This window comes from Diachasmimorpha longicaudata, chromosome 8, assembly GCF_034640455.1.
Source record: "Diachasmimorpha longicaudata isolate KC_UGA_2023 chromosome 8, iyDiaLong2, whole genome shotgun sequence".
In the NCBI taxonomy this organism is placed as follows: domain Eukaryota; kingdom Metazoa; phylum Arthropoda; class Insecta; order Hymenoptera; family Braconidae; genus Diachasmimorpha; species Diachasmimorpha longicaudata.
In genome coordinates this window covers 5,399,575-5,617,177 of record NC_087232.1, presented here as the reverse complement: position 1 = coordinate 5,617,177, position 217,603 = coordinate 5,399,575, and the positions used below count along the sequence as shown (strand labels likewise).

At 37.2% G+C, this 217,603-nt stretch overlaps 8 protein-coding genes across 28 annotated transcripts; 4 read left to right on the top strand and 4 right to left on the bottom strand.

The window, feature by feature from the left end:
* Positions 1 to 1,006: 1,006 nt before the first annotated feature.
* Positions 1,007 to 7,764, bottom strand: Girdin (girdin). Its single transcript, XM_064126628.1, has 4 exons — positions 7,362 to 7,764; positions 3,262 to 6,470; positions 2,852 to 3,131; positions 1,007 to 2,641 (listed from the first exon to the last, which is right to left on the bottom strand). Exons 1-4 carry the CDS (start codon positions 7,410 to 7,412, stop codon positions 2,390 to 2,392), a joined length of 3,792 nt encoding a protein of 1,263 aa, XP_063982698.1. The 5' UTR covers positions 7,413 to 7,764; the 3' UTR covers positions 1,007 to 2,389.
* An 807-nt stretch (positions 7,765 to 8,571) lies between these two features.
* LOC135165381 (TGF-beta receptor type-1) lies at positions 8,572 to 23,506 on the top strand. Of its 7 annotated transcripts, none has more exons than XM_064126632.1 (8): positions 8,572 to 9,495; positions 11,975 to 12,086; positions 15,848 to 16,050; positions 17,956 to 18,183; positions 18,276 to 18,509; positions 18,661 to 19,001; positions 19,128 to 19,367; positions 19,459 to 23,506. In XM_064126632.1, exons 1-8 carry the CDS (start codon positions 9,417 to 9,419, stop codon positions 19,579 to 19,581), a joined length of 1,560 nt encoding a protein of 519 aa, XP_063982702.1. In that variant the 5' UTR covers positions 8,572 to 9,416; the 3' UTR covers positions 19,582 to 23,506. The 7 variants fall into 7 exon arrangements, with proteins under 7 accessions (XP_063982702.1, XP_063982701.1, XP_063982704.1 ...); XM_064126631.1 differs by having other exon boundaries at positions 8,573 to 9,495; positions 17,950 to 18,183; XM_064126634.1 differs by lacking the exon at positions 15,848 to 16,050 and adding an exon at positions 14,232 to 14,389 and having other exon boundaries at positions 8,573 to 9,495; positions 17,950 to 18,183.
* A 2,183-nt stretch (positions 23,507 to 25,689) lies between these two features.
* Positions 25,690 to 37,453, bottom strand: LOC135165378 (paramyosin, long form-like). The gene is made up of 14 exons (XM_064126629.1): positions 37,294 to 37,453; positions 36,924 to 37,141; positions 36,284 to 36,340; positions 34,897 to 34,983; positions 34,650 to 34,816; positions 33,235 to 33,472; positions 31,908 to 32,324; positions 31,472 to 31,688; positions 31,265 to 31,392; positions 31,070 to 31,186; positions 27,712 to 27,903; positions 27,497 to 27,625; positions 26,958 to 27,329; positions 25,690 to 26,873 (listed from the first exon to the last, which is right to left on the bottom strand). The coding sequence occupies exons 2-14, from the start codon at positions 37,041 to 37,043 to the stop codon at positions 26,475 to 26,477; spliced, it is 2,640 nt and encodes an 879-aa protein (XP_063982699.1). The 5' UTR covers positions 37,044 to 37,141; positions 37,294 to 37,453; the 3' UTR covers positions 25,690 to 26,474.
* On the bottom strand, positions 27,940 to 30,011 carry LOC135165387 (paramyosin, short form-like). Its single transcript, XM_064126651.1, has 2 exons — positions 29,083 to 30,011; positions 27,940 to 28,577 (listed from the first exon to the last, which is right to left on the bottom strand). Exons 1-2 carry the CDS (start codon positions 29,377 to 29,379, stop codon positions 28,095 to 28,097), a joined length of 780 nt encoding a protein of 259 aa, XP_063982721.1. The 5' UTR covers positions 29,380 to 30,011; the 3' UTR covers positions 27,940 to 28,094.
* Positions 37,454 to 42,665: 5,212 nt separating the features above from the next.
* Fhos (Formin homology 2 domain containing) lies at positions 42,666 to 160,063 on the top strand. 13 transcript variants are annotated; one of them, XM_064126619.1, is made up of 27 exons: positions 42,666 to 42,941; positions 53,855 to 54,104; positions 54,325 to 54,741; positions 54,997 to 57,222; positions 57,339 to 57,919; positions 58,128 to 58,353; positions 59,698 to 59,797; positions 59,910 to 59,946; positions 95,378 to 95,487; positions 123,342 to 123,400; positions 129,755 to 129,822; positions 131,679 to 131,784; positions 136,035 to 136,548; positions 136,931 to 137,190; positions 137,642 to 137,773; positions 137,874 to 138,207; positions 138,704 to 139,346; positions 144,142 to 144,300; positions 145,268 to 145,450; positions 145,689 to 145,808; positions 146,071 to 146,205; positions 146,342 to 146,484; positions 147,672 to 147,939; positions 148,110 to 148,233; positions 150,996 to 151,154; positions 153,111 to 153,213; positions 157,920 to 160,063. In XM_064126619.1, exons 1-26 carry the CDS (start codon positions 42,921 to 42,923, stop codon positions 153,164 to 153,166), a joined length of 7,431 nt encoding a protein of 2,476 aa, XP_063982689.1. In that variant the 5' UTR covers positions 42,666 to 42,920; the 3' UTR covers positions 153,167 to 153,213; positions 157,920 to 160,063. The 13 variants fall into 13 exon arrangements, with proteins under 13 accessions (XP_063982689.1, XP_063982680.1, XP_063982681.1 ...); XM_064126610.1 differs by having other exon boundaries at positions 136,931 to 137,202; positions 138,704 to 139,347; positions 144,140 to 144,300; positions 150,996 to 151,163; XM_064126611.1 differs by having other exon boundaries at positions 42,667 to 42,941; positions 136,931 to 137,202.
* Positions 159,719 to 202,162, bottom strand: LOC135165388 (FK506-binding protein 2). 2 transcript variants are annotated; one of them, XM_064126652.1, is made up of 4 exons: positions 201,718 to 202,162; positions 165,283 to 165,446; positions 161,252 to 161,376; positions 159,719 to 160,673 (listed from the first exon to the last, which is right to left on the bottom strand). In XM_064126652.1, exons 1-4 carry the CDS (start codon positions 201,912 to 201,914, stop codon positions 160,488 to 160,490), a joined length of 672 nt encoding a protein of 223 aa, XP_063982722.1. In that variant the 5' UTR covers positions 201,915 to 202,162; the 3' UTR covers positions 159,719 to 160,487. The 2 variants fall into 2 exon arrangements, with proteins under 2 accessions (XP_063982722.1, XP_063982723.1); XM_064126653.1 differs by having other exon boundaries at positions 161,264 to 161,376; positions 201,718 to 202,154.
* Positions 173,630 to 178,982, top strand: LOC135165384 (antichymotrypsin-2-like). 2 transcript variants are annotated; one of them, XM_064126646.1, is made up of 9 exons: positions 173,630 to 173,705; positions 174,488 to 174,549; positions 175,951 to 176,174; positions 176,239 to 176,433; positions 177,081 to 177,297; positions 177,381 to 177,595; positions 177,950 to 178,147; positions 178,223 to 178,361; positions 178,747 to 178,982. In XM_064126646.1, the coding sequence occupies exons 1-9, from the start codon at positions 173,680 to 173,682 to the stop codon at positions 178,872 to 178,874; spliced, it is 1,404 nt and encodes a 467-aa protein (XP_063982716.1). In that variant the 5' UTR covers positions 173,630 to 173,679; the 3' UTR covers positions 178,875 to 178,982. The 2 variants fall into 2 exon arrangements, with proteins under 2 accessions (XP_063982716.1, XP_063982718.1); XM_064126648.1 differs by having other exon boundaries at positions 173,654 to 174,221; positions 178,747 to 178,981.
* Positions 180,414 to 181,538, top strand: LOC135165390 (uncharacterized). Its single transcript, XM_064126655.1, has 4 exons — positions 180,414 to 180,574; positions 180,772 to 180,897; positions 180,977 to 181,135; positions 181,196 to 181,538. The coding sequence occupies exons 1-4, from the start codon at positions 180,521 to 180,523 to the stop codon at positions 181,355 to 181,357; spliced, it is 501 nt and encodes a 166-aa protein (XP_063982725.1). The 5' UTR covers positions 180,414 to 180,520; the 3' UTR covers positions 181,358 to 181,538.
* Positions 202,163 to 217,603: the final 15,441 nt, after the last annotated feature.

Below are 217,603 nucleotides of genomic sequence, written 5' to 3'. Positions count from 1 at the left end.
CCAGCTATTGAGATGAGGGGTTTTTTTTAGAAGCGATGGAAGGATTGTTATCAAACCGTTGAGTTTTTTTCAGGAGGATGGTGGTTATCTGCGAGACGGATTTAGGTAGATCAATGGATTCTTAAATAAAAAATAGTAGGGGAGTTATTGGTGCAATTTAATGGACGAGACGGGGAGAAATTGTTGGGTGATTATTAGACTTGTTCTGCACTAATTCGTGAGATTAAAGGAGAACTACCCTTATGGGAAATTGAAAGATTGTTGAGAAGAGAAAATAGAGAAAGGAGAATTACGGTTCTGTTCGTAATAGCTTTTTCAAGTTGAGCGAAGTTTTTGTGTTTCAATGAGATAAGTTGGAGAATTAAGGTTTAATTTAATGCGTTATGGGGAGATCAATGATCGTTAGTTTAGTAGTATTTTGAAATTACCGGACAGCAGGGAATGGTGACAAACCTCATTTTTAGATCATCTCAAGAGCTACAAATTAAATTTTCGTTCGCCGTGGCCCTTCCTTCATGGTACGTGCAAAAAAAGTCAAACGGAAAGGAAAAAAAATGTTGAAATATTTACATTGAATTGTTTCCGTCGGTTTCCATCGATAAAATGTATGGTAAAACAAACGATGAAAAAGTGGAGTAAACACCAAACTCATCTTCAAGTTTAATGCTTTCACACGCATGAACCAATGATAACCATTACCACAATTGAAAAAAAATCCAATCAAATGACTCGAGAGAATGAAGGGAAGGTATGCAAATTTTTCGAGGTCTGAGAATTGACGAAAGGGAGAGGAAGGAAAAGAGGCGAAACAGAAGGTGGATAACTTTTTTTTGTGGCAAGATCCTTTTGAGTTCGTGAGAATGATGATAAAAAAGTAGCAGAGTCCTTTTAGCCCCCCCTCCCCTCCCCAACAGAATGCCGTGCATGCATTCCCTCGGGGAGCGCAGTTTAAAACAGGGGAACAAATAATTAAAGGTAAAAAAAAAACAAATTGAACATAATTGAATTTTCTTGCTCTTAAAACTTTAATACGCACAAAATACTAAAAAATATAAAAAATTGACTTAAATTCTATGAGATGCGAGTTCTTTAGTACAAATAATACTTTGTTACGTTTTTCTCTCTATCGTCTGCTGAAAAATGCATTGTTAATTAAGTCGATGCAATTGAAAACGATCGTATAAATATAGTACAATAAAATGGGCCGGAATTATTTTGTACACGTTGATTAGCCTATTCGTTTCAATCTGAATTCATAAATAATCTCGCTGACTCTGTACAACAATAATTACACCGGTGACAGATCAATTGTCCGAACTACCACCCGGCAATTTATGCTCAATATTTTCTACACGATTTTTCTTCATGAAAATAAGTCGACCATACATACAATATTGTTTTTCACAATTTATATCACAATACCACTACTATAAAATGCATATAAGTGGGTATAAATGCATGTTCACTTGGCGAGAATGGATTATCTCTTGATAATTCATTTCTCAAGAACACGACGATGAATGAAAATATTACAATGAACAAATAAATTTATAAAAAATGGAAATTCTATTGATTTCCATTTTTTACCCATTGAAAAATCAAACGATAGCATGCTATTGTGAACAACAAGTATCGATAATAACTAAATCGTTACAGCATCGTATATTTTATTATTTTCACAGTGACGGTTGAAAAATAATCAAACAAAATAAATATTTTATCGCAGTCATTCTGTTTTCAATAAACAAGATAATCTTCCGCAAGATATCGTGACGCTGATAAACTGCAGAATTACATTTTTAATTCGAGAACAATGTCCCATAATAAATATTTACTTGCATACCCTGCAAAGTACATAATAGCAAAAAAAAAGTGATTAAAAAAATTTAATTAAAGAACTGATCGAAAAAATTAAAATTAAATCGATATTTTTGTCTTACAATAGCATTTTATTTTACAGCTGTGCAATTCGGATCATTCATAGAATTCCAATTCCTTAGAAATTGTATTTCTCTGGGTACTTAATGATTCTAATTCGTTGAGAGAATCTAATCAAATGGAAGTGACAATGTAATGCAACTGATTAGCATTGTTTCTTATTCGTCGCCTTCCGTGCATAATTCCTTCCATACATATGCCATTTTAATTTATTTTCATTTGACAATTAAGTGGCTTTATTACATCATACTTAGAGTCCTATAATAAGGAAGCATTTGTAATGTTTTAAAAAGAGAGTAAATGGTCAATGGACTATGAAAAAGACGCGCAGGTAATTTCCAAGTATTTTTTTTTTCAAAGGAAATTATAATCAGCAAAAGTGTGTTGGCATTCCAATATAAATTTTACCTTATAACATTAAACGATAATGAAAGGATGTATGTGCAGAATTTCAAACACATCCATATTCGTACCAAACTGAATTACCGACCTTCGGGTCTTTAGATGTGAGAGGCTCACCAATTTCCTCATTGGGTAGTTGTTCATTAACTGGCGTTGTCAAACTTTGCGTCTCATTAATAACGGCTGAGACTTTATTATAAATAAGAACAGAACGTGGTGTTTGCTCCTGAGTTGATCGATTCGACGAGGGATCGTCGTCAATTATTGGACTCTGCGGCATGGCCTCGTTTTTTTGTTCAGGCTGAAAATAATAACAATTAGAGTAATTAATTTATTAATTAGAACACTCAAGAATTAAAAGTATTTCACTTTCTTTGTAAAATATTTGCCCCGATGTCATTTATTGTTCGATTCAAGCCATCATCAACGCAAAATTTCAAATTGAAATTTTGATTATTTGAGAAATAGTTATAATGCTTCCATTCAAACAGAAAACAAATGATATAATTACCGGCAAGGAAGTGGCAGGGGATGGGGAATCATCAGTGTAGTAGACAGTTCTTCGAGTGCCAGGTGTACCTAGTGAATAAGAATCAGTATCGAGTACTGGAGTCCCCGTTGCGGTTCTACGATCTTCTCCACTACCTTCTGAATCATTTCCACCTGACTCGGACTCATCAAGTTTACCATCTAGTGGTTTTGTTTCATCGGTCCACGAATGACGATTCTTATTTAATAAATCGGAGCCCGCCTTTCGGACTCGCTTCACAAGACTCGCCCCAAATCTTTTTCTGTAATGATAAGGCAAAGGGTTAGTTCATCGTGAAGAACGAAAATTGGTGGAGACCACTTAGAGTACTCGATTGTCCTCTAGGCTGGAAATTACTTAAACCCCGAAACAAAAAAAATTCAAAAACTTACTTTTTTGTTGAACAGCTTTGTTTATTCCTGTAGTAGTCCATAATTTTTTCCTCCAATTTCTCCTTCTGCCTCGACAAATGGTTCACCTGATCCCGATACAACTTTTCCTCCATGTGGTAATGCTCCTTGTCCTCCAAAGAGTGGGTCAACAGATCGTGATACTGATTCAAAAGAACACTGACATGATCCATAAGCGATTTTCTGTTATTATCAAGCCCAGAGTTCATTTGAAAAAGCATCTCACAGCGTTGATTCAATTTACTAGTCTGCAGCTCCAAATTAGAACATCTCTCTTCCTTTATACTCATCTCTCCCTGTAATTCAGTCAGCTTAAGACTCAACCGATTTGTCTCAACTTTATTCTTCCTGTAGTCTTCCTGAAGATTTCTGTACTCAGCTTTCAGTTTTTCAGTGGCGGTGTATAAATTTCTGAAGTCATCCTTCAATTTTGAATGCTCACCTCTGAGATTATTCAAACTCTTAGTGCTACACAGAGAAGCTTGCTGTTCGGCCACAAATTGTTTATTCTTCTCCTCGACTGATTCAAAATTTTCCTTCAAAGTTCGGAAATTATTCTTGGTATCCCTCAAGCTGGCTTTAAGTGTTTCTCGCTCTTGAAGAAGATTCTCATACTCATTATTCAGTTGCTCGTGCAATGATTGCAGCGTTACCTGATCATGCAACAATTGTTGATGTGCACGTTGTTGTACATCACGTTCTTTCAACAGTTGTTCTTTCTCAGCGACCAATTGTGAATTGGCCAGTTGTAAAGCTGTGTGCTGTGCATTCAATGAGGTAATTTTCGATTGAAGAGTCGTAACACAAACTTGTAATTTAGCTTGTTCCTCTTGTAGATTTTCCGCAGCCATTTGACTAGTATTGAATTTCAGCTGTGAACTCTCCAATTCTCTCTTCAATGTTTCAATCGTCTCCTGAAGGTGTTTACTGAGCGGTGCATCATTCTTTGAAACGCTATCGTTCAATTGTGGGGTTATTTCCAAAGTCTTGTGCCCATTTTCAATTCGTTCACCAATCAATTTATTTATGTATTGTGACATTTCAGGTACATGAATCAGCTTTTCCAGGATATTTTCAGATGAAAGGGTCAGTAAAGAGTCAACAGTCAATCCAAGTTTTTCCAAAGCTGTTTGAAGCTGCTGAGTGGTCAATTTTTCAGCAATTAAATTTGATTTTAAAGTCTCCATTGTTTCTTTATCAATAGCTGCCCTTGAATCCAATTCCTTTGAAGATCTTTCGATCTCCTGAAGCCTTGTTATTTGTGAAATTGATTTGTCGACCTCGCACTCCAGTATATCATTTTTATTTCTCAATACTTCAATATCATTTGTTGCTTTATCCAGAGCCACATCTTTCTCCTCAATAACCTCGCGATACTTATGCACATCACGAAGTGCAGTCTCCTTGTCCTTCTCCAACGTGACTATTTTGATTTCAGCATCGGTACATTTTGTCTCCGATTCTTTGAGTTTATTTTCAACGATTCTAAACTCCTCGAGCTTTTGATTTGAAATTTCCAGAGAACGATCCAACTCGTCCGCTCGTCTCTGTACACTCTCGAGTAACGATTGAACTCTCTGCTTCTCTTTGATTGTCGTCTCGTAGTTCTTCTCGAGTTCCACAATCTTAGAATGCTGAGCTTGATAATCCTGTTGCTGTCTTTCGAAAGATGTCCTCTGATTTTTCAACGTATTCTGCAATTTTTTATTCTCCTCCAGAGCCTGCTTACAAACAAGCTCGAGATCGGCATTCTGCTGGCTCAATCTATCGTTATTATCTGTCAATGACTCCATCTTCAACGACATTTTCTTCTTTTCTTTTTCCAATTCAAGAAGACGACCTGACGATTCGTGAAAGGAATTTTCCTTCAGTGAATCCACAAGAGCCATCAAACGACGATTTTCAAGCTCCAGTTTGAGAGCTCTTGTCTGTGCATTGTTGGTCAATTGTTCAGATAATCTGTTATCAGACGTCACCGGATCATCAGACTCACTGATTGAACCGGCACGAGCTACTTCATCGTCAGCAGCTTTCTTCAATTTATGCAACTGTAAATTCTCGTCGTACAATTCCTGATATTTTTCTTTGTCAGCAGCTCGCTCCAGTGCCATATCATTCAACACTTGTTTGTACTCAATTATTTGAGCTTCTAATTCAAGAACCTTATCAGCTCTTCGTCTCGATAAGCTCAATTGTTCCTCCAACATTTCACGATTTTCCATGAGAACTCGGTTATCCTCTCGGAGTTCTTCGATTCTCGTTTTGTAGAATTCTATGTCTGTTAATTTTTCACGATAACGAGCTACCTCTGATTCTAATCGATCTGCACGTTCAGCCCTCTCCATCACTGCATCGAGTTCGTCTCTGTATGATTTTGCTGTTCTCGCCTCATGCATTAGCTCTTGATTCTCTTGTTTAAATTTAGCCAGTGATTGTTTGTTGTGCTCCAATTCTTCTTTGCACTCGAGAAGGGCCTCTGTTTTCTCCTCGAGCTCCTGACGCTGTTTTCTGACTTTGGACTTCCAATCAGCCAACTCAACAGCATAATGATGATGCTCTTCACGTCCTGATTTCTTGGCTATTGAATTTAATTGCTGAGACTTGATGATTCCATCGTTGTCACCTTCTGATGTGTCATTAGGGCATGTTAAATCATTTATAGCAGCAACACGATATTTTTCACGATACAAATCCCTCTCGTGTATCAGTTTCTTGATTTCTGTGAAGACACCTGACATATTTGCATTCTCCATTGAGTCCTGGGTTATTACAATATCATGATAATCCGTAACTTGCTTTATGCAGTCCACTATTGCTAGCTGTGTATCCAAAGGGAGGGTTTTTATTCTCGTTATAAAATTTTTCTTGTTGGGACATTGTACAGCACAACCCAGGAGTAGTAGCAGAAGTAACTCCATGTCCTGTATGTGCAGTTCTGGTTCTTTTCCCAAATTCGTTGTGTCTGGAAGTTTTATTATCAAGTGGCCTAATTCTTCCTCGTAGAATTGCTTCATATTTCCCATTATCATCTCGAGATTTTTTACACGAATTGGGGTGTTACCACAGCTGGAGATAACTTCATCGTTTAGAGGCTCTGGGTCAATCTGAAGGAAGACATTGTGGATAAGCACACCATCCACTAAGTCATGGTAGCTCGATAAACCGTCTGGGTCCTCCAAACAACTGACGAACTGCAATTATAATGTTTTGTGCTTTAGAAAATTAATAATTATAAAATGGGGTTTTGAATACATTTTTTACGATTTCCAAAATTCATTTTTTTGGGAAAACAAATTCATCATAACTTATTCATAGAAAAAATTCATAATTATCAGAAATTGTTTTTGAATTATTTCTTTTAATTGTTTAGACAAATAAAATGTTTTATTGTCAATGTAGATCCAAATTCCGATACATCCTTAAAGAAGTTTATTTCAACTCCACGTGACTCGTAGAATGTAGTAACCAAAAAAAAATTCTAATTGCCAAAAAAAATTATTGTCGACCATTGACAATGTTTCATATGAACTCTAATATTGATGGCTATTAATTATGACCCCATAGATCTATTCATGGAATTACATTCCACCAATAGACTCGTACTTCACTACCGGTTGCCATATGTGGCAACATTGCAACTGGGATCTATGCGATTTTACAAATTTTCCCGAGGGATTAACCTATATAACGTTGCCATTCTCCGGCACCACGCCATTTTGGAGATACCATAACTGCAATTACTTATTTTTAAAACATCTTCCACTCACAATAATTTACACATTAAACCTATACTTTCAATATTTTTCTGCTCCTTCAAAAAAATGTCTGTTATCAAAATTCCTTCGACTTCCCAGTCCATTTTTTGTTAACACTCTGTTATTTTGGGATCTTTTGCTAAATTCATTAAACATTATCACTATTACGAGGCTGAGAATTGGCAATAAACTCAGCTGAATGTTTTAATCTTTATTAATATCTCTCGAAAATTTTCTTCCAATTTTATTCTTCAAAATTTGAGCCATGGAGACAATACTCAAACAATTTTTGTAGATTAATACTAAAAATACTGAAAAGTACCATACCCAAGTAACAAGAGGCCCCGTCAGGAAATCCTCGACTTCAGCAGTCGCCATGTTCGTATGTTGTTGATTTTTTCGTCCCTAAAATTAGGTAAAAATCAAAGATGCACCATTTTCGCACCGTTGATGGGTTTTAATCCCAAGGAATCCACCTTTGTGTAATGGCTGAGCCCCTCGCAGCTCACAATCAGCAGTTAATTCACTGCTATGACACTCAATATTATCGTTGGCAGCTCAAAAACTTGTAAAGCTCAAATCACGTAGACATTGAGATCAAGACACCGAGTTATATTGGAAAGAAAAGAAAAATCTATCATTTTTCCTCACTCGAATAACGACGCTCTCTCCAATGGCACCTCACGACGCCACTGCCACTGTGTCACTGCTACTGCGTAGTCCCACCATTTTCACTGCCAAATTCCTACACACACAGGCACTCCTGTATAAAACACACGGTAAGCACTTTCCCCTACTGTCCACACATTGAAAAAAACTCCGGTATAAAGGCTGGTGTGCACCGAGCCACGTGTTTTCCTCATGAAAACAAAAGTGTTTTCTCCCGTTTATTAAAAATAATTACTAGTCATTCATCATTGTAAATGCAATTAGCAGCATCTTGTCAGACAATTTTTTTCTCATTAATTAACGTCTTAATTGCAGTTTATATTGTTCATTCCACTGTTTTTTTCGCATCGAGACTGTTGCACTGATGAAACATGTGATACTGACATGTATTCAAAATTGAGTTAGCAATGAAAATTTTTTTTAATGAAAAGAAACATGTGGGAAACTGTTCTCGCACTGGATGGGGGAGGGTGGGGTATGCCGGGCACATGAACAATTGTATTTTCAGGGTTTTTCAATTTTTTTTATGGTCCCCTATTGTAAAAAGGCGTAAATTCGCTACTATCGATACGTGTCTAACTGAACGGGGGGGATTTTCGTTTTACGAGGTCCAGGAGGCGAGAAAGACGGAAAAGGAGATTTTAGAAGCTTCCAGGAGTCTTAGAAAAATCGCAAAGTTTCTCTTAATTGAATGCCACGTGATGCGTGGTGATGCCTTACCGACAGGCACGTCCACCGCGATTCATGCACCATCTGACGTAATCCTGCAGAACGATAATAACAAGTATTTTCTCCTACTTTTTTCCCCACTACCATAGGCCGAGTAGTCCATGGTCATGAATTGGTGGTGTTCCGCGGTCGTGGGGACACCTGATACCGTGTGTCATGGCGGCCCTGACGAATCATCGTCCGTCGGAGCAGCAGGTATAACCGTGTGCTTTGCTCTTTCCCTCACATCGATGATCAACTCCCAGGTTGGGAGAGTCATCCTCTCAAACAATAACAACAAGCACGTTTAAAGTGACAGTGTGATAATAAAAATATTGGCAAAGTAAAGGAAAACGACAGTGTGCATCAATGCTACACCGGAAATAAATGGTGAAATTAATTTGACGTGAATCCATCAAATTCCGTGACTCTTTTTTTGTCTCTAGGCTGCACCTATCAACTATAGAAAATGGCCGTGGACCCAACACATCAACGAATTGACAGAGATAATTTGGCGTTGTCTTTCATCAATAATTTGTGATTGAATACGTGACACAGAAGGTTTCTGCAGGTGCTGCGTTATAAATTATTCGGGTGATACAGATCTTAAATAAGTTGATGTGAAGGGTTAGGTGAACTGTTGTCAAGCATTGGGGGGCTGTCGGTCGTCGACCGAAGGCCAAGGAACCTCGAGATGTGAAACAATCATCTTCATTTGTGAGTGACAAGTGCTGAGTTGTTTTTCATTAATTTTGAAAACGTATTACGAATGTGATTTACGTATAAAATATCACATTGTTTTGTTTTCGTTGAGCTTTCGAGGCTCTTACGTGCGTTGAGTGGAGATGAGATTGTTATTCGTGTAATTAACTGGAGGGATATAAAAAGAAGAGAGAAAAAAAGTTACAACAATGATTATATTGCGCACCCGTTCATGACGCACTTGCTGATCGTCACTTTTTGGTGGAATTTATCAAGTTGTTTGGCTCCAAGAAAGCGAGGAAGATGAGGAGGAATCTCGTGAGCATGAGCGTCTATGCCCTCGTGGTGGTTCTCTTCATTCTTTCCTCGTCGATTGTTGATGGTGAGTATTTGTTGCTATTTATCTTCCTTTGTTTGAGAGGAATTCTTCCAAGAATTGGGAGAGGCATGCGAGGTATTGAAGGATGAGAAATTCGTCGAATTTTCAGAGATATTTCTCACTTGAAAGAGGCACGCACTTGAGGAATGTTTTTCATTCCTTCCAACTTTCCTCATTTCATATTATTTTTTAGCGATCAAGAATTTATTTATTATGCTCAGGAAGGAATGTTGTTTTACTAAAGATAAAGCCAAATGTTTTCTAAATTTCTTATTCCAATTAAAGTTTACTCGAACAATTTTGTTACTCAAACTTTGTCGATCAGGATTTCAATGTTTTCCTGGATCGTTACAAAAATCAAATTTAGAGGTAAAAAAATTAAATGAAATGTCCAATATGGTCTGTATCGGATTGTAAAAATAGTTGAATATCCTTAGAGCATCTGAACTCCGTCTTTCCCTCTATCTGCTGCGGAAAAATACGGATGAAATGTAGCTTAAAAAAATCACTTATCCGAAGTGGATCAATACCATGTATTTATCACAAGTCTTCATGCTTCAATACCGAAGAGTTCAGATAATGGTCAGCAAAATTTATCGCTCAACTCAATCAGCATAGCGCCTAGTTTCACTACCAATGTTTACATAATGAATGTGTGTCTTGTTTTTTTTTCCTTTCCTCTTTCTGAATTTATATGCATACCAACAGCAAGCAAACAAGAGCTGAACAAATATTTTCTCCTGTTGAAATTATAACATGTTTTCAGAAAAAATCAGTTCCTTGTCATCTCTCCGCAATATTCTAGAAAAATAAATAGATTATAATGATCCTTGAGGAGAACATAAATATTCACATTTTTCAGTCACTCATTGGTTTAAAAAATGTGTAAAAGATGTAAAATTGCTCATGTCAATTCATTTATGAATTTATCATCGTCAAAGACTATTCATCGATAACCGATTACAGTACGTAAGGGTTATCATTGTTAATTGCGTAACAATGTACTTTAAATAATCGAATAATCATGTACAAACATTATACACAATTTTACGAATTTCAACTCCTACCAAATACCAGGCACACTACTACACACGTATCTCGAGTGCAAGTGATAAGAGAAAGAAAACAGATACATTTTGTTTTTACATTTGATCAACCTAGCACACCGTTAAATACGATAAATCGGCTTGATCATCATCGGGTGATTTGTTTTTCTCGCTTGATGCAAATGAAGTTGAAAAGAAAATTATTATTGCGCACATGCGGTGCTCGTACATTCTTTTTGTTGACACACGTTTTTGTAATGATTTCAATGCATTTTTTGTCCACACATGTTGATTAGTTGGGAATACAAATGACTGGAAATCTGGAGCATTTCCCATCACTGGCAATTCGATTGAAATTGAAAGCCTTGAAATGTTGTTATTCACCGTGTCAACTGATAATTCCAATAATTGAAAAATGGCGAGAATGAAAATAGTAATATTGCAGTCCTGATTTACTCGGAAAATCATATTTTTACGCGGATTATTCATCAATGAATGATCGTCCTAAGTGGAAGTACTTGATGGAATCAAGTGGACACTGGGCATGTTTTTCATCTTGAAAGTGATGGAGGATGAGATACTAACGGGAGGCGAAGGCCACCACAAGCCCATGACCTGTAATTTTTACCCCAACAACACCTTCTTACACCTACTCCATCGAACTTACATTTTTTCCCCTCAAAAATAAGAATAAAAAGTGAAGGCCATAATGGGAGCTACTCATGCAGTAGTCTATCTGTTATTTTGCGTGTGTAGGGCAAGATGAGAAGGATGTATTGCATTACCCCTCCGCTGACAATATAGTTGTATCTTGAAACATACCATGAAGATAAAGCGAGTGTGATGACACTCGACATTGCGAGAATTTTCCGGCGGCTTTTGTTCATGATTTTTCTATCTAAATGTGGATTGATTTGCGACATTTTTATTTGCTTGGAATCAGCTTGACGCTCTAGATTTTATGAGCAGGAAATTTTTTATCGTCACCACACTGATAGAAATTATTCTTATTGAGATGTATATCTCGTGAAATAAGTATTATATTGTACACTTGAACCCCATTCGAATGGGTCAATTCTTCCATTAAATATAAATTACATTATAAATTAATTGTCACGAAGTTTTTGAGCATTATCTCTCAATCTAAGAGAGATATCAAAGTTATCATAATGACATTTGTTGTAGTATTCAACTCACCTCACAAAAAAGGTCATAATAAAAATTGCCCAATTTTCGCTAGAATTGGAGATATTCATTAAAAATTGGTTGGTAATAGTCAAAAGTTATTCATCTTGTTTTACCACTTTGCTACTGAATTTTCTCCCATTAATTGTCTTGATTATATATATGATTATAAATATAAATAATACCCAGAATTTAGTGCAGTTCACATGAGCATTGGGGATCAATCATTAAAATTTTTCATGTTCTTTCAGGATTGAAATGCCACTGCGACATTTGTGCGGATACGAACCACACATGCGAAACGGATGGCTACTGTTTCGCCAGCACGACTCTCGATCGTGGAGAGATCACTCATGCATACAGGTAATGTATGATAATAATTTTGTTAATTATAAATTGAAGGATCGGTACATTTAGATGAATGAGTACACTCGATGAGCAAGGGAAATTGACTGTAAAAAAATTATGGATAATGATATTGCTGAAATAAGGGAATAGACCAAGTTGGGCTTTCATTCTTCAAATAATTGGAAAAAAAAACATGGCATTGTGTATCTCGTTGAGGATTATCCGGGGAATAGGCCTACGGTATAATTGAAATGCTCTCTCAAATGAACGGGTAAAGAAGGGAGGAGAAAAAAAATAATTGCCAGGAAGCGGGTGGGATCGACCGGTTTTTACCATGCGAAATGGAAAGGGACACAGGGGTGGGCCAACAAAAAAAAAATCAGTAGTGATGGGTGTGGGTGAGGGAAAAATATGAGGCTAGTTCTACGTATGAGGTACACTGCTATCGATTGCCGCATTAACTTTGCCAAAAGAAAATTGAGGGGAAAATATTGCAACTTTGAATGTTTGTTATTATCGTGAGGGATATTTTTTTTCCTCTTTTTCGTTTCTTGTACTTTTCTCGGGTTTAATATTAACTGGATATGTTAGGAGGTCGTTCATCACTGCAAAAACGACGGCGATACAATTCTAAATGGATTACGACATTGCGAAATTGACGTTGAGTAATGGATTACTTTGCGAGAATTTTTTTAAGAATATGGCATTGATTAAGGTAAATGTCCCTGTGGTCGTTAAGGTCGTGCAAGCTATCATTCTAATCAGTTTGACAATTTCAGAACTTTATCATGAGTGAAATACGATTGGAATTATTATTCTGATTGATGAAGAATATTATTGATATCAACGAGCAACGATTTATTAAATAATAGAAGAGAGTAATTACATTCTTATGAATTGCGCATTGAGTTTACGTGAGTAGAAGAAAATAGACTGCAGAGCTGTATTTGTGGAAATATATTCTTCGAGTGTGAAATTTAAAAAATGATAGCACTATACCTTTCGGGGAATTTTGAAAAATAAATCAGTAAGAATTGATCCGACACCATTATCGGATGGCGCTCGGTATTGGTGGTTTTTGATGGGTTTGAATAAATTTTTCACCGACGACTGGGGCATTGGATCGACCTGGTCATTAGTAGTGGTGTTGGCGCACTCTCCGCGAAAATTCGTGAATCATTAACTCCATCAGACGAATTATATTCGGGTTATTCGGTCGCCAGAATCGTTCATTCATTCAAACCGAAGAACAGATCTTCCTCGTCTGTCTTATAAATTCTGTTCATTATGATTATTATTACTGCTATTTTTTTTTATTGACATGGGAGCATTTTCACGTTGATTACTTGAGCTTGAAATATTTTTACCATTATAACAAACTGTATATTATAAAAAGGTGTCTCGACCGATCAAAGTGGTTCCCACCGGGCGATCCACTTGCCTGTAAACAGGACTTCAATCAATCCGGGTTCTGCTGCACAATAGACTACTGCAACTTCAAATCATATCCGGTTTTACTGTCTCCCAATACAACCGAATTACCCAAAGGTACAAACGGGTTTCTTTTTGCCGGATTATCCCATTATTTTTGTGTGATTTTTGACTTTTTTTTTTACCGATCAATAACGAGTTCCTTCATTTTACATAAGTAAAAAAAATCGACTAACAATTATTAATTATTCCACGTAAGTTAAATAATAAATCGATAATTTGACAATTTTCATTCGTACGAATTAACAGCACTTATTTGATGATTTCTATCATTTTCGAATTAAGTTTTGATTTTTTGATTTGACTCTTGTGAGTTTTATTGAAACTTCATTCATATTTTTGTGATTTTTTTTATTGCATTTAACAATGGCATTTTCCTTCTAACAATACGATGCTCCCCAGACTTGAATTTTTATTTATTTATGAAAATCCGGAATAGCTAGACTATTTAAGAGAGAGAGAAAAAAATAATTTTCAGTTATCTCTAACTCCAGAATATTAAAAACGATTGAATTCATAATATACTGAACCGTCTGATCATAAATGGAGGTAGGAATTTTTCCATAAAAGAGATTTTATGCAAGAGGGAATTTCCCACAAGATATATGTAATATATAAAATCAAAATGAATATGAGAGGAGAAACAAATAGTGTAATATGGGCTTGAAGGTGCGTGCACAAACAGCTGTCGTCGTCCCAGCCAGAACCACTCATCTTCTGCATGACCAGCAATTTGATAAACACGTCATTTGTCATCGATTGCTGCCACAAAGAGGATTTTTGTAATCGTGATCTAAGACCCCAGCTTCATCCACGAACCACAGAAGGTACAGTCCACAAAGCCCTGCGATGTTTAAAAACCAGAGACTCCGAATGAAGAGTATTAAATCAATTATACATCACGAAAATATAAACTATTAGTTGTTAAAATTAATTAGTTCTTTCGGTAGCACCTGTTCGTATTTTCTTTGCTCTCTATTAATTTTTTTTTCACTCACTTGTCTCTGATGTTCTTGCACAATTTTTTACTCAAGCACACATCTCGATTGAGGTATTGAAAAATTATAATTTTCCAAAGCTCTCGATAGTCATGGAAAAACCTCAAATTTTTTACTACCCTGTTGCGCCTTTGTAAATAGCACACTATCAGCGTAGAATAGTTTATCCTTTTCTCCCTCGGCTCATGAGATTATCGAATTGAAATTATGTGACATCAAAATGAGGTGGAAATTTGGGGAGAAATTTAAAATGGAAGAAAGCTCAAAATAGTTTGTCATTTCAAGTTATAAATAAATAAAAATATATTTCTGTCACTGTTGGTACGTTCAGTCGTTGTCAAAAAGTGCTCTTTCGTTTACTTGTCAACAAAAAGCCGAAATTCGTAAACAAAAAGATTTTTTATTTACCAGTAAACGAAAGTGGCCCAGTTTTCCCACTCGCTGAACGTGACATCACTAACAAAAAATATAATTCTGGTACAGGAGCGGCGGGGTATTTTAAGTCGTGGGGTTGACAGCCCTTGGCCTCGTCTCGGGCTGCCAACTTAGCACTCGTTGCCACCCCGTCGCAGGTGTATCAAAATATACTATTTCGATACCTGTGAGACGGATATTTTCAGCTCTTGCAATTGACAACCTGACACACGTCAAATAGTTTACTGAATGCTTATCTAATTAGTGAAGTAATATTCGCAAGAGGTGTCTGGACAGTATAATGTGAATTCGGCACTTTGGGCCTAGATAACCCGACGACCAAACCTCCTGGAGGTGGCTGAACAAAGATTCACAGAAAAAGCGATTATCAGAATTCCGCAAGCTTTGGTAGCCATTTTACAGACACTAAAAAACTCAATTAATGTATTGATTTAGTTTATAATATTACAAGCGCACAAATAGCCACTTAACACATAACACGTCCTTTTTACTGTACTGTGTAAAGTTGAAAATCGCAAAGTTTGGCTTTAGGTACACTAAACCCTTTTTGATACTTGATACATTGAGGTGTAGGTATCCTTTTAAAAAAATATTTTGGGCATGATAAACGAAAATGACTGTATTATTCTACAGGACTTATGCTTCAATGGCACTAATTTTTATTTATTTTCAGTAGTGGCACTTAATCCATAACCCAATCCCCATAGCGATAAATAAATAGCACAGCATAAGATAAAATTTAACTGGTGGGACAATAGACGAGGATAAATATTGAAAGAAAAATCACATGTTGAAGGGGGTAATTATAGGAATGCAGTGAGAAGACAACAAATGTGATAAAAATGTTCTCAGGTGCTATAATAAACCTCAGTTCTTCCCCGTGTCTGGTTATGCCGTTTGGTGTGATTCAAACGGTACACTTCATAGTCCTGGTGGAATTGAATTTATCGTTGCCTGCTGCGATGACATCGATTACTGCAACCGTGATCTCGAGCTTTCCTTTTCCACTCAAATAACTGGTGATTCTCCTCGCGGTCTGCACAGATTCGAAAGAGGTACAGATCATCACCTCAGAAGAAGAACGATATTATTATTACTTTCACATCATCAACCTAAAGTCATTATCGAATCATTGAATATATCGATGATATGGCTTTTGTCACTCGTCCTGGGCTTTTTTTTCATCAGAAATAGTGTGAGGCTATTCATTTGTGTGAATTTTATCCACATGTGGGGACAGGCTGATAATAAAAATGAATAAAACGTATGTCAAATTTGGAAGAGAAAGTTATCGGTAAATTTGGAAATTTTTAACTGGCACACAATCAACATGAATGATGAGGATCAACTGCATGTTTTGCTTGACTGAATGACGAACGGTTCTTCATGTTATGTCATGAATGGGAATGTTGAAGAAAATACAGATTCACAGCGACAAGGATCGTTAATTTGTTTTTATGAGTTGATACTTAGCTCGTGCAGCAGCAACAGCAGCACCAGCATCAATCAACAACTTACAAACGATTACGGCCTGCACGCGCCGGAAATTACTCAATTCTAGCTAAAGTGAACGAGCTCAATCTTGAAATTATCACTGCCTCGACAGTGTCGCTGTATCAAATCAGAAAAAAAATTGTATTGAGAGAATGAACAATTTATGGTTCATTGCCCGTCTAGCAGAATCATCATGATTGTAATTTTGAAATAACATCAATTGTTACTGAGACACTTGCGAACAAATATTTCGTTCGATTACTTCGCGGTGGACGTTGATCATCTGGGATTGTTATCACTGGTGCTTCATATTAAAAAAAAAAACGATGGATTCATTTTTCATCGGGGGAAAGTGCTGCAAAAAAACATGTCGAGATGAATTTTCCTCTCAACGGTTTTTAGTCTAGAGCTCATTCAATCAAATTATAATCGTTCGACTTCATGTCATTCTCAGTGTCGCTGCATTTCTCTTGAGGAGGGCTTCTCAACAAATTCATTTGTATGCTTAGTTGAAGGTCGTCGTCTGGGAAATATCTGAATGGGTGAGATGTCCAGCTAAACATCCGAAGAAATGAGGCAGGAGTGTAATTGCATGAAGGAAAAAAATGAATAAAATTAGTTGGGAAGAATTTGGGAAAATCTCACGATTAGGAACAGTCAATGGATGCTATTGGCAGTAGGCCAAATTCCTAGGTTGCCAGGGTGTTATAGAATGGCTGTACCAATTATGCGACTAACCATTTACCCTCTCAAATTCAACACCCAGTCACGTTTTGGAAGGACTTTAGCACTTGGCTCATACAGTCCCAGTGGGTTTCGAGCAATTAACTGTATCGGGGTTATTAGTGGGGTAAAAAAGGAAAATTCATATCCATGGGAATTATTATGTGAGTTGTGAAGCAGGTAAGGTACAAGGAGAATTGTAGAGTTGAGAGACAATGGACAAAATGAATGATAGGTGAACCATTACTTCCCCCAATCCTCAATTGCACCAAAAACTCTGAACTGTTATTTTCAACTTCATTTTCTTCTTCTGCTTTGCACTTTGTTCATCGTTTTCATTATTATATGCACCGCTTATAGCATGTACTTGTGCGCTTTATTTCTAATTCAACGAGAAATCGTCAACATAGAGGGGAGATATCTCATGTTAATCAATGAAAAATTCATAAAATGGACCTGAAATAATCCAGATATGAGGTTTTAGAGAATGAACAATTTAAAAATTAATTTTTTGTTATATTGACCAGTTATTATTTTGCGAATTTCTCGATACAATTGATGACAAATTTTTACTAGTATCATTCTCGTGTCTCTCATAAACGAGAGGAAACCGAACCTTCTACATTGATTCATATGAAATATCGTAACTTCTGGGTGAGCACAATATAAAGGATATTTACAATAAGATAATGTTTTAAAAATTATTCATCAAATTAATTCTCATTGTCTACGAAAAGTAACAGCAGCTGGAGGTGTTACAACATGGGTGACATGGAGAATGGCTCTATCGATAGCTCTCCCAATCTGTGCTGCATGTATAATTGTGATGGCTGTCTATCACGTACACATGAGCCGCCGAAGACCAGCCAGGCATTTTCCTGATGACTCGATGGAAGCACCAGACAGGCCCATTTTGGGTGGAGTCACAATCAGGGATATGCTGGAGATGACGACGAGTGGCAGTGGTTCAGGTACTTTGTCATGACTTATTCAGGTGACTGATGTACGAGAACATTCCAAAATAAGATGTACAATTTTTTTGTTTTTTTTTTGAAAATTGCAGTGGGACTACCACTTCTGGTGCAGCGCAGCATAGCACGACAGATACAACTCGTTGAGACGATCGGCAAGGGTCGATTCGGCGAGGTCTGGCGTGGTCGTTGGCGTGGGGAAAATGTTGCTGTGAAAATCTTCAGCTCGAGGGAAGAAAGATCGTGGTTCAGGGAGGCTGAAATTTATCAGACTGTTATGCTGAGGCATGACAATATTCTTGGATTTATTGCTGCCGATAATAAAGGTAATTATCCGATATTTTATTGATGTTAAACAGGGGAGGGGATTACAATTTGAATTGAATTTTAATTGGAAATGTTCACTGCAATCACTGGATATTTAATGTTCAATCAGAAATAAAAAATAACTTGAATATTTGTAACATCGCTATGTAGATAACGGCACGTGGACGCAGTTGTGGCTTATCACAGATTACCATGAGAAGGGATCGTTGTTTGATTTTTTGAACCGTACAACAGTCGACGTTAATGGAATGATGAGGATGGCCCTCTCTATGGCAACTGGTCTTGCTCATCTTCACATGGAGATAGTTGGTACTCAGGGCAAACCAGCGATCGCGCATAGGGATCTCAAATCTAAAAATATTCTCGTTAAGACTAATGGCACTTGTGCCATTGGTGATTTAGGTCTTGCTGTGAGACACGATGTTATTACGGATACTGTTGATATACAGCTGAATAACAGAGTTGGCACTAAACGATACATGGCTCCCGAGGTAATAATCATTCCTTTTTCATTAACGATATTTAACTATTTGTGATTTTTTTCAATACTGAAATGAGATCAGTAATTTAGCATTAACTGAATACTTTATCAATTACGTTTCGGAAATTGTCCCCAGGTTTTGGAGGAAGCGATAAACATGAATCACTTTGACTCGTTCAAAAGAGCAGACGTATATGCACTAGGTTTAATTCTGTGGGAAATAGCAAGGCGATGCAACGTCGGTGGCATTCATGATGATTATCAGCTACCGTTTTACGATCTTGTGCCCTCCGATCCCACAATCGAGGAAATGCGAAAAGTCGTGTGTACGGATCGACAGAGACCGTCGATACCAAACAGATGGCAATCTAATGAGGTCAGTTTCTTCCCTCTTTCTCTCTCTCTAGTCCCCCCAAACAAATCAGCCGCCCTTTCAGCGACATTAACATGATTATCATCTTCTCCAGGCGCTTCAAGTTATGTCTAAAGTTATGAAGGAGTGTTGGTATCACAATGCAGCAGCAAGACTCACAGCTCTCAGGATTAAAAAATCACTCGCCAACTATGGGTCAATTGCAGACCTCAAATGAAACATACAAACTAACGTAATGATTAAAACATGTGAAAGAATTCATGATTGCCTGATGGCAATCTTTCCTTAATCTTCCGGTGTCATCAATTAAACCATCTCGACGTTGAGATTATTGTTTCGAATGATGAAATTGTGTAAACGTGGATGATTGGTTGTAAATGGAAAACTGGTGAGTTGAGTTTCTTGTCCTTTCAATTCATTATTTTACGATGAATCAAACAAAGATGGAGGCCGGAGAGTTTTTGCATTACAAATGCACAATTAATGATTATTTTCTTTGGGTTGTCAATCAGCTTATTAGCGGAATTTAAACAATCGGATATTATTAATATGATCTCTATTTGAAGAACATAAGAATAATATGCTTTATTTGATAATTTGCGTGGTGATGTTGTGATCTATTTAATGATCAAACTTTCTTAATCAGCTGTCAGCTGATAACGAAGAGATTAACCTCCAATCACAGAGGTTATGCAATTATGCAATGACTGAGGTGATTTGTTGAGTTTTTTCTAGTAATGTCTTTTTTAATGACAAATTAATATGGCATTACACGAGACACGAGTGTTATTTAAACTTAAGATAATAAGCCGATTGACAACTCGTCGAAATGATCATTCATTAAGGGAAAGTAGAACAAAAAAAAAAGTATACAAATATTTTTGGGTTTGGGAATATAGTTTATTTACCATCATTGGGTGGAATTTTCATTCATTACCCGAAAATTTTTAAAATCTTGAACAATCAATTTTTATCCCTTGAAAATTATTTTCATATTTTATGCATTAAGTTTGCTCATGTTTAATGCAAATTTCTCGTGATATCAAGGGATTCATGGTCTCCTTGCGCTATTTCTCACCGCTGTTAGGGATAGAATCGATATGGTACAGAGAGCTTATGCATGAGAAGGTTTACAATCGGCGTTTGATATTGAAACCAGATGAATGAAAGAATTTTTTGTTATACTAAAAATCGAAAGCAGCTTCATTTTGTGCGCTCGTCGTTGTGTCAAACATTAGCCACACTATCCAATTCCCTAGTCAGACTTAGAAACAGTGAATTGCTGATGATAGCTTTTTCCCCTTAGAGTAGGTGAAGTCGAATGTTTTTGCTCAAATATCACTTTTAAATTGAAGGGACGCCAGATATTACCAAATGAATTAATTTTTGCTTAATCCGGAGGGGATCGACGAAAAAATAAACAATCTGATTGGCATAAATCGGTAGCGAAGTGTTCGATCAGTTACGGTCGACTTACCTTTCTGTTTAATTCAGTAGCGAAGAGATAAACTGATTCAATTTGGTCTGGACATTCAGTCAGTTTTGAATGTATATATTGGACTCTAAGATAGACGGCGACATTTTTATTATGATCTTTTTTAGAAGTCTTTAATTTACAAAAATGGTCATCAACAAAATTTCTCTATATCTTACTGTCGGTGATATGGACCAGGCGTTACTGACATTTCGCTACTGACATATTCAGTTTAGTTGAAAATAAGGATTTTTAAATAATTCCTTTAAATTACGGAAAGGCTGACGTTGAAGGGTGCTATGTTACGTCAGATTGCTGAAAATGAATAACAATTGGACATGAAAGCTGGATTGCAATGAAAATTTAATAAACTACTATTTTCGGAGTTTTATTTATAATGATGATGTGATAAGGTAATCGATTAGCTTTCTCAGTGTGAAAATGTGTACGAATGATACGATTGAAAATGATAATAGTAAATTGTAGCAGCTATTGGACCGTCAACTAAAACGAGACTGATCATAACTGGAAGATTGAAGAAACACCTCTTTGATGATTTTCAACGAGTTGAAAATGGTATTTTTATATTTTTCATTGAACGCGAGAAGTCGTTCATTTTTTTTTCCGTTATTCATTGTATACTCAGACCCGATAAAGGCCCAGCTGACTTAGGTTTTATTTAAAGAAGAAGACGGAGAATAGGAAGAAGAAGGACAGCATGAAATGCAAATATATCTCTTTACAATCCATGGGATGTACTTCATGGATTGCAATTCACTCAAAGACTGAAGATAATATTCATAGTAGATAAACTTTTTCTTTCCTTGTCGATTAAATTAGACAGTTTATTTACAATTGTCTAATTTTTCATCGAGACAACAAACGATATAGTGTTTAGTACGAGTCATTATCACGAAAATATATCTCATGATAATTCACATACACTTGTTGTGACCCTTAAAAAAAATGGGTAACTCAATGAACGGTGACAATTTCTTCACTACACTACCAATAATCAATAAAGCAATAAACGTTTGTTCACTCCACCCCATACATTCCCATTACACGTAGGTTAATTTTATATACGTAATTGAAGATAATTAATTTTCACTCGAATAATTCTGGGATGAAAACCAATTAACACAACCACCTCTTACAGTTATACCACTAGTACAACATTTGTGCCAATAAATAAATCAATCCAGACAGTGAATAAAAGTGATAAAGACTTTTAATGGAAAAATATAACAGTTCAAAATATTATCTACCCATTTTTGTTCATTAAAAATGTCAATGATGAGAATATGTAGTTTCCTTTCGAGCTTCCTGCGTTGCAATCTCCAGAAATTAATGTTAATGGATTAAATAATAAGTATCAATGTCGTAAGCCAGCTGGGCCTAAAATTATCGAACAGTCTAATTCTATATCCGACAAACAGCCAAACTGCCAATTATCAATTGTAGTTTCATAACATGTGAATGGAAGAAAGAAAAAAAAAGCAAAGAATAAAAAAAAAACAAAACCTTGCTCCGTTACAATGACCCAACTGTACAAAATGTATACCCGTTGCATGTGTCAACGATTGATAGTAATATAAGAATAATATAATTGATAATTATGATAGTATATAAAAACAATGAATTAATTGCAAGTACCGATAAGATTATTCTGCGTCTAGTTATTTTATTAAGTCGCTTTGTATTCGGATTTAGTAGCTGAACACACGAATACAAATTATCAATAATGTTCGTGAATGTTTTTATTATTATTCAAAGTAATGCCTTTGTAAGTGGTTTTTTAGGGCGCATCAGAGTAAGATTCCTTTGTTTTATTTTTATTATTATTATTTTTTTATAGATATATATATTATATTTTTGTGTTGTATATCGTACTCTCGCTCTTTCGGTGTGACGATTCGAAATTTATTGGAGATTTTTTTTTAAATAATAAGGAGTTCCCATGTCAAATGAGTCAACAGGGATGACCATCATTGTCCTAACAATTGGTATTATTATTTCACCTTACACTGGCCATTTGAAGGAGAAAAATGACTCCTCCATTTTTGAATTTTCACTTCACTTTCTTGGTTTCATGTCTATTATATTTGTTACAAGAAGTATTGAATTCATTCACTGATGAAAATTTGTTTCGAATCGTCCCATCGGTTAAAAAACGAAAGCACTGCAGTGGCAACTCTTCCGTAATGATGTGAAATCCTTCTTCCTCCGACAATGTGAGATCGAGACAGAGGAGTATACATTCCGTAGAAAATCTCTCGAAGCTCGACAATTGTTATTGAGTTATCACGTTGGCAACGGAAATTTTGTACAATTCCAGCAATGGAAAAAAAAATTTTATTACCAATGTGACTGACTGTCCACCTCAAATGATTTACCAGTCAATATCATTTAAAGACTACAACTAATATATTAGCTGGACCTCTCCTCGTGTATAATACCCTGTAAATAATGGTGTAAATGATACTCTCGAATTTATCGCAAATTCAAATAAATGAGCACTTGTAATTTTCATATGAAGAATATACGAGAAAAAGGAGGGGGAGACAGCGCAGAACAAATGTATGAAGGGTGGTATTGTTTTTCTTATCATTTTATTGTAAAGTTTTCGAGACAAAAAAAAACAAAATCATGAAAGCTATGAACAATATTATCGCTACTTTTTTTTCTCTCCTTGTCCAAATAATTGCGTTATGGAGGATCGCCGCTGGCAAGAATGGTTTGGCAAATGGATAATGAAATAAATAAACTTGAGAGAGAGATTTATGAAATCACCCACAAAGCCATAGTGAGCCTTAGATTGCGCATATATCATATTTTAACCATGTTGCACTGAAGAAAGAAGAAACTAATAATGAGGTATTGGAATAAAATTAAAAAATGGTACAATTTTTGATGAGAGATTGAAATTAAATGAAAATGAATGAATTAATCGTGAAAATAAATCGACCCTGTTGCGCAATTGAAGTGAGTATTAGTCAGGGTCGGGTATTTGGGTGAACAGGCGACGAATAATCCTGCAGTTACCGTAATTCCAATGCTGTTTGTGAATACAGTCTTCAATAGTCCCTTTGCAAATATTGTGTTAGAATTCTGTGATTAAATTACATTTTATGTGTCTCATTATCATCAAGTGACGCGATTTTTCAATATTTCCAAATTCCAGAGGACCGAAAAGATTGTATTAATTTTGTCCAAGTTTGGTAGCGTTCATTAAATTAGTCGATTTAATCACAGGATCAATATTTAATATTATAAAAGGTTAATGGAAAATTTAGGAATAGGTTCTTGAGTGAATACATACCTGTGACTAACACTGATCATGCCCGATGCGAAACAAATACATTCACTAATCTAATATCATAGTCTGATACTATAATTGATCCTGTAAATGACGTGGAGATGATGAAGAAGGTGAAGGAAATGATGACGTTAATTGAAGACGTAACTAGCGGTTGATTTCTTCTTTGAGCTCGACAAATTGTATGAAATTGCTTGAAGATAATTTTCACATTATGTATACTATCGAACATCAGGAATACTTCGTCTGTGAGAATTTTGAAGAATGCTCATGACGTGACATTTACTTAAGAGGAAAACAAATTAATTGATAAGATGAGCTCATGAGTTACTCCAATATGTGAGCCCATGCGGACCCTACTAATAAACGCCATATGCTCGAATAAAGAAATTTACTTTGAGAACTGACATTATTTCATACCAATCAATCCTCATTCAGTATGATGGCCAATTGATTGAATGCTTGTTTTTCTAATGGAAACATCGACACAAGGAAATTTCGACATTTCGTAGTAAAACATGGGCATTTCATTTTTATTTCTACAATAAGGATCTTTCGGAATTTCCTATTGAATTTATCGATTTAAGTTTTTCAGGAAAATTCATGTCACGCAGGCGAAATAAAAAAAAAGTCATCTCAATTGTTCTGAATAAATACTAAGCATGTGCTACTCATTTTAATTCCCAGAAAATTTCCAGAAAAAAAAGTTTGGACAACTCAGGTTCAGGCTGACAAAAGGAAGGATACATGTGCTGGAGAAATAACCCACGGCCCCTGTACGAGGCGAGGCTATAAGGTAAGTCCTGATTACTCTCACACTCGTCACTGTTAACAACCCTAAAACCATTAATTAAATCGAATTCCAGCTAAAGATCTCTTCAGAAAAATTAACCGAAAGTTTTTAAACATCAATTTTTTCTCCTGTATCTATCCTTGTTTTCCATTTCATACAGACCTACATTGGTCCCTTGCAAACCTTTACTGCGCCAGTTTCCGGGGATGCACTCAATTTTTCTGTTGATGAATTCTGAATTAATAATAATTACTGAGTTCTCCCGTTGAATCCTCAATGCGATAACTGCACTTATCCCCCCCTTCATTTAATTACCTCTCTGCCATGAATTTCTTACCGTATTATAAATTCACAATAGGTCGACTAAGTTATTAAAACATTATTTCATCTGCGTTCGGTAAAGAGGGAATAGGGAATAACTTTTAAAATTTTATTTGAATTACGCGAAGTTTGCTCGGGCAAATTTAGATAGATTAATTAAAAAAGTCTGCGATACCTCAGTTCCCATGAAATATCTCAACTGAATATTGAATAATCACATGAAAATTGTACTGATTATTTCACATGACAGTAATATTTTTTTGTCGTTGACGAACTTTGTCACGACAAACAACAATTCTATACCCTAACTCGAATTGCTCTGTTCACCCTACGCTTGTTTCAAAATAAAAACGAAATGCCCTTGTTTTATTAGGAAGTATCGATTACCAAGGAAAGATATAAATATTATATACGTATATATTTTTCGTACGTACGCGTTTTCAGTTTATTATTAAATTAAATGACACAGGTTAAGTGTTTTCGTACAGTGAGTGCTCTTATGTACTCAATTGAATATTTCACTTTGGGCAATAGTACCTAACTATATTTTGTAGTAACAGAATTATTCATTAAATACAATATTATTGTACGTGTAATAGACATGCGATAATAATATTCATTAAAATTTAATTTGAATAAAATGATAAATTTCTGGTTGGGATTGGTGATGTTCGAGTAAAACGATCAGTGTTTTTGTTTTCACTTTGGATTTGTCAACTGAATATATATTATTATGCGTCTTTGCAAATTGGGATTATTCGATCTTGGTAAATGTCGCTGTAACTTTCTCATTTTTTATAAAAATAGAATAGTTTTTTTGTTTCATTTTGTTTTTTACAAATTCGCAGTGGGGATCGTTTGATAGGCGCCACTGTCTCTCAGTATCAAAAACAAAATTTTAATCAAACGATGTTTTTTTATCCGATGCAACAGAGAAATGAGTGATTAGTCGAAATGATTATTCATCATTTAATTGCCTCTTGATATTTATTGTGTTATCCTTTCACTTGATGATCGACAATATCGCGCCTTTTGTTTATTTGTCCTCTCGTTACTCTTAGATACAAAATAAATAATAAAAGTAACGAGGAAAAAAAGTTGACATTACATTTTTGTCAAAATGAAAGAAAGAAAGGAAGAAAAAAAATGATGATATAATGATAATGAGGCATTTTACAAGGAACATTTTGGCAATTATTGTTTTTAAAGTGTTTCTTGAGTCCTCGTCTCCTGGACAAGGTATACCTGGGATCCTGGGACGGTCGATGTTGTGACAAAGCTGCGGTGTTTAGCACGGATCAAAGACAAATTGCTCTCAGCAGTGTCAGCGCGATCCTCAGCTGCTTCGAGTTCTCTTTGGAATCTGCGTACTCTCGTCACACTCTGCTGAGACATACCCTCTTGTTCTTGTACCTGTCTCTTGTAGATGTTGACCTTTTGACATGCCTTGTCGAGGCTCTCCTGGAGGAGGGCAATTGATTTTGAATCTTCCTCAACTTGTATCATCACTTCCTTGATGTTGCGCTCCTTCTTGCGGAGAATCTTGACGGTTTCTGCGTGTCTGCGTTTCTCCTCATCAAGTTCAAGTTCCAAATCACGAATCTGACGACAGCAAGTCAATCAAAATGAATTCAATAATAGTTGTACATTGACAGAAAAATTATAGAGTCAACATCGTTAACTTACCCTGGCCTCGAGTTTGCTGATGATACGTTTGCCACCGACAATGGCATTGGCCTCAACTTCCTCAAGACGAACAGACAAGTTCTTGACTTCAATCTCAAGTGATTTCTTGATCGATTCGATCTTGACAATACGTTCTTGCTCCTCGTGGAGGATCTCAACGGTGTGTTTGAGCTCGGTCTGGACACGCTGGTATCTCTCGTCACTCACTCTCAATTCCTTGGTAACTTCTTCGTAGTCACCAGCAACAGCTGCAAGTTCTTGCTCAACCTTCGACTTGGATGATGCAAGATTAACGTTGATCGTTGTCAGTTCATTGATGCGGCTGACCGACTCTTCGTACTGCTGCTCGACACATCTCTTTGCCCGAAGTGCCTGAGGAACACAGAATGAACACAATAAAAGTGTTGAATAACCGATTAAAAAATACATTTTCAGCCCTTGGGATCATAAAGGTCGTTATAAGACAACTCCAAGACTCAAATTTGAATTATTACGATATTTTCATTGGCACCGAACAAAAGGGAGAATCTTTTACTCACAGATTCGTAGTTGCCACGGACTTCTTCGATTTCGGCAGTCAAAGATTGAAGACGGCGTTGGCTGATGCCCAATTGGTCGAGTGTTACCTGCAATTGACGCTGAACTTCGTCGTAATGAGCTTGAAGTTCCTAAATGCAGATGCAGCGGAAAAAGCGTGAATTAATTAACGCTATTAAATTTACAGAAACTTTTGATAGTTATTAAAAATCTTTACGGTCAAAGTGAGCGACTGCTTTTTGATGGTCTTTTGCAGATCGAGGTTGTTCTTATTGGCAACATCAAGGGAAAGTTCCAATTCAGTGATTTGAATCTGAAGCTTCTTCTTGATCCGCTGGACCTCGGTCTTGAGTTTCGTTTCGGCTTCAACGACGCGAGCGTTGAGCTGCTCAATCTCGATGCTCGTCTGCTTGCTATCGTTGTGAGAATGACAAATTAATAACAAATTCATGAACAAAAGTAATATTTAAAGATTTTTAAAGAAAGATCGCCAATGCTTATACTTTATTTTACCATCATGATAGTTCAAATTTCATTTTCAAAAGGGCTAATGTCAATCGTTGACTCGTTTAATATGGAATACCTCATGCAATAATAGAACTACCTCTTATCAATGAAATAGGTGCTGGATTTGATCTCAAGTGCCTTAAGATCGTGCTGAAGCTCGTCAAGAGGTTGAGTAAGTCTCGCATCTTCCTCCTGTAGCAGTCTACTCCTATCCTCCATCATTCTCACATGGTCCCGCTCATCCCACAGTGCCTGCATGGTCTGTCTCTGATACTTTCTGATATCCGAAATTTCCGTTGTATTGGACAGATTCTTCATACTCTCAGTTTTCAATTCATATTCAATAGCTTTAGCAGATTTTCCTCTGAGACTTTTAGCATGATCCAATGCCTCCTGCACATGTTTTATCCTCTGAAAATTTCTAACTGCTTGAACACTGAGATCAGCCATTGATGCGTCCAGGGGAATAGTCTGTTCTCGTATTTTAACAGCTGCCTCTACTCCGGATTCAATGTCTCTCGCTACGTGTGTCGCTTCCACTGCCTTCTTCAGGCTAAAGTCCGAGCGTTTTGCTATCTTTAAAGGTAATATATAGGAACGGAATTTATTCTTACGAAGATGGAATAGTTCACTTGCCAATACTATTATTCTTCGAGATCTCCTTCGCACAGTTTTCACTTATTGATTTCAATAATTTCACTCTTTGTATTTTATGTTACTTTCATGCTTCAGAAACTTTTCGGAAAAAAATTATTTATCAACTGTAAAAAATTGGAATTTGTGGATGTGTAAATGCGAAAATTCGATGAATTCGAGACGCGACTTGGGACTGCAGTAGTCAGCAATAAAACGGGTATTCGAGTGCGCCTGGCTCCTCGAAGCCACACTCAGCTACCGAATTAGATGCAGAAAAGGTCAGCTAGTCGCCAAGTTGCCCGCGCCAATAATCGTTCATTTTTCCCTCTTTGCGTTCTAACTTTGATTTTCCGCATCAATAATTCAAATTCATGAGATCGTTTGGACTAATTACATATAATTGTCATCCGTAAATCATTCCAACTGATGATTCAAGAAAACCTACCTTAAAGTGCGATAAATGTTCCTTCGCTTGTTCTTCAGCTCCAAAAGCATATCTCCTGAGTTCCTCAGTACTGTACGGTAAAATTCTTTTTTTTTCCCAGAGAAATCGTCCATCCGACCAGGGCAATTCCGGTAATTGTGGATTCTTCACAATTTTCTGTTCCTTTTGATCGATGTAATCGATCATCGGTTGATAATAATTTATGCCAAATCCATAGTTCTGATCATAAACTGTCGTTGGAACGTGTTTCCATTTTGTATCCAAAGGCATTTGAGAGGGCGGCACATCTCCGGACATTTTTAATTGATATGAGCGAGTATTAAAAAATTATTAAATCTGATTATTCTCAAGTTAATCACTGAGATGGCGATTCCTTGTGCGCATTCGATATGAGAAACTTTGAAGATTGACACCGAAATATTAAAGACACTCGGCACTGATGAGGGGTAGAATGAATGATGAATCGACTGAACGTCTGCATCATTTGTACGTTTTTTTTATTGGGGTTGAAACTATTGTAAAACGAGGACGGCCAATCAGCACTGGTAATATGTGGATCGATACCCATTGTAGTACTTGTATTCTTAGTGTTCGAGTGTACTAAATTATGCACTCGATCACTCTCGAAGATTGCCGATGCTGACAGACGATCGATTTCCAATGATGAGTAGTGAAGAGTGATCGACACATGACGTTTACGGTCTGACCACACGAGTTCCATTTTCACTCGTCGCCACAGATATTGAGTTCCTCTTCTTCTTTTGTCCGTTGAAAACGCTGGCTCATTGCGTGAATAATTAAATCGTTGCTCGTTTTCAATTTTCAATTTTTACAGCCATAACGCTGGCGATAGAGTAGATGTCGACATTGAAGATTGAGGAATGTCTACTGGGAGTTCAGCCACGATATTATATGGGGATAAAAATAAAGCGGCCTGTGTCATTAATTTAGAGTGAGCGTTACTCATACAATCAGCGTTCGAACTAATCATGATGGTAAAATGTGAATGCGATCAATAAAAAAATGGTAAAATGGGTTGAACGGACGTAGCACTCAGCCGATTCGTTGAGGAATATCTTAGAATCTAAGGGAGATAACAAAATTTTCGTGATAACTTTTGAAGCAAATTGCGAGCTCGAGACCGACGACAATTTTTAGTGATAGAATAATTGTGTGTCTCCTCATCAATTAAAAAATTTTCAATTATAAAATCATAATTTCCATCGCTAAATTTATTAACACATTGAAATTTTAAATAACTTATAATTTTTTCTTTTTTGTGTCGCCATGTTGATATATTATGTCTCTTTTTGAGATCCAACGTCCTCGTCGTTAATCTTGGATTACGCTAGTCGCCGGTGAGGTTCGTTTATATACCTCACAACTTGGTAAAAACAATGTAAATTCTGAATGTGTACCGTTTATTGCCAATTCTATTGGGGACCATCCCGTAATTCTATATGACTACCTACCTATAAAGGAGGATGACTCGCAATGGCAGAATTTATATTATGTAATTTAGCTCACAGACAGGACGAAATGACATCACATAACAGACGTTTAAATTCAAGTTTATGAGGGCGAATTTTTATAATATTTTTCTGGTTTATGAATCGTCAAAATACATTGATATACTCGGCTAAATGGACTTATGTGTTTTTGTCCTTATAACGGTGGAGATTTTGCCAGAAATGACAAAAGTCGCAGGACCGAACAATAATTTGAAAGATTTCATTGTGATGGTATTAGCGAGACTTTTCAATCGTTCATTTTTCATTATTTGGAAAAATCTTGAAAATGTGCATTTAATATTTTCCATTCGGGTTTTATACGCGATACTAAAAAATTCAAAGCATAAATCACGTTTTGCTATCTCCCTTACATTTCAAGATATTGATTGAAGCTCTGCCAATAGTCAAAATCGGCTTAGTTCGCTCCACCGCTTTACTACTGAAATATTCATATTGGATAAAAAATAAAAGAGTACTTGCCGGATGGCCTCGATTTCCTCATCCTTCTCTGCAAGACGACGCTCGGCCTCGTGACGGAAGTTGCTGAGTTCAGCGGAGAGTCGTTGAGCGCGCTGTTCCTCGACCTTGCGACCCTGAAATAGACAAATATTTTTTTCGTCAGGAACGATCATCGACGAGTAAATCCTATTGTCAAATTGACTAGTTCTTACAGCCTCGGCTTCTTTGTAGGCAGCAGCCAACTCCTCACGTTCGTTCTCCAGACGACGGAGTTCGAGTTCCAACTCGTGGAGTCTACGGTTCATGTCGGACAGTTGGTTTTTGGCATCAGTCAAGTCGTCTGTTCAGAGATATGGGAAATGGAATTGATTGAATTATCTGTTTATCAGGAATTTCAGGGGTTAAAATGATATATTCACCTCCAAGTTTTTTATTCTCACGTGCAAGCTGTTCCTTCAGGTCTCGTGTCTTCTCGAGTTCGGCATTGCAACGCATGAGCTCTTGTTGCTTGTTGCGCAGATCACGTTGGCTCTGCTCGTAGAGGGTGACTGTCTCCTCCAGGCGAGATTTAAGCTCGATGTTGACCTTCTCCAGGTGTTCAACGCGCTTCTGGAGCTCCCGAGCTGTGCCATTGGCCTAAAATAAAAAAATTAATGTGTAAACTAATATAATACTATCATTCAGAAGCAACAATAAGACAAATCGGATTTATTGTCGATGAAATAAATTATCTCAAATTCATGAACAGAGAAGAGACAAAAATGTCTACGTTCTGTTTGGGTTCCAGACGATGTCTTTAAAGCGAACTTTCGTTTGATCGTCATTGGTAGCAGTAGTAACGAAAAATCTTTGTACCTTTTCAAGATCGATAATGAGAACTTCAACTTCAGATTGAAGGCGAGATTTCTGCTTCTCCAGATTGTTGATTTTAACCAACAGAGTCTCAATCTGCTCCTCCTGTTCTTGAATGCGAGCCGAGTACTTGCGTCGCAGTTCTTCAACTTCCTCAGCCCGTGCATTGGCCTCAGTTTCGTATTTGGACCTCCAGATGGAGACTTCGCCATTGGCCTTGACCAATTGACGCTCGAGATCCAAGCGAGCCTCAGATTCCTCCTCCAATTGTACGCGAACTGACTCGAGTTCGGTTTCGACGCTGTGGAGAGATGCCTCGATGAGAGAACGACGACGATCTTCGTCTTCAAGACGACGGCGAGCATCCTCCAGTTGACTGGCAAGTTGAGTTTTCGTGTATTGGACGCTCTCAATGTTTACCTGATCAATGTAAGACCCCAAAAAATTAATATTCCATTGTCACATGAGCATCTTCGTTTCTCCACAAGGACATTTTTTGGGAAAATCCTACTGCGAGAATGGAGGGGATAAGTACAAAATGGCGGCCATCGAGAACTTATAGAATAGAAAATAAACATTTTCCCTGTTTTTTTTACATTCCCTGCACTAGAATTTTTCCCAAAAAACTAATTAAAATGTCTGGAGTATTCGTGCTAGAATTTATCTAGAAAAATGTTGTGTCCAATATCTGTTGTAAATAGATTGGATTACATAGGTCAGAAACATTTATGTGCAATATGTGTACTCAATGTTTTACACATGAGCACAAGATGGCCACACTGTGTTTGAGTCCCTGAAAACCAGAGGGAGTCCAGCTCTCATTAAATCTGTACGCGTCTGATATTGTTCTGGATGTCTTCACTCCAGGATAATATCATCGCTATTCAGTTTGTTTGATGGATCGGTGAATTTAGTGAAATAGTTCGTAATAGTGAGGAGTAGATAGTTAGTAACTAACAGAGTCGAGTTATTTTGACGATGTCCAAGATTAAGTGAAACGACAATGAGTGAACAAACAGAACGACAACACATTCACTGAATTGTGAGGATTATGGCATATGGCGTCATTTTAACAAGCCCCCCACGGTAAAGCCTTTCAGTCATTTTTTGTTCGAAAATCTTTTGTTATTTATAAGGTGTTGAGTGCACATGTTGATGATAAACGTTTGTAGGTTACTTGATCTATCCCTAGTGAGTGATAAAATCGAGGGAATGTTGTTGTTTTATTAAACTGATTTAAGTATGTAGAATGTAAACATTTGGTAGAGGACGAAACTGTCGAGAGTGGGAGGTCTCGAGTGTGATACGAAGGTTCAACTCTATTCCGTACCTTCAAGTCTTGAACTTCTCGTACAAGTTCAATATTTTCCTGGGAGAGACGGGTTTTGTGGCTGGTGATGTCGACAATGGTGCGATTGAGCTCTTCAATCTTGACATTCAACTCAGACACATGGATCTCCAACTTCTCAACCGTCTTGATAACAAGTGTTTTTTCCTTGTTGGAATTTTCAAGCTGGGCCAGGAGTTCGTAAACCTCCTGCTGGAACTTGGCTTTTTCCTTGTCAACTCTGCAATGGATGAATGTTCATTGTTATAGTTTCTCATCGGCCATTATCATGGCATAATGAAACATGGGAAAAATATTTAGACATCCACCCACGTATCTTAGACTAGTGTAAGGTGTCATCCAATTTTGTTACTATAGTGGGGGACTCGAGGGGCCGGTTACCGTGTACTAATATGGCGCGCCAACCGTTGGGGTGGTGGCTTTGCGGACTCTCGCATACGAGTTAAAAATAGTTATAAGCAAAGTCGAGTTTAATGTCTACGTGAGTTTCACGTTGTTGATGTGGGAGAAAAAATAAATGGGGAAAAAGTGGGGAAGATGGAAACGTATGAAATTCCTACTTATCGGTCAAGTCAACCACTCATGGCAACAGGTGGATTGGTTTTTCAACGGGGCTGAAAAAATTTAATAAAAAAACGGGGGAATTCTCTCGGAAATTCCACTGAATTTTAATCAAAGCTTTTACTAATCTTCGGCCGATCCTTGTGAAATATTCAAGAGAATTCGATTTTTTTAAATCGTTTATTTTCTTGATATTTCTACAGAAATTCCTCAGCTCAGATTTCTCAAACTTTTTTCATTTTAATTTTGCCTTTCTGCTCGACAAAAACCGAGGAAAAGACTTGGAAAATTCGAGCTGAGAAAATTCTAGAGAGGAAATGGCTAATTCTATTGAATTTTTCGACTGAGAGTTTCAGATTGGTCGAAAAATGATAGAAATTGTTCTTCGAAAATTTTGTCTATTCAATTGTTCCAGGGTGAAATGTATTTTTCTTTCTTGTTCTCCAATTTTGATTTTTTCACTTCAAAATTGAAAGTCCGTTTTTTTCTTTGAATTCTTGCTCTTGCAATTTTCACCGATAAGCAAAAGTAGCAGAAGAGCTGGGCTCATTTAAACGAAAATCACCGGGTGGGCCTATGTTTAGAAAATCACTCGTGAGCAGCTCGTTTATGTATTTCAGGTACACACTCTCAGTGTGTATATGCTTGGATACTAGCCAGTTCTGTAGGCATAATCTCCTCAGAGGAAGATGAAAAATTTAAGAGCCATAAAAAGTAGGAATTTGTTTTTCTTATTTTAATTTTGTTACAACTTGCTATGATTCATTGGTGGTTACGGGGTATCTGGAATGCATCACTGGATTTTCATTGCCAGTTTATTTAGATGTGGGACTGACCTGGCGCGAGCTTTCGAGAGCTGATCTATCTGATCCTGAAAATCGATAACGATTTCCTGATGCTTTTTGCGAAGATGGTGCGCGGTTTCTTCGCTCTCGAGGTGAACATCCTCCAGAAGTTTACGTAGTTTCAGAAGTTCGGTGTCTCTCTTCTTGTTGATCTCAAACTATTTTACCACCAAAGATTAATAACTGTTCGTCTCTCTACGTAGATAACAATCCTATTCTTTTATTTTACAGTATTTACCTGAGATTCGGCACCACCCTCAGCCTCTTCGAGGCGTTCAGACAGCTGGATCACTTGGACACTCAGGTCCGCGCGTTCGCGTTCAATCTAAACGACATTAGATAGGTCATCATTCAAAGAAATGCATTCCAAGTGAGGACAGAATATTTGGTAAGTCATTCACAAATAACATTCACAAATAATACAGTCTTTCATTATTCATTTATTCATTATTTCTCATTATCTTCGCCAATCGGATCCAAGTGGTTCATCAAATGTCTCAAAATCTATAGGAAACAATGAAATTTTCGTCATTACGAATTTTGTAGAGCCAATTTCATTATCACCATTAGACAGAGCCCTGAGGAAAGAAAAATTCAGTAAAAATTACCGTACCGTTTATTTATTGTTTTGTGTTATAACCATTCGAGCAAAAATACTTTACCACTGGGTAAAATTTGTCGACTATATCGTAAAAGGTACTTGACCATAATTTTCATTCACAAATTTTCCCAAGTTGTACGGTAATTTCTACTGAATTTGCTTTCTCCGTGCGAGGGGTGATCCCACGTACACCATTTCACCTCTCTGCAACTGAATTATGTCTCTCCATCTTGGTGGGGATAGTCTATCATTCAAAGGAACCCTTGACTAAGTGAAGACGCTGAGCATCTCCCTAAACGATGGGTTTAGCACCATTTAGAATGAATGATAGACTCATTGTTTGTCTCGAACATTGTTTCGAATCTCAGTGGCGTCTCTAACCCACACCGATTGCTCAGTGCCATCGGTCAGCTTGACGTCAAGTTAACTCTGGTTCCAACACCCCGAATAGCGTGATCTAAATTCGTACAACGCACGTCTTCTATATCCGGAGCTTTATTCATATTACAAACGAGCCGTTTATCGCGGAAGGACAGTGCCACACATGCAATCATTCAATTAATATTATTCCTCTTGTCCCGTTGACAACGGCAAATGGTTATTTTCCAGGAAAAATCTTTCAATTTCTTCTCGAGCTTCAAATATTGTGCTTTTTTTCTCTCGCAATTTTCGTAAACTGGAGGAATGCAGTCTCAATCTCAAACTAATTATAGATGCGACGCCCGAGCTGGACATTTCGACCTAGTCACTCTCTCTCTCTTTCTCTCCTCCCCTTCTTTTTCTCCCTTTATCTCATACTCTTACACAAGTTGAAAATTCCAAAGTTATAAGTGTAATCCAAAAATAGTTCACGGAGAGCGCTGGAGATTTTATTGCTAAAAATTTTCGTCAGGTGTGAAAGAATGTAAGGGGATCAATTTCAACGTTCAGTACTATTTTTAAACAGAAAATAATATCAATCTAGTTCGTGAATTTTTTCAATCGATACATCAATTCATTCCGTATGACATTTTTTCCAACTCACCCTCTGACGCAATTCCCTCTCAGACTCCAAATCTTCCTGGAGAAGGCGAATTTTGTCCTGAAATAATTGAGAAGAATGAACAATGTTAGAATAACAGTCGATAAATTGCAGGAATTTTTGCTTGCAGACGATTTACGTAACAGGGAATAAAAATATCCGAGAGAATGAGTCTACAGGTCGGTTGAAACTCCCTATTGTAGACTTTTTAGTTGATTAGTGAACATTAGAAATAAAAGGATTCACTTGAATGTTCTTCCCGAATAATCCACAGGTTAAAAAAAATTTGTTACTATTTCGAGTTGAGAACAACAGACGGCAATTCTATATCAGACATTGCTAGGTTGCACTTTTTCAAGTTCCTAAAACGATTTGGCACTAACATCCTTCCAATGGTGCACTGAACTTTGGCGTCTTCACTCTTTAAAATTCACTTGTGAAAAACTTTTTCTATATTACACAGTCTCTCTTATCCACCTATTTTATGGACACTTTTCGGCTCGAATGATAACACAGAGGTACTCCCAAGTGGTACTTCACACATTCAATTAATTTCCCAAATCGTCTTCATCTCCAGACGATGATTCATAACGTGAATAATAATTGAATTAATTAAAAAATTTGAATATTAATTTTAACATACCTCGAGCCTGCTCAGTGCACTCAGGTCGGCGCTGTACTCGATGCTGACATCGGCCGATCCTGCACCTCCACTGCTGCGATATGTGTACTTAGAGGTTTTTGCTACCGCTGACGACGACATAATTTCCTATTTATTTTCACTCTAATCGTTTCGATATTCAAATAATAATCCCGTTTTCAGAAGGGATGCACTCTCCGCCTCTGTCGATAGTCCTCGCACTGAAATTTTCGAAAAAAAAGATCTGAATGAATTTTCGAGGAAAAATGATTGTACCTGAGCGATTGGGCCGATTGGTAGGAAGGAAAGCCAGGTGATCTTGTGAGTTTTAATGGATTTTGTTAAATGGAAAAGTTTAAAAATTAATATCCACCGTAAAATTTTTTTGTTCAATCTGATTGCTCGTCGATCTTCAGTCGTTGGCCAACGAGTCGGTATCTTCTTCTGGGAGTGCCGACCAGCGCCCTACTCGTAGTGCGGGTAACGTCGTCGTTCGTATGGCCCGCCGTCCATTCCATACCACCATCAAAATGACCAAGATCGCATGCGCAGTAGATCATCATGAGTATTTCGCCCTTCTGCGTTCATGCGCACATGATTCAACAGTTGAGGAAGTCTTTTCTATTACTCCTGTTTTGTCATTTCAATGTAAGTGGTATTGTTGGTGTTGAGGTACACTCTCGTAGACTTTCGTATTTCCAAAAACAACGTGCCAACTCACACTGTGATAATGCCAAGATACTGTCATTGTCGGAGGGGGTGGGCTTCCATGTGGCTTTCTTCGCGTTACTTCAGGCATTTTTTCATTTTATTCTGACGAGTGGAAGGAAAAATTCGGAGCAACAATTGAAATGGAATTTTATTTAGATTTACAGTCAATCGTTGAATATTCACTTGGCATAGATTGCAATTTGTTGAGATTAGAAACGGGGAAAGTTAGTGATGCGGAGGTGGAGTTATGATGATAGATGAGACTATTTTTGCAGTTTCTGGTAGCTTGTCGACACTCTGCCTCTTCATTTGACTACCATAATTCTCATCTAATTACTTCCACATTCATGACAGTTTCATTAGTGGTTCATGATTTTCTCAGACTATTTCGGAATGTAATGGAGAACATTCTCAGGTGCGATTTGTTGTTGGTGGAGGTTTAATGACTTCCAAATTATTCGGTGGATTAATAAAAATGTTATAATTTTTCCACAACGTCCAGTTTTCGCCAGATTTTCGAACGTCCTCCCACTTGGTCCCCCACTACTGTCGAGTGTCTATAAAAGGTCGCCCTGTCGGTAGAGTAAAGATTCTCAACGGCCTAGGTAGAGCTCACTGCGTAATTTGAGATTGTCCCCTCTCTCCTTAGGCAGCATCACTCTCATATTTTCCTCTTCGTGTATTTTACTCTACAATTGCCGCTTTTCACTCAATAACGGTGACGAAGAGCTTGGGACTGTCCATTGATTTCGATGAAACTTCATCTGCTCCAAATCCATTGCCCAACTCAAGCCATCACAATTTTCGTCTATTACATTACGCCACTAATAATAAATTGAAAATTTTATTTGAGTTAAATAGACCGTACCTTCTCGACGGTCTGTTTTCCCGGGAATAAATTCAGTCTGAGATGACAGCTGAAAATGAATTGTCGAAGAATTTCTTGTCGGTTATTTTTTTATTTCGGTAATAGAGAGGATTTTGATGTTGTAACTTGTGTTTTGACAGTAGTTTCTTGATTGATGGTTATTAATTTTGTCTCTGCGCTGTGTTTCAGGCTAAAAATGCGCCTGAAAAGGTGCAAATTCCGAATAACGTTTATTGATATTTGTCAGACAATAAAAATGTCCGGACAAAGCGAAAATTTGGTCTGACTTCCAGACATTAATTAAAATGTTTGGGCACCTGTTCATCGGGAATTCGGACATTGGCTTTGCGGGGAAAAATTCTAATAATTAAAAAATGTCATTATATCCTCGTTGGATGCTTGAACATAATTTAAGTCGTTTTATCATCTGACGAGCTTCAAATTCACGCGTACGAATGCCTGTGGCGCCCTCCATGGAGCGCATTCCACAAAATAACGTTCCGCACAAGAAGAAGGTTTACAAGAATAACTCAAAGATCTTTGGTGGATACCAGAAGCACGCATTCATGACTTTTATACTCGACAAGTCTCATTTGACGTCTGGCGAATTCATTGTTGGGAGGGTCAAAGTTGCACGTCAAAATGCAGACCTTGAGGGTAGTTTCCAAGATCAAACCGTCAGTCTAGGAAAAAAATGCTGAAATAAATGGTAAATTTGGAATTCTCCCGGTGATGATGGAGATGAAATGGTGGAATATATGGAATAGAATGTCAAATTAGTAATTTCATTTCTCATAGTTTCGAAAGGACGAGTAAATGGACGGTCTCTTCCCTCTTGCTCATAGGCACGCTGCCCCAATTCTCTAAATATATCGTCACCCAGCTTGTAACCCTGCTGGCCAGTAACTTCACTTCGTCCTCAAGGTATCGTTAGATCTTGACTCATGGTCGTTGTGTTTATAAACAGGTCTTACGATTAATTCGATGGACTTTGCGATTGTTTTCAGGTCGTTACCATTAAGTTACGCATTTTAGGAGGTCATTGGGGCTATTTTCCTTGTGGAATTTTAGCGTTAGTCTTAATGATCTGTCGAATGGGAAGTATTTCTTTTTATGAAAATACGGAAAATATCTGACCTACTTGTTGGATTCTAATTATAAAAACGTTCGTTTGAAAAGTTTGTGAGAAGACATTTTAAACTCATTCCAGGGATTGATTTTGTAAACGAACACTCAGAGTTTTAATGGTACGTTCATTTAGAACAGAATTGTCCAAAAATAGTTGTTAATAACAGTAAAAATTGCGAATTCAACTATTCTTTGGTGTGATAAATCGAACGATAAATTTTAGTTTAATTTGCGACGTTTACTGTTATTGTAAATGTAATTTAACTGATATAGGAACTGAAATTGACATTAAAATTTCTTCTCAGGGCAGTTATAAACTCTTTAAATCCCTTAAAAATTATTGTGTCATTACTTTTCAAATTAGAAACATAATCGTCTCACTTATTTGTCAGGAACTTTTCAAGTATGAATGCATTTAGTTTAAGAAGACAACGGTATTTAAAAATATTGAAAAATGCAACGCTACAGCAATTGTTAATCGAAATCATGAATTGGGATGTGAAAATTATCGTTATTTTTCAGTAGTCTGTGAGCGCCAGAGGCACCACTTCCTCTCAGCACCGAGCGATGACTCACGAGTCAAGATTGTCTTCCCGAAAAACCTGAGAGTCTCCTCTGATTCAAATTTATTATAACGTGATGATTAATCCCAGACATGACGTGGCGAGATGATAGCGAAAAACAAAAATAAACCAATGACTCGTGATAAATATTTACACCCCTTGTGCTCGAGATGGGATAAAAAAAAAGACAATTGCAATGTCCAATGCAGTGGGAGGGAGGTAGGAGAGTACGGAAGCTAGCACCAACTGTTGCTCGCCGATATTTTTATTGCGTGCCACTGGATATTTATATCGGAGTACCTATATTGAGAACAAAAATATTTCTAGTTTGAAAAGATGAACAGCGATGGCGTTGCCCTGGCAGACTTTTCGTTAAAAATTTCGAGAAAAAAAAATTGAAAAATTTGGATTTTAGATACAGAGGTACGATTCCTCAGAGAATCCAAATATCTTTAACATCAAACACATTCATCAATTAAATGGCGCGAGGAGAATTCAAAACAAGCGGGAAATGGATTTTTGCGTTGCATATAGTTTAGTTATTTCAAGACGTGGCCAAAGCTCTTGAATATTGTTAATGCAACGGGAGTTTGATGTAGGATTAATTGGTCGGCTGATTTAAGAGACGAGTTCTCCTAATTTGCAATTTCGTGGAATGATCACGTTTCTATTGGCCAGAGTTCAGTTAAGACAAGTCATAACGAGGGCACACGGAGAGAAATGTTCGATTGTCTGAAATTTTACGGAAGTGCCTCGGAATTTTTTTTTGAAATTTCCGTCATTTTTGGCTGAATCGACTGGGAAAAATTGCGATACTGTCGCGTAAAATTTACCAGTCGATTCTGTAATCGATGAGCGAACGGCGAGTTTTGTACTTTTTATGGAATATTTCTTATCGTCCAGCGGATAAAGAAAATATTAATCAGAAATATAAATATAGATATAAATATATTTCGCATATTTTCCGGTCATAAAATTATATTCTTGAGGTATGACATTAATTTGTTTACATCAATGTAAATCGGTCACAAATGAACCCCACATATATGCTATAGATATGTTGCACAAATAACTTCTATGTTGTGTATTTTTTAGTAATATGCGCACATATAATCTTCGGATATAGTTTCTGCGTCGTTTTTGGGTTTCCAAAGGTGCAAAGCGAATTGTTACTGGCATAGCACCTGTGGTTTATCGCTCACTTTATTTATTTATCTTGAAATTTCGTTTCCCAATCTTTGGAAAAGCTCTTAAACCTCTGAAACTTTCTACCCAAGTCGTTTCCCTTGAACGATTGAAGTAAACTGGCAATACAATACGTGCAGACTGGAAATTCATTCTGCATTTCCCAATTTCTTGTACACTAATGGGAAAAATTCAATGGCGAAGTGGGGAAAAATTACGTAACATATATTCTGTAGAATACAACAAATTTATGACATCGAAAAATCATTTTTTATGGTGTCCTAAACCCGCATCACACAAATAGAAAACAAAAATAGAAGACATTTATTTTTCATTGGTCTATTTAATCATAAAAATAATTTGGATTCTTCCATAAATCGATGAATTTTTGAACTCAGCAGATCTTTAGTTATAAACCATCAAACATTAAATACTCTCATCATTGCGCCATATAAAAGGAACTCCTATCCTCAAATTTTCTTCCACATAATTCAATGTTCCTAAAAAAAAGATAATTTATATTCACGACATCATATTTATTTAAACATTGATATTTTTTTTTCAGTAATCTGTGATCATTGCAAATCCATCCCATCATGCACAAAGGCGACGCGACTGAGCGATTCATGTCTGACGATTTCTGGCAACTACTACTGCTCACTCGATTCAGAGCTTTCAACAGAGATCTACATCTACGTCGGCACAACAGACACTGGCGACGCCGGTGAGCTACTCTTGAATTATTGCTGTAGAACGCATGTGTTGCTTTACTACTCAATCGATAACAACAGCCCCAGCCGAATATTTCCATCAACAATTATTTAAATTTTATGACAGAATTTTTTTATTGGCTCAAAGCACCTTGTCCTCGGAAAATGCGGGTTTTCCTCTGGTACAAGACTAGCATAAAGTTTTATTCATTCCTTCTGGGGCTGATTAATTAATTGGGGAACATTGTAAACGAATAATTGTGATCGATTACCTGTCTATTTTCATTGACAACCTACGCGTCGTAAGGGAAAAAATTGAGAAAGCTCGGATGAGTAGAAAGAGGAAGACGTTACGAATGCTAGTGCTACCGGGGGAGTAGAGAGATTAAAGCTATTCTTAAAATAGGGCTCAACGCAGGATAGGAGTGAGATAAATGCCTTATACCAAAAGTGAGATAATGCGTAGCAAGCGTAGAGTCAATGCAAGTGTGTAGAACAGAGACAAGAATAAATATCTTGAAGTGAGATGGTAAATCTGTAGCCAAAGAGAGACAGAGATTAGGACCGAAAGACTCAAGACTTGCGGATAACTCAGGCGGGTCCGAACTTCGACGCTGAAACGTGGTTGAAACACCTCGCGTACTCTCTTCCGTATTTTCATTCTGATATATTATTTTCTGATAATTACGTAAAATGTTAAACACCCGGAGGTGTAAAAATAATCGACGTGCAGCGGATTTTTTCGGGTGATTATTGTTTACAGTTAATCAGTCCTCAACTTTTTTGAAATTCAAACGAGAGTGATTGTACAAGTGGAAAAAAAAGTTTTTATATCATGAGTTCCTACAAAAGCTATGTGAGTCAATGGTTTTTTTTTTCTCAAGAATAGAATAACTCATTTGGGGGTATTTAAATCTCATTCTCGAGGAACATCTTCCCGTGAGAGTGAAATTTGAGTTTGAGTAAAAAATGTATACGCCTTCCTGAGATTTAAGTTGATGCTGAAAGCGTGCTTGTATAATATTCACTTTGCCATGTGCTCATTCACCTTCTCCTCATCTCGGTGCATACGATGTATATACCCGGGTTTGCCGAGAATCATGTAAACAGTGATACGCATCGTGCGGACGTGTTTTCCAAGGATCTGGTTCCACGTTCAATTTTGTACCTAATTTTTTAGGTTCCCCAAACAAGTTTCTGTCTGATGGAAATAGTGGAATATAAAAATTCATAGAGATTTCGGTGATAAATTTTTTTGTTGGTGGTAGTAACTCGAGTTTTATCGATTACAATACATTCACTGGAAAATAGAACAAGTGGAAAATTGCTCTTGAACTGCATATGATTCAGTGATTTCTGGTCATAAATTATCAGTGAGCTTCTGAACTGTTATTTTGCTTCCACCACAGAGAATTATTTTTCCCAATTCATGTGGTAAAAATTCACTGTTTTTGGTTTCCGTGATCTTCAGTCGGCTCCAAAATAAACACTCAGCCCTTCCCTGAACGAAAATTCTCAAAAAAGGACATTTTTCCCGCCCACGCACGTATTTTCCATAAAAAAAATCCTCGAAAAATCTGTACTTTCCACTGAATAACATTTCGCGGTAATTTACCGCAATTTTTCTCATCGTCTGGAATGTATAATTACATGAAGGCAGCTCACTGGATTATTAAGTGATACGACTCGACGTACCTCTCATCCAATTAGAAATCAAATGAAAACTCCAATTTCTCCCCGTTGGGATTTACTTTTCATCATTTTCAACGTTAACCGGATGTTTCCATTACCGAAGCCATTAATTGGTCCCCCACCCCTGGCTGTATTTCCTGCTGCCCTCGGACCTGATGCAGCGGATTACACGTTGGCCACTGGTATTCGATGTTCTATAACATTTGACCCGGAGGGGCTGGGGGCTCTCGAGAAAGGTTATGCAATATGCAAATGAATTTGGTTAATTCTACCATCCGGCGTTCATGACGACTGCGTTGGAGAAAAGGGGTTTCGTGTTGGTTCGGTCACGGCAAATGGTCTATGCAAAATATTGCCCTGTTTCCTCACCACCCCCAGCCCCACTCCCTATCTCTGCTTCACTCGTTACCCCAAAATTCCAACGTCAAATTCAACATCGACGATTACCCTCAATCTCTGTTCCGTTATCGTTGTATACATTTGTACAATAACTCCTGCTATTTATCAAACGTGAACAGATGTCTTCATAGTTCTCTTATTTTCTCGTTGGATTTATTTGTCTCATCTGATTGAATTTTTCTATTCACTCAAATTCAAAGCTTATTCCTCGATAAACTCAGGAGGACCGGAATACCGTACATTTCTGAATGGCAAAATTAGATGGGTCTTCCCCAAACATCGTCTGGCTGTCGCGTGCCTCCCGGGAGTAAAACCATATCTGATACACTGCGGGCATTTCCTTTTTCACGTGATTTTATGTTTCTGCATATGTTCCGTGGAGCTTGTTTTTTTTATTGTGCCATTATGTTAGAGGCGTGTGGGGTACAGGGAACATTTCGTTTTTTAGTCTTTAAAAAATATTTACAAATCTTAGAGATTCCTCCGTTGAAAGCAGTTTAAGCTCATCGGAAGGAAAGGAATGGTGTTTTTATGGAACAATAAAAACAACAAATTTCATTGTTATAATTTTGAAAAAACGTCAGACGTATCTGACTGTTCTAAACGTAGCTCTGAAGAATGCACTGTACGAAAAAAATATCACAGAAATTTGGTTATTTTCCTCGAGTCAGGAGATATTCATTTGAAAAATGTCTCGAGCAGTTGATTTGAGTTTTTTCATTGGAAAATAAAAGATAGAGGAACAGCTGTTCGCAAGTGCCACTCATACAAATGGTCTTTTGCGAAAAGGTCTGACTTTCCACTCCTCAAAAGTTACCAGGAAATTCTGAATTTTCAATGTTGAGATTTTTTAGAATTTCAGTGGATATGTGATACGATAAAAATTTCCGGAATTTCCCCCGGGGAAATTCGGACAAAAATTTAACAGTGTAATATATCTCTGAAGAGTTAGAGTATTCCATCACATTCAAAATATTCCAAAGAGTAGTGGTATCGTTCGGAACAGGAAAATTTTCAATTTCAATTTTTTTTTTCATAGAAAAAAAATTCACATGAAAATCATATGCTAACATCATCGCACAGGATCACCCGAGGCGTCTTCCGTTACCGCAGAAATTCTTACCAAAGCCAAGTTCCAAAGCCTGTACGATAGCTTTTTTTCCCACAATTTATCCATCGTGTAACTCAGTTTACACGTGAAAGGCTCCCCTTTGATTGACAGCAGTGATGTGTACCCGGATACCTGCACTCACATAATGTTCATCCCAACGTATGAGCATATAGGAATAGGAGCAATATAAAGCGACATCGCATTCATATTTAATGCACCGGCGCCCGCACAAGGGTCTCCATATACTCCACCACCTATCCTCTTTCAGTACGGTATTTACACCCTTCAAGACCATATAAAAGTAAGGAAAAAAAATACAGTGAGACACACGAGCTTGTGATTTTTTCACACTTTCATATTTCACATATTTTTTTTTCTCATTTTTCTTTTCGTTATTCGGGGTAAAAACGAAAAGGGGCAAAGACGAAGACCCCTCGGGGCTTTAAATAGCATTTGAGATGCCTCTGCATGTCTACAGGGACTTTGGAATATAACATTACCCGAGGGTATAACGAATTGCAAAAGGAAAAATGAATAAATAGAGCGAAATTTGAGGGAGAGAGCGAAAATATTTGGAGGATTTGCTTGAATGAAATTGTAGATGTGCTGCATTCGTTGGTCATTCGAACGACAAATGGAAATATACACCAAAATATTATTTTATTGAATCAAATAAAGTTTATTTAAATAAAAAAATGATTATATAAAAATTCAATAAAGTTTTTGCTGAAGTTCAATGGATTTTTTTTAATTGAAAGTTTATTGATATTGAATAGTGGTTTTATTCGATTAGCGAATATTTATTCGATGTAGATAAATTTGTTTCAAGTAAATAAATATTGGTTTGACTCTCGATGGGTCATTCAGAAAAAAATAAAAATTGTTTGTTCAATATAATTAAATTCTTTTCCTTGAAAGAGGGTAAAACGTTTATTTCTTTGTACCAAAAATATTGATGAAATAAGTAAAAAATTGAGATAAAAGACTTTTATTTGATTCAAAAGAACCATTTTTCTGGATGCAATTTCCTGGAAATTTATGCACAAAGTCATCTCATTTCCATTCAGACGATGTAACGTTGATTCATTCTATTTTCAACTTCTCGTCAATAATTTTAAATGGTATAATCCAGGTATTAAGACTTTCCATTGAACTCTTTCATTTCTATTTTAATCAGTGACCTCGCTCAGAGTCATGAAACGTGATCCTGCATACTCAACTTTAGAAATGGGCCTCTTTCACTCGTATCCCATGAATAGCAAACCATTCATTTAGTAGTAACGGCCGAAAACTTTACGCTCCTCTCGACAGTAATCTACAAGTCTGGAGTAGGAAAATTCTTGCGAATTAGTCGCCAACCCCTCATTATGACATATAAAATTTCCACAAAAAGTGGTGATATAATGCACTGAGAGTACTTGAGTTGCATAGAAAGTTTTACCTTGGACATTTTTTTTTATCACTTCCAGTTTCAAAATTATTTTGCATACCTGGGAAATTTTCAATAGTTTTATCGCGCTTACCAGCTGTCCTGGCTGATTGACGTCCATCTATTTTACAAGTTCAGGCCAAATGCACGTACGTTGAGCCAGGGTGAAAGGTATCATACATACAGGAACGCTTGACTTGGCAATTGGCCAAAGGATTTTCTGCGGTTACCGACGACCCATGGGGCTTTATTCCAAGCGATGGGGGTTTGAATGACCCATGTGTCATGTACCTTCCGTATTTATCGGTCCAATTCCGCGGACTGTTATCATTATTTTTGCTAATAAAATTCATTCAAAGTGTTTTCCATTTCTTCGTGTGAAAATAAATATTTTCAGAGTGAAAACTTCTATAGGGGATTTAATGGTCTTGCAACGGGAGCAAAAATACATTTTTTATGCCATAACGAAGTGGTAAAACGAGAAAAATTTATTATACAGGAACACGTCAATGTCCCATTTATCATATTTCGATTGGAGAAAAGGATTTGAGAAATGGTCTTTACAAATATTTTACGACTAATAATTTACGTTTGGATTAACTAATGATATTCACTTTGACTTAACGATAATTTTCTCTCCTTAATAAATCGCATGTTTTGAAGGAAAAAGCCTTTTTGAATTTTCCAGATAAAGTGAGTAGTAGTTGAGATATAAATATTCAAAAGTTTGGGGATTTGATGCTCGCAACATTCACCGTTGAAGAAGCGTGGGACGCCCCATATGCAATTGAGCTTTTAAAGCTTAAACTCCACTCCTTTGAGCATAGGAATTATTGAGCTTGTAAGAAAATCTCCGATGGAATATATTCTTTGATCCCTTCAGATGAAATTCCCTAAATATTTGTTCTAACATCTTCCCATCGTTGCAAATCAACAATAAAAAAAATATCAAAAGACTACGAAATTTCAGTTGGTATCCTTTTTTGATTAATTTAAAAGACCGCCCAGAATTGAAATTCCACGAGATCGGTGCAGTGCAATGTTTAATTAAATGTTCACTGGAAAAAAAAAATGGAAATAAAATGGTTTGAATTTATTGCCATGGCATTCAACTCTAACGTTGACTCGCTTTATCTGTTTTCTCCCTGGCCTTGATCGTTCCACTCGCGGAGGCTTTGTCAAACTTGGATACAGTATAAAGCGAGGCACCGGAAGTTTTCCAATTACGTGTACTAAGTATAGCGCCTCCAGCCCACCCTTCTGGTATACCTGAAAACATCTCGATTCTGCACATTCTCGGTTCGATGAATTTTCACACAGACCGAGGTTATAACAATGCACCCATTGCACCACAATTTGTCTTTATCGATGAGCAATGCACTGACAGTAAAAATATACTTTTATCGACAGACCTTTACGTGACTCTACTACAATTTGACTGGTAATTTTCCCATAGCGAGGGCAGGGAGAGAAAAATGCAGAAGAAATTACTGTACTCTTTGGTAATCGTGTTATGATCGTGTATTGATCGTTCGAGAAAAATTATCCTGCGGTTTATTCAAATTCTTCGACTGGTTAATAACAATTGTGTAGTTGTTGGAGGAAAATTGATCAATTGTTGGGCTAATTTTTAAAATTTTTTCGAATGAAATCGAGGAGATATTACCTTGGGATTAAAATTCATTGGTTTGTCATGACTAAATCGTGCTATCAGTGCTGTTATCTCTTCTTGAAGTATTTTTTTACGGCCTTCGAGTCGTTTTTCGGGTTCCATGCGACAATCTACCCAACTCTATGCATACGGTTGCGGATTTTACACAGGACCGCATTCGCTCTCCGGTAGAACACAGGAGGAGAATGGGAAACCACTAGTGATACCGCAAGTGCAGAGGAGAAACAAGACGAGACGAGAGTATTGCTGCAGGAGGCAAGACGAGAGACAAATTTTTTTCCTGGTCAGGGATAAAAAAGATAAGCCGAAACAATATAAGAGAGAAAGTCAGACGAGGTAGGAGAAAAAAAGGAAGAGGAAAAAAAATTGTTAATAGCCTTAATTATGATTTAACAGGTCACGTGGTTGAGTCAAAGAATATTTGGATTCCACTGAAAAATTCGAGAAATCAAACTTCTCCTGATGGATTAGTTTTTTCAGTTCGACAGTGTGAGAGTAATTTGATGTGGATGGGTTTCATTTTTTTTAAGGGTCATCTGGGAAATTACCGGTAACCGCCAGGGAAATGTATAATTGAGTTTTCCGAATTTTGGGCAATTTTGATGTATATTTTGATTTACCGGAAGGACCAGGATCTATTTTAATCGAAATTAGGTGAAATATTTTTCATTTTGGAATAGTAATATCTAAAATGAGAGTGAAATGGATTTTACAACGAGTTTCTTGTTCCATACCAGTGCTCATAGACTTGTTTAACGTTAGACACGACCTGCCAAAAAATTTGGCAGTCAGCCAAAGTCCAAACCGTAAAATAACTTGACCAGTAACAGGCGAGATAGTCGTTGAAACAGCATAATGTAGAGACTTTTACCATGTAAACAATGAGGCAGACACATACACATTGAAAATAACTTTAAAAAAATATTTTTTTTACCAGTAATTTACTAGTAAATTACTGATAATTTTTCTTTCATAGTGTCGTATATAGAGTCCTCTAAATTGGATGAACGATAAGATGACTCGGAAATATCAGCTTTTTGGTTTAATAAAAATCTAATGAGTTGTCTAGATGTCCCAATTACATGAACATGTGTCCGTAACAATCCATCAACTATGACATTTGTTGTGATGGATCATAAATTGTAATAAACATGCCGAGAAGTGAGAGTCCATCGTAGGTTATATTGAAGCTGACACTCTTCAATTAATTGAACCTTCCAGTGTTGGCTATTATGGTCCTCATCTATTATCCACGGTTATCTATTTATCCTGGCTGGATGGGCCCAGTTATGATACAAGTGATTCTGATAGCATATTAAATTCTCATTCCATGTTTCATGGGTTTCGATTCATCGAAATGAATGCACATGAATGGGCCTTCGAAGTTAATAAGCCGCTATGAGGGCTATTTGGGAAATTCAGTGAATAACCTTGATATAAGTGAATCGCTTAATTTGCACTGTTCTCTTATATTTTTACAATTTCCATCGTTTCAGTTGAGTTAATTCAGTTTTATCCCTGGTCATAGGAGTGTTCGGTTGATGTTAATGAGGTTGGGTAAGAGGTTGATCCATGTGAACCATTCGGTAGTAGTTAAAGCCCGGAGAGAAATAGTGTAATAAAAATTACCCATTTGCAGTTGTAAAAATTTTACGAAACTGATACGGAATTTTTCCTGAACATTCTGCAAATTTACAGAATATTTCGCTTTGTGTGACTCATTAAGCAAAAAAAATGTGCAGATGGGTGGGGTTAGTATATACAGAGATTATATTTAATTTAAGTATATATAATGTATGACGAGGCCTAATGAATATTTATATATTATAACGAATGATAGCACTGTTAGAGATTTTCTATAATCTCCACATGTATAATATATTATTATATATAATTCGGAATTATATTTAATTAATGAATTCATTCGGTAGAATTAACTGAGTTATTCTATCACTAGAGAGAAGGAAAAATTCATAATCCGAAATTAGTGAATACTGAAGTACATTTTTCATTAGTAATTTTCAGAATATGATTAATTGTTGATGACTCCGTTGTTCAGCCGATTATCGCTCGCTTGTAATGTGCTGCGTATTTATAATTCCACGAAAGCTTAGATTTTTTGCATAATGATTAATCTACTTGTGGGATTACTTGAACACAATCCGATCTTTGCCTCTCTGGCATTATTTAAATAATCAGAAGTCGGCTTAGAAGGAATCACTAACTATTTCAACAAACTTCATTCGATCGAATTACACGAGTATTCAGCACTTTCATTTCAGCTTAATTACTGATTAAGTCGATTAATAATAGTCAGATAAGCGTTTGGGTTTTACCTCATGAGTTTCATAATTCGAGACTAAAAAAATGGGAGAGAATTTCATAGTTATTAGAATAACAAAAAAGACTTATTTATCAGATCATAGTGGGGGACAAAGTGTCAATTATCAGATAAAGAAAATTTGATTTTCCTACTATGGAGTCCCATTGAGTGGTTAATTTACCTTACAAAAGGACACGGGATTGATGGGAATGTTCTTGCCATTCACCCATCCATCCTTTCCTGACCACTCGTTCCTGTCCTTTTGGTCGATGGAGACCCGATGACTGTGTGAAAAATCCCCACCATTACCCATTACAAGCGAATTCTCTTACAAGCAAGGTCGATTGGCTCTCACTTGTATTTCGTTCACCTCTTCTTCCCTTTTTTTTTCTCTCTATTTCCCTTTTCGTTCAACACACGTGTTTCTACACACTGCTCTCAATTTCATTCCGTCACGTAGTAGCAAGATCTATTCTCGGACTTTCAATACAATACACGCTTTTCCCGTAGAAACTCAACGCCCAATCAATTCGATATTCGAGGGAAACAAAAGAGATCAGGCCGGAAAATCAATCAGAGGAAGCTGATAGAGGAGAAAAAAATCATAATCTGTGAATCGTGGGGTTTGATTGGAGAAGATGATAGGGGTTTGATTATTATCCGACATGTCCATTTGCCGGATGATTATCTCCATCGCTGAATGTCTGAATGAGGATTTTCCTTGAATTGATTTGGATTTATTGGATTGTAGTGAAGTGCAATCTCAATTTTTGTAGAATGTGGGAAAATATTTCCTGTTTGGAAATTCTTCAATATTCACATCTATAGCAATTTCATTTTTTTTTATCAAGGATTTATTCTATGGGTACAATTTTCATCCATTTTATTACATATCCCATCATTTTTCAACTTCGATTATTTTTTTCTCACCCTTTCAACATTTTTCTACCTATGGATTTTCGTATTATTTTTCACACATACATTATCCATCTTTCATCGTTCAATAAAGCTCTAAAGTTCCTTAGACGTCCATCCATTGGTGACTTAACCCTATTTGTACTCATTTAAAAAACCAACAGGTGCCAGGGTGATAAAATTAATTCTGAAAAAAATTGAATTCAACTCCTCAGCCATTTTCATCAGATAATCTTTTTCTTATTCAGCCTGATTATTCTTGAGACATCATAGCCAATGCTAAAGTACGTCAATGCCATAGTAGTGAGCCTTATCTCAGGATATTCTTCAGAATCGCTTTTGGACGATATAGCCCGAGAGCTGGAGGGGGGCTTTTTCGAGGCACTGTCCCAATTCCATTATCGCCACGAATAGCATTACCATAATAACGAGCGTCTCGTGCGTTTAAACGAAAGAGGGAGAGAATCAGCAAAGAAAGGGTGCAACGAGATGAGAAATACTGTGGACATGATATGTATGGAACTGCACATTTCAACATTTTCATTATTGAAAATTTAATTTTTCAATTGTCGTATAAAGTAAATAAGAGTAAACAGTTGAAAGTCTCATGTAAATATTAACTATCGTATCTTGAAAAATGATATATTTATATTATTTACATAAACAGAATTCTTCTTGCAATTAAAGAAAGAATTGCCGTTGTAGTTCTGTTCGTCTTAAGTTCGCAGTTAGTAAGTGATAATTGTTATAAAAAAATTTTTTCCGGGGAGATAACTATCGCCAATCAATTGACAAATTTCACTGAGCGATAGGGTAATTTTCCTCGAACGGCAAAAACAGAAAATAATTAGCAAACGATTAGATAATTTCCACTGAATTTTTTTCTCCGCGTGATTGAGATTGAGATCGGAATCTACATACGTAATAGTCACGATGGAAACGGACACTTGAGAATATTCCCCTCGTCATATTTCAAGGGTGCACTTGAGCTTAATGTATCATTGGCAGGGATGATTATTTTTGTTTAGGTCTAATACAATTTCACTACGAAAAAATAATCTCCAGATGAATGGAGAGTTGTTCCTGGTTTATGAACGTCCCAACGGAAGGGAAAAAAATTATTACAAGTTATTATAAAAATTTGAATGTTCAGTTTTGACCCACCCGTTATAGTCGAGGAAAACAGAGAGACAGAAGAGGTTAATACTCTCGTGTGTGGCTGGGTTTGCCACCGGCCATCTATTTTCGACTTGTGAGAGAGGCATCCTGCCAAAACTTATGTTAATTGAACCGAATTGACAGATTATTGTTTTTCACTCGCCAGCCGGCTCAATCGTTCCCTCAATATTCAACTGCTCCCCGAGAAAGTCAACTGAGAAAGCCAATTCAATTGATGATATCAATAGAACGGTTTACTATAATATCACGAGAATGTTTTCTTGACAGAATAAGCAAGACCACGAGATGATTGACTCTTGCAATAAACTCATTGAACAAAATTATTAATTCTACAGAAAGTCGGTCTGATGTTTGCATTCACTGATAAATAAAATATAATTTTTCCAATTGCATTCGTTTCCGACAAGAAAATGCCCGAAATTCTCACTAGAAAATCCGCTTAAATTCTTGCCAGAATATTTGATTGGCAAAATAATATTTTTCTGTCAGGGTTTTCATCATTTAAACAGTCCACGAATTAATCAACAATGAAATACCCTTTGAGTTTGTATTTTCATAAATAATAACCCTTATATACACTCATGAATTCATTTAACATAAAAATAATTCAATAAATATTAACATAATGCCCCAAGACCTTCAAAAATACAGGATATTTCCTAATTGTTTTGTTGTGTAGCAAGAGGTAGAAGTTTTGTAGATTAAATTCCCGAGGGCTCAACGCGAGGGATTTTATTGCAAAACTTCTCCCGCTGGTTGGCAGGTAGGAAGACACCAGGGAAATATCCGATGAATTTTGAAGGGCCACAGCTATTCGGTTTTTTTTTTATTAGAACCACAACATATCAAGAAATAGTCAAGATGCTTCTGCCCAACGGGTTCGGTCAAATTCTTGTCTTCTGTCGCTCGAGAAAATGTCCTCAACCGAATTGAATTCATTTTTTCATATGTCCGTAGTCCTGGTGATGCGTTAAATAAACGTTGTTCGCCTCTCCTGCATACATAATGTACGTAGATAAATCGATCAATGTATTCATGTATATTTGCAGAACGATTCATCGGGATATAGGCCCAGAAGTGGCGCCAGTGTGGGCGTTACGTTGGCCCGAAATCCTGTGTCTGGGAGCACCAGTCTGCCCAACTACCGTACGAGCTACTCGAGTAATTTGACCAGTACATCGAGAGGACTGGGTACTGGTAAAGACAGGATCAACGGTGTGGTTTCATCTGGTTATGGTAATGCTGCACTCAATAAGAGGGACATCAAGAGTCATGATCAAACGTACAATAAATATTCAGGTGAGAATTTTTGCAACTCTTCTCTGAATAAGTAGATTATAGATTTGTTGTATTACCTTTTTCCTTTCAAGGCCTTTAAAGAGCGCGTTGGATGCCAGATATTGTTATTATTATTTTTATTACAGTGAGGAAAAATAAAAAAACAGCAATGATAATAATGGCTTTCTGTATATTTTCAATCCTATTCCCCTGTAATAACCGAAGCTAATCGATGTTCTAGCTCAAAAATCAGACAAAAATCGCCTAAATCCCGGTCGCACATCATTGGAGGATGTACGCAAGAGTCCAATACCAGAGAAAACACTCTTTGAGAAGTACTCATACCCAACAAAAACAGCAGATCGACCGTCCTCAGTCCTCGATAAATACAATCGCAGCATTGCATCACGTGATAAACCCAGAGAGCAAGAAATAACACAGCGCTATATAGTAAATACGTATCCAGGTTCCGGAGCACGTTGTAACTATGACGTGGGACCGGCCGAAAAGAAGGAGCGCACTGAGAATTCATCGTACAAAAGTGTACGTGCTACTGGCGGAACTTGTAGAAGTTCGAGAGAGCCAAGTCCAGAAGTTGCTACAAAGAGCTTCAGAGTTTACCCGAGAGTGTCGAATTATGGACGCAGTGGAAGTTCAAGTAAGTGAAACACTTGGGGGAAAAAAAGTATCCATTGCCTCACATTATATACATTATTTCATGACAATAAATACTGAACATTTCGACTCGGGATTGCCATTGACGAGGTAAAAATTGTTTGGATTTTAAATGTAATTTTCATCAATTTTTACCCTCCAACTGCAACTCATTGTTCGAGGCCATTGCAATAGCAATGTGATATAGATTGAAAAGTTGTTAAAAAAACCCACGGTAATTGTTATTTAAACTTTTCAGCTGAAACAACTCCGATTGCCTCGAGGTATCCCAGCTCATCTAGATACACTCCCTCTATATCACGTGCTGGTGAACGAACAGCAACCCCCGTTGGCTATTCAAACTCAGAGAGACTGCGTTCACCCAGTGTGAAAATACCTTCAAACTTCAAAGAAGACTGTAAGGCATTGCCGTCGGCCAGTTGTGAGATTGCAACTGAAAAGTCAAGAAAGATTGAAAATAGTACAGTGACGGAAAATCCGGAAGTAACAATACCCGAGGAAAATGACAACTTGCCTCCTCAAGAGACAAAAGTTGAGAGTGTTATTACATTAACAGTAATTTCAAGAGGCACATCACCGGGCCCCCCGGCGTCATCGTCATTCGTGCGTAATCGGAGAGCAGAGGCAGCGAGATTAATTCAAAAGGAAATAACAAAGTTGAAGAGGAAATCGGAGACGAAAGACGCTGAGATACAGTCGGATAAAATAGACGATTGTTCAACGAGGTACTCGAGATTTGCCAGTGGAAGAGTTTGGCCTTCGTATCTCGACAAATTCCCGACGTCTGGTTCATATTCACGGAATTATGGACCGAGAATTAGTGGCTTTACTTATGAACAACAATCTGGCGATTCTCGAGACAAATCGGCACGTGGCGAAGCTCAAGAGAAACAATTTATTCAAGAGGATAACAATGGGAAGAAATACGAAGGCACTTTGATACCTTCAAGAAGTTTTGGCCAAAAAATTCAAAACTTTGGGTACCATAACGGAGCTGCGTCGACGGAAGACCCGGTGGATGTTTGTTCACAATTGACTTCTTCGAGCACTCAGGGTCTTAGTAGACAAGACTCCAATAATGAAATTTCTCCGAAGCCAGAGGTGTCGCCAACTGGTCAAAATGAAAGAGAAAAAGAAGGGAAGAAACCGAACAATCCCCGTAAATACTGTCGATCGTTGAGCCAAAAATTCAGTTCTTTTAACGACGATACGAATAATCACAAGGAGCCAGAGAATCTGACTGGTGAAGAATCAAAAGGAGATAAACAGCTGAAGAGGCGGGGTGGTTCAGTAAGTTCAACAGCATCGTCGGAGGGTGTAGCCAAATCAATATCACGTAATAGCTCAACAAAGTCCCTGAATCAGCAGCGTCAAATGACGCGTACCGACTCGTCGGATTCATCTGTCAGTTTGCCAACTGGCAAATGTAAATCCTCGAACGCCCCTAGTCATCAGGCAAAAATAAAAGGCAACGGATCTCAGTCTTCTTCGGTGTCCAGTGGTAGAGTGAATAGCAACAGGACAAGTGGTTCTGAAGCACGTGGAAAACCACCGGTACCTAAAATTTGTGAGGTTAATGCTAATATGAAAATATCACCTGCGACAAAATATGTTAATAAGGATTTTCGCAAGTCTGCTCTTAACATGCCGGACGCCAGTGAAGCTATGAGACTTCAGTATGAGCGGAAAAGAGGGAAAAAAATGCAGAGAAGTGTTTCAATCAGTTCACAAGACTCAGAATCGAATAACAGTGAGAGAAAGAATTGTAGTATCGCGAGGAGTGACTCGAAGAGTACATCACTGCCGAGATTCAGTGGATTACAGACCTCTAGAAGTGGATCCAAGATGAGGAGAAAACATTCGAGCTCAGAGAGTAGTGATTCGAGCAGTGAGTCTTCAAGTACTGAAGATGACGAGGGATCTGCCTCTAAGAGGATTCGTTGCAAGAGAATTTCCAATTCTCCGAAAATGGAGAGAAAGAGGACCATTAGTGGAGATTTTTCGAGGACCAGTGCACTTGCCTCCTCGGCCGACGAATTGTCGTTTAATATGGAGAAACCTCCTAGGCCCTCGCCGAGTCCACGATCCCGAAGTGAGAAGTCACTGAAATCTGAGGAAGCCAAATCTTTTCTAATTAGAACGCTCACGCCTGTTACAAATTTTTTCAAAAATAAGGAGGACAGTGAGGGAAATTTAGAAGAGAATTCAGAAGGGATGAGAATATCGCGGTCACCGTCAGTAAATAAATCAATTTCGTCGAGCTTGGGAAATAGCCGAAGTTTTTCACACGAAAAGAGTTGCGAGAGAACGGGACAGGGGACTTTGAGACATCAATCATCGGGCGAGAAACCCTGGTGGATGGACTCGAACTCGGAGAATGTGCCTGAGGGTGTTGAAAGGATGAGCGTTTGTCAGGATGAGATCAGCCAGGAGACAACTGTCAGTACGAATCTTCCTGATGATGGTAAGAAAAATACAAATGTTGAAGTGATTTTTTATTGTTGCTCTTGGAGAATAAGGATACACCAAGTTATCATGGAAAGGCGAAGGGATTTTCACGTTAAACTCTTTTTTTTTAAGGTAAATTCAAGACACGAATTTGGCGACAGGATTCGGGAGAACGTCCCTGGTGGTTTGATACAGATGAGGTGAAAAAAGTAACGTCAGCATCCTCCCCAGTGGCGAGAAAAAATTCAAGTCGCACATCAAGCGAACGTAGGAATCGTTTAAAGCATCAGCAGTCTGGAGAGAGAGCCTGGTGGTTGAGTGAGGATCCAACAGACGTGCCTGAGGGCATTGAGGTTTATCCTCCAGTTGCCATAGTGTCACCGATAAGCGTTAGCAAGTCCAGTGGTGACAACTCAGTGAGCCTCGTTGAGGACGAGACACATACGAGGAGCCACCATAGGATAAGTCACGTCGAGTCCGGTGAGAGAGCTTGGTGGATGGACAGTAATTCCAATATACCAGATGGCATTCAAAAAATAACTCCGGATCGAGAAACAAATAGTAATTCCGATGATTCAGACGAATCATTAGAGAAATTTGATATATTACAGTCACATTCAGTGGACACACAGTCGAGGTCAATATCAACATTTCCTCTTCAATTTCCACCACCTCCCAACGAGCCACTTGGTGATCGCGCTAGTCCCGAAGGAGTAAGGCCACAAACTATTCATTACTTTGATAACATTATTTACATCTATTTGCATAATAATAATCCGATCAATTTTTTATTCGATTCATTCGGGGAATAGACGAAAATACAAATTGGATCTCATATTTCTTCTATTCCTGTCTGAACTTACAAATAAATTCTTGAATTGACCTCTGAAAGTATTTTCTAATCTGATTGTTTCCATGAAGATCGAGAATCCACCAGAACCACCCAACTGTTACGAGGGTCGTGGCTCACCCTACGACAACGTTCAGTCACTTGGCCGCTCGACACCCCGTAAATCTTACAGGAAACGGCCATCAACCCTACCCCTCTTCATTGGGAACCACACAAACATCGACGATCTACTTGGCCAAGTAACACCACGCCAGAGTCCCATAATGTCCCGTATACGCAAACAGGAAATGATGGAGGGTAAGTCGATCTGATTTAATGGAAATCCTATACCATCGAAATTCTCCAAATGCGCATTTTCTTTCACTTCCGGATATTTTCCACTGTTTACATCGGAGATTGGCCTAAATACTATTCTCAGCTCATCAATAAAATCGAGTTAAAGGACATAAACGGCAGATTAAAATTCATGGTGGGTCTCGTAGCGTGTGATGGGGGTTCACAAGCCAAGCGAGTGAAGGGTGTTGCCCTCCAATTAAATATTAATAATAGAAATTACTCTTCGGACGATCATAGCTTTCCATTCGCACCTTGAAATTTATTGATCGACAGGATAAGATAAAGGGAGGAAAACCGATTGAATTACACTCGGATTAGTCGGATTACTAGATGAAAAACATAGCGATAAGGCCGGGGGTGAATTGAGGAAGCAAAAGGGGAGATTGGAAATACAGCATGGGGTTACACGCAACGCACATTCGGATGAATCCATTGATTTTATGGGCCACAGTAGCATTAACAGCAAATTTACTCGGTTTCATGTTTCATAGGGTAAAGGTTTTTCGATGCCTACCATTGCCCACTGCGTTGATACATTTAATCCATTTCACAATGTATTTCAATTCGCTTACATCCGATAAAGTGGCTATACACAGGTAAAAACATTCGCGTCAATATCGAACTGCCCATGGGTTAGAATTCGTCATTGCATATTCATGAAAGTGGTCTGTAATGTAAATATTCATTCATTGAGTGGGAGATGTGACTTTTAAGTACCGAGAGTTTAGTCGAATTTGGTGAAATCAGTTGTAAACAAATTCACTGTTTATCAACATCGCATATGTGATTGAGCCTGGTAAATTAATCCTCCCACAGAGTCTTGTTAATCCATCTCAACCAATTTTATTGAGCGAACAACAATAGTAATTTCTACATCAACAAAGAACGTCAGGCAACTCGCGTTTTGCTTGACAATTACGGGATTCACTCGAAAAATTTACAAATTGCTCTGGGAAAATTTGTAACAGCAGAAAAGGGCTTTTAGACACGCGCAGCGAAGTGAAATGTACCCAAAAGTGACTTTCCCACACAGCGTGATAGAAAAACTTTTTAGGGAAAACCGTAGGACGAACGTGAACGAGTGGAACGTGAGTTTTGGGGATTTTACGGAATTTGGGATTCTCAAGGAAGAAAGAAGGCCCAGAGGATCGTTTTTATTGCACGTTTGGTTGCAGAATATTCGGAATATTCGGAGTTTAGATTTATGACCTTTCTTTAGTGCTTTTATCAACGCTCTATGACATTTAAATTCTCTCGTTGAGAGTGGAATTGTTGCTAATTTACGGCGAAACAATTTTGTTACAGACGATTTGGATGATAGCTCTGAATGCGAAGAAATTGATGCTGACCAGGTGATAATTCACGACAGCACCCCACAAACGCCGGTCATCCAGCGTCGTGGAAGGTAAATTTATAAAAATTACCGTGAACGTGTTAGTTATTAATTTGAAATAGTAAATCCCCATTGAGTATTAGCAGAGTCATCCTGACGAATCATTTTCCAACTTGTTTTTCAGGGACACTGAGAGACCACAGCCAGACGGTTACATTCCGGTGAGTGCCTCCAGTACATTCACTTTATTGACCATTTTTTTTCTTTCTTTTTACAATTTTTTTCTCCTTCTCGTCTCATCTCCACTAGGAGATAAAGCACGGAAAGACAAGGAGGAATGAACAAAAATTGAGGACAAAAAGTCCACTCCCTTTCACACTTTTATAAAGAATCTCCTACATGTGCTTTTTGTTCATTCTAAGGGAGTGAAGTATGCATATATGGAGGGCATTGGGCGTTTTGAAGACGTCAAAGGGCGTTTTGAAAAAAAAAACGGGTGAAACAAAAGACGCGTCAATCTATAGGGGGAATAGGTCGACATTCATGAGTGAGGGTGGTGAGAGGCCATTATTGTTTATTACGAACTGGGGGACACGCACGAATAGACCCTTTTTTTTGGTTTTTGAATTTTAGGGACAAAGACTACTGTCTGGAGATTTATTTTTCCAGTTTTTATTCTAAAGGGGAGGGGGGGGGGGGTGGAAATTTAACTTTCAATTTGAGATGATCAAATCAAAGTTCAATAAAAAAAATCCTTTCCATGAAAAAATAATATTCCTGCGCATCCCAAAGCTGAGCACTAATGGAATAGGCGGAAATAAAACGTAAAAAAACAAATAACGTATCAAGCAACGGTCACCTGCCTTCTGACGCAGTGGCACAGTCCCCTGTTGTTTTAATTTCAATATTTACTTATTCAATTGGACTGCTGGAAAGAGGATTGCAGTTTTAACGGTGAAATTAATTTATTGGAAAGTCAGGGAATTTACAATTCAAAATATGACAATTAAAACTACCCCGGCCCAGAAGTTTCTCAGATATTTGAAAAACAAATTTAGCGGTATCCGAAGTTTGTGCCCAAGACCCTTGGAGTAAAGTCATTTGATTCTGGAGTTTAAAATTAAAAATTCCATTAATTCTCGTGAACCATTTTCAGTTGTAATAAGATTGCGATCCTCAGTGACTTGTGTTCTCCGGTTTTGCATATCATACTCGACTCTGTTCTTACATAATTCTCTTGACTCATCACTCATAATTCCTTCACAATTCTCTTCACTGTTCACACATATCCCCTGCCAGTGCTGGACGGAAAAGCCGTGAATTTCCGTGGTTGAAAATTTTCCGAGGGTAGTAAGAGAAGAAAACAATATGGGAGCGACAAAAAATATAAAAGAATCGAGATAAACTTCCGTATCGTGTGGAATTGACTCGAAAATGTGTTTTCGACAATGAAATCTCCTTTTCCCAGACGATGCTGGCTCGTGTCTCTAGACCCAATTGTACGTACATACTTGCTCTCAATTTCAGCAAAAAAAATCCTGCTTGTTTACTTTTCACGAGTTCAGAAACAACTAAAAATAATTTACAAAAGTTCAGCAATGGAGGGAAAGTATGTTAAAAAAATAAATAAAAAATATCCAGTTTGCGTTTACTGTCAACAATAGGAGCTTCATGATAGCGCTTATGCAATTACATTTATCAGAATTATTTAAAATCAAACATTGAAAAATATTACCTTTGTGTGAGTATTTTTCTATTTTTCCATGTTTACGTGATTCAAACTCAGAATATATTTATTTACTCGCATAAATCGACGCGATGCGTATTTGTTTTTTGGATCGGTAGCCAATGGCTAGCCATTGACAGGTAGCACAATAGAAATTTACCCGCTATAAATTCATGCAGGGGTGGAAATAAATTGAAATTAAATATGGAGGGAAAAAAATGAAAAGATTATTGCAGATCGGGTACCAATTTGTAAAGTACTTTTCTCGGTTTTTCGAGCTAAAGTACTTCATTATTTCAACGTATCATATCAACCAAATGACAGCTTTCCCCTAAAATAATCCGTGAAATGATAAATACTTAAACAAATCCCCGAGACAGATTTTTAAAATCATCCTACCCCATTTTCTTCAGAAAAGATGCACCAAAATAGACACTCAAAATTTGTCGCCCTATTTCTTTTCAATAATGATAATTATTGGATTATGGAGATCCCGGGGTCAATTCTTTTTCTGTCGATAGTAGGGAGGGGGTTGGCCGTACGGTGGCGTAGTGTATGCCGGAGTCGACAGGTGTCCGTGCGATTCAGTGTAGCGGCGGCCGCTCGCGAGGTTAGGCACGTTCCCAGGCCGTTCGCTCATTTTCTTACCATTTTTCTCACCCCTCTGTGCTCGGAATGTTTGTTTGATCGAAAAAACAAAGCCAACATGTATGAAAAATCGGTGAAAATGGAGTGAAGTGTTTTGTACACATGGCAGACTGTAACGACGCGAAATATCTAAACACAGCACGTGACCTTCGATCTTGGTGCGCTGAAAAAGAACGAAAGCGCAGACTCCAGGACATCGTTATTACGCATGCACTGGTGAATATAGGAATTCGAATATTTGTTTTGGATCTTGATTTTATTAATTTGAGGTTAATATTTATTTGATTTTACTTCTGACGAAAATCGTTGCAAGTTCCTGGGAGAATTCGCAACTGGGAATCGCCCGAGGGCCTTCAGCCATTGGCGTTAATATTTTCGAGATTTTTTCACCATAAATTTTACGAAACAATCTTTTCCATTATTGGTCGAACATTCTTCGCCTCAAATAATTACTCAGGACCTCTAGTGATTTTCTAGCAATCGAATTAAATCAGTCTCGCGATGATTCCTCACACGACAATACAATTCCATTGTTTTGGAACGTTTGTTTTGATAGCCGAGGTCGCCATATTTTGCCATCACAGTTGTTATTCACTCGATTCTTCCAGGTTTCTGAACTTTCTACTGCAAATATCATTGTCTTCTTCGTGTACAGTCAGCATCATAAAAATCATATCATCATTGTCTTCTCGAAAAATGCATTCCATGTTGTCTCTCAGTCCCAACAAATTTCAGTTGATTCCTCGACGAATTCTGGGGCCAGGAAACTCGTTGTCAATCAAAAATCGTCTTCTTTTATTCCAAAAAAAAACCCTGAATTCATTCATCACTGATTTCATAATTGCCCTTTAATTTCTGAATTATCCTCAATTTTGGAGTGAAATTTCCCACGTTGAGATGGGGTATCTCAAAGAGGAGTTTCAGTCATGAAAAAAGGATGAAGAAAGAATGAGTTTTTTGACCGAATGTAATTTCATACGTTCAAGTCACCTGAACGCTTTATAATCTTTTGACTCTGAGAGCCACCATAGGCATTTCGATCGAGGTATGGCGCAGACTCGTTTTCCCCCTCTCATCGAGCTATCCTTCCTTCATTCTCTCTTCTTCTCTGTTCCTCGTGTTTTCTCTTGGTCTGTACGTAGAGCCGGTAGCCGGTACCTATATAATATATATATGTATATGTATATATATACGGAATGGAGTCAAAGGGAGAGATATCACGAGTTTCTCTCCCTCTGTAGTTTCTTTCTCTCTGTCTCGCTGTGTGCAGGCATACCGAACAATGCGAATGCATAACCTCCTACAGAATGACGAGTTCTCTCTGCCACAATGTGGATACCTGCATGACCCCAACAAAAAGCCAGTGCTAAATTCCCTTGATCCGGGGCTGCATGAGTGGACAGGTTACCGACGTGGCTACAATTTTATTGTCAAATTTTGAAGGAAGTTTATTTGTTACTTTTGAGGAAAATACAGGTTGGAGAATCATTAGCAGATAAATATCAAGAGAAAGTTTATATTTTTTTATTGATGGTCTAGGGGATTATTTTAATGATATCCCAGTACTTTGGATATTTTTCTTTGAGGAAATGCTCAGTCTCAGGAGATTCATTTCGGTCCCAGTTGATGTCCTAGGTTCGTACTGGGGAAAATGAGAATTTTGAAAGTTCCTATGATTTTAATTTCTTGTTTGCAAACAGCATAATTTTTTTATAAAAGGCAATTTGGATGATGTTCTCACGAAATTAATTGTCAATGGTTGCATAGTGTGGTATGTGAATTGTAAATGATAGTTGGATAAGTTTAGCACTCGTAATATATCACTCAAATGAAAAATGAAGCCTCTGGGCTTTTACATCTTCACTTGACCACATTTCGTCCAAAGAAATTTCATTTTCATCAATTAAATTGGCTCATTTATTCAGACAAATAGTTGAGAACTACTTGAGAAAATCAGTTACAGCTTCAACTGTCAACTGATTGTGAAAGAATGATTTATTAAAATTTTTATCGTCGTCACCTCGGCTGTTTAAATCCACAAATCACCATTACAAAACCGTCTCTGAGAGTTTAATTGGGTTAAACAAGTCCGGGACATTAAGGAGATGAATATTCATTCGCAGGGAGACTATTTAAAAACACGTACATGTTTCTGTGGTAGTTATCGTACAGAACTAATTTTTTTTCAATTGTTTAATTTTTTTGAATAGATGGCAATGAATATGGAAATGTGTCTGTATCATGAAAAATTCCTTTTAGAGGTAATTTTCATCAATGATGAATAAATTGGACTAGACTAAATTCCTCTGTCAATAAGATTAACTTGTAAAAGTAGGAAAAATCCAAGTTATTACACTCGTTCATACGATATCTGTGGTCAAGGCCGCCAGCACTAAACGTTCTTAATGAAACCCGACGGTCAGTCACGTTGTCGAAAGCCAGTTTGTTTCAATAATAACTGTCAAATATAATTCAAGATCCAAAATAAACAGTCGAAGAATATCCTTAACTCACTATCAATACAGTTTATCTATAGACTGCCTGAATTATGATAATTCAGGTAGCGTGTGAACCAAAAATATTGGTTAAAGAATTTTTTATAACTGAAAATGAATATTATCACAAAGATGCAATGACATTGGCAGAAAAAATTATTTCTATTGAGGTGTCTTTCTCTTGAAATAGATATGTTGAAACAATGTAGTCACTAGAGCAATTGTTTACCAGTGCATTCTGGTGAAAAATTTTAAATTTCTCCGTCCAAATAATAATAATTTATTTCTCACAGCATGAGATCATGTTGATTGGTTAATCAACAATGTAAAAATCCATTTAGTCATCAGAAGAGTCTTGAGTGTTAGCTTTGAGATAAATCAATGAATTTCTGGAGATGATAAACTCTAATTGTCCCATCAAGGAGAGATCACTGACATTAATAACAAAATCATATTTATTTGAAAACTAATCACCTCATGAATTCAAACGAATTCTTTTGACAAAATTAATTTTTTCTATCAGTGTAGCATAAAATTGTGGGTATTTATGACAGTTTGAAGTAAAAATTATAAATTTTCAATAGAATAAAATCAAGTGGAGTTGAGGAGTCTCTCCTTTCTCCCTCGATTCTTCTATTTAGTTTTTATGAAACTAATGTAAAAGACAGAGAGAAAGAGACATGTGAGAGAGCTCAGGGGGAATTGTGGATGAAAATAAAGGGAAGAGAAGTCGAAGTTGGCCTCCGTTGTGTATACGCGTTTGCCCAACGGGTGAACCGGTTCGTTGAAAAACCGAAGGGACTTTCAGCAGTGGAGAGAAGGCCAGAGACGTTCAGCTTTAAAGCAACCAAACGACAAACAATTTTTTATTGTGAATGTTGTTTTATTTTTTTTTATCTCTTCACTTCTCCTTGACTAAATTCATCATTATTCGATTCAATTCGAGGAATCGTGGGAATTGAGGTCTAAGGGTTAAACGGGGGTGAGTGAGTGAGTGAGTGAAAAAAAAAATATTGAAATAGTGAAGGATTATTGTGTGGCGGAATGTCGTTGACGTGCAGAGTGCAATATCTGAACGATGTCGATCCGTTCGCTTATGCCAGCTCCTATCCAGAACCACCCAGGCCACCCGTCCACACCTTCAGCGCGACCTTGCCGCTCATCAACCAACTTGCTGCGGTACATCGACTCCTTCGAGCGCCGCACAGGGTGAGTTATCATTATCATCAGGTTATTTTGGTCCAAAGTTAGAAGACTCGAAAATTATCCCCCGAGAGAAATTACCGTACCGTTTCGTAATTATATACGCTGAGGAAAAAAAAAAAATTTTTGGCAAATATTCATTTACATGGAATGAAATTTTTGGTAAAAATTAGCCTCCAGGGGGCGAAATGAGGGATGGTGGTTAGTTTTACCACAAAAATTGGCCTCTCAAGGATAATTTTTCCAATAAAACTTCACCTAAAATGTGGTTGTCGTTTCGTACCTTCGTTTTGCCCTCTAGAAGTTGAATTTTTATCCAAAATTTCTTTCATCGATTCCCTGACAATTTTGATGGGGTTTAAACCCAACTTGGTACCACTTGAGAGTGATTAGATCGAAGAACTACAATTTTGAAAAAATAATTTTGGTTCTCCGTGTTTTTGCCATTCGAGAAAAATTAGCTCTAAGAAATAATTTTTTTGTCGCCAACAACGAATTTTTTTCGAACTTAAATCCTTTGACAATTTTTTTTGTCTCACCGTAAGATATTTACTTGTTGTCAATGCTCCGAGTCAGCGGTTTCTCAATGCAAGTTCACATGCTCTTATCAGAATTATTTTTTTTTTTTCGCTTCATCCTCGTTTAAATTTGTCTCCAATTGCGAGTGCACCGTTGGGGGTATACGATTGTTGGGAAGCTATAGTTGCTGACCGCAGTTTCTCTCGTGTTGGTAACTCGATTAAGTGTCTGCCGAGTTTAGCGTTCGAAATAATTTCATTACGCTACGACAAACCTTTGTATATAGATGATGTTTCTGGTTTTAATGTTCTCTTTCCACCTCTGTCTCTCTCGGCTTTTCTCATCGTGTAACATTTTGTTCTGAATTAAATGACAAAATATTGGGATGAGAGGGAAATAAGAAAAAGTAGAGCAGAATTCAATTTTTCCCTGTTCTGAATTGAATTGACTCCGAAATCGACGTGTACATAACAGGGATAGAATGAGATAGACGTATACATGGTGTATGTTCATATGAGAGAAGAAGAGAGAAGGTGAAAAAGTCGAAAAGTTATGGTGCGAGGTAAACGTGCGCTCTCGTATTCGAGATAACTGGTACATCGGGACCAACTTATACATATAGGTATAGAAGTTAAAACGTAATATACTCGGGTTTCTCCCTTCCTCACCCATAAACGCACTTTTTGTCTTGTTTCGCGCGGGGGCGCCTTTGTACCGTTAGCTGAACGGACCCCAGCATTTGTACAATATGAACGAGGGCAAAGGGAGCGATTGTTAACAATCCCTTTATTCAACGTACATTATCATTAATTTTCTCAATTTTTTTTCCAATTGATAGATTTAATTGCCAATCAAATGAGAGAAAAAATTGATAATAAAATCCAGTGACTTTAAAATCTCCTGAAGATATTGAATAATATTTTTTTCATGTCTTCACGTTTATATTTTCTGAACTCTTTATAAATTTTGACATCAAAGTTAAATCACGATATTCTATGACATCGTTGAAAATGAAAATAATTTTTTAATACCCACGTTTTTTTTCCCCGACTATTTATATTGGGATAGGGGAAAAAAATCAAATATACATTTGCGTTGCATAGAAACGTTATCAGCGATACTTTCTGCTGAAGAGATACTTTTCCACATCTCACGTGATACCCAGTCTCTAGTAACGTATACCTCCACATACAGAAGTGTATTTTATACAGAGTTGAGGAGGACGAGAGCCATAGAAAAATATTTGCCAGACGAGCGTATGTGCAGTCCTCTCAAAATGCCCCGAGAGGATATGAGATACATGTATGCATGGTATATTGTATATATGGGCACAGATTTATGCCTCTTTCTCGTTATCGTTATATTCAGTGGCGTGTCTCTGCTACTTCGACCTAGCCTACCCCCCCTATTCCATTTTGACTCAACTGAAGTTGAGATAAACCATGGAATTATTCCACTCTAGTTGCAGTCGTTCGTCAATTATGAATCGAAAAAATGTCTGCATTGTTTTAAGTGATGAATTGCAGAATACATTTTCCATAAATAAAATATCATCTCTAGTTTTAAATGGAAGAATGGGAATGTTTTGCTGAATCAAAAATTTAGCTGAGCTCTTATATGCTTTTTCAATGTATTTATAACGTAAAATTGCTGTCGATGGTGTGAGGGATACAGTGAATGGGTAGAAGTTAATTTTCATCTACTTTCATCATTTTATTTTTCCATTTATGACGTATCTCTGATGAAACACTTGTAATTCTGCAATTTGTTGCGACAAAATTCGCATTTAAATCATATTAGTACTTTCAGTGAGTTGACTTTTGTTGGAAAAATATGGGGAGAATGGTCGAGTGATTTTCGAAATATTATTTATTGTTGGATTGATCGTGAGGGTATTTCGAAAATTGATTGATGTGCCGACGTGAAAGACTAGTTAATTTGAATTTAGTGGGTCTGGTTCGGTTGGGTAAATAGACCCTCATTCACACGTGGAATGGAATTTATTTGAAATTCAAAATATCAAAGGAGTTGAGGAATTTTCATTGAAAGAGGTTGAAAATAATCTTTTGATGCAACAATAAAAATTTTAGTGAGGGTTGTAAGGATGATGGAAAAATTAAGAAAATTCCATTTGGTTATTTTCTTTAGTTTGTCGGTGAAAAGACGGTTTGGAGATTATATTTTGAGACGACCTTGCCCCAGGTATGTAAACAATACACACCTGTCGGCAAGATACGCCACGAATTTTTTTTTTCCTTTTTTTTATTGTGTGTGAGGAGATAAAGAAGAAACAGGTCTGGGGATCTTAAAAAACACGTAACTCCTCATTTTTCTGGTCATCTACAGTGCACTCTCATTCGAAAAATATTTCCGTTATACTACCAGCCAATAAAAGTCTATTCGTCACTGCACAAACGTTAGATTTATCAAAGTTTATAACGCAGTCAAGAATTTTCAAACTTTTCAGAAACTACTTTCCTCTGGGTTAACTCAACTCCTATTTATTTCTTGAAAATTCTTCATGTTCAAAAATGAAATGAGAAAACTTTATGTAGAACATCTTATATTTTTCACTTTTCTGTATTTTCATTGGTTTATGTGTCATTGTTTAATAGAAATTCATTTTTCCCTGAATGTCAGTGGGAACTTTCAGTATATTTGGGGTGAAAATGAATTGGAAGATGCATTTGTAGTCATATATCACGAGATGGTTTTGCAACAGGAAATTCATTTCCTGGGGCAAAATTTTTCTCTGAAAAATTCTCCTCGCTCGATCGAGCCTCTTACCACAACCTCGAGCAGACAATCTTCTCTCTTCTTCAGACATTTGTTCAGTTGAGTGATCTGGGAGAGAAAAAGTATGATGAAAAATAGAAGAAACCCGAAAAACGACAAACATCAGAGAGACGAAATGCAAAAAGAAATACCTTCTGTTTTTCTTTCAGTCTCCGATTTTTTTTCAATTGTTTCTTGCATGTTTTTTTAGTCTTTCATTTGCCTTTTTTTTTTTTTGGTGCTCCTTTGTCTCTTGGAGGCAAGCGAAAACCGCTCTGGTAACCGGATCTTCCACCGTTCAGAGATTTATCTAGCTTGTTACGATCGTAGGGCGCCGGGTCAAGTGTTCTCTTGGGAGTTGTATAAAGTCGGTGGTTGCTCTCAAATCACAAACAATTCTACAATTATTTTATAAATGTCGCAAATGTGTCGATAATTTTTTTACCCATGTCCACTTGGACGAGAGATTGCGATCTCATTAAATTCTATTTGCGACCACTGGTTTGTCATGTCATATAATCTACAAATATTATTTTATATAAATCGTTCAAATCATTATGATTTCCTAATGAAAGTCTACACGTAACCCCCAACCCCCTAACCCCCTTTTGCTACAATTCTCGACTATTATTCCATGAAAAAATGCAAAATAATATTTATCGTATTTTTGACGAGTCAAAATATCTCTCTCGAGTCTCGTCAGGCTCATCTCTCAAGCTCACCAACTGTCGTCCCATCTGCTTACACCTACCCTTGAGTGAATCCTCGAGGCACTCAAACCGATCTTCCTATATAACCACCTATACATTCACTCGCCAAGTCTTCGATCTCTCTTTCTCTCATGTTCAATGTCCAGTCACAAGCGGTCACATAAATGTGAAAACATTATCCTCATACACATACACGCAATCAAGCTCTTGTGCAGACTCTTTGTTGCATTCCGTGTTAAATACACACGTTCACATGGCCCATTTGGTCCCAACTTCATTCAGAAAACACGTTGGATTTTTAATTCTCCTTGGTGGTTCATAAAAATAAAATAAAAAACAAAAAAAAAGCTCGTCTCTTTAGTCTGACGACGAATGGCCTTTTCTTCTTTTATAAGTATTGGAGCGCTTGAGCCGATTATACCGGAAGAAAATGTGATGATCCCGTTGGCAATGTGCACGGCTTCTTAAAACTCCAGTCGTCCTTCGCTCGACCTTACTCTCCGGTTTTTATTTTTTTGAATATTAATAAGGAAAAAAGGGCTAGTGGAAGAGGACAGCGCCAATGATATACACAAAGGGGCGGGATCTGACAAAAAATGCAAAAAAAAATTCGGTGACTGATTATTCCCTTTTTTTTTTTAATCTCCACTTCCTTCAGGGCGGCTCTCGTCGGATTATATTTTCGGTGAATTTCTCGTTTAATATTCATGAAACACTGGCGACTGACAGGTGCGTAATTCGCTGGTAAATTTGAACGTTGTGATGCTACTTTTTAGGGTGGAAATTGAGTTAATGGATTGTTTCATCTCGGTTAATGATATTTTGGGAATTAATTTAAAGGGAAGTGAGATGAACGGCAATGGTGAAGAGATATTAAGTGTTTCTGTGTTGGTAACAACGGTGTTTGCACGGATAAACGCCCTCAACGCTTCGGTGATCTCCAAATGTAGGCAGTGGCCTATGGAGACTCACCAGGGTGTTGCAAGTTTCCGTGTGACGTTTCTCCTTTTACAAGTTTTCCAACACTTGCAATGGGTACCGGGTAGCTGCCGTTCCGTGACCATTCTCCTTGGTATTACGGTTCACAAGTGTTGTTGGGGGGGGTAAACGTTTAGGGGGAGGAATGGGGATGAAAATAACACGAGGGTATCTTACAAATAGCTTGGGAAACACTCAAATGAACAGTTTGACAGTTTTCTTTTTACTCATTTTCATTAAATTGATTTATGAAAATGGCATAATGCTGAAACTTTTCTCTACAGTAAAAAAGAAATTAAATTATTCGTCTGATCATCAATAATAAAGTTACCATTTCCAGGAGTGGAAAATTCTTCATCCATTACATTGATTACACATGCCCCCCTCCCTCCCCTTTCTTACTGGGTCCACTGAGTCGTGAATAAATAATAAAATGGGTCGTACAGTATAAAAAGAAAATGACAGATAATGATATTATTGAGATTCTAAGAACCAACGAACCGGATGAAATTAAATCATCCCTTTCGATTGACGGAAAATTAATTATCCTTTCGTACAATAATTTCTTCAATAAATAACAAATCAGTGCTTCGAAATCTTCGTTTTCCGATGCCGATCACGTAGATGATTTTTTTTTTTTCTTTATTTCCAAGGATCACTAAAGGACATTGTCACACGTCTGGACACTTCCTCATTGCTCCCAGGGGGTTTTACTGTTTCTAGAGTTTACAAACCCCTTCTATAATCATCTAATGCCGATGTTACCATAGATAACTTTGTCGAAGTGATGAACTCCGGTGCGAAATTCCACGCGCGTAACCGGCCACCAGAGACAAACGTGACGATGGACGTAAAGGGTGTGAGGGTGGGATGGGTGAGAGGGTGGAGGAGGGTTGCCTGCCAGAAACATCCCAAAGTCCTAAACTGTTATTGTTGGATTATATAGAGTGTGTAATCGTGAAGAGTCACCGAACAGTGCATGGAAGCGTTGAGAATGCGGTGAATGTTAAGTGTAGGTAGTAAAGCGAATAATCGTGATATGGTCGGTAGTACAGGGGCGGTGGGTGGGGGGGTGGGGTTGAAGGTGGATGTCACATGAAAATGTTGGTCGCAGTGATTATTTTTCTGTACTTATTGGTTTTTGTTTTTCATTTGCGTTTATGTTAGCTTGAATTTTCAAGAACTTATCAGCCGAAAGGTGTTTAAAAAATAATTTTTAGTTTAAAATTTTTATCTGTGGGTAGAAGGAGGATTTACTTTCATCAACGAATTTATTTAATTGTTGTTGGATAATTTAGTAGTTAATTGAAGTCCATTGATGCTTCAACTTCGCTTTCACGTCAGTTGAATTTTATTTTTAATCCCTCAGATGAAGTCTTCTGTGAATATAAACGATTAATAGGCGCTCGGCTGTTAGTGTATGTAAAATATTAATTAGGGTACCGGTAATGTGAGGAGCTGTTTCTCTGTTTGGGTGGAGGGCGTTGTTCACACTGTCATCTGTGAATAAATTTATAACAAAATGTTGATAAAACACTGAATATTCTGGTTTCATTTGTTCCGAAAGTGTTAATGGGGATTGTTTTAATCAAATTCATTTGATTTGGTTTTATTTGAATTTTTTGTTTTATTTGAAACACTGGTATTGACAATGGAAAACGATTTAGATAAGATTGTAGTCAAATGTCTAATTAGCCTGAGTAATTCATACATATTCATTCGTTATGTGGCCAATGTAATTATGTAGTCGTCTATTGAGTAATATGGCAGCTGTAACAAACTCGAGGGAGATAAACGAGGGCATTTGGTATTTTAAAATCTACGTATCTGTGTGAAATACCAATGCAGTTGAGGTAAAGCGAAATCGATAGCAGAACAGTTGCCATCAGTGGGTCTATTTATTTTGAAACAATCCCCTCCTCCACCTTCTATTTAAAGATAGAATCCAAAACAAACCGAAATGAAACTCTCACGAGGGAAATGGGGAAAAAACGATCCAAAGCAATCGGCCGATGTATTTTCTTCATTTTCCAGGGCAGACTCAGTCGGGAAATCTGAAATCTATTCTATACCTATATCAAACAATCAAAACAAGAGCAAAAACAATAATATTTTTTTTCTATACAACATTGGAGGGGATTATCCTCTCTGTGAAAAAATTCTGATAAAAATTACGGAAACGATTAATTTTTATTGAGTAAATCTCTTCCTGTAAAAGGGAAAATTATCAAACGAATGATTCCCTACGTTTCAACTATTGAACGAGCTAATATATATATATCTAACTATTACAAGTCAGATATAGACATGTCATCAAACTCGATTCTTTATTTCTTGATGATGTGCTATTTCTAAATATAAATTAACTCATCGAAATTTCAATTGATCACTAATTTAATTACGCGTTCTCGGTCTTCTGAAAATGATAACGAAAATCGTTAATTGATCGCTTTTCATCGGGTAAATATCAAACGGAAAAAATACAGATACATTAATTCTGAGATGATACACCGATGGTAAAAGTTAGCATTGACGTCACGATCCAATAAAACAGCCGTCACGTTGAATGTCAAAGACAGATGCGTCCAAGGAAGATCGTCACCCGTTTCTCCGTTGATATTTTTCATATTTTCTCTCTTCATTCATTTTTTTTTTTCTCATTGTCATTCCTTTTTTCATTCAGCATTTACGGATTGTAAAAAAATGAGTGAATTTTCACGTAAATTTTTTTGTTAGTCTTAATTGGTATCCTTTAAATTGTCAACGATCCAAAATACAATGGGGGCTGTGTAGAAGCCACCATTCAACAAAAACATCACCATGTAAAGTTGTGGTTAGAGATTCTGTGAGTTAATTGGGGCGCATATAGGGTGGAGTTTAATTGTCGCCTCTTCATTATTTCGTATATTTCAACATTTTAGTCTCATTACGAGGCACTGGGTTTCGTTGTTTCCTCACTGTTATTTTTGTTTTTACCTTTTTCATCATGTGTCTTTGTCAGAGAAAACTTTTGTATGTGTACTTGGGGTCCTAGTAACAGGACGAAGGGAGTAAAGGGTCGGGGGGGGGGAAGGCTCTGGGAGGGGGTTTATATATGTACTTTGGAGGACATGCAAGACCCGTGCGACGAGCCGTGACGTGAACGTATAAAGAGGCAGATACACCTCGAGGACTCTTATTTTCTGTTTCATTTTCTCCCATATTTTTTTTTTTTTTTTTTTTTTATTAACTCTGAAGAAGAGTTGAGGAAGATTTTTATTTTTACCCCGGTGAGTGAAACAAGGAATATGTCCATTTGCGGTTTTTAATGCGATAAGAGTGATAAAGCATATTTTTGTCTAGTTTCATCAGGAAATGAAAATTTTTTTGTGATTCACTGTTGGAAAATGAGAGAAATTCATTTGGGGGAAAAATTTATAGATAAAAAATTCTGAACTACCTGTTAATTAAAGACCACTTGATAAATGAATGAAAGTATTTTTTGATAAAGGTAAAATGTTTAATGCAATGTCTTGAAAGAACTGGCACTGAATGAATGAATGCTCGTGAGTAGAATATTTAATTATAATATATCCTGGTAATTCTCATTTTACAATTCTCTTCAACGTTGAAGTACTGTGAATCGTTCAAATGCCTTCACTACCCCTCCTCCCATCGGGTTGTTTCACCCCTCGTACGATTAAATAAAAGAACGAGGGAATAAAATTTTGGTATTTTGTTTAACGTGTCACTTACACGTACACGTAAATCCTATCGGAGTTGCCTATCGGCCAATTAGCAGAAATGAGATCAGGGTTTGAGATTAACTACCAGCTTCCTGTGACGCTGACTGGGTATTTCATTGGTTCCACTTGCTCCCCCTTCCGTCTCCTCCACCCTCCCTGTCTTTACCACCACCTCATCCAGCATTTATCTTGTTCGTTTTTTTTTTTTTCCAATCGTACCTTCTTTCAACACAAATTTATATTTCTCATTCATACATACTTAATAACGCACGGGCATACGGCAAAGTACATATAAATGTGCATAGCGGTGGTACAAACGTTGCTATAGGGGGGCATATACGTCGCCTCCCCCCTTCCACCCCTCACCCACCCTGTGCGTAGGTTATACAAACCTCTGGGAAACTGGTTATAGGCCAACAGACACCGCTCGTTAGCTATCACGAGACTGCCACTTGGGGACTCTATGTGCTCATCTCTTCACATTCACCCATCTATTCACCCCACCGTGACACACATTTACCTTCTCTCTTGTCAGTTACCATATTAACATTTTCCAATTAACATATAGCCATTAGAAGAAATAGCAAAAATTTCTGGTGTTTCAATTTTGGTGGGAAAATTGTGATTTCAATGCAGGTGACAGTAAAGAGTGTTTCTGAGTGATGTTGAAGGATCGGTGGTGGGATTGGGCTCTTTGACAGGAGATAATGAATGGCCAACATTGGGCCGAGGTTCGGCCGACTGTTGGCGATGGTCATGCAGTGATTTTCAGGTGATCTTGGAGGCTCGCTTAGGTCAGGTTCGGTAATATTCAAACGTAATGTTAATGATCTTCGAAACATTATCGTAACTTTGTAGAGAGGTGGCCAGAATAGTTGATAGTTAAACATTTGGGTTAAACAATGGAAAAATTGATGATTAGCGTGATTGGAAAGAGAATGGGTTGTCGATTTGGAAAATAAATATTTGACGTAATTTTAAATAATTCTGCTCTTAATGGCGTTCTCCAGTGATGATTTTAGATATTGATCAAGTTCAAATTTTTGATTACGGAAGTGAGGCAATTATTCCAACGATCATTAGAGCTACAATGACCTCTTTCTCAATTCCCTCCAACTCGATCATTACCAAGACTCGTGACATAATGTAACAAAGAACGATTAAACTCATCTCTTTATATCCATTAATTACATCTGCTGTACTTTTCATCCGTTGTTTATGTTTCTCGGTCATGTAAAAAAAAATTAATTGAAATGAAACTATTTCTTGTGAATTGAGTCGACACAGTCCCACGTACATCGTGACTATTTATCCAGTGGTGTCTGGAGTCAGTTGAGTTTACGGTGCCTCAGAATAGGAAGTCCATATATTTAATGTATATAAATGCAATGGGGAAAAGAGGATAGAAAGGGTACGAGGTCAGTCGGGGTTAGTTGGGCGAGATGATGTCGTATGGCCTTAACTCCAATTCCCGTATACATTTTACTCTGTTTATTCCATTTTACATTCCTCAATCAGAAAATTCATCTTGTCATCTGAGAAATTTTATTTTATTCATTCGATATTTTTTTTAACGGAAATGGCCAACATTTTGATTATTCAATTGCTTTCGACATGTCCTGGTCAATGATTCGTGTGATGGTAATAGTTATAAGTGTGTGTTTGAATTCCACAATTTTTTTTTTTCTATTTTTCCTTTCACTCTCACTGACTTGTCCAAAGTTCTGTATCACGCTCGACTCGATCTTCGAGAAATTGGATACGTGATGGGACTATCCCTCGGTGATTTTTTCGTCATCATGAGTATATACCGATGGCCAACGGGTTGGAAGAGAGACAGTGAGAAGAAGGAGGTGATAATACACGGTTCACAGAGCTGTGAAAATTCCTGACCTCTACAAAACAGAATCTTCAAAGATACCTGAGAAAGAAGATGAATTGTTCAATTCATTGACTGTGATTGATGAAAGCAGGATACAATGGGGTAAAAAAATTGTGGGGCAGGAGGAGGAGGGGGTGGGTGGGGTGAACGAATCACTGGAAAATTTCATTGAATGATGAAGGAAACATATCTTGTTACGTGAATGGAAAATTGATTGATTTTTTTTTTTTTTGAATTTTCATTGACAGATTAAATGATTTTTATCCACTTTTTCACGGCTATAATATCGATGATTCAGAGGGTTGAGTTCAAAGTGCCCTCGAGAGGGTATTTGGGTCAGTTGGTTGGTGGCTTTCACATCACAAAATCGTAGGATTTATTTGCGGCCGGACGGGGCCTAATGGTGAGACGGAAGTCCTTTATTTCTTGGTGTTGTAGACTACGGTTTCACTCTTTCCCGCAACAACCAATTTCTCATCACCATGAAATCCGGTGGAAGTATTTAGATGGTGATTTGTTATGAGTTTTCAAGGACAATTATGTTGAGAGGGTAAATATTAATGGTGAAATTAGATTATTGTTACGTTTCGGAAGAGTATTGGGGAATAAATTTCTTTTGTATTGCATATATCGCAGTTATTTTCGGTAATAATTTTGCAGTATGTTTCCAAATGTGGAATTTCGTTGTGTCATTCATAATTCATTGCTTTTTAATTTTATTAAATTTAATCAGATCATTAGTACAATGATCGTTATTTTTACTGATTCTTTAGTGGAAAAAAATGTATAAATTTGAGACGCCATCGGCATTCTACCATCGTTCAATGCAAATCGATGAAAATTGATGAATTGATTTGATTGCAATCAGTAGTAATATATATTTGATATCTGCATAAAAAAAAAATTTATTGCACGTCCACACGGACTGATTTTATTCCTAAAATTGAAGGATTCCAGTGCCTCCATTCTCAGTAAAAAAAAAAAGTTCCCATGAACCTCAAAATCTTGGAACCTCAGGAATTCCACGTACAGGATAACGGTTGAAATGCAAATTCTCCCTGGGTCTTAGACCGAGACGACCCCACGATGCATAAAGCCCATAAACCGGGAAGGAGAATCCACCGAAACACCCCGGCGTTTCATACAGATTCTAAAAAAAGGAGAGTAAAAAATGAGGGGGGAGAAAAAAAAAACGGAGAAAGAAAAAGGGTCATATCTTTCGTGTCGTGGGTAGAAGACCGCATTGAGAAAATCTGTGACCGGATATACGCGTAATATTGTTCAACGACAAGTACATAGTTACATACACAAGGCAAAACTTGTATCTCGTTGTTCCCCTGGCCTATCCAGGGTACACGGTACATAACAGAATTAATGAACTAACTAGAAAATGTTGGGTGGGGGTGGGGAGAAGGGAGGAAAAAAAATAGTGGGGGAGAGGGACACAATGGGCAAGGGAATGCGGAGTATCTGGCCGCTTATGATGCTAATGTTGCCTCTTTACTTTGCATGACAATTACCCGAACTGTCCAACGCCATGACTAGAAGGAGGGCAAGGGTGCCTCATTTTCCAAGCCCTCAACCCCTCCGGTTGGCTAGCTACCCCTCGTCATCCCGGAGGGCACAACTGGATAGAAATTCAGTGCTTCCAGCGCCATTTTGTTTTGTTAAATGGCATTTTTTAAATTCTCTTCGACACTTTTGGGTGATTTTTCTGGAATTTTTTTTACTACAACCCTCATTTCGTGGGTCTATTCTTCTCCCATTACCCTTTAATATAGTCCTGGAGGGCTTGGAGACGTGGACGTCCCCGAAGACGATGTAAAATTCATATCCTCTTTCCAATTCTTGTCATTTCTATGCTGAAATTCCCTTATGCTTTGGATTTTCTGGGATAAAACGCTCGGTGGGAGGGAGGAATCGATACGAGATTCAACGGGGGTTTGTTGGATTGATAATTTTTGTACCCTGAGATACCCAGTGGAGATTCGTTTCTAGATTACCTGGGAATTTGACTTTCCGGATATTCTCGTAGACAGTCTATTTTAATTCAATTTGCATGATCCGAGGGATTAGGAGGAATTATTTATTTGATAAGGTTCATTATTCAGAGACAAAGAAGTATGAAAGGATGCCTCGTGAATTTGAAGTAGTCCATTTGTCAGAAATACTTTCTCTCACTTCATCCGTGGATTTATCTCGATGTTCATTCAAATTATTCCTGTCGTGTACTAAATTAAGAATATTTTTATTCGATAATAACGACATAATGAATGAAACAATATTCGACAAATTAAAAATCTCAAGGCGAATGTAATCGGTGACTCCTCTCATGCAATTAATATTCCGTAGAAAGATAATTCAGTAACCTCCTCCAAATATTACGAATCTTGTACACAATTACCTGTTTATGTTCAATTCATTCATAAATTATTCCAATTCATTAAATTCAATGGATCGTAAACATTAAGTAAAATTAATTTGCTGAATTGAATAAATTTATTTCAATTCCCTCTCTTCCCTCCACCTCAAATCATCAGATAAATCGCCTGGTGTACTTGTGCAGGTTCATTTACCTGTGGACTAACATTAACAATTGCGGATAAATTAACGTGATCGATGCATTATCCACATCGGTATGCACTTTGTCTCTATTAGAAAGAAGTGAAAGCGATTGAATCACTTGACCGTAACCATTTTCTAATATAATACTCTGCATTTCCTCTCCTTTTTCACATCCACCATTCAATATATGTGTGTGATTGCTTGGTAACGGAAGGGATACTATCTCTCTCACCCTCTCCCTCATCGACTGTAATCGTGGAAATATAACGATTGATCGTGGTACAACAAGAGTCGATTTGTCTCAGGGAGTTTAACGAGAATGTAATTCTCGTCACGAGATCGACGTCTCTTGTTTTTATTTTCGGTTTTAAAGAATTTAATAATAAATAAATATTGGAAAATGTTGTGCGCAATAACGAGTGAATAGAGGGGAGAATACGTGGTATGATTTGGGGGAGGATTGAGTTAAAAAATCAGGTGGGAAATTGATGATACTGACCGCAAACCGCTGTATAATATATTAACGTGATAATATCGATCGTGGAATCGAGAGGGAGTTTCATAATACCTCCGGCAAATTCCTTTGACCCATATTACTTATATAGATATTCTAAAATGGTTTTGTTTGGCGCCAGTCGGCGATTAGCATCGATGATTTTTTAAACATTTTTCAGGCAGATAAATAAAGGGTAATGCTTCATTGAATAATGTGAAATTTTGGAATTTCTTTAGTAGAAAAATGTTGATAATTTGTTGACAAGTTCGTCTTTTTCATTCTAATACTGAAAATTATAACGTTAGAATATTTCTCCTTGAATTACAAGGAAAACAACTTGAGTGACAAAATTCACGAAAAATTTAATTTTAAATTGAATTCAAATTTACAATATTGAAAATATAAAAAAACAACTGTTGCCTAACAAAAAAATGTGCCAGTGAAGAAGGATAAGAATTGTTTTTCGTTATTTTTTATGGAAGTAAAACATACTTTTTTTATGGGAAACCTGTGAAGCTGAAAAACGGTTAGATCGATAACAAAGCGATTGAATCAGTGGGATTCTACCTGTGAAAATCATGTAGACTCGGCCGATAGGAACAATGGTTATCCCCAGAGGTCGTGTGTTATCCACCTACTAACATGAACGTGTGATTTTAACATTTTCTCGGTACCTTTTAAAGGAACATAACCGATGTATACCGGTAAAACGCAAATGTCCCGTCTTCCACTTGGCAGTTTCGAGTATGTATCACGTCTATCACGTGAGGCATCTCGTTGCTCTCCTGCCATCTACTTAATTAGAAACGTATTGAGTTTAAGTTCACACGTGTCCCACGCGTTTTAACAAAGGCCCACTTTGAAGGAAACCGTAGGTATAAATTTTTTGTGATTTTTAGGTACTTCTACGGGTAATTAAAGACTTGAGTGGTGATTTATACGGTTTGACATGCCGTTTTGTTTGTATAGTTCTGTCATTCAAGTTGTTTCTTATCCACCTATGGTATACGTAGATAATTATCTGAACTAGGAGATTATTATTTCAACAACTAGTCGTAGAAATTTAACAACTAACCAATTAAAGTCAAATAATTTCTATCAGTTTCCGTTGGAAAGCATTTTTTTTTTATAAATGTTCAGCAAATTTTTTGGTTAATTAAATTCAGCAACAAATGGTAGATAATTGGGGAAAAAATGATAGAAAATAATTATTTTCTATTATTCGATTCCAAGATTTGATGAAAAAAATTGATTTAATTGAAAAAAATGATTTGACAACATTTAGATAAACTCATTTCTTTGGTGCTGAATTTTTTAGCTGCGTGTAATTATTGAAATTCATGAAATAATTTACTCCACTCTGAATTTCGTAAATTTATATCGTTTGAGAGTGAATATTGGAAATAATTGTAATGGAGGTCTTTGATCCCAAGACGATCTAGGATTCGTTACGAACGATCGAAGCCATCCGTTCCGTAAGGTCAACCGTAACGACCCAGATTAACAGAAGGTATATTAGTGAAGACTGCCTTGAACTGTGTTTGCGTGCATAACTCCACCTCCATTGAAATTTTATTATGTTTGGATGAATCAAATGATGGGATTTACTTCTTGGAAAGAATTATTCTAAACACGCGTGCGGTACCAGTGTCGGGTTCATATTGAGCCAACGAAATTCACGATATTTCGTAACATCAGGTAATGGAATTTTTATCGCACAATAGAATCACATCGAAACATTTCATTAGTATTCAGAGAAACATTCACCGAATGTAATGTATGATAATTAGGGCTACTCAGGGGACCAGGACGAGAATTCACTTTGAAGAAATTACGTCACTATAAAAAAAATGTGTCCATTTTCGGTGATATTTCAATCTTCAGAGGTATTATATCGTTTCCTCTGGACTTTGGGAGAATTCATCGAGTCTCGTTTTCTCTTTATTCCTCGCAAAACTCAACCCTCGCTACGGCAGGTTTTGATTATAAAAATCCCAAAATTAGATGGATTTTTAATTAAAATTGATTACCGTCAATCAATAAAAAATTAGCGCGAGAGACATTCGATATATCGAAACGTGTTAAACTGGATATGGGATAAACTTCATATCGTTTATCTTCTATGTCGATATTTCCACAATTGATATCTCCTAGATTTGAAATTTTTGATTATTGATAGGAAGTTAGTCCGGTATTGATCACCAAATCCCCAGGAGTAAACACCTACTCATTAGATACAATCTTTGGTCGTAAAATCCAAAGACTCGTTTGACGATCTACTCGAATCATGATACGAATGGTTCCAACTTTCCCGGACAGAGTCACCAACCCACGTAAAGGGATTTCTATTTCACTAAATCATCACTTTGTCATTGATCACGAAATGATCTTTATTTTCTCGTTGATATCAGTTGATGGGGAGATTCATTTGATTACAAAAAATAGGATTTCTCTAGATTTGCAGTTTCTTTTGTTCATCGCATCGCTAATCCCGCAGTCTGATTACAATGAAAATAATTTATTCTCATGAAGTAATGATAATTTAGTTGTTGAAACTTCACCGTTTTATCTTTCTCAATCAAAGCTTGTTAATTATTTCGAATAATTTCCCAACCGCAACATGAAGCATCACTCAGTAACCACATGAGCACAATTCACCGGAAATTGTTGTTATTCGTAAATTAAAAAGAATTATAAAAATAACTCTGGATATTTCATCTTCATTGATCTATGTTAGATCATAATTCATGAAAAAGCCCACAACCACAATTTTCTTGATGCGTCATTGGGTAACGACAGCATTAATCTCGGAAAAAGTTTTTTCTCTCTATACGAGACAAGTTCTCTGATTAATAACGAAGTGAAGGAGGATCTGCAGGATGTAACTCGATCCACTCAAGTAATAAAGTTGACGAGAGAATTGAGAAAAAAAAATGGAAAAAATTAATGAAAAATGAGAACAGAGAAATGCGAAGAGAATTGAAAATTTTCACTCAGTGAAAATGTTTTCGCGCATCTTTCGTGACCAGTATGATTGTGGTGATAATTCATGGGGACATGACTCGGTGGTAAAACGACGGGTTGAACAATCTGTATAGGCAAATTCGAGTGCATTTCAAGTTTTATTCTCCTATCCAACTCTTTTCGCCCACGTTCTCTCGCCCAGGCATTCTGGGATTGACGGATAACTCTGCATCCATGGGAGAACACACTCACTCGAGAAATATTACAAATCTTTCCCGAGACGCAGGATATATTAAAACTATGCGACAGTGACAGAAAAAAAAATTGTTCTGTTAAAAAAATTATTTGTATGAAGTAAAGATGTCGATGCGAGACGCGAGAAATATTAGAAATCTTCATTGAGACGTTAGATGTATTAATACTATGCGACATTTCGAGATACTCTTGATGAACAGAATAACTTTTCTGTCGTTGCAGTTCACTTTGTCGATCGCAATAATCCGATTATTTGATTTCTTTCTAATCCCCCCGTGAAGTGATAAGCCGAGATAAGTCAATTCTGACAATCGATAAATTTTCAATAAATATCATACAACTGTTCACCAACGGCATCATGCAATCACAGATTGTTCCTCATTAATTAATGAAGAAAGACCCGCATTGAGGATCACTTTATCTTTCGCGGATATTTCGGAAAATAATTAAAATAGCGCAATAAATCCAAAAAAGGGCCCGAATTTCGTATTAAATCCAACGGCATTTGCTAAATGAACCTCTGAAATAGGATAAATGTCAGGAGGAAAAGAAAAATTTCTTAAAAAAGGGGAAAATGGCGGTTACATCAACTATCCAACGAACGTGCGCCTACGGACCTTGATATGTAAATAAATCGACGGGTGAGAGTACCTGAGTGAGCCACGCGAGTTGCTAAGGCCCACGTGTCGCATTGTCGACGACTGTATACATATACCTTTTTCTTCTCCCTCTCAATTTTTATAATATTTTTTTTTTTTTATTTCTACCAACTCCCTTGTCGCGTCTGGAGTGTTTCACCTTTCTACAACACGCGACGTCATCCCTACCACGTTCTTGTAATGCGTTCTCACGATTTTTCACCTCAACGACTGTCCCCTCACCGCTCCCACAGCCGTTTTACTCCAACGATCAGCAGTTACCCTCAGGCAACGAACATTGAGCTGTAAAATTCTAAAACTTTGCGTTACAGCTCCCTCTCTAGTCCCCTCATTTTTAATGTCTTTTTCTTCTTTTCAATTTCACCGTGTCCCCTTGGCCCAATGATGACACGCCAATTAAGCTGACGATGTGAAATAATTTATTCTAAAATTGTTGGAGGAGTTGAACACAGGGGGGTTTTGACAAAATTTTTAAATCCTCTGGCTCATATCGTTAATTCTAACTTGGTTATCGTACACCAGCTTCCTATCACTACCTGAATCTCCGATGTTCGACTAAAAAAACTAGAAAATCATTTCACTCGAGATAACCCATCCAAAGTACTTTGGATATCCTTCAAAGAAAAAACTCCTGGCAACGGGATTTCTCCTCATATGGTGACCAATCTAGGGTTAAAAATACACGACAGTTGGTGAATAGGAAGATACGATAAATTTGTCCTTTACCTCATGACGATGAAGCCGGGTTAATGGTGAATACGTATCGGATATCGAAGCCCCATCTTATCGTTGAGAACGAGAATAGGGATGTTCACGTGTGAATGCACAGACACTAAAACACCCAACGACAGAGGGGTTCCACTCTGGTGTCGAGTGACTTTTTTTTTTTTCTTTATTGTCGTTTTTCTCGCTTCCCCCTTCTTACGTAATTTATGTAACCCTACACAGATTCCATTAATCATCCATATATCAAGTGTTTCACGTCTGTCAAGACAAAAAAAAAATGTTACTCGCTTAAGTGAATTTACGGGATTGATTCCATCAAATGTAACGCGAGAGATAGAGAGATTGATGTTTGTAGATGATTTAATTTACCGTTATTGATTACTTTGTAATTAACGGTGGAAAGTAAATTGATATTTTTTTACTACTTTTAATTTCTCAGAATTGGGAGGGAAATGTTGTATCATTCAAATGTGATTGCTAGCGAAGAGAAGATGCAGTTGAAACAAGCTTTCAACTTCATCTCAATCCCTTGATTCTTTGCTACCTCTAGTCGACCAAGTGAAAAGAGTGCATCGTTCCATCACCGAACCACCAGGGAACCTCCCTAGCCCCCCTCCTCCTTCCCATCCACGCTTCAACCTCTATTTCTTCTTTTCATCCTCACTGCGGTGGCAAACACAGTAGTTTCAAGATGAGATGTGGGCTTTCCTCCTTTTCCTTCTGTATAAGCTCATTCCTCCTCAGCCACTTGTATTCTTTATCATCCAGGGGAAGAAGAATTTTCACGAAACAGAGGAACAAATGCCTTCTTGCCAACTAGCTACATGCCGAAAATGTTAGCCAAGGGTGAAGTCTATGCAATTCTCAGTTATGGAGGAAAAAGTAAAATCGTGAGGATTTTTTTTTCCATTTTACCATTTTCTCAATCACATCTTCAGATTGTGAAAGTCACATTGAATATTGTGAGGGGAAGTTCAGAAAATTTTTAAATTTTTTAGTGATTACGAATCTATTTGTGTGATGGGTAGGAGATAGGAGTATATCTGTGTGTGGAGGTACTATTTCAGGAGAAAATATTCAATTCAATTTGGTTTATTCCTTTGATGTCATAAAAGTTTCTTTCTGGTTCACGTGAGCCCTTTTCACTCCTCTTTCTGAATCCTCTGAGTGCATGTATCTAGATAAATAATTATTGTTGGCTAATTTAATAATTGGAAGGAAGAACACTAGTAGTTTGATATAATCAAAGAGATGGTGCAGAAAAAAAAAAATTACATGGAGTTGTTGGAAAATCATCGCGATCGGTTCAGTTATTTTGAGACAAATTCCATTTTTTTATAATCTCTAAAACTGGTTCATCAAGAATGTCTTTCCTCCAGCGATTCTTAGTGATACATCTAGTGGTATTTCTAGCATATGGAATTGGTTCATAATATTTTTAGTCATCAATTATCAGTTGCTCAATTTAAAATAAATTTTATGACTAATTTTTTTTTTCAATTATTCCTCATTTTTTTCATTAGTCAGCCCACTTGAGAGCTTTTACCGTATTGTCATTAGTTGTTAATATATTACGGATTAGATTAAACGCTATTAACTTAAAAATATCTCCCAATATCTGTCCAATAAAATCATAAAATAAAAAAAATGTTGGCATTCGTTAATTAAAGCTTGCAATTTTTCCGGATCTATTCGCTAGCTTTTTGACAATGGAATTGTAAAACGTGGAAAAACGAAAAGATAAATAACGCATCAAGTGACGGTCAAATGCCTCCGACAAAGAGACCTCGGTTCTCTGCTTGTTTCACCCAATTTTTTTCATTCTTTTTAAAACTATTCATATCTCCAATGTAAAACCCTGAATCAATAAGAATAAATGAATTGTTCGAGTGTTTGCATTGGTAAGGACATACACCAACAGTCTTCATATAAAAACTTTCCATTTAGGACTGAAAACAGGGACCATTGAGAAAATATTTGCATTTCGTCAATGCTAAACCCCTAGACGCGGCGAAATTGCGAACAAACATTGATAAATGCCAACAGTAAACTGTAACCAAGCGAAAATATTTCCGTTCTGGTATTCGAAATGTGAATTATACAATTCAATAATTATTATTTTTAATTATTTATATGAGTAGAATACAGTTTGATTGTAAATTTCATATAAAATTTCATGTGATTCAATCGTTTGAAAATAAATACAGTCCTTTATTATCGAGATTATTAAAATTGGACATTGGTGTAGGATAGCGTAACTACCACTCATTATTTTAAATACAACCATCTCGTTTAACTCCCAGTTTTCCGTGTTGTACTGTATAAATACGAATAATAAATAACGTACATTTTGGAATGGTGAGTCAGGATGGAGCTCGTTACGATTGGACGTGTTGAAATATCAGAAGTGGTATTGCAATGAATGACCATGTGATCCATCAGAATGAAAATTAAATTAAAAATGGAGAGAAAAAAAATTGTGACATTCAATTTAAATGATCGAGATAACGAGCTCGGCGGATAAACTTGAAAAAAAAAAGTTGGTTCGTTTTTTATAAAAAATTGACGGGTGGGAAGGGGAAGGGTTAATGCGGTTTTTATCACCTCTGCAGTATTTGGAAAATTTTATCTACCGTTTTTGGTTGAAATTCATTGACGTAACGGAAAAAATAAATTATCATTTTGTAACTTTTTCGCTGACTCTGGTTTTTATTTCAATTAATTTTTGTTGATAAGTGAACGGAAATATATTGATAAAGTGAGACTATCACTGATAATAGTTTTTGGAAATTATGGGGAAATGATGGTCATAATTATCGTGGGAGAGATATTGATTTGCATATTGTTTAGGAATTCACGAGTTTTCATTGAATTTTCAATCGCATATAAATATTCAGAAATATAGTTTCTCAAATTGCAGGGAAATTTACATTAAAACTTTTAATAGTGATGGGTAATTTACGGTCGGAATAGGGTAATAAATATAGTACTCCGTAATTAACAGACAAATGAATTGAGTAATCGAATCAAGTGCATTACTTGGAAAATCCGATGGGGCATTTGGTTTGAAATTCAGTCAGCCTATACGAAAATTAAATTAACAATTTACAATGATTCTACTGCTGTAATTACTTACATTAGTTGATCCTCGTTCACTCAATTGACTGGTAATACAGTGTTGCAGTACGGAAAATTGATAATTTTTGAAGTGGGCCAACAGTGACTAATGAATTATTCTATAATTCATATTGTTCTGCAAAAGAATGAATTTATTCAAGCCGAATAATTATTAGTCGGAGAAGACTTATGTATTTACCTTCTTTTATCTATTAATAACTAGACAGAGTCCATTGAAGCAATCGGAGAATTAAATGAAACATTTGCAATCTCTCCTCGGTTACATTATTGCCTTCAATCTCATTAAAAAAATCGAAGAGAATATTGCTGCAATCGGAGAATTGATAATTTATGAAGTGGGCTACATTAAAAAATGTGCAATTCCATAACTCACATTCATGTGCAAATAAAATGAATTTATTGATGCATAATAATTATTAACCGAATGCGATGCACAAATTCACTTTTACGTTTGAAAATTTCAGTCTAAAAAAATTGTACGCAGTGAAATGATAAATATTTGAATTTTGGAAAATGTTTGTCTATATCGTTGATTGGATTGTTTACATTAATCACTGAGGGTTGAAATAATTGAAGGACAAAGAAGGCAATAGATCATTCATTAATTGCTTCACCGTAATAACAATTAAATGATGAGTTATATTCTCCAATAAATAAAATCAACTTAGTCAAGCAGAATATGGTGTAGTTGTATGGGATGAAAAAATTAACTTCCACTCTGTGGAAAAATTTTCAGGCGAATAAGTTAACAATTTTTCCCAAGTAAAATTCACTCAGTGTTTCAGCTCACGAATAATTTACTCCCGGCTTAGTGCGAAGGGATCTTAATCCATTCACTGAACTGTTAAATTTTTTTTTTTCCAGTGGTAATATCCATTTTCTAAAGGGCTTAATATTTTTGATATTACATGAAAAGTGTTTCCGTTTTTTATGTGTCATAAAGTTTTAGTATCTCTCGTATACATCAGTGATATTGAGATGAAGAATACAGTGTAACAGTTTTTCATCGTAAAAAAATAACTTGAGAAAGAGCTCTTCAATTTCACAACAATTTCACGAAAATTTTGCGGATTTTTTCCCAAAGACTTTTGCAATCAAACATGTTACCTCAAAAAAATTGTCAATTACACTTATGAAAATGGATAAAATATGAAAAAATAGTTCGGTTTTTTTGTCTTCATGGAATCTATTGAAAAAAAATTACAAAAATTTCGACAAAGACCATTACGACATGTTCTCATCGAGTTTTCATTTCCGTAATTTACACATTACAAAATAAACTTGGTTTTCCATTGCGAGAGTATCCTTGCAGGTGTGCTTTCAGGATATAACAGAATGAGAAGTAAACACGTATATGTGGAATGCATGCATAGTGAAATGGGATGGGGTTTTCACCCTGAAAATTTAACGCAAAGATATTATGCTGCCGTCATCCCTTCATGGCCCTAATGGCGTACGCCGTCGCCCATAGCTTTTCCTCCCTTTTCCGGTGACCTTGATCTCTCCTCCCCCCTCTCGATTCTCCCACTAACCCCTCTAACAGGGGTTTAATTATTCAGGAAACAAAATATTGTTCATTCATTCTTGTCCTCCCTCTCAATCGCCTTCACCCTCTTCTTTTTCATTCTCGTCATTATTTTATCTTGATACCTAGTCCGCGGACAAGTCCTTTTTGTTTATTGTTGTTAGGATGATTAGGATGAAAAGAAAATAATTCGATGCTATAAAAAAGTTCAGATAATATCGAACAAAATTTGAGAGTTTTATGGAATTCTATGTGGAACCGAAAATAATTGTCAAATTTTACCGACATTTTCTCGAACTGTTTTAAATCCCGGAGAATTACCTGAACATTATGTCTCATTAGCTTCAATGTTTAGATTAATTTTCATCATATTTCGCTACTGGAATCATCACTTCCCATTGTTTCCATAAAAATATTGAATACATCCAAATGAACTATCGCATTTGTTTGTCCATTCAGTATGACAGAATTAAAATAGCTTTATCAGTATTATCAGGATGCGAGTGACGTGAATGAAATGTGATAAAGTGAATGTGATGATGGACAAAACAGAAATTGTCCGACTGTGCTTTGTTGAACATAAAAATCAGTTGAATATCTGGAATGTTCACGTCATGTTATTTGAGGAGAATTATCGCGATAGAATTTTCACTATTTTTCCCATCTATGATACCATTTGATCCTGATACGAGTGGAAAATAACTGAATAACATTTATTTTTATTTATAATCTAAAGCAAAAGTGATTGATTCACTTCTGAAAATTCAATTTTGCCGAATCGAACTCACTCGCAATAACTTGAATTTCATACTTAACGAGCAACAAAACCTCTCAAGTACACGAAGAAAACACAAGTACAGATGTTTTTTCTCGACACCAGAAAACCCTAATAATGAAATTCAATGGAAAAATATTGGAATTGTTGAAAAAGAAAAATGCATTCCTGTGAAAATAACTTATAACGTGATCTTCAAAGCCTCCGGTGTCGATCTGGGTGATCCACGAGACTCGTTTGTGGCAATTGTTAACGACTCGAAGCATCTCAGCGGAATGAACCAAAAGGGGGGGAAAAAAAATGAAAAAAAAAAAAAAAACAAGAGAGAAATAAAAGAGCGGAACAAAATGAGACTATGAAGCTCAAGCTATTCGGTCTCTCCTTTAAAAGATAAACTTGACAAAATATCTTTCTTATTTTTATGAATATTATACCCTAAGGATGTTGAACAGAAGAAAACAACGGCGTTGTATTCTCCCTGGTCTATAATCATCGATAATCGCAGAGACCAATCAACGGTGGAAATGTATCTATAACTTTATTTTTTTTTTATTTTTCTCATGAATTTCCGAGAAGATTCAGATGCTCATTTCCTACGGCTAAAAAAGTGACACTTTTTACACTTGAGAAGTAATAACAATTTCTGAAGTAAAAACTGAAATTGTTTACAGTCTAGATGTCTTCTTCATTCACTGGAGGTGGAGAAAATTGTGGGGTTAAAATAAGTGAGAAGGGATGAGGGAATTTAAAATGTACAGTAATAGGAATTTATCGGGTGACTATTAAATTTATATGAATGACGTCACAAGTTTATTTAATACTTTCGCTCTCGTGTCTATGCACGCGCGACTGGATACGAGATAATGTCTCGATACTTTACTGTTCATCATTACAGTGCACGTGTGTCTGATGTGTCACCTATAAAATCATCCATGCATAGTGAACTTTGATACAATTCACAGTTTGTTGAACAAGGAAGAAGAAATTTTGTGGGCTGGAATACGGTATTGGATTGTTAGTTGTTGGTGAATACTTCGTCGATAATTGTGCAAACGTTTGAGTCAATGGGATGAGAGGGAAAGATATTTCAGCCTTGAAATAATTCGATATCGAGAATAATGCAGAACTATCGTGATCTCATAATCGTTGAGTCTATTGGAAACAAAGATAAGATTATTCATCAAACTTTCTCGGTACTATTTTACCAATTTGTTTATACATTAGTCATGATTGTGCTCCATATCTGAGGGAAAAGAAATGATTCATTTATTCCAAACGAGATTCATTAATTATTAATGAATAGCCAAGTTGAATTCTATTTTTAAAAAAACAAACATCGAGACTATCGATATCTCGAGAGTCTGGCACGCTTATTCATCATTGGGCGAAGAGAGAAATTTTTCATAATTTTGAAAAATTAGTTGATCAAAAAATGGTAATTATCATGATTAGTTTGAGTAAATTTTAATTTTGATGGTTCCATGATTCTCTGGTATTCATTTTTATCTATGACATTTTCACCCCCATTCCCGTTAAAATTCTAGACTAATTCTGCCTCCAGATGAGACAAGAAACCGTTATTTTATGACCATTGAATCATCTCGTTCCTCTAACTCGTAATCCATTAGCAATGCAATTAATTCGATGAATCTGCTATATTTATACTGGTGATACTTGACTGTTACGTTATAATGTCCATTTTATCCCACCTATCTATTTTATATTTAACTAGTTCACGATATTAAACTCGTGGGTGGTTTCTGTATCGATCTCCCCTTATGCTCGTCGTATTATCGTAGTTGAAAACCGGTGTGTTCCACTTGCATCTCGGTACGTGGAAGACTCGGTTCGACGATTATATGGGTGACGTATCACGCACATACCCGACACAAGAAACTTTATACATGTGTAATATATATACTGTATTTCCCTTAGCGTTCCTTTTCGTTTTAACTCTCGTTTCACGGTTGAACGCGGCCACTAGCGCAAGTAACACCAGAACAAGTATTTAGAGACGATCAGAAAGTAAAATTAAATGTAAGAATAAGGATTACATTTTTGAAATTTATATTGACTCGATGGTGATATTTTAGTGAGAGTAATTTTTATATTACACCGTAAACAATGAATAGTTATTTTAAACGAAGTTCTTACTATTTCTGACGGATGAATGGAAGTGTGAAATTTTTTTGAAAATTGATAGAGATTTTTGGCTGATGGATGAGGTTGGAAATTGTGATTGAAATAGTGTAGAATTTCTGGAGTAAAGCCCACCCTGAAATCTTCATCGTATCATAATCTCAACGTAATTTAATATACCAAACTCATCTGTGAGTTCTCCTCATTCCACCAAAGTATTCAACCGGTTTTCGATTTCAGTTAATGCAACTACACACCAACTAAAGTCAGACGGGAAATTAGTATTATTTTATTCAGTGCAATTGTATGTTTCAACGACGAGTTTTGTTTCATTAATTTCTAGTTTATTTGTAATAACAATTTGTTTTTTTTTTTTCATCACCGGGCCAAGGTGACTGATAATTCCAGGAGTCTGGTTTATCCGTGTGGAAAATGATACTCGTGATTTATCGTACTCACTCTATAACCCAACCGTTAGACTGGTTATACAGGAGCATTTGTGTTATAATAACAAATTAATTCTCGGTTAACCGAGAGCAGTCGCACGATAAATGTACGGGGGTGATTAATTCTTGGGGTTAAATCGATGAGAGTTGGTATTTTTGGTGAATAAAATTCTAGGACAATGAAACAATGAGAGGGGAGGGAGGGAGGGAGGGAGGGGTGGGTTGTTTATCAATCATTCGGTGAATGATTATTGTGACGGGTTTTATCTTGAGTTATGGCTGACTGATATTTATTGCCAATTTTTATGAAACTCTACTATTGCATTAGTAGTCATTAAGGATATCCAAGTAGGGTAGTACCACCAGTAGATTAATGTCTGGCAATATATTTCACCTTTAATTGAATATTGCTTAAAAACAACGGGATAATTTTGGTTTGGTTTTTGCATGCGGTAATGATACTTTGGAGGAATTATGGGGCAGTTTGTTTATTGCGGTAGAGAGACATTTTCCATTAGAGAAAAATGAACTAGGTAAATATTAGGAATGTGTTTCATTGGCGACTCAAATTACAGGATCAACGAAGTTTATCCTGGTGATTTTGTCTGAATTTTTCGCGATAAATTGCAATAATTTTGGTCATTTTGAAATTCTATCTCTACTTCCGAACTTTTTGGCATTAAAATTCGGAATTGCATGGCAAAGACAAACAGGATTATAAATTTTCGGGTAATTTTTTAGTGGAAAAAAACAGCAAACCAGATTTTCAAGGATGAAAATTCTTCCACATCTATTAAATATACAATACTCATAAATTCAATTAGAGTATAGGGGAGCAAACTCATAATGCAATTGATATCTCTAGGAATATATTTGAGTCAAACATGACCCAAATATGAAAAGACCTCTGTGCCCACCGACAAAGAAAATTTAATTCCAAGATTTGCAATTTCAATGTTCCAAGTTTGTACGTCAGTAGCAAAAAATTGTTACTAGTTTTCTCATGCAATTTTTTTTTTTTATTCCATTCACTTCCTCTTTTTTCCCTTCTCCATTTCAGTATCACGGTTCATGCATTGTTTATTTGAATTGTAATTTGACGTGAGCAAAACGTGGCTGACCTCATTTCAAAAAACGGTGAATCCCAGAGACTCATTCTGTGTCTCCGTGGTATAAGGTATAAGGGTACCTCGAATATGTATTACGTAACGGTTTCTTCCCTCTTGGTCACGACAAGAAATAAATAGAAAAAAAAAATGTGATTTAAATCAAATCAATTTTTTTCTACTGGAAACAGAACATAGCTGGGAGGAAAAGTACATGGAATGAATTTCGTTGGAGAGATCAAATGAATAAACAATTATTGAAGTTTTGTCTTAAATTATTGTCTTCCGATAGAATGAAATTTTTCTTCAAATTTATTTTTGTATAAAATCAATTTTTTGTGATTATTAACGCGTTTATTTCATCATTAAAATTTACTGTCGCTCCAAGATGGTAATTAACTCGAAAAAGATTGGATAAAAAATCTTTTCTTATTATAACTCTATTCATTTTCTTGAGGAGAGTGAAAAAATGACGAACAAACAGGTTTGATTCACAAGAAAATATTTATCTGCGCGTTGAGCACAAATATTAATCAATTGCAACAGTTATTAAATCTCGCAATCACGGATGCCATTTATTCTCTAGAATAATGCTCAACCGCAATGTTGAATCCACTAAAAACAGTGCATAAATTCTGGAAATATAATGTAGGTTTCCTGCCTAGGTAGAATCCATTTGGGCCACCAACTCAAAATCGCTCAAGTCGTTATAGCCTTGTTATATGCAGCCATAGCACCATCACTCGTTCCCTTTCCTCACTCGTAGCCAACTATTTTGAAGCTGAGATTTTTAGAAATATGGGTCACCATTTGGATGCTTTCCTCGGAAGCTCTACTATATAGAATCTTCTCGTGTATGCCTCTTGAATATCTCCAAAAGTACAAGACGAAACGAAAACTCCAATACGATCGTGGACTTTCCTTCACTCATTTTTCATTTTTTTTTTATTTCTTCCATTTTCTGCACTCACCGATCCTTCTCTTTTCATATCTTCCGGTTGTCTGAGTATTTTTCCGTTCGTTAGACAGGATCAAATTCTCGTCTCAATTCCAATATAAGTAAATACTTTTCTCCTTGTATTGGACCGGAATTTTCCATCAGTATATTATGCTGCTCTTGAAATACGAAGGCTGAATCGCCTCAATGCACCGATCAAAAAAATCTATGTTTCCAGGAATATATTATTATTATTTAAAATTGCTATTTTCCGAGTGTATTTCTTCAGATCAGTTTTATCAGGCAGTTGCTATATCAATGTATCGGATAATTACTCAAGAAATAATGTTAAATAGGATTAAATAACAATCATTAAGGTCTGACATTCTTTCTAATTATTTCTCATGAGAATATTCCAGATTTAAAAAATCTGAGAGCTAATGAATGACGTTTTCTCGAGATCATATGTAGCCGAGTAATTAAATCGGTTCATCATAAAACTAATTTTTCATATTTAGACATCAATTATGTTTATGAATATAATATTGAAAAATTTGAAACATTAGGAATTTAACGCCAAAAATAAACTAACGACTCTTTTCCCCCGACGAATTATGCAAGCAGCTGAAAGATGAGACAAGACAGTTTTATTTTTATATTCAGAGGTTGCTCACCTCACCAAATTTCTCCCATCGCTTCGTCTGAGATAATCATTTATTCAAATTCTTCATCGTGTAATGCATTCCCGGGAGTCCTTTTAATGAGTAAAAAACACTCAAATATTTAACCAATCTAGCTTCCCTATGTATACATATATGTACATTATATTTAACACGATTAGTTAGAAGATGTAACTGGCCATTCCCCGAATATCATCAGCCAATAGTTTTCCTATTTATCTACGATTATCACATTTCGTGGTATACTAGATCAATGATGTTTTCTACAGCGGTAAGATAAAAAGAAATTGATTGATTATCGCATCCCGACCACCGGCCACGACGAAATGTAAAAACTCGAACCCGTAGATGGACTCGATAGGGTCGGCGGGAGGGGGAGGGGGACGGGGAGGAGTGCGAGCCCGCAATTTGCGGTTTCCCTCTGACTTTTTGATTTACGATTTCCGGGGCCATAGAAACCACTTTGACAAACCATAATCTCTGATTTTCATCAATTTTCGATAATTTCTAATGAACTGTAATGACTTGATACGGTTATTCAACTTATCTAACAAATTTTTTTTTCACATTTATTTTTTAGTTGGATGATACGGCCCTTCAACTTTACAAAGATGGTGATTATGGTGCTTATCTGGATCTTGAGGCCTCCATCAGTGAACAGCAGGAGGAGTTCGAGGGCTTTCAGACAAAGTAAGTGAAAACTAATCTAATCTTTCTTGGCGAATTTTTTTTTTCTTCACGGTGGAGAAGAAAAAATGATTATTGATAGTGTTGGCAAGATGACAAGCTGCACTTACTATGCCACGACACAGCATAGGTTTTTCGCGGGGGGGGGGGGGGGTTGGTGATGGGTTGGCGGTGGGGGCGGTGGGGTAGGAGGGATGATGGGTATAGGCACGTAGAAAAGCCATTTGGAATCCTAGTGTGCGATGCGTTTTTCCGTACAGCTACACCCAACGCTGACAAGATTTTTCTCTCTTCTTCATTCGCCCTTCACCAAGAAAAAGGTTCTGGCATAGGGGGAGGGTAAAAAGGGAGGAATGAATTTTCTACGCGTTCTGAATACACGGATGGTTGGATACAACAATATCGCTCAAGACTTTACAAAATAGACACCAATATTTCACCTCAATTTTCAGCAGTTCATATCACCGTAAAATTTTACTTTCTACAAAGTCACTATTTTCCCGGTTATCGTTGAATTTATTTACCCACTGAGTAAAATTAAATGAAGATAATTTTCATTGAGTGGGAAATACACAAGTGTATCATGTAGTGTGTGTTGCGCTTGAAGTAATTAGAGCCCAGGTAAACGCTTGGGGGTATAAACGTGTTGAGGGGGAAGAGAGAGAGAGAGAGAGAGAGAGAGAGAGACAGAGAGAGTGAGAGGGAATCACGCAGTTGAGTTAAATTTACCCGGGCGCGTGTGCACACGATTCACAGATAATTCGAGGTGTATTTTCCACGCGCTACTATCCACCGACCAGCAAACATTAAAGTTATACGAAATCAGTGTCACAGTCAAGTCAGCTCGCGTTTCATTGATTTCACTTGCTTTATGCGGATACACAAACAGATACTTGTATTCACAATGGATTTATAAAAGGGCGGGGGGAGGGGAGCGAGAGGGGAGGAGAGGCATCGTTTTCATAGTGAATGAATGGCCGTTTTTATTGACACACACGAGGTTGAATGACTTTTTTTTTCGATTGTCGTACCCCAGGGGAAAGGGAAAATCATTTTTATTTCGCCGATTTGGTTGGTTAGAGGGAATATTCAACTAGTGTATGAAAATGCCCAGAAAATGAATTGGAAATGAAAATAATAATGAGAAGAAATATTGATGGATTGATAGATAATTTAATAATGAAATCTTAGTAAATTTAATGTGCTCGGATGGATAATTAATTATGCGGATGAATCAATGCAGAGGAAGCGATGATATGATTTTCAAGGACGAGGGGATTGAACATTATTTAGTAGAGGAGGCGTTTGAATTAGGGAGTATGAATTATTTAATAAAAAATGAGGGATATTTTAACGATCAAAATGTGTTGAGCTCCCATTTTATCCATTCCTTGATAATTAATCAGCTATTGCTCGATTCAAGGGATAAAAAAGATTTTTTTTTCATCTTGTGTTATATAAAGTCATAGAAATAATTGACGGAAAAGAAAAATTCTAAATAACCTAAATGATACGATAATTGACAGTAAAAATTACCAAGAAATAATTCCTAATCCGCTATTGAAACTCTAATTGCATAAATCGCCACATAAACTTTACGATTTGTGCCGTCAAAATTAACCAGTCGTCTAATGACGCAGTACTGAGGACAACAATTAGTTTCGCAATTTTTTTATCAACGATTGAGAAATTTTACACGGAGGCAAATGATCAATAAAAATTACGGAATGAGTTTTCACGGCGATTATCAACAAAATGAGGAAATTCAATTGGCGAGCTATAGTAGGATATGAGAAATGGCCAACAGTGAATCGAGTTTCGACCGATGTTGGCCTATCCTCGGCCGACTGTTGGCGATGTTTTACTTGGAACTAGGAAAGTTTGTCTATCTAATTTCAATGAACATTTTGTATTCACTTTATTCATTTATTCAACGTATCTATTTATATCTCGATTTAATCGAATATATCGGTTGTTTATATACTTCCATTCGGAGGACATGGGATCGACACCTTGTTAATGGTTGTGCTACCATGTCACTGCAAATGGTGATGCGCTAGATTTCCTGTGGGGATCCCTCGTGTCACACTGAATATTGAATGAACATGAGGTAATAGGGTAGAAAACCACTCGTTCTGAACAACAATTTTATCATTATTTTTTCCTCCCCGGAAATGTGAGTTTCGTCTCAGGCCCCATATGTAAGAGTTTTTGAAACAATTTAAATTCAAATTGTAACACCTCGAGGGAATGAAATTGACGGGGTGATCTGATGACGATTAAAATTCCAGTATTTCATTCAAACAAGTGTTGAGGTTTCTTATCTCATGTTTTAATGTCCAATATCATCAGACACATTCCAGTTTAATTACCAAGTATTCTCGTGTGTTCATAACGGTGTGTTCGAGGCTATTCCCAGGGGTTCAACAACCACAAACAATGAATAACACAATGAATACGAGAGAGATTGACGGTTTTCTTCAAACTTAGGACTCTTCCCACATGTTTAATTATCAAAGAAATATTTTCATTTCATGTTCTTTGTACGGTCGATATTGTAGTACCTGAACACATGCTGCACTGAAGAAATAATTTTTTTGCAATATTATTTTACTTTTGAGAATTATTTATTTTTGCAATACTTTCGTGCTCGAGTTGAATTATCAACAGATAATTTTTATTGGGTGTTTCATTATGTTAATTACATTGTTCTAGAAGATGATTATGTTATAATTATTGGCATTGGAAAAAATTGAAGTACAAATAATGTTATCGAATAGGTAAAATTCTGACATTAATTTTGTAGAAATAACTTTTGAATAGCATGACATTTGACGCAAACCAGGACGATAATGCATATCGTTTACTGGTACCAGCTGTGCCTGATGGTTCATTCCCTTAAATCTCTCTACCGCCACTTCTCCATCGGCTTTTTTTCCCCTGAATTTTTTCCTCACTCTGGAAACAACCAAGTATCATAGAAATGCAAAGTTAAATAACCCCGAGGTGAATGGAAAAATTAAGGAAATTTCAATGAACCCACAACAGTTATTTGATATTTTTTTTTAATCAAAATATCAAAGAGCTCAATTACCATTTATCGCGATAGCCGGATGTCGGATCGGACGTTAATGATCTGACGATCGGCATCATCTACCAGACGTCTCTCTCGTAAATTTTTTTTCCCCCTCCATTTTCTGCTTTTTGATATTTTTTTTCCCTTTCTTTCAATCCACCGAGTCTTTCATCTGCCATCATCGCCCGCTCATCAAGCGGTTAAAAAAGCCACTGGCAAGGTCGTCGGGTTTTTGTTCAATGGTGGATAATTAATAAATGCCAGGTTTACATCGTCGAAGAGCCCACAAAGGGCGAAAAGTCGTGATAAAAAAAAAAAAAGTTAACCGATATATTAGCCGAGGCAAAGTTACTTCGTGTATCATTTTTTTTTTTCAACTCAACGATATGTTTTTTTTGTCCGCCATCGGTGCAGTACTTTTATCAATTTTTATTGGGCAGTTAAGGAAAATGTTGATCTAGATTCTATTCATCCTTTCTCATCCATTTGGGTGGATAAAATTTCCAATTTTCCATCGTCAGAGTTGACGTATTCAAATGGAGAGGAAAAGAAGTTGGATAAAAAATTGGAATTCAAGAAAAAGCTTTTGGACGGTGGCAGAAAAGGGGATGACCTGGTGGACTCGCCCACCTCAAGATAAATCGTTTTCGAGTCGTGTCGTCTCGATCCCATTCACCAGATATCGATTGTCCTAAAGAAACGAGGTAGCTTCTCGATCCCTGGACTTTTTTTTTCATCTCTTGGATCCTCTTTTTTTCGTTCTTCATTCTATCGGAGGGAGGAAGGGGTCAGGGATTTTTCGGCTTACCCAGTGCAGCACCTCCCTTGGCCTCCGGCTTACCCCTAGTAATAAATGGTCCAACTCTCGTGCCACTAAATTTATTCTATGGTACATTATTGTTGAGGCCATTGAATAAATGAACTAGATTAATTTATGCTCTTCATGTTTAGTTATTTCGTCTTTTATTCTGTCTTGAGGATTCATCAATTTAATTTTACCCCTTCTTTCAATTAATACAGTATCCAACTGCATTTATCGAGAGTTAATTAGGGGCTGTTTAGAGGCTAATAACAATTCAAAATAATCAGAAGGGGGATAATAATTTTAAAAATTATATTTGATAATTTATTCTGGTGATTTTCCACTGAACTGAATTGAATGGCGAGTGAGAGCAAGTATTTTCAAAGTAGCATATTAAGTTTCCTGCACCTGTGATACTCATTTTATGTTTGAATTGAGAGCCAGAAGCTCGGCCAAACGGGGTAATCCTATTATTAGAGAATTCTCATGCGTATGCAAAAGTGAGCCACACACAGGTACACACGAACTCGTATTTTTGAATTACAGCATCATTTCAGCGTTAACAGAGATCTCTCTCTCTCTCTCTCACTCACTCCAGACAAGGTCGGTTAGAGGTATGCATTTAAGAGTCGATTATTCCTGGTGTTATTGCTGGTGAAGAAAAAAAAACTGTTGAAATTGAAAGGAAAGAAAGTAGTTATGATAATTCCAATGCAATTTCATAATAGAATGGAAATATCTGGGGAATTATGAGTTGAGGGCTGGTGAAAATTGTTTCACACAATAGCTGGGGAAAATTTCTCTACTCCGAATGATACTTGAACACCAATTTTCCTGTAATGCCCCCTCTGAGAAATTGTTTTTCGAAAAATTGTATATTTTTACGAGAAAACTGGTGTTTTATTAGCACTGTTTCCCTTGAAATTTCTGGCAGTGAACATTTTATCCTCGGGTGTGTATCATAAAATTCTGAGAAAACACGTCACGTCACGTATAGTATGCAAATGGATAACTTACAAAAATGATAAGATTCTTAACAATTTTTTTTTTCGCCTCTGAAAAATTCTTTCTTTCACGAGTGTTTGACTCTGGTTCTCACAGCCGTTATCGGGAATGATAATTTTTAAGTTATGAAATGCATTCAATTAAAGTCAATTGGAGTAATTTCACTGGTTGGGGAAACACTGGGTATAGGCGAGAGGGATATTTGAGGGCGTTAAGAGAGTTTTTACTGCCATGTTGTAAGCAGCATTCGCCTAGGTGAGCCTCGTAAACTTTTTCAAATTCCCGCAGAAATGAGCTGACACACGAGAAGTTCGTTAGCGCCAGTCTATCGTATGACAAAAAGACAATTTTCCTAATTTTGCAAAGGCACAGAGTGGAAAGAATGATTAGGATCGATGCTCCTAAATTTTCCAAAAAGTGTGGGAGAGAGTTATATGGAAAGGGAATTTAGTATGAGGGTGTGGGTGGGGATCGTTGAAATTATTTGTTATAAAGTTGATCGATAATTGATAATTATTTTGGTTCTTAATCTTTTATTCGTGTTCCTATTGTGGAAATCGGTTATTTGTATCGATTGGAATTTTCCTCGATTTGATTCGACTTATGGACGTTGGGCAGGTCCTGTGAATAAATTTTTATCGTCCCTAGACTTCGAGATATTTATGAAAAACTGGTCAATAGTCAGAGGTGATTTATCTCGTTCGATCACTTCCTTAGTGAATTAACAATCAAATAACGGCCGTTTCAATAAAAATTCTCTTGACATAAAATTGTCCCATCGTCCATACTATCAATCCATTTTCGATCGATCGATGAGCCCACAAAACTTTTAAAATCCTGTGTAATTGAGGAGATTAAAAAGTTTGAGTAGAACTGGAGGGGAAAAAAGAGTATTAGATCGAGGATTAAGTGTTAGCTCGTTAGGATTTTATTTACGATCGGTGAGAAATGCAATTGTGGACGTAAATAGCTTTGAGCTACCACACTCGGGTAAAACCACCGAGCAGTGAGATGTGTATAGAGAAACCCCGGAGAAAAGTGCACAGCGTTAACTCGTTAATAATTCTCTCGAGAACTTTTTTTTTTTTTTTTCGGGGTTTCGGTTTGCCGGAAATAATGAAAGTGAAATAAGCTCTCGCACTTTCCACCGCGGAGGAGATAAAAAAACACGTTTCAACGCATGAAATTGAATGAAAATTATTTAATACGAAAGTGAAGAGAAATAAAAAATCAAAGTTGGTTTTGAGATTGGCTTTACAAGTTATTCTGCTCCGCTGCTTTTGAGAGATTAAAATATTAACGTTTTTTTTTTGTTCACTAGAAAACTATTTGGCGAGATATTTCAGGAATTATTGGAGCGGAATTGTACGCCAAACGCTTGGTAGAGTCGAAATTTTTCAAACTCGGCAATACAGCATTTTCCATAAACTTTCGATACAATTCCATTTTCAGTTGAAAATCGAATTTAATCTCACTCACTTACGAATTAAAAAGTAAAATTATTTTAAATTCTGTATATTATTCAGGGAGTCAGATTTTATTTTCCAATTTAACGATTCACTTTATTTCTCAATAGAATTTTAAATTATTGAATAGAACGATGGAATAAATTATATACAGAGACATGAAAATCCTGAAGGAAAATGGTGAGTTGAGGAAAACGCACTTCTAGCTTTAACTGAAACACTGACTTGAGTTAGAGTGTAGGGAGCGAGAAAAATTGAGAGAATGCTTGGGGGGGGAGGAAATGAAGAGGCAGGAAGAAAACTTTTCCTCGACTACGCTCTTCCTATTTTCTTCATTTTTTTTATCTCTCTCATTTCAATGCTCCCCGTAGAGCTCGCTTTTTTTTCAACAACCGCAGCTCTTCTGCCGCTGGAGAATTCAAGTGGGAAAGTCGTACGTGCAACTGTGTAAGTGTTGAACGGATGGAAAGCTATACACAAAGTACTTCACGATTTTCCATTTGATTCGACAAGCATCTCTCAGATAAACAAATCATCTCAGTGATGGAAATTTTTCTAGAGTTTTTACTTCGAGTGGTAATTACATTTGAATTCAATATTTACATCGCCATTTTTTTCCTGTATTACTTTCGATATTAACAATATCCAACTAATTCAGATAATTGTATGCGTTTGCGCGTACTATACGTTATTTAAAAAAATATTCGCGTATGTGTTTCCAACGTCGATGTGAGTACTTAAAATCCTGAAAAGAAATCACTTTGCCATTCTCGGCGATGAATAACCCAGAGGTAAGGGTTGGTGAATAAAAATATTTTTACATCTTCGTCATATACCAGATAAATATTCCGATATTCATAGAAACGCGGCATTGCATATTCTCATTGAATCGATCGTCCGAATGCTACCGTGAATCCCCAGTGAATAAAATAAGTGCCCTCTCACCACTGAGTAAATAATATTTATATAAAATATCAACGATTTTTCACACATGTGCCAATATTACTCTTTTATCCACAATTTATATTTCCTGGCATTTCCTCAGCGCTCGCCAATGGGCATAGAACATATATACGAAGTTTAATCCCCTCCGGTAAATTTAACGACTCCACCTCCTCCACCTACTTCAGGTACATCTCTTTGAATTGACCTCACGAGATGCAGAAACGAGCCCAGAGAAGTCGATCGTATCATATTGGCGCCTCGTACAGCGTCCAGTATATATATATATATATATTTTATTTATTTATTTATTTTTTATGTACTTATGTTTTTATTCGAAATGCTTTGTGTTGCGAGTTCCTCATTTTTTTTTTATTCGTCTCCTGGGGGCCAGGGTGAACCTTGCAGGCCAATTTACAATTCCAATGACCATTCGACAAGGACATATATAAGCTCCGGTCGAAGACAGAGGGCACCACTGTGAATACTGTGGCTACGTCGGTGCTGAGAGTAATACGTTCACGAGGTGACTTGAGATTAGGGGGTAGCTTCCTCCCAAGACGCAAAGGTTGTGGTCTGGTTTCTACCAATCATGCAGGAGATACCAGTGATTCGATTCTTTCGATAGTGGTGATGTATTAAAATCATGGGGGAGATTGGTAGGAATTGTTGGGGATGATAAAGTATTTGTCGGCTTTTCCAAAAACGAAATAAGGGATTGATATGGTGGGACGAGGATTTATAGGGTATATGTGTCAATGGGGTGGTATAAGACGTCCTGGGGGTGAAATGATGAGTTCAAAAGTCAGTCAAATGTTTCCTCACTTTTTGTTAAGGGATGGTATCGTGGGTTTTATAGATTTTTTTAAATGGATGGATAGGGGTGAGGGATAGCAACAAAATGTCAAAATCGAAGAGGGGATATATGAGAAAATAAATTAACTAATGACGGAGCGAAGGGTGGGGGAGAGATTTCGTAGAGAATTAGAAACGTCTGCCTTTTAAATACAATAGATTATGGAATGAGTATTTAGTCAGGTCGAGGAATAATTAAATATAAGGGAAATATTTGTAATTATGGGGTGTTGTGTCGTGTGAGAAAATGTTTGGAGGAAAATATTTTTCATTATGACTACATAGCTCTCATTATAATTAATGTCTAGGAGACAAGATTTTTAATGATTTGAAAATGGGAAAATTGTCCCAAAATTTCCAATCACAAAATTCACAATCTTCTTCATAAAATATCGTTCCACAAGTTTTCTGGTAATTCCATTTATCTGTTGATAATCCACTTACATTAATAAGCAAAATCATTTCGTTGATTTTTAATCATATCGTCTTTCGAGTGCATTGAACTGTCACGAAAATAAAAGGCACTGAGTTTTCGACTGGAGTAAACGATCTGGGTATTGTTTGCATGACAGTTAAATGTGTAATGAGCCTGACCATTTGATCCTCGTCAAGCCAACAATGACAGTGACCACACGTACAAGCAGGAACTTGTTGTCTAGAAGGACAGGAGAGGGTCGTTCAGTGTCCACACTGTACCCTAGATCTGGTGGGATTGTACACTCAACCACTCATCCCTCTCTAACATGACCAAATGCTTTCATGTAAATACCCAAGAGCATCGACCACGTGTTCCTGTCTTGTTCGAAACTTGGAATTTTCGCCTGTAGTGACACAAGCAAAAGCGCTTCAACATTACAATTGCTAATTTTCGGGGGATGAATTATTCAGGGGTGGAAAAAAATTCTAATGGGTTTTCCTTAGGAATTCATTTGGCGAACAATAATTAATCGAGTTTTATGAGTTTTTCGTACATCTTGGAATATTTATGGTATCGCTTTGGATTCTCGTCTATCACACATCAAAATAATTTACACATTTTATTTATTTAGGGATATAAGTTTGCTATACGATCATATTTTTTTTATGAGATATATTGCGAGAAGTTCTTCGATATTTAATGAAAAATATTTTAATAATTTTGATGTGGCCAGCAGTTTTTAATTGTAACTATTTTTGAATAAGTCTCTCAATTTTGTCAGGACAATCCTATTCTCATATAGTCACGATACAATTCGCACTTCCCTGCGGGCAGCTGTAGTTAATTGGATGGTTGATGGTGGTTGGATGAAGAGTAAGGGAAGGGGGTTGAAATTGAGAGAAGACCCCTGAAAATCCCACACATTGCCCGAGTGTCGAAATACCAGAGACATTCAGCTCTAGTTGCTGTCCACGTGGGAAATTGCGAGAAATCGATTCTCTGTTTTTCACTCGTTCACTGTTTATTGCATCCTTCACATGTTCGAAAGTCTTCCACCCGAATGCAGTGGAAATCCCATTAAATCTTTTCACAATTTCGAGGGGGGAAAAAGGATGAAAAATAAATTGTGAAAAATATTTCGCCTCTTGCGTAAGATTATTTTTTTTTCTTCTCTCATTGGCGAGCAAAATTATGGAAAAATGAATGGAGAAGGGAAAAATAATTGTGAAAAAAAAAAAGATCGTTATTGAGACGGTATCGGCGAGAGCATTAATTTGTAGGGAATAAAAGAGAAATGAATCGGATTTTCCAGGGAAAAATTCAACGGATCTATAGACTGGGCCGTATGATTTCCTGGAATTAGTAGGATTTGATTTCCCTCGAGTTTGAAAAAGCGGAGGAAAGAAGTAAATAAAAGAGAGCCAGACGCTGACATGGATGCGAATATATTTGTAGGATCAATTATTGGATTTTATTATTTACGGGTGAATAAGTATTGCAGCGCGATACGATATTTTTTTATATTGAGCTGCATGAATAATCACCAATGAAGAATGGTCATCAAAATTTCAGGTCTTTAATTGGTAAAAGTATTTGGAAAAATATTTTATTCCGATCAAACATTTTTTGGTATCAATTATTGATCAAGCAAATGATTGGTATTTCATAAAAGTAATTAATAGAACGGTAGAATAATTTTTATGGAATAATTTTCCACATGAGAGATTTTGCTGCGAAAAAATCCAAATTTTGGGGAAATTTCAATGGCAAAATTTTCGAAGTAACTCCCATATCTAGTTTTATCTCATTCAGTCCAGTTTTTTTTATTTGTATACAAATGCCTTTTAATTTCATGCCCTCGTGGCTCCACATCTCGGTTGAAGCTTGCAAATTCCAATTGGAAAGTCCAAAAGTCTTTTTTCCCTTTACGATGATACAATAAAAAAGAAGTCAATCGTGAAAACAACTCCAATTGTTGCAAAATTACAGTCATTTCACTTTCCAACGCGACAACAATTCATTCGCACCATTTCGTTCTCACTGAACCATTCTTGTTGTTGACTTTTTTTTTCTCCTTTATTTATCTTTTTACCATGCTCTTTTACATCACGCAAGTTGAATACACTCACACGGTATAATTCTAGCAATTTTCAACGACCATAGTGTGCCGTGACAGTACAACCTAAACGAGAAAGTGAAAAAAAAAATGAAAACATAAAAAAAGGAGAAAAAAAAATCATTCCATAAAGGGAAATGAAATTGTAATTCATCAGTTATACCGTATTCAAACATGATGGGAATTGAAATAAAATCCTTTATTCTATTGCCACAAAGCATCAACCAGAAGGAAGGGGGGGGGGATGAGAAGAAGAAGAACAACAAACAAAAACCAAAGGAGTGAAAACTTAAAAAATAAAAAAAAAAACACGACATATTCTTTTCACGGAGCGAAACATTCAATAAAAATTCCGTGAAAGTTCCGTAATTTGTAAGTGAAAACAAAAGCTCGATAAACATTACGGAGGGTCCAGTTAAAAATACCGAATGTTCCGTAAGAACCACGTAACTGCCTGCGTATTATTTACGATGTGTTCCGTACTCTTTACTGGATCTTCCGTAATTTTTATCGGACATTTATTCACGCTTACGAATCGCGAAATTTCCACGTAAATTTTGTCGTTCCTTTTCTCTCCGCAGAGGAAAATGTGGTTGTTGAAAATTTTATTGATCAAACACATAATATAACAGATAAATTGTTAGGGAATTGCTCTCATTACCAAACCATTTTTATCACATTATCGCAAAGACTGAAACATAAAAAAATGTGGAAGTTGAAGCCGAAGATTCAAAGTTCGGAAATGCCGATAAAATCAAAAATATTGTTGTCCTCCGATACCATCGATAAAGCTGCCCATCGAACCAGTCGTTTTCACAAATCCACAAAGTATCTGATCTCGACACACCCAAAACTGCGAGACTATAAATAAAAAAAAATCAGCGACAGGGGAGAGAGAAAAGTCATAGGCAGAACAAAAAAAAAAACAAGAAAAAGTTATAAAAAAAAACCGTAGGAGAAGATCTATATCAACGACTCCTTGGAGGGGGATAATCGGCAATTAAGCTTTACCAAAAGGACTCTTGGATACTGTACTCGTTGGGTCGTTAAGCCGAGTCAACCCGGACGGTTGCATCAGGAGACGAGTGTGGCATCTTCCCCTTAACATTACGTATATATCCACGAACGAAACGGATTCCAGGAACACGTACCAAGCGACACGTCTTCATTAGCCTTTCATGAACGTTACCCATTTCTGCTTTATCTGTCCCTTTGCACTGGGTCCAGTCTCGGAGAGGGAAAGCCTCTTGTTCTCCCTCTCACCCCCTTGTTTCATCTCACTTCAAACGGCTCAGTGAATTAAAAAGACTCGCGAATCGAAATTCCGGAGACATACGAAAGCCCAGAGTGAGATAATTCATTTTCCATTGCTCTGGAAAAATTATTCTCCCCTATTTTCAAAAGAATTTTCATGAAAAATAAAATTACATAGGACAATATGCGAATGTGAAAGCACTACAACAATCATTTGACTGATGTTGACCAGAAAATACTGCATTTGTGGTGGTGGACTTTAAATGCAGCTGTGGAGTATTTAATTTTTATAGCACCCCATAACGCGTGGTATCACCTAATCATATACGCAGGTATACACTCCGTATGGTTTATCGGATAGGGCATAAATCGTCCGAGAGAGCTTACGGAGCTTGTCCCTCGAGGGAACCACGAATGATGTCATGGATCCACTCCTTGCGACACCCCCGGGGACGATACGCAGCGCCGTAAACACACTTGCTCTTCTCCGTCTCACCTATCTGTATCGAAATAGGGTAGTTAAAGGGAGATCCCATACATACATTAGCACACATAAATATGGGAACTTGATACTGTGACGGTGAGGATATCCAAGACTTGACTAGAGATTCGGTCGTTAAATTTGTGGAGAAAAAAAAGCCAATTAAGCTTCATGAGAAAAAAAAATATTTGTAAAAAAATCATTATTATCGTTACAATTTAGGTTCGGGGTATTTTAAGGGCTAATAATTTTGTTTATTTTATTGTTAAGACGTCAATACCGCGGGAAATGAAATTAATTTAAGATTTTTTTCAATTTTGGAATTGAAACAAAAGTAATTTGCTAGTTGTGTTCAGAAAAAAGTATTTGACATCGTTTAAACAATTCAATTTTTTAAGACATGAAATCGATTTCTAGTGGAATTGTAAATGGGAATAAATTTGTTACGATTCCGAAAAAAAAAGTATTTTTATGGTGGAAAGTTGTCGGTGCATAAATTATTTATAGAAAATACTCGTAAGCATCAAAATTTGAAAATTTTTTAATTATTGTATCATTGGTTATTTAAAAGTACGTTATCTCACTATTTTTTCACGATTTTAACCTCTTTTCTGAATCACAGCTGTCAAGTATAAATAATCAAAATTACTGCAACTCGTCCGGGTACTGGGGGTGAAATAATCTCCAAATAAAAGCTCTAATAAACACCTATAAAAATAAAAAATCATATTACTGCTGAAAGAACTTCAAAGCACCTGTAAAGCCTTAAATTCACCTCAAAGATCGTTGAAAATTCAAAATAAATTTCCTCTCACCGACAATTTAATCCCCATCATCTTTCTCATTTGATGAAATCATCTCAACATTCGCGAAGACAAGTTAAATATTTTATAACGGTTTCGAAAAACATATCTCATACCGGTATAATTCGTGAAACAGTTTTGATATTTTCCTCAAGGCCATTTTGAGGTACAGCTAAACAGCATCAACGGGGGGTATAACAACAATAGTGAAGACATAATGTATTCCAGAATAATCTCGAGATAAATAACCATCAACCAATGGTTCAGGACTGAAAATTTTAACGGTGAAATGACTGAAAATATGAGAACAGTTTTATGGTTTATTTTAGCAAAATGCCAATGACCTTATATTTTGTATTTTCCTCTTTGTCTGAAGACGTGATTTTCCCACGAGTTGAAAAGCATCATCTCACCTTGATTACGATAGTCTGTCTCACTTCTCTCGTCTTTTCACTCCCCTTTTCCCCACCTCCCACCTCACCATCCCCTTTCTCATGGTTTTATTTTCTTTTTGCCAACACCTGAGCTAGGTCAGTGCTGTGTGATTCAGTTCCGTGCGCCGAGTCTGACTTTTGCCCGGCTGTTACCTCTCATTTTGCCCCATCCACACGCACCCACGCCAGAATGGAATACACACACGTGTCCTGATGCATTCGAGGAGTGGCTTTCAGAGACCTTTCACGCTTGATATTTCAGTTTCTCACGTTTACACCCGATTTTTTCAATTTCCTCCAAAAAAAAACAACAACAACAAAAACAACTGTCATGTTCACCGACATTTTTGGCATTAATTCCGCTTCCTCATAGACTTGAGAAATTTGATCCTTCGGGCTTCTCCTGTGACTGCGATCAGTGAAGATTATGAGACACTGAGATCCCCATCACGACTTCAGTTACGTAAATTATTCAATAAAATCGGATATTTCCTATTAAAATGTCCTTAAAACTGTAGAGACTTGAGGTAATGAGTTTTCTCCGTTGGTGAGCGATTAAAATATCTCCCATCGTTAATGGGAAAGCACAAAAAAAAATTATCATTTATCCTTAATCTTGACAAAGAAATAAGTGACGCAAGGATATATCCGGGACGGTGCTCTGAATCGGTTCTCTTTGTCTCTGGGTTTCGTTCTTTCATCCTTACAATCGGGCCGCCTCACTTTCCTCGCAGCAGTCTCACCGGAAGATACAAATTCAAAGGGAACAGTTACAAATCATTAAAAAGCCATAAAATACCACTTGGAAATTTGCCCTTTTCCGTGTTTCTTCCTCCACAGTTCTATCCAAAATCGAGAAAAAATATATTATTGACCATTTTTTTTTATAACTCTTGGGCAATGTTTTCTGTTGCTGGTACTGGCAAGTGGGACACTCACCTGAATAACTTTGCCGGCAATCAAGTCTTCGAAGGTAGTAACAGAGGCTCGGCTTCCGTCATTCAGTCGATCGCCGGTTACCTCTCGGTGAAGAGGAAAAAGGTTCTGCGTGGTATTAAAAAATTACTGATTTTTCCATTTTCGATGGTGAAGGGTTTCCATTGTTTATGACAATGAATGAGTTTTTTTATATCACCGGTTTGTAATTACGAAAATTGAAGGAACAGAGGAAAAATGCCAATTATTTCTGCAGATTCCATTTTCCTTTTTTTGGGGGTTTTTTTTTCTTGAAGGAAGTGCGGTGTAAAAGTTCATTGTGGTGAGGATTAACATTGAAAGGAGGTCAAGTGTTCTTGAGTGTACAAGGGCTGGAATATATTTCGATTGGTAATCGATCCTCGAGAATCGACTATCGGTGGACTTTTCTGGTTCAAACGTACACACTAGTGTACTGAATTGTTGTGCGACGTCATGATTGGCCTCCGCCTACAACCGAACCATACCAGTGATATTATTCCGCAGTGCGGTCGGAACTACTGTCGATTCTGCAGGTATTATACAATTCAGTGGATACTGTCAAATAATCCAATGAATACAATTTTTATTTCACGTATCCCGTGCCCCTTCCCCTTTCATTATTCAATAGTTTTGAACTAGAGATACACCTCGTTTCCATATCCAGATCAGTGGATTTATGTTTCAGTTGATTCGATATATTCGAAAGCCTAAAACCGATTGAAAATCGGATGAGGGATTGTTTTCCGTAGCGGAAGGCACTGTTGGTACATCAGAAAAGTGGAATTTAAAGGTTCAATGGGGCAATTAACTTGCTCAACAATTAGTGTAATGATCCTGAACATGGAAATATCATTTTAGGGGATATTTTCACCGGTCAAGGGCAGCTGATTTTTTTTTAACTTTTAGCAAAATTTCTATGTGAGCAAATTGTTCGTGGAAATATTTATTTACTTGGGAGAAGTATTTATTTTATCGAAGTTTGTGCACAAAACTCTAAGACTCATACAATCTCAATCAATGTCAACTAGTCTCCCAATTCCCCATTGAAAAATTCAAACAACTAATATTTTATCGTAAAAAAAATAACTGAAAATTTCGTCTGAATGAAATATTTCACGTATAATTTTCGGCCATTGCAGCTGATGCAATGAAAAATAAACCCAAAAAAATTTCAACTCCGGCCACTGGGTGCGAACTCACAGTGAGTTGAAAACTTCCCAGCAAAATGTGACACTAAAAAAAATGCCCCCCTGGACCTCGTATTTCTTGATCATACCGACCAATATGCTGTTGATGGCTCCCGTGACGCCGCAGGAAAAATACGAAACCGGTAAAAAAGTAAAACATGGGGATAAACAAAAAAAAAATGCAATACCCATACATCCACCAATACGCACATGTACACACATACACACAGTCTGCAGGACAAGCTCTGCCCGGTTTTCCCATATACGAACGGCGTAATGCGATCAGCATCAGCAAAAAGAAGCTCTCTGCCGCCTCCATTTGCTTTTTCATTCAGAAAATATCAAACATTTTGCACATTTTTATTTCCTGTTCTTCTTCATTCGCCCTCCTCCTCCTCCACCCCACCGACCCCTCTCCATTTCTCATTCTCTTTTTGCCATTTTATTAAGAATAACAATAATTCTCTTCACAATATTTATTCTCAACATCGTGTTGGACGTTCGTAACCGGCTGGTATGCCTCGGGCAAGTCGCACGCGAGTCCCTTTTAGTCAGTGCACTTGGGATTTTACTTCCAATGGTGTATTACATCCCTCTCACTTCCACCCTTACCCACCAATCTCATCCGCCTCTCTCTTGCCAACGAAATGTACCTCACGAATTGCTTTAACGAAGTCGCTTTACGACTTCCCGCTTTGCTCGCACGCTTGTAACGCCCCCCCTCCCTCTCCCTCCCGCCTTACCCCACCCCCTACCCCTTGTTGCTTCCTTATTCTTCTGCACTTGTACAAACCGAAGCCCTTTGGTTGCACACAATTTCAATTTTTTCAGTGAGAACATTTTTTTTCTTCTCAAGATTCGTTCTGAATTTATCAATAAATGGGGGGCAAGAGGAGGAGGAGGAGGGGTGAGGGGTGAAAGACGAAAAAAGATGTTTGTAATTGAATGAAATTGTTTTTATACTCGTGAAGGTTTATACTCCTTGTAAATGGGCCTGACACGAGGAAAACTTTCGCCAAACCACTGCCAAGTAATTTACTATAAAACTTGTCACAAAATAATTTATAAATTATAACTGGAGTGTTGAGTGTGAAGTGAATTGATTTATAAGTATTTTCTCTGTTCAGTTTCTGCTCATACGTAGGAATATTGGTATCGTTGATTTTCTATTCAGTTGGCAATATCTCCGGGGCAATGGATGATGCAAACAGACGGCAAATTCAAGGGGTGCAAATATTTGCCAAGTTGAAGAGATTTCAGTGGGTGGGGAGGGGACGAGGGGGATGGTATATGGAACATTTTGAATGAAGGTATGGGACTAATCTCAGTTGTGTCTATATTCGATCGACAAAGGGCGGAGCACTTCACTTTTTAAGTCGATGTTACTCCGAGTGGAGAAGGCACTCGAAAAAATTCTCGAGTGTGGAGAAAGATGTTTTTTTTCTTATTTGGTCCGGTTGTTGCTCAGGCGAATCCACTCTGTCCATTCGTATTCGGGGTGGGTGGAAAATTCTAAGTTTATTTAAGAGTTGGTGTTGATTAATTTTATGGGGAGAGGGATAGTTAATTAAAAAATGAAAAATGAAAAATATTTTTCTCGATCTCTATTTACTATGAAAATATTCAACAACGAGACAGCAACAGGGAAATTTAATTTCCCCCACACTATCAATTTAACCAGTTTCAGTATCAATTTCCGCTTCTCAAGTTGCCTTCTTATCTGAGAATAAAAAAGCGCCCTTCATTTATATCGTCTATCTCATCTCTCTCTCATTGTACAAAGGTGAAACGTGACACATGAGCGAGTATCTCTAGACTGCTCTTTTGACACCTGACACGCGTCGAGCATTAGGCGCTCGTTCATACGTTACCGGAAGTGAGGATGACCGTGTCGTCACTGCTCAACTTTAGTCGCGTCGTTTGAAATTTTTTTTTTAACCTCTACTTTTGTTTTATTTGATTTTTTTTTACTCCAACATCCGGCGGTGAAAATAGTCTTGGGGAGGTGTAAAAAAAATGAAAACTGGAGTGTGAAGAGGAAGAAAAGAGGTGAGGAGGATGACACTCATGCGCAATAGTCATTCTAGGGGATATCCCGGTGTACCTCGAGAACGCAAAGCACGTAGTGGTTCTGGTGTGAAGAAGTCGGAGGGTGGGGTAGGGGGAGGCATGACCGATGAATATTTAACTTGCACACACACGTACCAACGTTTTTCTACAAATACATCACCTATGCTATTTCAATTGACGATAATTGGCCGCTGTCAGCGTGATTTATACTATCCTCCATTGACACTTGAATTAGATTTTTCCATTTTTAGTTCTCAATTGACAGTATTGTAATCGTCAAATTTTCACATTTTCACATTTCGACTGGAAATTGTGTGCAATAATCGGAAACGTAAAATTAGAAGTCAATCGTCGGATATGGATGAGACCATATTCAGTATTAGTTAGCTGAAGTTATTCCACGAGACGTGAAAAATTATTTTCGTTACTCATTTTTGTTAGTCAATTAACAATATACTTGGGAATTATCCTCCTCCGCATCATTTCCATCTGTCAGGCATAATTAATTCATTATCGAATTTTATCAAATTGAATAATCAATCTGTTGATGACGAGAAACATTTAATCCGTCAGTGACTCCCTGTCCCTTTGTTTCGCAAATTTAGTAAAATAGAAATTAATTTTCCTAAATTATCAGCGGGAAAGCGTTCTATAAAGAATAAGAGACATGATCATTTCTCATCACTTGTATATCCTCCATTTATCTTTCCGTAATTACTCCGAAGAATGAAAAAAAAAAATAAAATAAATCATCAAGTCGTCGACTCCTCGATAAAATTCCCAGCAGAGTACACCCTAATGCCGGTTTGCTGAAGGGTTCACCCTCGTTAAGCTCTCATCGGATTTCTTGTTCTTATGATTGAAGAAACAAAAAGTGCAAAAAAATGGGAGAGAAATTGCGATGAAATGAGCTCGTAAAAGTGGGCAAAAGAGGGATGAAGATAAGAACGTAACAAAGTTCCGCTGAGCCATTTATAATCGTTAGACTTTGGGATATCCGATATGGACGGCTCTTTTTCCGCTTTCAATGTTCCTCTCCTTTTTTTTATTTCCAAAGTCGTTCTCTCAATTCCTAAATCTGGAGTTGATTTTTTTTCCCCCCCCACATTGTGAGCTCTCCCGTCTCTGAATTTTCCCCGAAATTTTCGTAAACTTTAATTTAATCGACTGCATTTCATTATCAGAATTCAATTACTCGTCTTAATTTTTTTTTCATTCAAAAAGTTGATTGCAATGAGTCTCATTTTATCTTTATTCCTGAAGATTCCCTTATATGATATAAAAGAAACAGGTACCGAATCATCAGTCTGCAACAGAAACCCCAGTGAGATTGGTATCTCAGTCCAACAACCAAAGATTAACGAGTTCCATTATACGGTCCACCCTTGTATATGCAGGAAGTTGCCAGGTGCCCTCACTGCGACCTCAAAAAAAAAATGTAGAAGAACAAAAGCATCAAGGAAACATCGTGAAACTCACATCTTCATTCAGCAAATGAAAAGAAAAAAAAAATCCCATTAAAAATTCCCATACACTCGAGCCATTAAATTCAAATATAAAATTTGAAACAACATTAGACACGATTCCAATTGATCAACACACTCACCGACCTCTTCCTCGGTTTCACCATTGTCTGAGGCCGACAAATTGGACATGAAAAAAAAAAAAAAACAATAGAAAAAAAAAATTATTGGGATCAAAAATTCTTTGGTCTTAATTAGCGATTAATTGTCGACCGTTAGGTAAATGAAAACGCCTAGAAGGTACCTCTGAATACCGTAAGACACGCAGAGTCACCATGAGAGAGGTTCAGGGACAGCCATTGGATGGTATACATGCGTGTAAGTGAAGAATGTGTACTTAAAGGGGGGATCCCTCACTTGAAGTTACTCGTCGGTTTTGTAGTAGAAACGTGTACACACGTGAGTCGAATCTACACATTCATTTTGATCTCCCACTCGCCTTTTTCCCTGGCTATTGTGGCTTGAGGAGAATGGAACGGGGACCCAAGTCAGTCGGTGGAGGCAGTGCCTGGGCCCAACAACTCACAAAGTGCACCGGATCTCCCAGGAATTATTTATCGTTTTTAAATTCATTGAAAGTCATAAAATATTGTTGAATAAATTCATTGGTGGTGATTAGTTTCACATTGTGCAAGTGGAGGAAATGATAGTGCTTCAATATGCCGCCTTTCTGGTAAATACTGCAATTAACAAGTCGATAGTTCAATTTTTCTGAAATTGTAGATTGGAGAGAATTTTGTGTGGGAATTCATGTGATTCGATTGATGAATATTTTGAAAGAAAGTGAAATTCACCGCCTACACTGCAACAATATCTTTACTGCTTTGAATAAAATCGGAGTTTAAAATTTTTTAAGGCCAAAGTATCTGGGATTATGGAAATGAAATTTATTTCTAGAGATTTTATACTTAAGCTGACGACAAACACAATTTCTTCATAAACATCTTGGTTTTTTAGTACATTTTGTTTATAAAAATAAGTTGAATTCTGCAGTATTCGATGCAATTATAATTAGTCATTTAATTATTAAACTTCTGAAAAATTGATCACTAGGAACGTCGCGTTGAACAATTAAATGCAGTGGGTCTGATATAGAAAAATACTAGAGCTCTTCTAATCAGCGAATGGAGGTTTTATCGTCATTAATTTCTCAATTTTTTTTTGCTCAGTGAAAGTATTTAATGAATAATAAAATGTAAGCCAGGATGACGTAGAAATACCACGAAATGACCGTGCATATTCCACCCTAAATTAAAGTACAAGTACCGCATGAACACGACAGTAGGATTATTTGTGACGTTAATTACGCTGCGACACGACCGCGAATCGAAATTGTCTCATTAACATGTGTCAATAAATACCGAGATCCAATTTTTGGTGTAAGAACGTTATCCCCAGCATTATTATTCATAATTTCTCGGTTATTTCACCCAGAATCATGAATTTCCCTTCTCCTGGATGGAGAACAGTTAACCACATAAATTTATTTTCATTTTTTAAAAATCACTGGATGAGAAGTACATAGTAATCAGGCTTATAGCTGCGCCTCATTAACTCCATAAAATCAATTTAATAGTTCTATCATCGTTACTAATAGCATTCTCCATACTGTTTACACATTTAATAGTTTATTTATGCTTTCGGTAATTATTCATCATGAAGTCATTAGCAGTGGAGTATGATATTGTAAAATGCACCGAGAATTATTAGCAAAAATTACCATTCCCTTTATTAAGCATCTCTTACCAGTAATTTTTTATATTTAAACAGAGAAGTTTTGCTGTAAAAATTAGACTTGAGAGGGTAATTTTTGTGATAAAATTAAACCTCGTCCCTCGTTGCGCCCCCTCGAGGTCTAATGTTCACATATAATACCACAAGTGGTTCAAAATTATCGAATATTTCCCGATAGATTCGTTGCAAACAAATGAAGGAGTCAAGTTTTTCAGGCTAAAAAATCACGAGTGCGAAGCACGAGTGATTTTTCCTGAAAAACTTGACGACTTCATTTGTATGCAGGGAACCTAGAGGGAAATATTCTATAATTTTGAAGCTCGAGTGGTATTCAGGGGATTATTTTTCCTATCCAAATTTCGGCCAAGAGAATTGTGCCATGACATGAAAAGAGGTTTATTTGGTTAAGTGTCGTTTGTTTACCAAAATATTCAAAAAATTATCGCTGATATTCGAGGTAGGCTATACAAAATATCAACAAATGGTGCAATTCTATTGGCTGAAATTTGGGTGGAAAAAATAATCACCTAAAATTTCTTTTCCTCCAGAAAAATTTCAATTGAATATTTTATCGAAAAACATTAGAATCGGATAGCGAGAACTTCACATATTGGAAGACATCAGTCTGAGAAAATTCTAATTCGAAGACAAAAATCATTATTATGCAAGTGCGCGGAGTGAGCCGTTGGCTCATTTGGCATCGAGTCAGTTTTTTGAGACCCAAATATTTCGAAAAAAATTGCGTTACCAGGGAATGTTGAAAGATGATTTTTTGGCAATTTGATGAAAAAGCAACAGGTGGATAATGTGGGTGTACCCCAAGCATCGATGCATTTGAATAATTGGAATGAGAGCGGTGTGACCACTGTGTCGTGCAGTGCCTCTGGGTTCTCCAACTCTTCCTCTCTGGTTGTGGCCAATAGTTGCCAAACTAAACACACTCACCATCCTATCTATTAGGTGATCTACTACATTCAGCTATCGGGGAATTCAATCATTCCGCTGGATTTAACGACAAATTACAGACCGACTGAAATTCTCGGGTGAATTCTGATTTTAAGATTATTTGAAAAAAGATTAACGAGATGGGATGAAAAAATAAATAAATAAAATGAATAAATTTAACAGCTGAACATCCTTGACTTTCACTCGGTATAAAATTATTTGTCTGTATCTACGAGTAGATGGCTTTTCTATATATTACCTTATATGCGGAGTTCAGTGAATCATTCGTGCATCTGAAGAGAAAATAAAAATTTCAAATAGGAAAATAAATTCAGAATTTATTTCAACGTTTTCAACAAACACTCGTAATGTGATGTTTCAATTAAAATATCATTATTGAATGCACGAAGGTTGAAATTTTGTAATATTAATCCGATGGTTTGGATATTGCTCTTTTGTTACATATTCGTTTATTTATGCATACTCATCGCAAGCCTATTATGAAGATTTATCTGAATTTGTGTGTTACGGTTTTAATTAATTTTATATCGACATCGCAATTTCAATCAGTGGATTTTATTTATTATTTTGTTGCTATTTCGTTTGAGAGATAACACGTGAAGTATTAAACTAAGAGATTAATTCGAAAATTCGACCCAGAGAAGTTTAAATGATTTTCAGTTGAGAATGAATGGAATACCCATAACCAACAGGCTTTTCAATCACAATTTTTCCTCCGTTTTATCTGTGAGATTGATTCGAATCAATTGGCTTTTATCCATCAATAGAATAGTCGATTGTTACGTGAAAAAAAAAAATCTCTCAACGCTGAAATGAATGCCTCATTGATGTAAAAATCGAATTTGAAAAATAATCGTAACGAAGATCGATGTTAGTCCGTCAAATTGATGTTACACGGATAGATTAAAATACCAAAACCAATTAAGCCAGTTAATTTTCTCATGATTTATGGCTTAGCGGGTGGAAAGTGCTCTTGACCTTAAATGCATCGTGGAATCTTGCGCAATGCAGTACAAAACCAGAGGCCATACTAACACAACTCAAGAAGTTCACTGATATGAAACCGGACTTGTCTTCCAATGCAATCGCAAACGATTGCAATCATCCACTCGTTACTTCTCACCCAGTGGAAAGGAGATCATTATTGCGTAGGACCCGTAAACATTTAAACTTTATTTTTGTCTCGATGACTCATCGCACAAATGAAACTGAATTTTTGCGAGTGAAATTTTTGGGTTCATCAGGGGGTTATTATTATTTGATGGTGATTAATGTCTCTGGCCGACATTAAACGCTCAATCGCCCCTGTTATTGGCACCTCGTGGCCCATACTATTTATTCTTGAAAATAATACAGATATGTTGAGCCAAAAAATTGATGAAAAGTTATTACGGTATTACACGAATACTTTCATTGGCCATTTTGTCCGTTATCGTGAATTTTTATATCTCCACACGGAGAAATATTCACTAAAACTTACATTGCTGCATTCACGTCCCCGCGGTTCACCCACCGATTTTAAAATACGCTCGGAAAAATTGAGGAACGGTATTGAATTTTTTATTGGCATTTCGGAGAAAAATTACGGAAATTTTCTGACAAATTGCGGAATTTTAGATAAATATTACGTGGATGTTCCGTAAAAATTCCTGTCATTACTCCTCGGTGTAAAACTAAGGTTTCCTGTCTTTAAAATTTGTCCCAGTGAAATTTACAATTTTTTGTTGAGGGTATCTGCAATTTTTTTTGGAAGTTCTTGGAAAAATTCCTGAAAATCACTCCCAAAATTCAGGAGATTCCTCATTAAGACGGAAATGCGATAAATGGACCACTAAGATCTCTAGTCAATGACCAATAAGAATAATATTTGCGATACAAGAATATCATTTCCAACTCACAGTGCCTCTGTTCTTGACGTAGCGTAAGTTAATATTGACAATTATAACAAGCACAAAAGAGTTACTGTTTCCGACTGTTGAACCACTTGAGTTCTTTGCAATTGTGTTGTATAAACTTCCACATCAGTTCAACCAATATTTCGTTGAATTCCGAATTTTTAGAGGTAGAAAAGTAAATAAATTCATTTGGTGTAACTGTAAAATGCTCCACGAATGTTATCTACCCCAATATTTACTGTCACAATTTCTTTCTATTTTCCCGGATAAATAATTAAATGATTCTTATTCATTATCCGTTGCTTTCTCTCTCGATATCTCTTTCGAGATAACAAATTTTCCGCATGCGGATTTCAACCCCATGGTGATAATCACCAGTGAGGGAATAGAACCTGTGTCTCCCGCGGGCGTCGTTAATCCTGGAAAATATAACGTACCATCCGTGCAGTGAGCCAAATAATTTTTTACCCAACGTGTCCACAGTCCCTTGACGGGCCTCCGGCCAGTAACAGAATTGATCATACAAATTTTGATTAAAAAAAAAAAGACATTACACGAGTTAAATAAAAGTGAAAAAAAATATAAACTAACACAGATATGAGGTTGGAGTATTGTCGGCAGTCTGGTGTGTTCAATTTACCGGGAGTCCTCGTTAGTCCAGAGATTTATAGAAATTGCTGGGTACCACCTGACGTAGAACGACGTGTTGGCAATTTCATTGTGATATTTGATACTGAAACCATGATAAATAAAAAAATAAAATACATTCTGTACGAGGAAAAGAAATAAAATCAAATGAAATAGGAATCAGATGATTGGGAAAAATTGACGAATAAAATGAAAAAAAATTCAAGTCAAAGGACCATCGACGGCAGCATCTTCTTTCACAGTTCGCAAAGCTTTTCCCTTGTTGAGACTCGTGTTCCGAATGCTCATCGAACCGTACAGACAATGATATCCACCTTTGATTTCGTTCATACTCACAATTTTTTTGTCCCCCCCAACATTTTATTCTACATCTTGCCTTTTGTCTTGGCCCACTGCCACAAAACATTGTTCAATACCGAATTATTTAGTCTCCGATTCGGGGGATACGGAGTAATATGAAACGGCCATCTCTGGTTACATTCCCCCCGCAAAATATTTTTTATCATTAAATAGAAAATTTTATTTGAAATCATTCAGGTAAATAACTTGAATAATTAATTTTTTAATTAATGATTTATACATTTCAAATAAGGTATAAATCATTAATGATAATGATGTAAATCATTTGTTCATTTTACTGGATTTTCGTTACCCGGAAATTAGCTACGAAAAAATATCATTCGTGACTAGTGCCCCAGGAATTTTTTCACCCGTCGCAATAATTCTGAAATATAATATATTTGTGCATTAGTCTTATAATAACGCACACCAGTGACAGATGATAGAATCAGCAGTGATGGGGTTAATGCATCCACTCCCTCCATTCTATCCAAATTTCATTACATAAATTTAATTTAAAAAGCCTTCATTCGTGCATACATATGGTACCTCGATGAGAGTTCTCTCTAAAGTGCAAAATTATCTTGTGAAATTTGGTAAAATTTATTCTCACTACTTTCAGCATAATTGCCAGTTTCACACGCTGAAATATCACTTTGTCCGTCAATTTTCTCCTCTCACCTAACATTTTCCTCAGGTTTTTCAAAAATTGCTCGGATAATTTTACTCCATAATGCCCTCCTCCCCCTCTGTCCCTCATTCTCCACAAAACCCTTTGCAAATTCCTTCTGAGAATGCCCTCTATCGGTATTGCCATCGTACCACGGCATTACAAATAGAAAAATAACCAACCGGATATTCGTGCCCCTCTCATTCTACCTCCCTCATCGCTAAACGATCGTGAGAGAATTATTTTTATCAGACACTATGTAATCCAACTACTTGAAGGGAGAAAAAGATCAATCATTGCGGCTGCACTTGACTTTATCGTTTGAAACTTAAGATATATAAGTATTGTCAGTATCATTTTACATGAAACTTGTGAAAAAGGGTATTCAAGAAATACTTCACTGGGTAACTCCCGGAAACTGAGGGATCGGCATTCCAACATTTATCCGGTTGTTTGTGTGGAGTGAAACCGCCGGCACTGAACTTGGCCGCATGCCCAAGAAACTCCTAATTCATTTCATTTTTTTTCTCTTGCTGATTCTTTTCGAGATCATCTCTCGGATCTGAATAAAATTCAAACGTTTTTTTTCGGCAGTGAAAGGACACAAAGTAACAAAATATTAAAATATTCAGGAGAAATGAAGGAATAATATATGTAATGAACAATCAGGAGAGAAATTTGGGAGAAAAATTGTTGGGCCAGCCCGGCAGGAGAGGCCCAAAAGGTAGATCGGGCATTTTATCGTAATTGCATTACATTTTTTTACAATCAGGGGGTTGTAAATTTTTTTCAGCACTTGGATTAGATCTTTTGGAAAATATTCATTGCGCAAATGAAGAAGTGTTTATTGACGATTTTTGGGGAAAAATTACGGAACAATTTGGGTGCTCTACATGGATAACCAATTGTTGCAGAACAAATCGTACAATTCACATGGCGATTTGTACAATTTTCGTTGAGACTCCCACTTGTTTCCTGAATTTTACATCGCGCACGGATTACTCTTCGAATCCCTGAAAACTTCGATTTTTCGGGTAATTTTCCATGAATTTTTCTCTTTATGTAGTAAAATCGTTTTCCAGTTTTGTTACCGAACATGAGAGCTTACATTTCAGTCCCATTTGACCCTATGTTTCCAGACACTTCCGAATGACTCTATCATTTACACATTGCGCATCTCTATTCAAATGTCGATGCAAAAATTCCTAAAAACCGAGAGAAATCAATCACAAATACCAACACATCAACATTTATTTATTTACTCGATTACCCGATCGTTCCACAAAAGTTTATCGCCAAAGTTTATCTGTTTGTCCCGAGCCCATCGGAAAATATCCGACAATTTCGGAGCTCTCCCGATATTACTTCCGGTCATTTTTATCGCCTGTCTCCATTCACGAAGAGTCTTCACATGCGGTAAACGACATTTGTAACAAAATAATTATATCCATCGCTCTATGATTAATTCAAAAACACGAAATCCAAGTTCTCTGGGTATGTGGGTTGACTTCACAAGTGTCTTGCTACCTCAAAGGGCCCAAATACCAGGACTTAGTAGTATAAGTCAACAAACAATTCCACCTCTCCCTCATTTACGAGCGGAAACATTATTAACACGCAGACTCGAAGTATTATTTTTCTTCATCGCTCTATTTTTTTTGTCTCCCTCCACTTACATGAAATCCTTTTTTTTTTTCATTCCGATCCATTGTTTTGGTGTTGGTGGTTTTCTCATGGAATAAGAGTGCGAATCGCGTGGGAAGGTTCGCAGGGGTTTTGAAGTTCAGTCTCTCGGCCGAGGCCACCAGTAATCGCCCCTTATTTCCCTTCCACCTGTAATTTTAATCAGAAAAAAAAAAACAGGTGGAACAACGAGTGGTGGCAAGGGGGGCGATGGGGGGAGGGAGGGGAGGGAATAACATCAATCGAGACACTCTAACCCAATTAATCCCGACCATTTTGTTGTCCTTATCTGGACTGAAGAGCGCCACTGCATTACAACTAATTAAGTAATTATGCAGCAAATCACAATAATGATTTATTCATTTTAGCAATTAGTACAATACAAGTGTCTCGTGGTAATTCAGTACGAGTGAAAATCACATATGTGACAAAGGTTAATTCTATTTGATTTGAAGTAACATTTGATTTCTTTTTACTTCAAGGAACTTGTCATCTTGTAATTAATTAACTTCTTTGTTTTCTTTTTGTTGCAGTCGGAAAAATTCCATCGTTCTGCGCACTCAACTTTCTGTACGAGTGCACACCATAATAGGTGAGTATTTTCACTTGTAATGAGAATTCAATTTATATTTTAAACGGTTAGGATTATTCTTGGATATGGAAATAATTAATGAGTGCATTAACGTTCAGTGAATATTGATGAATTTTAATTACATTAAAACGTACTTTTTCCGGCGAGAATATTTATTGAATTGAATATTAATTGAAACTGTATTGGAATTAATTTATAAATTCCGCCAACATCGTGCGAAATGTTTTTTAATTCTAATTTTTTTCATTGAGAGATATTCAAATATCTTAATCCAGTAACAACACAACTAATATTTCACTTAAAAGCTAATAATAAATTCACCAGAAATAATAACATTCTCAAAATAAATAATAAATAATATTCTCAAAAATTAATAGTATCCACAAAAACCAATATTCTCATAATCGATATTTACCCATCGAATTGCAAATAATCATAAATGCCTGTAACCGTGGTATTGAATTTCTTGGTTTAATCGAACAAACGAGAAAACGTTTGTTCGAGCATTTTCGATTACAGCTGTTCACGCGAGTTTAAATTTTTCTTCTTACTTTGGATGTACCTTGGAAATGGGCCTAAGTCAGTTGTACGGTCTGAAAGGGATAGAGAGAAAACCAATGGCGGTCGGTAAGGGGCTAGGGGGAGGGAAGGGGGGAAGCGGAGGGCGGGGGGGGGTGTAGAGATTGCTCGATTAAGCAGTTGCGGCACGAGATCACTCGAGCGTAACGGTACGTGTGCACGACGCGCCAGGATTGGTTCAGATAAACAGCTCTCGGTATTTTCCACGAACACCTTGCCATCACCACGAGCTTAACAATCTCAAGGTCAAAATGTAATCGAAATTTTCTTTTACAATGCCCGATGTGTGAAATTTAATGTTTTTATTTCGTTCTGTATCGTGAGAGGTACGTTATCACCGTCGATGTAGCCATTAGTTCTGATGAAATCATAAAAATGTCCATCATTTTATTCAACGATAAACATGAAATTTCCATCTGCAATAATCCCCTGTTCTTCATATATATTTTTTTTATTTGTTTTTACATTGTGACACACATTCTCCATTTCCTCGGTGGAAAGAATGAGGGAAGTACAAGCTCAAAAAGCTCACCAAGACACATTCTCTTACTCGTGGTATTTAATTCCCTCACAATGGGAGGGTTAACCACTACGAAATAAGAGAATGTCTCCCTGGCTGCATTTGCCGCGGTAGATTTCCCCAGATGTTCATCCCAGATACTTCATCCGGAAAATTTTACATTTTGCATTGTGAAAATTATTCGTGTTCGTTGAAAATTCGATTCACCTGTTTGAAATACGTTCGATGAACTTGAGTGTGAAAAAAAAAGGAGATGAGGAGGGCGGATGGAGGAAGAAGAAGCTGGTGAAAAAAAGGATGGTGTAAGGGCCGAAAAGGGGGAAGATGCATTTTACATATTTTAACGGTTCCCTGGTCGACCCATTTCGTCTTATGCGGCGCACAATGTTGGACGGGAAAAAATTTAACAGATGGAGGAGTAATGCATTTTATTAGATGTTTATCAGTGGAGAAATCTCGAGGTTAATAATGTCAGGGGAAAATGACGGGGGAGCTCACGGAGGTGACGGAATTTTTCGATATTTTCACGGAAATCTCAGGCGTTGTTACGGAATACCGACGAATTTTCCTGGCGATTTTAACGTTCTGAGTGCTGTCCGGGAGCTCGGGCACTCGCTCAGTGTTTAATTAATGTAAATATTCCAGGTACGTGACACTAGCGCGTCGATCATGAGAACCGAATTAACACTGTTCTGTGTGTTCTCCGCTGAATTTACATTGGTGTGTATGCTTGAAAAATTACGATATTAAGGAGCGACGGTCAGGGTAAATCCTCGGTATAATCGGAAAGTTTTTGTCTGATGAAATATTCTTGATGATACGCTCCGAAAAATTGTTCTTTGACTCTAATTAAAATATTCATTCCGATTTTTTCAATTATTTTAAGAATATTTTTAATACAAAGTACAACAGGTGAATAACTTGTTCACCTGTTTATTTAGTACAGATAAACTCGATTAAAAAACTGTTGATTTTCTTTTGAATAAATGGGGTTCGAAGTCAAATAAATAATTTTAATATTTTCAAATGAATATCAATTATGTTTTAACGTATTTTTTGGAAAAAAATCCGAAGCTGCATAGGAACATAAAACACTAAAAGAGAAATTTACATTACGATTTTTTTTTCATTTTTTCCAGTTTATCATCAAAAGCAATAATAACATATTGACATTAAATGAATATATATTTAATTAAAAGAGCCAATCAATTCAGAACAAATAAAAATTTAGTGATGTGAAAAAAAATTAAATATACAAAAAACTTGGAATGAAATTCTTCATTTAATTCGAATAAAATATATTTCTGGATGTGTCATTTAAACAAAGTTTCAACAAATTCACTTTAAAAAAAATCCTCTGGCCGACTATATTTACTAACAACGATACAATTTACTCCCATCTTATGAAAATATTTGTTTCATTCGAGCAAGTAAATGTATTCGGAAAAAAACTTTTTTTGCCAGTGTTCTATTTCCCATAATTCCTCAAAAAAACATTCAATTTTCCGGAGCAAATTGAGATCAATTACTCCCGGCTAATGACGTGCCAGCTAGTTTGGATAATTACCTATATTTTGGTGAGTAGATGGGCTTCCGAGCTCTTCACATTCTTGGAAGCTCCTCTCCCCTTCGTCATTATTTTTTCGGGCCCCTGCAGCGTCTTCCTAATTACCTTTCGTTGCTGCCCTCCAATCTACGCATATTCAGTCTCAACGGTGCATCAGTGAGATATGCAATTCCACCAGTCCGGGAATGTATTAACATTCAGAGATTGCGTGATAGTATCCGATTATGCAGGTACCTACTGTGTGTCTCCATTACATTATTTTCCTCGTTTTATTTAAATTCAGTCCTTTATAACTCATTCTTTCTAAATCTCACAAGTTGCCAAATTCACATTTGATAGATTCTCGCCGGAGCTTATCGTGAGAGAATACTTAAGTACTTTCTAATTTCGTGAAATTTAGAGACCTTCGTGTCATTTCCTACCAGGGTCCTCGTTCAATTTACGTTAGTTGTAAAGTGGCAATTACCTCATTTCTGAATTCATGGTCGTGTGTTTCTGACGTTTACGAATGAGTGAAAGCCACTGGAATTGCAATATTTTTCTTCCTAATGAATTCGCAGTGGTTTCCGTGGTTTTATCGTCATCGGGAATTGATGGTTAAATGACTGGACGAATGAGTGGACATTTGTGCTGAACCATTGATGAACAAAAAGCATTTCAATGCATTGCTGTCTCAATTGTGGAGAGAAATGTTTAGTAAAAATGACGGAACGATCCGCGGAATTTGCGATGGAAATTTTCCATTTGATTTTGGACAATTTGGGGGGGGGGGAAGGGAAAAGAAGGAATTTGAGACTTTTGGGGAATTTCCAGCGACAAATTGTGTTCATTCCAGTTTAAAACGTTCACTAAATTTCTCATTTCTGAAGTTTAGCCAGACTTTATTTTATTGAAAATTCAGTGAATAAAAAAAAAAATTAAAAAATCGTGGAGGAATGACGAAATGATTGAATCTCTAACGACCAAAATACAAATCGTTTCACAAACAATTTGGGCAATTTCTACCAAAATTTTTCTATGTATGAACACATACCCATACGTACAAATGATGTGCTTATAATATCCGGAACAATTTGGGTGCCGTTGACACGTGGAGATATAACCAAAAATTAAATTTCAATTTACCGGGTTATGACAATAATTTTTCCGTATCAGGAAGTTATTATAAAAAGCACTTGCATCTCCGCAAACTCGCAAATTTTCCGATAAAAGTATTAATATTCTCGTCATGGCGCTCCCTTTCCGTTCTCAGTGCCACTTGACAACTTTAAATTAATTAATTAGTCCCCTCTCAGCTGATTAATGAATCGCAATTTCCTGAAAATCATGTGGCCGTAAATCATATATTCTTTTTTCGGTTTAAAAAAAAAACGGCTCCTTTGGTACTAACAAGCGTGGTTCAGTGGATAATTACGCAGAAAAATCGTCAAGTGTTTGCATTCAAAAAGCCATCGTCGTGTGCACCGTGGTTTTGAAATTCTTAACGAGTGGTAAAAAAAAATCGACAAAATCTAGTACTGCGCATTCGCACTCAGAGCGAATGAGAGAGGAGATGAAGGGAGAGAGAGAGGTAAATAAAAAAAGTCTATCCTCACCCAGTCGCAGCAAAAAAGAAGTAAAAAAAAAACAACATAAAACTCTATTATCGGTAATACCCGACCACACCGTCTGTTTTTTTTGTCTCGTTAAAAAATTCTGATGCATAGAACAACCTGATGGAAAAAAAAATTCTGCTTGCTTTGTCGTCATAGAGTTCATGCGGGTGAGACGCAAAAATAAAAATTTGCAATGAAACTGGACGAAATTCATACGTGACCAGAAATAGAGAATAAGCACGAAAATTCATTCCAGATTCAATTAATTTCCGGGGATTTAAGGGCAATATTTCCCTCGGTGAGAAGTTGTTTTTGGAAGTCGTAAAAGTTATTTGAATGCAGGAAAGTTCATTACGTTATGAAGTTTTCGTCCATTATGGGGAAATTATATTTAGCCAGGGAAACGAATGGGTCACGAAGACCAACTGTTCCAATATTTACTTCGATTTTAAACTCTAATTCATAATGCAAAGTTGTTTAAAGTAGTTCTACCCTCGGCTTTACTGCATTCAAAGATTATTCCGAACTGCAAGAAAATTTATATTTTAATTTTCTTGCACCCTCTCCTAGGATAGAAATTAATTAATGATCGTATATTAATTATTACGTGCGATTTAATTCGAAAATGCAAAAGGGGAAATATTAAAAATGATCAGCGTTCTAGTGGAGAGTATGGGACCAGCTTGACCTGGTTTACAAATTAATTTATAATTTTCCGATGCGACAATGGAGTCGTACAATTCCATTGAATTGAAGTTGGATTCTTATTGGATGCTGCTGACATATCCACTTCATAATTTTTCCTATTTCCTTTTACCATAAATCGTAAGCGCGCTTGACACGAATTTTTCTCCACTTCTAATAAATTCCACATCAATTCCCCGGTTATATTAAATTTAAAAAAAGTTTCCCCGAGTATCGGAGAGAATCATCCCCTGTACCGTAGCCAAGTTAAACTCTCACGATTCTAAAATTAGCTCCAATCTCGATAGTAAAAGAATTTGCCGTGAGGCAAGAGGAGACAGAGACGAGGAGTAAGTGAGTGGTGTATATATGCAGCACCTTAATCCAGTCCCGGTAATTTATATCAAATTAACCGTAGACAGGGCAGTCTAACGCTTTTCCTTTTCATGAAATTAACATCAGACAAAATAATGTCTAACGAAAGTGAAATGATTTTGTTGAGGAAATATAGAGTAAGATAAATGACCCTTCGCTCGTCTGGTTAAAGTGACCACGTCATTACTGTAATATTTCTGTTAAAATGACCGTGAAGATGCCTTGGCAATCAACATTAATTAAATTGATCTAATTGGACTTTCACTCCAATAACGAATGCCTGAATTTCACACTCTTTGTATCCATTTTTTGGACTCAAGAAATAATTTTTTAGTCCAAGAAAAGCAGTTTTTTTTTTATTTGAAATATGAATCAAAATCTTCAGACCTTAATTCGTCTGATATTACCTTTTCACTGAAAACAGTTAAACATTCGTAAGTAACAATTTTATATCCTTTAAAAATTCAAAATTACCAATGAGTTGCCAAATGTCATTAACTTCTCATTGAAGTATCTAAATAATTATATCTGAACTACCAAAGCCAAAAGAAAATACCTCCCATTTCCATCATAAACATGAAAAATGCTATTCATTAACCCACGGAAAAATAACTTACGCGTTCCACCCCATCAGCACCAAAAAAAAAAAAAGTGAAATATATTTTCATACCCTCTGTTTTTCATAGCCGGAGGCGAATTGTTGTTGCCATTGGAGAATTATATGGGCCGTTAGTCTTTATATGTCGTCTCACAGCGTACTGTAAGCTCGTTCACGTAATAGGGAGTGCCCATACCCCACGCAACAGCTAGTGGTAAAAAAAAATTAATAGAAAAAAAGGGTGAAAAAAAAAATAAGGCATAACAGGGTGGAAGGAAAGTGTGCACTCCCATGTGACTAAGTTCCCTCTTGCCTCATCCAGCATCAACAATAAAATACACTTTTATTATTTTTACCTTCTTCCACCCATCTCTATCTCCCTGATTGTGGTGCGTATTATTATAATAAATGGTTGCGTGTTGCTTGTCTGTTGCAGAAAAATTACTGAACAGCGAGGGCCGAGAACTGCGACGGGCGCTCTTCTCCCTCAAGCAGATCTTTCAGGTGAGTTTTTCACTGGTAGTTATTTTTAAAATTCAACTTGTTTTTTTTTTTCCTACTTCTCCATTCCTCCACCTTCTCATTCTTTTCTCTCTTTACATCCTCATCCAGCATTTGCTCCTCCATGGCTTGCACTGAGTAAATATTTGCGAGAAACGGCAGCCGTTCTGTCGCTTTCTTTTCGGCATCGTCTCTCACATGCACCGACATTTTTTTCTTATTCTTTATTTTCATTTTCGTTCTTTCCTTCTCTATTTTTCGCGTGGGTTAATTACAATTCCTGTCGCATCCGTGGAGTTTCCATTGGTCGGAAATGGGGAAGGAGTGAGGAAGGAGACAGTTATTACCGAGGAGAGATGAACATTGTGTGATGGTTTACGACATTTTTATATGAAACGTCCGCATATTCACGGACAAAGACAGTTCTTCATAAAAAATTGAGAGGGAAAATACGATTATTGACTGAAGATTGAATATGCAATTTTATATTTACGAAGGGCAGCTTTTAGTGGGTTGAATTATTACAATTGTTCAATACTTACGTTTCGATGGGCAAAGCAAAGCATTAAACGTTCAGGAGCTTTAAATAATTATTCACATAAGCTCTAAAAATTTCTCTCAGCCCTTTCGGGGCATTTTTTATTGCATTCGATAATTAAAAATTCATGAGGGACAGTGAGAGAAAAATATAATTTTGCCGAAAATATTTGTTTTGGAGAAATAACTGCCGGAAGAATATTTAATTGGCAAAATTCTATTTTTCTCTTAATGGGTTCTTCTTCTTAATGGGTTAATTCAAAACTAAAAATACTATTACAATATCATTCGTGAAAATAAAATTCTACAATTCGTTGTGTTAAAATCACATTATCCCCGTCGCAGAATTGGATCAAACCACGATAACTCGATTCTCTGTAACTTCGCATAATGCAATATAAATCCCACTGTTAACATTTAATCTTCTGCCTTAATCCAGGGTTTAATCAAGTTTTCACGGATTCGACACATCACTCTGTCCATCGTCTCTCGTCTCACCGTTTCCGCCTCTACTTTGAAAATTCCCAGTGGTGTTCGATAACGAAGGAAGTGTATAATAAAGATGAGAGCAATAAAGATGAGACCAGAGGGGATGGCTGACGAGTGAGAATTCGATGGGATAAAATCGATGAAATGGAATCAACAGAGTGAGGGAGAAAGAGGTGTCCTAGGTAAATGAGGAATGAAGAGGAGGGGAAAGGGATGAAGAACAAGGGTTGGCCATTGGAAATGCTTGTAGATGGCTCTTCGGTCATGGATGAAACAGAGATAGAGTCAGGAGTTTAATCAAACTTGGTGGATTTTCCATTATGTCCTGCGACTTTCCGTCTCCACGATATAACTAATTCCCATTCGTTTCTGCTATCCTCCGAAGGGATGAGGGGGTGGATAGAGTAAGAGAGAGATGGAGGGGCGGGAGGGGGCCTGTGTGAGGATGGGGTGGGATTAGACACTCGGAAACGGACAGACAAATTGAATGGCTGGACTTAAACTTCCCCTCATGCAACCAGCCATTCCGAAAACTCCTTCCACTTTTCATCCGACATTTTCATCCCTCAAATTAATACAATGTCATGAAAAGAGGCTCTGCATTAAAAATTTTTAAGAGACATTCTTCCTCTTAATTCATTCTTGAAATATATCACTTGTCATATAAATGTCAACCCTATTATTCCTGAAATTAGAATTTTTCTCCCTTAACATTTCATACTTCATCCACTATCTTTTCTTTCATTATTTTTGATTGTTACTTTAGTTTCTGTAGTTTTAATGATTAAAAAGAATGTCGGATGGTTGAGGCATGTTTATACATATTATTGCAGGAGGATAAGGATCTGGTTCATGAGTTTGTGCAGAATGACGGGCTGGCATGTCTCATCAAGGTCGGCAACGAGGCGGACCAGAATTATCAGAATTATATACTCAGAGGTGAGTACTTATGCTCATGTGTAATTTAGATAGACGATGATAAAAGGGAGAAGGAAACATTAAACATTACTTATTGAATACGCTTTTCATTCGGGGTGTATCAATTTTCTCAATGGTACGATCATTTACTGAATATTCTACTCATCAACATGATTGATAGTGAGAATAATTTTTTTTCACGATTTTGCCAATATTTTTAGCCAATTTTTGAATCGAAGAAATCATGAAAATTCCAAAATTGACAGTAAATGCTATCATTCATTCCCATTTTTTAAATAAATGACTCACATACTGAGTAAATACATAATCCACTCGCGATTAACATATGTTGCTATTTACAAAATAACACGTTAGTGATAATTTCTGGAATAATTGCATTGAAATTAACAATTACAATTGAAATTGCATAATTTGCTCATTGTAATCAATCTCCATTGTATCTGAAAATTTATTGGCTACGCTTGGTGATATTGATGTGTCGTTAACATGCGGAAATCTTCGGTATGAACGATCCCATACGATAATGATCCCAAGCGATTCAGTTTGGTTCAATTCCTCGTTATCGATGTCACATCACCTTGGTCTAATGAAGTCTCATGTGATTAAGTTTCCATCGATTCTGACGGGTGACAGTGATACATAGTATGTTAACGCTAAGCCCTACGAGTAGATAAGCTAAAACGTCTAATTTAGTGATACGTAATGCACTGATAAGCAATAATAATCAGCCCATGGATTTCCAATCAAAATTAATTATGAATGCACCTGGAAAATAATTTCTAATCAAACAGCAAATTTCGAACTGTGACATGATTAATCGGATGAAATTTCACAGAGCAGCATCAGCCAATTAAATGTCAAATTTAACTGGATGATTGCAATATGAAAGAGGCAGTCTACCGTCAGAAATTACAATACGGATGACACAATCTCGAGTGGTTTTGATTTCAATTTGCCTACACTAGCTGCTGTCCACAGAAGGGGGGTAAACGGGGGAAATTAATTGGCTTTTACGTAATGACTTCGTGTATGATTGTGTAATGATAAACGCGCGGTTTAATGATTATACTGGTCAATGATTCGAAACGATAGAGAATAGTAATTGAACATCTATTTCAAATCAAATTAGTCGAGTGAATGCACTCAATGGAAAAATCACTCACAATCAGTGCGATTCAATGAACTTTGGATTTTAATTTTTCTATGAGGTACATTAACCCTTTTCTCATGGATCACATTTATCATGAGTAATCCATTTTTCTCGGAGCATACTGAAGTAATAATTCTTATTATCCCCTTTCTGCCTCAACAATACCATCTTTCTGGCCGATTAATTCTTACGGATTAGTCGGTTTCTTTTGTTCACAATAACTTCTCTCCCCTCTCCGCTATTTCCCCCCATCTCACCCCCCCCCCTTTCCTTTCGTGATGAAAACTGTAGTAATAGCGCCGCATCACGGAAATGCGCGTCTCCACTTTCTTTTATCATTTGGAGTCCGAGGGAACAAATTATTATAATGGGGAAAAAAAATATTTTGTTTTTCAATGGAGAAGGTCGTTGTGGAGAAAATGAGGGATGGAAAATTTTGAATGAGTTCCATTCAATTCATTATGAATAGATTTGTTTTATTAGTCTTCAGGGACTATATCTCTCATGATAATCACATTGTTCGAGGACGAAAGGGAGGGAATGTAATGTCCAGCGGATTGAAAAGTGATCTGGATGTTCTTTTTTTTTCGAGGAATTTTTGAATTTTTATTAGTCTTTCACTCGAGATGAATTCAGATGGAATCATGGAATATCGTCCTTTGTTTTTATGTAAAATTCAACGGAACTGATACTGAGTAACAATGAAGTAATAAAAGAAGGGCATAATACAGTAGAAGAAAGTGGGCAGTCGGTTTGTTACACTTGTTTTTTCATTAAAAGAGAAACAAAAAAATCGTGAGAATATGAGAAACGAAGCATTGGCTTCAGGCTTTTTCACCCTTCATAAATCTCAACTGTTGGTTATATGTGAATGCTTGAAACAGATGAGAAAGCAAAAGGCAAATGAATGAAAACAACGAGAAAAAAAAACATTGGAAAAAAGGAATAAAACATTTTTTATGTACTGTATGGGAAGAAGCAAGTGAGTTGGAGATACGTGTTAAAGGGGTTGAATTAAAGTGAGACGGATAACAAATGGCTCGGAACTTGTATACGTTTCGTAGTTTAATTAAAGTTACTTCGTCCAGTAGAACGGTGTGCAATTTAGGAGTGAAAAAAAAAATTCAAATGGGAAAATGGAATAAAAATAAAAACGAGGGGGAATAAAAAAGTTCGGGGAGGCGGATTAAAAAAAAATCGAGAGGAATCTAGGGGATATCTACCTATACTACCCCTTTTCTCCCCCACCGGTGAGTCCAACCTATTCTGCGTTGATTAAGTCGTGAAAATAATTTCCCTGTCCTCCAATTGTGATAAAAGATAATTCGACTCCACCGTTTGAAATTTTTTAGAAATTATTTTGAGTTCCATTTAAATTCTCAATTTTGCGAATTTAATTTCAGTTTAAGTTTATGTCCAAACATCTACTACAAAATTTTATTAGTAATTTGTTACCAGTGCAGTCATGTTAATTCAACCACGAGCGTTCGTGTTACTCTGCGAATTCCCCAAAATAAACGAAAAATGAAGGGAAACGATAGAGACAGGGGTAGATTTTACACATTGGCCCGTCGTGACCCTCTTGAATGCTCGATGGCGTGTAAAATGATCTGAAATTTCAAGGAGTTTCTTCCACTACTCGTGCGAGGATTCCCCCTCGAATTCACTTGAACTTTATAATCGACTTAACTTATTCCACTTAGTTCACTGCCTCCTTTACCCATCCGTTTGCTCACTGGTTATCAATTAACCCCAAGTCTCAGGAAAAAAACCGTAATATTGACTGATCCGTTGATGCTCTAATCAATAGAGACTCATCGAGTGGAGTCTCGGTTCCTTCAGTTCCATTCCTGACAATTGGAATTCTCAGGATAAATCCAGTAAAATAAACGATCCAGTGGAAAAAAGGGAAGTGATAGAAAATAAAGAAATAAGGACTATCGACGGCGGTTTAATGCTTGTTCAGCAGGAGAACGTGGTATTTCACGAAGAGATGTAGATAAAAAATAAAAGACCACATCTTTCCAGATAATTCAACCTTTCGCATGAGCAATCCTTCTGTTTGCATTGAAATAAAAAAATATCTCATCATTCTGTGGTCAATTAAAAAATTTTAACTGGTGACTACTTCATTTCTCATAATTCCAAACTTTCATCGTTTACCAAAAAGAGGCAGTTTCTTGTTTTAATTAAAACTTGTTCGGGTGGAGGATAATTTTCTCCTTCGTTTTATCCCGATGCAAACAATATACCGAATCATGAGACTAACTATCGGTAAATTCATGGCAACAATGGTGAAATCCAAGGATTGAAATCACTCGCCAAAACTCAGTGGGGAGGAAAAACGAAACCATCTCCTATAAGGCTTGAATTGGGAGATAGAGAAGGTTCGAATTTACGCCCTAAACTCTTGTTAGCCCAGCTCGTTGGATGCAGCTTGTGAAACGGGTCCACAGTGGGTGAAACTTTACGAGGCACTCGAAAACGCCTCGCAAACACGGGCTTTTTGCCTGAGCTTTATCGTTTCACCGTAATTCCCGGTGTGGCCACCCCGTGGGGTATTTTCCCTCTCAGTTTCTCCCAGTACCATCGGGCATTTATCCCTGGTTTAGAGAATGTTGTTATCAAACGATAAATATCATGTTGATGAAGTTTCATTTCAGAACCTCTATCATAACTTATCTGTGTACAGTGGAACGCAATTTGTTATGTTTATTATGGCGGACTGTGCATAAAGATGAGCTTAATGCCATAAATACACTATGATGGCTACTAATACTTTACGGTTAAATTAGTGGATAAGACTTTCGTTCCCCCGAAAGTCAACTTTTAATTGGTCAATAAAAGAGTTGGATCATTGAGCGATAATATGTATTGTTCTGGGAGAATAAATACATCTGCTGAAAAAATACTTATTTCCTTCATGAATATCAAGATAGCTTTAATGCAAATGAAGAAAACTGCTGGTCCAATTTTTTTAAGGCAAAAATACAGCCGACCGACCAGAAGCGAAGTCGAACTGTTCCACCTTCAGGGGACGAAAAAAGTAAAGTGCAAATTCTAAAATAAAAAACCGAATAATTGATTTTTTTCGTTATAGCTCTGGGCCAGGTGATGCTCTACGTAGACGGTATGAATGGTGTTATGGAGCATGGCCAGACAGTTCAATGGCTCTACACCCTCATTGCCAGTCGGTTTCGGCTCGTCGTCAAGACCGCCCTCAAGCTCCTACTTGTCTTTGTTGAGTACGTTGAGACCAACAGCCTTCTCCTAGTACGTGCTGTACGGTCAGTTGACACTTCACGTGGTATGATACCATGGACTAATGTGATGAAGCTTCTGAAGGATTACGATGCAGCTGACACTGAATTACTCATTTATGCAACAACACTCGTCAACAAGTGTCTCAATGGTATACCTGATCAAGACACTTATTATGATCAAGTTGATTGTCTTGAGGAGCAGGGAATTGAGGGAATTATTCAACGGTATATGTCAAAGCAAGGAACCGATTTGGATTTACTCAGGCAATTTCAGATTTACGAGGCTGTTTTGCATCACGAGGATGGCAATGATAGAGGCTCACCCATTCGTCAGCTTGACGATAACATCAGGTATTGGGTTATGTCATAAATTATCAATATTCATTTGTTATATTTTCATACAACAGAATATCATTGAATTGCATTACGTGCATAAAAGCTACCCATATTGTATTGAATAATTTTCATTTATCGCTTCCATTAATTTTAGTACAATTCAACGCTCTCTTGTAATTATCCCAATTTCGTCAGATTCATTTCATCAATGATGAAATGATTTCAACCGTACGTTTGTATGTAAATGTAACACCCCAATTTACCATTAATAATGAAATACCTAAATCATTTGCATTGAATTATCTCTGAAAGCTACAAATTTGAAAATACATTTCATCATATTCTCGTAAATATTCAATTCCAGAATCTCGAAGCCATTCCATATTTTACATTCCAGGAAAACCCTGAGGAATAGAAAATCCCTCGTAGATTCCCAAGAGCGTCGAAAATCTCGCAGACATTCAACGGGCACATCGCCACTATCCATGTCCTTAAATGCCCGGCTGAGTCCACGTCTGAATCATTCTCTCGGTTTGAATTCACTGAATGGTACACTCAATTCAAGTTTACTCGACGACGACGACGAGTCCAGTAGTTCACAAAGCTCACAGGGACTTGGTGATGTTCAACTGAATGGAAGCTACAAGGAGAACAAAGGTGGATATCCGAGTGAGTTGTGAGAGATCTTTAAATTAATCTGTAATGAAAATAAATAATTCATTTGCCTAAAGAATTATTGATTTCAAAACTTATCACATAAAGTAACACATAAAAAAATTTCTTTCATTCAATAAATGTTAGTTATTCAGATGAGAATCAGTATAATTGTGCCCTGACGCGAGAAAATGGGAGTAGGGGAATGAGCAAATTAGTCATTAGCAATACGAATCAAAATGATCTCAATGTGCCTTGCAGGAAGTGATCGCTTTAGAGTCTTGAGTAAATTTGAATTGTGCATACGAGCAGTTCAATTTCAGACCATTGCCAGTGGAAATGTCTTTGACTAGTGGTGGTTAGCTTTTGAGAAGAGGGATTGCACGGGGGGGTATGGAGAGGGAGAAAAGGGGAGGGCGTTTGCTTTTGCCATTAATTCAGTTAATCAATTTAGACGATGTCGGAGTGACTCCGGCATTGAGACGGAGACGAGAGAGGGCTGAACGTCAACGTAGCTTTATCAGAGAGCAGCAAGAAGCCACAGCAAACATGAGGGCCACCATTGGTAATGCAGAGGATCAAGAGGGTACATGACATTTCTCTTTATTTATCTTGTTCAGGTTTTTCCAGTGGCAATTGTTGCCAATTGTTTCTCACAATTTTCTTTTTTCATTCTGTTATTGAAGGACCATTCGTTTCAAATGGATCACGGTACACGAATGGCACAACGTACGAACGTAATGATTCAAGTTCCAACAAGATATCAAGGGCCAATAGCCGCAAGGATCTCACGCCACTGATGAACGTTGCTAACAAGCTTGATTCGGAGGAAAAGAAACCGTGGTACGGTAAGAGTCCGGATGAGGGGGTGGAGTGTGATGAGGGCAATCATACGGATGAGGATGAGGATCGTAGGGTACTTGTGCAGATGAAACGGGATGGTACTGTCAAAGATTTAACCCAAAAATTGACTGCCCAAAATCTCATCCCCAGCAGTCCCGTTGAAGATAAAGTATCAAGGTAATTTATCAAATTTATTGTACGATTTATTCTGGTGTATTTAGGATCCATAAATGCACTGCACGCGAAAAAATGAATAATAGGTAGAGCTGACATTCAGGAAAAAAATTATAAGTTCTTTTACATTATATGATCTGTCAAGACGATTGTGGATGCGTTAGTGAGAGGGTACATTACCAATTAACTAATGAATTAATTATTGGTACATGCCCGTCATATGTTATAAGGGGCCATTTGAGATCCCCTAATCGTTTTTACTCGTTTTATCAATGCATTGCCCATCTCAAAGTTGAAAGAAGGATAGCATCGATTTACGATAATTACGACGGAGTTAACCATAACGTGGGATCGAATAGCGTGCAGTATAATAGGGCTCATGTTATCATAGTGTTTCAGATTTTCATACTCCATTAATTATCAGACAACGTTGAATGTCAATTGGACATAAAACTGCAGATATTGTAGTTTTAAGAATTTTTATTTCTGTTGATTTCAGGATAGGGGACATGAGTGGCTTGATATCAAAAGCTAAAGAGGGCTTGGCAAAATCGAAATCCAAAGCTGACATTGTTAAATCACCAACGGGTGACAGTATTCCAAAATTACCCGAAATCAAGAAATCGGAGAATGAACTTCACTGGGAAGAGCTCGTTAATCAATTGAAGCGTCCATTGGCACTTTGTGATCTCGATTTCACTGATCTCAATTCAGACGATGAAATTGACGTACTGGGGCCCGTTAACGTGACTAATGGAGTACCACCTCCACCACCCCCCATGATATCAAGCCAGAATGGAACAAAAGCATCAGCAGCACCCCCACCACCACCACCTGGTGGAAGATTTCCACCTCCTTTTCCCAACGGTCCGCCACCACTTTTTGGTGTCAATCTAAAATCTTCAAGATCATGTCCAATTACGGAATCCCCGGGGACAATAAAAACTCCACCACCGCCGACAATTTCCAAGAAGAGTAAAAAAACTGTTAAACTTTTTTGGAAAGAAGTCAGAGACGATCCCATAATTCTCTCGCGTCTAGATAAAAACAAGATGATCTGGGATGAACTACAACCGGTGCCAGTGGATACCCAAAAATTGGAGCATCTCTTTGAGAGCCGAGCAAAGGACCTCATCACCAAGGTGAGCTCTCATATATTCATTCATCAAATTGCTTTTCGTGCCTCCATTAATTGTTTTTTATTTTACGAACAATTAAATTGTTTTCGATTCACAAACTAAAAATTCGCATCGATAACTCCTTGATAATGACAATATTCAATTATCGAATGAGTGAACGAGGATTGTGTAGGTGTCCCAGAGAATTGGGATGCCCGGCGTAGTCGGTTAAAGGGGATAATCTTGGTTAAACTTTCAACTACAACATGCCTTCCACCCTCAATATCATCCTTGTGTCTGTTGTACTTGGGTCGTACCAATCTCGAATACTCATAGACACTCAAAATCCATTTTCACGTTCATCCACCTCTCGATATTCCTCGGTGGATGTTTGTTGACAGTGTACACAGGAGGAAACCCCTGGGATACGCAGTATATCGCTTATGTTCATTAAATTTTTGAAACTAATGTTACAGCAGTTAATCAATCAATACGGTACATTCAATGGCACAAATAAATAATGTCCCGGATGGAGAGGTCTGACTGAGTTTTTAACATATTATTATTCGAAAGGTCTTAATCGCAAATATTCAATTATTGAATGAGTAAGAGGGATTCCATGGTCGCCCAGTGGAATTAGGATGCCTGGTGATACAGGTTAAAGGGGATAATCTTGGTTAACCTTTTACCTCCAACTTCCCTCTCAATCCCATTTCCATCACTCCGTCTGTTGTACTTGAATCGTACCTCCCTCGAATTCCCATAGACGCTCTAAATCAATTCTTACGTTCGCCTCTCAATAATCCTCGGTCTATCTTTCTTGTTAATATACACGGAACGAACTCCCTGAGGTGCAAATTGCTTTACTTGTGTCCATTAAGTTGTCCAAGTTAATGCTTTATGAGTTGAAACAAAGTTTATCACAAAATTTAAATGAAAATCGTACTGTTACGGTGGGAGAACAGCGACGAACGAAGTTCAATCTTGAAATTCAATGTCACTGTAATAATGGCTATTTTCCAGTTCCATTCACCGGGAAAATCCACTCAAGTGCGAATAGTGGAAAAGTGAATAAGTAGCTGAATGGAATGAAAATTTAAAAAATTTACAAATTAACATTGTAAATTTATTGGGCTTTGAGAAAAGGGAACATTGATAACGAGGGGAAAAATCTCTCGTTGTGGAAACAGTATTTTCTCTCAGGCTCCTTTTTCTTTTCTTCAACCGATTTTTATCACTTTCCTTTCATTCTATAGAATAATATAGATATAAAAATAATGTTGACCGTCGTTACGCTGCTCTCTCGTATATAACTTTGCCAACGAACCAGTTAATTTTTTATTTTTTTTTTCGTGACTGTTCTTTTTTATGTTATTTTTTTATATCACATCGTTTTCACATTTCCGTTAACAACCCTTATTTATGCTACTTACTTTCATTTCTCTATCCCTTATTCTCGTTTTCTCAGTGGAATTCAATGGAATTGCAGACTGTCAGGGGTTAAGGTGTAGATACGATCAGACCCATATTATTGAATGTTTTATGAAGTCAATATTAATTGATTTAATGAAGTTTTTATCGTAGTACTCGAGGGAACTTCATAATTGCCAATAAACTCTTTCCCTCCTTTTCAACTTTTCCCCTTATTTTCTTTCTTCCTCACTTTTATTTATTACTCATCTCTAATGGATGAAATTATGAAGTTTTCGATATTCGAAATTAAATTTATGAAGTAGCTTCATCGTCGCTAGGTAACTTTTCTTTTAAATTGATAAACGGGATCATTTTTTATTTAATAATGGTTGAAAGAATAAGACAAAGGATCTTTACGGTTAACGCAGAATTATCGACATAATTTCAGGTATTTTCCTTTTTAAAATTTCTCTGAATCTACCCCGTATTATGAGGCTTCTGTTTTGTTTTCACGTTTTTCCCAATTAAATTTTGCATTTCTCAATTGGTTTTTTTTCCCTTTCCATATCAAGTGTTTTTGGTGCAATTAAAAGTGCTCAATAATACCGACTGCGTTAACGAACCTATTAATTAGTCAAATGCCAATCCGAGCCAAAGTGATTGGTACGAGCGTGAATCCACTTTTGAATCAATTCCGTGAAAATCTTTTGACGAAAAAAAACCATTCACTCCAATTTATTCGCGTCTACTTTTTTTTTTTCGTGAAAAATTCACTTCTGTGGGGGGTGCAGCGAAATCGTTGAGCACCGAGTCAAATCCGAGGTTAATGTATTTTTAACGAATTTACAGTCAACGAATGGTAATTGCGGCGCGTGCAACTGCTCCGAGGAAAACCAGGGGAAAAGCCGAGTAGGCAAACAAAAGTTTTTTATTTCACCGTCTACCACCTTTTGGTGTTTTCATTACGTTGAAATTTTTTTTTCCATACTCTTTCTTTCATTTTTCTTTTATGACATTTTTTTTGGTCAGTTTAATCCTGACTGCTGCGACGTCAGAGATTCAAAATCCCACTGTGAGATGATTTTTTTATAAAAAAAAAAGGTTTTTTGTTCGTTAGGGGTGACGTTGGTACTCAATTCTTGTGCTAATTACTCTGGGATTTCCATGTTTACGGAGAGCTCGAGGGATGGTCGAAATTTTTCAGTTAATTCTCTTTAGCACGGTTTTCCTCGCCGATTTTTGTTTAAAATACGGAGGTGATGGGAGAACGATATTTTATTCTAATTAATGTACAATTGAATATCATCCCTTCTGGAACGAGACCTTTCTTTCCCCACACACGGAAAAATATTGAATAAAAATGACGTATCTTTTCTGTACTGGCGGAAAATTTATAGACCATTTACGTAATTTTTTCATCAATATTGATCAATATTTTGATCAATATTTCAAGATTTTTAGTATTCGATCTCAGATGAGTGACCCTACGCTCGTTCATAGTGTCTAATATTTTCATCGAATTGAGTGCGACGAAGCGAGAATGTCAATTCGATACCAGATGATAAAATCTTCAGTTTTAATTATCTGTTAATTTACCGCAATAATTAAACCTTTGAATTCCATTGCTGAGTGACAGGATAATTAGGCATTTCCCCATTCAATTGACGACCAATTTAATATTAAAATCTGATACTATTATTACCCATTGACTTTTGGAATTTTACCATCAGTTAAAATGAACAATTCCACTGATGCTTGATATTAATAGAGAGTAAATAGCTTCGTGTACAATGATATCTGATTACCCTCCACTTGATAATATGCATAATTTGCCACAAATGACCAAGTGGGCCAATAAATTTTTCTCTATCTCCAATTTAATCGCATAAATTGTAACACGAGAGTACACGTCACGACAAGTTTAAATATGTAATGGCACACAAGGGGCTGCGAATACGAAAAAAAAGGGGTTGTAAAAGGCATTGAGGCACTTCCTAGGCACTTTTGCCAGTTCCGGTACTGAAGTGGGAGAACGCTATGAGGGGACAGATGAAATAGACTAAGAGGGCGGAGTAACATGAAATTGCTTGCTCTTGGGTGAGACAAAGAGGGGAGTTTCAAAGGGGTATGAGAGACTGTGGTGGAGGTGGGAGGTTTCTGCTTGTGCGATTTGTCATGGAAAGTTTACCACGAGATTTACGGAAGTAAGACAGGCAACGATCGACAGCGAGCTTGCAAACAAACTCCTCGTGGATGGTTTACATTCCTTCCCTAGGAAGATTACGTGGACTTGGGACAAACAAATATCCACAAGGATGATGTGGGGAAATTCACTCTGAAATGGGGTAGTTTTCCATTTTCAATTTATCTCAATGAAGTGTATTTGGTGGAGGGATATTTGTTTAACTGCTCGGAAAGAAATTTCATTCTCAATTCGTGTCGGTGAATTTATGGTGGGCTTTGGAATAAAAATTTTGTTGACTACTTTTATATCCTGGATGAGTGAATAAATCTTATAATAGACTTCTTTCGTCCTTTATCTCCAATAAAATGTTCCAAACGCACTGTCAACATCGCCTAAAATGCCCATCCTCTGTCATAAAAAAATATTAAAAAACGTCAAATATTCCTGTATGTGAAGGTGGTGGTTATTAATCACATAAATGATAAAAAAAAAAACAAAGCTAATCTGTTTCTTGTATTCTTTGCAATATTGTTGGTGGTCGCACGATACAAAAAATGGCATGATATCCTGGTTTTCTGCAGGAGGTGAGTCTTAATTTCTTAACTTGTCTTTTTTCTATAGATAAATCGTTCTTTAGTGTTGTGAGAATTAATACTCGCTGCTTGTCATTCTACTGATAAATTTTCTGTCACACTCACTCTCTTTTAACTCATCCCATTATCCTAACGCCGAACTGCTTGTTATCTCCTGCTGACGGCTTTTTTTCTTGAACCACTTGAAGCAAAAATAATTCGCACTGATCGCTCTCTCAAAAAAAAAACACAAATATCACTGGAGTAATTGATTTCACCTTCGAAATCAAGGGAACATGTAGAAACGTGATAATTGAATGGGGGGTTAAAAAATTGACAACGAGCGTTAATTAATCATCACTAATACCAAATAATGAATTTAACGATGTTCATTGAATGGAAAAAATCGAAGGGGAGAGACAAAGAAATTCAATAAAAAAAAATTAACACGCGCCGATAACTTGAACATGCCGCCGCTAACGAGCCTGCACGTGATCGAGTGATGCAATTAATTCGACCCCCCCACCCCCCATATTCATTAATTGCAAACTGGATTGATAGTCAAGTTGAACACAAATATTCTGCACACACATTATCTATTAAATGATGCGAATAATCGTTTTCTGTTTTTGATTTTTAAAAATGACAGAAACAACAGGAGATGAATAAGAACAAGGAGATAATTGTTCTGGATCACAAGAGATCGAATGCCATTAATATCGGTATGACTAAGTTACCACCGCCCAGATCCATCAAAACTGCTATTCTCAAAATGGATGCTACCATTATGAATCGAGAAGGGATTGAGGTAAGTTTACAAGTTTCTACTTTATTTTATACTACTTTATACTATTGATTTTTAATGCTTTTTTCCGAGTGGAACCGAGTCAAATATGGTGTAGAATAGACTGAACCATAAAAACACGAAGGGCGATTACCCCGCAGGTTCATGCAGGTGTCCATCTGATGTTGATGTTAGATAACTGAAAAAAATAATTCAAAAAAGGCTCCAATTCTCTTGGATTAGATATTAATCAGCCGCCTCGCGGATGATTATTATTGAGCGCATCATCGATCGGTATGATTCAATCTTCAGGAATTTTTATGAGGAATCAAAATGTGAATTCACTCAGCAAAACGGGATTACAGGAAGTTATAAAACGTTTGGAAGAAGGGGGCGCGGTGGCAAAGGCACGAAATTAGTTCAATATTTTACGTGTTGATGTTGAAGAAAGCATTGAAACGTCACTGAACTTTATGTTCGCTATGATGTGCTCACTGCCCTCTGCTTATTTGGGAATGTCTTGGGGATATAGACCTTAGGGGTAGAATTGAAAATGTTTCCATTGGAAAGCCAGGGGGTCGAGCGCGAATGGTACATAGAGGAGTCCCTTTGACTTCAGACGATTCCGCAATGTCCTCTTTTGAAAAACCCAAGGTAACGTTTTTTAAAATCATCTTTTGCGCTATCCAGCAATGCAATGGACACGCATATACTCCATGTACATGTCTACATAGCCTACCTAAAATATACAATGCTAATCATGAATTATAAATTGGATTCATAATTTTTTTACATTCATGCGCACGTTTCATGCTCTGGTACTTTGAAAAGAGAATATTTCAGGGAAAATCTTTTTTCATACCCATCTCCGAGAAATGTCAGAATTCATATGCCACTGAAGATCTATATAGTACATAAAAATGGAAGTATGACAGTTGTTTTCATTAATTTTTCATTTAGGTTCCTTTCAATGTATTATATTTTTTTCCAGAAACTTTTAACGATGCTACCAACAGAAGAAGAACGATCGAGGATCCAAGAGGCGCAGGCCGCCAGTCCTGATCTTCCACTTGGTTCGGCTGAACAGTTTCTCCTCACTCTGGCTTCTATATCCGAATTGCCGGCGAGATTGAAGCTCTGGGCGTTCAAACTAGACTTCGAGAACTCGGAGAAGGTGAGTAAAGAGGGGATACAGGACGGAGTTACCAGAGAAATACCTCTCGCTGAAGGAAAGTAATAGTCAAATTAGCCGGGAGGGTATGCATAAAGTTGAATTGGCAACAGTTGAGGATGAATTTTCGTAAGGGAATATTGGGTGGTGAGGAAAACGTCTAAAACGTCTGGAGAAAGCGCGGAAAAAATATATATATTAACCCGAAGCGATTTAATATTTTTTTTTCTCGTGAACACAGGAAATTGCGGACCCTTTGATGGATCTCAAGCAAGGAATGGAAACTCTGAGAGTGAATAAAACGTTTCGGGGTATTCTGAGCACGCTCCTATCAATCGGGATATTCCTAAACGGAAATGAGGTGAGACCATTCAATGCTAGTGAAAATGATATCCGTTTTAATCCACTCGATACTTTATATGTAGGTCAGACATTGACTGTAGAGTAAAATTTTAACTTTAAAAATCTTGATGCTTTTTCCCTTCAATCTGATGTTGCAATTTACCCCAGCGAGGCTCTCCCTCCACAGGAAGCTTCTTCTCTCATCAAATATAACATTGAAAAAAAAATCCATTCAATTCACGGCTCATTTACCATTTTTTTTTCTTCAACTACTTCCACAGGTAAAGGGCTTTCAACTCGAATACCTAGCCAAAGTACCTGAAGTCAAGGACACTGTGCATAAGCACTCACTCCTCCATCATCTCTGTCACATGGTGATGGAGAAGTTTCCAGACTCAACAGACCTCTATTCCGAGGTGAGTGCTTCATAAAAAGAAAATCAAGTTTGTCTATAGCGGGAGAAAGTTTTATTTTCTTCATTTCATTCATCCGTTATCTTGCTTTATTTTTAAGTCTCTCTTTCTCTATCTTCTTTCGTTTATCCCCCTGCAGATAGGGGCAGTAACTAGAGCATCAAAGATCGACTTTGACGAGTTAGCATCAAACATTTCCAAACTCGAGAGCGAATGCAAGGCGTCCTGGGATCATCTGAAACTCATCGCCAAACATGATGGCTCGACTATGATGAAAGTCAAGTAAGTTTCTGTTAATAAATAAATACAATTAATTTTCAACAATTTATTGTTGTATGCAATACCGCAAGAGCTTTGAATGTTTTGTGTTTTTGAGGATCGGCAATTTACAGGTTTTACGGGTCGTTGGCCCTTTTAATCGGAGCATTTCGTTTATTGCGTAGTAGATAATATACGAAGAAAACTGGCTGTTATTCTTCTTAATTAGGATTTTTTAATGGCGGGAGTCCACTGTAGGGGTTGTTAAGTTAGGCAGTGAATAAAACTGGTTGTCGTCTCTTTTCATTGAGTTCTGCAATAAAATAGTGGGAGTCGATTGCAAATATTATAAAATTAAAAGAAGTGTCCTGAACGACCATTGATTTAATAAATAAATCTATTCATAACATCTGAACGAGAATTGGAAGAGTGATGAGCATAGGTTCATGTATATTACGAGATAAAATTCACCTGTCATTACCAGTGACGGCCTCATTCCACCACGAAATCTCCTTTTTCCGTGTATTTATCTATCAGCATAAAACAATACCAGGGAATTATAAAAATTCAAAATTGTGTGCCGCGCTGATTACACAATCCACCAGTCGAATAATGGGATTCAATTGATGGCTGAAATTTGGATGGGAAAAATGGTTTTTAATATTGACCCCCGGTCAGATACAATAAAAAATGAAATTAGTAGTTTGATGTCGTCCTCTTTCTGTCCCTTCCAGTTTTTCGATTATCATGAGGATTTTTCTAATTTTTTATCTCTTCACTTTATTGTTTTTCTTTGAGAGCCAAAACTCCTGCAAATTGTCAGTGGTATGGGGAGGCTTTGGGTTACCGATAAATTCGTGTATTTTTTTTTTCTCTTTCAGAAGTTGGCTGACGTCCAAGCGACTTGCCATTAATTACTTGAAGCTCTTTTCCTATTTCTTTTCTCCTATTTTTCCTCTCGTCTTTACCCACAGATATTGAACTCCATTTTTTTTTACTTTCATTTACCAATTCTTTTTCCTTTTCTCTTTTTTTGTTTCCTCTGTCTTTGTGATATTGATTTCTTCGTTTTCGTAAAGTGGCAGAAGAAGAAAGTGGTAAATGCTTGAGAATAGAAAGATTACGTTTGGATATATTCATGAGTTTACCTCAAGACGAGCCACCAATTTCCTTCTCAAATGATTGAAAATAATGTTAAAAATAATTTACAGAATGTCGGATTTTCTTGCTGATTGTGCGGAAAGAATAATAGTCCTCAGTATTGTACACCGACGTATCATCAATAGATTTCACAAGTTTATTCTCTGGCTGGGAATTCCCCTTCATCGTGTGCAGGACACAAAGCCAAATGAGTTTTGCAGAATAGTGTCAGAGTTTGCCCTGGAATACAGAACGACCCGGGAGCGTGTCATTCAGCAACTGGAGAAGAAAGCGAATCATCGGGAGAGGAATAAAACCAGAGGGAAAATGATAACTGAGGTGAGTTGGGTTTCATAATGTTGACGTTTTTTTTCTACCTGTTTCACTCTGTGCACAGTCGATTGCTGCCTTTTTTGTTGTTCCTTTGGGAGCGAGAAGGACTTGATATTTTTATCTCTTCTGGTTTCTCTCTTTTCCAAGTACTTGAATTTCTTTTGTCTTCTTTAAAGGTGGGTAAATTCAGAACGAAAGAGGATCGTGCAGATGCTGAACTCAGACAGCTTTTGGGCAGTGATATTTCTGATGTTGAGAGTCTACATGGTACTTTACCATGGCGCAGGCAGAGAAAAGATGGTGAGTATAGACTGTCCTCATGGACTTATTTTTCATAGTCTTTTGCGTCAACTTCAAGATAATTTTTACGTCAAATTTGAAGTGAGATAAAGGAAATAAGCGAATGAGCTTTGAAGTCTCATCAAGTACATCAATCGCTGTAATGTCTCATGCAGTAAGTTGATACATCACATGTTTCTCATTGCCTTCAATGACTCTCCAGTATGCCCCAAGAATCGCTTTATCCACAAACACACACGTAACTCTAAATTACCATTGCGGGGTTAACAGTGGACTATTACGTGGCCCTCAACTCTTCGTTTCCCATTTTGTTACATTCTGAACTGTCTCGTGAATTTCGTGTTCAACACAATTCGGGGAGAACGTTATAAACATGTAGGGAAATGCAACGTTTGGTGAATGCTGTGGTTGCCGGGAAAGTTCTTCGATCGGAAATTCGTGAATATTTTGGATAGAACTGCGAGGAAATCTAAATAAGTAAGTGGGATACAGATGTGCAATTCCGTTGCTTTCGTGTATCGAAAGTTGCGACCGTGTGACAATGTATTCGATTCAACAATCGTTACTTTAAAATCGATGAACGAAATAAAATGACGGAGATAATCAAGGATATAACGAGACAGAATTAATCATTTTTTACTGCGTCCACATTCTGTTTATAATTTTTCAGTAAATTGAATCGTAAAATTGAAGTAAAAATTGAATGTAAAATTTATTTGTCAATGAATGACCCTGCCCATCTGGTAATTGGACAATAGAGTAACTACAATCTTTATAATTCATGAAGAGATAAATATCACATTTTAGATGCTAATCTCGTAGAAGTTCAGCGCATAGGGAGTCGGAAACTGTCTGCTGTAAATGAGTTTACCCCTTTGAGCTATCTCACTTACTTATATGAATACCCATGTAGATGTACGGGACCTCCCATTTCCGCTTTTCCATCTAAAAGAATTTTTTTTTCAATTTCAATTATAAAGTGTTCGTATAAATTCAAAGTTTAGTGAAACACTTAATTTTAAAGTATCAAGCTTCAACAACACTTTGCATTACCCGCGGTTCGCGACAGGGGCGCAGATGCTATGAAGCCCATAAAATCCATAATAATGGGTCCAGTAACCCCGTTCAAATTATTATCAAATTGGCTTCGACCCCATTTTTTTATTGATTTACCTTACAACTGTGCTAAAGACTTTTTGACGAGTGTAAGAGTTGGAAGGGTTGGAAGACAAGCCGCAGGCGATTTCCAATCGCACTAGTGAAAAAATCGATATCGTACGTATTTAGTACCGAACTCCACATTGCAACGTGCGTAACGATGAATAACAGGTGTGTAATTTGTCATTTACCGCACGGAGTCGTGTAAATGTATTATCGATCACTAAAAAACGTGAAAAACCCATCAGAAGAATAAAAATGTTTTACGACATAATAATGATTCATACAGACGATATATTCTTGGAAATCAATATTCAATAGCATAAGATAATGGTGCGTTCAGTTGAATTTTTAACCATTAATCTGGTTGACGAGCAGCCGGAATAAATCAAAAATGTTATCCTTCCGAGGAAAATGTACTTGGAACCGCAGAGAGACGTAAAAAAGTCAGAGATATAAAAATATTTTATGACGATTGAATTCCCGGGTGGAATTCATCGTAAAAGAGTTGAATTTGTCATTCAATTGAACTAAGTGGGGGAAACAAGATTGAGAAGAAAAATCGTTGTAATTCGGCATGAAACGAGTAACATGAACCAGAGGGCATCAAAATAAAACGAAACGAAGAAGGACGAGTTTTGGCGATACGCGTGAGCTTCAGTGGTTTACGTTTTCTTTCCAGACACACTGGGGAGATGTATACAGAAAATAAAAGGACACAAGTTATTGCACGTTCGGATGCTACGATGGCTACGTAACATGGGAAAAGTTTACGAGCACCAGTAGAGGAACTGGAGGTGGAAAATCCGTGGACGCAGATATAGAAGGGGAATGGGGGGGAGGGGAGGGAGGAAAGTGGGAATAAAGGGTGGGAAAATTGAGACAGGGGCTTTTCTCAGTTCACCAGAGTTTCCTCAAGCTAGAGATAAAAATCCTTCCAACGGCCGGAAACGAGTCTCCCTTTTTTACAACTCAATACGTCTTACCCACTACGTACAACTTTACAAACCCAGATGAGACAGGATACTCAAAAGTTTGAATAACAGTTATAAATTTTTGTTTTCAAATGTGTATTCAAGTTTTAAAAGAATACATCTCCTAGCGGAAAAAATTGGTTTTCGATTATGTCCATAAAAAAATGTTGATTACTTCCTCTGAGGATTCTGGTTTATCACAAGAAAAACATCAAAAGTTGGGTGAAAAATTGTTCTGGGAGTTGAAAGTGGAGTATTTCATCGCCTGAGGAATAGGTAGCATTTTTTTTCCATTTGTGAAAAACTCATTTACCGGTGATGTTTGAAAAACAAACGAGATAGATATATTAATGGGAGATTTTTATTCGTGAAAAGTTGTAATTTTACTTTACTCAGATGTTTTTTAGTGTCAGGAGGAGAATAAGGATATGAGCTTTTTCACATTCATGAAGCATAATGTGCTATAAAATACTAATTATCATGATAAAAGTAATTGAATCTCATTTGATATTTTTAATCTTTAGTTTAAGCCGTGACAGCTCTCCACTCATTTTGACAGCGTGGGCTCATTTACCGCATACCGCCAGATATTTTTCATTATTAAACGGGGAAAATATTTTCATTTTCCAGGACGTACAGCGCTGGGTCCAATCCTGAGGGACGAGTCAACTAACGGCAACGTGACAGATGGTGATGACGAGTTGCTCGAGTCCCTGGTGAAAACTGCAACCAAGTCACCAGCAACAAGAACAACACCAAGGGAGAGAAAACGAACGAGACACGCCGATCGTAAGTCTTGTAAGTGCGATCCCCGCACCCTGCACGCAATTCTGTCCCACTAGCTCTCGTTTATCCTCGATCATTGTCACGATTTGATTAAAATTATTTTCATATAAAAAATGAGAAGCCGATGAACAGTGGGACAGGTTGCAAACCGTTGTCCAAAAAACAAAGGAAAACGAATTATATCTTTTTGCACATTTTATCGCACCCTTTACTCTGTCTCAATTTCATTTTCTCTTTCATTTCAAGCCTCAAATTTGTACCCTAGAATTTACCCTATAGCGATTAATTATGCAGGTCGATTGAACATGTCCTCTCGAGTCTCGGAAAAACATGATTATTGGAGAAGTAATTACTGATAGTCTAGTGGCATATGCTTCACCGGACAATCCAGTAAATTTCCACATCAAAACACAACAATGGCGTCCATTTTACTTCATTACACCACGCGATAATTAACATGAAGAATGTGAAAAACTTTCCAAGAATCACCGAAGTGAAATGGGCTCGTGAGTGGCGTTTTAAAGCTGGAATTTACCTGGCAAACAGACCCAAAAAAAAAACAATCCACTCTGCCTCCCCAGTATAATAGACTCGCCGAAAGAATAATTCTTCGAAATATTTCTCTTGCAAAGTAAAGCCAATTTTAATTACTCCCCTCCTCCCTCTTCCTCCTTCGACTCAAGAGAAGAATTCTCAGGATAAAAAAAAATAAAGTACGGAAAAGAAAAATAACACAAAAACGCAGAAATTTTTCACCCTGATCGCAGTCGGAAACGGGCTCGCCCTGGGGCCACTTCCGGTTTTATATCTCGAGAAATACCGCACAAAACTCCCTGAACGAAGTGAAACCCGATGTGAAAAAAAACGAGTAAGAGTAAAAAAGAACTGAAGAAGATAGGGCGGAAGAGGAAAATATATGTTGGAGGTGGTAGCTTTAACTTTTTGATTCACTGACTGTCGTCACGCGAGGGTGCAAGGGACGATTCCAATTCCGTGTCGCTGTTACGGGACACCAGAAGGCGTACAGTTGAGGGGTAGGGAAAATGATGGTGAGAGGAGAGGGGTGAAAATAGGGGGTAGTGAGACTAGATGTCTTGCAGTAGTTCTGAGTAGAGGTGGGTAAACGTTCCACAACGATCGTGATAATGGTCAATTACGAGGCGTCTCAGAGTCTCTAATTGAAAATTAAATTTTAACTGTGGGGTAATAAAAATTTTATTTATTAATGAATGCTATCATGATTCATTTAATATTGCACTCGGTTGTATTCAGAGGATTCTTTTCATATTTTATAACCGTATAATTCATGAATTTTCATTCCCGGGCGTATGGGAATTTATATGCGATTGATGTGAAGGAACTAGACGTGTTGAAGAAAAAAAAAATGAAATCGTGAGAGTAAAATTCTTTCGTGCAGCAGAGCGGATTCCTAAATCCTCCATCGACGTGCTTACAGTTCGATCCGTTTTCCTGATTCCATCGTATCTTTTCCCGTGTATACACCAACAGAATTATTCATTCCGCCCAGCAGAAACCCTTGCACCCCCTCTACCCCTCTCACCTATTTCCAATCGGATCTCACGACTGGGTATTACATCCTCCAGTGCTTGTAATAACTTTTAATCCCGAAGTAAACGAATTTCATTCCCAAGGTGATGGATCCATTTTAGTTGCATTTCATTCCATGTTCAGGGAGACATGAAAGAGAAGAGGAAATCTGGGTGTTTTGATTTTTTTTTCCATTTCATAGACAACTGAGAAATAATTCTTGTTTCACAAACAATGTCAACCCACAGGAGAAAATTAATGAACTCGTGTTAGTTGTTGAATTTATCCTCTTTTTATACAACGGTGATGGACAGAAAAAAAAAACATGGGGTGTGGTGATGGTTCTAATCTCGAATGACACCCGCAGCTGTTGTCTCTGTGCAAGTTTTGAAAATTTTTCTGTTGATGCAGTGAAACGATCACGTACCCGTGAGAACAACACAACGCCAGAAGGGTACCGACCCTGAAGAAACACGCGAATACACTTGGTATAACACCTCCTCCTCACCCAAAGGTGAAAAAAAATGTTAAAATTTGAGTGAAGGTTCAGTGGTTTTTTTCATCATAAATTTTTTTACTCTGCATGCATCTGCACGTTCTTTCTTTCTAATGATTTTCTGCATGGTGTGGCTTTGCTCCAGCATGGTTTTCTTCCAATATGAGGTATTCCCCACCAAATGAGTCAACGACTGGTCTTCACACGCTAGCTAACTACCTCCCCAATTGCAAAAAAAAATTGAAATCGATATCGAAGAGGGTGAGGGTGTGATGAGCCGCAGAAATAAAGGGTAGGACTCCACGAGAGAAGAATAATATTGACGAGAACTTAATTAAAAAATCGACCTGACTACCTCGACAGCAGGTTGTAAATCGTAGGAACCCGTCACCGGCAAATTCACCAATGAAACACGAGGAAACGTATATTATCCTGCCCCTTTGGAACACTAACTCCCGCATCCTCCACGTTAGGTCTGAATGCAACAATCGATGCTGGTCGTCAGGGATGCAGTCCTCTGTTACGAAATGATTTATTGGTAACAAGCAACGACCAACTGAATTGGAGACACGGAACGAATGGCTTATTGATTACCATCGTCTAGTTATAACCCTCGAGTGTTCAATTGCCGTACCCACCAATCGGATTAACGGAGGATATTATTTACAATTCTGTTGTCAATTTTTCACTCAAAAAAAAATCAATTGCATGGCCCAAAAAAAAAAATCAATGACAAAAAAACGTTCAAACCCAATGAAACAGAACAGACGAGAGCAATTGCACACTATTGTTCCCGCCTGAATTCTCCCTTTTGTTTCATTCAATTGAACTCAATTGTTTTTTCTTCAACGTTGAAATTTTCGTAAAAATAAATTGTCGCAATCATCGTGTATTCAGCATTGTCACCGTGGATAAACGTCAAATAGTGGGATAAAACCGATTGAAATTTCTCATGATTACGTCGAATCAGCGAATAGCTACCACCAAGGATTCAAAGCATTGGAGTGGGCTTGTCATTCCCACAAATCGATGGACGAACAACAAAACTATATTCGTGAAATGTTGGTATCCGAATGTGTGGCCATTAATAATCCAGCTAAAAGGGACTTTATGCCAATTGGTAATAGCATCCCGATGGCTTTCGATCATCACTGATGGCCGCCCACTGAACGAGTCCAATGAAAATAAAACACATCCTGACAAGAATAATTGAAACTGTTAACAGCTAACCCGACTATTAACCAGAATACGTCGTTTTGATTTTTTTTATATTGACAATTGTGGATATTTTTATCGGAAAGGTTCTAAAAAAATGTTTTCACGTAAACATGTCACACTTTGCTTTTTTTTTTTCTTTATTTTAACTACTGGAGTTTTGATGTTTGCGTTTGAAGGCTCGTGTCACGGATTTAAACCACGAAATAACATCGGTAGTACTGCGGCAGTGGTATTGATCCAGGCCTCATGAAAATAATAGGACATGGGAAATAGGTGGAAGTGAGAGTAAAGTAAAAAAGGTGTTGATTGACAGTAATATTCTACACTGCAGTATAAAATCTCGATAACTTATAAAAATACAATAAATGCAGTTACTTAGCTTTATTTGTAAAATCTACAGGAACTACGGATTCGGTTGACGCATTATATCCTTTAAATGAATATAATAATCAGTATCCAATATTAATAACTCGTATCAGTTAATGTTCACAACGAATGGAAACACTGGGCTATATGTCATACATTGAATCTGACGGGGTGTGATTTGTCAGACTTTAGTCGACGCGTTCCGCCACATTGATTTCGGTCTCTGAACGATAAACTCGTAAACGACACGCCATTACGATATTCGTGAAGATGTGGCTGGGGGATTCAGGGGAGAGATGAATCCACGTACAGATATTTTCATTCGTCCTTTCGGGAAAAATGTCGGAGTGCGATGGGGCTAGTACTTGAGCGATAAAATTCCCTCGGTGAGAAAACTACCCGGACTACGAGTATTACGTCAGCGATGAGAGAGAGAGATACAAAGGAGGAAAAGATCATCGTCGAGAAGAAAACAGAAAAGTCTCGTGCGAAGAGGTGAACGCTGGTGAAAAAAATCGATTTATTTAAACGTTTACTTACTTTTTTTCTTTACAGTTATTCTTACGGTGAAGAGAAAGTGACAATAAAGCTTTGGAGAAAAAAAAATTGTGATGAATGTGGAGGTAACTTGGCTCTCAGAAGATATATCTGATCCATTTGCCGGGTATATATGGCTTTGGACTTTCATAAATCATATATGGGTTATGAATGAGTCATATGGGGATCACATGGAATTTTCGTAGGGATTTATACTCTGTCGATGGCACGTGTATATAGGAGGATGTTGAAAGATTTTCGTAACCTCTTCGCTTATCTCGGGGATAATAGAATGAGCATGGTGTTCGACAAATCAATATTATCTGTTTCCAGATGGATTGGATTGGAACTGCATTTTTTTCTAGTTTTAAATGCATTTCTTAATGTATTTATCTGTCATTTTTATCAGCTGGGTGACAACGTGTGGCATTACAATTAAGAATAGCTGGTAAACTTTAAGTGTAGACAGTTGAGCAATCGGATCATGCGAAATTATCATATCGAATTTCACACGATTCGTCCTGGACTGCATCATCCAAAATGGACATTTGTAACACAACGGGATCTTTCGTTGCAATCAAGAAGTTCATATCGAACTGACGCTCCACGGAAAATAGAATATATGGTCCCAACACGTGTTCTGGAGTCTGCATATGTGCCAGTCATAAATTTGAAAACTGCGAAAAATAAAACTTCATGCGAAACACATGTTGAATACATAAATTATAGTTAATAAACGTGCTCAATGGATTCATATTTTCTGTAGCATATTGCGACGTATTACTACCAGTAGACATTTTTTATGGATCTCCCAGAGAATCAAAAGTCGGACTTATTGTTAGATGCAATGGTAGCTCGACACACCAAAAGAATGATTCAAAGGACCAACTGATATACATTCAACAATTTCTGCTCTATTCTGTTTCCCATTGGCTGTATGTAAACAAGCCTAGATTTATAAATTGTTCGGACTTATTATCATGAAAAAAGTCCCAACATCCCGACTATCGATATCTCGAAAGTCTCTCACGCTTATTCAGTGATTCAGTCACCGCGCGTTCGGTCTCATATTCCGTAAAATTATCTCAACATTCGCAAATTCTAGGAAAATTTTATAAACTAATATTTCCTCGGGTATCCATACCAGTTTCACCCATGAAAACCCCATTGATTCTTCATACAAACACCTCGTCAATGATGCAACACGCAGATGCTCTTCCGGTTTGCAGCTTTTACGACGCCATTTCCGATCCGTCATTTCACTTACATCACTTCCGGTGTGCTACTTTTACAACGTCACATCCGGTCCACAATTTTTATGGTGTCACTTCCGGTCAGTCATGTTTTTACTGCACTACTTCCGGTCCACTGTTAGTTTTTACCACGTTATTCCCGGTCCACCAATTGTCATGCCATCAGATCCGGTCCGTTATTCTCATATCACCTCCCATTCGCCAATTTTTACGTCACATCCGGTCTGCCAATTACAACCAGCAAAAAATTCTGGACCGGAAGTGACGCAGAAAATAAAATCCAAAGGGGTGTTATTAAGAATGTTGACACGGATATAATGTCATCAGAAATGACAATGCAATAATGACAGCAGTGGAAATGTCAAAACTCTCAGCGATAACACGAAAAATGATTTTCCCAACTAACATCTACGCAGTTCCCCCCCTGTTCTCATCAACTTTCTCCACCAGGAGATAGTATTCCCGAAAGATACGTCACGAGGGTTCAACGTGCTAAAAGAGTGATGAGATGCCGGACGAGTTGGATGAGATGAAGAAGGGACTTTTCTGTAAAGTATAATAAAGTTTGGATGCACCACGAAAGACGCCAACGACGACTGAGAGGCACAAGCATTCACGAAAAAGAAAACTAGAGGAAGACGGAATGACGCCTTGGGGGGGTTTTTACAAGTAGGGGTTGAGGGGTGAATTGGAGGAGGGAACGATTTCTGGGCTTGCCGTGGCATTTCCCAGTTTACTCATAAAGCAGTTACGAAGTAGTTAAGCTTCGCCGTGAAAACTTGGCACGAACGATGGCATAACGCGTGGATGCATTAAGAAATTGACAATCGACGATGAGTGTGAGCCCCAGCCCCATAACTAGACACGAACCCTACGTTTTCCAATCCTATGTAGATATAATCATACATCACTGAGTTGTAAAATCCTATTCCAGTCAGTTCCTTCTGAATTTCCCTGGCTCTTCTGGACTCGTATAGAAATTACTAGTCGATAACTTTGTAGGTGAGAAATTTACTTAATGGAATTTCCCATTCTCGTTATTGGCTTTTGAATAATCGGAAACAGTTTGACGTGAATATCAAACTCAGAAGCTGAATTTTTTTATCCTGAAATACGTTCGACTGTCGTAACGACATTTGCATGTTGCATTTTTAGATTTTTTTTATTCATAGCTGTTGAAATGGAAATTATGGCATGGCTTTTGGCGTTTTTCCCAATGAAAATATTTCTCCTTTTGTGGAATGTTTTTCGCTGTTTTTATACGATCGAATCGAACAGTACGATGTCTCCTATTTCTGTTATTCTTATCATCGCTTGTGAATGAATAATGGATTGTTATGTTTTTTTCAGTGAGAAGAACGTTGAAGAATGGACTGTCGGAAGAAGAAAAGAAGCACATTGCTGCGTACATAAAAGGCTACTGAATCTATATTATTACGATAACTGTGATATATAATGTGCGCCATTGATGCCTCAGACGTTTTTTTTTGAGGTGATGAAGATGCAACGTTTTCGTCAGCTTCTCTCGGTGAATAAACGCAGTGAAAACGGAACGACTGTGGAAAGGCAAAGAAGAGTATCTCTGTTCGAAAATAAGGGGCTAAGAAAATTCAATAGAGGGGGGATATGATCTATGAAAACATATTTTCTGGTGGTTTTCGTGGTGAAAAATCATACGATGGAGATTGTAGCACGATAGATCGACTTTTATCACTTGATATTTGAATTGCAATGAATTTTCTTTTTCGATGAAAACATTTCGAATTGGATGAGAACATGTGCATTGCCGACATTGCATTTGTGCATTCAATCGTGCCTAGTCTCATTCCTCTTTCCTTTCCTCTTCTTCTCATTCGGTCTACCGCAGCTTGACTCTGCTGATTAACAAAAAATGTAACACCGACGTCAGGGCTCTTACGTAAATGGCGTCCTCGTGAACGTACCCCGGGAATTTCCCCAGTTTACGGAGCTAAAGTGCAATTTCGAAACAAAAAATTATGGGAATTTCTAGTTAACGCTTTCTGTAACTATTCAAGTTTCTCCGATATTTTGATTCGATGGTCGAAGATACAAATGGAAGTCGATCCATCGTGCTTCACTGTGATAAACTAATGAATCTTATAATTTCATTTATTCAATGATAATGGGGAAATTAAAACTTTGGGAAAAGCATTTTCCTGAGTGATTGGAAAAATTAACCGATTTTAGAATGGAGACTCAAAGTCAATTGCCTTATTATCTACGAGAACGTAGATGCACGATGAGATTTAAACTAGCCTTAATCTTTATTTTATTATCGATGAGATATCATGAATGGGGGATTATCATGTGAATAAATTTTTGTGATTGATGTTTCATGAAATAAAGAACGATGAATACATTACCTGCGTGTTTGTTTCGTTTATTCGGATCATTCAGTTAATCTAGATCTGTCTTCGGACTTCCGATGAAAAATATATAACGAAATGGCCGAACGGTTTATGAGAATGGTGGCTGTTGATCATGTTTCAATGAAAATATCGGAATTTAACGTAAATAAAAAAAAAAATTGCCATCCACTTTGGATTCGGGCATATTAATTAAGAATATTGAATTGATCGAGATGAACTGTAAACTCTTCACGTGTAAATTAACAGTATTAGCCACTGCACGATGCCATCAGTAAATTCAATTAAATTAAATTTTTATATTGCATTTAGTGAATTAGTGAAAGTCACGCAATTCTATCCATCGACGCTGAAACTGAGGGCTGTTCAGTTAATTACACTCGGCTCGCTGTAATATAAATCTCCCAATAGGTAAATGGGAAAATTTAATGACCATCAGAGCTTTTTTTAACAAAATGTGTACACGACACATGATTTATTATTAACCTTCGTCCAACTTTAACAACATACAATATAATGTAGTAATAAAACGTATTTTTAGTTTTACCTTAATAATGATAGCGACGAGAACGTCCATTTTTGTTATTTTTCTCTTAAAATCTTTCACGCTCTCTGAAACATTCTCACGCTCACAAAAAAATTATCAACTTCATTAATTTTCAATTTCACATATTACAAATTTTCTTATCAACTTATTCATGAAATGTTGGAATATTTTTTTTTCGATAGTCCAGAGTTGTTCTCAGAGTACCGAGGAAGTAGAAATTTTACAGATTTGTATGTCTTATTTACGAGACGTTCGGGGGTGAGGCGGGGGATATACAGAAGCATCAGAAGGATGGTGAAGGGTAAATTGAAATGATCAGGAAGATTGTCGGCAAAGATCCAGACTCACACGTTCACAAAATTCAGAATATATATATTTTTTTTTGTTTTTTTTTCATTTTCATAAACAAACCAGTCGCGTTGTAGGATTCAGGCGATCATTTCTTTAAACCTATGTATACTGCACTCAGGGGAATACACACAATCTCACTTTGTGCCCACTCATTCTGCAGAAGCATATGCACAAGAAAGAGTTCACAAATTTTCTCTTGAAAATCGAAATACATTTCGTCATAAGTACATTTCAGCACCTTTTTTTTACTCATTTAAAATTCACTTTCAGAGACACGTTCAACCTCTAGTTGTTTTGTTGAAATGATGAATGAAATTTCACTGAATTTTGGCCGGAAGGGTCAATTTCAAAGTTAAGAGAGCCAGCTAAGCCAAGATTTTCGTGGCCCTCTGGTAAAGTTTCGTCGTATTCCACAATCCAACATTTCCCTTTGTATTATTTTGCGTTGTGTACCTGTATCTGGCAGTTCTCTGACTTCTGGTACACCTCGTTATCAAGTAACTTGTAGCCCTTCCCTTCCTCCTTTCCTTTTGGATACAACAAGCAGTGATGACATTTTGCAAGTGGACCGTTGGAGAATGGCCCACTACCCCGATGACAACCTCGATAAGTATACTCTTGTGAACCAACGCCTCACAGTTCATCGTGCTTTGGACCACTGAACTCATCGTGCGAGATGAAGCCATTCTTATCAGTGTCCTCGTGTTGGAAAATCTCTTCAACTAATTTGTCGTGCTCGGCAACCATTTTCTTTATCTCATCGGTGTTATCACCTGCTTGCTCTGCCTCGACCATCTGTTTTCGGAGATATTCGCTGACCTGTGGCGATAAAATGAATTCATTCAATCTCATTTTACGAGTATTTTCGGATTTTTAGATTATAATCTGATGAAATTGCTATTGTATCGATTTTCTTTACTGCTCATTTGGAGTCGAATCGTCACTCAGACGGATATGGACACTTTCCAATAAAACAAGGGTATTTTAGTCTTACGTTCAAAACAGAGAGATCTCGGAAACGAAACTATGGAAACTATGAAAATAATTTATCACAATTTTCTCTGAAAATTCAAATTCAATTTTCCCTCTTATTATTCAGTCTATCACTCATTACTAATTCCCATAATATTTCTTATTACCAAAAATAATGACTCCAATTATATTTCAATCTTGATCGATTCTGGGGCCTACCAAAATGATGTGGACATTCATCTTTTGTTCTATCAACAGTTTTATCTGATTTCGTTTTCGTTAGACGAATGTGTCCAGACCATTACGGCAGATTAGTTTTCTGAGGACTTCTCAGACATCTTCATTTTACCAGGAAGTGTCAACATAATCATGCAACCATCACCGAGATTCCCACAATACAAGAGGAGCGAAAAAATCGATCTTGCCATTATCCTCACCTCCTCGCGAGAGAGCTGATTGTCCTTGTCCGAGTCAATTTCTTTAAAAACATTGGCCGTTGGTGGTGAATCACTGATGTTGATGAGTTCAACATCGAACAACAGAGTTGCATCTGAAATAAATATATAAAATATTATTATTTATCACGAGTATTTTTATTCCCGACTTATAAATCCCAGACGTCAATCTCAACTTTTCCATTTTCTCCTTATGGCCCTTCCCCATCCTCTTTTTCCCATATCACAATGCTATCAGCCATTGGCAAACCTCGTAAATCATTTACTAGCCAGTAGTAAATGATGAGTACATGGTTACATACAAGTATATACAGGTATTTCGTTGATATCAACTGGATGGTTGGACACGAGGGATTTTCAGAGTATCGGATACGTCGCGTCGAATCAACCGTCAATGGGAAGTGGGAAGTATTGGGGAGGATGAGATGAGACAGACATCCCTTTCACGTTGATCGTTCTCGCTGGATGCCACCTGACGATCTCCCCTCATGTTCAATAAATTTCACCGCACTTCGATTAAACGAGTGGGAGAGAAAAAAAAGGGAGATATATTTATGTCATCAAGTGAGATGAGGAGATAAATGGGAAAATCGAATTATGATCATTTGGAAGAGGGATGATTGTAATGGAAGTAGTTCAAGTAACTGAATTTCACATTGTCTCGAAAAATTAGTTCATTTATGGAGGGGGCAATGCAATTCTAATTTTCAAATCCAGAGATAATGAAAATTAATAAATAAATCGAAACTACGCGACAACAATATCCCGAAATGGTCAATCTACTGATAATGCAGTTGGCTGTGGAGTTCAATTTCCGCTGTTAGAATTCACTTAATTATTAGTATCAATTCAAGATGAGAAAATGATTTATTCTAATTTTGCAACTTGAACAAAGGATTTAATTCGAAGGTTCTCTAGTTGCAGAGTAATTTTAAAGGTATGGGAATAGGGAAAGACAATCGTAAATTTCACGTCATGAGGTCATAAGTGTCCGTCCGGGCCTTAAACACAAAAATTAATCAGGGAAAAATAGTGAAAGTGTAGAAATAAAATAAAAAATTTCTGCCAGTTATTTTTACTATTAACATCATACGGGTCTCATTAATTGCCCCCATACTCATTCGAATTATCTCCAATGCTATTGAAACTTCTATAATTAATAACCAATCGGAGGTACAACAATAATTGATATCTGTCACTCGTTTTGTTATAAACAGAATCGATGTAAACACATTTCCAATCTATGAAGGATAAATTTTCAACTGAATGGGATATCATGGACCAATTGGACAGCGTTGGGGTTAACGAACTGCACTACGCATTAATTACGGATGGTCCCGGTGCGATTAAATAGACGCTAATGAAATATGGTGCTCAATTATTCGCTGTTTGAACGAGTGAAATTGATAACTTCTCCTGGTCCCACCGGTATTACTCATCCTCTCATCCCTCTCCCATTGAATTTGTCATGAATTTGGACGAGTTTTTATAGATAAAAAGGGCAATGTTCAAGAGCTGACGTATGAGAATTTTGTCGGTCAATACTGGAAGCTATTTCATTTCAGCAATTTTCATACTGCAGCAAAAGGCTTTCAACAATTTGCTTATTAATTACGAATTTTGAATATTTTCAAATTGTTCTGAATTTGGGACGATATCATTTGCATCCTATTTCGCTCTAATAAATGAATAACTAGTCCTACTTGATCTATTCAATAACAATATCAAAACCAAAGCTATGCAAATATTTTACCAAATTCAGCGAGTTTGTGAGGAAAAAATGTAAATGTTTAAAAACTGATGTAGGCGATTTTACCAGTAACTAGTAGAAGCTATTTTATTCAAACATTTGGGAAACTCTCATGCTGCATAAAGGCTTTTAATGGTGCTCTCACGTTGATTACCCACAACTTTTGACAATTTACAAATTTTGACGAAACTCATTGCGAAAAAACTGAAAGAATGAATAAAGAATTGTTATAATCCCAGTTGCATATTTCCATAATTGAGTGAATGAGAATTCTCGTTGTAATTAATTTCACTGAAACTCTCAAAGCAATGAAAATGAGTGGCAAAGTTATAGTGCAGTATTTTTTTATGTCGTTAGCACACACGAGTATCCAACTTTTTCATTTTTCCATGTCACACCTACAATTTTTCTCACCCTGGAATGACGTTAATTCCCTTTTGTCCATGTGCAAGGGGAAGTGAGACAAAAAGAATATGGAAGACATTGACAATTAAAATTGTAAAGTAATTCGAAGAGTGACAGAGCCCTTTAATCTGATGCCGCTGGGACGAGAGAGTTATCGATTCAGTCGATCCCCTTCCCATTGCCGATTAGACCGCCGATAATTGCTGTACGCCAGTATATGTATGGAGTACAGTGAGCTGAATCATTTCAAAGTGTCGATATATGGTTCTCCATACTATTGGATATCGATTTCGTCGAAAATACCGCAGGACATACGTAACGGATGCCGCTGAATCCATATCCCTTTTTTTCATTCAAATTGGAAATGTTCAGATTTCCATTTTTTTGTTGCAATTTTTAATTGTAATTGGAAACGATTTTTTATCCTCCTGCTGTACCCTATATTCGTATTTGTAGTTTTATCCGGTTAGAATTTATAATACTACAGTTCTAATCAACGATCTGCTGTGACGAAGACCTTCCTGTCACGCCAAATCATCTAGAATAAAGTTAGTATTGTTGAGTGACTTGATTCAAATGAATTACCTCTCAGGGTCTCATACCATAAATCTAACTTCGTCGAGAGGACGTTACACTCGGAGAACAGGTGGCAATATAATTGGTGGATAGAGTCCACGTGCCATTATCTGTGTTTTCAACACAGAACAATTATTGTATTTACCAAATATTCATTTACTACAGAGTTGTAATTTTTTTTTAATTTCCCGTTTCTGCAGTCAAGTCATTACCGGACGCTGATCAGGTTTAAATGTTCTTGATAATACTGCTCTAGAACGTGATTATGTTTGATAAGAATTCGAGTGAACTCATTGACTAATTATGAACAGTAAAAAATTTATCAAAATTTTTCTCCCTCGAAGATGAGAAATTTAGAAAAATGACAAGTCATTCAGGGATTTCACTTAGGGCTCTGCACAATCTAGTGATTCTTAATGGCAATAAGATTGTCTTAATTGAAATTTAATTATGACACTAAATTATAAATAAATTCTCCTCTTAAATCAATGAATACTTGATAATTTGTTTTTTCTCGTTGACTATTATCTATATGTTTATCAATTAATGATTTTCAATTTCTCTATTGAGGCATCACAATATCGTCCATTTATCTCTGTTCTACATGGATCACCCACAATTATTCATGACATAGCACTTAAAATCATTTGGAGTAATGGAAGTTATTTTAAAATCACATTATATGTATCACTTTGTGACGTACATAAAGGTCATCGATGTCGATATTTCCACAAAAATGACTGCCACTATTTAACTGGGTTCTATCTTAAAAGCTGATGAAACCCATGAGAATCCGTGCGATTGATCACGTCAGCATTCCATTGACGCCGATCAGTCGCAAATCGAATTGTCGATTTACCGATGCAAATCTTTCTGAATAGATTTATTTAAACGGACTGAATTACGACGTCGATTCGACCTCGGGAAAACTATTGAAACAATTACAGGAGCCAAATTTGGGGAATACTCAAACGAGATACAATTTTCGAATTTTGCACGTTAAATCATCTTTCGAAAATGCTAAAATAGCGTCACCAAGGCACATCTACCTCAATTCACGAGTTTTAGGTGTTGAGGGTGGCAGAGAAATTCGCAGAGTTTGCAGGTAACATCCGGTGAGCATCAAATGAATACAATTTGGTGAACGTGAATACGACTAAAATTATGCGTATAAAATTTAACATGCAATTCCCTTGAAATGACTGAATCATTATAAATTCCCAATTCAATTCCTACTCGACGATAATTTATTTTTATAGAAAATCCTTACCTCCTGGAATAACATCACCAGCTCCCTTGGCTCCATAAGCCAGTTCAGGGGGAATTGTCAATTTCCTCTTCTCTCCAACGCACATATCGAGAAGCCCCTGGTCCCACCCCTTGATTACTTGTCCGACTCCAAGTTGAAACGTGAAAGGCTGATCTCTGTCCAGACTGTAACGAGAAAAAAAAATAAAACATGAGTAAAAAAATTCTCTTGAATAAACTAAAAAAAAATCACAAAAATACTGCAAATGTTTTCTTTTCTCCCCATGTGGTAGCCAATTTTATTCATCAATTCCGGCCATTTCTCGCACATTTACTGGGTCGATTCCCCTCAACTTTATCGCAGAAGTACAATTGTGCAAGCATGAATACTGACAGAGTGCGAGTTGCCTGCAGCAAGCAGTTTGGAAGTAATTGAAGCACTACTCAACGAGCGTACACACTCAAATGCAGATGTTTTGAAATCCTTTCAAAAATTCAGGCTGGGCCAAACATTGTTGCCATTTCCAAAGGTTCCATTAGAGTCAGCCCAGCACTTTTATTCCAAAAAAACCTTTTTTTTCATGATAAATTCCTTGAAAAATACCAAGTAATTCATCGTGTTGTTACTATCGGGGAGTAATTAATGTTAAACCCTCAACGACGTTTGGTGATAAATAAATTTTAGGAGATTTCTCCAGCGGCCAGGGAACTCCTGCGAGCCCGAAGTACCTCAGTGTCATTCAATTATTTCATCAACTAGCCTTGTTTACGAGCCACAACTTGGCAGAAACCGAGAGCTTATCCCTCACTGGCCTATATACACTAGTAGTAAGCTATGTCGTACTGACATTTACCAGAGCCCCAGGTTCGTGACTGGGGAAAAGGAGATAGACAACGGTGGAGTTTACAGTCGAAACCTGACCGTCGACCGTATTTCAACATTCGTGGAGAAACCCCCGGAATACCCTCGCCAACATCTCCCTCACTCAACTTTTTAACATTTTTGTTATGATCAAACATTAACTTCTACACAAAGTCCTATTATTGTAGTTGTGAGTGTACTATTATTTTGATTTTTAATGTGTGGGATTTGTTGTTTATTTAAATGGTTGGAAATGCATGGAGAGAATTTTTTTTATAAAAATTAAACTTTCCTTTGGTAAATGGGTATTTGCAGAATGTTTTGTTGTATTGTTTGTATTTATTTTTCGTTTAAGAAATGCTGTTCTGGTGAGAATAAATAATATATGACCTATGGCAAATTTTACCCTTTCAGTTCAGTAATTTTTGGCTCAATGTCAATAAAAATTGTGGGTTTGATTGTTTTCCCTGAACTGTGGACATTTTTGATAAAAAACTAAATAAAAACCACTGGCTTTTTGTTTCAAATAAATGTGATGGTACGCAGACTGGTTGAATGAATGAGTGATGTAATTATTCAAATGAGCAAGTGTGTCCCATAAGTGGATTATTTGTATTTGTGTGTTCATTGCCATTTTTGCATTATCATCATTTTTAATTCAGGTCATCCCATTTTGTTTCAAAGGGAGGAAAAAATTCAATAAAATTCGCTGCAGGTGATACCACGAGAGCTTCAAAAATAAAAAAATCACGAGTATGAAGCGTGAGCCATTTTCTTCCAAAAGTGGGACGGCTTCGTTTGCGTACCAGCGACCTTGAACGGATTACGGGATTAATTTTTAAGGTCGAGTGATATTTGTGAGGGAATTTTGGCAACCAAAATTCTGTCAAGAGGAAGAAACAAAAATTGTTTGTTAATTTTGACTAACAAATCTAGTCAACGGAAAAAATTGCCAATTTGATCATCAAAAATGGTCAACTGAAATTTTAAGGAGGAAAATTCCCTCGAAAGAAAATTTGAAATTCAAAATTCACTCATCCACTCCCATAAAAAAAAATCCGGAAAACGATTTCTCATGACGTTTCCCCTGAATTGTTTCGTACTTTCGACTGAGTATTTCTCTCGTGTACTTTTCCATTGACAGTACTATTCACCAGTGATAGTATTTCTTATACCAACTGAATAAACCGGAGAATAGTCCCTGTTACTTCCTCCCCACATTTTTTGTTTTTCCGAAAAACCTGGAAAATTCATTGAGAGCTTTTGGCAAATATCGAAGGGTGCAACCAATAAAGAGTTGTTGTTGACTGCATGAGCAACCCCGGTGAATACTCCATTCCCAACTCTGTAACACAACCAATTTTCGTACCATTGTTCTGGACTTTTCCAATGACAAACTTTTTCAATGAGAAAAAGTTGTTTCGTTAAAGGTACTAAAAAGTAATAGGTGAAATCGATAGTTTCATAACAATTGAAATCGCAAATTTCTATACTTTTCCAGTAGTACTATCTCTATTCAGTCAGCCCTCATGTTTTACGAAATACGTCTATTCTCCTGTGAAATGCATTTTTTGTTACATACAACCGTTGTTTATGTTGGTAATCTGCACATGATTTTTCTCTTTCCGTACATGCGCGGGTATGTACACCAAAATTGTTCACCGAATTTTCCCTAATAACCGAACGAATTTCAATAGTTTGATTCCCCTTAAATATCGGTTAAATAAAATGAGAATAAAATGCAAGAAAAATGAGAAAAAAATTGGTAAAATTAACTTGACGCAAGTTGTGAAGGCAATGGATAAGGTAATGAACCGAAAAGCAATTAAAATAAAACATAGAAAATTGAAGTAATCGCCGTTGCAAAGCGCTCGTTGGCTATTATATTCTCCATTCAATACAGACCCAACTTGCCACTCGTTTTTATCGCAATTCCCCCTGCACTGCCACAATTTTATCATCAAAAAGTGGTTATAATTAATCCACGCCCCTCGATATCGTGACCAAAGCGAGTATAACTCATTTATTCTCTTTTTACCGAGGGATGAAGCGATAACGCAGGGAACATTATGTCTCCGAAGCTCCCGTTCTTGAGGGATTTTAACAATTCAAGGGGATGTCACGGGTTCACGTGATATATCTCCAAGCCCCCCAAAAAAAAGCTGACAAGAAACGAAATAAGGTTTTTCCCGGGAGGGAAGACACTCGCGGCTAAAAAAAAAATCTCCTCACATTCTCACGAAATTAATTGAATTTTTTATAGAGCGAGATAAAGCGATAATTTGATTGCAATTCAAGTTGTTTCCCGGGGGCTGATTAATTCGTACAAAGTGGAATAAAATATTCCGCCTGTATAGTAGTTGGATACTGGATAAAGATACGATGAGAAAAACAGATTGACATTAATTTTTCATAACTTTCAATCCCCCGTGTGGATAGAAGTGAGGACGAGTGTCGCCGAGGACATTTCGTCGCTGCGTAAAATGCATTTGACTCGAAAGTCTCATGGCCCGAGACTCTTTCTACATTCTAATGTCTTCATTTGAATATCCTCATCCCAATCTCCACTCCAACGAATCCACTCCATTTTGTCTTCGTCCTGGATGGCCATTGTTATTATCCCGTATCACTCCTGCCCGCCATCTTTTATGTATACATTAATCTCATTTGAATGTTAGAAATGGTGAAGGCAACTGCCTGCAATCGCATTAATAATGATTTTTCCGTCATGAGAATAATAAGGAAATTACGTTTTCAAAACCCAATTTATGTTTTTTTTTATAAAAAGATTCAAAGGAAAAGTCGTCACTGTAACTTATTGATTGGAGGAAATTTCCGTTTCAATCGTTATTTTATCCTCTTAGTCAGCCCATTATGATTAAATAATTTTATATCACTTTTCCCTGAAAACAGAAAATAAAATGAGGGGAGCATCAGATATCAACGAACGACTATAAAATTAATGTCAGAATTACACTCTCGACTTGAAAAAACTCGAACAACAGCGGTGCACAATACGGAAAGAAAAACATAAATTTCTTTCACTCGCTTGTTCCAAGCTTATGCACACGGTTACATGAAGATATACAATTTTCCAAGGGGCTATGATATTATGTACACCTTCGGGCTACTGTCAGAGCCACCGCTGGGGTTCACCCGGGAAAAAAATGAGGCCTGCAAGATGCGTCCAAGGCACCCGTTACTGAAATTTATTTTCCGCAAAAACGGGAAAGAGAGTAATATTAAAAAATAAAACAGTCTTTGCGTGCCTTCTCTTCGTTGCAAATCCGCCAGATAAAGAGGATGTAAAGGACTGAAAAAGAATGAAGGATAATGCGGCTGGATAAAAAAAAATTGATGCAAAAGCGTGAGAAATATCAAATAATATTTCCCTCGAAGGTGGTATTTTCCCCCCCTCCATTTTCCCTTTTCATTTCTCCTCATTCCCTTGAATTTCAAAAAATACGAGTCTCGTTAACATATCAAAGGTGGCAAGAATATTCAAATTTACGACCGACAAAGCCAAAATACAGTGCACGAGTCACTATTCCTCTTTCAACTTTAAAACCTCATAGCCCTATTCCCCCGCCACTCTATACATTTTCGCAAGAAAAAAAAAAAACCTCTACCCCATTCTTTATTACGAACGGTGAGAAAAGCCCTCATATACATGTACGCTAGGATGAGCTTTAACCTTTCGATGAATAAAAAGAAAAACTCTCGGCCCATTTGGCCCCACCCCAGCTCCTCCCCCCTCCTCTTCAGGAAACTTCATTTTACTTCGGAATTTTTATCTAGACTGTGGTAGTATATATCTTCGAGCTTAAGCTCTTTATTGTCCGGTCATATATTGCGTACGGATTTCATTCACCTACCCCTTGGGAAAATTCCTATATAAAAGGCATACCGCTTCTTTCACTCCCCATACTCCCCTCCTCCCCCATTGCCCTTACACATATCGACCCGTCATACATTTTCAAAAAGAAAAATAACGATAAGAAGCCCTTGCATGATGGGGGGTGAGGGTGGAGGAAAGAAATAGAATAAATGTGAACAGGGTCATCAAAAAGTTGAGTTCTCCAATCATTTTCAAGATTCTCTTGTGCCCTATAAACGGTTATACGAAGGGAAAGTATCAATTCGAAATGACTGTGTGAACGTATATCAAGGATGTGTCCCAAAAGAATGCGATGGATTTTTGGATTTTATTATTGGTGGTTGGGATTACAAAAGAAAAAAAATTACAATTAACAATAAATGACACCTGAAAAAAATTATGAAATTGCAAAAATATGAAGAACATGAAGAAACACGTGGGGTTAATTTTAATTATCAAAATATTATTTGTGTTGTTTCTTAGAAAAGTATTCGTAACGCGATTATCGGTTTAAATTGTAGATAAAATATTGCCGCGAGATTAGTAAGTAATTATAATTATCTGTGTAGAGGGGGAATGATGAGTTATATGAGAGAGAGAATATATGAATGGTGGAGAATATTTCTTTTGGTGCACAGGTCGATCAACAGTGATCGTCATTGAAAATGATCAAAATACATTTATTTAATATTGTATATAATCATAGGTAGATATAATAAACATATACATGGTATGTATATCATACGATTAATTTATATATTCACCTATCCATATTAATAACGGAATAAAAAATGAACTGAATAAGTAATTTAATTGTAATTAACTTTTTTCGTAGTCTACCGTAACTTTAAACCTGAGCCAGGGCATATAGATCGTTAAAGAAAATCGTGACTTTGCGTTTTAACTATCGGAAAAAAACACACGTGCGCCTACAAATGTGTACGCAATTGATGACTAAATGAACTATCGCTCAGGGGAATAAATATGTTCTCCTCAGTCGTTAAAATTCAGCATCAAAGGATATACTCATTGCATCATTTTTGCACCCCTCCACCCTCTCTCCTGACGCGATAACACATATCGATTCGCCGTATATTTTTAAAAACAGCCATAACGATAAGAATTCCAAGGGGTGGGATCGGAATAAATGTGAACAGGGTCATCAAATAAGTTGAGCGTCTCCAATAATTTTGAAGATCCTTTTGTGCTCTATAAACGGTTATACGAGGCAAAAGTATCAATTCAAAATGACTGTGTAAACGTAGACCAGTGATATGTACCAAGTACCATAGGGTGAGGCGTTACTCTCGGTACATGCCACCATGTTAACGACATGAACCATAAAGACGATCACAAAACTTGTAAATTATGATTTTATATCACGGAAACGATGGAAGAGTCGAAGATTTGATGACGATAGCAGTTCCAGGGAGAAATCCCCGGTTTACATTCCATATAAATAAAGCCATTCAATTTTGAATAGTTATTGATGATATCCGTTATGAGGTAATTACCTGAATTCTGTTCAGACATTCAACAACTTCTCGCTTACTCCGGGCATTGTAGTCCGAAGTCAACAATACTCCGCTGGAATATTCCAGCCGGAACATAATTGGAGAGCCCTGAGCGAATGGTTTTATGGAGAAAAATATTTAGTTATGGTAAATCATATCCAGGAGAGTGAAATAGTTCGATAGTAATTGCGTTATTTTCCAAAGGAGACGAAAGCCAGGGGAGAAATGTCCACCCTGACGATGTAGAAAGAGAATAATTCTTGAAAAATTACGTGTCTGTTCTGTAATCTGTCAGTCAACACAGTATTGAGGAAAATTACGAAACATTTTTTCACGGAACATTGGATAATTTTTCTGGAACGTCCTGGGCTTTTTCCTGAAAGCTCATTGAAAGAGTGCTTTCAAGAATGTGATTTCATTGTCGAATCCAAGACTGATTCAACCTCAGATGGGGTAAATGTTCCATTCAGCCCACATAATTATTACGTTCATAAATAACGTACCTCATTGTACCCACTTGTATTCTGCGTATTATTTAGTGAGAGCTCTGTACTTTTTATTGGAATATATAATATTTAATGAACATTTTCTCCATGTGCGTAGAAACAAGCGAGAGGAGCGGGCTTTTTTGTCACGAAACATAGATAACCGTTGACTCACACACTACTTATTTTCCATGTTTTTTATTTGCACGAATTCCATTGATAGTAGCCATTCTCGTAGATTTTTTTTCCTTCAATTATTTATCCAAATGGAATTGTCAAAAGTTTATTTCTCATTTTTTTCTGAATTTTCGGGAAACTATTTGTCCCTCGAAACGTTTGATCCTAAAAAGTTAAAAAGCCTGCGTCGGTTTTATCAACCGGGTTACGCATATTTACATGATCATTTTTTAATTCCCCTTCATTCAAATAATCCATCCCATAACATCATTCATTTATTATAAAAATTCATCGAAAAAAGGTAATAAATTCGTCAGTCCATACAGACCTCCCCACCGACACTGAAACCCACATTTCGACGTATCATAACATTCTATGCAGTTTCCCTGCAACATAAAAAAATCGACGAATCATAAAAATTTTATACGAAGACACAAAACTCACAACCGGATAAAAATCCCGTCTCCATTATCGACGGGCCCCAGACTCCTGAGCGATAATCACTAAAGACACGAGTGTTCGCTCAATCTCCGAGTAAAAACGATGGATGATGTCTAAAATTACCAATCACCGACGAGCTCAGACATTCCAGATCTTCTCATCCCCCCTATTGGACCCCAAAGTCCTCAATAATTCACTAAATGACTCCAGAAATACCCAAATCAGATAATCCCTCGTGCATAATTCGCTAACACATGAATTTAATTGCGATACCTGAGATATGAAGCTAAAATCGACAACTCCAAGATTAAAAGTCACACCTAGTAAAATCCCCAGGGAGTTTGTATTATCAAAAACCAAAACTTCCTGGGGGACAACACTTGATCATTAACCCAAGCGCTCTCAATTTCCCCCGGGTAAACCCATAGAAACTTGAATTCGCGAGCTGCAACAAAGAGCGATTCAAGACAAAAGAAGTGCGAGAAAGATGATTCTCAGGTAAATCTGGTCCATGCACCATCCCCGGGGCATTTTCCGACTTTCTTATCCCCCTGTTTTCCTTCTGCCCCCCCCCCTCCTCACCCCATTCATCCTCTAAATTTCAAGTGCGAAGATACGTACAACGGTGGCTTAATGCAGATTTAGATAGCTTCGGGGCTGGATGGCGTGCCCAGCTTTTAAGTCTCGAGGACTTACGCTAATTAATTTATAGACACCCATTTATACCCGATTCAGAGATGCCCCGAAGCTTTGGTGGTACGGTCTAGTACCGTTGGGCTTTTCTACGTGCGCCATTTATTCGCATATGCACCTTAGAACACTCCAGTATTACCCTTGGAAACTTCCCTTCCCCGTTGGAAGCTTCCAAGCACCTCTGTTCGCGTGCTTGTCATTAACCTGCCACAACCCTTTACTCATTCTTCAGGAACTGTTTAGAGATAACACTGCAACTCGCAGTACCTCTTCTATCATTTTCAAAACCACTCGATTCACGTTGGGTTGAACTAGTGCGTGTTAGTGCATCAACGAGCAAACGCCTCCTCTTCCTCTTTGTGCAGCGGTGATGGCACCCATTGCCGAGCTTTCGTGGTGAACATTTTAGCTCTTGAAATCTTAAGCTGGTGCAGTCACATATAGTGAGCAAAAAAAAATCAGTGAATCAAAAGAAAAAATATTTTTTTAGATAGTGGCAAATATTTTTTAGAAAGAAATTAATTATTTATCATTTTGATGGTATTTGTGGTATTTTAAGATAATAAAGTTTTCGAAATAATTAACGATAAATCGAAGCAAACGAATTTGCACTGATTGAGGAAAATATTATGTTGGTACTATTGGAAGAAATATTTATTTGATTAGAACTCGTTATTTCTGTCAGTGTAGGTGGAATTATAACAATTCAAATGAATTGGAAATGAAGTTTGGGATAATTTAATCGGCAGATAAACAAGTTTTTTGTTATGATAGTTGTAGTGGTTGCTGTTTTGGAATTTCTGACGCAAGTGGCCTAAACAATTGGACTAAGTTATCGCTTAAATATTCGAGGCATTCCATTTTATTATAAGATAGTGAGCATTGCATCAGGTGTTAGGAACATCACTATAGGTAATTTAAGAAACATTTACCAGATCAGAATCTGATTATCATCTACTTGATTGCCCTCAGCGAAATCCGTCATTCGGCTGAAAGGGCCACTGATATTTGATTGTATTGATCTTATCTTACGTGTTTGGTCACGTACATTCCACATCATAAAGCAATGAGCAATACGCTATACACACTTATAATTAACCTTGCCTTATCATTTAACGTTTTTCATAATGAATTAAGTTCGTCACGAATCATATAAAGCATGAGAATTTTGTCGCAAGGCTCAGTCGAATTACGACATTGGTACTGGAGCAGCTCCACAGGTGCATTACCATGAAGATATGTGAGTGATTTCGCAATATAATATTTTGACTTGTGTAAGAAAGAATTGGGGTCATTGAAATTTAAATACCGAATTTTTTATCGTCATCGGAAATCCGATTTTATCGTTATAAAATCCTCAGTCAGTTTTTCGCTGAAGAATTCTTGAAACTGAATCATTTCTCTGTTCACTTCGAGTATTATCATCAGTATTATAAATTAAAACACTTGAAAAAATTAAAGTTGAACAAAAAATCCAGTTTATTTACTGTTATGTTTAAAATCAGTTATTCGATGATCAATAAAAAATATATATTCTATATTCAATGAGTGGCGGTTTTAAAAAATTTGTTGGATCTTCTCACCGAATGAGAATATGAAGATAGCAGCGATAATTGTTATTTTGATTTACTGGAATATTTCGTGGACATTTTAGTATAATAATTCAGGGAGAAATTTGAAAGTCACTGACAAAAAAAAATTGAAACTCATTCTTCAAATGAATGTAATCATTAATGATAATCGACGGTTCCCATTTTCAAAGAGCATTACCATAGCTATATTCGTTAATTTGATTTTTACACATGTTAGAAATTTGAATATTAGTTGATAAGAAATCTTACAAAATGGAATATAATTGAATAAACCAATAATACCAAAAAAGGAAAGAATGAAAATTGTATAAAGAAAGGATGAAAAGTTCATAATTGTACTGTTACGGATCAAGTTAATTATTCTAGCTTTTTTTGAAGGTCATTCCATTTTGCCATAACAGATTTTACTAGTCAAACAGTCTTTCATATAGTCGATAGGCCCACGTCACTGCGTATTCGGCTGTATTTAATGCACGATAATAACAGATGTTTTACTGAGATAGGCACATTACATAGTTCACATACAGTCTTCGGTGTTTTTTTCAGCATAAAAAGTCGTGAGTCAATAGGCGCATGACACGTACGCCTTTTTTCTGTTATCAAAAATTCCTACACCATTAGCAATATATGAAACTAATTTCCCCTTCGTTTAGTCAAATTGTCTTCGTTTGACATCAAGCCAATGCAACCAAGTCAATATATTTAATAAATTATATGTACGGGGTGACTTGTTCAATAAAAAGTCTTTAAAAATTTCGTGGATTCAGGAAAAAATTCCAATCATTCGACAAAAACTACGGAAAGTTCATCGAAAAAATGCGTAACTCCTCCGTAATTTTTACTAAATTTTTTTTTGACTGGCAGATTACGGAATAGGTACGTAAATTTACACAACTCCATGCGTGCTATTTACGGAACTATTAACCCTTCGTAATTTTCATCGGATCTTAAAAATCGCATTCGAAGTGAAACAAACTTTTTATTGATCCCACCTTCGAAATGTCCAAACTGTCTCCTTCAAATGATATACATTCATGTCCCTCAATTAGTTCTCCTTTTACTCGCCGTGATGGCTGTCCATGGATATGCGCAGCGGATAATATTCTCTCCCGAATGGGAAAAAAAGAGGCCAAACATCATCAGTCGATCTAACATACCAGATATGCCGAATAACTTCAAGTCTCCTTACCCCAGACGCTATAACAAGGTCGATTTTGTATCTCGTGAGAGAGTAGAACAAGCGATGAACATATTCGCAATAAACTTATACAAGGTAACTGACTGAATCTGTGAAATCCTGTTCATTTGATTAATTATTGACCTGATGTACGCCTCAGACTATGGACACAAAAGCTGGAAATTCCGTTGTTTCTCCATACAGTGCCTACCTGGCACTCGCAATGGCAACATATGGCGCCGCCGGAAAAACCAGACGAGAACTGTTGAACGTTTTGCGGTTACCAAAGGAAACCTCCCCCAATGTCATATCACAAACCAAACAATTTCTCGGAGAAGTACAGGACAGGTTTATGGTATGTAATAAATTGGAAATTGGGTCATTCTAAATTATTCAAAATTAGCAATTAATGTAGTAAGGACTTTGTAAAGTTTTAAATGTTTGGAAAAATTTTCATTCAAGAAGTACTGATTTATTCTACAAATATAGGAGAAGCCTAGAGATCACGCGACAAGAGTATACGTACAATAATTGATAACGTTCGAAGCCCCAATGCCCCCTGGCCTTTACGCTCTATCCAGTTATCCTCTTGGGTCTTTATTTTAGGCCCAACATCCGCTTATTCCCGACTCAATGCAAAACTTTTCCGCTTCATTAAGTATTCTAAATAGTTTTATTTATACACTCGAGAAGGCACAACCTTTGGTTCATAGGACACCCTGGGCCTGATAACTCCCATTCATGCGCGTCTATTTAGACCCAAAACAACAGAGCATAGACACCATACCCCAACCTTCTCAAAATTTCCACCCATAAAAATGTTTTTCGATTTCAAGTGGAAACACGAGAATGAAAGAAATACAAATCGCCCAAAGACCTAGTCAGTCTCCCCATAAATTAATTTTTGATTAACAGTTTGAAATATAAACTCCAATATAATAAATTTACTGTTGATTATAACAATGCAGAGAGTCTAATTTTACGTCTTGATTACTTTGAAAGTTCGCCGGACCAAAATTACCGTTCTACGTGACAGCGAACATGGTTATCGTAAACGATAGTATATCACTGAAGCCTGATTATCGAAATGTTGTTGAAAGCACATTCAAATCTTCATTGGTCAGCGCTAATTTTGGAAATCCACAACAGGCCGCAAATACTATAAATAACAAAATTAGTGAATTGTCACATAAGTTCGTAGAGAAAGTCGTTGACGAAGGTGAGTGATTGTGTCATTCATTCGACATCACAGACATCAAAATCCTAATTTAACGAATGAGATTTTTCTTTGTATAATTACAGAGGCATTCTCTGAGGACCCGTCGGTTCTCATCATGAACACTGTCTTCTTCTACGGATTATGGGAGAAACAATTTCCCGTGGAAGACACAACAGACCGTGACTTCTATGTGAATGACCAAATTGTCAAATCAGTACCGACTATGGCTATCGAGGAAGAGTTCGAAGTCGGAGAGCTTAGTCGCCTGGATGCTAAATTTGTCGTTCTTCCCTATAAGGTAATCGATTTTTCATTGATTCCTTTTTTTCGCGGGGTGGTAGCATTTAGCGCACCACCGGTTTCTCGAAATTTTCTACTCAAAATTATTAATATTTTTAAAACTCAAAAAGCACAATTTTTGTGCATGGAGAAAAATAATATTTTTGAGAATTATCACATTATAAAAACGACTAAGAAAATGTACGTGACGGTATCGCAATTTTTTACAGAAAATTTCGAAAAAATTCGGTATCAGTTGAACCTTTCATTAGTAGCCAACAAATTCAGTCTACATGCGTTCATAGAATGCTGCTTTATCACTAAAACTTATTGATAAAAGACATCGTTTTAATCTAGTCTTCCCTGTCAATAGAATACCCGTAATCCTGAGGATGCAGCCTACATGTACCTGATTCTACCAAATAAGAGGAATGGTCTAGCGACACTACAAAAGCAAATTAATTATGGGACGCTCAAGGAGTTACAGAAAACCCAATTGTACTCGACTACGATAATGCTGCCCAAATTCAAGATCGAGCAACAGTCATCGTTAACTCAAAATTTGATAAATGTATGATCAGAGTATAAATATGTTCCAGGGTGTATGCTTACGCATTCAGACATCATTTTTTTTTTTTCTGTTTAGATGGGTGTTGCGTGGGCTTTCTCAAAAGGGGCTAATTTCACGGGAATAACAGCTGACATGGATCTGTATATCTCAAGCGTGTCACAGCAAACATCCCTCACGGTTAATGAAGCAGGAACTCTAGGACAATCTACTACCAGTAAGTATTCTTAAGAAACATATATGAAGTGTCCGAAACTGCTGGTCTCCCTGTACCGTTTCTATTTGTTTAAATTAAAATTTTCGTTCTTTCATATTAGAAATATTGAATTCTAAACTATTGCGCCAGGATCTACAAAATTGTATTTTTCATAATCCTGGAAACGTATATCAATAATAATATCAATATATCTGGTAACGTATTATCAATTTGTTAACGGTATCTCGAGAAATTATTAACGAAATACGTAATATATTGAGTGTTACAAGAGAGGGCTCATGATATTTCTCAACACCGACTGGTTTTTAATTATGAAAAATGTAACTATCCATTTGTTTTATATGGTCCGTTTATGATTACTAACATATTCTTTACATTTAATCAGGTATCGGGTTCTCTTGGAGGATCGGGGGAGGCTCAATTTACAGGTTTGACCATCCCTTCCTAGTAATTGTTGCAACCAAAAAGGTCATCTTATTCACTGCCAATGTGGTAGATCCATCACAACTATAGTAATTATAAATGGGATGACAATTTGCTAAACGATAATGGATTGTCTTTAATGTTTGTAAATTGGACAAAATAAATAAGTGAATTGCAATCATCTCTGAGCATTTTTTCTTGGCCTATTGGAATCAGTCCATCGCGTGAAATTTTCATCTATTTGGTAATTAAAAAATTGATTGGATGTAGTAAGGTAGAATAGTACGAAAATGAACTCCTACCAACCGAATAGTAATCATTAGCCTCCGACAGCAAGTGAAAATATTTGTTAACATGTTGTTGAAATGTTTGTATGAAAACCTTCGTGAATTCTATTAATTAACTTCGTTATACCCGTTTGATTACTCTAGTTCCACAATGTCAACCACCAGTTTGTAGCAACAATAACATTAGCGCTATAAGCGATAAAGAAAATAAAAAAATCTGAATTGTCCGAAAACATTTCTCCCCATGAAAATAAATGATGTATCACTGTAATAACATTTTCAGTGGATTCAATGGCAAATAAATGTTTACTGATAGTGAATATTAAACGTGCGAAGGCGACGAATTATTTTCCCCCAGTGACACAAATTCAAAGTTGTCTGTACAGAGGGGGTGAATTGTGACATGGTGAATTGGCTTTTCCCTGGAAGTTGCAGGCACTAGCCATGTTGGGATTTCCCATGCGGTGTGTACGTTACCCTACGTTGTTCTATGAAATATGCAATCGGTTCTCTTGGAAAGCCGTCGTAACGGCCACCAACTCCCCCAACTCTAACGCAGAGTGTGCCAATGTTAAAGTCCCTCCCACTCAGCCCCCAACTTCCGCTTACCCCTCTTGGTTCATTCAATATATCCTCTTTTCTACAGTATCTAGTATACAGTTGACCCCCGTTATGACGGCATTTCTAATCTTGGCACGACAGCCATCCCCAGGGCCCCCACCGCGTGACAATCGAATTTGCGGAGGGCCATGTAGTTGATCGAGATCACAATCGTGCGGAGCATAAAAATGAGACGATCATGTTGAACGAACAACATATTAGGGGGTGGTGAAGGCGAATAGCGAGGGAATTTCAGGGTAATCGTATTTGAATATCGTCCAAGAAAGAAAATCTGATGAAAAAAAAAATCTACAAGTTAAAATTTTTCCTCCCCAATAGTAACTTTTTAATGGTATAAATTAAAGTCTTGATTTGTTTTTCATTAAATCGACTTATTACGATCTAGACGGAGAGAAGTATTGAGAGAAAATTACGGAAATTAAGTGCACTTTGTGATTACAAAAGTGACTAAGAAAATTTACGTGATGGTATCGCAATTTTTGAAACAAAAAATCCGCAAAAAGATTCCAAACGGATGAGTCATTTTTGTTAGTGCCCTCAGCGTAAACAATTCGGAAATGAACGATTCTCAACCTAATGGCAAAATGTCCTAGTTCGTGCTGCTAATACTCGTCAACGTCCTTCATTCCCTTATCTAATGTTTGATGTGCAGTTGACTTGCTGGCAAAGGAAAATAACTTATCGGACACTTTGGGGAGGGTGAAGTCTAGTCAATATGCTAGTAAATAGTTCTGGAATTTTTTTTTAGTCAGTTCAGTGGAACAACAGGAGTAGCCGACATCACGTCTTCTGGAGTTCCAAGTTTATCAGAAATTGGGATATTTCAAGATGATGATCATTTGGATCTTAGCAATCTGTGCATCTGTATCAGCTAAATCAGAAGTAAGAGTTCACAATCAGAGAAAAAAAAATGTTCATTTCGTTAACTATAAATTTTGAGGAAGGCGATAAGTAACTTCCATTCACCAGAATAATCTTCAGCACTTCGACACGAATACCTTTGATTTTTAAGTGTTAACAGATTAAACCTGTTCACATGGTTTTTTCCTGTATAAATTTCTTTTTATTCCCATGTCAAGCCTTTCAAGGTCACTGTCAAGTTGGACAGCCTACCCTATGAAGATTCTGAAGACAATGCTTACTTCAAATTCAGCCTCTACGACGTTGAAATCCTGCAGGATTTGGATAAGGACATAGGAGTGACGGTTTGTAGTTGAATCTCCCCGTCATTGTCAACTTCAATTCGGTCTGAATTTCATAATTAATTTTCTTTCGTCGAACCAGATCGACTACACCATATCCGAGAAAAATGGTGGAAAAGTGGCGAGTGAAAGTCGAGTGAGACTGTGTCCAGACTACGATGCTGATGAGCAAGACATCAGCGCCGTTGAATTATTCAAAGGTGCTTTGGACCTCCTGAACGAGCCATGTACAATAAAAAAGGTGAAAAATCCAAAAATTCATCCTAATAATCTCAAGCAACACATTTAAATGTTTTTTTAGCAAATTGTTACCCTCAAGCCGAAATTCGATAGTGAATTAGTGATTGAGAATCTTACGGGATCACCGTGCAACAAAATGTTCACCGCCAATGTGAAAGTATTCCCACCAGGATCAGCGAAGAAAATCGTGAAGATAAAATATATCATCACTCCTCAATGCTGAGAGACACCATCAAGACCCTGAAGCATTTTTTTCCCAACGTGTCCATCGTTCTTCAAAAAAAATGGAGAAACGTCAACTTTATCATTTTTTCCAGATGTTAAGAATGTTTTCTCAGAGTTCAATGTCAAGCTTCAAAGTCCAAACTAATATTTAAATAATAAAACATTGCAAAGTGCTCGCATACTCTCTGTCAGGTGGATTTTGAATGAAAGCTTTGATGCTCGAATATCAAAGCTGAAAAGCACTTCACTGGAAAGTTCTCGGATATCTTTAAAATCCTATCAATATTCAGTGAATCATCGAAATGGTTTGCGCTTACGAATATTTTCGACTTTTTCCTCAACTCAACATTAGAACCTGTTTTACGCGGCTTATTGATATGAACATCAACAAATATCGTGATGGTAATTGTTGGAAGAACAGTTTTGCGTACACTTAGTCATGCGATGAAAAACTTCCAATGGAATTATCCCTTACTTCCATGCATTTTTATTTATTTTTCCACCGAGAGAACACCTTGAAATAAATTCTACAACGTACTGTAAAAATAAAGCAAAGTTTTCAATTTGAAATTTTCACAGAAACGCATCGTTGTCCTCTTGACTTCTCGCAAATTTATGGGTGAAAACAGTATTTTTTCGCTGGGGCCATGATTTTTTTTAAACTCGTGGGAAAATTCCAAAAAAATTACTTTATCGTTCTATAAAAGTGTATCATGAGTCATTGTTATCTGACTTCTACCCCGACACATGGTAGACACTAATATACGGTGATCCAATTTCATTTCAAGTTACAGAAATTTTATCCTGAGGAATGTTATCCGCATAAAAATGCCTCAGAATAAAATTTTTCTATTCTAGAATAAAAATTATGCATGACATATAATTTTTTCCTAATTTTCGGGTAAAGGAAGAGAGTAGGGTAATTTCTATCTAAAATTTCTCCGTCAGTTTTTCAAAGTTTTATTGCTTCCAATATCTGTCAACCCCCACTCATTTCTAAAGGTCAAATTTTTTCTCTCCCCTGCGAATTATCCTCATTTTTACCATCTGAACATACCTCTCAACCATCTTCAAACATTGAACATCCTCGGAGAGTATATAGAGACGCTTGTAAGCGAAGCGAAAAGCTTTTTCTATCTCTATTTTCCTGAAGTGCTTGAGAACTCAGTTCAAAAACCAAAGGCAAGAGTAAGACGGCCATTTTTTTTCCAGTGCGTCCTTTAAAGACTCGCTAATTTCACAACTCGGAACTTCATATTCCGCTCGAACAGAGGCCCGAGTAGCCGGAAAACTTTTCAGAAATCCATTAACACACCCACCCCACCACTCTCCTCCATCTCTCGCCCCTCGACTCCTCCACCCCTCCCACTTCCTTCCTTATTCCATTCTTTTTCATCTAACCACCCTTACCCAGTCTCCTTATCTGAGCATTAATATCAACGCTGCGGCACTTAACCAAAATCTCTTTTGTGCTGAAGATGCCGATGTACAGGAGGTATTTCGACACACCTTACCATCATCTAGGGGTGGGTTTGAGGCTCTTGACGTGTATTCGCTCGATCGCTCCGGGGATAACCATTTTGTACCGGGACTATTACTGCTACCAGCCCTCCAAAGACTATCTGCACCACTTTACGGAAACTATTTCCCTTTCCCTCAGTCGGAGGCAATAAGCTCGTCAGATGAAATTAACTCTCCAACGGTTTACTATAGTTGTGGGTTTGTCGTTATTGACGGTAGAAGGGGGACTCATCCTTTTATCAAATGGCACTGATGCTGAGGGAGGGAAAATACTGCTGACTGTTTCGAGGGCTTCATTATGTACTCCATTTGAATCATCTATTCAATAAGTTTTGAGAGAGTCACGTGCCATATTCACGATAGCAACAAGTAAACATTGTAATCGTTTAAATTGAATTCTCGCGTCTTCACACGACGCGTGATTCGCACGACGGGAAATTATTGTTAAAAGCAATCCTTCACTGAGAAAAATTATTTAATCTGACAAATATATTTACCTGACATCAGCAAATCTACCCGAAACTTCCCATAAGACTAATGCTGATTAAATTTTCTTGTAATTAGTAAATATTCTTGACACAAGATATTTTTTTGCAGTGTTCACGTTGATAAATATAAAATAGAAGTAAAATGAATGAAATCTCGAAATCTAGGCAAGATAGCGAAATTTTCATTAATACATTTTTTGTAGAGTGAATCCAGTACTACAATAAATGTTCCTATAAAAAATTCTCTATCTCTATTAGATTCGAAGATATTGCCCAAAAAGTGGCCTCAGAGGTGGGTGAACTTATCTCGCTTTACCACTTGATGAAGTGATTGTATTGATACTTATCAATAAAAATGAAAAGTTAATGGGAAAAATAATTAATAAACGTAAGAAGTGGGCGGAGAACTTGACGTGCAAAATAACTGTCTTGTTCTGGTGACATGACCGCCCTGCAATTAACTCCCCCGAAATTAAGCGAGCGAAAATGTGGAACGAAATGCTCTCGCGGTTGCAGTACGTTGTATCCACCCCCTCTTCCGCCCCCACTTCTACTTCTGGTCCTCTCTACCACTTTAGCAGAAACGTATCTATGGCAGTGAATAGGGGGTATGGGTGTGCAACATTTTAGGTTAGGGTAACCCCTTTCCTATTCTCACAAACCTCGGGTAAATTCAACGAGGTATTCACTTCCGGCTTTGGCCACCTGACTCGGTTTGTTATATCTACGGTGCACTACGGGAGGGGATTAAATTTACGAGCATCCGGGTATTTCATTGATTCTTCAGAGAATGTGAATAAGTCGCTTCGAATTGGGACAAATTTATTTTACCTTTCCCCTATATTTCTTATTTTTCCCTTGATATTGCTACCTCCGAGATATATCGCTGCTTTGGAGTTTGTTTATCGACGGATGAATTGCATTTCCGGAGGGAGAAGTATACTTCAATGATGTCAATTTTATTTTCCCGTTCCAATTTTACGGAGAAAATCAGTTAATAAATTTCACCTATTACGTCACCAATACCCAAACGTATGAAAATTTTTAGATTGTAAAATGTTTTTTTGTTACTTAGAGTCAAAGTTCATTCGTTAATAATTAATGAATGTATATTCGACTACTTTTCTTTGACTTGACGTTCCCAATCGTCAATTATTACAACGAATATTCATTCGGCAAAAATTTAGGGAAATTACGGATTTTTTTGAAGCATGACGTAATTTGTATCGGAATGTTCTGTGAAAAATTACGCTACTGTCAATTAAATTTTTCTATTCCCTTCCGTAATCGATAAGCGAACTTGAGTACGATAATTATTACTGAATATTTCTCTTCGTGCACTATTTCGCTTTCATTAGCAAATGGTGGTTCGTATAACATCGTTCAAATCGAACTGTAACTGTATTGCTTATTACAATTGACGATTTCGAAAATCCAGTTATTCGGAAAAATATTCCCATAATACTTCCGTGAAATCTTACGATTTCAATTCCACTGAACCAAAAATCCCAACACAATCCTTTCCCGAATCCCGAGGGAATTCCCATTGAGATCTACTATTTGTCGAGTCTCGGTAGTTTGAATGCAGCAGTTCCCATCGACTTCTCCCTACGGCCATTGAACATCCATCATTAGTTGTGACTAATCAGTGAAAGCACCGAAGTAATCTGAGTAACTTGGTTGCAAAGTTCTTTGAACTTCTCTCCAATCTTTCGTAAAAACTTGAGTTATTCTGGAGTAACATTTCTGGATGCAGCACTCCACCCGTGGAAGTAAATATTTCATCGTGAAATGCACCCCATTTCTATGATATTACATTACAGGAAACAAGAAACTCGTTTGCAAAAGATTCTTCATGAACAGTAAGACCGACAAGTTGATAAGAGTATTGCAACGAGGTTCATTCAAGGCTCGTTAGATGTCATCGTAATCCAAATATAACGAGACACTAAAAAAAACGATTTTTAAAAATAATGAATAACCGCTTTAGAGGTATAAATCTTCAGTAAAATCGAAATTTTGAAATTCGTGTATTTTCTATGAATTTGATTCGGATATTTTATAGAATTTATAGAATTAAAGAATTAATAAAAGCTAATAAATATGCTCACGAATAAATAAATTGTAAAGACCTGATAAATTAATGACTGAGAAACCAATAAATAAAATAAATAAATAAAGTTGAAAAAGAATTACGGGAAAAACCGATTCAACTATTCATTAACCCACTCCCGACTAATCAGAGGGAAAAATTGTCAACATACGCGACACCTACGCAGTTATCGGCATATTTTTTATCCTTTTCCATCCTAATTGATCAATATAACAGATAATTCAAATCCCAACTGCGTGCGATTACGATATTTACTTTCAAAAGTAAAAAATCAACTGATTTTTCAATTCGTAAAATTTCCATCAGTCGAAATGGCTGCAACTTTTGCACGAACACTCGTTAACGTACCCTCACCTGGCGTCGTATGAGTTTTTTGATAGCGTGCACTTCAACTACCAATATCACCACCCACTTTTCTGCCCCAGTCACAATACCCTTTTTTCCTGTTTCAACTCTAAAAAAACGTAAATAACTCGTTTCCCCGAGTTTTATCCGTTGAATTTTATTTTTACAACTGCTCTTTCACACCGAAGGCCATTTTGTTTTATTATAAAAACAACGAGAATGATTAAGAATAAAAGTTTGAAAAAGAGTCGAGAAAAAGGAAAGTTACGGAATCGCGTGAAAAGAGAAACAATACTTGCTCGTAAATTGTTTTATGCTGAACCTCTGAGCTGACTTCGTGTTAGAGATTGCGGGTTCGCTCCTGAATACCGTATAGTACCGTATAGTTACCACCGAGTCAATATGCAAAGAGATAATATGTTTGCTGTGGGGCAGAAAGGAATAGCCTCTCTTTTCTCATCCCTCATGCGAAATTGGACTCGGGTTTTGGGTCGAAAACACCCCAGCATTTCGTGTCCCTCCTGTATGCACGATTTCCCTCGGAAACCCCGTGCATCAATCGATAGAATATAAAACAACTACAAATGGGGGAAGAACGATGAAATGTAAGGAATTTATATTAGAAATTTATCGAGATTTTTAAAGTCTCGTTCAATGGACATTCAACTTAGCGCCAATCAGCCGCAAAACAGAAGGCAGAAAGGGCCGGAACATAAAAAAATTCGAAATGCAACATACAGGTCATTAGATAACATCTAACAAATCACCGGCAATTAAAAAATATGCAAAAGACACTGTTAGAAAATCGGAAGTCAATTTTGAATTTTTTAGTAATCACTTGTCACCAGGCGATTCTCGTGTATTTTGTTGCCGAAACATAAACCGAAAATGGGCCGGTTTTCGTAAAACTGTTCCATCGAAAACTCAAACGATTTGAAATAAAAGGACCATCGAGAAAGATGGTGCAGCCGGTGCGTATGAAATTTCCATATTGGCACGCGAAAAGTGGCAGTGGCAGCCGATGCCAATGCCTGGTGGCGTCGACGACCGCGTCTTTTCTTCTCAGGCCTCCCACACCCCCCATTTTCCCTGAACCATTTGCAATTCCAAGGGCCCTTGTGGAATATATCTACCGAGATACGAGGACGTTGGTATAAAAATCTTTTCCCTCAAGGACCTCCTCACCCATCGAACAGGTAATTTTTCATTCAATAAAAAAATCCATTGATGAAAAAAAATATTTAATTAGCGACGAGTGGAATAACGAAAACATTGATTAAATTCCCTAAGCCAATGAGCGCCTCAATTTCATGACGATAAAGTTTCAAAATACAGGGAAATTACAATAAGTGGCGTTAGGTAGGGCATTGGCTCGTCAAACGATGTGGTGAAATCTGCTCGTTATCTCCAGAGGTAAGAGCCCTCCCTCCCCCTCTCCCCACACCACCACCACCCCCCATCCCAACCGAGTCAAGAGGGTTTTACAGAGGCCATTAATAGGACCAACGCTATTCGCCACTGGAGGATTCGCGTGAACTGAGAAATCCGTAACGTAGTCTCGTTAGTTGGGAATTAGTAAACGCGGGTGATAGAGTTTTGTCAAAGGGAATTAAAGCTGCTTGGTCCGATACACCATCATTCATTAATCGCAATCGCTTTGAGGGCACTCGCCCAATGATGGAAGGAAGAAGATAATCTCCATAGGATCATTCGACTGAAGTGGTGGTGGTCGATGCTAGTGAAAGGAAATATTCCTATGTAGAAGGATATAACTATGTGTGAGAATGTATGAATGGAAATGTTCAATGGAAGCTGCGTATTAAGAACGATAGTGACCATAGAGAGATCTAATAAGACCGGTATATACCGTATTCGAATATTTGACTGATCGCTGGTGTCGAACGGGCGCCGCCATGCGGTGGCGTCCCATAACTAACGAGAGAGGGACTATTTTGTTCTTTAGAGGAATTCCTCAGTGTTTATTGGTGAAAAATTAATATCTGGGGTCTGCCATGGGAGTGAACTTGTGGTTTGAATTTATGGAGTGAACCGCTGCATATTTTGGCACTCAAGGAAATTCATAGGTTAATATTATGCACGTATCCGGTAGTCGTGGTAGCACGTATCGGCTCGGAAACAAAGGATGTAAATTAATGTGGCTCTCGGGATAATAGCCGACAGCACATTTCCACTGGGAGGGGGTTAAGGGGTGAGGGGACATATCAACGAGTCTGCTCGCATCGATACTTCGGTTTATTAACCACCAACAATGAATATCAAACGGCAAGCGTGAACTATCGTACGGTGAATTTATTAATGATCATAAAAATTAAAAATTCGTTTGATTAAATTTTTCCACAGCGATAAAGCCCAATAATTAGTGAAATAGCACTGAACACTTGAGATTCTTCTTCTTTTTTAACGCCAAAGAAATTGAAAAGGGGGGAAAAATACTGGAGGACATCTCTCAATCGGCTACTCGTGCAACATACAACCCCGGGAAGTCAAAGCAAGGGAAAAAGGGTGGCCCACTTGTCGATGGAAAGTGTGCTAGAGTGGTTTGTGAATACCCAGGAGGGCTCAACAAAAGCTCTCATCCCCTTCTCACTTGCAGGCCACAATTGAGAATGAGTCTTGAGCGTTCAGCTTTAAGGGTCGGAATACTGGGCACAATAAATGAAAAAAAAAAAAAGAAATGGAGAAAAAAAACCTGAAAGAGGAAAACAAAATAAAAACGAGTCAACAGTTCGAATCGCACGATCACTGAATGAAATATCCCGGAGGGGTCTCCGCTGGCTATGAAATAGGGTGGTTGAAAGGGGGAGGGCGAGGGTGGAGATCAATCACGGACTTAATATTCCATGGGCTACAGAGATATTGCCGAATACCCGAAACGCCTGGAAATTCGTACCACGTCAATGCCCACGATGAAATATGCCAAACCCTTTTTTACCTCCCGTCCGTCATAAACCTCGGCAATTCTCCGAAACATAAAAACTAAAGTGACTGCCTGACACCGCGAATTTCCCCATCTAAAAATTGAATTAACAAAAATCCCCTGGCATCAATTGTCCACAATGTCACGATGAACTGTTGATCGACTTGACCAGAAATTTTCCGAAGTATCATAACACACGATATAAAAACCTCCACAACAATCAGAAAAATAACTTGACGACAAAAGGACAAATCTCCTTCACCAGAATTCCCAAAACGGTAGCAGCACACGTGAAAACTCTCTCCTGTTCCAGCAATACCGAGAGCAAACTCGACGTGCAGACCTTGCCAATTACGTTCTCTCCTTTCTCAAGGTCTCAATGACCTTCTTCAACAAGGAAATCGACGAATAACTTTCACCCAACTTTCACCTATGGAAACAACATACATATTTACGATCAATTTCGTTTGAAATTAACTGTCGAGGTTCAATGGCATTGTCCTGGAAGAAAGCCGTAATTTCGGGGTGACCTAAATCCCGAAAATTAAACTTTTACGATGAGCTCGTTTGAATGTTTATGGATAGCTACAGCACAGCGAAACGATGGCCATAAACTTCGATTCTCAGAGTTTACGTACCTCCAGGATCGTTATCCATGTAGCCATCCCTGATCAATTCGAAGAACGTCATCCACTGGATACGAAAAAAAATATATATATCCCTTATTACCAAAGGATTCAAGCATTAACATTCAGATGACAGTAATAAAGTTAAATTCCACCAGTGACGTTTATCTTCAGGGCGTAAAGCCATTCGAAGATGATGGAACCGAAAGAGTGAGGGAGGGGGAATGTGAACCGCCGGAGGACCAACAATTCGCGCTCGTCAGACTGTTAATAAACCGATTTTCCCCCGACTTCCGTAGTACTGTCGTCCTCGCTCATTCCACCCCAGATCCCTTGAACCTATTATATCATCCTCCTTTTACATCGTTCTTTACCCGTGTCTCCTTGGCTCAACCAAGGCGGCATCCTTGCCAATCAGTGTCTCGTCCTCTCAATACGTTTCCCCCTTTGATGGTAATAAAATCTCGTATCCTGGAAGCTAACAGCACAAGAGTTCACCTTCACGTCTTCACCAACTCGTACAACTGAGATGAAAAGAGCCTTCTGAACCATACAGGACCCTATCTCCTTGCTGTGCTTCACGTCATCGTATACATCTTCAGGTAGATTGCATTTTTTACTTCGATCCTCAGCATAAAAAACGACAGTGTCTAGTTCGTCTTCCCTTCTACCATCGTGTCATTCGAGGGATGAATTTGTCAGTTCGAACCTTCCGGGGAAGGAGCATAAATTATTTCTAACTGCGAACGTGCGACTCTGAGAAAAGCACTTCAGATTATTCGAGGATATTTGTCGTGTTGAACATCGAATACGTAGAAGATCTAGTGCTTTAACAAGTCGAAGCTACAAAGGTCATACACCAGGTGCCTTGAAAGCTCTTCCTTCGTCATCTGTATTTTACCGGGGATTCCCCTCCTTTCATCCTGCGATCTCCAGTGTCTCATCTTCCGAGATTTTAAGACATGATTGATGGAGCAGGTGACATTGTCTCCACCATGGGCCTGTCAGCGGGGATATTTCAACCTATGTAATGCTTCTTAGAATAAATTCCAGTGTTACCTTACTTAACCTGGAAGACTTTAATTAGTCTGTGCAGACAGAGCAGTCATTTGGTTGAATAACCCGGGGGAAAATGCAATCAGTCTTTCATCAATCACGATGTGCTGGTCCCAAAGATATTCACTTTCTGCTAATCATTAAGATAAAGAAAAATTATTATCAGTGAAAAGCTCGAATATTCCAATCTTCATCTCGTGTCCCTCCGACCTGTCGCTCGATTCCCTTTTGTGGCCGGTTATTTTATACCAATAAATAGAATTGACTATTTATTAATATTGATTTAACAGCTTCGAGCCAAATCCTTCAGATTTTTGAAATAATTTTATGATGTTCAACTCCGAATGGATAAAGCAAATCTCACGCTTTTACAAATCGAAGTTACGAAGTTTATACAGCAGGTGTCCGAAAAGCTTCAGTTCCTTCGCCCTCTCTATCGGACAGATTTTCCTCCCTTTCATTCCATGATATTCGGTGTCTCATCTCACGAGATTTTGAGGGATGATTTATGCGGAAAGTGGCATCATCTGCACGCCGCAGTTCGTCATCCCCGATATTCATGGTATTCACTTCCACTTGAAATCCTATTTCCCTATCTTCTTTTACTTCATCAGATATTCTTTAATTACTTCAATTAGTTTGGTTGCTCATCGAGAAACTCAATTCAGCGTTCATCAATTTTAATGTTCTTCAAGAGGCAGTTGGTCTCCAATAATCACCCACAGAAAGTTATACTAAACGAGACATAAGTATTGTCCTAGTCCTTGCGTTCTGGTGGTGGTTGGTTGTTGTATATTGATAAAGAAAATAGATTATTTAGGGCATCAACGAGCCCTAAAACGAGTGTTTCCGATTTTTCAAAGATATTTTTCGTGTACAACATCGAATGCATAGAGAGCGGATCTCACGATTTAATAAATCACATCTAGAAAGCTCATATAGCAGATGTCCTGAAAGCTCGACTTCTGTCATCATTTCTATTGGACAAGGAATTCTCCCCACTTTTCACTTTGTGAACTCCACTATCTTATCTTCCGAGATCTTGACGTATGATTAATATACGAAATGGTATCGTCTAGAAATCACAACTGGCCATCGTGAATATTTCATGCTATCCAATATCTCGTGATATAAATTTCCAATCTTCCTCTGCTTCACCTGAGAATCTTTAATTACGTCGTTTGATTGAATCACTCGGTGAGAAACTCAATCCACCCTTCATCAATTTTCATTTGCTCCAAGAGGCACTCGCTCTCCAATAATCACCAAGATATTCGGTAGAGGAAGTTATAATCAACGAAATCCAAATATTTCACCGATCCTCTATCCTCCCACCCCCCTTCACCCTTCCTCAGAGCGTCTTTTTATTCCTCAACAAGTATCTACTTCAGTGAGACTCGTTAGGAGTTCGTTAAGACCAGTAAAAAATGGACCTTCCGTCGCCCCTTTCTTATCACCGAAATTCTGAGACGAAGATAAAGGTGCAATTATCTCTTTGTTATCAGTACCGCGTTGTCTTTTCACTGGTTTTTTCCCTCGTCCATGAATTTTTCATCCTCATGTTTCCACTATTTTCGACTGATCATCGCGATTAATTCAAAATTATCATTTCCCGGGCGTATGAATGGCCCGAGATCGCCGCGTTATACGGTATTTTGAACTCAAGATTGATGGAGAGCCGGATGAAAAATGTATCGAGGATATCCCCGGGATATACTAAACGGACCATCATTGGGCTTTTAATAACGTTGGGTGATATTTTATCCCGACAAGTTCAATCGCCCATCGCTATATTTTTTTTTTCACACCGTCTCCCTCTTTTTTAAAACATAAATTGCCGGAGAGATAACGGATAAAGTCGCGGATCAGGCGCATTATCACCGAAATTGGGAGTTTCCATGGAAGGGGAGGTAATTGTGAAAGTCGAGAGTCACCGGAATGCGAACGTGAACTCATTACAAGAATTATAAATGGCCCATGTGGTCTCAATGACGTTAAAATATACTAATTTTCGAAAGCATAAATTTGTCGAGCGGTGAATTAAATTCAGTTATGAGACTTGACTTGTTCCGCGGGATGATGGGGCGGTGGAGATGGGGGTGAGGGGGAGAAATTAAATTTTATGACGAGAAGTCTATCGCATCTTGAAATTGAATATCCTTCACTTTTTCAAGGCATCTCGCACGCTCAGTGAATGAGGAATGAGACACAGTGGGAGAAAAACTGGTGAGGGAAAAATTATTTTCAAAATTCACTACTTTCACGGCGCGTTCAATCAGAGTGCAATGCCCGTGATCACGTGACACTTTGCCATCAGCTTTATTTTTATATTTATCTGGGATACTTGTGAATTATTAAGACGATATGGAATAATCCATAGTTACATGTCAATTATTCTGAGATTTTTAATTTTCGTGGTGGGAACCACATCAATAAAACAATGAATTGAATATATTATAAATTAATTGGGTTAATTAGATGTACGGTGAAAGCCATTTGATAATATTTGTCTGAAATGAATAGATTGTTTATTCAATATCATCAAATTGTCGTTCTTGAAGTGAGTAAAAAATATAAAATATTTTTATTTGACTAAAAGAACATTTTTCAAGTGAACACTTTGATGATTGATTGAACCCGGGAGGAAGAAATTTCTCTTCTGAAAACCCCTCGACCTTCAACATTTATCATATATTTCCCTCAAGTATCGCAACACATCAGCGATCCGAATGAGTGTTGCAGGGAAATCACAACGATTGAGTGCTCTGGATTTTTATTTTGAAAAATCCATTCCTCTAGTGACTACCCAACGAAGCTATCAGAAATCGTCCCAGATTTTCCAGACTCGAGATATAAAAGCAGCGGATGCCTCGAAAAAATTTGATTACACGGACGTTGATGATTATAACCGGAACATTTCTCTGGTTGATTGACATTGAATCAGATTAGTTATTGATCGATGGTGGAATGAATGAGGGAGTGAGGTCAGTAACACAATGAACTGTCGATTGACTTGAGATTGTTCTCAACGTACGGTTTATAAATATTTCAGATCATCCAATAATTCTTAATGACCCGACCTCGTTGGCGACAGTTTACATCGGACGCACAAATACATTGGTATTGAAATGTTGGTAAATTAAAATGCCCACAGATAGTTTGACATAAACCGGAAACGTGTTTTCATTTATTGTACGTGAATACATCTATGTTGGGTTTTGCATTGAAGTTCGATACGCGCTGGACCGAGTGGATGACAATGTGCTAGAGGTGGAATATAGCGGGTAAAAACAGGCCACAGAGGGGTATCCTGTTGGGGGGATATGACGGATAGTGGACTGTCATGTATGTCGTAACAAATCGAAGTTGCTTTTCAAAAATTCTCCAGTTGGCAGCCAACGATGGTTATAAAAACCCACCTCCTGGGAAAATTTAGTTCAGACTATTTTTCATATCTTCACTGGACGTTTGATAAACTTCAAGGAAAATGGGAAAAATGGGGGGAGGGAGAAAGAGATTGAGTGGAATATAGTTTTATGCGGGAGGTTTTCAAAATTAGAGAAATACGCACTGATAGAGTGGTTTTAACATTTACAGTGATTCGTTGAAAATTAACGAATTATAGTAATAGCTGGGGCGCCGTTTGATGCAAAGAAATTGTTTCGCCTTTATAACACTATATTAAATGGAGCTATTCATTTGTAAAATAGTGCATCATTTTTTATGAAGCGTTAAACATCCGTTTTCTTATGTCCCGTGATAAAAAATTCGGATTTCAGTCGTTGATTGCAATAGATATGTTAATTTTTAGACAAGACTAAGGGGTAAATACTGAGTGATAGTGAAAGTACATTTCTAAATAAATTTAAATAATCTACTAATTTATGGTGGGGGTTTTTAATTCGCAGCATTGAAATATACAGTGGAATTATTGTTTTTTTTTAATTTTTCACGTGAGTAAGTTTTCTTGAAAATAAAGAGAAAATTTCTCATTTATTTTCATAGCATACATACGAGACCCGACGCATAAAATTGTCACCAGAGTCTAAATATTTGAAGTGGTCACGAGTGGAATTTCGAGTAAGCTTGGAGTGGGCAAACCCCGTTGAACCCTTTTCCACTAGAATATGTAACGCAGGACGGTGTCCCCCTACATGGCAGGTAAATTATTTCGGTGCAAGTTGAGGAGTAACACATGTGGTATTCCGGAAGGGTTTTCGATGTGTAAATAAACACTTCGACATCGATATTTATTGAATTTTGGATGACAGAATTTTAGGGGCGAAACTTTTACGACTTCATTTCAACCGAATTACCGAACTCTTCCCCTTAATTTATTGTATACACGAACAGAAATTTACGATGAAAATTACCCTACCGTTACATGAGAATATACCATGAGCAATCGGTCCCTCACTTCAATCCCGAAATTTCCTAAAAATTAGTACGTAAGGATTAATTTATATTCTAGTCTCGAGAAATTTTACTCCGACATCGTGTGTTTTACCCTTCCAGTCCAGTCATTTTCATGCAGACAACACGAAAAACTCTGGAACGATCGGTAAAGTTTATTCTACCGATACAGTAAATTTTTTCTTTATCAGAATAAAAAATTTCGATAATCTAAAATAAAATTTGCCCATCGCATATTAATTTTTATTGAGTACCAGGATAGAAGGGAGGTAACGATGACCTATGAAACCCTTTCCCAAAACGTCAGGGGATTTTTTATCGAGAATTTCCCCCCGTGTAATTTTAACAGCCAAAGTAAACTGTTTCAGCCGATGGAAAAAAAATTCTTCACGTGAAAAAAAAAAATATACAAAACGTGAATGTGGAAGCGTGTGAAAAGGTTCAACTTGAACAAGGGGTCAACGCACACCTCCCACCAAGAGTAAGGAAAAATAGCCGCTGAGTTTGCTCCCTCAGGATATTCACCCTTTTCAATCTCTCCTCTATAGATCCGGGGCATAATGCAATTCCATGCAACTCGTCGATCCTGTGGAATTTGCTTTCCATGCAATTCTATACATCCGCCCACACGCCCTCCCCCCCCCCTCCGCCCATCGTGTACATGAGGGGAATTCCACGGGAATCCGGGATTTCGATCTGCTTTGAATGCCTTTTAAAAATAAAGAGGGATCAATTAAATAAATAAAAAACGATTGTTTTTGTTTTGCAGGGAATCGAACTAGTGATTTTTTTTTCTCCCTAAATCTCGAGCTGTTCAATTTCAGAGGGATTTCGAGGCACTGCAATAATTGGATATTGGAGTAAATAAACTTCTTCGATTTTCACATCGTCACAGACAGTGGGGAAAAAATGAAAGAGAGATAAGACAATTTGTGAGCCTCATAACACGAGTTATAAACTCATTTAGACATTCTCATCACTTCCAACTGAACTGGCAATTGCAATTCAAGCGCATATTTCGAGAGATGGTATCTGCCAGGGAGTTCAACATGACAGGGGTGTTAGTTACTTGAGCTCATGCCCAAGGGTATCACACAAGTTTTCGAAACAACTTGTCAAGTTAATAAATCAGTAAATGAACATGAAGGTGATGTTTCAGAATTTATAAAAACACTTAATTTGATAAACTTATCCCATTTTCAGAATGATAATCCAAAAATTTAACTTTCATTTGATTACTTCGAATTGACAATTAATTTTTTAACTCTCATCAGTAACTTCTTTCTTAAAAGAATTGTAGAAAATATTCTGAGGCTTAAGAAAATTGTTTAGTTCACTTGAATGAAGTTTTTTTAAAATTAGAGATAATTAGTCTGAAAAAAAAAAACAAATTGAAGCAAATTTTGCTCTTCTGCGAGGGGAAGTGAGTTATACTCGAATAAACCAGGTACTGAAGGGCTTAGGGTGGATTTTTCAATATTTTGATAAATCAAAAATAGTTCTCCGAATTTCCAAAGATCATCAAAATCAATTTATCTCCACATAAAGGAATCTGGTATGGGTACTCATCACCAGCATTCCTCAGTCCGTCATCACCTCTCCTAAATAGATTGCAGTTAGTGTTTCAACGTTAATCCTGTTTTGTAGTAGCTATGAAACCCATCGGCGGGTTCTATCATCATGTAACGCATAATCGATTCGTCCACGTCAACAGTTTATATCCCACGGGCTTACACAGAATGATGGCTGTTGAGAACAAACTCCCGTAACAACTGGTGCTAGAGAGTTTCATCAGAGGTATTCCAGTTGGTACGTGGCAGAGAGCTAGTTTCGTGGAAATTGTTCAGCGGTATACGTGGTAACATCTTTCATTTGATGAAACATTTCTCACGAAATTCCAGTAATGTTGTAAAATATCACGAGCCTTAAAATCCCTCATCCTGAATCGAACGAAAATACTTCATCATCAGTCGAAAGTAACCCGAAACATCAACAATAATCAGCTAATATCCAACAACTAATCCGTCAACTCTCGTTCTGAATTAAAAAAAAAAAATCCCAATTAGAGGATGAAAATGCAATTCCTCACAATTTGTTTTCCAAATAATTCTTTTGTTCCATTTTGGCGAGACTTAACGAGGCAAATGCTGGAAGAATGGGCCATTGCGACTTCCGTTTACCTAGGGAAGCGTGAGAGAGCCCCTCTAATTAAATCAAGTGCAACATTGTAGTTGAGAGAGAAAAAAAAATGAGAATAGACTGGGGTGTAAACGCTCCCACTGCTTTCTCACTCGAAACCTCATATTCCCGGTCTTAATCATCTCTTTGCCTTAATTGAATCGTTCAGTGTCTCCCCACTACGTCGAGTCTGAAGGTAATTTGGATCGAACCAATCACGTCAGATTAAATTCTACGGAGTGTCTCAGCGAGATGAACGAAACGGTGGACGAGTGACTTCGGGTTGACTTCGTTAGAAATTTTTTTTTTTTATGGAGAGAAAAAATGCAATTACTCGGGGGAATAATGAATTTTCTCGGATTCACCGACGATTCAATTATCATATCAATGCCTTTGACACTTCAATTTCTCTGATAATTCAGAATATCACGGACTATTCAATGATGATACTTATCCAGTTATTTATTAGTTCAGCTAATGTCGTCTGAATGACCAAATGTTGGACAGGTTTGGGTATTTGAGTGGTCCCAGAGTGGTCACAATTAACGGCAGATCGGATACAGGTGAATGGCGCTGTAATGGAACCGTATCATCAGCGCATTTGAACAGTGAACCAGGGGATTGGCCCTTTGGCCCATCGACCTCATTTCTCCAGCCAACAGAGTAATTAGTCGCCCTCTGTCAGTAACTTCCCCCACTGGTGACCCCGAAAAAAAAAAATTGGATATTGAATTTCATATTGGGAGGAATGTATTTTCACTCTAGGGGTCATCGAGCGTTTCATCGCGTGTTGAATTGAATGGTTATTTTTAAATGACATTTTCAAGTTGTCCAGAACTTGGTAAAAATTGAACTGTCAGGGGACTGATGGCACGTCTATCAAAGCGTATCGTGCACTTCATTCAATTATTTGGATGTTCAAATTTTGACCATATGTCGGGCCATATTATGACGTATTATGAGGTCGTGGATATTCTAGCATGTGAAATTGAGCTACTATGAGTTTCTGTCTGCGTTATTATTTCAATACGAAATTTAATAGTCGTGTATTTTGCAGGCTCAATGGTTTCTGATGGAATTTCATTAATTTGGGTCGAATTTGGCTAAGCTTTCGAGTCTCATCGGATGTATAATGATTACATCATTGAATGTATAATGATTACATATGTATTCAACCTTTATTTCCTTCAGAAAATAAAATGATTCATTTGATTTTTCTGGTTTATTCCAAGAATACTCCGGTTACCAATAAGTTTCAGTTATCAGTTAAATTAAAAATCATTTAAATCCGCACACCCTCTCAACCCCACACGAAGAGAACAATTCCTGAAAAATGACGTGCCTGTTCCCCAATCTGCCAGCAAAAAAAATATTCCGTCAAAATGACGAAACATTACACCCTTTTTCACTGAACCTTCATTAAAAATCCCAAAACATTCCACAAAAAGTATAAAACATTCAAAAATGCGTAACTATTCCGTCTCCCCGCAAGGGCCTCCCCCTTTGAACTCAATTCGAATACCTTGAAAACCACGATATGTGTACATCCCAACGAATTAATTCCTCAACCCCGCGATTCAACATTGAAATTTCAATTAACGTATCTCATGAGGAGGAATAAACCGCAGTTACGTGGGACTAGTTGGGGCCAGATCATTGTCGCAGTTGGAGAACAACATACCCATATACATTCGATGTTGCTTCTCCTTTGCCTCGATTGTGTACATGCAATAGCTACTCATGCAACAGACCAAAGGGGACACTGGCTGAAAAGGTGGTGCATGGGCGGCGGGTGGGTAGGGGGCGGGGCGGGGGGGGGGATGAGGCAAAGAGGTGAACCTCGTCGGTAACTGAGATAACGGCTAACCATAGACACGAACGAGGCCCAGACCTGGACCTACAGCTTGCTCAGCGATAACGCTATCGAGTCCCCCTTCCCGCTTCCACCCCACCCCCGCCCCTTCCCCCAATTCCCCGTACTGTCTCTTCTCATCTTCACTACAGATTCTCTCCTTCTAGCATCGCTTGGACCCCCCTCTCTCAACGGGGCGTTATCGTTCTACCGGTAATTCGAGACTCCAGAATAGACGACCTCTCCGACACGCTCCTCAAGAGCCCGGGTTAAAAGATCGTATTTTTTTTTTTTTCGGTTGAGAGGGAAATGCTTTTATCAGATCAATTTCCAAGCTCAATTAGAAAATCATGTTGTTTTTTTTTTATGAGTTTGCTTTTTGGTATTCGTGGGCGCGCGATAAGACCGGAGAGGGGAGTTAAACGGAATTTTTAGGCGCTTTTTGTGGGAATTTTATGCAACGGTTTTGAACTATTTTTAAATCCTCGCCTCCTACCCCCTCGGGGTTATGGGTTTGTTTAACATTATTCTGGGTGCAGAGGGTGAGTTTTTTTTTGTAGATTAAAAAGTACAGCTCCAGTTATTTTCATCCCGATAATGGAAAGAGGTTTTCATCGTCGTGTTAAAGTAAAAATATTTTTAATTAACTCAGTAGAGGCTTGACGGGGTATCCACGAGTCGTGAAATCAATCATCCTTCATGAAGGAGTTGAGAGGGAAATGCTGTTATCAGATAAACTCGGGAGCTCAATTAGAAACTCGTATTGTTTTTTTATACTAGGAGTATCGAGGGGCGCATTAACTCGAGTTTTTAGTCTTTTTTGGTGGGAATTTTGTGGAAAGATTCTATTATTTTTATCCCCGAGTTTGCGCTGTTGTTCAACATTCTTCGGGTGATCAACAAAAATGTAACCGGGCCCTTTGAATTATAAAATGCAGCTACGAGTTGACAAGATGAGAAATAGGGAAATCTCCATGAATTGAAGAATGAAAAATCAATGCAGTTGATCGGAGAAGTTTTCGATGGCTGTGTTAACCTCAGGACAATAGAAATCAACTCCGTCAAGTCTTGACGAATCCCCGGGGGTCATGAAATCAATCATTCTTTATGAAGGGGTTGAAAGTATCCGCGTATGAAAGACCTCCCCATGGATTAATTCATTACAATTTTTCACCTCCGCTCTCGAAGCATTTACTTTCAACAATTCCCACGTGCACTGTTCACCCATTTTACATTCATAATACGGCAAATCTTTGCTAAAAACAGTTCACAAACTGAAATAAAACATTTCTATGCTGATTCTCATACCTCTAAAACCCACCAACTTCCGGAGTTTTAGAATTGTGGGATTAAACCGGCTGTGATCACACGTTTTCCACTGCATGTACAACAGCATTTCAGTTGCACACCTGACCCGAATGGTCGTCCAATCGTCTAGTAATGCAATCCATTGAAAATTCAACCGCACAAAGAGCGTAAAAAAAAAAAGAATTGTTGTAGAATTGCATTTGGCAATTGATCGAAATTTGAATGTAAAAGAATCTATTTTCCTGGCTGAGGAATTTCGTTGGCTCTCAACGCTCGCAATTCATCAAAAACCTCATATTTCCCTTCCACAATTCACTTTTTCTCTCCAACAATCTCGCGGAATCTCTGAGGGGGGTAAAAATATTTCCCCAATTTTAATCATTTATTCCACGAGAACAAATGTCTGGCGCTGAAAACGAAGGAATTCATCTTGAAAGATAAAAACCAGACCCTCTTAAATTCCCCCTAAATCTACGACATCCCCCTGGCTGGCCCTCTAAAAAACCCCAAAGTGACGGGCGAGAGAGAGAGAGAGACAGAAAGGAAAAAAAAATGAAAATATTATATTTATGATGAACGGCCGTGCCTTTATGGGCTCCAGGTCACTTCCAGCGATTAACGGTTCTTGTAACGGGGTACGGTACAATTCGCCTTACGAGTACCGAGGCACGAAAACATAATTGCCCACCACTCACAGACGTAAAAACAAAAACTTTAAAGTTTACCTTTTAATTTCCTTAATTTTTATTTATGACACCACAGAGGCAAATAATTGTTTGCCATTTAGGAAAACGAGGGAGAGACTTTTCTTTCTGAACCCTGAGTACAATCTACGCTGTGGGGATAATCCGTTTACCATGGGGTCGACCCCAAGTGGTCCATGAGAAATGAATAATTGTCACCCTCAAGCCCTCTAATCCTGTTTATCTCAGAAAATTCGTTGGTAATTTTTCTTTTCAGAAATTTCTTCCTTCATTCACGGGGGTGAAACACGTGTTTCATTCGCCATCGGCCGTGACAATAATTTCGCGAATCACTCGAATTAATTCCGCAACACAATTCCAATTAAAATTCAATTGTCTCCACATGATCACATCGAGAATAATTCCACGTTTTCATTACCGAGTCGATTGCGTTCGCTTGTCCATTTCTTATTTCAATACCAAAGGTCAGTCTCTGATTAATAATTATCAATATTTGACGAAATACTGCCTGAAATGTTTGACTCTAGTAATCAAAGTCACCCGATAACATTCGAGATGTTAAAAAAACCAACTCTCAGCTTGAAGTAAAAAATCTCCAATATCTCCAAAACTATGCGAGTGTAAAACTTTAAATTACGCTCACTGGAATGGAAAATTTCCCTGGATACTTGGAAAACAAAATTCTGGGAATCTTCTAGCCCCTTCTGGACCACAAAATTTCCGGGAAAAAAATAAGATAACTTCCCCATGAATTTTCCTCCATCTCTCATTCACTCAATCGCACAAATAAAAGACGATAATCCCAGAATCACTGACCTTGAATCGAATTTCTTGCCATCCAGGAGTGTTCCAGTGTAGTGCATGGTCACCTGATCACCCTTCTTAGTTTTAACATCGCAAATTTCCGGCACATATTCTTTATCAACTTTAAATTCGCTAGCATTACCAGACACTGAAACAACAATCAGAGCCAGTAAAGCCCCGATAGCACCACGAATATAGCCCGAATGCATTTTAAATATTGATCTTCTACCACACGATATCAATTAATTTTGAAATAATTGAAAAATGCTAGTTAATAGATTGTCGGTATATCCAGAATAATTTTTCACGTTTATGATGTACAATGTTCAGGAGAAAAAAAATGCGAACACGTCAGAAACGGTGACGTTGGCGAGCGCCTACGAGCAACTGGCGCTTCCAGAGTACGTCTCGTCGGTAGTGACGTTCACACTGTATAGTTTTTCGGTGTAAGAGTGGTGGTCGTATTGCGCGCGCTCGAACATAACTCCTTTACTCCTATCCTACGTGGAAGGCAGGATTGAGTGTGAGGTATAGAAACGTCCCGCCACGCCACATTGCGCCGTCTCATTGGCCTCTTGAAAATATGTAGGTCTCTGACACTCGCTTCCCACTTTCCTGGCGGTACTCTGACCCCGTTCACTCTATCAAGGATTTTTCCATTTTTTTTTTCGGTGTTATCCTGCTGTTTCATTTCGTTTCAAATTGAAAATTATGGGAAAATTTCACATTGAAATTTCGCCCGGAGGACAATTTCACGTTGACTATTTCACATCAGGGATTTTTTTAATTGAAATTCAATGAAAAATTGAACAAACTGCAGTTGCACAGTTGAAAATTATGTCTGGGGTTCACAAACTCTGGAAACATTTCCCAGAAATCAAAATTTAAGACCAAAGTGAATAAAATGAAGAGTTTAATGACTTTCAGACGAACAAGTGTCCAAACGTCTTGAGTCAGACATATGTCAGTGTCTTTTTCTACTGCGGAATCTGTTTCTACTTGTACAGTCAGACATTACTCGCACTTCATTTGATCCTCGATTTTCGGGTATTTTAGACGGCTTTGTTTGAATATTATTATGTGACAAAAAATCGATATTTTTCCTGATATCGAACATCAGATTAATTGATAGTTTATCAGGTTTAAAGAATCAATTCATAAAGACAACGGGACTTGTTGCTTTTTGAAATAGAATTCGACGAGATTCGAAGGTTAGTTATCACGATGAAATTTTCTCATCCATAGTGATGTCACAGATTCTGTAGTCAGCCAACCATTCAACAAACGCCACGACAGATTGTGTGGTGGTATTCCTACGCGTGTGTCACGAGTCACGCTTTCTCCTATTCGTCCACAATGATTGGGCCACGTTTGCATCTCGCTTATACATCCACACGCCAAGCCTTTTGTCAGCGTGTATACATCGAGATATATATGTATATATCGGTATATCTATAGATATGTATATACTTCACGGCTCGCTTGATAACACTGGGAAGTGGGAGGGAGGATTACACGGTCGCTTAACACATTGTAAGTATTCTTGATTAATATTTCTGTGAAAGTGATAAAGGAACAATTCACGACAGCTGATGTTAATCAAAATAATAGGTACAATCAGTGGATGAAAACGAGATTGATGGAGCCGACATTGAAGTGAGTTCATCCTGGGGTTTTTTGGGAATATTGTTAGCGCCTTTAGGGGTCTCAGAGGTTTCAGGTGTTGTCATGTTTCAATAAAAATATCCTGACGCAATCACTATTCCCAAATTTTCCATATTAAAATCGTCCTGGCACAACAAACAATTTCACCATTAAAAATGCAAAGTTCATCAGAAAATTGCCATATTAAAACCGGCCTGGCAATACAAACAATTTCATCATTATACATGCAAAGTTCATCGGAAAATCACTGCAAACAGTAGATTTCAACACTCGGACATTTGTTCATTTATTTTTTATCAAAAGAAGAACTCAACCGAAATACATGTGCCAAGCACTTTGCCCGTGCCACCACAACAGGGACCAGAGGAAGGAAATGAAAATGTCTCAGTTACAAGCGCAACTGTGATATACCTTTATACACAACTGGAAACTTTAGCCAAAGGAGAGCTGGGGATACACACGAGATGAAGTTGCATGTGGTTTTTCGTGAAAAGGCCAAACAGCAAGGTTATGAGTAAAAGTTCTGGTCTCTGGTGACTGTCAGAGGAACAAGAGAGACAAATCTAGTGAGAATTTCCCCGAATGAGGGTCTTTGATTCGTAAATGGCATTTGCAACAGGTAACACAAGCCTGAACAATTCCATTAGAATTTTATCATCGATTTAGTGAAAATTTTCCAAGCAATTCTCCACCACGTACCTCAGCACTTTCACTCAACTCCCATCACTCAGTGAAGGGATGCGTGAGCATGTGACATGAGGAATGGCAATTTACAGCTGACGTGACCATGCATTAACTGATTTACCTTGTACATACACAAATTTTGTACAACTGGCACTAGACTTTCCACGTGCAATAGGATACCTGCGTACATTTTGAAACACGTAACTTGGAGACGAGTGCTCATCCAACGTGATACAAAGGGCTGAGGAAGCTCAAGAAGAGGAAACAAGTTGAAATAAAAAAATACCCAAGAGCCGTCTCTTTGATTGCCTCAACGACCTTCGTAAAAAAGAAAAATCCAACAATTTCTCCCTTCCTCAATTGTGTTATCTTGATAAGTACTTGTTGAGTGGTGTTTTTTTTTTCTTGGAAAAATGTCAAGTCTTGCTCAAATGTAACTAGCTGATGCACTTACCGTGAAGGCACCAGAACACTTCAACGTGTAAAAATTTTGTCGGTCATAAATTGCGTTTTTCATTATTCGAATGGGAAATTATCAACAGAATGAATTTTTTGAAACTGACAAACTGATTTTTCTAAATTGTCCTGATCCTCCAGTAATTTTCCCGCTATAATTATCCTAAAATTCACAGTTAGTCCGAACCTGTCCCCAAAATTATGAACTTCTAGAGGTGAAATTCTTTAAAATTCCTGACATTTTCACCACAAGTTACAACAGAAATTTTTCAAGAGATCAGTTAGCCAGTTAGGTACCTCCCTTCCTCACTTGACAATCTACATTTATTCATCACGAAAAGTAAATATTTTATCCACCGATAAAGTTTAATCCCTAATTATTGAATCGTTAGGTTACATAAACCGATGGAACATAAGCTCACTCAATTCATGCATAACCCTTGAAGGAGATTGCTCAAAGTAAAGAGAGGGCGGGTGTCAAAATGTTGACAGTAAAGCGTGAATTGAGTTAGAAACAACAACAATGTTTAAAGTAAGGTATTCGCTATGGTGTGAAAGATAGCTGGGAGGTACCTCTTGTACCAAAGTGCGAGGAAATTTGAACGGGGGTAATTAAGCTTTACGGAGAAATAGAGGGTTAGGGGTGGTGTACGATGCCACCATCCAGTGTAAATTCAACGTTTATAGCCACCACTGTACGGCTTTAAACACTGAAAATTCTTGTCACGTACACATCCCTCTGCATGTATCCCTGTGTGAGCCCAGTTCTGGGCGCGATTTCCGAGCCGTTGCACGCCTCGTTCCTTACTTTCCCGCCGTGTCGCACCTCTATATCGTTTTCCCCCCCTTCTCTTCTCCCCCTCACCCACCCCCCAACGTTTGCCGACGAATCGCAGAATACAAATTTCGATATTTCGGTGAAACATGAAAAGAAAATTCTTTCTGTACCTAGAGCCGGAGTAATATGAGTCATATTACATGTTCAACGTTATTGGATTTTACTGAAGTTGAAGATATTATTTTCATTTATTTGAAATTGATTCCACAATTGAGGAAACCTGTATGACCCAATGATAATAGGCATTAATGGATTATCTTGATTTGAGAAAAATAAATAATTTATTTGAATCGAGGGAAATTTATTTCATACAATAAACTGTGGACTCGATAAAGAGATCATCAAGATCGATATAATTTTTTTTTTTACAGAATTAACTGCTATTTTTTGAAACAAATGTGGATGGTAATCAATGGGTAATAAAAATAGCCCTGAATTATGTAAAAAATTTAAATATTTTTTAATGGATCATAAAAAAGTATTTTCCTGATTTCAACAAGAATCAAGATCCAAGATCAAGACCTCACTTTCACCGTCATCCGTCCATTGCCCTTAATTTTCACGTGGTATAAAAAACCAGTTGACAGAACACGTCGTTGGAAATAAAAAAAAAACGTATATCTAATATATATTCATGGCATTGATGCAGACGGTAGCGCACAGAGAATGTGAAAAGCGATTAATGAAAAGCCTCGCGGGCTCGTTATCTCGACTTAATTACTGCGCTAGCCGGATTTGGATTTCCTTCACAGACTCCTCGGCCCAGTCTTCTTATCCACCCCACACCAGTGAATTTATTATTCCGTTAATTTCCAACTCCGGAATGGAGAAAGGAAGGCGTGTACTTAAGGGTAAAATTTTTTGCAACAAATTTTTCTTAAGGTACGTTGAAATGTGAAAAAAAAACTCACAATTAAAACGATTCGCAAAAGAATAATATTCAGACTTTTGTTCATACTCTCTTATTAAAAGTCCAACTCCACCGAGTAACCTCAACGGTTTAATATATGATTCTCATCTCGATGAGTAATTGGAGCAATTCCAATCATCTGAGACAATTGCAAAAAACTTTTTGATGTGAAAACTTACTTTTTCAATATCTTTTAGGATATTATCTGGTGAACTAATGGCACAAAATGTCTACTTGTTGTGTTTGACATGAGAAAGTTTTCCCGAACTTTAATGATACAAATTTTCTTCGATTATGACTTAGCATTATCGAAAAAAAAAACTCCACAAGTTTCTCATTCAATTTCCGTCAGTTTTCCTCCACATGGCAGACCCAATTAATTTCCCTAAAATTTAATAAATTATTGACGAAGCATCTGCGTTCATCGTAACACGAACAGAAACTGTGATAAATATTTGCAGGACTGATTCACCTGACGGTAGAAAGTTGTCGCTGATGAGGTCAACTTTCTCCAACTCTGAAGCGACGAATTAAAAGGAAAATTGTACTCCTATAGCAACACGGAAATAACTTCAGTCCGACTAATTGCGATGTTGCTGTCAGTTTGAGTGATTCCACCAGCAAACAATATGAAGAAAATATTAGTCACGCTGTGAAATAAAAAGTCCAGGTAACCTCGAAAAAGCAATGAAAAAATATGCTGCATAGTAACGAGAAAACGAGCGGAATAAGCGAATACGTGGATCGTAAAGCCAAATTTACGATGCAATGGGGGAGAAGAGAAAAAGAAGCTAAAACTGCAAACCAGTCGTGTACTTATCACACACGATAGCATGGGTACACCTGGGGTACTATCTGGGGATGAGCATAGTGGTCGAACTAAAACGTATAATGTGCTGTGTGAAAGTTAAATGAACGAAAAAAAAATGAATAAAAAAAGCGATGGCGATGTTCTGGTGAAAATTAAATGAGATATCGTATTATTAACTTAATCAATAATCAATGTCCAACCATGAAATCCCCTAGAATATTGATTTATTTAAATTTTATCAAAACCTCTATATAAAATTTTTATATAATTTCAAGCGAAATTCCATTACTTTAAATCAACAATTTTATTGATTTTGCCTGCTAAATTTAAAAGTTCTTTTAAATCCAATGCATAATTTATTTCTGGCAAATGAATAATCAATAACTTAATAAAATTGTTCAGATTAAATAGAAATGTATCAACAGAAACAAAAACATTTACTAATTAAAAATTTCGCATGATTCAAATAAATCATGTTTTTTAGTGATATTATTTCGCTATTTCAAGTTTTCAATACAAACTATCGTTCTATGATATAATAAATAAAACAGTTCTCAGCCATTTTACTAAATAAAAAAATAACCCAATTCCTGGAACTCCTTGCAATGAAATTCCCAACAAATGTTGCAGAAAGAACAACTGCAGTGGATCCCTAAAACTTTTTCACTCCCCTCCCCCCTCCCTACAATTGTCAGAAGTTGAAATCCACGAGCACGAGATAGAATGCCATGTGACATTGTTCATATATAGATTAGAAACACCGAAAGTGAGTTAACCAGCAAAGCGCCATCAAACTGAAGCCACACATTCTCCGCATCGATGAACTTTCAAACAGCCATTAATTAGTATTCCAGACTGATCTAATTATTATGAATACAATACGTCAAATACAAACTCACGAGTATCGATGCTCGGGAATTATTGAAATGTCATCGCACTGCGAAATTACCCATTAGAATATATTGAAATAGTATTTCCACAGTTCCAATTTAAAATAAGAAGTATTTTTCTCAAGTTCATGTCTAATTAGCAATCAAGACCTATTAGTATCAAACGCCCGAAATGTCCATTGCAAAATCTCCTTTAAATTCTTGTAAAACGAATATTTAATTAACAGAATTGGATTTTTCTCTCAGTACATGATATGAGGAGACACAGGGGATGGAAATTCAGGACACTAGACGCCTGCAACTCGATGAGCTACCCCTATTAATTCCATAAAAATGAAAATTCCCCTAAAATTGGATACAACGAAGAGCGAGCGATGTATCGTATGTTAAAACCCCCGGATCTCAATTTCTCTCTTCTCTATGGGCGCGTGTACATAATCGGACCCTAGAAGTTCTCGCAATTCTACTCTCCTACTGTTCCTGAAGTATCTAACATGAAGCCCCGACTGTAATACCCGAAATTCACTAACAAGTTGATGGGAATTTTCCGAATCATTTGACGACGAAAATCTCCAAATTTGGAAAATTCAGAGACGGAATTCCCACCAAAGACGATTAACGGCTTTGTGGAGTATGTGATATCTGAGAAGATGCATCTGGAGATGTTGCAAGAGAATCAAATGGAAACTTCGGCTTTTGAGTCTTCGTTCCACCCCAGGAAAACCCGATACAGTTGCATTTACCACAGCGAAACTACGACGTATTTCAAAACGTGTAATCGCACGTAACTAGAGCCCTGCACTGTACAATCAACCTATTCCTTGACATCAGCGAGTTGAGATGTGTCGAATGCCGATGATTGCGGATTCAATTATAGTAACAAGTTCTATCGCACCATTGACGACAACTGAGACAATGGAATGTTTCAAGAAATGTCAGTTGCATTATTATTCATTAAATTTAATGTCTGGCGTCGAAGTAATGGTATAAAACCCAAGACATTCGAGATTTCAGTGATTATATTTTTATGTCTCATGTTTTAAATTATAACGTCATTAAGGGACTGGCTTTTACGCACCCAAAAGTGATTCACTTCGGTCAAGACATTTTCCAGGGGAAGAATTCATATTTTACGAGCGTATTCTTCCGGGTCAGTCATTCCCAGGCGATCCACGTCCACCTCAATTACAGTTATGAGTTAATGGTAGATATTGTTTACATTTTTCATTACCTAATTTGTTCAACCTTTGGAGATCTCAATTGTTGAAAAAATTGAAAAGTCATTCGCTCATTTTTATCATTTTTTCAATTGTCTAATTATCGATGCGGTCTTCTATGTGTTACTTGTTTAACTTGAATTTTATGGTTGCAACTAAAATAAAAAATGGCTAAAAATTTATTTGAAAAAAAAAAGAAAAAATAATAATAAAATGTGAAGCGTATCCCCTTTGTATTATCACCGAGACCAAAACAACGAGAGGGTCATCCTCATTATTTATGCAAACCGAGTGAACCAGTTACTGGATTTAACGTACGAATTTTATGGCCGAAGGTCTTTTCAATGACGCTCATTAATCGCTGTATGAAATGTCAATTTATGTACTCAACATTGTGGTTTTGAATCATTACTGGTGAATGTACGCATTAATTACAGCTCTGTAATTTTCACCATTGATCACGTGATCATTACGAATCATCTATAGATGGAAAATCCTAGAAATATGATTTGAAATTTCAGTATTGTTCAGCTCACGATATTCAACAACAAAATACCCCTCACATTTATCGTCATTCGCATGCATAATCCTATGGCTTTTACCTTGGGAGCTAATACTATCGATAGGTACATCAGTTAAAACCATAGAATAGGATTGCAATGAACCTAGAAAACCCATATCCGTATTGTTATATACGTAAAGTCGAGATAACGCTGGGTTGCACTCCGCCAATTCAATATCAACAGTAATGATTATTTAATAGGTGGCTGACTCTTAACATTCAGCTACTGATACCATAACCGTTATCAGTATTACGTGGAGAAAATATACATTAAAGAGCAGAGGATCGTAGGTATTTAATTGTGAAAGAGGGAAGATAATAAAATAGAGATTTTTTCCACAATTTTTTATGAAGAATGACAATATCCGATGAAATCGACGGGAATTCAAGGAATTTCTTTCTAAAGCCCCAGAGAATTCGTTAACAGGATCAGAGAATGTGACATTTGGATATTGAGGTTATCCAGTTTCATCCATCAAAAGGTCACGCAGTTTGCACTCGTAATCCAATTTTTATTGTCATTCAGATATGGAAGTGATTATTAAAGCAAAGAGATTGTTCATTAAAGTGGGATTTGGATTTAATTAAAACCGAAAGCTGTTTTACTTTCACAATCGTGACGAAAATAATCCTCGAGGACAGATGATGGCATCAACAAATACTTTCCGATCTTCTAATTAAAAGGGGAGAACGACAACAACTCATCTTCACGCTTTCAGAATTATCAAATTACTGATTGCGGTTGGGAATTTTGTTGGAATTCACGTGCACCCAAACTCTGAGAAAATGATACAGCTTGAGTAATTTCTCCTCGGGCAACGAAAACAATTGATAAGAAAATGTGAAGAGTTTATAATACTCTTGAAAATTATTGATTGGCATGACCTGTCATTCTATCTGCTGGAAATGACTACATTAAACCGCAAAAAATATTACGTCACAATAATTGGATAAAAAGTTCAAAGTTTTTCATGTATAATTCCTAGGAATTTTCTACTAGACTAGACTAGGATAGAAATCGTCTTATTATTTTATAAATTAAAAAAATAGTTGTTCCGTGTAATAATTTCCCCCTTTGAATTTCCCCCTTTAAATTTCCCCCTTTGAATTTCCCCCTTCGAATTTCCCCCTTGAAAGCTTTCAATTCGAGACCAAAATTATCCTGAATTCAAAAGCTTTTTCCCTACCCAAATACCCATAAATTCTCTGTAAAAGAACCGCTAAAAAATCCATATCAAAATTTTCGAATTACTTTTTTAACAATGACTATAAGCATAAATTTCCCGTTCCCCATGCACTTCACCCAGCCCCATAACCTCCAAAAGTTGCCCGTACGCATCGAATTTTACATGTGAAAGAGGCGTAAGGACGTGGTGGCTTTGATCGCAGGGCCATACCACCTGAAACGAGAGCGGAATGCAGATTATTTTGGGAATACGATCAAACGGGGCTGAATCGGGTTAAAACCCTGTGGAGTGTGTCATTCCCCTCTCCCTTGACGATACATAGGGGTACGAACGTCAAGTGGAAACGGTCGTCCAGGGTTATCCAGAATATGCCCGGACGGAGGGAAGAATTCATCCGGGAGAAAATGAATTTTACCGGGTAAAGGGTTGAGAGGGCATTAACGACTCTTTGATCAAGACTTTGACTGCTTAGTTCTCACTATTCGTCCGATAATTACTATCTACTCAGGGAGGTATTTTTCCAAGGTTCTAATGAGACACTGGATCAAAGAATTCCGGATCAATGGAGGAATGAAACAGTGGAGTAGATTGAGATTACTACAACAATGATGAGATAGCTTTAGGTGCTCTCATCCAATCGGAAAATTACGGAAATGGAATGAGAGGAGAGGCGAGGCTATTCTATATATATAGTTTATTTAGACTCTATCCGTGTAAACACGCTCTACTCACTCCCAATGCACCACTCGAAGACCAAAGAGATCATTTCCCATTGGTACAATAGCTCCGGCTCATGATTTTTTTTTTATTTTATTCTTCAGATCACGCACGGTTGCATCGTACGTTGTCCAACCATGTCCGGTAATCTGACGAATAACCTACATGATGGATATCGAAAAGCTCATTGTTGATAAATAACACAAAACCGATTTGATATTGTTTCAGGTATCGATAGATTTCAATTATATTCTGCTCTCACTCATCTGATATTTTGAAAACTGACTCGAGGGAATTGAGCTGTGGTCATCATCTCGAACCCTCTCCATGACCAATCGATCGTGTGTTCCTTCGCAAACATTTCCTCTGTCGATACGGATTGAATGGTAACAATCGATTGTTTGTTGGTGCTATTGTTGTACGGCAAGCGTATTTCGAATTGAGATGTTTACGGGAAACAAGCCCTCAGCGAGAGGGATTAATCCGCCTTCGGGAAAAATGGCTTATTCATAGGGAGTGGACTTGGGGGAGGTAATGTGTGTATATCTCCTCAAGTTCTCATCCAATATCACTCACTTGATGTTCTCAATGAGCGAAGTGGGTAGATAATTATCAAAGAAATGCGAAGGAATTTTCATTTGATTCAGACGATTTTTGGGCCTGAAAAATGTCTAGAAAATGTGGAAAAATTCGACTATTCGTTAACTTAAGTTCCATAATTTTACTAAATATTTCTCTTCCTGTATTCAACAATTCTCGACATTATCGTCCCTACAAATAACATGGTGCAAAAATGAAAACAAACCACCCCTGGAAAAAAAAAAGCCCTCGGTCGTCCCCTGGTATGCCTGTAAAAATTATAAACTTTTCCAGACAATTTCCAACACAAAGTGTTCATATCACCGAGTAAACTTATCCCTCCCATATACCTCCGAAAACTTTAAATTGAATTAACCTAATAAGCCAGGGGAGGTCGCTTGAAGTCCACCCGGACGACAAGTACCCTCTGGAAAATGTAAAAGAGGAAGTGCAGAGGGAGAATTTGGCACCCCACTGGCACCGTCATCTCTCAGTTCATGTACGTGCACCATGAGAACTGACTATATGTCGTAACCGAACGCTCGACATAACCAGGTACGTGTTTTATGGGTTTCGTTAACACTGAGCTCCATATTTTCCCTGTCACGGGTGAAAATGGGGAAGATTTAGGGGGGGCTAAAGAAGGGTCGTACGAAAAAACTTTTTACTCATTCCCATGCCCCATCCTCTCATTCTTCCATCTTTCTTTTTATCAGCAATTCCTCTTGTATATACGTGGATATACAGGGGTAGGAGAATAACTACTCTATCGAATTCACCGCGAACATGTACGTGACACCAATTCGGGAGTAACGAAAAAAAAAAAAATACTGGAATGAGAAATTCGGAAAAACCTACCAAACCCACCCTCATATTGAAACCTGTCAAGTTAAAAAACGATTTATATTGCGCCTCCGTGCTTTTTGGAATTTATTTCACCTGGTTACACTCACTCGTACAGTTCACACAAATGCACGGGAAAATTTCAGTTTCGACTGATAGATTTTTTAAATAATTTGTTTGCTTCGAGCGGTCGACCAGAATATATTTTTCATTTAAAATATATGCGCTAAAATCGCTCAACAAAATTGGGGGAGACTCGTGGGATTATTTTGGTATTAAAAAATAGTTGAAATTCGTGAAATGTCAATATTCACAGATTTACACTGTTGAAATTACTTTACGTACCAGTAATTTCACGAGAATAAGCCGCTTCCCGAGTAGAAATTCAACTAAGTTTTTGATAAGGCAATGATCCTGAAAACCGCATCTGCGATCAGTTACGGATCAGGCTAAATGATCAGGGACTGAATGGGCATGTAACGCTGTGTTTCCATCATAATAGGATCGCTCAACCTGATCCAATTCCTATCAGGCAACCTGTTGAGATCCTGATCCAAATCACCTGATCCTAAGAGGACCAGGCAGTAAGATCCGATTCCTATCAGGTTATCCTTCGAGAATCTGATCCAAATCACCTGATCCTAATAGGACAATGTTCACTCTTCGCAACTGATAACTTATCGCTGATAAGTTACTTATCAGCGATATTGGATCCAGAACTGTTAGGAATGGCTCAAATATTATCAGTTGCGAAGAGTGAACATTGTCCTATTAGGATCAGGATAAGTTACTTATCAGCGATATTGGATACTTATACTTATACTTAGTAATTTATAGGATTTTATTATTAATTAAATACGTTTCTTTTTTTATTTAATTTTAAACGAAAGATTTCATGACAAGTTTCAGCTGTTTATTCCCAATTAAGAGTTTCTCACATAAAAGTGTATTGAGTTCCACCACGAATTTCTCAAAATACCGTTGAATGTTATGGGGTTTACCAACGCCAGAATAAACAGCAATCGGAAAAACTTTATACACGTCTGGTTGGACAAATACTTTCCCCAAAATGGGCCAAAATTGCAGGTTACTAGATTTATATGGGGACGTGCCATCAATGTGGATGAGTAGCGCAATTTCATTGTTTTGATGGAGTCGAGGATTAATTGTCTTTTTTAAATGTTCGGTGATACCAAAATACACGTATTCACTCTCCTTGTCATTGTCAAAAGTTTCAATTTTATAATTCACTGAGGAAGTTTTAAGAAGAGTTTTTGAGCAAGTTGGTAACTTTGGAAGATGTCTTCGTAGGATTTTTAAAAGAGAATCCAAGTGTATTTGAGGAGTTTTTGATTTTATTGCCCACTGTCGAAGTTGTTCTACCTCATCTACGGGCAATTCATGTTCCGATTCTTCACTATCTGATGATGAATCTTGTCAGCTAAAATCACCCTCCTCTTCACTGAATGTTCTTTCGTGATCAGGATATCTTTCTAAACTATTAGAATCATGACTGGATTCGGCATTGTTTTCACTTGAAGTTAAATCCATGGAGTTTTGAAATTCTACAAATTCATTAGAAATATCCAAATTTGTACTTGAATATTCAATTTGCATCAACTCCTCTTGTATACTGCACATAACCTCTTTCGGAATGGAGTCATCACCACTTATGACATCGACGTTTCGAGAGTCAGCCTGAGTGTCCTGATTTTCTTGAAAAACCTCGTCTCCTTGTCCATGTTTTCGCTCACGAAACCGTTGCACTCTTAATCGTGTCACAGCACGTTTATGTAATAATTCAGCAGTAGATTGATTCATTTTGATATTTTCGAGTTCACTGTCGTTCTATTAGTGCACAAACACTATGGCTCAGAAGATGATAGACGAAACCATCATTATCGACCATCAGTGGAGCCTATACAAAAAGCCACACTGGTCAATCCACGCTGCCACGCTGGCTAATCAGACTTGGCGGATTTCATAGAGATAATCAATTATTCCATTGTCATAATTGATCATTTAACAATCGATAATCGATTAGTACAAAAATAAAGGCAAAACAGGCATCGACGCTAATAGAAAATGAACGTAAGATATATCACAGACTTACGTTTTACTTCACAGCAAAGTGTTGATTATATCCTTCTAAGTTTAAATTTATATAGTATTATGATTGGAAACTTATTCGTATATGTACTCAATTTTTCAGGATTTAATGATGAGTATTTTATTCTGATTTGATAAGGAAATATTAAGAATATTTGGATTAACGTTATAATAATAATAATACTAGTTACTCATACCATTGAGGAAACTTTTGACGGATAGTAACTTCGTCAGATTTTAAAGGAGCCGAACTTATTAGGAAATACTTTTCTAAAGCCTGATCGGTTGATTATTCATCAGTCGATAATTATATTCAGCTAATTTTCAACGAAAAGTGACTGGATCAGGTTTTGAAGGGAGTTGACTTAGCAAGTAATGCCTTCTCAGTTTCTGATCAGCCACTCATCCGCTAGCCACTAATACTATTGAGGTCAGTTTTGACGGATGGTAGCAGGATCAGATTTCAAAAGGGCTCAACTTATTAATAAATTTCTTCTCAGGGCCTGATCAGTTGATTATTCATCAGTCGGTAGTAATATTCAGCTAAGTTTCAACGCAAAGTGACTGGATCAGGTTTTGAAAGGCGTTGACTTATCAAGCAATGCCTTGTCAGTATCTGATCATTCACTGATCCACTAGTCACTATACTATTGAGGTCAGTTTTGACGGATCGTAACTGGATCAGATTTCGAAAGGGCTCACCTTATTAATAAATTCCCTTTCAGTGCCTGATCAATTTCTAATCCTTCAGTCAGTAATAATATTTAACTAAGTGTAAATGAAAAGTGACCAATTCAGGCTTTGAAAGGAATTAACTTATTAAGCAATGCCTTTTCAGTTGCCGATCAGCCACTTATCCATTAGTCACTCATACCATCGAGAACGGTTTTGACGGATAGTAACAGAGTCAGTTTTTAAAGGGGCCAAACTTATTAGGAAATACCTTTTTAAAGCCTGATCGGTTGATTATTCATCAGTCGATAATAATATTCAGCTAAGTTTCAACGGAATGGGACTGGATCAGGTTTTGAAGGGAGTTGACTTATCAAGTAATGCCTTCTCAGTTTCTGATCAGCCACTCATCCACTAGTCACTAATACTATTGAAGTTAGTTTTGACGGATAGTAGCTGGATCAAATTTCGAAAGGGCTTCACTTATTAATAAATTCCTTTCCAGTGCCTGATCAGTTTATTATCCGTCAGTATTTAGCAGGGCAATCCTTACCACTTCCGGATCGTAAGCTGATGTTAAATCAGGTTTGCCTTACTGAATTTCCACTCGGGTTAGACCGCAAGAGAAACATCATATAAAGTGACTCATAGCCCTAGTGCTATATACTTTCAGTACTTGACATAGGTAGACGTCAAACTGACCCCAAACACTGGAATGGGTCTCGTGTTTGCCCTTTCAGCCATCCCCCTACGTTTGGGAGAATCACCGGGGTGTACATTTAATTGTTCCCCTGTCCGCCGAGGATGGGGTAGTACAGCATGGATGATGGGATCCTGGAGGACAACCATTCGCTACCGGGGAATTAGGGAGAATGGGAAAATCGCTTTGTGACCGTTTTCGTATTCAAGTTGTTGAATTTAATTTCTCATGTCTCTTTGGTCTGTCGTGTTTCTTCGGTTAATCGTTCAATTCCCTGAGTCTAAATACATTATCTTATCTTATCTTCCTGGAATTCTTCGAGTATAATCAGCAGAGTGAACAGTTAATTGAAATTACTTGAAAAAACTGCTGGGAAATATATCGATTGCGATCAGAAAAATAGGGATTCACGTTCGCAAAAAAGATTTTGCCAGGAAAACTGAATAGATCAGACGTCTTATTATTGCAGTGCAGTTCACTAGGATAAAATCATGGCAGACTGAAGATCACGAGTTTGAGCATAAGCTTCTCGCACAAATACGAAGCAGAGGATGTGAAGAGATTCTAACAAAGAAATCCTGGGAAATATATCAGAATTTAGAAACTTTCATCTTCTTGTTCTCATTCTCTTCGTACAATGCGATGCGATACTTTGATTTCTCGGTTTTTCAAATTCACATCCGCTAGTCAAATTTGACAGTTATCTCTAACGTATTACTTGGGCATTAATGGACGGCTTCAAATTGGGATATAAATGGGTCAGCGCGGGTAATTAAGTGATATTAATGTAATTATGACTTCATCAGGGAGAATAAAAAAATCAAGATCTCGATGATTTATCGTAAATATGTTCTTTGATGTATCGCAAATCGTCACAATTATTCAAAATGTCTAAGATTTTTTTTTAGTTTAGTATGGACTCCTTTGCACTGTCGAGGACAATTATTGTTATTCAGTCTTTCGTTTTACTGAGGAATAAGAAGATAAGCTCTGAGTGAAACACATCGTTAGTCGAAAATTTTAGGCAGAGATAATGTAATGAAACGACATTTTTCCCT

Excerpts from the sequence above, each read along its gene's own strand:
- LOC135165378 (XM_064126629.1), bottom strand. The coding sequence starts at position 37,043 with ATGTCGTCGTCAGCGGTAGCAAAAACCTCTAAGTACACATATCGCAGC. Across the intron at positions 34,984-36,283 it reads AGAGGGAATTGCGTCAGAGG|ATTGAACGCGAACGCGCGGA; the intron begins GTGAGTTGGAAA and ends AATGTCGTTTAG. Across the intron at positions 32,325-33,234 it reads GAGAAGTTCAAGACTTGAAG|GTAAACATTGAGAGCGTCCA; the intron begins GTACGGAATAGA and ends TACATTGATCAG.
- LOC135165390 (XM_064126655.1), top strand. The coding sequence starts at position 180,521 with ATGATGATCATTTGGATCTTAGCAATCTGTGCATCTGTATCAGCTAAA. Across the intron at positions 180,575-180,771 it reads CTGTATCAGCTAAATCAGAA|CCTTTCAAGGTCACTGTCAA; the intron begins GTAAGAGTTCAC and ends TCCCATGTCAAG. Across the intron at positions 180,898-180,976 it reads ATAAGGACATAGGAGTGACG|ATCGACTACACCATATCCGA; the intron begins GTTTGTAGTTGA and ends TCGTCGAACCAG.
- Girdin (XM_064126628.1), bottom strand. The coding sequence starts at position 7,412 with ATGGCGACTGCTGAAGTCGAGGATTTCCTGACGGGGCCTCTTGTTACT. Across the intron at positions 6,471-7,361 it reads CGGGGCCTCTTGTTACTTGG|TTCGTCAGTTGTTTGGAGGA; the intron begins GTATGGTACTTT and ends TTATAATTGCAG. Across the intron at positions 3,132-3,261 it reads CAAAGCTGTTCAACAAAAAA|AAAAAGATTTGGGGCGAGTC; the intron begins GTAAGTTTTTGA and ends TTATCATTACAG.
- LOC135165387 (XM_064126651.1), bottom strand. The coding sequence starts at position 29,379 with ATGTCCGGAGATGTGCCGCCCTCTCAAATGCCTTTGGATACAAAATGG. Across the intron at positions 28,578-29,082 it reads AACATTTATCGCACTTTAAG|ATAGCAAAACGCTCGGACTT; the intron begins GTAGGTTTTCTT and ends TTACCTTTAAAG.
- LOC135165381 (XM_064126631.1), top strand. The coding sequence starts at position 9,417 with ATGAGGAGGAATCTCGTGAGCATGAGCGTCTATGCCCTCGTGGTGGTT. Across the intron at positions 18,184-18,275 it reads GACGAGTGGCAGTGGTTCAG|TGGGACTACCACTTCTGGTG; the intron begins GTACTTTGTCAT and ends TGAAAATTGCAG. Across the intron at positions 19,002-19,127 it reads AACGATACATGGCTCCCGAG|GTTTTGGAGGAAGCGATAAA; the intron begins GTAATAATCATT and ends AATTGTCCCCAG.
- LOC135165384 (XM_064126646.1), top strand. The coding sequence starts at position 173,680 with ATGGCACCCATTGCCGAGCTTTCGTG. Across the intron at positions 174,550-175,950 it reads GTGCATTACCATGAAGATAT|TTCTCCTTTTACTCGCCGTG; the intron begins GTGAGTGATTTC and ends TCCCTCAATTAG. Across the intron at positions 178,148-178,222 it reads TAACTCAAAATTTGATAAAT|ATGGGTGTTGCGTGGGCTTT; the intron begins GTATGATCAGAG and ends TTTTCTGTTTAG.
- Fhos (XM_064126606.1), top strand. The coding sequence starts at position 42,921 with ATGAGTTCCTACAAAAGCTAT. Across the intron at positions 57,920-58,127 it reads ATCGCGCTAGTCCCGAAGGA|ATCGAGAATCCACCAGAACC; the intron begins GTAAGGCCACAA and ends GTTTCCATGAAG. Across the intron at positions 145,451-145,688 it reads ACTTCGAGAACTCGGAGAAG|GAAATTGCGGACCCTTTGAT; the intron begins GTGAGTAAAGAG and ends TCGTGAACACAG.
- LOC135165388 (XM_064126652.1), bottom strand. The coding sequence starts at position 201,914 with ATGCATTCGGGCTATATTCGTGGTGCTATCGGGGCTTTACTGGCTCTG. Across the intron at positions 165,447-201,717 it reads GGCAAGAAATTCGATTCAAG|TCTGGACAGAGATCAGCCTT; the intron begins GTCAGTGATTCT and ends TTCTCGTTACAG. Across the intron at positions 160,674-161,251 it reads GCGAGGAGGTGAGGATAATG|GTCAGCGAATATCTCCGAAA; the intron begins GCAAGATCGATT and ends TTATCGCCACAG.